General features: G+C 43.1%; 13 protein-coding genes and 1 non-coding gene across 31 annotated transcripts; 8 read left to right on the top strand and 6 right to left on the bottom strand.

Annotated features, from left to right (window-relative positions):
* Window positions 1-22,555: 22,555 nt before the first annotated feature.
* LOC108920465 (TBC1 domain family member 4-like) lies at window positions 22,556-48,995 on the bottom strand. 4 transcript variants are annotated; one of them, XM_029257996.1, is made up of 20 exons: window positions 48,109-48,995; window positions 39,746-40,333; window positions 38,966-39,055; window positions 38,068-38,172; window positions 37,293-37,425; window positions 37,080-37,171; window positions 36,718-36,828; window positions 35,975-36,097; window positions 35,449-35,508; window positions 32,974-33,191; window positions 31,723-31,875; window positions 28,292-28,443; window positions 27,961-28,170; window positions 27,077-27,238; window positions 26,809-26,967; window positions 26,034-26,278; window positions 25,470-25,629; window positions 24,544-24,713; window positions 23,771-23,947; window positions 22,556-23,271 (listed from the first exon to the last, which is right to left on the bottom strand). In XM_029257996.1, the coding sequence occupies exons 1-20, from the start codon at window positions 48,496-48,498 to the stop codon at window positions 23,041-23,043; spliced, it is 3,729 nt and encodes a 1,242-aa protein (XP_029113829.1). In that variant the 5' UTR covers window positions 48,499-48,995; the 3' UTR covers window positions 22,556-23,040. The 4 variants fall into 4 exon arrangements, with proteins under 4 accessions (XP_029113829.1, XP_029113830.1, XP_029113832.1 ...); XM_029257997.1 differs by lacking the exon at window positions 31,723-31,875; XM_029257999.1 differs by lacking the exons at window positions 26,809-26,967; window positions 27,077-27,238; window positions 27,961-28,170; ... (10 more) ...; window positions 39,746-40,333; window positions 48,109-48,995 and adding an exon at window positions 30,605-30,620 and having other exon boundaries at window positions 26,034-26,314.
* A 3,436-nt stretch (window positions 48,996-52,431) lies between these two features.
* On the top strand, window positions 52,432-56,745 carry uchl3 (ubiquitin carboxyl-terminal esterase L3 (ubiquitin thiolesterase)). Its single transcript, XM_018729413.2, has 9 exons — window positions 52,432-52,578; window positions 52,769-52,780; window positions 53,376-53,504; window positions 53,950-54,106; window positions 54,282-54,367; window positions 55,133-55,180; window positions 55,277-55,352; window positions 55,705-55,763; window positions 55,945-56,745. The coding sequence occupies exons 1-9, from the start codon at window positions 52,537-52,539 to the stop codon at window positions 56,026-56,028; spliced, it is 693 nt and encodes a 230-aa protein (XP_018584929.2). The 5' UTR covers window positions 52,432-52,536; the 3' UTR covers window positions 56,029-56,745.
* A 9,577-nt stretch (window positions 56,746-66,322) lies between these two features.
* LOC108920545 (LIM domain only protein 7-like) lies at window positions 66,323-94,144 on the top strand. Of its 4 annotated transcripts, XM_018729362.2 has the most exons (24): window positions 66,324-66,503; window positions 74,450-74,549; window positions 75,080-75,245; window positions 75,690-75,931; window positions 80,721-80,835; window positions 81,470-81,612; window positions 82,171-82,894; window positions 83,068-83,316; window positions 83,488-83,602; window positions 84,623-84,784; window positions 85,476-85,642; window positions 85,879-85,942; window positions 86,178-86,237; window positions 87,219-87,244; window positions 87,903-88,010; window positions 88,214-88,288; window positions 88,960-89,495; window positions 89,843-89,890; window positions 90,225-90,280; window positions 91,402-91,570; window positions 91,841-92,071; window positions 92,266-92,374; window positions 92,838-92,940; window positions 93,481-94,144. In XM_018729362.2, the coding sequence occupies exons 4-24, from the start codon at window positions 75,729-75,731 to the stop codon at window positions 93,501-93,503; spliced, it is 3,486 nt and encodes a 1,161-aa protein (XP_018584878.2). In that variant the 5' UTR covers window positions 66,324-66,503; window positions 74,450-74,549; window positions 75,080-75,245; window positions 75,690-75,728; the 3' UTR covers window positions 93,504-94,144. The 4 variants fall into 4 exon arrangements, with proteins under 4 accessions (XP_018584880.2, XP_018584877.2, XP_018584878.2 ...); XM_018729364.2 differs by having other exon boundaries at window positions 66,323-66,503; window positions 85,557-85,642; window positions 92,838-94,144; XM_018729361.2 differs by having other exon boundaries at window positions 66,323-66,503; window positions 92,838-94,144.
* Window positions 94,145-122,931: 28,787 nt separating this feature from the next.
* On the bottom strand, window positions 122,932-125,189 carry LOC108920464 (BTB/POZ domain-containing protein KCTD12-like). Its single transcript, XM_018729225.2, has one exon. It carries the CDS (start codon window positions 125,134-125,136, stop codon window positions 124,282-124,284), a length of 855 nt encoding a protein of 284 aa, XP_018584741.2. The 5' UTR covers window positions 125,137-125,189; the 3' UTR covers window positions 122,932-124,281.
* Window positions 125,190-131,390: 6,201 nt separating this feature from the next.
* cln5 (CLN5 lysosomal BMP synthase) lies at window positions 131,391-134,786 on the top strand. Its single transcript, XM_018729411.2, has 4 exons — window positions 131,391-132,579; window positions 133,023-133,197; window positions 133,284-133,509; window positions 133,886-134,786. Exons 1-4 carry the CDS (start codon window positions 132,368-132,370, stop codon window positions 134,371-134,373), a joined length of 1,101 nt encoding a protein of 366 aa, XP_018584927.1. The 5' UTR covers window positions 131,391-132,367; the 3' UTR covers window positions 134,374-134,786.
* A 1,391-nt stretch (window positions 134,787-136,177) lies between these two features.
* On the bottom strand, window positions 136,178-144,644 carry LOC108920566 (F-box/LRR-repeat protein 3-like). Its single transcript, XM_018729412.2, has 5 exons — window positions 144,375-144,644; window positions 140,486-140,843; window positions 139,286-139,408; window positions 138,999-139,170; window positions 136,178-138,573 (listed from the first exon to the last, which is right to left on the bottom strand). The coding sequence occupies exons 2-5, from the start codon at window positions 140,840-140,842 to the stop codon at window positions 137,930-137,932; spliced, it is 1,296 nt and encodes a 431-aa protein (XP_018584928.1). The 5' UTR covers window position 140,843; window positions 144,375-144,644; the 3' UTR covers window positions 136,178-137,929.
* A 603-nt stretch (window positions 144,645-145,247) lies between these two features.
* Window positions 145,248-214,280, bottom strand: LOC108920533 (E3 ubiquitin-protein ligase MYCBP2). Of its 7 annotated transcripts, none has more exons than XM_029258058.1 (85): window positions 212,644-214,280; window positions 203,931-204,006; window positions 200,144-200,359; window positions 197,873-198,026; window positions 195,303-195,499; window positions 192,924-193,166; window positions 192,331-192,402; window positions 192,094-192,190; window positions 191,757-191,830; window positions 189,934-190,072; window positions 189,748-189,824; window positions 188,045-188,249; window positions 186,173-186,337; window positions 185,462-185,620; window positions 185,038-185,242; window positions 184,008-184,153; window positions 183,210-183,320; window positions 182,582-182,689; window positions 180,629-180,748; window positions 180,388-180,469; window positions 180,149-180,266; window positions 179,685-179,889; window positions 179,424-179,577; window positions 178,919-179,091; window positions 178,602-178,727; window positions 178,161-178,288; window positions 177,817-177,908; window positions 177,221-177,355; window positions 176,967-177,050; window positions 176,763-176,859; window positions 176,351-176,543; window positions 175,790-176,064; window positions 175,258-175,479; window positions 174,635-174,826; window positions 173,880-174,086; window positions 173,535-173,672; window positions 173,278-173,456; window positions 172,484-172,626; window positions 172,289-172,389; window positions 171,950-172,168; window positions 171,236-171,458; window positions 170,644-170,762; window positions 170,474-170,561; window positions 170,262-170,311; window positions 169,991-170,163; window positions 169,765-169,909; window positions 169,475-169,681; window positions 169,327-169,382; window positions 169,130-169,245; window positions 168,907-169,004; window positions 168,271-168,387; window positions 167,623-167,763; window positions 166,542-166,766; window positions 165,603-165,735; window positions 164,715-164,840; window positions 162,829-162,993; window positions 161,979-162,077; window positions 159,251-160,822; window positions 158,763-158,932; window positions 158,018-158,262; window positions 157,451-157,618; window positions 157,147-157,304; window positions 156,708-156,907; window positions 156,358-156,507; window positions 156,098-156,258; window positions 155,688-155,844; window positions 155,371-155,595; window positions 155,025-155,090; window positions 153,634-153,873; window positions 153,441-153,530; window positions 153,227-153,307; window positions 152,832-153,098; window positions 152,447-152,730; window positions 152,208-152,304; window positions 151,785-151,904; window positions 151,471-151,572; window positions 150,589-150,717; window positions 150,313-150,445; window positions 149,997-150,100; window positions 148,710-148,898; window positions 148,315-148,422; window positions 147,960-148,169; window positions 147,320-147,427; window positions 146,975-147,140; window positions 145,248-146,509 (listed from the first exon to the last, which is right to left on the bottom strand). In XM_029258058.1, the coding sequence occupies exons 1-85, from the start codon at window positions 212,913-212,915 to the stop codon at window positions 146,394-146,396; spliced, it is 14,196 nt and encodes a 4,731-aa protein (XP_029113891.1). In that variant the 5' UTR covers window positions 212,916-214,280; the 3' UTR covers window positions 145,248-146,393. The 7 variants fall into 7 exon arrangements, with proteins under 7 accessions (XP_029113891.1, XP_029113892.1, XP_029113893.1 ...); XM_029258059.1 differs by having other exon boundaries at window positions 183,210-183,296; XM_029258060.1 differs by lacking the exon at window positions 161,979-162,077.
* A 5,031-nt stretch (window positions 214,281-219,311) lies between these two features.
* Window positions 219,312-229,359, top strand: LOC108920519 (sciellin-like). Of its 2 annotated transcripts, none has more exons than XM_029258119.1 (8): window positions 219,312-219,427; window positions 220,903-220,964; window positions 223,356-223,455; window positions 226,399-226,467; window positions 226,557-226,637; window positions 227,347-227,415; window positions 227,517-227,625; window positions 228,142-229,359. In XM_029258119.1, exons 2-8 carry the CDS (start codon window positions 220,925-220,927, stop codon window positions 228,262-228,264), a joined length of 591 nt encoding a protein of 196 aa, XP_029113952.1. In that variant the 5' UTR covers window positions 219,312-219,427; window positions 220,903-220,924; the 3' UTR covers window positions 228,265-229,359. The 2 variants fall into 2 exon arrangements, with proteins under 2 accessions (XP_029113952.1, XP_029113953.1); XM_029258120.1 differs by lacking the exon at window positions 219,312-219,427 and adding an exon at window positions 220,187-220,377.
* A 1,400-nt stretch (window positions 229,360-230,759) lies between these two features.
* Window positions 230,760-243,318, top strand: slain1a (SLAIN motif family, member 1a). 4 transcript variants are annotated; one of them, XM_029257720.1, is made up of 10 exons: window positions 230,760-231,287; window positions 233,549-233,685; window positions 236,698-236,817; window positions 237,544-237,663; window positions 238,621-238,770; window positions 239,872-240,201; window positions 240,649-240,681; window positions 241,299-241,484; window positions 241,751-242,033; window positions 242,809-243,316. In XM_029257720.1, exons 1-10 carry the CDS (start codon window positions 230,815-230,817, stop codon window positions 242,882-242,884), a joined length of 1,908 nt encoding a protein of 635 aa, XP_029113553.1. In that variant the 5' UTR covers window positions 230,760-230,814; the 3' UTR covers window positions 242,885-243,316. The 4 variants fall into 4 exon arrangements, with proteins under 4 accessions (XP_029113553.1, XP_029113556.1, XP_029113555.1 ...); XM_029257723.1 differs by lacking the exon at window positions 236,698-236,817 and having other exon boundaries at window positions 242,809-243,318; XM_029257722.1 differs by lacking the exon at window positions 237,544-237,663 and having other exon boundaries at window positions 242,809-243,315.
* Window positions 243,319-245,108: 1,790 nt separating this feature from the next.
* trnae-uuc (transfer RNA glutamic acid (anticodon UUC)) lies at window positions 245,109-245,180 on the bottom strand. Its single transcript has one exon. It is a non-coding gene; the product is annotated as a tRNA-Glu (tRNA).
* A 240-nt stretch (window positions 245,181-245,420) lies between these two features.
* On the top strand, window positions 245,421-248,985 carry wbp4 (WW domain binding protein 4). The gene is made up of 10 exons (XM_018729157.2): window positions 245,421-245,533; window positions 245,773-245,845; window positions 245,972-246,034; window positions 246,415-246,538; window positions 247,054-247,182; window positions 247,360-247,433; window positions 247,559-247,634; window positions 247,732-247,943; window positions 248,078-248,286; window positions 248,603-248,985. Coding segments are annotated over exons 1-10 (1,170 nt in total). The 5' UTR covers window positions 245,421-245,531; the 3' UTR covers window positions 248,811-248,985.
* Window positions 248,916-254,219, bottom strand: mtrf1 (mitochondrial translational release factor 1). 2 transcript variants are annotated; one of them, XM_018729156.2, is made up of 9 exons: window positions 253,701-254,219; window positions 252,907-252,998; window positions 252,551-252,632; window positions 251,780-251,887; window positions 251,515-251,687; window positions 251,316-251,433; window positions 251,063-251,199; window positions 250,849-250,947; window positions 248,916-250,495 (listed from the first exon to the last, which is right to left on the bottom strand). In XM_018729156.2, exons 1-9 carry the CDS (start codon window positions 254,095-254,097, stop codon window positions 250,376-250,378), a joined length of 1,326 nt encoding a protein of 441 aa, XP_018584672.2. In that variant the 5' UTR covers window positions 254,098-254,219; the 3' UTR covers window positions 248,916-250,375. The 2 variants fall into 2 exon arrangements, 1 of the variants encoding a protein (XP_018584672.2); XR_001964995.2 differs by having other exon boundaries at window positions 250,415-250,495; window positions 251,074-251,199.
* An 817-nt stretch (window positions 254,220-255,036) lies between these two features.
* Window positions 255,037-256,926, top strand: LOC108920462 (ras-related protein Rab-33B). Its single transcript, XM_018729222.2, has 2 exons — window positions 255,037-255,291; window positions 256,474-256,926. The coding sequence occupies exons 1-2, from the start codon at window positions 255,037-255,039 to the stop codon at window positions 256,918-256,920; spliced, it is 702 nt and encodes a 233-aa protein (XP_018584738.1). The 3' UTR covers window positions 256,921-256,926.
* Window positions 256,927-259,465: 2,539 nt separating this feature from the next.
* LOC108920517 (regulator of cell cycle RGCC-like) lies at window positions 259,466-263,649 on the top strand. Its single transcript, XM_018729298.2, has 5 exons — window positions 259,466-259,569; window positions 260,111-260,272; window positions 262,762-262,869; window positions 262,984-263,046; window positions 263,487-263,649. The coding sequence occupies exons 1-5, from the start codon at window positions 259,536-259,538 to the stop codon at window positions 263,492-263,494; spliced, it is 375 nt and encodes a 124-aa protein (XP_018584814.2). The 5' UTR covers window positions 259,466-259,535; the 3' UTR covers window positions 263,495-263,649.
* The last annotated feature ends 23,858 nt before the right edge of the window (window positions 263,650-287,507 follow it).

The following is a 287,507-nucleotide window of genomic DNA, read 5'->3' as shown; positions in this document are numbered from 1 at the left end:
AAAGTAATTTCTGCTAATTATAACTATTTAAATGAAGACACAAAAAGTAAGAGTAGGTTCATTGCAGTGTTAGAAGGTGGGGGTTGAAGTATACTGTCACGCCTCCCTCGGCGCAACGAGGAGCACCTGCAGCGGATCAAGAGACGGACACATAAAAGGGAGGCGCTGAACACGAACAGACGCGGAACCTTGTTTGGTGTTATTACTCATGTGCGTACCTTGCCTTTGCTTTCCTGACTTCCCTGATTCCTCGTCCACGTCCTCATCCTCCTCCTCATTTCCCTGAACCCTCTCCTGTATCTCCACAACTCCTTGCCTGTTCCCTGGATTACGTCTCTCGAATTCCCCCTTTGGATTTCGTTCGCACATCGGTGACCCTTTGCCTGTTTTTTGACCATGTTTTCTGGATTGCCCCCTGAAAGATCTTCCTGTGCTCCGTGCTTGGGTCCAACGCTCCCGCCCCGGGGAAACTCCGTGACATATATTCATAAAAGTTGGTTTTAAGTCCCTTCTTGAACAGGGAGAGAGAGAGAGGAAGTTCACTGCATAACTCTGAGTCCAGTTCTGAAAATCAATGTGATTTTGACTTGGTACATCTTATGAGTTGGACAATCAGACAACTGGAGCTGGAGCACCTTAAGATTTTGGATGAGGTATAAGGTAGGATCACATCTTTGAGATAAAGTGTTTTCTGTTTTCTGGACTGTACCTAGAATCTTCAACTCAGTGAAAGCAACAAATAAAAGCCAATGAAGGAAAGTGAGTAAGGGAGACATGTGAGCATGCTTCAAAAGGTCAAAGACAACTCATTCAAAGGCATCCTGAATCAACTGAAGAGGTCTGATGGAGAAGGCCAGAAAGAAAGATAGGAAGGGAACTGTTGCAATCCTCACTAATGATAACTACAGTCCAAGAGCTGTGAAGACTGTTCTGAGAATGTATGCACTTGTAGCCACATGCACCGGGAGAAACAAAGTCTTGTGTCAAAGGTCACAAATCAAACTATGACTTTGGATGCAGAGGAAATGAATCAGTTGCCAAGTTTGACAGAAAGCTTTTGACAGGCTGATGAACAGACTTGAGAATTTCAGTCTTAGATAGACTGAGCTGTAAGTGCAGGTCAGCTATCCAGGGGCGGATGTCAGCAAGGCATTGTGTGGAGATATGCCAATGTCTGATGGGGCAAATAAGAGGTAGGGCCGAGCATAATCTGTATGAAAAGAAGAAAAATAAAGGTGACGAGAGCCTAGCATTCAACCCTCCAGAACTTTAGTTAAGAGGAAATAGGGAGCAGAGAGACAATCATTCCGTACCACATAGTAGGTGCTAACTAATAGGTATGTCTCTATTGACTCTTACTAATGCTTTGATTTGTAGCTTCTCTGGGGAGATAAGGATGATCTGGTAGTTTCCCATGTTAAATCCCAAGGAGATCTGAAAGAGTGGACTGAGAAGGAGGTGGTTGCTTTAGCCAACTGAAAAGCCTCAGTTAGTGCACTGAGGGCAACCTTGGTCAAGTGCCCCAACTTGAAGCCAAACTTATATCCATCAAGGAAGATTTACTTACACACACACACACACACACACACACACACACACACATTTTCAGAACCGCTTGTCCCATACGGGGTCACGGAGCCTACCCGGCAACACAGGGCGCAAGGCTGGAGGGGGAGGGGACACACCCAGGACGGGACGCCAGTCCGCCGCAAGGCACCCCAAGCAGGACTCGAACCCCAGACCCACCGGAGAGCAGGACTGTGGTCCAACCCACTGCGCCACCGCACCCCCCTCTCATCATTTAACAATTATATGAAAAAGAGGATATAACTGAAACAGACCGAAAATCTTTGTTCAGTCAATATAACATTTAAAAATATAGTCAGTATTCACATACTGCATGTTTCTATGTATGAGCTACATATACCATAATTATATAAATTTACAAAGTAGTCTTCATATGATCATGCCAGGATGCTGAAACATAACCATAGACACATACCGCTAATGGTATGCGTTACTTTAAGGAAGATTTACTTATTCAAACCAAAATATGATGAAAGGACACATTGTACAGCTGGTGCATGGGCTTTATACCCCATGGATATCATTATGAATTTGTTACGTTCTGTATTAATAAAAAGTTTCAAAGTTACATTTGCAGGGCTGGGTACAGGTCACTCATAACATCTGAAAACATCAGAGGGAGGTCAAGTGAAGGGAGGATCCATAACGTTCTAAGAACAGGAGGAATGTAATATTGTATAATGCATCCTTTATCATGTTCGCAAACGAAAATTGCATGTGCACATGTAGCAATAGTCTAGGGACCTCTAGACTCCAACTTGTCTGACTCCAGCAGCAAAAGTTCTGGTGCCCCCCCCCCCCCCCCCCCCCATCTCCTGAATGTTTTTTTTTTTCCATCATAGTTTATCCATCCATATAATCTTTTCTCACACTCAACAGACCTCAGTCCCACTGGATGGAAGGACCATCTGAAGAAGCACTTACAACTGTGGTTTCTGCTTCTGTCAAGAGAGCATCAGCTGGTGGAATTTCTTGATGGAGAATAATGCCAGATTCTGGTAGAGCAGTTCAGAACCCTGGAAAGGCTGGTTCTTAGCAGCTACAACCATATGCAGATGAAAACTATAAACAACAAGATGAAAAAAGCACACGTCTAGATTTAAAAATGACATGCAAGAAAGACTAAACAAAGAAAATTTCAAATGAGGAAATGAACATCTGTGAAGGTATATTTTGAAATATTTTCTCTACCGATAACGAGATATGTACGTGAAGCACAAATATTCATTTTTAGCATATTTATAAAAAAAGTGTGAACTTTTACACTCATGCTGTAGCTTCCCTTGCCTGACATAATTAAAAATGTAATATATTACAGCTGCCATCTTCAAAGGGAATGCAGGTAACACAGGTTCTTGTTACTATTCACAAAGAGACCGTGTATGATGAGTGTACATTGCATAATCCATGTTGTACAAGCACTTGAAAAAAAGGTGCTCTCAAAATATCTTGTTGAGATGAATGTAGAACACGGTGGCAGGGTGGTCGCAGTGGCTTTCTGCAGAACAGCTTTTGCAAGTGAAGTCAGATATTGCAAAGATCCTGTTCTGCAGGAAGGCATCTGTTGCTTTGTACCGTGGTGAAGGACTGACCGACCACGAAAGCATCCTTTCGGCTGATTCTGTTTGCCCTGACCTCAGTGCACCTGCACGAGTACATCTCCTCCCTCTCTCTCTCTCTCTCTCTCACACACACACACACACACACACACACACACACACACACACACACGCTGGGCACAGTTTACCTCCAGGCTAACAGGCTCATTGGCTGCTCCAAGGTCAGCCGGCCACCACTGGGGGTGGAGGGGGTGGCTGCGTTGTGACTTGTGTCCCTGTATCCGAAAGCAGCTGGAGCAGACTCCCCCATGCAGCTCCGCTGTGTCCTGCAAAAGAGAGCACCTACTGATCGCTAACTTGTTCGATTAAGTACCTGAGTCATCTGTGCATGTCATTAACGCGGTGCAAATAAGGCTAACGTACTGAGCAACTGTTTATTATTTCAGAAAACATTAGAAAAACATGCAATACTGATATATATGTATATATATATTTTTTTTTTCTTAAAATTGCTCAATTTTCAATATTGCAAAAAGCTGTATTTTGCATAGAAATGTTTGAAAGCCCTGAAAGGCATATAATATCTGGGAATCAAATAGTAACATCTGAAAGAAAGCAGGAGTCAAAGAATTATAGCAAGTTTCCTAGAGCGTGGCGTTCACACAATTACCGAGCAGCATTTATCATGTTGACACGCAACAGTCGCCCGAATCAGACAATTAGCAAGCCGACCAGATCCATGCTGCGTAAAGGCCATGTGAAGAGATAACATTGGGTTTCTGTTTTGCTTTCTGTTTGTCTTTTACCAGCCAGAAGGCCTTGGTCTGGTGCCTCTGGAAGAGGAGAGACCTCTCCTTGTTTCCTAGCAGCCCCACCCCCGCCCACCCCCCCTTTCCACCACCCAGTCCTGGCCAGGGAACAGCCAGTGCTGTTCATTGTGGGGGCTTTCGTGAAACGCCGAAGGCTGCCAGCACGTAGCCATGGCAACGGCATTGCTTTCACTAGGTACTTTTCTGCTTTTTAAGGGACTGTGGAGATGTGGAGGGGGCCCTCATCACGGGCCAGATTAAAGGGGTCACAGTAATTTGCTGGCCGGTTAAAATAATCATAGCAGAGGATGTGGGTTGCAAAGCAACAAAGAAACAGCAAGACAACGTGGCATTTTAATAAGTGGACCACAGCAAGATAAATAATTAGCTTCAGCATTTGATCAAACCACAAAGAGATATCTACATAACTAGCACAAGATCATAAAATTACCATAACTTGCGATACATATCGAAATAGTGATACTAATATTTCAGAATAAGACCGGCTTTAAGCATGCTGTTAGTTTTTCGTGTGAAGCTTGTGGTAGAAGAGAGCATTCCGTTTCAAAGTTAATTCTCAGCTTTGTCTAACCGTCTCACCAGGATGTACACCAATAAATTTACATTTCATTTCTTCGTTTAGCTGAGGCTTTTCTCCAGAGCAATTTACAGTTATTTACCCATTTATACACTGGAGCAATTTAGGGTAAGTACCTTGCTGGGATTCAAACATGCTGCCAGCTGTTCCGTTTTAAATATGACTATGTTAAATAACAACTGTATGAAATACTGTATAACAGAGTGGCTTATACTTTACAGTTAAGGAAGGAAGTGAAAGTTTGGGCAGATGTAAGTCTCATTGTTCACTCTCACTGTATGTGGTGAAGGCAAAGAGTTTGTGGAGACAAATTCTCTCGCAGGGGCACAGAAATTAGAAGCTGGTGAAAACACAGTAATGCAGTACAGTGCTAAACTTTGCATTCATTATTCAGTAGTCCAACTTAGTGATCAGACTGACAAAACAAATGGACTGAGTTTGCGATAATAAAAGTGAGATTCTAGGAGTCCCCCCTGCGGCATGCTACTTTAAAAAAGTCTGACTCTCAAAGACAAAACTTTCACTCCATCAGCTCATCCAAACAGAATCCCCAGTCCATAATCTGAATTCTGTCATTTGTCATCTATTAAAGCACAGCATCCCCACAGGTACCAGCCTTGAAGGTGTGTCAGAACTGCCTTTTCAAAGTGTCCCTATTTCCCTGTAGCAAAGCATAATGAACTGATCCCACATTTCATCACAACGTGCAATATTTCATCATAACACATGGCCCGGCGTTCGTATTCTTATACCACTTAAATTAGTACCCCAAGCATTGTTTAATGTTATTTCATTTTTAAATGAGGCACTTTCTCCTGCGAAACTCTGAAAGCTCGCTCAATACAACGCCCTGGAGGAGGGACAGTTATTACGAAACACCGCCTGGATCCGACACCCCCCCCCCCCCCCCCCCCCCCCCCATGGGCCGCAGATACGAGGAGTGATGAATTCATTCTCCTGTTTCTCTACTGCATGTGTGAGAACACCATCCTGTCAGGGGCCAGCAGCCACTACAGCACTGACGAGAACTGGAAGCCACTGAGGAAATTCTATTATTCACACCACCTGCAAGGAGCACACCATGATGATTTTGCCTGTTTGGTATTCTAATGCCTTTCGCATCATGGCAGCATGAGGAAATGTGAGGGCTGTATTAAAAGCACCGTGATATTTAATGAAACAATATCATTTATTGATCAGTAACCGCATACCTCAGTGTGGGTTTCCATTGTCCGGAAATGAAGACAGCAGGTGGTGTAGTGGTTAGAGCTGTTCCCATGCAATCGAAGGACCTGGGTTTGAATCCTCCTGTAGCACCTTTAAGAAAGGCACTTAACGTGAATTACTCCGGTAAAAATTGCCCAGCTGTCTAACTGTGTAAATAACTGTAAGTTACTTTGGAGAAAAGCATCAGTGACTGTACGTGAGTAAATAATAATGACAATTGGAGGCACTTTCATTCCATTGGAAAACTGTGTTAAATTTGACAGAACAAAATCCTTTTTTAAAAGTCTTTATTCATTTTAAAAGTCTTTATCAGAACGCAGTGGGAACTGGACATGATTACAGTATAATGTAAGTCAACTGGCAGCGAATCAGTTGATTTACTCTTACAGTCCGTTGTAGAACATTAATTTGTAATTTAAAAAAATGAAGTGTGCTGGATTCCTTGCCTTACTGTTACACACATACCGCGCATACCCCACACATACAGAAATTTACCTCAGTTCATCAGTAAAGTCTGCGTTACTGGTGTTCCTGCTTATGGAACAGAACCATAAACAACATTAATATGATTAATGAAATCACGTCAGAAAGACTTTCACAATGTGCTCAGAGTGCCGCAAAAGCAGTATGATGTTTCTGCACACGCAGAAAAGATGTGACATTTACCATGCACTGTACCTGGGGGCCTCTGCTCTGGTGCCGGTTGTGAGGTAGGACAGCTGCCAGCCAGGGGGGTAAACACGGCTCGGACACCCCGAGCCACGGGTCCGACAGCCAGCCGCCACCACCGGTGACCCCAGTCAGCCCAAGCAAAGCAAACACCTCCTGCAAAGCCCTTCTAAAGCCAGTGACTCCTGCACCTAGCTTATTAATGGATATTCATATTATACCTTATGTTGAGAATAATGACACGGTGTCAGTTGAGCCATGACATCACATCACTGTATGATATATTATCGACTTTCAGAGAAAGTGCCATTTTTCTATTATACTTCCTTCAGGTAAGAATACATTCAAGTTACAGAAATGAGCTGCAGTGCAATACAAGTTCAAATCAAAAACTGTTCTGTGAGTTTCTCACTCTATTGATTTGTTAGAATGGAAGTAGCAGGCTAATGTCACCTTGCTGAATGTCACAGCATATCACCCTTCTTGACTAGTAAGAGTCCTCTGCGAGTCTAGATATCAAATGATTGACTAAACTGTTAAAGCCCACCATACATCCTTAGGAATGATTTCCCTCAAAATTGTCAGACCTAAATGTAATATTAGGATACAAAGCAGGATGCCAAAATATCCACCTTAGACTGCAAGTTCAAGCGTCTAATAGTCTTATGTTTATGGGGTGGCAGGTAGCCGAGTGGTGTGAGCTGTTGCCTTCCACTCAAATGAGATGGATTTGAGTGGCTGGTTTTCCTGTAGAACACATGACCAAGGCACTTACCTTGGACTGCTCCAGTAAAAATTACCCAGCTGTATAAATGACTGAATACTTTTAAGCAGCTCAGTAAATTCACAATTTAAGTCGCTTTGGAGAAAAAGGACGACTAAACAACTAAACAAATGGAATATTTTGTCAAATGTCCACATTAGAAGCTACACAAGATGTTGAGAAGAAACTCTGCAGCATTTTTTTGTGAGAAAATCATGTTTAAGGACAAGGCCTGGCTCTTTTCCCGTTGTCCACTGTATTTCCCATCCTTTGGGCAACAACAGCTGCCGCTCCTACAAAGAGGTAACGACTGGCAAGTTAACGGTGCATACTGGGAGCTGGCGGATTGTGCCCGAGGCTCTCCTCAACCCACAGAGCGCGATAGTGCTGCGAGGCTTTGCTAAGAGCCAGATGGGGCTGGGAGAGCTGGGAACAGGCAGAGATGATGGCACATCTCCCTGGCTGGAGCCATGTAATGGAGACACGGCCTTATTAAAACCTATATTAATCGACTAGCCCAGTCCTTTCTCATTTGCCTTCCCCAAAAAAAATCCACTCAACACAACCTCTGTAGGTGATGAAATTCTTGTGCTGTGACTCCTGAATTGACTCCATGCCATGCCTTTGGTTAAACAGAAAAGGAAAGTACATTGTGCTCTCTTACTCATAACTCTGTTAACAAAAGCGATGGAGCAGCCCAGTAAATAGTGATATTTTTGTGCAGTGCTGTGGATGCATTCCTCACTGACTACAGCAGGCTGCACGTCCACTGGTTGATGAGCGCTGTTGTTCTGGGACAACGGGGAGCACAGTTTTTGCCCTTCAGCAAAGGAAACACCTTTCCCCATTCTCGCCAGCAACCGGGTCCATTTCTGCAGCTACCGGTCAGGCTCTCTGTCAACCCGATCGCACCCTGCAAATGCACGTTGCCTATTTGACTCAGCCTCCAGATGTTTCTCATTGCAGTCCCTAAGGATATGGTGGATGGCTCATCCTAAAAAAAAACACGAGGCCAGTGTGCCTTTGTCTCATCTCTTGGAGGGCCCCTCCCGTGTGGAGTGTATTATTCCACACAGCATCGGAGCAGCCAAATCTACATTGTTCCCTCTCCCTCTGTCTCTGGTTGATAATGCAGTTGATTTGGTTCTCATGACCTGCCGCGGTGCTTCTGTCACCGTGGTGGTCTTGTCTGAGTGAGCAGGATTTCGGATGCATTAGCAGTACGCCTTTGTAAAGCGCTGACCAGAAGCTGGCACACTTTACTGAAACTGCTGGGAGTTCCTGGTTACACCCTTGTCCGAAACTTCGCCCCTTTATCTTGATGGTGCTGAACAACAATGCTACAGGGAATCTAGGAAGCGGGAAACAGAACATAGATTCAGTTCAAAGAATATGTTTTTATGAAGTGTTAATTAGAAACGTCCTTGTCTTTCAGTCGAAATAGTGTCACGTTGATCTTTACCTTAATAACACGTTAGTCTTCAAAATTTCCGTAGAGAATATTTCGAATTTATTTACGCTACAAAGCATAAGGCTCCACAGATATATTGGTCCCCGAAGAAGATACAGTAACTGATGGAACATGATAGGAAGTAATCATGCACATCGTGGACTTCAGAATTACCCCTTCTAAACTCAGTATTTGAAGGAAAATGTTGCAGCTATTAAAAAATAAAATCTAACTCGGACGAAACCTTACAGACCATTTTGAGCAAAGAGCCAATGCCATTTTCCAAGGTGGCTGGTTCCTGAAGAGAACTCCTACATGAAATGCAGAGAGCGGCTGGAGCATAGAATTTGCCCTGGGAGTACATGCACCCTTCGTGGGTGTGGTGTAGGCGAAGGTGAGTGGCATGAGCCTTGGTCTTTAGCCTGAGGAGTGACATCCATATTCTGCATCCATGATCAAGGTTGTGTCTCCATAACAGCCTTTCTGGAGGATGTTAGGAGGAATTTAACAGTCATGGAATGTGAAGTGGACATGAACAACCAGAGTTCAGAATACAGTATAGAAGGCAGGAATAAACAGCTTAAACGTAAGTACGAGAAATTGAGAAAGGAGAATTTTATAGTTTTCAGTGAACAAGCATTGAAATTTGAGAAATGCTTTATATTTAGTAATCTCTCAGAAGAGATAAGGTGAAGAACAGCTACATATTTCAATCATAAAGTTTATTCTGATCTTATCAGTTACATGATTGAAGAACTGTGCACATGTAATTCTATATAATGTCAACCCATCGAAGGCCAAAACATTATTTCTGTTTCCTGCTATAATACATTCCGCAGTTGTTCTTGCCAAAGTTCCTTTCTCTTGTGGCCAAAACCACTCTAGAAATATTCCAGATGCTGAAGTCAAGGCTTTGTAGGGGGTATTCTGCAAGGATCTGCTCTCTCAGGCTTTTTCACTCAAAACTTCACACCCCACTAGCAACAAAGCCAGATTTTTAGCTTGCCTAGAATATGACAGGGTATGTCCAGCTTAGAAGTGGTCTGGGACTAGAAGCCAATTTAAGGTTGTTTTCCACCATTTTAAACTGCAAAAAACACTTAACCAAAGCCTTCTGCATTACAAGCAAAAAGCATTTTCTTTATGAGTGTCAGGGAAAGCCATTCTAGACCAAACTTAAAGTTATATTCAGAATATTCAGTGTAACATCATGCTGCATCTCCTCCGTTCTGCTCTTCAGGGCTGGTAACACATTTGCACCTGGGCATGATTAACCTTCGCATGTTCGGGTGGTCCCACTCCTAGTCACCCGATGGATTTTTCCGTCCAGCTCACACGCTCATACACATACGCTCGTAGTTCATTATGATTTTCAAGGGAGCATTTTCATCTCAAGACCTTCTGGTATACATGAATTAAATATATCTAAAGTTCAGTTACAGAGGAAACACACAGATCTAAATTCAATAGGACAGTCCACCTTGGAGCTGAAAAGCATGAATGAATGCACTTACATAGTAATTCAAATTTAGCAGTGTTTCAGTTTAAAAAAGGCATTGTTAAAAGTTTCTTGGGAAGAAAAAGGATGACGTGTAATGCATATTGTTGCTCTATTCTTGGATTATAAACACAGCGGATGATGTAAATCCCATTCTTGACACATATTTCATTTGTTGAAATACTTACCAGATACTTTAAACTGCTGTTACATGTTGCCAGAATATAAAAATAACTAACAACATTTTGAAAAACATAAAAATGATTTTCATAGCCGCAGTTGTCCTACATGCATTTCATTTCAAATATTTCTTATTTAAAGACCTTTGCTTCCACTGGACTATATAAATACAGAAAGCCTGGCTCAGCCTTCCAGTGGCCACCAAAATAAGTCCTGGCTTTACAGTCCACTGCTTGACTTTCTTTTTAGGTTTTAGCCACAGCAGTAAAAAGCAAGAAGTGCACACATTTCTCGCAGTACTTTTTCAATAAGTTGCCCATTAACAGTGAGCAAAAACCTGCAGCTAACTGACTGAATGTAAATGTAGAGCTGCAGGAGGAATTAAACCCAAGAGACCTGAATCTCCTGTGCCTCCTGTCTGTTTTGTTCTAGTGTGGGTTTCAGCATTGTCACTGGCTGCCACCTCCCTTGTTTGGCTCCTAGGAACCTTGAAACCCAGTCCAAGGAGTCTCATATTCACTGTTTGATTGCCTGCCTTCCTTTTGTCTCCTATTTGCTCTGGTTCCGTACGCAATCACCAAGGTGCCGGCCAAACGGCAAAGGCTGCGTCATAAACTTATTTTGTCTATTAGGTTAAGAGAAAAAAAAACAACCCTGTGACTCACCTTTCTGAGCTGCTTTTCTGTCAAGTGCCTGGTAGCTCCTTTCAAAGAGTTGTGCAGAATTTCGAAACGCCATCCATTTAGTTAGTCATTGTGTCTCCCATCACATTTGCCACTTTGCTTTTCAGCTGTGTCACTCGTTTCGTCCATTTTAATTTCTCTTACCAATTCATCTAAACGCAGAATCAGTGCTCTGTATACAGAATCAGGTGGCCTCATGCATGCTTTGAATAAGACTCCAAGACTTGGAGCACTATCATCCGTGACACAGCTCTTAACTTACATTTGCATGTACAGTGTTGGTTTAACAGATGATTTTCTCTGACGTGTCATACTACTCAGAGTAAACAAAAGTGCATCAACAGCAGACAAAGAGCTTGAGATACAATCACACAACTACCAAACAAGAGCATGTTTGATCGATACCACGATTTTGCTAATACACATCACTCAAATAGGTGTTCATAGAAGTGACGTACAGATAGCGAGTACATAAATAAGAGTCTCATACACACACACACACACTGGCTGAAGCTGCTTGTCCTGAGCAGGGTCGCGGCAAGCTGGAGCCTAACCCAGCAGCACAGGGCGCAAAGCTAGAGGGGACACACCCAGTATGGGACACCAGTCCGTCACAAGGTGCCCCAAGCAGGACTCGAACCCCAGACCTGCCAGAGAGCAGAATCGGTTAGCGTCGATCGTTTAGCAGTGCATTGAACCCACAGCTCACCTCTTGTGATCTACAGTTATATAGTGTCCCTGTCTGCAGCCTTAGTTAGGACTTTCACTGCCTTCCTCCACTGAGTGCTTGTGATACCTAGCATGCTGTAAAAGCCTTGTACAGTGATGTTCCTGCAGAGCTCCCGCTGCCTACTTCATTGGGCACGCACATGGCCCTCCAGCACTACTCAGACAATACAGTGACTTTCATGAACCAAGATAAAGTGAGGGAAAAGTCACATGTAAACAGATTATTGATGTCCTGATTGAAAAAAGAGCTAAATTCTGTTAAACCAAGCGTTTAAAACAAAGAAAGCAAACAATTTTTTGTGTATTCAGGTGTTAGCATTTAAAAATTCATTTCAGGCAAAGATCGTACATGCATTTTTTAAAATCACTGCAAAGTGTTCCTTCACAGTCCTAGTACATATGAACCGGACCTGTAACTTTCGTTATGTTCAGTTATATTTAAATTACCTTAGCAGACTTATAAATACCAGCTTTAAACTTGTGTTATGGCAGTTGCTGTAGTATTTTAAGAGCAAGAACACGTAGGGACATCAGAGAAGGAAGCCTGTGCAGTTGGTGGATTTTCATCCAGTAAAAAGCAGAAATCCGATATGACAAGAAATATTTAAAACTATGTCCTACAGAGATGGAGTTGGTTTTTTAAATGTGTTTTCAATACAGTTAATATAAGGATAGTGCACACAAATATGGAATCACACACACACACACACACACACATACACACACATCATCTGAAACTGCTTCTTCCCATACGGGGGGTCACGGCGAACCGGAGCCCAACCCGGCAACACAGGGCGTAGGGCTGGAGGGGGAGGGGACATACCAGCACGGGATGCCAGTCCGTTGCAAGGCATCCCAAGCGGGACTCGAGCCCCAGACCTACAGGAGAGCAGGACCCGGTCAAACCCACTGCGCCACCACACCCCCCCAATATGGAATTATTTGACATTTCTTTTCCAGTCTACATTTGATATAATTTTGTGTTTTTGACTGCTGTCCTCACATTTACTCAGTAGAAATTTCTACACTTAAGCGAAACAATGATTATCAGAGTCCTTTACCACCATTTTAAGTGAACTCTATTAAAATTTAACAAATTTCTGCATTGCTCACACGGTGTTGGCGAAGAATGCTTTGTCATGACCATGCCAACACCTCAACCAGCAGCATCTGACTCCAGTTGAGCACCTGACTTCAGTTGAAACACTTGGCCGTAAAAACCACCACTCGACCACGTTCCAGTTGTGGAATCTCTTAGGGACAACTGTCCCGCCTTTGTCCATGAGCCATTCTCAGCTACTTACCTGTCCCTTCTCTGTGTATCCTGCTCCTTGTTCCATCACCCACCTCCCTGTCCCTGTTTCTCATTGTATCAACCTTTGCTTCATTGACCACGTCTTTGGATTCTCCCCTTGGACCCCGTTTGCACCTCGAATTGACCTGCACTTGTCCCCGACTGAGATTATTGCTTCGTCCTGAATATCCTTGTAAACCACGATCCCGCAATTGGGTCCACACACCCGCATCTCCAGTCTGCTCCACGTGACACACTAGAACTGATAGTGGTGGACATGGTGCTCTTCATTGAAGATGGCAGTTGAGTTACGCGTGGGCCAACCCATTTCTAAGAAATGTAAAGGGACATATTTTGACCGTGCAAAAATCCTGTCTTTCGTGTGATCCACATTTTTGATGTTACCCTGAAATGTGCTTCAAGTGTACATGATGAAAGAATGGAGATATCTCTATTTTCTTTTTCTTTAATTAAATCACAACTCAACCTGTAGAATCAGAATCCTCAGTAAGTGTAGGTTATACTGTATGCTCATATTTCCAAACTTGTTCAACGCAAATTCTGCTAGATTAATTTATTATCTATTTGAGTATCATCTATTGTGTTTTATCACATGTGAATGTAAAATGGCCTAGCTCTTTACTCAACTGATTGAGAACCTAAATAGAAAAAGAAGATTTGTTTCAGTCTTTCTTTTCAGGAGCGATACAGCACTGAATATCGTGAGCAAAGGTTCTCTAAAAAAGAAAACAGCCATTTACTGTGGTGAAAACTGCATTTCATCAGTGTTAAGTCAGAGGTTTAAAACAGCGGGATTGTGTTGCAGCATGACGTGTGTGTGTGTGTGATCTGATGCTCACACACTGTAATAAGGCATTAAGTATTTCCAGAATTACATAAGATCTTGGCTAGAATCTGGAGCAACGAGCAGGGCGTCGGCCAGCCACCTAACCATCTGATTGGCCAATTCTCACGTCAAGTACCACCCACATTCTGAACCAGATGTTCGCTCTTCGGTCCTTCTTTTCATGGTCTCATGAGCTCACACAAGTTTGAATATTCCACCATAGTCAGCAGCCACATGAACAAGAACAGTTCACTCGTTCTTCAAATGTGCGATTGCTCTTCGGCATCTATGATGGATCACAGGTCATTGTTATCCCTTTTTTGTGAACCATGACTTAATTGAAGGCAACTCAGCAGTTCTTTAAAAAGCAGCGCTTAACTTATGTTTGCAGAAGCATGTTGGCTTTAAGTTCAAATGCGGACAGACTCTGGCGTTCTGCTGTCCAGTCCCTTAGAGCCAAAGCAGTGCAGACGGTGATTTTGTATTGATGTTAAACATGAGCCAAGACATCTGCATGATTAGCAAAGCATGAGGGCAGGAAAAGTGAATACTGTCTGGAAGGAAGGACGATGAAACAAAGCTGAGCTGCCACTAGTGGAAACAACCCCCACCCCCATTAAAAGTTATTCCAAAAGAGCATGGGAAGTGCAGTTCAACACCAAATGTGTTAATGTAAGGATCTATTTTGATATCGGCGGTCTGAAGTGCTGAGGACTGCTCCTGAAGCGCCGTCGCACTCCTCTGGGTTCTGCGTGGCTTTTGCTGTGGTCTGCAATGATTCCACTGGCCTTAAGGCAGTCTAGTGGTCAAGGCCTGCTTCCTCTTCTCATAATTAGCTACATTCTTTTTTGCCCTGCTCTACCCCGCCATGCTGTAAGGCTGGAGGCTTGTACCGTCCTCATCACTGCAGCGTTACAACTTTCATAGGTTACAGTGTCTTACGCAGTCTTATACAGTGCATTGTGGAATTCCATAGATATGAGAAGTGGGTTTACTGAGTCACTTGGAAGGCCCTCATAGCTGGGGAAAATTAATCCTGGAACTCGAGTCCAAGAATTACATCAAGTATTGTGCCACAGAACTTAAATAAACATGCAGTGTTCTTTTAAACGATTTCAGACTGCAATTTCAACATCCTTCTTGTGTATCACTTATGATTTTATTAGTCGCTTACTTAGCTTTAATGTAACGCTTAAATGGTTAATACTTACATTATATAGTTTACACTTTCTACCCTTTACCGACTTACACGGCAAGATGATTTTTTTTACTAAAGACTTGGCTTGCAAGTACAGCAAAAGTGGGATTTCAGCCACAAGAGTTACTGTCATCGACCTCAGTGCTTCCAGCTCTCCACAGTAAACTGATATAGGCTGACAAACAAAAAATCCTCCAAATGAGGACCAGCAGATCCGCAAGAACAACACCAATCATAATAATAATAATAATAATAATGTTCAGTCTAACGATAAGCCAAATGAGCAGACCGTGTGTTCACCAGGATCCAGAGTGTCCGCAAATCTGTAAACCCTCTTAATGACAAACCTGATGGAGAGGTGTTCGAATACTAACATTTTTTTTCCACTCTTTGCTTTGTGAACTTGTCATCTTATTTTCTTCATACCTCCCTTGAAACGCCACGGAACAGTGTTGTCTAAACAGTCAGTCTAAACACACAGGTTTTATTTTAAGTCAGTGCACTGCCCAAAGCAGGCGATTCCAGTTTGCTCTAATTATATTATGCCAGAACCGAGCCTATATTTCCAAGGTAGTCCAGAAACAGAATTAAACTGCGGTTACCATGAACACACCCAGCATCATGCCAAGGCCTGAATCTCAAAAGACACAGGAAGCATTAAATGTGGCTGTAAATGTAAAGCACTGCAAACAGCGTACCCAGTGTACTGCATAGTGGGAATGTGGATTGTGGGATACCACAACCATCACTTAAAAGGGCATTTAACAGGAGAATGTTAGCCTTTTTTGGTATTGTACATGAAGGACCATAAAGGTTAAGTTAATGGACGATTCAAATTGTAACGTAAACGATTCCTATTAAGTATTGGATTGTATCAACTGTCAAAAATTTAAACAGCCTGCTAAGTAAGTCACTCACTTATAGCATATGCCAGTCAAATAATTTTGTAGGGAAGTGATAGTGGACTGGCTTCAGAAAGATATTTAGTTGTTTGGAACAGTGTGTCTGAGGGATGCACATCAGGAGAGTTCTATAAAAAAAGTTTCTTTACCCTTCTGTGTAAAATTGAAATAAATAATTATCTTGACTAGAAATGACTAATGTCAGTTTTCTCAAAGTTGAGCCAAGTAGGATAATTAAAAAGAGGAAGGGTGTCTTTAAAAGACGGGGGAATTATCAGATTAATTTTGCATGCATTTACCTGAGGACAAGGGTCTTACAAGCGATGTGTTCACCGTAGGTGGTAAGATTATCAAATGGCTGGTAAAGTATAATCCAATTAACGCTGGTTCCTCCGTGCCACGCTAACGGATCATATTAGCAGCCACCGGCTGATAGAAAGGAAAAGGGGTTGGATGGGAAGGCGGCCGAGCAATGTGTGTGACCCCCCGTGTCCCGGAACACGGCCACCACGCCCCCCAGCGCTTTGCTCTTATTCCACCCTAGACAGGCCTGGCTGCCACAGCCACACAACTCCCACCCATTAGCTGCAGGAATCCAGGATAACCATGGCAACCGGTCTCTCACCCCCGGGGAGATGAGCAGCCGAAGTGAAAGGCTCCATTCAGCTTCCACATCCACAGCCCGGTGGGCTGTTAGTCTGGCGGTCCCTGCGGTTCCAGTGGGTTGGAAGATGGGCTCATTTAAAAGGCCGACACACACACTTCACATGCGTAATCCCCAGGTCAGAGCCGCTTCTGCTGCTCTCCTTATACTGGAATTGTGTCGTAGCTCTTAAATATTCACGCATGACATATTTAAGGCAAATTTCCTCTGTTTTTTAATTTAATATCTCACTCTTTCCTCAGAGGCTCTAATGAATATGTGTAATGCTTTTTTCATCTCATTAGTGGTTTCACTCATTAAATCATGATGTCAAGATCTGTAAAAAACCTTTAATTTTATCAGAGAGCTTTTTTAAGGTTTACTGTGATAAATTTAAAGTATCAAAGGCAAAAAGGGTTAAAATGATGAAACAGAAGTCAGGTCTTGGGAAGCACAAACATATATATAGTACATATATATGCATATATACTATATATACACACACACATTTTCGGAACCACTCCTCCCATACGGGGTCGCGGAGCCTACCCGGTAACACAGGGCGTAAGGCCGGAGGGGGAGGGGACACACCCAGGACAGGACGCCAGTCCGTCGCAAGGCACCCCAAGCGGGACTCAAACCCCAGACCCACTGAAGAGCAGGACCCGGTCCAACCCACTGCGCCACCGCGCCCCCCTATACTATATATATATATATATATATCATTGATATATACAAATTGTATATTTATACAGAAATTTTATCTGAGGCATGACTATTGACGCTAGAGGCAGCGCAGTGATGCAGGGGTTAGTGCTGGTGCCTCAAAGCTCAGACTTGAGTTTGATACCTGATCAGTCTGTGTGGAGGAGGCTCAGGCATGTTCTCCCCATGTTCACACATTTCCTCTTGGTTTCCTCCTGCAGTCCAAAGACATGGGTTGCAGCTTTAAAAATGACTCTTGCTCATAGTGGGTGAATGTGTTACGGATTGAATTTGTGTGTGATTTCCTTGTGATGGAGTGGTGCCCCAGGCAGGGAGTACCCTACCTTACGTCGTGTGCTTCCAGGATATGTCCCAGAGCACTGCAACCCTGCAGTGGACAAGGGATTACTGGTGACTGTTGTCATGACTCATAGCTGTCTATGCTGCAACCAGCAGACTACATAAGTAAGGGTAAAAACCTACTCAAGGGTACTACACCAGGATCATGAATTTGAACCAGGGAACCTTCAACTGCAAGGCAACATCGCAACCCTACCTCACCTGTCACTGCCTCTCAGGAAAACTCAACTTTTTGCTTATCGCTCTTGGTTAGGGTTCAGTTTTCTTCCTTGTTCCATTTCCATGGACTGAAACGTTTTATAATTCTAACAGCTATTAAGCATTATTTAGCCGATAGATTTTCCAAGGCATCTTAGAATACTAGACATACAAAATTAAGCCATTTACAATGATTTACCCAATTTTACCCCTGATATTTTTCACATGAGCAATTTAGGGTATACACCTTGCTCAAAGGCTGTGATGCTCAGTGAAGAACAACAGTGAGGTCAGGCAGATACCCTGTGCTTGACAATGCCCAGCAGCGGCAGAGTTGTCCCTGTCAATGGCTTGTATCACACACTCCTCTGAACGCAGATAAGTTCAGGCCGTAAAAGAAGCAGTTCGGAAAGCACCGTTCCTGAAAACTGAACAAAGTGGTCTATGGTATGATTAATGCAAACAGCCATAAACACAAATAATGAACTCCAGCATCCATCAAAAATACAAGTACACCTTCACAGCCAGCATTTGGGCAGCATTTGTATAGGTTGAACTGGATGGAAAGGTGAAAGGAAAACAACCTGAAAGCATCCTACTGTGACGCCTTCCACCTCAGCGCAATGACGGACACCTGCAGCAGATCAGGGGATGAATGTATAAAAGGAAAGCGCGGAAAGCACACAAATGCGGAACCTTGTTCAGCCTCACTATTCACTCGCGCTTCTTGTAGTAGATCTCCTGACCTCCCTGATTCCCAGTACCCGTTCCTCGTCCCGTTCCGCGTCCTGTTCCGCGTCCTGCTCCTCATCCTGCTCCTCGCCCTGCTCCTTGCCCACAACTTCCTGGTTTACCACGACTTCTTGCCTGTCTACTGGATTACGGTTCTTGGATTTGACCTTCGGATTTCGTTCGCCCATCGGTGACCATTTTGCCTGTTTCCCCGACCATGTCTCTTGGATTGCCCCGAGTATTCTTCCTGTGCTCCGCACTTGGGTCCGACGCATCCGCCCCGGGGTGACACCGTGACATCTACATCTCTGTAATGATATGGCAGCTCGTTTCCTGATCAAACTAGTTAACCAAATGCCTCATGGCAAAAAGTATTTCCAACAATGTACTTAAACTTTTGACTTGTGCTGCAGTTCCAAAAATACGCAGCCTGAAGGCAAACATGGTCTCTTTAAGACAGATGAAATGGACTGGCTCTCCATCATGTAAATGCGCTCTATTGGAAGCCTGTACACACACGCCTGGTTGCACTTTTTTCCTCATGTCTATCCAAACCACTGAATTCTTTAAAATAATTTTTTTTTGGTTCTTGTGCCGATTCTCAGAGACACCAACCAAGGCCTGACTGACACCTATAACGCCTTTTGTCCATGGTATGTGAAACGACAGCAGAAAACCTCCTCCTGCATTTACTCCTCTATTGAGAACATTAAATCAGTCTTCAGTTAACGACGGCCTCGTTCCACACTCAGTGATATTGCTGATCCAAGTTTCTTATGTCTACAGCAGCCATTCTATGCTGCGTGGGCTGTAAGACTGTTTTTTTGCTATTCATCTTGGAAGTCCTCGTCATTTGACGACCTACTGCAGAAAGCCTACAAGTATTAGTGATAGAGATCATTTGGACCAAACAAAAATGCCACTTTAAAAATAGAATTTTATAATTTAAGAATGAAAGCAGGTGAAAAACATATTGAAATACTAAGAATATAACAGAAACCTTGAAAAGCGTGGTAGACGAGTGTGAATATTCCTGATAGGCTGATGGAGGGTTACACAGCAAAAGTGATGACATAAAGCCAATGGTGGGAAATAGGCAGCAGGGCCACGGCTTGTACAACGCAGTGAACAATAACAGTCACTGGAACGATGGCCTCGCCTGGGAAAGAAGAAGGAGCAACGTGGGATTTGGCTGAAGACTGAAAAAGGAAAAAGGTTGTAAAAGGAATGTGGTCAAGACTGCCCCTAGACCCTCCCAATCCTGAAGAAGTTCGGTCCTGGATTGGGAGGTCACAGACATTTATGAAGGCAATTTTTAGCTCGAAAAAAGGGCAGGTGTCAAAATAGATGACAAATCCCTAGACTGTACTGCTACTTTGCTTTTGCTCCAGCAAGGGGTAAGGACATGTCAAACTCATCATCACAGATCATAGTGGGATGCAGCAATGAAATAGTGACACTTATTTGCACCTAATTTGTAATTATTTCATGTCTACACTGCACAGGCTGCCTTCTCACTAACACTGACATGTCTCATGTGTTAAAATGACACCGTACTGCCTGTTACAGTTCGACTAATATCTTGAAATATCTATACGTGTTAACCAAGGTGGCTTATGGTGCTAGAAACACTGCACTAAACTCCCTTCGTTCAGTCATACTCCAAACCCATGTTAGACATACTACAAACATACATACATACATACATACATACATACATAGATAGATACATACTAATAGCAGTTTGGAGTCACCAGTACACCGGAAGCACATATCGAGGCAATGAGAGAAAGCTCTCACAGACACGGGCAGAACATACACACTGAGCCAGATTTGAACCCACATCTAAATGCACAGCCCAAGTACTGGGAGGTACCACCACCAGCACCCACCACATCAGCCCCAGTGTCAGTTTATCTTTACAAACGCATTATCGATTAATTTTTATTGTCCTATATGAGTATTCCCCCTATTACTACTGGCTGAGAATCACCACCATAAGATGACTATAAAAACATGAGGCAGAGTGACATATTCATCTTGCCTACTGCCTACAAAAAGAACAAAACAGCCAGTTCCTGCTTTAACTTACAGACAATATTTACTGTGAGAGAAAACAGCAGGGACAGTTTGCAAGAACCACATTTAACGAAACTGCCTAAAGGACAATCAAAGGACTACGACCCCAATACGGTCACACTGGGACCCATCCCTGCACCCCAGCAAGACTGCTACGCTTCTCTATCTCTGGCCACCTGCTCATCCCTATCACAAAGGGTTCAAAATCTAAAGCCTGTCAGTTCTGTCTTGCTCCTGATGTGGTGTAATGAGCTCCCTCTGGCCTTCCAAACTGCTTAATCCCTTCCAGAACTCGAGAGGTTTCAAACCCATTCTTTCAGACCCCTTTTCTTCCCAAGTTCCTGACACCTACAAAAGTTAATCCTTCAACACCTGCTACATTTTACCTCTTTTCCTATTAGTGTCTTACCTCTGTAGGCAGCTGCTGTAAAATGTGGGCTATGACAGTGGTGGCATTGAACAAACAAGCTGAGCTTCAACAGTCATGTGTTTGTATTTTATCCCTGTGTGTGTCGTGGGATGCACTTTTCTTTACTCTGAGTTATACGGTGCTTTGGAGAAAAGCATCAGTCAAATGAATAAATGTAAATGAAAATGTAAACTGACCGATTGTGTCTAAGTTCAGAACGAAAACTGTGGTGAGTGTGAACAGACTTTTTTTTTTGTTCTTTGAGGTAAAACTCTGCATACGCTGGACAAAAAACGTTCATACGATGGCAAAAAAAAGAATATGAAAGCAATAAATTGCAGCAAGTGCCTCACTATGGAAAACAATGTAAATGTAACAGGTGTCCAATTAAAAACCATTTGCTTAAATAATCCAGCAATTAGAACATATGTTCTTCATAATTTTCACATCTGAGAAGCAAAAAACTAACTCAAACACAAACGTACTAGCAGCTCAGAAATCAAATTACCGTATAACAGATTTAAAATGCTTTAGGATTTTTTTTTTTTGACTGTAGTTTATAAAAAACATTTGTTACACAAATAGAACATATGGTGACTTAATTCAAATTCAGTCTGCTAATAAAGCCAAGTGGCTTTTGTCTTGTTTTCAGCAATAATGAAAACTAGCCGAATTGGCTGAAGTGTGAAGCCTTCCTTAAGGCTTGAGCAAATAGTCTTCCTTGTTTGATACACATTTACATGTAAACTGGAGCTTGAAACACGACTCAGTGTCAGTGAGAAAACCAAAAATGCTAGATATCTAACTGTGGAAGAATACATGTAGGATAATAAGCAATTATACATCTGTGTGTTTCTGTCACATCGCTACATCAACTGTCTTGGTGATTCAATAACTGCAAAGGATGAGTCGTTTCTTCACAGAGTTTTGGTGTTGACTCGCAAGAAATAAGGTTTTCATCATGTGACGTAACTGCATCCCTTCTCTTGCCTCCTTTTTCCCCACATAAATGTGACAGCTGTTTACACCATGAGAAACAATGGAATGAAACATACTGCCTTTACAATAAACATAGATTCTTAAGCCCATAAAATCCATCAGCGCTTATAACGGGAGCAGCGCTGTTTCACATGGTCTCAATGCATCTCTCTACACTGAAGCCAAAGCAGTTCTGCATGCTTCCGGTAACATGCTAAACACTGCTCCCTCATCTTTCCAGTAAGACTAAGGGACCACCTCCCTAGGTGAGCGCATGTAAGAAAGCAGTGCCTGTTATTCAGGAGACTGCACACTCCGCTGTCACCCAGCGTGTTCATACAGGAAACCGGCTATCAGACAGTGTGGGCAGCCCGAGGCCCAGTTCGAGCGTCGGGCAACGAGCCCTATCACTTCATTGGAACTTGAGTGAAAAAGTGACTCAGAGCTCTCAGGCAGTGTGAAGAATAAAGCTTTATGTATCTCCATAGACAACAAGTCTTTTTCCGACTTTTTTCCCCCTCACAACACCATAATGTTCTTTGGAAGGAAAGTACATTCATTTCATTTTCAAGTATTTAAAATGGAAAAAAAAAAAGAAATCTTGTTTTCTTTCCTCATTAAATCACAGCAGAGTGTAAAGAGTGTGACCATGTCTGATTAAAACATTAACAGGGGGGTGAACAGTGAAAGTGCCACAGAAATGAGTTAAGCAATGCGAGATTGAAGACACACGCGGAACAGTACACAGCTCAGCTGGAAGCACCTCCAAGATGCCAACGAGGCCAAGAGCGGATATCCAGAGTCCTATGCTGCTGAGCGGGAGCCCTAGCCCCTCTGGACACACACAGAGTCCTGGGCACGAACTGTGAGGAGCACTCTAAATTCAAGCCTGCTCAGATGCATTTCCACCGAGCGAAGGAAGGACGCCTCGTGCAGCTGCTCATCAGGGCCTTTTGTGTGCGGCTTTGAGCTTGCTGCTGGAGCCGGGCCTGATCTCGGCGAGCTCCACGTCCAGCAGAGCCCCCGGAGGGAGGCAGCCGCGCAGACGTTCCAGCGTCCTCTGGTAGGAGGCCTTCTCCTGCTCCAGGGAGCGGATCGCGTGCTTCATCTTGGTCTCCCGCGACAGGAAGTTCTCCACGTTCGCCTCCAGACTCTGCACCTTCACTCGAGCAGCCTGCAGGAGGAAAACGAGGGGTTTCCCTTCACGCGGTCGGGTCGACGAATTCGGGAACCTTCGTCGCACGTTGTCGGAGACGCAGTACACAGTGATGCACTCCTACTCGCCTCCATGCAGATAATTTTGACTCTCTGTACCTTAACCCATTGTACCCTAACTTACAAAGACCGGATAAACACAGATTTATTGAAAACGAAAAATAATTGAAGTGACTGAAAAGCTTTTATTTGGCCAGCTGCAAAGTATACTCTGGACCTGGATAAGATATAGAGCATTTAGCAAACTGAATAAGAAGTGAAATATTAAATGATCATTTATGGATATTGAAAGCACATCTCCTGTGTTTCCATGTCATCAAGAAATTTGTGCTCTGGCTCCATCTGGTGACACATGCAGTCATACGTGGAGAAAATATTACACTGCGTGTTAGTAAACGGAGCCCATAGAGGCGGTGCTTGCACACCCCGACACATGCAAACTCCAGGGCGTCACTGACCTGCAGCTTCTCCAGAAGGTCCAAGTTCTGCTTCCTCAGCTGACTGTTGGTCCTCTCCAGTCTGTCGAGACGGTCGGCGTCATCAGGCAGGCGGACGGTCTCCAGCAGCTCGTCCTGTAAAACGTGGTACTCCACCTCATACGTATGGAGTTGCTTGGAAATGTCCATTTCCGTCACCTGTCGAATGCAAAGGTCAACACACTACAAATCAGTTTTTTTCTCCTAAGTGTCTGTCCAGAGCAGCAAGTAGCATAGTGGTTTGATTTTCATTTATTCATTTAGCAGACAGACACTTTTCTCAAATATGTGACAGGCAATAACTACTATGTAGTATCCTACAGTGCTAGACACACTGCAGTTTTCTTCCCATCTACACATCAGTGTTACATTACACGCACACACACATACAAGAGATGTTGCTTTACACTTAGAATGTCCTGGCTTTAAATCCCTATTCCTGCTGTAGCACTCTTAACCAAAATATTTACCCTGGTTCATACAATAAAACCAATCTGCTGCATAAAAGGGTGAGTAATTTCAAATTGCTCATTGTACAGACATTACATTGTAAGTTGAATCGTAGCTATATGTGTAACACACACTGCGAATTTCAAACAATACATGAAGTCCATCATGGTAAATCAGTTCCTCACAAAGTAATCATTGAGCATAGATGATGATAAAGCTTCAGTTGTCCTGTTTTGCCACACAGATACCAGCATTTGGACACATACAGGCCTACAGGGTAATAACAGTGTAGAATGACTCCCCACCTGGGAGATAGTGTGCTCCATTTGGGCTTGGGTGAGGTTTGGTATGGTGCTCTTGAGATATTCCACCACAGTCTCGAAACTGTCGCACTCCATGATCTCCTGTTCATGGCTGCTGAGCAGACACAGGGCTACCTTAAAAACGACCTCGGTGCCCTTGACGAACAGGATATCTGTAGGAAACCACAAGGAACCAACAATGAACGCCCACCTTGGTTATGGTTTTTCTTTCTTTTCTTCTCATAAGTTATATGTTCGTAATTTATCCATTTTTGCAGCATACCCAGCCTTCATGGCTAAACCTCAAAGCTCAACCCCCATACTTCCAAACTCAGGAGGAGCGAACACACGCGCACACCTCTGTCTTTTGTTTGCTGTAAGCTGAATGCTTCTTTGCACACTGTTGGATAAAGATTTCCATGTGCAAAACGACATTTAGAGAAGACTGACATTCGACCAGTTTCAACAGCACACCTATCGGAGCCCAACCAACCACAGGTGTCTCTGTGAGCAGCAAAGGGGAGAGGACCCCTGCCATGCCAAACTCTCGGGGGAATCAGGGCTAACGCGTGTTCCTATGGTCTTCCCCTCACAGACCACATGTGAGGCGGGGGGGATCCCCAGAATTTTACCGCTCTGCCCCTGGGGAGACCCATTACATTTTATTTTAATAAATTGTTTTTAAGGGGTAGAACCACTATGAGGTCTTCTAATATTGAGATAATGGGTTACATGATGTCAAATTAAGTATAAAGAACAATTTACAATTCTCACCTTTAGATTCTTTTTTAGTGTCTAGTGGTTAAGCTTCACTAGTACTTATGAAATTTTTCCTTTTCCTTATGCGTGTGCATACATACAGCTCAGGTTTGCGTATCGTGCACCAAACTGGCTCTGCGCAGTTAAGTGGAGAGTGTGATGATGCATACCAAAGATACGGGCCACAAAGCCCAGGGGGAACTGCGATGCGAAGAGGGTTAGGAACCAGGGGGCGGCATACAGGCTCGGGCTCACTTCCTGCCGCTCCAGGTGGCTGTACAGCTCCCAGCGATAGTCGTGCAGCAGTCGGGACAGCTGGTACATCTGGACCTGAGGGAGCAAAGGGAGAATTTACAGAACGTGCCGCACTATTTCATGGTCCTGTGCTTACCGAACGTGAGCTGGCCAAGTCACTGCTGCTCAGTATTGCCACGCCTGTTTAAGGATTAACCGCAATGGCACAGTGAATTATGATGAGTTTGGGCAAGAAGATCACCGAGGTTCTGTTTCTTTTAGATGCACAACCAGAGTGCAAAACCCAGACCACAGAAGTGCAGCAGCCCTTCAATAAATGGACAGAAACCAAGTCCATCAGTAACATGGACTTGTTGAAGAAGAACTGGAACCATCAACCATGGATCCAGGATCAACTGGATTTGGCAAAAGCCAGAGCTCTCATCCACCAAGACAACACAAAATCCATGAGCCTTTCTATTTGCTGCTGCTGGACCCACCTGGAGGGAGGCCATGTCGGGCAGGTACTGCCTGCGCAGGCCCAGGTCATACATGAGGAACTTGAGCATGTCGAAGGCCTGATCCTCACCCATGTGTAGCAGTAGCACGCCAGCCACGAAGCTGATACCCTGGCAGTAGCCCACCTCGGGATCCAGCAAGGAGTAGGCCTTCAGCAGGTTGTACAGGGACAGCTGGCCTGCCCCCAGCTGGGCTGAGAAGTATGGGTGTGTGGGGAAAGTGCGTCCTGCACGTGCACACACACACACACACACACACACACCTTCATCAACACCGCCGTTGTGGAAATAGAGGTAATAATTATAGAATTTCCACAGGGGCGCTATTCACAGTGATTCATGATGAAGCAACCGGAACTCATCAAGAATTCAAGCAAAAACTGCTGAGTCTTATCTTTTTGGGATACTCAGATGATGCCTCTCTCCAAAGCAACTTACATTAATTTATCCATTTATTCAGTTGGGAAATTTTTACTGGAGCAATTTGGAGTAAATACCTTACTCAAAGGAACTACAGAAGAAGGTGAAATTTGAACCTGGGACTTCTGAGTAAAAAGGTGGTGGTTTTAACCACTACACTACCTGCTGCCTTCATTACATAATTAGCTGTTTTGGGATGTTCCCCCGAGTGACTATTTTCAGATTTTTTGTATCTTTTTTGTTTTTTTTTGCAACATGCAACATGCACTAAAAATTAGGAGAAGATTTAATATTTGAATTGTTATGATTATTTGGGTTTTGTTCCAGCAGGCCTTACCCAGATCAACGAGGATGGCATGCTGCTGGGCGGTGAGCTGTTTCAACAGGTCTTGGTAGGGTGTGTCGGTGGGCTGCGTTCGGCAGGGGATGCGCTGACGCAGCCGGTGCAGCTGGGAAACGAGCTGCCACACTTCCCCACGGCGGCTCTTTGGGACACCTAAGTAACAGCAGAGACAGAGACTGCCCAGGGAGGAAGACCATGACAGAAGTAGTACGGCTGGGGAGCAGCCATGTAATGGCTTCCAGGGAGTTCTGGATGTGCTTACCCACGCTGACCGCATTCTGGGCCTCCTCTGTACTCCACTGGACCTTGGATCGGCTCAGAGCGCTCAGCTTCTTCTCCCACAGGGCCAGCACGTCTTCGGGACATGGGCCCACTTCCTCGTAGTCCAGCTTCATTTTTTGCACATGCAAATCATCTCTCCTCACTGTCAAAAGTGGACAAGATGAATAAAAGGATGGTGTGACTGGGTGGACATATCAGCCTATTTCCTTTCATTTACAGATAACAGCTCACCAGTTCCTCACCTCAGACTGTCAGACTGCAGACTTCAGTCCATGTCAATGAGATCATTGCTTCTGGAACAGCTGTGTAAAAACTGACTACTAAACGTTTTGCCCCGTTATATTCCGTAACTCCAAAACCATCCCATTTAAGCACTTATCCATGACACCAGTGCGTACAACTATTACACACGACCACAAAACATGTGATGTAACCTGCTTATTTCTTACCCGTCTGTTCAGACAGGTTTTAAATCTGTTTTCTAGTCACCTCTGTAGAAAGGCAAGGAACAAACCGCACAGAAAATAAAACTTGTGACTTGATACCATTGTTTGCTGCCGAATGTAAATGAGACAAGTGACACGGGACACGCAGACCTTCCCTCGAGAGGGCATTACTGACGCAGATATGTGTATCGCATGGCATTCGGAAGAGCCAGCACTTTGGCAGTCAGCTCTCACAAACACCAGCAGTGATGTTTCTCTTTCAAAAATGGAACCAGTCAGTTAAGATGAATGAATGAATGAATGAATGAATGAATGAATGAATGAATGAAATGGTAACTAATGCTTGATGACACTCTGTGTGCGGCCGAAGAAAGATAAGTGTGAGAGATGGCTGTGTGACGCAGGAGAGCACACTGACCCTCCTCATGCTGCTTCTCCTTCTCCACGCGCAGCAGCAGGATCTGCTGGTGGATGGTCTCTCTCCACAGGTCCCGGTATTCGGCTGGGGAGCGGTGCTCTCGTGTCCCTGAGGGGGTCCTCTCTGGAAGCAGCTGGCTGGTGGAGGACTCCTGACCGCTGGGCGCAGCACGTGGGGATAAGGGCAGGAGCTCCCTTGCGTCTGGTCCATCTTTCGTGTCCAACCCACCAGAGACGCAATGTCAATAACGGGACTGGGGAGTTGTTGCTATGGCAGAGTGTGGGCATCCTTTGGTGTGGGAGCGTTGGGCCGTGTTGTGTGCAGTACCCACCTGGATGAGGCCCAGAGCCCAGGGGCTTGTTCGTGGGAGAGGCCACCTGGAGGAAAATCTTCTGACGCCAGGAGATTTTGCGAGCCGTAGCAGTGACATTCAAAGGGTCACCGCAGCAGCCGGTGATGGTCCTCCTCCTTCCCTCCCAGTTACTGCAGAAGGACAGAAGGCAGAGAGCAATAAGTCGAGGGAGCAGTCACCGTAGACACCAATACACAGCAACACAGACTCCACACAATACCACACAACACAAAGGCACAAAGACACACACTAACATTCCCCCATTCACAGTACACACACACTGTAGGGTAACGCAGGATGACACGCATATTATACAGCTGTTTCAATACAGCAAGTAATTCAGAACAATCCTTTACATTAGTATGAAGGGCACCTTAGCACTATGACTCATGAAGCAAGACAACGACAAACAAAGAATTAGGTATGACAATTTAATGTGATCTCCTCCAGGATAAAAACATTCAGACAATGAGGGTAAGCCACATTAGAATGAGGAAGATGTTAGAGATAACGCAGCAAATTAGTTGTTTCCCAACAATGATAGCTGCTTCATTTTTGGTTTAATGAGAGACAATCTAAGAAACGTACTGTAGCACGCCGAGGCCGCCCGGGGAGGAGGCGGAGACGGGGGTAAAGCAGCCACAGCTGGGGCTGATTTCACTCCCTATTTCTTCCCCGGTGCCCAGCAGTAGAGAGAGGAGACCGAGGAGGAGAACGAGGCGAACCCGAACCCGGTCCCTGAGACGACGCCCGCGTCCTGACCGACCCGACTCTCCCAGCTCCCCGACCAGCACGAAACCTCTCTTTATCTGTTCCCTGGTCCCCCTTTCCCGTCCCCTTCCTTCTCCCCCATCTAACGGCAAATAAAAGCCCACAGCAACGGGCGACTGCATCTCCTGTCTCCCGCCTCGTCTCTTACACATACCATTAACGTTCGAATCATCATCCAATATTTTGCTTATTTGTAATCAATATCTATAAATAGGCAAATAAGTGTATGAAATTTTTATTGGTTCAAAGGCAGAAGGTGGCATTGATGTCAGCATGACTTATAGAGCTCTGTGTAGTCAAGGCCAGACTGATACACAGCAGACGCAGTGTGTTTGCTCATTCTCTGCAGGGCACTTTGAGGCCCTGGGAGACGCTGTAACTCGGACAGACTCCCACACCGCAGCCCGATGGGCCCGTTTCATTAATTACCTTGTTGAAGTTTTACTACACGGCCACCTCTGACTGCAGGTAAGCCGCTACCCCCGACCGAGCACAGAGCTGGGGTTCGAGGGCGACAGGAGGGGTTCGAGGGCGACAGGAGGGGTTCGAGGGCATGCCACTCAGCTGCAAAAGCACTTATGAGAGTAACTGAGGCTGGAATGAGTTTTCATGTAAGAATTTTTTTTTAAAAAACTCTAAAAATCAAGCAAGAGTATTGAACAGTGAGTTCCAAAGCTATGCTAACCCTGACACTGGTGTCTTTCACTTCGCAGAGAGACAAGTTCGGAAAAGTAAACACCAAGCTCTACCAACACAAAGGCGTAGAATCGAAGCACTGCAAAGCAGTTCTGCGTAAGTCCAGCTGTCGTACGCTGTGCGTAAAGTGTTTCCATCTACGCCTCCTTGACCCAGGCTGACCCCTCACAGCCTCCTGGCAACCCAGCGAGAGTGGTATCCCGGGATGTGGGAAAGAGCAGTCCGGTTGCCCCTGAAAGCAGCTATTTTGGCCATGAGTATTCCCCATTCGTTCTGCTTGCCCTTTTTGCCGCTCCTCATGGGATCATCAGTTTTGCGGAGCAAGGCCCAGGACCCGAGTGTCTGCGTGTGATTAATGCCTAGTACACCTGGCTGGGACAGAAACTAAAGTCATCTCTCTGAAGTTGGCCTTGAACGCATCCCCATGTGCTCATCCATTATACAACAGCTAGTAAAACCATGAAGGAACACACACACACACACACACACACACACACACACACACACACACACACACACACACACACACACACACACACACACACACATTTTCAGAACCGCTTGTCCCATATGGGGTCACGAGGAACCGGAGCCTACCCAGCAACACAGGGCGTAAGGCTGGAGGGGGAGGGGACACACCCAGGATGGGACGCCAGTCCATCGCAAGGCACCCCAAGCGGGACTTGAACCCCAGACCCACTGGAGAGCAGGACTGTGGTCCAACCCACTGCGCCACCGCACCCCCTGAAGGAACACAATTATTTTAAAAAGTAATAATAACACACACACACACACACACACACACACACACACACACACACACACACACACACACACACACACACACATTTACTGAACCACTTCTCCCATACAGGGTCACAGGGAACCAGAGCCTAACCCAGCAACTTAGGGCACAAGGTTGGGGGGGAGGGGACACACCCAGGACGGGACGCCAGTCCGTCACAAGGCACCCCAAGCAGGACTCAAACCCCAGACCCACCAGAGAGCAGGACCCGGTCCAACCCACTGCACCACCGCACTCCCCAAGTAATAATAATTAGTTTTTAAATAGATTAGAGCTGTGTTTCCGGTCTATGAAAATTAGGAGCACATAGCTTTTGACAATTACTTAGTAGCTTAAAATTCTGTCTGCTGATACAGGGAAAATACAGTTCGGTCTACAGGGGAGAGACGAAGCAGGAAACACGCACCGCGTGTTCACACTGATGTTTTCAATATTACAGAAAAATTAGCTGTTCTGATTCTTTGTGTTACTTGAGGTTCTTAGGTTATTAGAGCAAGCAATAGCATGTGGAGGCCTGAAGGAACCATCTGGCAGAGCAATGAAAAGAAGACAAAGTGCACTACAGTCAAGGGGAAACGAGAAATACAGACTGTTAAAAATCATGAACAGCAATCAAACTACAGGTGGTCCCCGATTTATGATGGTTGGACTTACAATTTTTTGACTTTACGATGGTGAGCTGGCGATAGACACTCAGGAAAAACCACACTTCGAATTTTGAACTTAGATTTTTTCCCAGGCAAGCAATATGCTGTGCCATACTTTCTTGTGATGTTGGCCAACGGCATCAATCCACACCTCCCAGCCTATCACACGGTCGCTATATAGATACCCCCATATTGATGTTGTGTTTTGTGCATCTATAATGTCGCAGAAACACCCATCTGTGTCTCCTGCTACTGGAGAGAAGAAGAGAAGAGCAATTACTCCTGAAGAGAAACTCAAGATAATTGCCCAGCATGAAGATGGCAAGCCCGTAATGGCCATCGCACGTATGCTAGGCTATGATGTTCGCTAGGTTAGGTGTATTAAATGCATTTTCGACTTATGATATTTTCAACTTATCAGGGACCACCTGTAGTAGAAAGAAATCCCAAACTGCTGGAGTCCCGTTGTGTCTGCCTCATTGTCCCCTCACCTTCTGAGGATGCTGCTGTCGACCAGTGACCCCAGTGAACCCAGGGGACCCTGGTAAAAGCTTTTCAGAAAATTAGGAGCCGAGAAGGAGTAGGGGAGACTGATGGAGGGCTCGGTCTCTGAAAGGCTGTGTGTTCTTGTGACGTCACCGGGGCTAGGCGAGAGCCACCCAAAACACACCACAGCAAAGCAGAAGATTAAAACTGAATGAAGATTAAAACGGAATGAAATACAGCCGAGATAAAATCGGAAGGTGTGCACCCCAGACAGAGCCTGTAAAAGCACCCATGAGCAGGAAGACAGTAAACCTTGAAGTGGGGGACACTTGGACAGGATGAGCCAGAGTGTTAATATGAACTAAAACAGATCAGTGAAGCAAAAAGAACAGCTCGTGAAATATTTACTTGTATCTTTCACGGCGAATTTTGTAAATCCTTTATATGAAGGAATGACTTTCTAGACGTATTTTAACTTAACAAAAAATTGCTAAACCAGAACTGGTACCGTGTCGTTACTTTCAGTAATAAATGACAAAACTGAAATTCTTTACATTTTATACATTTTATATATGGGTAATTGGAACTGTTTTTTGAAAAATTACCCTTTTTATGCTGTCCAGAAGTGTAGAATGATTTATAGGTAAAGTTTAACACATTCATTCAGCTGACACTTTTCTCTAAAGCAACTTATAATGTTAAGGTTATAATTACCACAAATATACAATTATTTACCCACTGATAGAGCTGGGTAATCCAACCAGAGCACTTTAGAGGAAGCACTTTGCTCAAGGGTACTACAGTGAGAGAGAAGGATTGAACCTATGACCTTTGTATCCAAAGGCACGAGCACTAACCACCACACTACCACCTGTCTATAACCAAAAAACTAACATAGTTTTACATATATGGGCACACACATACACATAAATCATTGGTGACTATAAATATGGTGTTTATTCTAGTGAATACTATGGTAAAATAAGAAACCCCAAACAAAGTTCCAGGGGTCTCCTCACAGCATAAACATCTTGCCCATATTCCAAGATCTATGTAAGTGCAACCAGTGTGATTGTGTGACACAAAGGGATATGACGCAGAGCTTCGTCTGGCAGTTACATGGGAAAAAAAACAATTAGGAATGACACCTGCTGTGGGGCAGCTCACTTCTCACAACAGGAAGTGATGTCACTTGCCTGCTCTGGGGCAGCTCAAGGGCTGTAATGGGTAGTGAAGAGCAAATGATGTTTGCTTACGTGCTCTGGAGCAGCTCGGGGGCCAGAGACTGATGCCTGCGCAGCGGAGCCTTGGCAGCTGGGGGTTGTGCTTCGCTGAAGGAGATCCTCTTCTTGGCAGGCAGGTGACTAAGGGTATGGGCGCGCTGTCGGAACTGCTGATCCTCTGGGTCCTCCTCACAAAACGGCGGGAAGAGACTTGAAGGTGTCCCAGGTGGAGAGTCGGTGCAGATGTCATCCTGAGGGGATACAGCAATACCGCGGTACCGGATAAACACCTGGCCATGTCCACCTTCACTCTCTCTGTGCCTGTATGACCATCATGTTAACAGCCCTGTCCATGTTTCACCACCAGTATAGAAAACCATACAACATATTAGACACGACACAAATATCTCTATTAATCATCACATTTAACTGTCCAGTAACACACCTCACTCAGAGGGTACAGCAGCGACATCAGCAGTCAAAAGCACAGACATGATGACACGTACAGAGGTGTCCAATCTAAAAGCTTTTGCACAGAACAACTGTATATCATGTACCTCAAAAATCAAAAAGCCCCCGGCCCTGCGGTGCATGTAAATCACATCCTTTTCAAGCTTGAAGCATATTTACCGAACAAGATACAAACTAAATCGCTCATTCAATCACTCACAGATTTATTAGAAGGCAAAATAATTTCTTCATCGTAGCGTTGTCTATTCAAAGTGAGTTTGACTTTACCCACATTCTAGTACTGCATTGTTCAGAAGAAACCTCTACAAGTTCTTGAGTACTCAAACACGCAGAGGCCTCCACCTGTACTAGTCGTGCTAAAGGCGCACCGAGGACCTTCTGCTCTGGACCACACAGCAACTTTTCAGGTTCAACTCCACACCCGGTGAGATATAATAAACCCTGAGTGAACTTCGCAGCCCGGTTACAGCTGACTGGAAAGTCACACCATGTAAACACAACATTCAGAGCTCTTCAGAACTCTCCATGCAGGTGCTTGACTGTATACAGGTCCACGTCCTTAACAGCACAAGATGTGGAAAATATGGTATCTTGCAGCTGTTTATTGTAGCATGCAGAGGAAAGACTGGTTCCCAGCAGGCCAGGATCTCTGTGTTTCCTGTCAGCCCAAACACACAGTTTCCTGATCTGGGTACCATATCCTGCCTCTAGATTCTCTTTCGTCATCTGAAATGCCCCTTAAGGCTGTGGTTCTGAGTCCTGCTGCTGGCACACATCTGCACGTACAGGTTTTTGTGAGATCTTACCACGTCAATATATAGTCACTACTGAGCTGCACACCGAACAAATGCAACAATTCCAATTAAACTAAAAGCATTAGTTGAGGAATAATCATTATTTGCATTTTTCATGCAATATCCATAATGCTAAAACAAATGTCTAAGTATGTCTGTATTTGTCTCATAAAATGCACAAAATAAAATACGCGCAGATTAGTCAGTAATTACGATAAATACGTGTACCATCAAAAATTGGTAAAGACAGAGATTGGCCAGGACCTAACATGAAAACCTCAGTATTAGACAAACAGACCTTAGATAAATACACACATACATTTTCAGAACCGCTTGTCCCATACAGGGTCGCGGGGAACCGGAGCCAACCCGGTAACACAGGGCGTAAGGCCGGAGGGGGAGGGGACACACCCAGGACGGGACGCCAGTCCGTCGCAAGGCACCCCAAGCAGGACTTGAACCCCAGACCCACCGGAGAGCAGGACTGTGGTCCAACCCACTGCACCACCGCACCCCCCTCCTTAGATAAATATTTTGGTATAAATCAAATGAACAACATCTACAAAGTATTTTTTTGACCAACAATTAAGTAAAGCCATGAAACTAATGCACTATATTTAAATAATGCAATGTTGTATGATGTATACTGTATACAACATCTGTTTGACACTAGTGTTTTTTTTTTTTTCAATGTGTTTTTAAATAATTTTTTATGGAACACTTTTTTCTTAGTGTCACGGTTCATAAAATTAGCTTTAAATCAGGGCACAATGAAGATAAGACTTGATCATAACAAGATAATGTGATCTTGCAGGTGGCTGATGAATCTTATTAAGAATGCCTCTGCGGTGCTTGACTGGATGGTTAATTTGTGGTCCCCATCACATTTCTACAGGACAGTCTGTTCACCGGAGATGGTCAACATTATTTAAACAGAAGCCAAACATTGCGCATGTCCTCGGCAAACCAGTTGGCAGCGAGCGATTGTACACAAGGGCAGGAAGAGAAATTGGAGAAAACCCCAGGGAGTCATAGCCAATGTGCTGTTCCACAAAAACACTGCAAGAAGGCAAACTGTCTGAGTCCCACCAAGTCACAAGATGAAGAACAGCAGCAACTCGGCCTGTGCATGCACTGAAACACACTTACTGACTTACTGACACACCGATGTGCGCGCAAAAACATATCAGTCAGTGGATTTGAAACCAGGAGAAGAATGAAAAAATGGTGTACGCATGCCGACCTGATCGAAGCTTCCGATACTGCCCATGCTCCCGAGTCGCCCACGCATTCGGCTCGCACCCTGGGCAGGAGACATTACGTCCTAGTTACATTGCTGTCTATGCATTAAAAATAGCTCAGTACCTTTAAAAAATACCAAAATTCTTTAGGGTACAAATTTTTCTATATTTTTTTCCATCCTTCTGTTAAGTATGGATTTGCACAGGTTGAAAATGAATAGATTATCACATTTGCTGCTTGAGTGTGTCTCTAAGGGGGTACTTTTTAACTATGTAACCATCAAAAAAACGGCAGTTCACACATTAGTAAACGGAGCCAGGGCTATGCACACACTGTCTCAGGCTTGATCGTTTGTAGACATTTGTACACTGTAGTATGACAGCCAGAAGCCTTCCTTCACAAGTACAACTAGGAACATCAAAACTGTAGCAACACAGTGTGTGTTATTGTTTATAAGGTGTGAAAAGGTTGAAGGAAGTTTTCTTGCTCCAGCAGTAACAGACATATATATCATAAAGGACACTTGCCCTTGAGAAAATGTTCTCCAGCGAGCTGGTCAAGGAGCTACGAGCTTTGCTCTTAAAGATGTCCAGCTTGAATCGTCCCCCGGTTGCACTGCTGTCTGAAACAGTGCTGTTTGAGGTGTTCTGCTGCAGGGGAACATATATGGATCATTACAAACAGTATATTCCAAACTGTACTTAAGACCCTTATTGTATTATTATTATTATTATTATTATTATTATTATTATTCACAGTTATTTATTTGACACCTTTTCCCAAGGTGTCTTACAATGTTGGCTTCAAACAGTAAGCCACTTTGCATTATTTACCATTTCAGTTCAGACTTGGGATATTTGACTGCATGACAGTTGCTCTAACCAACACACCACCCGCTGTCTCTTTTCTTATATTAGATAAAAAAAAGAAATTTCTTAAGAATTCTGAAGGGATTTTGGTTCAGTCTGTCAGCTGACTAGACACATTGCAATGGTCTCAGAGCCCTCAACTGTGCTCTGAGAGAGGTGTCTAGGCTTGGGACGGTGCCTTGAGCTAATATTATGGAAACCCAGCTGCCTGTCAAGTGTTTTTCCATGCAGCCTTTATGCAGGAGGCACAGGGCTGCTGGGTCATAGAGTTCAGGGTTTTTTTTTCCTTCTCTGATGACGCAGGAAATGGAAGCAGTCATGCAACCCAGTCATACAGCACACAGTACCACAATCTCAATGATGCCAGCAGTGCGATGGCATGGAACAGTTCAGGCGGCTACCTGCTGAACCTCGCCTATATGAAGGTGTGTCTTCTGCTTTGCTTCACACAGCTGTCTCAGGTGGATAATGACCAACTCGTTCTCCTCTTGATCAGTTGCAGGTTTCATTTTCTACACAGACACAGAGCGCAGAGAACAACACAGACAATCTGTTTGAGTTTTGAACTTCAGATACAATGAACCAAAAGTAATCATGAGATTTTCATGAATTATCAGTGACGCTGTTCAGTGTAATCTGCCAGGAGTATAATCCAGTGGGTTGAGTAGTCAGTTACGGTGGTGGTACGGTTTTAATTCCTCTTTCATTTGCCACCAAATCATAACTGAGGTCAGTAGCTCAGCATCTGTGAAGGTAATCTCACATGAATACGTTCGAAAATATCAGCCTGTTCATTGTCGGTCAACTGAGAGAGATATCGTTGAATGGCCAGTTTTGCCTTCGGGGGGTAGAGACCTGAGGAGACAAACACACCAGCTGGCGTGAATGACATGTAATGGTAATCATTGATTGTTCCCAAATTCTGAGACATCAGAAATTGGGAGAGCGCTTGTCCATGAGGGGACGGGGGGGGTACCTTCGATTCTCTCACAGAGCTTATGCAGGTCGTGCATGGGGCAGGCTTCACACAGCTTCACCTGGGTCTTAGCACTCTGTAGAACGGCAGCTGTGCTGAAGGCCTGCTTCAGAGTCAGCATGACTTCGTCCACCTGCACAAGGTCAGAAGGGAAATCTCCTCTATCTATCACGACATTCAAAACCTGCTGTTCCTCTGCATACCCATTTCAAACTCTTATTTTCCTTTGCTAAATCTGTATTCCTTCTTAGACACACCATGAAATATCCCCAAAATGATTTAATTTTTTTTTTAATCCATAATTTACTGTATCTGTCAATTAAAAAAAATGTCCTCAATCAGTCCTCAAACATATCATTTAAATGCATTAACTGTCAAACCAATGTGTTCTGTGTGATCTCCTTCTCCAAACACATTTGTTCAGCACAATATTCTATCATTTTCCAAATTATATTGTTAAAATCCTGCAGTCTTCTGCCAATTTCTCATCCTACTCACCAAATTGCACTGCGGAAAAATTGTGCTGCTTCCAAAATATACCTTTTGAACAAATGTTCACATTTCACATACTACATTCTGCTAAATCAGAAAGCAACTGAGAATAGGTATTACAAATAATTAAGAGGGAAATGTCAGAATTTAAATATGTTAGACTGAACATATTCACATAATTTCTTATAGTCTTCTTTCACGGCACAATTTTTAGACGTCTTTGAGAACCACAGCCTTGGTATCAGTCTTCAAAAAAAGAATGCAGATGAAGGCTGTCACTCACCAGAGATTCACTGGCACACTGGAACACATAGCACACATACTGACTTAGGCCAGACTCCCCTGGGTCACGACAGATGAAACCAAAGTGATCTGTTTGTTTAATTCCCTGTATATCATACAATAAAAAAAAAGTTGACAAAAACAAAGAGGGAGCTCAGAGGACACAATTTTATGTCTTGCTATGAATTGTTTATGTTTAACATTGCAAGATAACTTCTACCTAAAGAGCATGCAAGCATTGTGTCACATCTATCAATCTGAGTATATATATCAAGTTTGAGTAATGGCCAAAGAGAAAAATAGCAGAAGGTTTAAAATACTTATTAAAGGGGAATGTTTTAAATGTTTCACATGAGCAGTTTACAGAACCGATCAAAAGTTGAAAGCAGACTTGTCTGAGCCAGAATTCGAACCTGGACACTTAAGGAGGAGAAGTTGGTCTTATGGACAGATGACTCAAAATTTGAAATATACGGGTCGAGCTACCAGGTATTTGGAAGGTGCAGAGATGGTGAACACATTACTTCTGAACTGTGTGGCTCCCACTGTCCATCAGAGAGGAGGCAGCATGCTGGTCTGCTAAGCTGGTCAGCTAAGCTGGCCAGTCTCAGTCAGCTTGACTCACAGCATACTTCATATGGTAGGTATGCCCTTCCATCAGGGTTTCTGTTAACCTAGCAATCTTTCATGCCTCAGCAAAATCAGAACCCAAAACACATCTCAAAGTTGCTCTAGAACTTTCTGATGAAGAAGGAACGTCAAAGATAGCTCAAGCTGATGGCCTGGATATAAAAAAAAGCCTGTTTCAAACTCCTGGCTGGTACTGTAATGAAGCAATGAAAGTGGATTTGGGTGAATATACATATTACAAAAGCCAAGCACATGTACAGAATACATACCTGCAAACAGGAAGAAATATCTTTAAAATTCCTTTCAAGCACTACTGTCTTGCTTTCGGGGCTAATGAGATTTACTTCAAAGCGCCCAACCTATGGTTAGAAAAGGTTCAGATTTTAAGATTACCAAAACTAACAGCTCTCTTCAAGGATACAGAAGAAAAAAAGACCACAGTATTATAATTGATGTCTTACGACAGACTTCATAGCTATTTCCAGAATCTCCTATAGTCTAAACACACATATAATCAAGGCCAGCGAGAATGAAACTTGGCTTCTGAAAAACATGAAGTGCAGATAATGCTGTCAGTGCTAATGCCACAGTGACCTCAACTTGCACCCTGGCTACTAAACAAACTTTTAAAAAAAGTTTATGCTTACATAAAATGGAAAACATTCAGATCTATCTCAACAGCTGTGAGCCAAAGATTTTCGCTTCAACAAACAACGGCTTTATATTAATACAAGGTTTACAAAGCTACAGAAAAAATTTATGTAAATGTAATTTCGAAGCCATGCATGAAAGAGAAACACGTTGCATTAGAAAGACAATGCCCTGGCAGTGTATCAGAATTAATTTGCCTTTCTTAGCACAAGAAAGTCTAAACACACAGAAAGGCTAAAAAATACGTTTTTGCCTTGCTTGCATTTCTTGAAATTGATCATAGTTCCCCAGTCTATCCATCTTTAACACTGGAAAAAGTGAAGTGTAAATTAAAAAAAACATTAAAGGCAGTAACGAAGAAGAAGGTGAGTGATTGGTGAAGGTGTGAAGAAGCGTACCTGGAAGAGCATGGTCCGGTTCTTTTCTGCGTCGGAGGGTTGCACGTGGCTTGGAGCACTAGCATGCCTCCTGCGCTCTGGGACCATGTATCCCGTCTCCCTGGGCTTCAGGCTGTTACACCTAGCACGAAACTCCGGCTGCTCTTCTGGTCCTGAGTCCTCCAGGATACAGTCGGGCAGGGCACCTCGGAGACTGCTCAGGCTGGGGCTACTGCTAAGACCCTTCTCTCCAGTGGCCTTTTCCTCATTCCCCTCATCCTCCTCTCTGGCTGCAACATCCCCTGGCCCTAGCCTGCCACCCAACTCCCCGTCACCCACGATGAACTCAACGCAGGAATCCACAGAGCTGCGCTTGCCGTTCAGCAGGTGGAGGCGCTTTCGCTCTACCTCATGGTGCCGGAACTTGTCCATGCAGTCATCGATCAGCGTGGAGGGGGCCTTTTTGTGAGCCACCATTACTTTGCCACAGTAGAGCACCTCAAACTTCTGTGAGTTGTAGAAGGCCTCCTCTGTGTCCTGCTTGGGCTTCGCATCCTCCTTCAGAGCAGCTTTCGACAGCTGCCTGACGCTGCTGATGATCTCTGGAACCTGGTAGAAAGGAAGAAAAGCTCATGTGAAGGAAAGTTCAATATGTATATAGAATAAAGCACAACAATGAACTTTAATGAACTTTAATGAAATCACAAACTTAGAGGAAGCACAAGAGTGTGAATCTGAGCATTCCGACCTGGTTATGTAGGAATGGTACAGGTAGATACATTGATAACTCTAAACAGAAGAGTGGCCAGGTGAATTTTCCATTATGAACGTAGAAACTAAAACTGCAATACCACACACTTCTAGAACACAGAAAGGAATACAACTGTTCAGCACAAGATCATAATGCCTTTAGAGGGGCGCCTTTGCTTTTTCAAATGTTTGGTTTGCTCCCTGCTACTCCACACAGCTGTTTTGCATGACAGATATTTTCAAATTCCCATTGCAATTATCTAAACGCTTTAGCACTGCTCACAAAATATACAGAATCCGAAGGCACACAGTCCATTTCTGTAGTTGCTGTGTGGTATAAAACAAAACACCTTCAAACGCCAGACGACCAATAAAACCTGTTTGCAATCAGATATATCACATCCTGAAGAAATAAATGCAGTTTCACTGGCATAACCAGGCAGAAGGCCAAGGAGTAGCTCAAATTTCCTGCAAGGAGTCTGGCTGGGACAGAGTAATGGACACCAGACAGGTTCCACACAGGACTGGTGGAAAAGTGTGTGACAGTCATAGGTTAACTGCTTTCCTCTGGCTCTCTGAGCCGATGCAAAAATCTCAGGGAATCCTACTAAAAGCCATCGTCCAAAAATGACAGAGGAAAAAAACTCCAATGGCAAAAGTCAGCTCCACATCACCATGGCTGATTTTTCCCTAACTCATATTTTCCCATCACAGCTAGACGCCTTGTAATGTTAGCCTATACATAATAACTCATGTTTGTACTCTGGTAACACAGAATGTGAAATGTCAGGGAGGCTGAAACATAACCTCCACACTGTATGGACATGTCAGCTGTTCAGTTAATTGCGTTCAAGGACAAGATTAAATGCACTGACAAACTCAGTTTGTGTGCCTTGACCATGGACAAAGAAACATTTGCTCTAAGAAGTGTATCCAATTTCTAAAGGCACAGAATATCATCAGATTTTTTTCTATACAACAATCTGCAAAGAATACATCTAGACCTACTGTATTATCAAGAAACAAGAGCATAAGTGTTCTAAGCACAGTGCAAATCTTGATTGTTTGCTGTCCTGGTAAGAACTTTTAAAGAGACCGGAGGGGTCTTTGCTTACGAAGACCGGCTGCTATAATAAGCATGACATACACAGTTCTGGACAACTGAAATGTATAAAGTAAGTAAGCGGTGGTAACTTCAGAAAGCAGGTTTCACATGTTCACTTTAAAAACAGGATCAGCAAACTTGTGTGCTGCAGCTGACGCAATTCCGTGTAAAATCAATGTGGATGCAAATCTGCAACTAGTTGTGCTAATGAGGATAAAAATGCCCATCAGTTGTATATCTCTAAGACCAGATGACCCTCTTACAAGCAAAACCAACTCATCGCAGTCAATTCCCCAGTTGAATCGTATTAAATATGTGTTATGGGCCTAGCTAAAGCTTGCCAAGAAAAGCTCCCTTGGTCTTAAACAGTAAGCCAGCACATGGGCTGAGAAGCACATGGAGGCCTGAAGGCAGGAGAAACCCGTGCTCTTTGTGCTCCGCTCACTTGTGACTGTTGGCTAACGCTGATTGTCTTACGAATATGGAAACAGCCTGTGGGCCCTTCCGCTTGCGCTTCGGTTCACATTAGATGAAAACAGGGGGTGAAGGACGAAGTATAAGATGCTTTTGAGAGTTCCTCTTTTCGCAAGGAGTTCATTATTTACACCAGAATTAAAACTGTCGTTGGAACAGACACAGGGCACTGAAGCTAACCAACGCTCGCATCGACAGGTAGCATAACGGACAGAGCTGGTGTCTTGCAATTTAAGGACACGCTGAAGGACCTGAATTCAAATCCAACCTCCTGCTGTGCAACGTTTGAATAAGGCCCTTGCCCTGAAGCAGTGCAGTCAAATTTAACTTGCAGTATAAAAGAGTAAATAATGTTAAGTAGCTAAGCATACACAGTTGATGTTGGAAGTTGAATTTGAGAAGGTGGAAGGGTGATCAGCTATGCTACATTTGTAGGTGACATATTCTCCAAGCATCTTGTAATGATTTACTCATTTATACAGCAGGGTAATTTTTACTGGAACAATTCAGGGTAAGTACTTTTCTCAAGGGTACTATATGAAGAGGTAGGATTTCAGCTAGGGGGTTAGAGTGTAAGATGGTGCCACTGACCATTATACTACCTACTAGGGAAGAAGAAACAACAAATGTCCATAGTCTGAAGACCAAGTTAAGCTACCAAGACTTACACAACACATGGCTCTTAAAGGAACCATTCTCTCAAGCAGGTATTGCGGGAAGATAAACATTCACCAAGAAGCTCTGGAAAGCATTAGTCACATGTTGAAGAGCAAACAACCTCTTATTCACCAGAGTTATGGAATGACTGAGAGCTTTGTACAAATACTCTACACAAGTCACAGTGACCTTCCAGCTGCCTTACTATAACAATGGGTTAAGTTACTATTAATACCATTGTTATGAATGCCCTTGGGCGCAGCTTTTCCTTTTACATGCCCAATCTGCAACATATCTCAGCTGGTATCAAAACAATGGAAAAAGTGAACACTCTAAGTCCGCAAGTATGTCTGAAAAGGTTCATATTAAGAAACAGAAACAATAATATTTTGTCCACACATGGCTGATCAAAAATTTCCAACATCATTTCGCCGAATAAAATAACTTCATTAATATTGTCAATAAATTCAAATAACTAATTCAATTGTATGTTATATATGTTATTACAGATGAAGCAGAGTTCATTTACATTTACTAATTTAGCTAACACTCTTCTCCAGAATGACTTACGTGTTAAGCTACCCAGAATTGTTCACACCATTCATACAGATCAATAATTTTTTCACTGGAGCAATTCAGAATAAATACCTTGCTTCAGGATACTACGGCAGAAAGTACAATTAAAACCTAGAACCTCTGAGGACAAAGGCATGTACCTTGAACCACTATGATACCCGCTTCCCAGAAGATTTTTTATATAGCTCTGCATATCTACATATAAATGCTTTTCCTGACTGATCTGCAAGCAAATCAATGACAAAAACATAACAAGAAGGCAAAAAACTGTTTCATTTTAATGGGTCTGAACAAAATCATGTTGCCAGTATCTTGAACACTGAACGACTGCTTCTTTTTATTGCAAAACCTCTATAGAAATTTGAATAGTGTTGCTTTGATTTTGCTCCCCCACCGATATCACCACCATATGCTATAGTCACCAAATGAGCATCACTACAAAGTTTCATCCAGGCTGAAGCAATTAAGAAATGCTACTGTCTGTAGTATATAAATAGTTGCAAAGCAACTTTACATGCATCGCCCCATGATATATTAATTTATTTTGAGTGTGATAAAAAACAGGCCTCTAACAACATCTTGTTTTAATCTTATGGCTCACCGTCTTCAGTAATTGCAGGAATCCCTCATTTTACATGACACGTCAATTAAGGGGGGAATGCAATACTTGGGGGAGAAATAATTTCTTTAAATAACTTTTTGGTATGTACCTCAAACACTGCCTCCTCAGCTGCAAAGCCTTTAAGCCAGAACATATGAGCCAGTCTGGTAAATAATGAAAAGAGAAATGTGAACGAAACGGAGTGAACCTTCACATCATTTGGCCACCTGCTGCAGTGTTTACCGTGCAAGCACACAATTGTTGTCTTTCATCTGGCTGGGCTATTTTTAAAGGAAGCCCTTTCATAGCAGGCTCTAGCCAAGAACCCAACAGCACGGAGGCGCCAGAGGTGCAGGAAGCTAATTGAAAAACCAGCTCACGCTCTGATGTATGACCCGGCATACAAAGCAATTTAATGATTTTCCACCTGCCTGGAGACAGAGAGGATGACGGTGATGATTAACCAGGGCAAAAAATACATAGAGGGAGAGCATTAGAGAGAAGTTGGGTCACTACTGTCAGGCTCCCATCGCACCGTGACCGCTCTGATGCAGCGATAAAGAGCTCAGTGGTGGTGGTCCACTGCAGAGACGAGCCATCTGCAGGATATTACTTTTCAGGTCTTCATATGCAATCAGAGTTGCACACCTGTCTCTTCCATAAATCTGTACCAATTGACACAAGTCATTATGCTCTATTAGTCACCTTGACCCCACACAGCGCTGCTCTGGGGCTCTAACTTCTCCATGGGCTCCTGAATCTCTGCCCACACATCCTCTCTCTTAATATCCACATTTCAATAAGCCAGAGCAGTTTTAATCACCTCAGCATCAGTGAGCAGAATTTGGGACTGCTGGGACTGTTTTTGGCTCCTGCATTCTCCAACTGGCTTTCTTAAACAATAGCGCAAAGACATGTCAGTTCTTAGAATCACAAAAAGTAATTACATGAGAGATAATGTACAATGAAAAAATCAAAAAGAAAACTATTGTAAAGAAGAAATAGAATATTCATAAACTTCATATAAAACAGCAAGGAGATGTAATTCAAGAGAGCAAACCTAAAGGCTACAAAGTTCAGTTTTGGGACAGAAATTGTTCCTGTGCACTTGAACAGAATAATTCTCATAAATATTCTAAGCTTCTCTACTAAAAATCCTCAGCGAAAAATAACTATAACTCCAAGTTACACAGGTAGACCTGGAAAGGGTATTGTGAACAAAATTAATAGGAAAATTCTAATCACATCACACTGTGTGCAGTAAAATTGCACCTTCAATACAATATTGTAACCACATTGCGTATAGAATGTAACCTATGGCACTTGGCAATTCCCAGAAGTAAAAACGCATAGACTGACACTGAAAATATACAGACATAACATCGTAAGGCATTAACGAATAAATTTTAGAGATGTCAGTTAAAAAAAAAAAAAAATCTTGCTTTTGACCCAAAATAACAGATACAACATTTGATTAAGGAAGGTTCTCTAATTACAGGGACAATGGAGACAACAGCTATTATATGTGTCATAAAACCAAACCTGCACACATTGCCACAAAAAACTCTACAAAATGAATAATGATCAAAGTGTGTCTCGGAAGGAAAATGTCTTTGAGTATGAAGTATGTGACATGAATTAGGCAGGTCGGAATGGAGATAAAAATAGACTGTGAGAAGACAATAATAGCGTTACTATATAAAGAGGTGCCAGCACACATAGGCAAAATTCTTCTCTGCTTAGCATCAAAATATTGGCCAAGGAAAGACATTACCAAGGCTTATGTTCAGATCTGGATCTCCACTTTGGGTTCCACAGCATACCCTGGAAAATTAAATTTGCATGTCTTCCTGAGACCCAGCCATTCATCTTTGTACACTGAAGAGAACACATATTTGTGTTTCCCAGACTGTATATGCTATTGTGCTGAGTCCAGCTGAACCTTATTGAGGAAATTCTGTGCTTTTAGCTGACATCACATGCTTAGGGTGGTGCTTATACAACTTCCAGAAATCCTAGAAACAACCCCGATAACATTTTTTGCTGGGTCTCATGAGGCTACAGCAAGCTCTAATTCTCTTCGAGGGTTACTGGGTTAGAGATCTGGGCGATGTTGTAATAGCCCCAAGAAAGGCACCCTGTCTTGAAAGGGTCACTATTCACATATTTAAGTAGGTGACATACAAAGTGATCATGACAAAGCATGGCAGGGACAGGAGCCGCTGCATGCACCGAAAAACCGTAAACGCCATAAAATATGCTCGTAAAAGGGCCTGGAAATGTCGTTCTGATAACACTCACAACCCAGGCAAACTGAAATTCTGGATTTATTTTTAATATTGTTCCTTCATTTTGCAAGGGGAACAGAGTTCATGAATCAGTGCGGTTTTTGTTGGGATGTTCCAGGGCTGCTGTAGGTCCTTCACACCAGCCAGGGCCACTGGCCTTCTTTGGGCATGAAGATGTCACAAGGTTGCTGTAATTACGTAAGCAATATTCCCATGGCCCTCGCTCAAGACTTATTTTACCTAAGATGTTATGTAAATAAGACGAACTTTGTGAAAGACAAACAAACACTAAATATGGCTTTAGTAATAAACCAAAAACTTTCCCTTCATCCCTGAGTTGCTTTAGTTTTGTCATCGAGGATGATGCAGTACCATTCCTCTCAAAAAATATTTTGGCACTTGGTAAAGTTAACTGTGTGATTGCCATAATCCTATGACATTTGTGAGAGGTTCTTTTCTAAAACAATGTTCAAACGCAGTCACTGAGATGGTCAGTGATCACCACGTACCAAATGTACCATCCAGCAAAACCACACACACACACACACACACACACACACACACACACACACACACACACACACAGAGTCTACAACTGCTTGTTGCAAGCAGGGTCGCAGCAAGCCGGAGCTTAACTCGGCAATGCAGGGCACAAGGTTGGAGGGGGAGGGGACACATCCCGGACGGGACGCCAGTCCGCCACAAGGCATACCGAGTACGACTCGAACCCCAGACCCACCACAGAGCAGGCCCCGGCCGAGCCAGCCGCGCCACCGCACCCCCCAGAAAAAATACGCTAAATAAAAATAATTGTGCTTTATAAAGGAGTTATGAAACTGCTCTTAATCTTTTACAGCAATCTAATAAAGCAGCATTACTGAGATGCATTTCAGAGAGAATGCACATCTAAATTTAATCAGATGCACTGGCAGGTCAATTACTTAACTGCGCGTCGCTCTGCTATAGGTAGGCATCTGGTCGTGAACCATATATGAGGCCCTGGACATGGTCATCTACTTTTATTATTCATGTCCTTACTTTTCCTGATGACTGTTACGGCAGTTTTTTCTACTATTTCCAGGTTTTTGGAAATGAGCGGTCATTCTATCAGTCAGCAGTCTTCAGTCTCGCAGACACTGATAAACTGCGGATCGCAGAGGGCAACGTTACAATTATCTCAATCATGCGATTAGTGTTCATTGACCATCACACCACCTGCTGCCCTGCTGCACCTACTAACAATTTTTATACATTCCGATGCCGCCACACGTCTTCAGTTTCCGCACAGCCTTTCAAACAACAGTGCAAACAGTCACTTTGCCTGCTGAAATGTCAAGAGTGTAAAGGTCCTTCCTGCAGCTCGCACACCCTTCTCAGAGTCGCTCGGCTCAGCCGGCTGTCCGCGCTGCAGGTCTCCAGAGATTTCACACTTCGTTTAAGCGATACTAGTGTCTAAGCAGAGTGTTTATCACCAAACAACACACAGGAGAGGTGTCCAACTCATTGGAATAGCTATGTTTCTTCAGATTGAATAAAAGAAAAAACAGTACTGTAACAAGTTCTGTGGCGGCAGCAGCCAGTGGTAATAACATCAGAGTCTGAATGTTACAGTTACAATGCTGACAAACTGTACTGGCTATCTCACTTGCTGTTAGTCATCTAAACTTTATATAATGGTGTTTGCTCTCAGCCAAAGCGGACTCCCATCACAGCAGCCTCTGGAAAAGAACTCACGTGGAGTATTGTCACTTATTAATGACAGCTCTTAGGAACTAGAACTCACCTGAACGCTGTCTCTTATTAATTACAGCCCTCACCGTTACGATCCAGAGCTCACCTGGACGTGTCACTTATAAATGACAGCTCGGATCCAGGACTCACCTGGACGGTGTCTCTCATGACATGATGATTAGGAGTAGGATCCGCGACTCACCTGGCTGGGCTCGCACGCCCTGAAGACGTGGCACGCCGTCTCGGACTCGGGGTTGTCGGGCTGGCTGCGGATCAGGTACGCGAAGTGCGCGTGGTCGTGGCTGCTGTGCACGAAGCGGGTGATGCACTGCGCTCGGTGCTCGAATATGAACACGGACGCGTTGCGGGAGTCCGCGGGGACGCAGCGCACCACGGGCGGGACCAGGGTGAGCTCCACCGGCCTGGCCTGTACGGGACCGGCTCCGCTCGTCTCGGCGCGCCTGCGGACCTCGGCCACGAGCCACGGCAGCATGGGCAGGGTGGTCCTCCGGTCGAGCGGCGCGCAGCCCAGGTACCAGAGCGCGTACTTGTGATCGGGCTTCCAGGCGCTCTTCCCTTTGTCATCCTCCATCTGACAGTCCGACTTGATGTGAGCGCTCTCCAGCTCGCCTCTTCTGTTACATATATATATATATTATATATATGATATCTCGCCGACTTCACGTGACACGTCCGGATTGTGTCAAAATCGCGAAAACGTGCGTGTGACAGTTTCATAGGAAAGTTTCGCCGGCGTTGAGAGAAGGTGGCGTGACAGCTCCTCCGATTGGCAGGGTATTTCTCGCGCACCTCCGGACCCCCGCGTTCATGACCGATCTGCCGTGGACCCCCCCCCGGTCCGCGGGTGTCCTGCGTGGGCTCGCGCCGAAGTCCCCAGCTGACGCCTATCCTTCCTTGTTCACGAGAAATCCATAGGTTTCATAGAATCATACTCATGATGCGCGCACCATCGCCGAGTCAAAATGAAATATCTTTTCTTTCAAAACTTGAATTGCCATAGCTCTGCAATAATTCGCTGTCAATCAATGGAGTTCACGGGTGGAGGCGCGCGAGGTCATGACTTTAAAGATCCCCCGCTGAGTGTCCACGGCCGAGCGCGAGCGCTTTTGTCTCCCCTCCACACTGGAGCCTCGTCCGGCCCCGGAGCTCCGGGAGGAGTGGCCGTACGTGACAGGAGGAGAAACCGCGCGTGACGACGATCACCCCCCCCGGCCCCCCTTCTATTTCCCCGCGGATGTACATGATGGCGAGCGCGAAGGCTGGCGCGCGCCCGATTATGGAACATCAAAGGTAACTTTTATATTCAACCGGTGCCCTTAAATATGTAACTGTACAGCGCGAATGAAAGCTAGTTGTACCACTAAGTGTCATGTACGGATAGTTATGATAGTGATTTTTTTAATCATCAGGGTCTTAAAAATCACGTCAGATACATGACAAACTATTACACCTCATTATATTCGCACTGTATTAATTATTGGCAATTAGCTTGATCAAGAGTGCCACAACGATCCCCCAATTCGAACCGGCGACCAGATTCGCACGTCCATGATTGCAGGTTCCCCCAACCGGTCTCGATCCAACAACCTCAAAAGTAGGATAGAATAGGATAATAATCCCTGCAAGAAAATTCAAACAGCAGCTCAGCACGACAATGTGTTTCGACAAAAACAATAAATAACGAAATCACGTGACAGAATCAGCATTAACAAGTTACAATTACATTATAGAACGAGTAGAAATGCCTCGCGACATTGGTGTGTAACCACTGCTCGACGTGCTGCGAACTCCTCCCTGTCATGATACCCTGCGGTGACAATGACCAGTCTGTTCACTAAGGAAATATACAAAATAAAGTCCACCCACTGTTCCACTTTCATCTGCAACCAGCTGTCCTCGTCTTAAATAAATAATTATTTATTTGCTTGAAGACTTTCTTTGGGGCAATTTTTAAAAAGCCTGGATTGGTACAAAGAGAAGGGGGTGCGGTGGCGCAGTGGGTTGGACCGGGTCCTGCTCTCTGGTGGGTCTGGGGTTCGAGTCCCGCTTGAGGTGCCTTGCAATGGACTAGTGTCCCATCCTGAGTGTGTCCCCTCCCCCTCTGGCCTTAAGCCCTGTGTTACTGGGTAGGCTCCCGTGACCCTGTATGGGACAAGTGGTTCAGAAGGTGTGTGTGGTACAAAGAGCTGCTACAGAATACCTTGTGATTAAAAACTACCTTTAAATAATTCAGCAGTGCTTTAGGGACATGGTTTACACATTCTTTTGTTACGTCATGGGTAAACAAGAGGTTTCTCTCTTTTACACACTTGGAACATGGTAAGTGGTTTCTATAAGGTTTAAACTTTATTTTAAAAGCTCAGTTTCATTGTATTATTTCACATTTATTTAGGCAGTTGACACTCTTTTCCAAAATAACTTGTAGTGTTGAGCTGTATATAAACTAACTACACACATACACTGCTTGTCCTAAGGAGGGTCATGGCAAACTGGAGCCTGAACCGGCAACACGGAGCACAAGGCTAGAGGGGACACACCGAGGACAGGTTACCAGTCTGTCGCAAGCCACCCCATACCTGCCAGGGAGCAGGCGCAGGCCAAAACCACTGTGCCACCACAGCCCCTGCATATAAACTATTTACCCATTTATACAGCCAGGTAATTTTACTAGAGCAATTTTATGCTAAGTACCTTGTTCAAGGGCATTACAGCCAGAGGTGAGATTCAAACCTGCAATTTTTGGAATCCGCAGGTAGCAGCTCTAACCACAACACCCCTAGGTAACTTTTTTAATCATGCTCATGCAGCTGCAAAAATGCGTGCTGGAAAAGTGTCCATATTTTCCAAAAGTGGAGCTGTAAATCAAACGGACAGTTTAATTCGAGAGTGGCGAGGCTCAGCAAAGTGAGGAGAGCCCTGTCAGCACATTTTCTCCTTCCTCTCTGCCCATGTTGTTACCTGCTGCCCTCGGGTGGCCCTGGGGTTACTATGGATGGCGGCACCACCCCCCATCTCCCCACATGGGCACCTCTTAGTGACCCTCAGCTTCAGACTCACACTTACTCCACGTACAGAATACCTTTTACGAAACTTGTCTACGCCACTGATTTGTAACAAAGTCTGAGTTCACGGTGTAGCAGTCCAGCGGTAATCTTCAACTTTTTATTTTAGTCCCTAATCAGTCCTTAAATAAATATCCTGAACGGGCACGAAAGTCTTTTCTGAGGAATGAAAGCAGTTTAATTTTCCGCAGACCGTGGTTTACACTGACAGAGCAGACCACTGCTATTGTGATGTATCACTCTGCTCATGTTGCCGCACATGCGCAAGATACATGTGCTTCCTTTGAAAATCCACACTTCACATTGGCTCGAGTCTGTCCTTGAGGACTGGCCACAATCTGCTGACACAAGGCAGATTAAAAGATTATTTGTATCTAGACTGCATGATCTACATGTTAAGTCATTGCCTGCTGGATGATGAAGAATTGGAAGTAGGCCATGCTCCACATATGACAGAAAGCACTGCAATGCCTGCAGCTTTCCTCTCCCTTTTCCTTCTACATCAGACTTTGTGCACACCTCTGAAAATATCTATAAATCTTTGTTCTCTTGCTATAGATAGGACAGATTTAAGCCACTGCAGGTGTTTTAACTGTATAATGGGCTGCTGACCTTGTGCGTGCTCTCTAGTTACATTTGCTGGAGAGGTGTTGTACTTGGAGGTAGGTAAATACTGGAGTGATAAACGTGCAGTGAATTTTAATGTTGCATTTCCTAAGTAATAATTATTAACAATAATGCTGTTGGAGCCTTGTGTGATTTCTTTAGAAAAAGGTTCTCGTGAATCCATATTTATTTAGCTGACACTTTTCTCCAAAGCAACTTACAGTGTTAAGATTACAATTATCTATCTATTTATACAGCTGGGTAATTTTACTGGAGCAATTTAGGGTAAGTACCTTGCTAAAGGATGCAGTCGGGTGGGGGGGAACAAACCTGCGACCAAAAGAAAAAAGGCAGCACCTCTAAGTCTAACATATCTATCTATCTATCTATCTATCTCCCAACCCATGACTCATTCCGCTCATGATTGCAATTTACATCTTTTAACATAATATACAGGATGAGGGCTCGGCTGCGTTGCGTTGAACACGGGTAAAAGTTACACATAAGTAAAAATTGTGTTTGTACCATGGACCGTTTTACAGTCGGATAGCGCCCCCTAGCGTCAAGTTCTCTACTCGCACACATGCTGATTCACTCCAGCGACGACGGACTCGCATCGAATTCATTTTCGGAGCAGGGGGAATTTTTTTTTTTTCATTCGAAGCCTCAAACGTAATACGTGCTTTAAATGCAAAGACATAGCCCCTAAAATGTAAAAACTGATTGTATTTATTTTATTTGTGACTTAAATCCAGTGTTGTTTTCGAAATATGTGTTTACATGATAACAAAAGCTGTGGATCCCCCCCCTTCAGGCTGTTGGACTTTCAAGTTCAACGTGCAAAGGCGGAAGCGCCAGTGATCTGTCAAGCAGCATAACGGCTGTGGAGCAGGGAGAGGATATTTTAATCCTAAATCGGTCTCATTTTTGACTGAGGCGACATGGAGGGACAGCGCTGGTTACCGCTCGAAGCGAACCCCGATGTATGTTTCTTTCTTTTAGAAGAAGTTTGACAGCGCGCGCTCGAGTCGTTCCTTACTGTGAGCCGACCCGCGCGGCCACGGCACGGGCGCGAGCCGTGTCTCGAGCGGGCGCCGGCGAATGGCTAGTAGCGGCTGGGTTACTAATGTCTCTTTGTTTTTCTCCTTCGTGTGTGTTGCGTGTGTCTTCTAGGTTATGAACCAAGTGAGTCCTCCTCGCACGACGATGTCCCAGCGCACGTCTCCGCTCCGAGGGCGGTAATAAAAAGCGCGTGGAACAGGAGGAGCACTTCTGGCGGCTGCTTTTGCGTGCTAAATTTGATCCCGGCTGCAATGGCTGCTCGCTAGAAATCCGTGTCGGTGTGAAACTAGGGCCTCGTTCCCTCCGTGTAAAGTCCGCTTCCCTCCTCCTGTAGTCACAAAGTCCCCTTAAACATGACACTTTTCCCGTTTTCACGCGGGTGCATGTCCGTTTGATCGCTTCATGGGGAAACTGTAGGCCTTTTTCTCTTGAATCAATGTAGCAAATAATAGTATGAGGGTTCCTCAAGAAGCTGAGTGTCGGGTGTATTCGTGGTAACAACATATTCTAATGACATCTGGAGAGAATGAAGGAGCCTGGAAATCTCTTTGCACCTGGGGCCGGTTTTTCTTCCTAGGCATTAGTCGTTTTAAGTGAGTTTGCATTGTGAATATGGCAGCATGAGTGAAATGGTGATTGAACCTGTGTGTGTGTGAGGGAGAGGGAGAGAGAGATAGATGTGTAGTGATGCGCACATGTATGTGCTCTGTTCCCCCAGTTTCTCCGGCAGCTGGGTTTGCAGCCCACCTGGCAGTTTGGGGATGTGTACGGCCTCGACGCGGAGCTCCTCAGCATGGTGCCCAGGCCCGTGTGTGCGGTCCTGCTCCTCTTTCCCGTTACGGAGAAGGTGTCCCACCGCCCGTGTCCCACGCGCGATAAACTTAACCCTCTCCGCATGTGTCCAGATTATACTGATTTTCTTCTTAAAGCAGGTGGCGTAGTGGTTAGGCTTATAATCTCAAGGTGCCTGCTTCGAATCCCACTCCTGCTGTAGTACCCTTGATCAAGGTACTTACCCTGAATTGATACAGTAAGAATATCATGCTGAATAAGTGGATAAATCGATGTAGAATTGTCTAACATTGATTTACCTCTTGTTAAGACAGCTAAATAAATGTTAACATTTAAAAAAATAAAGCTATGTATCACTCGAGGCCCTTTCTGACTCTCCTTCCTTCCTTCCTTGTTTGACTGTGCCATAGGCACATTTGCACAGAAGTGTTTGGACTCCCAATAAAACATAAATGGGGGGGGGGAGTTTTCTGACTGGATGTCTTTTTTCTTGTGCCCAGTATGAATCCTTTAGGCTGGAAGAGGAGGCCAAAATTAAGCAGCAGGGACAAGAAGTCAGTCCAGAGGTTTATTTCATGAGGCAGACGATAGGCAACGCCTGTGGAACAATAGGCCTTATTCACGCGGTGGCAAACAACCAAGGGCGCCTGGAATTTGGTAAGCACTTGTTTGTGGCGTTGCGCGCAACCCTGCTGACAACACACACTGTAGGTATTATTCATGACTCAGCCTGCAAAAGTGACTGAACACAATGCTGTTTGTGTTCCTGATCGTGTTTTTAGATATTTTACTGCTTGTGGTTTTTCCTATTTTTGTCCCTGTGCTGCCTTAGAATCTGATTCAGCCTTGAAAAAGTTCCTAATAGAGTCCAGTTCCCTGAGTCCAGAGGAAAAGGCTACATTCCTTGAAAGGGATGAGGTAAGGAGTGAGGGGGACCGGCGACTGGATAACCTTGATAATGTTAACAGGTTTATAGTCCTTCAGGTTCATGTTGACTGACACATGCTTTGGTTTCATTAGAGAAAACAGTGCAGAATGTGTAGCTATATCACTATAAATTCAGTCTCCATAATTACAAAGAAATGCCTCGCAATCAAAGTAGGGGTATTAATCCTTGTAGTGTCGAATTAACTTGGTTGTATTTTAGGAATGACTACAACTATACCGTCATTGAAAATTTGACAAAGTTCCCATAGTAACGGACACTTTCACTTTTAACTGAAATAGTTGTCTTTATCGGTCAGATGTAAAGGTCACCTCTGCTAAAACAAAGTATACCTTTTGAAGTATAGCTGTTTTTTGGTACTTTACATGTCATACTGTTTATATTTTGTTGCACCAGTCTGTTTTGTTTTGAATCCATGTATTTTACACTGTTGTCAAAAAATAAGATTTGCTCAGGAGTCAAGAGAGGCTTTATTGTCATTTCAACCGTATACTTATGGTTAATGTGTTTTTTATGAACTCTTTTTATGCTCTGTCTAGTTCTTGAGCTTTTTGATCTCTCTGGGTTTATATTGGTGTTAGAGTTTCTTTTAACTCTTCGTCTGGCAGAAGATAATTGTGAGCATAATGGAACCAGCAGTTTTAGAATGACTGCAGATGCAACACTACACTGTTGGTTGTCTTTTTGTCTTTATCTTTTTTGACATCCTGCTAAAATTGGTTGCTGAATCATTCCAGAGTATCCGTGTAACTCATGAATCCAGTGCACAGGAAGGACAGACAGAGGTGAGTTACAATTCCAAATCCAGTGTTGTAATGACTTTCTGAAACGGTACTATGCTTGGACGTACATTTCTCAGCTTTAATTCTTTCTGTTCTTAGGCCCCAAGTTTAGATGAGAAAGTAGATCTGCATTTTATTGCTTTCGTGAATGTTGGAGGACATTTGTATGAGCTGGGTAAGTTGATGTGTATGTGGTGTTCATACACATTTTTGTGGGGGAGAACTTCATTTGATTTTCACTACATTTTTTACTTGAACTAGTCAAAACTTGACAGGGTAATATTTGGTCTGTTTTATGAGAGTTCGTCACATTTATTCAGTCTTTAAGGATTACACAAACAGGGCAAATGGAGATAACACAAGCAGTAGTGATTGTCTCTCCATCCTACTGAGAATGTATTTACTGCCATGAGTTACTTGCTTAAAACTCTCCAATTAAAATGCCCAGAAATGTAGGGCACAGGAGATTGAGACAACATATCAATAGACAAAATATGACAGTTATTTTTGCATCCATCTGTTTGCAGACGGCCGCAAGCCTTTCCCTATCGTCCACAGAAAAACCACAGAAGAAAGCTTCCTGGAGGTAAAGCCTCAGAGGTTTTATACTACTGTTTTTTGATAATCCTAGATGAGGTTGAGCAATTTCAGCATCCCCTTCATATGTGTTCCTCACTACTCATTATTTCATTGTGAAATGTATTTTTTAGAAAATGTTTATACACTAACACTTATTGCACAAAATAATGATCTATTTGGCCTCTCAGGACGCTGCAGAGGTCTGTAAGAAGTTCATGGCTCGGGACCCTGAGGAGCTACGCTTTACTGTGGTGGCCCTCTCCAAAGCATGAGGCCGGAGGTCCGACCATGCCCTTTTTGCAATGGTGAACACAAGGACAATACTGCCAACAATTCTCAAGTGCTGATGAATTTTAGGACGTTAACATTTTTTTAAGAGTTAAATTGCAGTCATCAAATTAACGGATAATAGAAGACTATGGACACGCTTCACTCATATTTCTCTTGCCAGCTTATAGAAAAATTGCATTATGTTGCAAAAACAAGGTTTTGACCAGTATGATTCTGGTGAAACAGTGGAACTGTACCATCCCCTTTGAGTTAATTGTAAGCCAATCAGTATTGCTCTAGACCAGGTCTATTCCGTGCAGTCCTGGAGACAGGAGGATAGGCGTTTTTCTCCAAATGGGCAGTGAATGACCTGATTCAACCTACTCTTTGGGCTGAGCTCATTTAGTACAACTTCTGTCTCACTGTTGGAGTAAGGGTAAACTTTGGTGGACTCAGCCCTGAAGGACAATGTCTGAAAGGTTCTGCTCTAGATCTGCCAGGTCTGACTTTGCCTGTACTACTGAAAACTTAAGTGCAAGCAAAGATTTACATACCGAATACATTCAAGAGACATGCTTACAAGGACAGTTTGTGTGTGTGCTATAATTTATACCACTAACTTTGTGTGCCATTGTGTTCCAGTTTTCTCCCACAAATGAAAACTAATAAACCTTATTTTGATCTCTTGATTACAAGCAGTGCAAATTCATCTTTCTTTATAGAAATTTTAGCTTGCCTCAATGACCATGCCTGATATTTGCATACACATTAAGTGGAAAATTACTTAAAATGTAAAGTATGTACCACAGGTGCGCACTAAGGATTGTTCATAAACTTGGTTTCCACAACCTGGACAGATCTAGTTTGTCCACCACTTATGAAGGTGTTCATGAGGAATGTGTACATGAATACACTTCTGCTTTGGAAATTATAGGACAGAGGAACTCAGTCTGTTTGTCATGATTTATTGGTTAAACTTTTTTTTTTTTTTTTCCCCCCCCCCCGTTTTGAACACACACAGGAACAGTTATGATTATACAGGACTACATAAGTCGGACATGGTTTCTGTTAAAGGCCAAATTGAATCTTTTTTTTGTTTACAAATGCCGTCTGAGATATTATTGGCCTTAAAACGCCTATGCTTCTATGGCTACTCTGGAGTAACGCTGGACAATATGGTCATTAACCCACCGGGACTGCGCTGCTTCCTCTTCTCAATACAAAGGTAAATTACTGATGGATGAACTTGGGGGAGAAGAATTCATTTCAGACTTGATAAGTTATGACACCCTAGCTTGTGAAATAAACCCAGAAAACAATGGTACCCTGGGCACATTTTATATGCGACGTGTGTGTATGTGCCTCTAGATACTTTGCTTTTCTCTGGCATTTTGGTCTTGCGCTTACAGCATCAACAATGCTCATTTAACCATTTTATTTACATTTATTTATTTAGCAGATGCTTTTCTCTAAAGCAGTATACATCTCACAGAAAATAGTTTGTGCATTACCTTAGGCTTTGAGACATCTTGCTTTTAGCGTATCTAAAACTACAATACATTTGGCCTCTTATCATGGATGCTGTCCTTTATGTGTTCGTGAAAAGATACATCGATGCTCAAACAAGAATAAGGCTTTAGAAACAACAGCAACTGTTCTGAATTTTTTTACCATTGATTAAAATCTGGATCATTGTGCAATATTAAAATTTACCAGCCCAAAAAGGAACAGTGAGAACCTTGAGATTGAGAACCTTCAGGCTATTTGAGGAACAAGGTTGAAAGACTTTTTATGTCATCATAAAAATGTAATGATGGGAATAGCGGAGACTGTCTGACACAGTTAGATGGGTGGATCTCTGTATGTCCAGGGAAAGACAGATTCTGGAAAACACCATTGTTGTAGAGTGAATGAACAATGGCCGACGTGTCTCCCGCACTGGTGCCCTCTGGGAGTGGTCTCGACTCAAATGTAGCCAGAATACGCAGTACAAACATTGCTGTCATCCGATAACAGGGATCATAAGAGCTTAGATTCTTGAGAAGTGGTGGCATGGACCTCAGTCCATTCTCTTCTGGCCTCAAGAAACATTGGCATCCTCAGCAGAAGGAATGAGCTGCTTTTGCTCTGGCAGCAGCTGCCTGTTTCAGACCCCATGGGAAGGCGAGATGTAAGTCTGAACAGTCTGATATTATTGTATCTTTTAAGGTGCATTGCAGCAGCTTAATGGAATGGGTCCGTGGTACGATTTTCGGTATGCCATTTACCTGAAAGCAATGACAAAAACTAATTACATGAAACGTGCAGTGCTGCAGGCAGCAAAAGCCTGGCCAGTAGCAGATGTAATACTTATTCTCAATACTTTTTGAAGTTTAAGACCCACTAAATGTAGTATAACCTAGAAATATTAATGCTTATCTGCTATTCCAGATACCATTAATATCTGGAAGTCCTAATAATCTTAATGTGCAGCAGTTGATGTGATCTTGAGATCATTGCCTGCTTTGATTAACTTTATGGAGGCATCCACATTAAATGTTTATTGAGCTTAAATCTCTTATTCTGGGGTGGAGAAAAATCAAATTTGGAGTTGCATTTTTAGCTCCAAGCATCTGAATGATTGCCTGGTAACTGAGGCAATAAATACACTATATTCATCTGAGGCGCCACTTTTAACACACCATCACAATCAGATTACGTTTTGTTTGAAGAGAAGATTTTGGCCTTATGCAGCTCCTGCACAGAATGATAACGTAATTTTTTTACTGTGATGTTTCTGATGTTACTTTGCTTTTTTGACACAAATATTTTGAATATTATTTTCATAGGGCATGAGGCAGAGTACACCCTGGATGGGATGCCAGTCCATCACAAGCCAATCACACACACTCATACATTACAGGGAGCTTAAAGTCTGCAATTCACTTGTACCATGTGCTTTAAAGACTGAGTGAAGAAACGAGGGCACCTGGAGGAAGCCTGAAACACGGGGAGAACATGCATACTCTATACACCGAGCAGAGATTGAACCCATGTCTGAACCCACAGCCCACGAATGGCAAAGCGGTGGTGTGACAGGCTTCACCACTATGCAGCCTACAATTATATTATTAAGGATAATTAAGGGCATACAGTACTGACTGTCAAAAGATATATATTTACTTTCATATTTTTGGAAAGTGTGTGCAGGATAATTGTGGCTAACATTCATTTATGAACTGTTCATTTATATTTTGTGTTGTCTGAATAATGCGTGGGGCACGGTGGTGCAGCAGGCTTGGCTGGGGCCTGCTCTCTAGTGGGTCTGGGGTTTGAGTCCCGCTTGGGGTGCCTTGCGATGGACTGGCGTCCCGTCCTGGGTGTGTTCCCTCCCCTTCCAGCCTTGCGCCCCGTGTTGCTGGGTTAGTCTCCGGCTCGCAACGACCCCGCTTGGGACAAGCGGTTTCAGCCTGTGTGCGAATAATGTGTTGTATTAAGCTGATCTGCCTTATTTATTAGGAGAATGGCAAAGCTGACCAGTGCTCTACACATTTTTAATGAACTCGGATTTCAGGACAAAATGTGAACATTTCCATTAATGTTTTTATACACCATAATTCAGTGTTTCATAGGCAACAGCAGAGGGCATGATTTCACACATGAGAAAACAGGACGATGTAGCAGTTTGTTTCCCTGCTCATCAATATTTTGTTCTTCACACACAAAAATTTAAATTTGCAAATCCTATAAACAGGATCGTCTAAGTGAGACAATGTACACTCTGTATCGAATTAAAGCAAAGACTTGAAAACTTAAACTGACAATTTTCTCTACTACACAATTTTATTTAAAAATTCTACACATGAAATGTGTTTCTGATTTTTAAAAAAAAAAAATCCTTTTATTTAGGCTTACAGTCATTCCTACCAGGATTGATTCATTCGGAACTATGATTATTTTCAGTGACTAATGACCATTTTTTTTGCCAAAGGTGTTTTTTTTTTTCATTATTTTTTGCATTTAGTGAGAAAGCAGATTCTTACATGCTGAGTTTGAACTGATGAGTTCAAACATCACAAACCTGTTTAGGCAGTTTAGGCTGTGTCTCTTCCATTATTTCACCGCAACTGAAGCTGATGTCCTTCGAAGGTGCATGTTAAAGGGAATGGAACAATAATGGAAAGCAAGCCTGAACCCATCACAGTTTGCTGTTGACTGACTGCTCGGCCGGTCCGACCTGTTTTTCTCGTGGTGATCCACCTTCAAGTCCATCCTTTCTGGAGCACATGACCAGCCAACGATATGAATGAATGTTTTGATGAGATGAGATGGGACTATGCTGCCATGGAGCTCACTCTCTGAAACGCAGCTTCAGAGGGCTGTGGTGGGAGGCATCTGCCACAAATGGATTTGCTCAAATCCATGGATGTGCTCAGATGGACAGGACCACACAACAGTGAGGTTTTCACAGCTGGTTGGGGTTTGTAGAACTTAGCTTTTGAGAACATCGCAGGATCATAAACATGAGAAACACTTTGAACGCAGGTCCTCTGAGCCAAAAAGTGTGATTTCTAAAAATTGTGAGTTCGTTGAAGATGGAAATTCCTCCAAAGGCAGTGATGAAAACCAAAATATAGATTAATATGTACGAACAAGTGTAATCTGGGACATTGTAAATGTAGGTTAATGTGGATTTTTACCGTGCAGTACCCAATATGCACGAGGCAGTAGATGAAAAAGAAGCACAGATACTCAGTGAGAAAAAAATGTGTCAATAACATATTTGAGGCAAAATTTATACAAGAACTTCCTCAGTAAATTTAAAGGTCATATCATGCCACAGGTAGCATATCATTTCGCAGTAGTGATTTATTACATATTTATGACAATCTGTATCAAGGAGACACTGGAAAACATTTCAGTTTTAATTCAGTTTACTAGCCATTATGATTTTTTAAACCGTACAAATTTCTAGATCCTTTTGTGTGAGTTTTTGAAAGATGGGCCTTTCACTTTAAATAAACAGCAAACAAACTGAAGGAATAAAAATCAAATGAAAAAGCAAATGACAAAAAAATGTACACAGTTAAGGACTTGCGGTGGCTTTATCATTGAGACATTTTATAATTCAGTGTGGTTAAATTATTTACAGTGATTCTGCTACGCCGGTCTCACTACTACAGTTTATACTGTAGGTCTGCAATAGCGTAAATATTAATTTAAAGGTGGCCATAACACAGAATACACATGAACGAAAAGTGGATCTTTTTAAATAAAGCAATTTAAGGCCCTTAAACCCAATATACCACCTTTAAAAATACTACTTCATCTATGTGTAATAATCTGCTGTTGGTATCAAAAACTGATTTTTGTGAGATCATTCCTGCTTTCATTTCTGTAAATGCCTCACTGGGTATTATATATATTATCATATGTACAGCTCTGAGAATTGCTATGGTAAAGTTAAAAAAAAAAAAAACAATTGTACAATACATTCATGTGAATAGATGCAGACTGTTGCTCAATAAATAGTGCGAATGGAAAAGAAATGGCAGTGTTCACCTTTTCTTAATGTTACACTAGGTGGATGCTCACATGCGGTTCAATACGTTCTATGGTGCAAAACCCAGGAGACAAACTGTTAATGTTTCAGCCGCAGCTGAGATCCGGGTCGAGCGTCATGGCACTGGGACTGCTGATGGCAGAAGGCTACGGGAGTGGGCTCTCCGAGGCTGACAAGCTCGTTCAATATCCCTGGATTGACGGCACCCCTCTGCGTGCCACTGATGTGACTCAGCACCGCGGTGCCCGCACTCGACGGCAAAATCTCACAGGCCCCCTCGAAGGCTAGGAGGGGAAGGGTTCTGCTTATCTGAAGTGCAGCAGATGGGGGCAGTGCCTGTAGGCTTGGGTAACTGCTGCAGAAGTTCCCACTGGACATCAAGTTTCACATCTCACCGCTCACATCACTGGCGATGCTTTTGCTCAGTGTATTCTCCATTTTTTACACATACTATGAGTTCAATTCAGCTTTCAAGTCAATGAGATCATTAAAATCTTTCAAAAAACTGCACTAAAAAGGTCATTATCGTGGACCATTGGTTCAGTTATCAAAGACGTCAAACCAAAGTTTATCAGCCGTGCCTTAAAATTTTCCACGATAAACTTTATTTTTACTGTTTCAATTTCTTAGTGGAGTAATCAAGAAGTTTATTTATAGGCTATTGTTTACTTCAAGTACATGATAGATTTTAAGACTCACTCACTCTCCCTTCATTTGTTAGCTGCTTCTGCTTCTCAGGGTTTGGCAGTCCGGAGATTTTCCCAGAATCACCGGATGCTAGACTAGGAGGGGTACACCATGGACGGAACGCCACTCCTTCACAGTTTTAGGATTTATTTCATATGATTTTACCATTTAAAAAACATATGCTCTGTTTTATCAGCGAGGGGCACGGTGGTGGGGTGGCGCCGCTGGTTTGGCCTGTTCCTGCTCTGTGGTGGGACTGGGGTTTGAGTCCCACTTGGGGTGCTCTGTGATGGACTGGCATCCCGTCCTGGGTGTGTCCCCTTACGCCCTGAGTTGCCGGGTTTGGCTCCGGTTCCCCGCAACCCCGTATGGGACAGGCAGTTCAGAAGGTGTGTTTGTGTGTGTGTGTGTGGTTTATGTCCATATGAAGTGGTTCTTTTGATAACATGGCCACCTGACAGTGTTTCTCAAAGTAGCACTTGTAATGAATAGTGAAAATTCATTAATTTCCAAACATGTTTACAAAGTCAAAGCAGCAAAAAAGTGCATATTCTATACAGAGGAATATTTCATCTGTCCGGTCCAGCACCTACCAGCAGAGCAAAGGGGAATCGGCTTCAGCATCAGTAATGCAGTTAGTGTGTTGCCTTTAACAGTATGTAGCTTTCTGCATTCAACTAAAGCACACACACTTTCTGAACCACTTGTCCCATACGGGGTCGTGGGGAACCAGAGCCTAACCCGGCAACACAGGGCATAAGGCTGGAGGGGACACACCCAGGACGGGACGCCGGTCCGTCGCAAGGCACCCCAAGCAGGACTCGAATCCCAGACCCCCCAGAGAGCAGGACCCAGTCCAACCCACTGCACCACCACACCTCCTTCACCTCAAGCGTTTATTTGAAAAACTTGTAAACCGAAGTAACTGACAGTTTTCTCTACTAAACAACTTTGGCACATTCTTATGTTTCATAAGAAACACATTCTTTCTTACATTTTGTTCCTGTTTCGATGTGCAAAGCACATCCGGATACTTTGTATACTGTTTTAATGAGAGGGAGCATTAAAAGCTGTTTTTCCATCTTCCAGAAATGCCGTATTTTAAACAGTGTTGATGAAGATAGCTGTTGAGAACGTCAGTAAACGAATGAAACTGCAGTGATGTCGGCTTTGCAAATATGCAAATATGGAAGTGTTTACTGAATCCATTCTGTGTCGACGATATAGAAGTAGAAAATCTCTTGTTTCCTGGAATAGATTAGTATGATTTTTTCAAGTATGTTTTACGTCTTTGGTCCCACTGGTATACGTAGGTCCAATTTCAGCGAACTTTGAGTTGTGGTCGCAGTTGGAATCAATTTGAACAGCAGCCCTTTTGGCTTGTGTAGTTCTACGGTTTGCCACATAAGAGTCCATTCTGAGGACCATGCCTTTAGAAGAAACCATTACTAAAGAGGATTAAACTCTCAGCAACCGCTTGCAGTTGCAATGGCTGAAAATTACAGAAAATAGTCACTGTAACATGAAACTACACTCTAGATGAAATAAATGTACTTATTATTTTAAAGGGCTTATTAAAATTGGAATGATAATTTCTAATGTTCGGTTACAAATTCTGGGTATTCTGGATGCTTTAGCTTCATCTTCTTCTTTAGCCATAATTTTTATAGTGGTACTTTCTTGGAATGTCAGAAACATTATCCAGATTCATGGTAAAAAAGTCTTGGGTACCACAAATTGCTCAGTCCCAGTGCTTTCCCAAACTACAGACTGTGGAGAGTGTTCCGGATCTGAGTTCGGTGTCATTCACCGAATGCATCAGGGATCCAAATGGTGGAACAAAATGATGCCGTTTTCTTGGAGAGGGCGACGCCAGTTATGGCCGCGTGTGTTATAAGGATATATAAGGAAGGATATTATAGGGAAGGATATTATAAGGAAGCTGTGAGGCTCTTAACAAGATGGCCCTTCTGCCCCTTCAGTTGGCACATGGTCTTCTAACGTGATGCCAGATAGCTTTCATCCAGAAAAGCGGGTGGAATGTCATAACCGTATCAGTAGGAGCACTTCATGTGTTTTCAGGTGAACATTCTGGACTTTTCCGGTAGACAGCTAGATATCCTCAAAGAACTGGGAAGAAAATGATAACGATGCTGATAATAATAGTAACAATAAAAGAATTTTTTAGTTAGGCAAATGCATTTGTTTTTCCCAGTGAAGCAAATGCTAATTCCCATGTTTTTTTTTTTCTTTTTCATTGTGAAACTCCAATGTTGAATAGATCGTTAAAGGGTTCTGACACATTTTTTTTGGACCTGGGCGAAGTGGTTTTCACATGAAACTTGACCATATTTTTGACTGTAGTGTCAGGGCAAAGTGCTCTGTGTCAAAAAAAACATCAATTTTCCTCAAAATAGTATATATTTTAGATATATGGTATCTATCCAAGTTTGTGGTTTACGCCCTCTCAGTAGGACTCAGCCAAGCATGATTGCTCAAAGGAAACGAATCTTGTGTGATGTAATCCTGCCCGGAACAGTCCTTCATAACGTACAGCTTCATATGACGATATCACAGCGATAAAGGTGAGAGACGTTTGACCTATGGCCACCACCTCCCAGAGAATGCTCTTGAATGGGAGTGTGCAAACACAAGGCGTGAGAACGGAGGTAAGAAGCAAATTCCAAAGGAATTACACTTTAAGGAATGTCATATTACAGGTAGTTCCTACGTAAAGCTCTCTAAATGCGCTGCACAGTGTACTGTATGTTGTTGTTGGGGAGATTATTTGTCACACAAATGGTAATGTTCCCTTTCTTTTAAGATACATACCCAAGAGTGAGTTAAAATGACACCACTACGTACCGACTCAATAACACAACCTAGGCACATACAGGTGTGTCCCGAAAAAAATGAAGGTGTTATTCCCAAGTACGCACATATCAGTGTGAAATGTTGATTTGCTACAGTTTCATGACAAATCCTGAGTGCTTTTCAATGACTCTGTTCTTCTGAATTTCCAAGACATCATCTGTCCACAACCAAAAAGAGAGAACTAAGCACTAACTACTTTCCCTCCCAGTTCATAAAATGTTTATTGCAAAGAAATCAAATGGTCATTTAATTCTTGTAATACAGTAAAACATACTGGAAAAACATAACAATAAGTTTTTTTTTATGCAAATCTTTTTCATAGGTTGTGCGTCTATACAGCAGCTCATTTCAACATCAGACTGTATAAAAAGTTGCTTGAATGGTAATAGAATATGAATATGAATACCCCCGTCCATACCAGTCTTGTCAGGTTTGTGTTACACATGCGATGTGCTGTAGAGTGTAACAGCCAGGGATGGGATTCCTGCTCTCTCTGCCCCATCTGTTGCCTGCTTGCATGTTGTGTGTGTTTATGTACATGGCTCTAAACTTATGCTTATAAATAATGTAGTGACCACTCTTCTCATATAAAGTCACAGTATAATACATTTGTTAGACTCAGCCTCAGTATGAACATCGTCCTTGCTGCTCATGTCACGAGAAGATTTAAGGTTTTACATTTTAGATATTATACATATTTCTGAAATGTTCACACAGCAAATAGCAAGAAAAAGTTTAATGGTTTGTAATCGTGTCTTTTCCATCTGCATCCTGTTTTTAGCCAGCAAACCAATAGTAGCCACACCGACTTTAAAATAATACCACCGTAGCTACCATACCCTTACCCCAAATCTCCATCTTGTCAAAAGTTGTAAACATCTGTTTCATGGCAACTACCAGTTACCAAAATAATTCCAGGCGTATCGTTCAGCAATGGTTAAAGGCCATGTGTGTAGCCTCAGGGCATGAGACCGTTTCTGGGTGTGACAAATGAGAAGGGAGTGTCTCTCTCTGTGTGTGTGTGTGTGTGTGTGTGTGTGTGTGTGCTTTGCATACTGTGAGGCAGGTCAAATTCAATCTCCTCCCGTTTCTAGACCTTCACTGTGATGTTTTCACACGTTACACTGGGTCATCGGGTATCACCACGCCCCTCATGTTCCCGCCCCTCCAGCTGTACTGACAGTGTGAACTTTGGCTGCGAAGAATCCCAGGCGGCATTTGCTACAAACCTTCTGAGTGAAGACTCCATGGCGGTTAACAGGGCGTGTTAGCTGTGCAACATTAACATAACATTGTAGAAACACCGGGACTGAAGGAGGCTCGGCGCTGTCATCCAGGTGATCCGCACCATCTGGCCCCAGAAACCACTGACAGGTAAACTTTCCTTTTCAATAGAAACTAGTGCGGTGTCAACCTATCCATGTAGTCGTCAAGAGACAGGGAGCTGTGAGCCTACGAGAGCTCGCTGACTGACACGTTAATACTGAAATAACCTTATTTAAATTCTTGTGCAGTTCAGCCACTGCACCAAGAGGAGTTTGCCTGCCGATCACAGGTTTAAATTTAACTCCTTCCCAGACTTCTCACCAGACTGAGAGATTAGAGAAGTCCAGTGTGATGTATGAAGGCAAGGGAAGTTCGGTATGGAGACACATTCAATTTCTATCCTGGATTCTTGCTCTGTTCCAGCATTATTTATAAGCACTTTCCTTCATTTCAAAGTCATGACAGTCCACATGGGGGGAAAGAAGCACATGTTCAAGACCTTTAGAGTTTCTACTCGACAAAGAAATCAAACCGGTCTGTTTAGAGAGTAGAAAGTCAGTCTTCAGGTATAACGAAAAGGCGAATCTGAAAATAAATCAGTAGGTGACAGAAACTGTGTAGTTTCTTGCCAAAACCGAGTCAGATTAAAACAGATTAAAACAGATTTAATCTCAAAGAAAACCATGAGGTGCCTTTAGGAGGCTGCAGTCAGCAGCTGGGTGAGATGGAAGGTCATGGATCTTTGACTATATGTAAAGCAGAAGTGAAAAACATCCATTTGTCTGTAAGTACAGCAGTGCTCATGTTTGCTCCCACTCCATTTCCTCTCATCTTTAAACTGGGGCTTCTCTGAAGCGTACGTGAGGTATTTTGATCAGCTTGTATCGTGTCCTCCAATAACAATGAGAAAAAGGGTGGAAGGAATGTAGCGCTGGTGCTCTCGCTCTCACTGTAGAAGTGTGTTTTTTATGTTCAGGAGCCTGTCATCCTGCAGATTTTATGCAGGTGCTTACACCTGCACCCGGCACAGGTGTGTGTTCATTCAGTTCTGCTTTAAAACTTTGATTATTGATTGTTGTTCAATCAAACATCACAAGGTAATGTCTAGAAATTAATTGTGAACTATTCCACAGCTCCTTTCACTGATTCAGTAACAGCTGAGAACCTCAGTGTTAGTCTTAGGGTTAGGTTTAAGGTTAGGGTTAGATTTAGGGTTAGCGTTAGTATTAGGGATAGGGTTACAGTTAGGGTTCGGGTTCAGGCTGGGGTTAGTATTAAGGATACGGATAGAGTTAAGGTTAGGGATAGGGTTAGTATTAAGGATAGGGTTACAGTTAGGGTTCGGGTTGGGGTTAGTGTTAGGGATAGGGCTGTGGTTAATTTTAGGGTTAGGGTTAGTATTAAGGATACGGATACAGTTAAGGTTAGGGATAGGGTTAGTATTAAGGATAGGTTACAGTTAGGGTTCGGGTTGGGGTTAGTATTAGGGATAGGGTTATTGGCGTTGTGCTTTGTTGTGAAAGATGAAATCAGCAGGCCAATAAACCTGAGTGAATCACAAGTGAGATCAGTCCTTGACACTTCGGCATCTCTTCCGCCAGTGCCACACCCTTCCCCCTGCAACAAACCACAGGAATCTCTGCTGTTTTTTCAGCAGCAGTGAAACTGGCCATCCCCGGTCCTGGCTGCTGTTTACCTGGGAGTACAGCCTTTTTCCATGCGGTTTTCTATTTCAGTTCCGTCACTGTTTTTAAAGCATTTGCTCAGGTAACACTCAGCCAGTGATACTGCTGCTTTTTCCAGTGTTCTCCATCGCACAGAGTGTACTTTCTTTTTAAATTACCATTCTGCTCTGGATTAGCTTTGTTGCCCTCACTCTTTTTAAATGTTAAATGCATGACCAGAGTTAATCCTGCAGCTGTCTTTGGCCCTGCAGGTGTAATTTGCATCAGTTTTCAGTATCAGTGTTCATCCAGGTTCATTAGCATACACTGGCAAATGACAGGAAAAGTGAGCAGATACTTGGACACAGGTGATCGTGAGAGACATTCCGTACCACGGATGACATTCTGCATTCTGTGCTGTTGTTGAGTGCTGTTGTAAATGTTCTACCTTAAAGGTGAGCTGGAAATTGGAAAACAATCTGCGTGCTGATTTGTTAATGCATTCTCTTCCCGTCGTTTGTCAAAAAATCAAAGGTGCGCTATATATCTGATTCCAGATGTGGGCATTTAATTTCAACTTGTGCATTTATCGATATGTAATGATCTTTGTGAATTTTCTCATGGCAGCAGATTTGAATCCCAAATAATATAAAGCTATTCATGTATATATAACAATAGATCCCTTAATGATATTTTATTCATTTTTTATGAGCACAATATTAATTGCCCACAAAAAGAGGTATGGTTTGTGAGAATTCTTCCTTACCCTCTTAGACTTTGTCCACAAATTATCAAATCTTTTTACGGAACAGAGTACATTCTCTCCATAGTTTTCCCTTACGCTGCAGTATATAAAGAAAGCCAAGTTTAAAAATAACATACAAATAGCAATACCAAGGTTTTGGCTCATTTTTTTAATCATCTTTAGTTTTGCTACGCATTCTTCTCACCAAAAAACGATATCGATTTATAGTTATCTAAAATAAATAAATATTTAAACAAATAAATAAAGAATTCCCTCACAATAATATAATGGTGCTTTGCAATTATATACTGTTTAATTTTGTCATGTCAAGTTTTTAGCTTAATGAGCAGGTTTTTAAGTGTGTATCACAATAGTCAAGCAGTAGTGCTGGAAGTAGATGAAAAACCACTTGCACAACTTCCATCTCATTTGTTTGTCCATCCTTACTGGTGTTAGCTTTGTGTATTCTGGTGAGAAACATTCTTTGTTTGAGTTTGAGGTGTGTGGCACTGCATGACCGCATCTCCCACTGTTGAGGCACCGTTTTGGCAGCGGGATGTTATGAGATTGTGAAATGAGTGGCTGTGGTCGATAAAAGAGGAATTCTGCGTTGGTCACAAGCATCACCATAAACGGCGACACAATCGCTGTGACCGTGCCTCGTGAAGGTTTCCACTGCTAGCTGAGAGCCTCTCCCCGTTTGCCTGTGAATAGCGACAGCGCTCTTTGAGTAGGTGGAGCCAGGGAAGATATGGGTCTAGAAAGATCTCATTCTCTCAGTGATGTCTGCACTGAAGGTTCTCTGACACATGCTTCAGAGATTATAGGGTTTGTTTTTTCTTTTCAACACCTTGATTTATGTCCATTGACAAGACATCAGCACAAAAGTATGTGGAGACATTCTTGCCATACAGAACTTAATCATTTTATTTCACGCTTATGGGTGTGAGAACCATTTAACTTGTTGATTGGGATGTTTTGTCACCATTTGTTGTTTCTCTCCGCTCTTCCGTGCACGGCTCTTAAGGAATCGTTGGCATGCAGTGCTGATGCTGACATGAATTAGCTTTCTCCTCTGTATTGATCTCTACTGTGGAAAGTAACAAACTAGGTTTACTTAAGAATTACATGTCTGCAGCTACGGCTCTTTCTCGCACAAATTGTATTTTCGCTGAGATGTAAGTCGCTTTGGAGAAAAGCATCTGCTAAATGAATAAATGTAAATGTAATGTAAATCTACTGCCGTTTTCCATGTGTTCATCTCCACTGCCATTGTCTCTGTTGGTCTCTAATGTCATGATGTGTGTTGATCTCTACTGTCAGTGTGTGCCTGTTCATATCTACTGCCAGTATCTGTGTGTTGGTCTCTGATACCATGGTCTGTGTGCTAAGCTTAGCTACATCATACTTTCCTGAAGTTCTCATCAAGAATGCAACCTTAATTATAACACCAGCCAACAGGGAGCATAGCGTTAGAATAACTGCCCTGCAGTCGAGACCCTGTTCAAATTATACCCTCTGCTGCACCATCTTAAAGTGCTTTTATCTTGAATTATTCCTCTAAAAATAACCTAGCTGTATTCATGGGCAAATAATTGTGTAAGTCATGCTAAAGTGTCAGGTAAATGAATTAATAACAATGATATCATTCCTTAGAAGAACTGTGTATGGTAACCAGTATTGTGTTTTCTGCAGTAGCGTGTACACACACATTGCGTTGTATGTTTGCGAGACAGACTTGATTGTGGTACTCCGACAGAAGACAACACAAGAATGTTGTCTGTACTGTTACACAAGCTACTTCGGTACACACCTGTAGCTGAAATCTTGTTTCCTTGCCTTTGTTGGGTTTTGTGTCATGAGCTCCTGCTCTTGATATAATTTCAAGGTATGATAGCTGGTTCTGAGAAGTGACCGCTTTAGAGCGGAAGGGACATTTCACTGCGGTAATGTGATCATATGTGGAATAGATGGTACTTTTTTATTCCCAAAAGTCAGTTACATTGTTAATATCAAGGCTAAGTTGCTCAGATAAATGCTGTTTATGTCCTACCCCCAACACTGATTTGCAACTATTAATAATAATAATAATAATGAATTCTATACTTTTTTGACTCTGGGTGCCGAGTAGTGACCATATGTAGGCCTGTACTTGTCAGTTTCAAGGTTTTTATAGGTGATCAAAGAAACTTGTTCTTCTTGGCTCAGCACTGCGAAGATGAAATTTTTGGTGGCGATTTGACAGTTAAGACTCCTTGTACCTTCTCACGCTCCATTTCACATTATCTCAGGGCATTCAGTGAGAATGTTGGCACATGTCATCACATGGCAGCACAAATGTACAGTACTATTATTACAGATCATGTTCTTTTAAGCAACAAAACTGGCTGTCATCATGCCTGCAGTCTGTTGCTGTTGACTTCACATTACATTCACATCTGTTGAAAGCATCACAGCGACAGCATTTCTTTACTAACACGCTGACAGGAACAGTGAGGTGTTACTCATTATTTTTATTTAGTGTCCTGAAACAACATCCATCCTTCAGTCCAGTGTATATAATTGCACAGTCACAATGGGAACAGTGTTTAAAAGGAATAGCACAGAGACTGTGAAAAGCATTTCTGGAATATTCCATATTTGTGTTTGCCTTATCAACGGTGGAAAGATAACTGCTGATTCCTCAGCTGCTGTGAACAGTTCATGTTCAAACAGAAGACAGTCTATACTATGACTGTATTGTGAAACACTGGATTTTCAACAACGTTTAGTACTTTAAACATTGAATATTTCTGGAGAGGAGGGGTGCGGTGGCGCAGTGGGTTGGACCACAGTCCTGCTCTCCAGTGGATCTGGGGTTTGAATCCTGCTTGGGGTGCCTTGCGGCGGACTGGCGTCCCGTCCTGGGTGTGTCCCCTTCCCCCTCTGGCCTTACGCCCTGTGTTACCGGGTAGGCTCCGGTTCCCCGTAACCCCGTATGGGACTAGCGGTTCTGAAAATGTGTGTGTGTGTGTGTGTGTGTGTGTGTGTGTGTGTGTGTGTATTTCTGGAGAATTTCTCTTTGGGAATTTTAGAGTGCACACCATCGTGCTGACAAGAAATTCAAAAGCAATTTTTCATCGGCTAAAATAACTAATTAATTAAAGAGCCTTGAGGGGGCATCTAAAGGAATCGCAAATTATCAAATTTTCAGATGATAGATTATATGATGAGGAACGCTTTGGTGATAATTTGATTTGTTTGCAGAAAATTTGATTTGTTTGACAATCTTACATGTAAGGTAGTCTCTTTAGAGTAAGAGGAAATTGGTGTCTAGTATTACTTCATTTGAAGAGACATATAGAAGGTCAACGTTACAAACATGTATAAATATGTGTATAGAGGTATATTCTTGTTCTATGTAATTCTATTTTTGTCATATGTATAATATGTACAGCAAACAAACTGGTTTCTATATATATATATATACAGGCGACAGGAAAACGGCTACGATGACACTCTCAGTCAAATAACCAGGTCTGTGACTGGTTGTTACTAGAATTCTCCATTGCAGAGCAATAAATGTAGACTTTGTTCCAACGGCAGAAGGCAATAAGGCTATATATCTCTGAGATACAGGCTGGTATGTCTAGGTGGCCTGGTGTTACTTTTATTACTTTGCTCGTGTTATTAAAAGTAACATGTAGTTCTGGACCGCCTTCATTCTGCCCAACCTGCTATAGCAGCGACCTTAATGCTGGTACCTGCGCGACAGCCGTGACTCCGGTTCTGGCATCGGATAGGAACGCTTCCTTCTGCAGTGGGTGAAATTAACTGTCCCCTCTTGCCTGGGGTTCGAGGCATGTGGCACAATAGTCCTAGACGGCGCTGCGAGAAGGTCGCTGCTACAGACGTGCAGTGGACTTTCACCCACTGTCATCGGCCCCTCTGCACCTCATTATCAGGATAGGTATTGCTGGGGGCAATCCAGGCAAGTGTCACAGGAGAGCTGTCTGGTTGTCAAGAACTGATGGTTGACACAGAGTTTCCCCCAGCAGGGGGCTAAATATTATTTTTGTCACAGTGACTCAAGTTTTTTTTTTTATTTATTTGTTTGTTTATTTATTTATTTATGAAAAAGAATATTAAAAACATTTGTTTTGCTAACTGGAAAAATAACCACGAGCGCTTTACGCAATACAGTCAGATGTTTATTCATGAACTGAGCGAGAGTTTTTGAATTTTAATTTAATCAAGAAATAATAAATACTGATGTGATTATCGTTATATTAACACGGAGGTATAGCTGTTCATATTACACGCTATGTATCAAAGTGTGATTTCTCATTTATGTCTTGTATTGCTATATCCGTTGGGATTGTCAAGTTTGTTATAAATCCCAGGAAAACGTTCAGTGGAAACGTAAAACGTGAGCAAATATTCAAACTACTCAAGCTAATGTAGTTCAGCCTTTACTTTACTGGACTGTGTGTGGACTTGGGAGGTTCCTCACACCAGTAGCCCAGGTAAACTGCGTAGGATGTGTGAGAAAGTTCTGACATTCCATCTGACACAGCTCTGACGTTGCATCTGATGAGGCGCATGGTTTGATTGGATTTCGACAGGATGCCACTCTACTCACCGAGCGAGAGGGAAGTCAGCAAAGCTCTGGACACATAGCACAGGCCTCTGGTCCTTAGAGCAGGCTGAGGGGGGTGGGGTGCTGGTTCGTTGCACAGGCACAGTCACTGCTCTCGCTCACTGCTCTCAGTCCTTCCATCGGAGGGAATGAGACAACCTGCGGTGAACTGAAAGCTTTTTTCTCTTTCAAGCAGGTAAGAAGAAACCAGCAAGGCACCTGAACTATGAGAGGTAGAGATGCAGGAGTTCCAGAAAGTAGACATTTTTTATTGTGTGGCTTATTTATAGGCTTTGGAACGCTGTTATTATTCAATGGTGTTTTCACTTGAATTCTTTCCTGACAGATGGGGACTGTCAGAATGCACTTTTAAAAGGAAGCCTGAGAGCAAAATCTTTAGCATTAAGCACTAGCTCCACCTCCAAGAGTCTGGTTACCTTGATCTCTGACTTTATCTAAGGAGTCTTCTGTACTTTACCCATGTTGGGTTACTGAACCACAGAGGAATGCACGCACTAATATTTTGGTGGTCCATGCTATCACACATACCCAGTGTTGTGTCTGGTCAACATTTTGTTTGCTAATTGGACATCAGTGTTATGGAATGCGTGTAAGAATACATGAGGACAATAGTCTTTGTACTCTGGGTGAACCCAGGAACACCTCTGCCCTTTCTGTGCCATCGCACACTCATTTGACAGGAAGTTTAGAGGAGCTGAACGGTTTAATATGGTATCATATGACAGCAGTCTTGCATACATCTCTTGAGAAGACTCAGCAGGTATAGCCTCGTACTTCTTCAGAACGTAGAGAAGCGTCCGCGCTGGCACTGTCAGACAGGCGGTGGACTTTTTTGGGACATAAGTGACTTGTCATCCTGCTTGCCAGTTTGTCTCGAGCTAAAGCCAGTTCCAAAGAACATTCCAAAACAGAGCAATCTACTACTACGCCCTGCCAACCCCATGTACCTGCATTCCTGTATATCTGCACAAATACAATACACCAGCAATGTCTTCTTGTATTTCAGGTTTTAATAACCACATACTGACTGGGTGAGGAAATTGTCTCCTTCTATGATGGACTTAACCAAAACCTGAGGACTTTCACGGAATAACTGGGCATCTAAGGTAAGTCACAGTTGCTGGATATTCCATGTACGCTGCAGCTGAGAAAGAATCCAACAAATTTTTGCTTGTAGTATTTGTTGTTTTTTTTGTTGTGTTTCTGTCATTCTTTTTAAGAGGATAAGTCAAAAATTATCTGCAACAATTTGCTTTAAACCATATTTTTATATTATCCTTGTGTGTGTATATATATATATATATATATATATATATGCGTGTGTACATATATGATCACATTTTATTGAGTATATTTCATTTTGAAGTGTATTAATATTGTTTTTCAGTGTGATTTATTATTAATTCATACCAACTACTTTTGAAAGCTAAACTTGTATGGAGCTAATCAGGCTTTGAAAAATATTTGCAAGAACTGGGATTATGTGTTTATTTAATATAATTACATTTACTTATCATGCTTATCAAGTGTCTAGTAACTATGTATAAAATTAATCCAAGATGCCCATGAACTGTAAACTTCACAAGGTCAGTTAGCACAGCCTACATGTGACAGTGGACTCCTGCGTTGTGTCTAGGAGACTCGGACAGTCTGAGTGTGCGTCAACCACCGAAGGGTTTGGAGACAACTCGTGCCAAGGGAAAGGGGAACGGTTCTCAGCAAAGTCCAGGATTTGTTCATTTAACCTCTTCAGCATCGAGAACACTCAGATTTTCTTCTGACGCTAAAAGGCACAAAGGGAGGTAAGGGCTCCTGCACTCATATCTACACTCATACAATACGAAGAGCTTGGTAGCAAGTGCCCTCTAGTGGAACTCGCTGTCAATGTGCAGCTTGTAGCAAGAACAGCAGTCCCCACGAAGTATTACCTGAGCTTCACCGCTTCACAATTTCTACTTCTGTACCTGCCAAAAAACATCTCAAATGCATGCGCTGAGAGTCATGGGTGCAAAAGGGAGCTGGACAGTATTAGTGGACACACCTCGCAGGAGCCTCGTTGAGACGATACTCTACATTCCATAGCTGTCTGCAAATGAACATGATGACCTTCTTCCTCACCACCCACCGCTCTTCATGCACAAGGGCACCAGTAAATCATGTGCATGTGGAGATGATCTTCATCACCTTTTTGCTTGGAAGACGGGTGTCTAACCTTAGCCTCCCCTGCGTTCCCTTTTCTCCCACAGGCTCTGTTAGTGACATAGGGCCTAGAGCCAGATATTAAAATGACAGAGAACAAGGAGTACCGCCGCTCACAGGTGATTGAACCCAAGACCATCACCCAGTTCAACCAGTTCCTTCCCACCAAGGACAAGCCGTTAGGCTACGTCCCAGCACCGCTGCGCAAAAAGCGGGGCGAGCATAATGATGACAACCGCAGGAGCTGGGGCAGCATCTTGGATGAGGAAAATGAAACCCCCTTCAGCAGGTAGTGTTCACGTATCTTCTTCTATGTCTGTACAATGAAGATTAGTAGCAAAAAGATTAATTTTTTCATTGTTGTAATCCTTCAGGAAAACCCATCCCTAACGCATATGACACACTCATACCTGCTTGGCTGTAACTGCCTATATTTCCATCTTTTATGCTCCCTCATTCAACACAAATCCATTCCATGTCTTCCATCCTTTGTTTAGTTCTGCTGCTTTGTTTTGGGTCAGCAAACCCCTGCTCACCTGATCTATGTTTAGCTGGGCTTAGGCACTGCATCACTATTTCTATCATTTGCTATGTGTCTCGGGGGGGGGGTGGTATGGCAGCACAGTGGGCTTGGCTGGGGCCCGCAGCATGGTGGGGGTGGGGTTCGAGTCCTGCTTGGGGTGCCCTGTGACAGACTGGCAACCCACCCTGGACGTGCCCCGCCTCAGCCCCGCGCCGCCGGGCTAGGCTCCGGCTCGCCGCAACCTCGCCTGGGACGAATGGCATCTGACAGCGTGTGCGTGCGTGCGTACTTTCAGTGCAAAAACTTCTTTGAATTACTTTGCCTCCGGAGCCCTTTGAGCAATGCATTTCCATGAAACCCGTTGTCATCACATCCATCAACAAAACAAAATGCTTCTCAAAGAGTCACATGACCGAACTGTGTGTTGGTTTTTTTGCGGTTGTGATTGGCTGGGCATGGCCAGCCTCAGAGAAACATCCTTCTCTCAGCCTTGGACGTTTGAGTATGAGAGCGACAGTGACTCTGATGTCGACCGGCCAGACCCCGACCTGGTACTAGACGACTTGGCCAGCCGCAGGTTCCGCAGCCCCTCCCCTATGACACCAGCCAACTATGCCACACCAGTGAGCCCACATGGGGTCTCAGCTCAGAGAACTATCCAACTACCAGTTGCTGTTTCTAGTGCGCCACACCCTCATCTGTCCTACCTCAGGTCAGATCGCAGCTTTTACCAATCCACTGGACAAAGCATGCACTGACACGAATAATTTGTGCATTGATTGGTTATCTTTAAATGCACTTGTGTGATGTCCCAGAGATTTATTTAAAAGACTTGGTGAAGCAAGTAACTTTGTGTTCAGACCCAGCAGTTTACACTGCTGATTTACCGTGTGTTGAGCAGCAGCTCCTGGACCTCACCTCCGCCTACCAGGAAGAAGCCAGATGTTGATTCAGATACAGGAAATGTCCCCCTGGGGGACCCCTGCGAGGACTCAGATGAGAACAACGATCAGGAAGGACATGCTGATCCAGTTCAAGATGACCTTTATGTGCGCAAGCTGGGGGTGGGCCCACGGCCCTCTCAGAACATACCCTACGACAAGTTCTTGCCCAAGTTCATGACACCAGAAGAAAGTGCAAACAGGCCTAAGGTTGTGTTGGGATCCCAACGTCGTTTGTGGTACAGAAAGATGCAGGGATTAAGGTTTGTTGGAAGTTCAGGGCATGGTCTTGGGTGCATGAGGAGGGGGTAGTACCAGTGGTCACATTTCTACCATAGATGCTTCAGAACATGTGAGAAGTTACTGAAAGCTTGCATGGAACCAAGTGTGCTCCAGCCAGTGAGACTCATATTGTAGTTAATTTCATTTAATTACATTATAATTCTGGGGGGGCGGTGGCGCGGTGAGTTGGACCGGGTCCTGCTCACCGGTGGGTCTGGGGTTCAAATCCCGCTTGGGGTGCCTTGTGGCGGACTGGTGTCCCGTCCCGTCCCGTCCTGGGTGCGTCCCCTACGCCGTGTATTGCCGGGTTAGGCTCCGGTTCCCCGTGACCCCGTATGGGGCAAGTGGTTCAGAAAATGTGTCTGTGTGTGTACATTATAATTCTTTTTCTGTGTATTATTCTCTCTATTTCTCCTTCTGTGCTCTCATCTTTCTGTAATTTCCTCTCTTATCTTCCTCCCTCCTCTCCATCCATGTGCTCTCTCTCTCTTTCTGTCAGCTGTAGCCAAAAGAGAACGGGCCCGTCATCAGAGGATTTGGAGCGTGTCTGTCCCTGGGTGGTCACACCCCACCCATCTCAGCCCTAGGCTTGCTTGTTTTCTGCTCATTTACCCCTGAAGGTTCATCCCACACCTGTTTCTTCACAAGTCAAAACTGAATACAGTCACATGTTTTTCAAAATGTTATGCAAGATCATTCTACTCTGGCTGTCCAGAGCCAGTCAGCTGCAGTGGGAGTACTCTGTACAGGCCTTGTACATCCTCACTGAGCTCCATTCTCTAAGCACCTTTCCCCCAAACTTGTAGAGGGAAACTGTCACAGGCTAAGGTCTTCTATTCCACACTCATGAAGAAGGGTATTGAAGACTTTGGTGATCCTTGTAACTTTGAATGTAACATTGCCACTACTGGCAACGAGCTGCTCTTCTACAAGTGCAGTAGTCAAAGAGGTCAGGAGTGCTTGACCACCACGGAGAGTGCAGTGCTCATTCATGAGAATGCAGGTAAATTGCTGGACACACCATGTCATGTCTCTCGTGGTTAAAGGAAAATGAAAGAGTGGACTGAGCTACTGCAGGTTATGGTATTCCTCAAGCAATTTAAACCATCAGCTATCCCTCTTTCTAGAACAAAGTTCACCGTTAACCAGCCTATTCAGAACTTGACAGAAGAGGTGAAGAAGGCTGTTAAAAGAGAATGGTTAATATTGTACACACTTCAGTTTTGTTTGGTTTCTGATCTGTTTGGTAGCCACCATTGCCTGGCTTTACAATGATTTGTTTTTTTTGTGAATTAATCTTAATGTGCAATTACTGTAAACTTTGCTATAAATAAATATGAGCTGTGCTTTTGACTGATGGGTCTATCTCAGAGAAGCTTGTTTACAATGCTATGAATCATTAATGCTAGACTTAAAATATTTACAAGGGCATGTTAATGGGTTCTGCTTATCCATAAATGCATCATAAAATACTTCATGCTGTATTTATTACGGCTGACCATTATGGAGAACTTTGAGAAATGAACAGGGCCCATAGGAGGTCCATAAACACATGAAATCCAGGGTTATCTTCAAAAACCAGTACCCTTGAACAAAATATTACAGTTTTTTAAAAAATTCAAAATAAAGTTAAATTATTTTGTAACAAAGTTGGAAGATGTACATATCTTTAAATTCGTTTTAGCTTGGCCAGGAGTAAGGTTTTGTTTCAAATTAGGATTTAAAACATATTCAGATTATACAATGAAGTTTCATATTGTCCAGATAATTTACACTGATATTTATTGTGTTTTAGACACAATAAATAAAAGAGGAGAACACTCAAATACTTGGATGTAAAAACAAATGTTTTGGCTTTTGGTGCTCTTTAGTGATAATGATAACCAACAGCGACATACAGTTATCACCACACTCCAGTTCCATATGGTCTGGGATGGAAGTGACAATGGAAAATTGTTAAACAGTCGGAAACTGAGGGTCAGAACAGTGCAATGTCTAGACTGCTTTACTTGTCAAGCATAGCTGTTTTCTCTCAAGCATTCTGCTTTCGATACCGAAAGAAGACTTATCAATCTCCGATAGAATTCAGCTGGCCTGTGGAATGCAAACATGCTAAAGCTTGCATGGTGAGGCAGTGGAAGCTGGTGATGAGATTTTGATGTTGATCTTTTGTTGTTCCAGCTGTTTGTGAAATTCAGTTTTTGAATAAGGCGCTTTAAAAATGAGCATTCCTTGGGCATTTATATTTTCGTTTTGTGCATCTTTTATTAGATGGGGGGGTGCGGTAGCACAGTGGGTTGGACCGGGTCCTGCTCTCCACTAGCACAGTGGGTTTGAATCCTGCTCGGGGTGCTTTGTGACAGACTGACGTCCTGTCCTGGGTGTGTCCCCTCCCCCTCCAGCCTTATGTCCTGTGTTGCCAGGTTTGGCTCTGGTTATGTTCATGGTCTTTTGCATTGCTTTTCTGTTATCACTCACTACTACATGCTGAGGTATGCATTGCATGGGAGAGCTGCACCAGCAGAACAAAAAACTGTGCAATAAGATGAAACAGATATGCACTGCGCAGCCCACTCACTAACATTAAAAAAGTCACACAGCATACAGCATTTAGTTGAGACACATTAAGCCCATTAATGCTTGTTGAGTGTCTAAAAAGCTACAAAGGTGCATGAACTAAGTTGTCCCAGGAGAAAAAAAATCAAATGATGAGTCATATAAAAGCCCTGAGATCAACAACCGTTTAACATGAGTTTCACTGCACGTCGGATGCAGGAGGATTGAAGTGTCATCTCTTACTTTCTAAGCAGTTGTTTACACAATTTACTTGAGATGTTTGTCTGTTATTGCTTGATTGACGTGAACTTCAGAAACTGTAATTGTTAGTTCTTGCAATACTGATGTTGAGCTTTGTTTCCTCCTTCACAAATGACAGAAGCACAACTGATGGTTTCAGAAACAAACATATGGTTGCAGTGGCCTTGCATTACCGACCCTCTCATACCTCATATACCAGCAAAAATATCATAAGATGCAAATGTATTTTTTTAATTACAAACTCTCACATGCATTTAGCTGTAACTGAAGGATTGTAACTGAATATTTTTATCAAACAACATAAATAGTTCTTTACTGCAGGGTTTGAGAGCTGTCAGGAGACTAAATTTAAGGGGAGTTACTCAGGCTCTAGGTGGTCCTACATTCCCAAGCAACAGTTTAGACTAGATTTTGCAGCAGTTGTTTCCGTACGAGCTGTCATACAAGCTCCATACACACTTGCCTGTGACTATTGGTGCTTTTATCACACCCTGTCTATGGTGCAATCCCAACAGGAGCAAGTCCATGAGTGACATCATCGTGGACAACCCAATCCAGCGGCACGTGCGCTACGAGGAGCTGCAGAAGATGCGAAACCAGCTCAGGGACAACGAGGACCAATGGCAGGACGTGAGTGAAATGACAGCAAAGGGTCTCCTGAAATCAACAGGCCACAAGTTTGTAGATGGCCTGGTCAACTCCAAGGTGGATGCTGCTTTTTGGTTCTCAACAGTGCCCTCACTAACCAGAAATCAGGATGTTTAGGATTTATTTTTCTCAAAAACTGAAGTCAGATTAGAGCTGGAATTCATCTGATTTCATACCTAACTTTATACTGTATCCATTATCTCCACATCAGACAGCTACCCTGCAAAGTTTTCAGGAAATACTGACACTGCACATTTCAGCCGGTTCAGTAAGAAGAGACGTGTATGTTACATTGCGGAGCAAAGCATATGACTCAACAACCTTACTGGTTGCTTTCCATGTACTGTAAGCAGGATGTCAACATAGCCCATATCTGTTTCTGTAAAGAAATAGTCAATAAAAGGACGCAAAGTATTGTGTCTGTGTTGAGAGCACACTCCACATGAGTCAAAGGAACATTTCATTAATGTCTAGACTCCTTTCATAAGGAAGGGGTGAATGCATATAAGTAGGACAGTTGGAAGTGTATTTCTTCCTCTCCACTCCCTCTTTGTGTCCACTCCCCTTGTGCCTTTGTTTGTGCGGAGGGTGAGCTCTTCTGCCGTCTGGCCCTCAGGATCTGAGCAAATGGAAGAGTCGACGCAGGAGTGTCAACTCAGATATCATGAAGAAGAAGGAGGAGCGTGAGCAGATCGAGATGATCACCGGCGGGGGTAGCACCAGGAGGTCCAAGACCTTCAAAGAGATGCAAGAGGACAGGTAGACAGACAACCAGAACTGGCGTGCCCGATTTTGCAGAGTTTCTTCAGCCTCTTCCTCCACTAAACACTACTGTAAATCATAGAAACCTTCTTTATTGTACGATTAGAGAATTACATAGTACTGGAACACATTTAAATACACAGCATTATTGTTTTATTTACCTTTGCATCTATCGCCTATTAACCTTCCTTGGTCTTAGGGTTAGAGTGAGGTCTAAAGTTAGGGTTAACCCTAAAGCTAACCCGAAGGGTCTAAAGTTTCCCTAAAACTTGTGAATGGCAGCATCACCTTCCCTTTGTTGTTAAATGGAAATATCTGGCAGGTGTGTGAGATACAGTATGTTACAGTAAAACTTGTGCATTTTCAGACCACTGGTTTTATCTTTGTTTTGTTTATGTTTCATCAGTGTTCTGCAGTACTGCTGTGTGCATGGGTGAATGCACCAGACAGCGAAAGACAGCAAGTTCTGCATTGCTGGTCTGTTTCATTGGTGTAAAAGTGAAATCTGACTGCGGGACACACTCACCTTCTTTTCTATTCTGTTTTACTACATAGGGAGAACAGAAAACAGGGGAATGATGGCAGCGTGTTCCTCTCCACGGAGGAGGATATCGTCCCTAATCCTAAGCCCCAACCCCGGACTCGCCTGGGCCGCAGCTTCACTGTGGACGCTTCCTACAGTTCCACAGACAAACCCATGACCCGTTTGGTGTCCAACGTGCAGGAGGAGCAACACCACAGTGCAGACACCTTCAAAGTTTCCATCAGAAGTTCATCCACTCCTACTATTCAGAAGGAGAACAAGAGCATCAATCCAACCCCGTTAAAGAGGTCTACACCTCTAGTGTTGTCAAATGACAGGGACGAGAGGAGCCGCGCTGCGACATTGCCGTCGGACACCTCGCCATCCCCTTCTCCACCCGCTGCTCGGGTCATCACCGCTCAGAAAGTTTCCACCAGCCCCAGGATCACCAAAAGGACCAGCTATGTTCCTGCTGACCTTGAGGAACAAACAGACTTCAGCAAGTACGAGAGGTCTTCGGTGCGCACAACTGCGAAAGCCTCAGAGTGGAAACCTTCTGTTGTCAAACAGGAGGAGGCGCAGAGCTATTTGCGTAAAAACAACTCAGCAGATGTGAGAAGAAGTGCGACGCAGGTTTCAGCCACCCTCCCCGCAGGCTTCCAGAAATCGGACAGCCTGCGGCTCACTTCCGTGGTCACCCCGAGGCCCTTCGGGAGCCAGCCATCCAGGACTGCCTCCTTGCCCAGAAAATACACTGTAAGAATCTTCATTTGCCCACAGTCCTCTCAGCTGCGGTTCCCTAAATACATAGTAGAATGATATTTAAATATTATAAAGACTGTGTACATTTGAGAAGTTTACCAGTACCCACTGTATGCGGTCAGTGATAACCACAGGTAAGAAAGACTGATATTGTTTTATTTCTTCAGGTGGACAATTTGCCCAAACTTAACAACGGTGATACCGCTGCCTCCCCAAAGTCATCTGTGCCCAGCCGCTACAGTCAGTACATAACACCTGAGGATGAGAGCCACTCCCATTCTGGATCTGAAGAGAGTGGTAGTGAGGACGAGGAGGAAGAAGAGGAGGTAGAGGTGGACAAGGGCCATGTGTCAGACATGCGTCACACCAAGCCCTTGTCCCCACTCACTGCTGCATCACAAAATGGCACGGCACAGGTGAGTCAGAGATGAGGTGATGGCATGGAAAGTGGCAGTTAACAGGCATTAAGAGATGGATATTTACATCTGTAGTGCTCCAGCCACAAGTGTCTAAGCGTTGAATTTTGCATGGGTAATCTGTGACAATGAACCTAGAGATAGAGTGCAATGTGGCTTTTTGTATGACAGGAGCACTACAGCGACATGAGAATCAACCTAAATCTGAGACCAAACAGCCGCCGGGACTTTGGCTTCCAGACTAACTGGGATTCTACAGGAGCACGTATCAAATCCATTGAGCCCGGTAAGACCAAGCTGCATCTGAATGAACATGACAGAACCCGCTCTAATGTAATTTCCGGTCCGTACGCTGCGACTCACTCTCTGCGAGCACTGTGAATTACCTACAGGAATACATTTACATATATTAATTCCACTGACACATCGCTTCAGAGTACCTTAGAATGAATTTACTCATATATACTGCTGACTTCTTTTTTTCTGCTGCTTTTTTCCTCTTTACTGGAGCAATTTTATGGGTTGAACACCTTACTCAAAGGTAATCAAAGGAAAGCATCATCTTTAACCTACCCTTTAATATCATGTAATAATGTGCTAGCGCAGTATTCTATTCCGCTTCGGCATTATTTTAACATAATATGACCTAGAATAACATAATCTTTAAAAAGGTTATTATTGACCTATAGGTGTATTGTGTTAGGATACATGCCTGGTCATTTGCTTTTAATTGAAAATTGATGATATGTCCTGGCGAAATAGCTGTGAATGATTTATATACCAGGACAAAGGAATTCCACTTCTCTGAGACTGCCCACTATCTAACCCATCTGACGAGAAAAAATCATTTGCTAATACCCTATATATAAACTTTACAATATTCTCAGTAAAAAATTTTGCATTGATATTGCAACGCAGTGGTAGTATGCTGAGGAAGAGACTGTGATTTTAGTCAACTGCTCGTTGAAGTTCACCACACTGCTTTCACAAGTATGTTCTCACTTTAGGTGTTGAGCCTTTTAAGGCATGCAGTTTCTAGGTCACGCGCTCAGAACCCACTTACCGTTTAAAAATGTTCTCCTTGATTGTTAATGTAATTCAGCTGGTAGTTACATTCTATATTTATACATTCATATTCTCAGTGCTCAATTTTTTACTCACACAGCAGCCAGATGAATCGTGTTGGGAAATGAAGCCCAAATCAATGGGTTCAATGCATCAGTGAGTTGAAATGGCCTTCACTATGTTAAGCCAGTCACTTTTCTGACCAGGAATGTGTGTGGCCCTTGGTCCTGTGTCTATGTAGGCAGCCCTGCGGAGATTTGTCACCTGCAGGTGGGTGATGAGATCTTGGCCGTGAATGGCAACCACGTGTCTGACATGAGCTACAGCAAGTGGAAGGACAGTATGGACGCTGCACTGCGAGAGGGAGCCCTGGAGATGGATGTGCGCCGGCACGGGAAGAACAGTAAGTCATGAGGCCCTGCAGCCATAAGCCATTATTTTTTTGTGAACAGCTGGACAGGTGCTAATGTATTCACTGCTAGAGCACACCAACCTGAAAGGTGGCAGGTCCGTATCTCTGTTGGTTCTTGGCCCACTTGCAGTTCTTGCTGTTTGAGTTCCACTGATCTCAGGATACTCTTTCACCACTTTAAGGGTGTGCAATAGCTGCCAGGTTATTCTATGTCCTTGTGATGTTATCAGCCATAACTGTCTTGTGAGCCGTCTTGCACTACCTTCACTTTTTTGGGTCAAGGTTCACAACTTTTCAAGTGCTGTTAGGACTCATTGCATTTACCACATTTATTTACCGACCAGCTTGCCAACATTGCTGCACTGATGGCTTATGCTCGCAAAAGTCTGGTTGAATGTCAGATGTATATAGTTGCATGTAACTACATTTTTGGTGAAAAAGCTCTGCTTAGAGCACGGCAGTGTGGGTAATGCTGGTGGTAAACCTGGTGCTTTCTAATGGTGCTTTCTAGCTTTACTGGGAAGGTGGTCTGTAGCTTGTCCCCACTGCTCTCTCATAACAAATATGGCAATACAGCCTCGCCGTCTCATGCTTGCTTGACATTGCCTAGTTTTTTGATTTGTTGACCTCGGAATTATGCTGTTAAAACTGACAAATCTGTGCCATCGTCATGCTAATTCAGACTGGGGCAGAGACCTACCTTCCCTACCGTATACCAGCCACAAAACCATCAATTTGACCAGTGTGGATCCAACACTTATAGGTCCTTCAGAAAAGTACAGCCGCATTCTCCAGACATCCCCAGAAACTGCTGCCAAATCTGCCAAGATCAGCACTCAGCCTGCCATTGTGAGTATGCACGTTGATTCATTTCGCAAGGACTACAAACAGTAATGGGTCAGTAATCATTCAGATTTTTGGCTTAGTTTAATTCATTCTCATTGTTTCCTTATTTACTCTTGGCCCCTGGACAATGTCTGTCTACTGTCAGTAGAAGAAAGTCTTAAAACAGTTAAACTTTGAAAGAGTGTAGAAGTCAAGGCTTAATTAGTAATAAACTATTTCTCTCTTGTGATCCCCTGCAGGATCTGGCTTCTAAAGGGATGAATGGTGGTTTCCAAGAAGGGTCTGTGAGGACAAGAAATAAAGGTAAAGGACAGACTCAAAGGTGCCGCCCTACCGGAATCTTCTTTTTAAATGTTTTTCCTACCCATATTTTAAGTTTTCTTCTATTTTGTTACTGTTTAATTTTGTTTGATTTAGGGTCCACTACCTGTGATAATTTATTTTTACATGATAAGAAAGGAATCTCATTAGTTATCCACTAGAGTAGTCACGGCTTGATTTGGTCCCATCTCTATTCCGTTGTTTTTTTCATGTGTAGAGTTCGAGCCCATCTCTCTGAAAAACTTTAAAAGGCGATCAGAGTTTTTTGAAAACCAAGGTAAAATGGTGGATACAGGCGGACATTGTTTACATCTCAGCTCTGTCCCTACGGTCCACCCCACCGCCACCGTTGGCCTCCCTCAGCCCGGCTTGTTCTAATGAGTCTGCTCTTCCCTCTGGCCTCCTCAGGGTGTGCGTTCAGTGCATTGGTCTACTTATGCGGTAAATGGGTTTGTGAGCGGAGTGCTCCACTGTGTCTCGGACTAACACTGACACGCACATTCTCTGGAGGGAAAACCTCACCAATGGGGCTTGATTGCCTCGTGCTCTTACACTTTACTCCATTTCTTACACACCTTTGGTAACAGAGACAATTACTGGCACCCTTTACTCAATTGCTGTGTTTAATTACTTTGCACATAATTTAGTAAAAAGGGTGTCAGAGTCGGTTGTGCTGGTGCCTCACCGCTCCTGGGTTGTGTGTTTGAATCCAACTCAGCCTGTGCAGCTTGCAGATTTAAACCAGAACAATGGCAGAGAACTTTCTTAGACATCTGGTGGTGCTTTTTTACACTTAGTTGAATTTCAAATGAACAAATGGATTTTTCACAGGCATAGAGAAATGAAACACAGTATTTTTGTCTTTGAACACGCGGTATATTTTGCCCAGCAGATCAGACCCCATAATGTACCAGCACAATGAAATCTCATTTTACATGCATTATGTTGGTCTTCTACTTGCGTGCATGCATGTTAAGAACTGATCATGTTTTCCCGAGTTCACGTAAATGTTGACTGTTCACTTTGCATGTCAAAGATTTCTGTGCTTTGAGAGGAAAGCACAATTACGGCAGCTGAATAAGAGGGATTTTTTTTTTTTTTTTTTACCAATTAACCAATCACTGAGCAAACATTTTTGGTTATTTGATTTTAATTGTTTTTCCATCTTCCATTCATGTTTAAGCCCTACTGGGAAAACTTGCTGAATGCATTATTATGTACAAAAGTTTCGGAATAATAATTTTCCCTTTCTCTGTAGGAGGACCAGAATCTGCCATTCCAAATGTAAGTATGTCATCCAGAACTGCAGACGCACTGCTGTGATGCAGTGCAAAATTAAACATGAACACTTAATACGTTTTTAAATGTAAGCCTGTGCAGTTCTCTTTAAAAGACACACAAGCGGTGGTATGAAACCTAGAGGACTTTTCGATTTGCCTTCTTTACCAACCCTTACCAACAGGGAACATTTCCGGTCACGCTTTAGCACTTAAAAGGTAGTTTCTTTGAAATGATTATTTCATCAGTTTTGTATGATTAATTAATTTATTTGTTTAGTTTACATTTTTTGGGTGGAACCTCTTTTTTTTTGCTTTTTCCTATATTCATTTAAGTTGTAGCAAAAATGAAAAAAAAAAAAGTTTGACTCAAATAATTGAAAATATTGCGTTTCAATCACTTGTGTGAATACGCTGTGCACTGTGTGAGCCATTAATACAGGACTGGGCAGAATCACGAGCCTAGTGCACATTCCCCCCAACTTTGTGGCTGGAAAGTTCTATTGTCTTAGTGTAAGACAGCCTTGTTTATCCACTACACATACCTGTTTCCGCTAACGCATTTCCTATGTAAGTAGAGCTTGAAAGCAGCAGTGGTCAGGGTGTGATGGCAGCGCAAGACACAAACACAAAGCTATTTTCTCCCATCCCCCTGGCCCCTTCAGATACAGGTTCCTCCGATCAGCACCTCCTACAATCGCTCGTCCTGGAACTCTGAGGACGATCGCCAGCGACAGGAGAAGTGGCAGAAGGAGCAGGAACGCCTACTGCAGGTTGCCCAGACGCCCTCTGCCCTTAGTCTCATTTTATAGCACCTTGTGTCTTCTGACTTCACATTTACATTCTGTAATATGTTATCCATTCATATTCTCAGTGCCCACATTCTCAGTTATTTCTCAGGCTGACTTCCAATCACAGATGAATGGCCCTAGTTCCAGTTGCACTGATCCTCGTTCCCGTGTCTCTGTCTGTACAGGAGAAATACAAACGTGACCAGGAGAAGCTCAAGGAGGAGTGGCTTCGAGCTCAGGAGGAGGTCACAAAGCATGAGGTAAGACGTTCCTCACTCCTCCCCGCTTGGCTCCCTGCCGCTACTGTGTAAGTAACATTTTCAGTTAAGGAAATAAAGAATGAGCTGATTCATGGTAAACGAATCATGACACGACAGAAATAACACTACAGAACTTGCTTTCTGAATCTTACCATCCACTTGCCCAATCTGATGTGTAATAGTGCAAATGCTAGGTATTCAGGTTCACATGCTACCTATATCTTGCAACTTGTGAAAAGTTCTGTATAGTCATATAAAATTTGTTACATACATTGATAGGGGGTGCCGGCATGATGGTGTGGTGGGTTTGGTCAGTGCCCGCCCCAGGCAGGGCTGGGGTTCAAGCCCCACCTGGGGTGCCCCGCGACCTACCAGCATCCCGTCCAGGGTGTGTCCCCTCCCCTCTCAGCCCCGCATTGCCAGACTAGGCTCTAGCTCACAGCAAATCCCCCCGGGACAAGCGGTTGTTGACTGCAATATTTTTTAGAACGTGTTTTATGGCTTTTAACCTTTATTGCCCACCTACTACAAAGTAATAAATATGGAACTCAGTGTTAAAATAAATGCATTTATTACAGCTGTTGCCCTACTGTTTGTTTACCAAACACAAGAGTTGTTTCAGTGAACACAATATGTTCAAATTGCAGTGACATTACTCCATTTGTTTACAGGAGTTACAGCAGAGGAAGAGGGAGGAGGAGCTACAGCGCCAGGAGGCGGAGCACAAGCGGAGGGAGGAGGAGTTGAGGCAGCAGAGGAAGAGGGAGGAGGAGCTACAACGCCAGGAGGCGGAGCGCAAGCGGAGGGAGGAGGAATTAAGGCAGCAGAAGCAGAGGGAGGAGGAGCTACAGCGCCAGGAGGCGGAGCGCAAGCGGAGGGAGGAGGAGTTGAGGCAGCAGAGGAAGAGGGAGGAGGAGCTACAGCGCCAGGAGGCGGAGCGCAAGCGGAGGGAGGAGGAGTTGAGGCAGCAGAGGAAGAGGGAGGAGGAGCTACAGCGCCAGGAGGCGGAGCGCAAGCGGAGGGAGGAGGAGTTGAGGCAGCAGAGGAAGAGGGAGGAGGAGCTACAACGCCAGGAGGCGGAGCACAAAAGGAGAGAGGAGGAGTCAAGGCAGCAGAAGCAGAGGGAGGAGGAGCTCCAACGCCAGCAGGCAGAGCGTACATGGAGGGAGCAGGTGGAGCGTCAGAAAGCCGAGAGGGAACAGCAGTGGTGAGTAGAAACTCTGAGAGGCAGGCCAATGTAAAACTTGGCACACCAAGACCCTGACTGTGCACACCTTTAATGCTCATCTTCAGATTTAGAGTATTTCAGCTAGGATTTAGAGTATTTCTACATTTTAATGATGTACCATAGTTTATAGCAGCTCTTGAATCCTGCTACAGAACTGCTGTTAGTATTTATTTAGTATTACATATTACATTATCATTGCTGCTGCTGAAGTGTACCCTTGACAAAATTTCACAGTTATGAATTAGACAATAGGAAAAGGTGTCATTCTTCCTCTAAATCTCTTGCTCTTATAACCATGCAATTTGCTGTCTTGTGCTGTGACTCAGGTTTGGGGACTCATATGGATTTGCTCGGGGAATTTCTGCCTCGGACAGGTGAGTGCGCTGCTTTCCACACACGAGTATTTTCTCTGGACTGGTCTACAATGTCAGGAAGCACAGTTGAGGCCCTTTATAATGTTTAAATGTCTCTCCTCTTTTCACCAAAATTATACCTTTTTTCAAGGAATAACATTTTTATTGATGAGCCAAATAGTACAGTTGGTAGAAAGGAAATCCATTTTGTGGGTTTCTACCACTGAGCTCATTTACCTTTTCTGCATTGTATGGATTCTTAAAACTTAATACTTTCATTGTCATAATTTTTGTGAGACGGTTGAAATATTCTGTTAAAGTTTTTAAAACCAATTTGGTTTACTCATTGTTTCAGGGCAAAATCCAAATCCACTCCAGAACTCGATGACTTTGTTGCACGCAATGGACGAGGTTTGCTGCCTTTTTATTCCTCTTATTAATACTGATTTCACAGGTCAACTGATGTCAGGTGAAAAAAAAACTAATACGTAACTAATGTTTTGGGAATAATGTACAGCGCTGGATGTAAAAGGTTTTGCAGAAAGTCCTAGGCTTCTTTCTTCACATCAATCAAAAGACTTACGGGAAAAGGAGTATAACATGTACGACAGTTTTTGAAAGAAGTAGTTACACTCAGCGCCCAGTGAAGGCCACAAGGGCTGCTGTCAGAACACATGTGTACCACTGCTCCCAGGAACCCTGTATGATGAATGGAGGCAGAAGAACGGCCACCAGTCTCAGACTGTTTCTGTGTCTGAACTGGAGGCTGAGACACGGGATGTCCTCCATGAGATGCAAAACAAAGGCCAGGCCAGAGGTGGGCCCTGGGGTTTTGATCACTCCAGTCAATCAAGAGATTATATTGCCCAGCTAATCAAGCAATTCCACTTTATCACAATCAGTTCCATAAGTTCAAGAGTCAATCAAAATGAAATGGATGTGAACTTTTGACTAATCACGAATTCCAGCCAAATCCGGACGGCACGGTAGCACAGCGAGTAGCGTTGCTGTCTCACAGCGCCTGGGTCGGGACAGGGGTTTGATCCCTGCTCAGTCTGTGTGGAGTTTGTATGTTGTGTCTGCGTGGGTTTCCTCTGGGCGCTCTGGTTTCCTCCCACAATTCAAAGACATGCTGTTCAGATTCACCCATAGTGTGTGAGTGACAGAGAGAGTGTGTTCCACTGATGTATGGATGAGTGACTCAGTGTAAGTAGTGTATCTAGCAGTGTAAATCACCTTGGTGAACAAGGTGTGTGGGTGGATAACACTACACAGAGTTCGTTGGAAGTCTCTTTGGAGAAAAGTGTCTGCTAAATAAATGTAAATCCATGTCACCTGTAAAAATTGCCATGCTCTTGATGCAGTTTGATCACTGCTGGAATTTTTCGCTGATATCTCTATGTCGGATTCATGTGTTTGGACACTTGATTCACTTCACAGTGGCTCATGACTTGTAGGCCAGCACTGTGTAGCAGGATCTCTGTCATTCTGTACTATGATGATTGCTGAAAGGTTCTCTTCTGCTCTGGCAGCAAACACCAGTGTGGGGGAGCCCCTGTCTCAAGTTGAGCTGGAACGCCAGCAGATCCTCCAAGGGTTGAGAAAGACCACCCAGCTGCACACAGACAACAGCTGGATCCGTGAGCACGGCACCAGCATCGTCCAGAAGGAGCCTGTCAGTCCAATGGGGTCCATGAGAAGGTCAGCACCCTTGCGCTTCTCTGCTCCTACACTGTCAGACGTGTGCTGTAATCAAGGGGAGCTCAGCACCTATGTCCTCCGTAGCTTCTGGCTGCTGTCTCAGGCTCTGGTCTGAGCCTTAATCAGCAGATGGCAAGGCTCCTGCGAAAGAGTAATTTGGCAAAGCTTGCAAGAACCCGTGAGAGTGAAAGTGTTATTGCTTGCGTGGTGATAACTGCACATGATTATTCTCATTTGTCTCAATGCTAGTGTTTATCTCCTGGCTTACAGAGGCGAGTCTCTGGACAACCTTGACACACCCCACTCCTGGAGACAGTCCTGGTCTTCAGGACCCGCCCCCTCATCCCCCAGTTACAACCGCCCAAGCTCTGCGCTTACAGGCCCCCGTGGTTTCATGCGCACGGGCTCCTCCATCCAGCCAGGCTCCCTGAGACAGCCGTCGTCCAGCTCTTTCAGCGCCCCTGCTTCCGATCCCCAAACATCCTCACAGCTGCTGAACAGGTACGGCACCACCTTCTCGCTCCCTTGTTTTCATATTGACTTCCTTTCATTTCACCTGTACTCTGTGGTATTGACTAGAGACCGTGCACAGCAGTTTGCCTTTGTCTGACATCAGCTTTCCTGTTGCAAGCTGCTCCTGTCACTCTTCCTGCTCTCACACAGCCTTCCGCTCTCACTGGTGTTCTGTAACCTAGGTCTGTCAGCGGCAGGAAGATCTGCACATCCTGTGAGTTGCCCCTGGGCAAGGGAGCGGCCATGGTCATCGAGTCTCTGGGGCTCTGTTTTCATTTGCCTTGTTTTAAGGTGAGAGAGTGGTGTGCAGGGCTCAGGCCCTGGCTTATCCAGCCAGATTTGCACCATGCTTCAGGTCTTGCATCTGCTGTAACTATACACATCATAGATCTAGTCTAGTCATCAACACATTATAGGTCCATTCTAGTCTAGAGCACAGCTTTCACCTCCAGCCCACAGAACTTCAGTGGCTGCAGAGAACTCTTGAATCTCAATTCCCATGATACATCGCATCATTCATAGCCTTCCATGTTAGCATGAAACTCCCTTTTTCCAGTACAGCTGCTGCATCTCTTATTGCATAGTATATTGGGGTGGAATTTGCTCTATTAACTACGGCCCTCCTGATATTGCAGTAGCATCTTTGTCCTGAACTTGATGATTCTTCATGACTTTTTATCATCCTTTTTTCCATGTTTCCAGTGCTTTCACCGAATGAAAATTCAATGCTTTCCCTTCCCCCTTCCTGTTCCAGTGCGTTGAATGCAAGTGTGACCTCGGAGGATCGCAGTTAGGTGCAGAAGTCCGAATTCGAAACAAGCAGCTCTACTGCAGCTCCTGCTATGTTGAACTCAAAAGTGAGAAAGAGCCCTCATACAACATACAATACAGACATCATTGACACTAAAATCAATAAACTGTAAATACTACCCTGGGCAATACTGTAGGTTTCATTAAAATGACAGCACTGCGTCACACGGCAATGTGCTCGCTGAAGTGTATGAAGTAACAGCGAAATAGATACTGCTACTAAAGGTCATTTTGTATTTTCGTGATGTAGGAAGGTCAGGTGATTTAAATAGAGTAATCACATCCTAAATGGTTCATGTATATCCTCTTGGGGAAAGGTTGCTTAAGGTGCTTAGGCCAAAAAGGTACAACATGAACAATCCAGTTAGGGATTTCCTTTAGTAATAAACCAAGAAAAGAACATGTGTGTTTTGTAACCCATTATCAAAGTGTACGTTCAGTACTTTTCTTTCAACAGGTCTATTGATCAGAGCGATCACTGCAAGTGTTGAAAAACACCTTCCTTTTCATTAGATCTGCAGAAGAGACCTATGTTTAGACCATCTTGTGGTCAGCGTTCTGGTGTAATGCTGTTTTCCCTCCATTAGCTGGACAGCCCACCTCCATGTGACCTGACTTCATTACAGCGGAGAGGAAAGAAAAGTCCCGCCAAACATCCATGGCCACAATTGTTGTGAACCTTCAGTAAATGATAAAGTATGCTTTGATTTTGCAAGCAGTGACCCTGCGGTGAAATTTATGGCTTTTCATTTGCAATATGGTGAGATCCAAAGGGAAATATTTGTAACTGCAGCACTGAACTTTGATTGTGCAAAGCGGAAGAGACATTTATCGTATGTACCTCACTGCTATCTAGGTTTCAGCTGAAACAGTGTGGGATAAATGGTTGCAGTGATGGCAACACGCTGTCGGATTTCAGACTAGCGTTCTTGGTGGTTGAGGTTTTCACCCTTTGCGGTGCTTTGGTCTGGACTGGGGTGCCTTAATTTCAGAGTTACCAACTTTGTTGTCACTTATAGGCCTACTTATTTGTTATGTATCTTTGAAAAGTACTTGTCCTTTGGGATGGTGAGAGGATGTAATGATGCATATTTTCAGTTATACACAAGATATTGAAAACTGACTCCAATGTGCATTTAAACGTTTGGTTTCCTTTTTCATCTACATCGACCTCTAACTTAATTACATATTAATTAAACTGGAACTAAACTTGGTTTATTACTCTTTGTAAATAAAATGATAAAATCTGAATTTGACCGGTTTTCTTCATTCCGAAAGCAAATGCCACGACGATGCTGAGCATGCAGTAGTTGAACAGTGAGATGGATTCTGGAAAAAACTCAAGTCTTCTGTCTGGTTTTACTACACAGTGCTGTCGCATTAATCAAATTAATAAAAAGAATTTTGGTGAACTGGAACTAAATCGGCTTTAGAGAAGGCTGTACATCTTCAAACCATTTGGCATGCACATTTAATAATGGTGTGCATGTCATCTGATGAGTAAAACCACAGACTAGGCATCCTATTAATGCCTGCTCATGAGGGAGCCGATTTGCGATTATAATAATGCCTGCATAATGCGCATCTCAAATCCAACGGTCCTTGTGGAAATTAAAATGGGGAAAACAGGATGTGTGACTCCAAGTCATTTTTGAAGATGCAGGCACGGTTGGGCAGCTGTATGCTTGTGAAGAAAAGCACGTACTGCATGTATACGAAAATACACAAACAAATAATTCCGCTGTTGGATTGCACTGAGACATGAGAATTTCGGTCTGGTGGTATTAGTGCCGTGCGCCACGGAAGAGACTCCAAATTGAAGTTTCTAAAGCAAATATCTCCCTTCTGGAAGCCAGTGTCCCAGCTGTGATAGCAGAACAAGAGTGTTTAACTCACTTCTGACACCACACTTGTGCCAAGGCCTCTTTGAGTTGCTGACTGGAGGGTCTGCTCTGTTTCTATTGCTGTGAGGCTCTCTTCATGAGAACCTTGTGCTCTTTTAATCGAAAAGCAGCAAAAAAGATCACACGTAGATGGCATGTGACTCAAGCAGTCCTCCCAACAAAGTTTTCTTCACCCAGTAGGGCATCGTGGTATACTGTCACACATTATGCTTTAAGAGCTTAAAATTAAGGAAATACTCCAGAAGGTAAGTCATTTGATTCCATTTTTCGATATCAACCATCCATCCAACCAACCATCCATCCAACCTACTATCCAACCAACCATCCATCCAACCTACTATCCAACCAACCATCCATCCAACCTACTATCCAACCAACCATCCATCCAACCTACTATCCAACCAACCATCCATCCAACCTACTATCCAACCAACCATCCATCCAACCTACTATCCAACCAACCATCCATCCAACCTACTATCCAACCAACCATCCATCCAACCTACTATCCAACCAACCATCCATCCAACCTACTATCCAACCAACCATCCATCCAACCTACTATCCAACCATCCATCCATCCAACCTACTATCCAACCAACCATCCATCCAACCAACCATCCATCCAACCATCCATCCAACCAACCATCCATCCATCCAACCTACCATCCAACCAACCATCCATCCATCCAACCTACCATCCATCCAACCAACCATCCATCCATCCATCCATCCATCCATCCATCCATCCATCCATCCATCCATCAAGTTTCTGTAACTGTCAATCCACTGTTACAGGGATCGAAGGTGAACCCTGAGACACAAAGGGTTTGAGACAAGTCCATTACAGGGCAAATTTATTCAACCACATGGCATTACACCAAGGACAATTTTGGGTCTCTGACACTTCATTGTTCAATGAGAGGAAATGGGAGAAAACCCATTGAAACACTTTCTGCAGGATTAGCAACTCTAAAACTGTGAGAGAAATGGTACCCCTGAGCCACAGTGCCAAACTGTAAAAAAAAGCTACAATGAAAAATCCTGAAGGCTGTATAGCACATACTGTGGTACGCTTACAGAGCTCCAGAGCCTACAGCAGAATGCCTGGTCACAAGGCTGAGGGGTTACACACAGGATAGGAGACCATCCTTTGCAGGATATTCTCTCTTATTCTCTTATTCTCTTATTCTCTTATTCTCTCTCTCTCTCTCTCTCTCTCTCTCACACACACACACACACACGCACACACAATGGGCAATTTAGCATCAACAACTCACTTGAACTGTGCGTCTGTGGTCTGTGGGAGGAAACCAGAGCACCCAGAGAAAACACACACAGACATGGGGAGAACAAAGCAAATTCCACACAGACTGAGCCACATTCGAAGCTACACCTGAACCGCCCAGGTGCTGTGAGGCAGCTGCACCACTGTGTCCCACTGCAGTGTTTGGGAACTTAATGTTTCTAAACTGTTGTTGACAGATTGGTAATCGTTCATTTACTGCAAAAAACTGAAGGTGACCACAACCCCATAAATCAGTGAACCTGTGACAATGGACAGCAGGGGGCAGTGCTGTATATTCTTTAGCCATCATTTATGAACCAAGTCTTTGAGGCCTCTCTAAAGCATCCGGGATTTCACATGGTTGCTTGCTGTACTTTATCATAGGTACTAATCATGCCGCTTTCCAGCTGCTTCTGAATAAAACAGACCCATTTGGAATGCAGAGAGAGTGTTGAAAAAGTTTTGTATAAAATATGCTCAGTGAATAGATTTCAATTTGTTATTAATAAATATACAAGACACCCAAAAATGCTACTCACATGAGTATGAGTAGAAATTTTCTAATATGATGCTGCAGATGATGGTTATGATTTATTATTATTATTATTATTATTATTATTATTATTATTATTATTAACTAATAGTTGTATTAGTTTTACCAGAGTAACAACTGCTGTAGGTGTTTTAACTGGAGTGATTAGTGATTCAAGCACCTCACCCTCACCCAGGGTACTAAACAGAATCACGAAGTGGGGTTTACCGGAAACCCTCATGTTACAAGTTCATGTCCTTAACACCACACTACGAGCTGCAGAAGTTGGTGTCTCAATAATATATTTACTTTATTACACTGAGTCCTCAACTCTCACCTGTATGTCCAAGCGCTACAGTTTTTAAAATCCCAGCAGCGACAGACTCAAGGTCCCGCTGCTGTCGTGTCACAGATTATTATTATGCACTTTGAGTTTCGCCATAGCGCAGTTTATCTCCCAGTACAGCGGAGAGAGCTCGGGAACAAAGTCAGACATTCTGAATGACTGTGTCTTCCGACGGGAAGAAAATAATTCTCACAATACAGTGGCACAGTGAATTTGCTGAAATAGTTTAAAAAAAAACAAAAAAAAACAATGCCGTGTAATACAAATATGTGGCTCAGTTTAAAAGTGGCCAAATTCCGTGAACTGTAACATGACATGCCATTAAATTTTAACAATGTAACAGTGCATTGAATGTAATATTCATTTAAAATTACAAAAATATTCCGTATGCTGTGTTTTTGGTTTTTTTGCATATATCCAGAAATGAGAATTTATGAGCAAGAAAACATATGATTTTAAAAAAATCGAAAAAAGTGGAAAAGGGCGGTTCTTTTTATGTAAACGTAATGAAACATTTGACTAGATTTTTGAGTGATTTTTTAAGATCTCCTGTGGTACACCTCTCGTTGTATGGCATGCAGCGCGCATCATGAAAGCTGCCACCTAGAACTAAATCACCAAAAGCATCAGTTCTGTGAAGCATAATGAAATAATACTTATCCACACACGGGCTTAGTCTGTACTTAATAACTCTGCGCTCCTCATTCCTTTGGGTATCCACACATTAACCAGTTAAAATAACAGCTGGCTTTGAAGCTGGAGCTCAGTTATTTATAAGGGAAAGAGAATAATGGATTAAAGCAAATAGTTCACTGAAATAGACTCCACGGAGTTTTCCCAGGCCCTCTGCACTGCTTCTGGAGCTCAGAGAGCTGAAGGATTTCTGCTTTCTTGTTAATACCTGACACACATACGAGAAGGAAAGACAGAAATTCATGTTTTACCTTCGGTGAACTCTGTTTTTAAAGGCAAACAGTGTTTCAGATCGACGGGGCAGTTTTAGGATATTTTCTTAAAACGCTGTTGAAAGCACAACAGAACCACAGAAATAAAAATAAAGTTCATGCCATGTCAAAAATTAAAAAGCTTCTGAAACAGATCAGCTTTCCTTGCCATCTTTTGAGTTTTTACATCTTTTATTATGTTTACCTTTATGCGTTTAGCTGATACGTTTCCTCAAAGCAACTTACAGTCAAAAACTGCTTGCCTTGATTTTCCTTTTTATACAATTAGGTCAATTTTTACTGGAGCAGATTTGGGGTAAAAAAAACATGGTCAAGGATCCTACAGCAGTAAGCAGAATTCAAACCTGCGGACTTCCGATCTAAAGGCAGCAGCTCTAACCACGATGCTGTATCATTCAATATGTCATTGATTCCAAGTGACATTCCAGATTCGCAGATCTTTCGCTTTTCTACTTTTATTTGCATATTTCTTTTGTCTGGCTGGCTCAGCTGTCCGGCAAACATGGCTGTGAATCCGATGAATTTCCAAGGAAGTCGAGAGATTCCAGGTTAGCTTCACCACGTGGTTGTCTGGGCTTCTCCACCGCTCTGTTTCTTGGTTACATCTCATCACTGGGGACACGATATGGATTCATTGATGGTGATGAACACGATTCACTCTCGCTAAAAATGCTACAGATACTTTTACTTTAAGTAAATTATTTTCCCATCAAGAACTTCTGAGATCACCGCTGTATCATCAGGTTATTACTTTGCTCCCTCTGACATCATTAAATTGTTCCAGTAGTTACAGTACTGATTTGTGTCAGCGCAACAAGGAAATCTTATGTTCTCCTTCTGTTAATAAATATTTTCCAAGCATTTTACAACATTTTATAAATGTCTTGGCTTAATTTTCAGATGTTTCCACATTCATAATGGCTGCAGCTCTTTCCACATAAAAGGCCGATTTTGCTGAGTTTTGAAATCTCTTATTTTCATGTTCTGCACTGAAAGGTTAAAGCCTGTGACCTCAGTCAGTAAGTGAATCATTATCAGAAACTCCTTGTCCAGTTCGGGGTTACAGTGGTCTGGATCCTATCGTTTAAGCATAGCGTGAAGCAGGGTACAACCTGGATGGAATGCCAGTCCATCACAATATACACACTCACTCACTCATGTCTTCACAAGCTAGAGGCAATTTTACGTCCCCATCCATCCATCCATCCATCCATCCATCCATCCATCCATCCATCCATCCATTCATCCATCCATCCATCTTCCTCCGCTATCCGGGGCCGGGTCGCGGGGGCAGCAGTCCGAGCAGAGTCCTCCAGACTTCCCTCTCCCCGCACACCTCCTCCAGTTCCTCTGGGGGAACCCCAAGGCGTTCCCAGGCCAGCCGGGAGATATAGTCTCTCCAACGTGTCCTGGGTCTGCCCCGAGGCCTCCTCCCAGTGGGATATGCCCGGAACACCTCACCAGGGAGGCGTCACTTCTGTGAACCACCACCGTACCGTGGTGGAGGGGTTTGAGTGCCTGAATGACTCCAGGAGCTATGTTGCCTGGGGTTATATGCCCCTGGTAGGGTCTCCCATGGTAAACAGGTCCTGGATGACAGATGAGACAAAGTGCGGTTCAAAAGCCCCTTATGAAGAAACTAAAGCCAAGGCTTTCGTTTACCCCGCCCGGTATGGGGTCACCGGGGCCGCACCCTGGAGCCAGGCCTGGGGGGGGGGGGGGGGCTCGCATGCGAGCGCCTGGTGGCCAGGTCTATGCCCACGGGGCCTGGCCGGGCTCAACCCGAAGCCATGACGTGGAGCCGCTCTTCGGTGGGCTCACCACCTTCCGGAGAGGACATAAGGAGCCGGTGCATTGTGATCTGGGCGGTGGTCGGGGCCGAGTGCCTGGCCGACCCAAACCTTGGGCGCCAGCTCTAGTTTTTAAGTCCCCATTTCACCTGAAATATGTGGGAGGAAACCAGAGCACATCTAGGAAACACCGTGAATACAGGGAGAACATGCAAACTGCTTCAACTGAGAGGAATTCCAACAAATGTTCAAACTCACAGCCTAGCTGTGGGAAGCCAGCACTACATACTGAACCAATAATAATAATTTTGCTAATTTTGTCCAGAAAAACTGTTATTTCAGTAAAGTTATTAATGCAACACACATATTTTCTGTGAATGTTCAGTTTACAAAGTTCTGTACGATAAGGTGTGGAAGGAAACTGGGACTCTGTAATTGGAGTCCTGCAAGCTGTTAAGGACCTGGTCAGATTTTCAGTTATTGCTGTTTGAGGACCATCATGTTGTGTAAGCTTGCATCACATTGTCTTTATCAATCAGAATTTCGGCAATCAGTGGGATATATTATCTGTTTAGAGGAGCTCAGGAAAAGGTACTGCATCGTAGCAAAGAATTCAGATACAAAGATAAAGAAACATGACTCCGGATTAAATAAACAAACCTTATTAAAACGAACCCCATAACATACGCTACTGTATTGTACTGTTTGTGCTCATTTTTTTTTTCCATTTCTCATTTAAACATTCCCATTCTACTTCCACATTTTTCCTTTGTGTCTTTTCATCTCAATAGACTATTTCCATCTCTAGATGTGGTTTCAGTGAAGCATGCCTAAACAGAACACTTATTTTGAAAAGCGTGGTTCAGAAGAAGCAGTTGTGAAATGGTAATAACCAGCATCATGTGCCAATGATTAAGTCTGAGTCCTTTTAAGGCCTGGGACAAGAATTTTCTCGCTATACTGCCAAATACGTCTTCCAGCAGGGAAGCCAGAAATGAGACAGCTTCCTTTTTTTTTCTAAATTTATGCTGATTCCTAAACTGGCGCTGCTGTGACTCTCCAAGTCTGCATGAGGTCTGAAATGAGGTGTTGCCGTGTTTCAGTTTGAAGGACAGGACCGGTATTTAACTCATGCCAAGTTCATGCTAAAGCAGCATTTTTTTTTCAAAAAAAAAAAAAAAAAAAATCCGTTTGCTTGCTAAAGAAACACAATACTAAGGGAGTGATGTTCATTCTAAGTACTTTGATGAAACAGCTTGTCAATACCCGACTGTAACATTGTGAGCCAACTGTGAGCCCAGAATTTCCTCTGGGTTTGTGAAGGCAGTGATGCAGCTGAATTATTAGAACATTGCACATTAAGCATGAACTATTTTCAGAACTGTTTAATTTCCTTTTTAAAGTCTCACTCTGTTCCAGTGCTTTCTTTCTATTATTTGAGGAACTGAATTTCCAGAGAGGCGTTTGCTTTGTATTAGTTGTCAAGCAAAGAAAGTGCAATGCTAGTTAATTTATTAAGACATTTCTGTAAAAACAAAGGAAATTTTTTTTGAATGGAACTGTCACAGGTCAGTGGAGGTCAGCTGAAATATATTGCCCACCTGCCTCGAAACAATCATGGGGGCCAATCTTAGAAAAAGTGTGCGGTATTTCTTATGGAGCTCACCGCTATATTTCTGAACCGCCGTCATATGTTTATGATTTTAATGTGGATATAACATCTTGGCTGGGATATTGAAATCTTCTGCTTTCTCTGACAGTGGCGCAGTGGGTTGGACCACAGTCCTGCTCTCCAGTGGGTCTGGGGTTCAAATCCTGCTTGGGGTGCCTTGCGGCGGACTGGCGTCCCGTCCTGGGTGTGTCCCCTCCCCCTCCGGCCTTACGCCCTGTGTTGCCGGGTAGGCTCCGGTTCCCCGTGACCCTGTATGGGACAAGCGGTTCTGAAAATGTGTGTGTGTGTGTGTGTGTGTGTGTGTGTGTGTGTGCTTTCTCTGAGGGCAGAGAAACCACAAATCCGAATAATTACCCTGGGGCAGAACCCAGTGACCTTAAAGAGAAAGTGAATAAACAACTAAATGTATTTGCACATGAAAATGATACTTAAGTTATCTACAAGGTTTTGCTTTTAAGAAAATCATACAGCAGAACCATAGCACGGCTGTTGGTGAAATGCACTAATTTTATTTTTCTCCGAGGTGTACGTCCCTTTGCAGAAAAGCGTCTGATAATAAATGTAAATGTAAGCGTAAATGCAGCAGAACTGAAGATATCACCTGTTCCATGAGTTATGCTTTTCAGACCACGAAGGTGTATTTGGGTGTGTGATTACTGTACTCTTCCCCCTGGGCTCAGAGTCCACTGAAGGTCTTACACCTGCATCCTGCAAAGGTGTTGAGCGCCCCAGTGCGGGGCACTATGAATGAGGAGGAGGTGGAGATGGGGGGGGTGGGTTGCTGCTTACCATGTAAGCAAGAGCGTGAAGGTTTGCACGCCTTTTCTGGTCATTCTTCGAGGACAAACAATCTATTGTTGTAAGGAACCAAAGATTTGATTCTGCATCACTTTAACATGGCCTGAAAAAGTAATTAATTCAAACTCATAAGAATAACAAAAAGTGTCCGTTAAAAAATATTCAGTTAATATACGGCTAAGAGTAATTGATACCACATGCGCCGTGTATGCACTAAAAGGGTTATCTGTACTGTTTCGAAGCATTTTAGAATATTGAAAGCGTTTCTCTTGCTTTTGCTCTATATTTTTGCTTTATTTCTTCGTGCATTACCGCAATTTAAACAGACTGGTTCGGAAAGCAAAGCTGATTGATCACCTAGCATAGCTCGGAATTGATCGGTTTCGTACATATTCAGCTCTCGTGTGCCTGCAGGAGCGAAACACGCGAGAGATGTAATTAAATTGCCAGCAATTTGGGAGATGCTTGAGGCCTGCATAAATTCATCTACCCGAGTCAACAGATAAACACGAGACAAAATACTGATCCCCGCATTAGTCTTCTAATTTCCTCAACATAAACCATGTGATTTGTTAGATTGGTGTGAATGGGTTTGACCCTTGCACTGCTGCGTTATAAAATGACGTGGGGGAATTCAAAGGATGGGACGGCAAGTCTCATTCTGATGTTTTAATTTCCACAGCCTGGCATGTTGTTTCTAATACCCTTTAGCAGTAAGAATTCTTGTTTATACGTAATGTTATTCATTCAGCAGCTGCCGAATTTCATCACACGGCAATTTTTAAATGGTGTAATGAAGTTGCAGGTGGCACTATGTGAGGAACGTCCTCGGCTGTATGGTCTTGTGTTTAATTGTTATTTAAACATCTGTCTGACACCGGTTGCGATGTGTGGTTTTCAGTGGGCTGAGAGCACACTTGAAGTATCAGTTGTTTTTCAGTAGAATGGAAAACTTCTTATGTTGCTGTGTTTTGAATCACTTAAGATTAACCTCCATTTTCAAAAACCTTAAGTTATATAGCAGAGGTCCATATTCCATTTGTTCTTGACATTTTCCTACCTTTCACTGAAAGTTGAAGTAACAATGCATCCATGTCTGCCAGTGCTCCTAATTGCCCAATTTGGGGTATTGTACATGTTTGAACTGCATACCGGACCAATATTCAGTGGATAATAGAGGCATTTTCAAGACATCAAAGCTCTTTCATTTTTCCATCAATATGCAATCATATCCCTTGCAGCAAGTGAATGGCTCTCATTCTGAGAGTGCAACTGACAAACAGCAACGGCACATCCAGGAAAGTCTGCCGCTGACAGTGAAGTAAAAAACACTGAAAGGCTCGTCAGGTGAAACAACCTTACAAACTCAGAACAGTACTTTAAAATATAAATTTCACCTCTATAGGGTCAGATTTGGCTACTTATAGAAACATTATTATTATTATTATTATTATTATATGGGGGCGTGGTGGTGCAGTGGGTTGGACCGGGTCCTGCTCTCTGGCGGGTCTGGGGTTCGAGTCCCACTTGGGGTGCCTTGCCGCGGACTGGCGTCCCGTCCTGGGTGTGTCCCCTCCCCCTCCAGCCCTACGCCCTGAGTTGCCAGCTTAGGCTCCGGCTCCCCGCGACCCCGTCTGGGACAAGCGGTTCCGAAAATGTGTGTGTGTGTATTTTTTTTCTTATTATTAGCTTGAAAAGGACAAGTGTTAAAAATGAGTGTGAGTGAGTTAATGAATGGAAATAAAGTAACTATGACAAAGAATAAAGGCATAGTTCACATTATATATTGTCACATCCATTATATCATCCATGCTGTTCTGACAAAATGATTTTTAATACTGTGACACTTTGCAGAAGGAACCTTCACATTTCTTCTAATGAATGATTTGCTCTCTTTCAGCAAATCTTATAGCTAGACAAATGAAGAAAATCACACAAATTGATCACTTCACATTTACATACTTATTGTCCAGGCCAGTTCCGTTCGTTTAATCATAGTTCCTACAATTCCTTTACTTTATCTAATTATAGTTCCTGTAATTTGGTGACATATGTTAAATAAATGTGAAAAGCAGAGTTTACTTGTAGACCTTACTACCTGAACAGTTAGAATACATTTCTGGTTGCTTTGCAACAGTATCCACGTTTTTTGTCTTCTTTTCCACTTAAATGCATTATTGATGATTAGTAAATATGAATGTAATCATATTTAATTCATAAGAAAAGTGACTCCAAAATAGTATTCTTATTTAGCCCTAGAGGCTTTTTTGTTCGGCAAAACTCAAAAAGTAACAGGCATAAAACACTCTAAGTAACATAACCATGCATCCATATCAGCACTTATCATTGATAAGGTTGTGCATTTTAAATTATTTCCAGAAGCGTGAAACCTTATGTTTCGCCCTGTCAGATGTCTTCACCTTGGAACAAAGAGTAATACTTGGAAATTCTACTGAAGCCTGCTTTAATTATTTTCCAGAGCATACTTAATCACACTCAGCTGGAGTCTCATCGCTCCCTCATTGAATTCTCACTCCCGGAGTCTGACCTGATTTCCTTCCACATCAAAATTCTGGAGAGAAAAAAAAATTGTACATATTAAAAGCCTGATTTAGAGAGACTTTCTGATTATTAGAATGTTGTTTTTGAAAACGAGGGCCTCGGGATGCGATACAATGGGAGGTGCTCTTTTTTTCACTTTCAACATCTTTTCAATGATGCAGTTATTTCAGACTTTTGCTGAGATACATTTTATACATTTGTGGCAGAAGTGATTTTTAAAGAGAGTGCAGAGTCCTCCAGAGATGTACTAAATAGAGCTGTCAGAGGAATGAGGGGTGTGATGTGAAACACGGTTACTGTTTCTCCCCACATTTCAGATGTCCACACCATGGGATTCACTGCTATGTGACTGGTAAGGTGACAGGACTGAGCTGAAGTAGAAGGGAACAAACAAGAAGTGCAGGCTGATTTTGGCTACTTGCTCCTTCAGGTATCTTTTATGTATATTTCTGACCATCTGCACACATATTGCAGCTGAAAGCTAAGAGAGGAATATTGCTGCCCTTGGTCTGCCCTTCTTCATTGAATTACCATTTAAACTTACTAGTCAATGTGATCTTCAGCAGCGATAACAGTAAACATGTACATTTCTCACATCCTGTTCTTTTTAAGTGTCAAGTGATTGCTAGAATTTTCAGCATCTAAAAATGTCAGGATAATCAGTGTTTCTTGCTGGCCAGGCATGTAATTTAATGATACCGCTATGGTGCCGTGTCAGAACATAAATTGCAGTCAATTTTTCAAATATCTACAGTCCAATTTCCACCTCTTGGTATGACCTTAAATGATCATATTTTCAGACGTGCAGATGTGCGTGGTTAAGTGTTGTTTTGCAACAATAACCTTTGTTCATATAGTCAAATCCGTTTTGCCAAAACTGATTTTACAACAGCTTATTATAAAGCATCTGGATGCCTTGCGCTTTCCACCAGTGTCTGCTTATTTATCTTAAGAATACATTCGCAGTTTTTTTTTTTCTATTAGATAATGACCATGATATTGATACATTTCATGGAATATCAACACAGATTTCCTCAAAGAATATCTGGTTCAGTAATCCATGGAAAAGTCAGTTGGGTGTTGTTTCGACAATATTTATTCAAAAGCGGTGAAACATTGAGAATAATATACTGGGCTTTACATTCAACAGATCACGGATTAAATCCAGCCTCCTGCAGTAGTTTCCTTAAGTACGGTACATAACTCGGACTGCTTCAGCACACCTTACCCAACTGTCACTTTGGGGAAAAGTGTCAGCTAAATAAATATGAATGCAAAACCAAACACGCTTCAAAGAACGTTCACCATATCTTGACCGTGCCTGTTAATATCATACGTACTAACGCAGCGCATTTTCAAGTTGAGCTTTTCCTGGGTTTTGTAGCATTTTAAACAGTGACTCATACATAGTGATGTAGTCAGAGCAGACCTTGGATACAAAGTCATTTGATAGGTCTCTGAAATGTTTTCTCGTGTGAGATGTTTAATAGTTTCTGTGTTTGCAAGAGGTGGACATAAATGCATTACTAATGTTAACCTTTTAGCCTTCATTTCATTCTTTCTTGAGGCATGCATTATTTGTCAGTTTTCATCAACAGGAAAGATAAGGTGAATGATCAGAGATTTCATTAAATATCTGTCGTTTGTCCTGCAGCACATGAAAAGTATTAAAAAAGATTCTAGCAATCCTCTCATTTCCTGTGTCTTTTATTTTGACCTGCTGACACCACAGCGATGCAGGACAAAGAAACTCTACAGCCGAAGGAGCAGGTGGTTGCCAAAGCAACTCTAATTTGTCTCTAGAGATGTGTTTGTATTTGCAGCAAACGGGGGACAGTGCCAATTCGTATGTAAAAGCATTACAAGCACAAACCAGAACAGGCCAATGATCACTTCTAGTGACTTCTTCATGACAGGAGACCAAACACAGTTTCCACACTGAAAAGCATGTCACCATTGTGGTGGTTAAGTCAAAGTTAAAAATGTTCTTTTTATCTAGATAAATATGGTACTGAGAGCAAAATCTATGGATGTGAGATGTATGCACAAATCACTACTAGTGAACATGCTCGGCGGTAATATTTTGTGAAATGCACTCCACAAAGACGAAATAAGGAACCAGTTTAGGGCACATGAAAGGTCATGAGAACAAAGGTTGACCCTTAAGGCCAATGTTGTATACATACTATACATAATGCTCTACAAAGCAATCATCCTCATGAGTGGGCATATCCACGGTAAAATTTCAGCAACACTTTTCACCAAAATGGATCTCACAACATTGCTCATTTACATTGCTAATATGATTGATTATACCACAGATATCATCTGTATTGAAGGGAAAGCATTGTCATTATCTTTTTTCTTTATTAATTAATTAATTTATTTATTTATTCATGTATTTATTCATTTATTCATCTATTCATCTATTTATCAATCAGTCAATCAATCAGTCAGTCAGTCAGTCACAGTACTGCTTTCAAGTGAAATAGAGACAGAAACGCTACACTAAGAAATTTCAGTTAGTTATGCACAGGTACATTAAACAAGGACAGAAGGTGAAAGTTATTCTAGGTTCCATAACTTCACATAAAATAAAATTTGGAGTGTGGTTCAAAAAGAAATTATATGAGGTCAAATCAAAGTTTTTGTTAAAGGTTTTTTAAACGAGGGGGTGTGGTCTGGTCCTGCTCTTTGGTGGGTCTGGGGTTCAAGTCCCGCTTGGGGCGCTTTGCGACGGACTGGCGTTTCATCCTGGGTGTGTCCCCTCCCCCTCCAGCCTTACGCCCTGCGTTGCTGGGTTAGGCTCCAACTCTCTGCAACCCCGTATGGGACAAGCGGTTCAGATTGTGTATGTGTGTCACACTCCTTTCGAGAACCATTTTTAGAGCCTCATTTGACTCCCGTATGTCCAAACACCTGTGCAAAGTGTGGTTCTCTATGCTTATAAAGTCTTTTTACAGACTGTTGCCGCTTAGACCATATGGGTTATTTATGAAAACTCTCAGCCTCAGCAATTCTAGGTTCTGTAGCGCAAGTCTGTTTTTGCTGTTCAAACGAGGTGATGTGTTCCTTCACTGAAGTGCCACAGAGTCATGATGAATAAACAGACACAAATTATTTTCAAGATTTTTATTTTTTCAGTTCCTTCAGCAGCCACATTTCTCATTGCTCTCCACTTTAATAATTTTGTTTCCGAATATGAGCCATGCAATATTTTGCTTAGTATGAATCACGGCAGTTTTGTGTTCCAGTTCTGTATAATATGATTACGGTTACCTTGAACTCTAAAATAGATGTTTTCTTCCCACGTTGGCGGTAAAATGTCAGGCAGTAACCTGCTTAAAAGAAGCGTGACAATTTCAGTCAATAATCTTTCAAACATATTTGTGTGAATTTTAGATATGAGCTCACTGCCTGCTTTATTAATGCTGCACCTGTATAACCAAGAAAGGCTTCAGATTAATGTTTTTTCCTTGACTTGTTTATTTGACAAGTATGGTATTGTTCATGAAATAATGAGTGTTTCTCTTTGATATGCTGCATAGTGCATTTATATTTTATGTTGCAACACTTAATTACCCGTGAGACTGTTCTTTCTATAAATGCTGGTAAACTTTTTCTCATATTTTCGTAGCATAGCACAGCAACGTAATTTGAAGGATTAATGACATAAATCTGTGTCAACATCAGAAGCGTTACTTAGATCACGATGTAGGGTGTCAAAGTCAAAGGAGCGAAGCGAGACTGTAGACTAGTTGATGAGATCCACTTTCTCCACCTGTTCCTCGTGTTCGAAGATGACCGAGTGGTTTGGCTTTCTGTCGCCTCTTCGAAACGGAGGGGGAGCAGGAATTGTGAACAGCATTTTGTCTTCGGCAAGTAGATTAACAAGAGGGGCAGTCGACTGAAGCGGTGACGGATGGATGATGTTGTTTCTTAATGGCTTGTAACCAGGATGAAAGGGATAAGTGAACAGTACTCTCATTAATGTCTAAGTGCAAATGTTTTTAATTAACTTTCTTTTTATTTACAACTTGCAGTTCCTGTTACATTTGATGAGCAGGGGTTGGATGAGGACACCAGGGGGTACAGTAAGTCAACTTCTAATGTTCAAGATGATCCGTTCATCCATCCATCCATTGTCCACAACCGCTTGTCCCGAGCAGGGTCGCGGTGAGCCGGATCCTAACCCGCCAACACGGGGCACAAGGCCAAAAGGGAGGGGACACACCCAGGACGGGACGCCAGTCCGTCGCTAGGCACCCCAAGCAGGGCTCGAACCCCAGACCCGTCACACAGCGAGCACCGGCTGAACCCACCACCACCACACCCCTCGTGTTCACAATGATACCGACTTGAAAGTTGCAACTGTCTTACTCAGTTATTTCCAACCTCTAGACCTCTGATAGCATGCTACTTGATCAATAGCAGCATCTATACCATCAGCATAAACCTTCAGACAGTCTAACAAAGGTTTCCCCAGTGGGGTGGGACGCTTGGCCAGGGAGTTGTAACCTTTCAGAGATGTGGCATTTGGAACATATCAATTCAATTATACACCCCTGTTCCAGAGACACTCGCACGCCTGCACGCACACACACACACACACACACACACACACAGAATCCCATTGCTGTCCCTGGAGACAGCTATTGACAGACAGAAGTCATGCTGTATTGAAAAGCAGGTTTATTATCTCACTGTCTGTTAGAATAATTCTCATTACACTTAGATTTACATGTATTCATTTAGCAGATGCTTTTCCCTAAAGCATCAGAGAGAAGAAATACAGTAAGTGCACTACATCAACAGAAAGACAGACTTGGATGCAGAGATGTGATTCTAGAGTACAGTTAGTTTCTGTTTTATTCCATTTCAATTCTATTTTCAGTTTCATTCACACATATTGTCAGAACCACTTGTCCCATACAGGGTCACGGGGAACCAGAGCCTACCCAGTAACACAGGGCGTAAGGCTGGAGGGGGAGGGGACACACCCAGGACGGGATACCAGTCCATTGCAAGGCACCCCAAGCGGGACTCGAACCCCAGACCCACCGGCCAGCAGGACTGTGGTCCAACCCACTGCACCACCACACCCCGTGCAGTTTCATTCATTGGCATCTATTTATTACACTTTCATTTTCTCACTGTTGCTCTTGCAAACAATATTCATCAAGCTCGGCCAGTAGCTAAGCAATATAAGTAGTAAAACATGGTACAGACTTAAGTACTTTACTGCTCCAGTTACTTACGATGGAATGATCTACCTCTGTCTGTGGGTTAAATGCACTTGTTTTTACTGAGCTGTGCATTGCTTTAGAGGAAAGGATCTGCTAAATGAATAAAGGTAAGTGTAAACTATCCTTTTGTTTTTAAGTTTTGTAAATTTTCATTTTTAATTAATGCCATAATGACATTCAGTGCTAATTCCACACTATAGTCCTAATACCTCACAGCTGTACTGAATGGACATCTGTCAAGCAAGGTGATTATTACCTTCAAATAACAATTTGGAAAAATAATGTTGCCTTTCTCCTGAATTTTCTGCTGTGAAAATACAACTATTTAAATTAACATATAATGAGAATCCACACAACTGCAACATGCTTCAACAGGAATATTTCTCATTCTCCATTCAAAGTTTGTGTTAAAATCTGAATTCCAAACAGCTGATTATTACTATTTTGATGATATTCATTGATTTTGTCCTTTCTGTATGTATCTTCTCTGCAACGTGATCACACCTTTATTAACAAGTTTTAATAAGCCAGATTCAATTAATAAGTATTCCTCCACCCTGCAATGTATAGAGCAGCATTGATAAGATTTTTTTTTTTTTTACCAAGATTTTCTTGGGACATGTTCATGTCGGACACATCTGTCCAACCTTCCATCAGTCCATCCATCCATACATAAATCTAAAAATGCTAAATCTTAATACTCAGAAAGTTATCAGCATGACAACTTATTATTATTATTATTATAGGAGATTTGAGAAAACATGTAAAACAGATGTAAGGTTATTATGTATTATGCTGCACCGTGATCAAATCAGATGCTAAGACAGGAGAGAGATCAGTGCTAGGAAACAAGGGCCGGTAATTGGTCTCTAGCAAATCTGATTTTATTCTGTACAGGGCTTATCCATAGAAACACACATTTGAGAACAGGAACTGCATATAAATCACCTAGTAAGAGGGATATTAATGTGATATTGATTACAATAATTTTCTTCCTGTTTCAGACTCTGGTTATGAGCCAACTTTGACTTATGACTTGCCTGTGGTATTTTGTGTTCACCTGAGTTCACGGAGAAAGCACATACTTGTTCTACTTATGTCAAGAGTTTTTGCAGGAAAGCACCTTTCACCCAAGAGCTGTATGAAAAAACTGTCCTGTGATTTCTAGAGGGTGATTTTTTTTTTTTCACTTTTGGGATGCAGCTGCCAAGTTTGCTCCTGTTTCACAGCTGCTGCTCATGGTGATGCTCTCTGTCTCACTCTCATCTGGAAGACCAATTATAGCAGCCTCCTTACCAGGGTAAAGAGGACAGAGATGAGCTGCAACTGATGGAAAAATAGCCTAATCTGGGCAGTTTAAGAGAAAACTGGGTTCCTTACGAAGTCATGCATTACATTCCATTCCATTAGGTGAAAAAAATTATTTATTTTAATGACATCGTAAATCTTGGCAAAAAAGTGACGTGGAATTTGATTATATTCTACCTCTGCAACTTGGTAAATGAATATTTCGGTTACTTTTCTTCATGTGTATGATATTGCATTCTACACTTGCAGTCTATTTTGCCTGTGAATATCAGCACTCCTCAGCATTGTTCATCGAGGTGGAAGAGCGGCAATCAAAAGGTATGTCGATATATTTCATTAGATAATAGATTAACTATTAGCAACTATAAGTTGCTTTGGAGAAAAGTGTCCGCTAAATGAATAAACGTAGATAACATACTAAGCAGATATAAAGTGAGTGATCAGGAAAAGCGCAACTTAAGAAAAGACATGGACAGCTTATATAAGAATACAGCTAATATTTTGGTGAAGCAGTTTCCCTTTTGAAACGATGAACTTGCATGGCGTCAGTAAAATGGATAAGGGTGATCAATATAAATGAAACAGGCATCTGAATGACCACCTTCCCTTAAAGGGCTAAATGTATCTGTAGTGAGGAAATGAAACATTATCTTATTATGGTACTGTCTAGAAAGGCCACGAAACCATTTCTACCCTTATACCTTCACCTGCATCCTGCTGTTCCGCTGCAACATTTACTGGGAGGAACAAACTGAGAAGAGGTGATTGCGAGGGTTTGTGTGGGCCTGCTATTGCCTCTTCTTCAAATATTGGAAGAGCTGCTGAAAAGGGCCTTCGTTTATCTCAGCTGGCCGTCAGGACACCGCATCTCTGTCAAGGAGCGGTCCTTTGTCCTCGCAGGTGACAAAATGCCAGTAATGCTGGTATTCTTGGGAGGACACAATGACTTCCTGAATGGCGCAGCTGGACCACGGTGAGCTGGGCCAGCCTTCGGGGCACTCTGTGAATAAGCACCGGGACTGTGGGGAGCATAACACGCATGTGGAAGTAAGGAGACTGTCTTCTGGCATTTACTGGCATGGACTCAAAATGAGAGTAGCAAACAATACCTTTCATTGTACTAGGGGTTATATCTAAAATAATAGTGCGATTCGAGTTTTCATGCACAATTTCTGATGGCTGATTTAGTAGCATGCTGACGTGTATTTATGAATTGGTGGACTAACATAGGACTAACAGACCAGACATATTTTTCTTTAATTTTTTAAGTTTTTGTTTCATTTTTTATTTGCGCTGTGAAAATTTAGGAACGTAGAAGAGAGGAATGATCTGGTTTCAAGTTTAATTTGAACCATACCACTCGTCTAAAAGGACGGGGAAGAGTTGTGTACATGAGCAAGTGAAGAGTTAACTATTAACGACACATGACACACTTTAGCAGGACCAAGAAAGCATCTTGAAAAACTCAATTTAACTTTTTCTATTTTTATTAGGGGTCGGGTGGACCGGGTCCTGCTCTCTGGCGGGTCTGGGGTTTCAGTCCCGCTTGCGGTGCATTGCGATGGACTGGTGTCCCGTCCTGAGTGTGTCCCCTCTCCCTCCGGCCTTACGCCCTGTGTTGCTGGGTTAGGCTCTGGCTCCCCGCAACCCGGTATGGGACGAGCGGTTCAGACTGTGTGTGTGTGTGTGTGTGTGTGTGTGTGTGTGTACTTTTACTAGAACTTATGATTCTTCATCTTGATCTTTAAAGAGTGCTGTTCTTTATCCATTCTATCCGAATAAGATTGGTTTGCATAATGAGATTAAACCTGTAGAATATTTGAATGATCCAGATAATGTCTACGTGCACATTTTCTACCATGGGTTACATTGTAACCTATGTGGGTTATGTCATTTATTTTCTTTGCAGATTTGTTTATCGAAATTAGGATACGATTTTGCCCATAATAGGGTACAGCAAAGGGTACATTCCAGGCGTTTGAATAGCCATCTTTTTGGACAACACTCTAGTTCCTTAGCAATGAGACTGAGAGCGGCCCGGGGTAAAAACCCTTCTCATGACTTTGTTCCTCATCACTGATAACCCTTTTCCCAGTTGGCAGCCCTGAAGCAACAGATCTTCGCTGATAATCCATTGATTAAGAAACATACTTGATTTACCATGTTGGGAAATTCATACTGTAGGCCTACCACCTGCAAAGTCTGGGAGTTGCAGTCAGTAAAGGCCTTGGGTTGCCACAAATTGTACATGACAACAACAACACAACATTATTGCAAGATGAAGTGTTTGTGTAAGCTCTCCAGACTAATTCATTTAATTTAACATATGAAGCAGTCCTTTAATTTTCTGTCTGGTGGATGTAGTTGTTGGTCTTCAAAAAATATACTATTGTAGCAAATTGGCATTATTATCCACTGCAAAACTTGATATAAGTCAAGGATGTATGTACTTGACAGGGGTGTAGCGGTGCAGAGGGTTTGACCGGTCCTGCTCTCTGGTGGGTCTGGGGTTCGAGTCCTGCTTGGGGTGCCTTGCAATGGATTGACGTCCCGTCCTGGGTGTGTCCCCTCCAGCTTTACGCCCTGTGTTGCAGGGTTAGGCTCCGCTTTGCCGCGACTCCCACTTGGGAAAAGCGGTTTCAGTCAATGTGTGTGTGTATTTCTATAATCAAGCTGTATTTTACTGAAGATCTGCCCAAAACAGAGGAGATCATTCAACATACCCTCAGTGAATGAAGGGCATTGTCATGTGCACCCTAGTATCAGGCCACAAACACATCCACATCAGAATGGATGCAGCAAGTGGAATAAAGTGATAATGATGTTCTGGAGTGACCTTAGTTTTGCTCAGCATAGTACACACTATTCATGTGAAAATGTGAAGAGTGAAAGGACATTTGAAGGGCAATTTCTGTGTGCATATGGCCCAAACAGCTATTTCATTTTTGATGATACCAAAGAAGTTGTAATATTCTTCACAATGATAACGTGGACTATTTGATCAATTTACATGTAATGTGTATATACTTTTTTAGATGGAAGGTGAGCATTTGTGCAGTTTTGGGACATGCTCTGGTTTTATGGACCTCCTTCATCCATGAGGAAATGCAGCATGTTATCATTAGCACATGGTCACTGCATTCCACTGCACATCTGATCCCACTGTCCACATGGAAACATTTTCCTTTGCTAAATATATTCTTGTCCTGACATCTTGTTTAGTATTTTATAAAATTCCATCAAGGCAGGAATAGTCAGGCTCTAAATGATGGCTAGGACACTATTAAAGATAACCATGCTTGCAGAAAGTTGTAATATTTTGTATTTGAGATTAGACAGCCATTCTACTCTTGAAAAAAATGTACTAAAAAGTTCATATCCTTTAGGTTCATAATCTATAGCAGTCCAGCCATCCTATAAACAGCAAGTTCACAGGTTTTTTTACTTTTAAATTATTTTCCTCTATTATAAAATGAAAAAAAAAAAAAAAACATGGATGACAGTAGACAGTAAATATCTTGCATATATACAGCGTTCTGTAAGGTCACTGCTAAAGTTGCAGAGCATGAGCATGATTATACTCGTTGAATAGTTGCTTCTTGTAATTATCTAGCTTTGCCCTTAGGGACTAAACCAGTTTGGCTAGTTTTACTTCCCATGTTTCTCACCGAGAATCAATTGCCATGAGCACCATAACGGTGTCGTCTGAAAATAGCTGTAAAACAATGTGCTTTTACTGGGCATGAAGCTGATGTATGTCTTGAAGACATTCAAAGTATCTGAAGAAGAGCAAATGCCAAACTCACTCGCTTTGCCACAACACAAGGACTCCTACTGTTAGCCTTGTTCCTGGTGTGTTTTTAATGTAACATATTCGTAGCATAATTATTTTAAAACAATAGCTTATTAAGCAGTCATTGTCATTTTTATTCATCTATAGCATACATAAAACAAATTAGGCCTTCAGTAGACTCAACAGAGATACTGAATTATCATCTAACTGCATTTATTTTTAATTCTTTAAAATAAAATTATTTTGACTCTATGTTAAATGTTTATGTCAGATCTGTGTAGTTATGGTCTCAGCCCTTATTGGATGTAAAGACATCTGCTGAAGAAACAGTTTCTTATGTTGATTATGTTTCCTTCTGTACATTTCATTTCTTAAAATTATGGAAGATTAGCTTTGTTCTTCTCCACAAAATAATTCAATTACAAATGTATTTATACTATTTGCAGCATTTGTGAAAAGCTATACAAAAGAAATATGGCATTGTGGCTAAGTTCATTGTCACAAAAAAGAGATGGGAATTAAAAGGTACGGTATTTTTAAGAATTATTTAATTTAGATCTTATGAATTATTTCAGAGGGGGTGCAGTGGGTTGGACCGCAGTCCTGCTCTCCGGTGGGTCTGGGGTTCGAGTCCCGCTTAGGGTGCCTTGCGATGGACTGGCGTCCCGTCCTGGGTATGTCCCCTTCTCCCTCCGGCCTTACGCCCTGTGTTATCGGGTTGGCTCCAGTTCCTCGTGACCCCGTATGGGACAAGCGGTTCTGAAAATGTGTGTGTGAATTATTTCAGTTTTCATATGTGTTGGCCTATGTTTTTATATGTCTTTCTTTGGTTCATGTTCACATTCACAAGTCAGACTTGGGATCCTGCTTGTACTGTAGGATCCTGTTAAATACATTACAGATTATTGCTAAGACTATCAATTTTTAATTGTCTAAACTGGACTGCAGTGTCTATTTTTTATGCATGTATATGTAATGGGAAGCTTAGCGATGAAGGGTGTCCCCTTGCAGCTGACAGGCCCAGCTGTGAATCCCACCTCCTCCTTGTGTGAGGATTTTACCCTGAACTGATGAAGCTCTATAAATGGGCAAATAATTTGAAGTATCTTAGTGTAGGCAGGGGGTGCGGTGGCGCAGTGGGTTGGACCACAGTCCTGCTCTCCAGTGGGTCTGGGGTTCGAGTCCCGCTTGGGGTGCCTTGCGGCGGACTGGCGTCCCGTTCTGGGTGTGTCCCCTCCCCCTCCAGCCTTACGCCCTGAGTTGCTGGGTTAGGCTCCGGTTCCCTGTGACCCCGTATGGGACAAGCGGTTCTGACACTGTGTGTGTGTGTGTGTGTGTGTGTGTGTGTGTGTGTGTGTGTGTGTGTGTGTGTGTGTGTGTGTGTGTGTGTGTGTGTGTGTATCTTAGTGTACAAACGTTGCATTACAGGTTGTTTTAATGACAAGTGTCAGCCAATTGACTAACTAGTAACGGTGTCAGCTAAAAGAATAAACATTGGACTGCTAAGTGAATAACTGGCTGACTGTGAAATGAATAATAATGTCATGGTGGAAAATTATGAGACCGAGTTGAAAAGGGCATATCGGCACTGAAATAGCAAGCAGACTCAAGCTATCACAAATACAGGGCGGCACAGCGAGTAGTACTGCTGTCTCACCCTGGGTGGTGTGAGAGGATGTGGGTTCAACCCCTGCTCAGGCTGTGTGGAGTTTGCATGTTCTCCCTGTGTCTGTGTGGGTTTCCTCCCACAGTCCAAAGACATGCTGTTCAGGTACCCCATAGTGTGCGAGTGACACAGAGACAGTGTGTTCCACTGATGTTTAGATGAGAGACCCATTGTAAGTAGTGTATCTAGCAGTGTAAGTCACCACGGTGAATAAGGTGTGTGGGCTCATAACACTCGTATCCATTGTAAATCACTTTGGGGAAAAAGTGTCTGCTAAATAAAAAAAAAAAAAATGTGAAGGATCAGAAAAGTTCAGGAACCTGTTACTGTTCTGGATTGCACTGAAATGTTCCTGAGGGTGTCACAATTCTGAGATTGCAGAACGTTTCTTGTTGAGGACACATCTACATCATAAATAACAGCACACGTAATGTTAACGGAGTGCCAGATCCTGAGTGGCAGTTGTCCCTTTAGTTAGTTTGTTATTTTACTATTATTTCTTGTACACAAATAGAAAAAAAATATCTCCTTAGAGCCCCCACAGGAATTTCTGCTCATAGCTTTTCTATATTAAGCTTCAAACTTATGAAATTCATCACTCCCTTAGGTAAAGCCAAAAGTTCCTTTCTACTTTAAAAAAGGACACTGATTGTCTCATTTTACAGAAGGCCTCTTCCTGTGCTGTCTCTGTTCAAATTTTGTGCTCTCTTGAAAACATTGTTTGTGGAAACACCACAAGAAAAGAGAACACATAGCAATACATAAAGCTGCCATCTGCAAGCACAGAATTAAATCTTCTCTATTAGCCGCTTAAAGAATGATGTAAATCCAAATGCACAAAAAGTAGGAAATCAGTGAGAAAAAAAAATATATATCTGAATCTGATGAATCAATTAGTGTGGGTGGTTGAATTCAGATAATAACCTCTCCGAAAGTTAGGTATTTACTTCGGAATCAAAAGATTAATAGAATCTTCATGTTAAGGTTTCTAATTCACTCCCAGCCTGATGCATTAAAAAATATCCACAAACGAGATTACATTTATTCATTTAGGTCGCACAGTTTTCTAAAGCAGCTTACAGTGTTAAGTTACCTGCACTTATTTACCCATTTATGTAGCTGGATAATTTATTAGTGGAGCAATTTGGGGTAAGTATCTTTCTCAAGGGTATTACAGCTGGAGGTGATATTCAGATGTGCAACTTGAATGTCCAAACACAGCAGCACTAACCACTACCCTACGAACTACCCCATGCGGCTCTTTCAACACTAACACTGTTTTTCAATCATGTCTTTTCCTGTTTCCTGTGATAGCCTTGCAGGTTTTCCTGTGTGCATTTGTGCATTTTACAAACTGTAAAAGTGCTTTCTTTGGCCTCAGCTCAAGTTATTCAAAGCACATGATCACACCATGCCCTCGCACAGTATGAGCTTCCCTAAAAACTAAAGTTTACGCGAGATGAAAACTAGATGTAGTAGATAAGGAACAGGTTGAGAACCCAAAATGCCTGAAAGTGTTCTGGTTCATTTCATCCGTTACAGAGACGTAAAACTGCATGCAGAGAACTTGAACTATGCTCAGATACAGACACCAAAGCCTGCATAATGGTAGAAAATTATAAAATTAAACTATGAGGAATCTGATCAGAGAACTGCACTGCATCATACTGGCTCTTCATGAAAACACTGCAGATTTAAATAGCAGGTTGTCATGAAGTGCTTTTGTAACAGAAAAAAAAATTAAGAAATTGTCTTTTGTTATCCCATGTAACTTATGTTAACCAAAGAAAGAGACTTCTTGATTTTGATTTAATGTGAAATGAAATGACTAACTTGAGCTCACAGCACAGTGACTGGTGGAATAAAATGCTGGATTTGTTGACTGCTTTGCAGCACAGACTGTGAGAAAAGTCTGTACCAAGGCTTACCATGTAGTAATTTACATATTTGTAAGGAGGATATGACTAAATGCAAAATGTGGTCTTTTAAGACCCTCAGGTGCTATCTGCTTGCAGGATCTCTGAAATTAAAAATATGGATGAGTAACCCATATAATCTGAAAAACCAGGAAGTGATAATGGCAACATGGAAAAGTAGTTTCTCTATTAAACCATCATGAGAGCAGAAAGTTCATGCATTCAGTGCTTAAAACTGGACGGATTTAGAGTGTTCTTGAGGGCTTGAAACCCAGTACTAGGACAGTCCTGAGAATTCAGACTGTATCATCCCCATAGTAAGAAATATTCCATATAAGCCTGTAAAGCATGTGGGAATTTTCATATATTTATAGTAAAGGCAAAATAAAATTTAAAAGGTTACATTAAAGTGAAAGTTACAGTAAAGTAAGTTTTGGCAAAACTGCATCATTCATAAAAGAGGGAAGTTTTCATAAATCGACAGTACTCATGTACAGGAAGTAGTCTGTTTGAAAACCACAAAAGCTACTGTGTGGGAGAAAAGGTCAAGATTCTGCTATTAGCTTGAGGAGCACTAATTGTGATCTATGAAAAACTATTAGCACTATTTTCATTCAGCATATAGAATATAAAGTTTTTTTCTTTTTTTTTTTTTTTTGCAAAAAGTGGTCCTTTTAAGGTCAGACAACCCAGGCAACCACAAAGTAAAATTTCTTTTCAGCTGTCGATTACAAGTTGTTAATGTATTTTCCTAGAAATATTATTAAATCATCTTTCAAACATTTTAGTTCATTAGAGTGTAGTGTCAAGCTGTAAAGGCATGCCAGATATGATTTATATGTGTATAAAATGTAATCTCAGGTCAATGATTTATTAATGAAAGTGTTGGTCAGAAAGAAATGGTAAAAGCTTCATCTTAGGGAAATTTGATTTTTAAAAATTGCTTCATACCGTCCAAGCAGCAAGTTTACGCATTTTTAAGAACCCAAGGTTGTGAATTAACTGTAAAGCATCTCTGCATTTTATTGCATTTTCCATTCTATAACCTTTAGTAGTGTGCAAGCAATGAGATGTAGTGCGAACCAAGAAACTGAAAATTCCCATAAAAGCATGTGATTTTCAAGAAACGAGAGCAAACTGAAATACGCCTCTTCTGAGCACACTTACAGTGCTATTAATGTGTACTCCTTTGTACTGTAAAAATGTATTCTTGTGTTTGTATTCTAAACGAGGATGTTTAAAGACAATGAATTCAGAAAAATTGCATATGGCAAGATTGCGTGAAACACAGCTTTCTTGACAGCAAACACACATACTAGCCTAAAAGCGTAAATATAGCCTCTGGTTTTCATTGCTGTCAGTGCCTGTGTAACGCTGCTGATTTCGTTAGTTGATTTGCCAGACTGAATTACCCGATGTGGTCTGTGGGACTGGTTCAGTTCTTAAATGATATTTCTAAATTATCCTGACAAGATCAACATTCCATTATTGTTGCTGTGGAGATACTAAATTGCAGATGTCTATTTATAATTGCCTTATGGATCATTGCATATTTTATTTTATGGCCATATGCTGCTTACCCCATTTATAAAATGCCATGCCTTCTATAGCAACAAACTTTTTATTAATGTGCATAAGATGCTTAAGGACATACACCAGCTTGGGTGATCAGAAATCTGAACATGCTAATTCCGGTGTGTAAATGAAAAATATGTAAATGTGTTTTATTTGTTGATAAGGTATGCAGAAATACAGATTTAATTATTGTCAGTGTTAAATGAGTTTGATACTGTTATAATTCTTATATACGAGATAACGCACACGCACACACATTTTCAGAACCGCTTGTCCCATACGGGGTCGCAGGGAACCGGAGCCTACCTGGCAACTGAGGGCATAAGGCTGGAGGGGGAGGGGACACACCCAGGACGGGACGCCAGTCCGCGGCAAGGCACCCCAAGCGGGACTCGAACCCCAGACCCACCAGAGAGCAGGACCTGGTCCAACCCACTGCGCCACTGTACCCCCTCTACAAGATAATGCTGACAAGCAAATGATAAAATGTAACATTTATTTAATATTTCAGTTTTATTAATAAAAATGCACTAACAGAATGTGAATATTCACATGAAAGCAGCTGTGTGAACATATGCGCATGTGGGCAACTAAGTATTTGGTGATAACTTTGTTTATTGTGATCTCCAGATTAATCAGCTTTTAGGCCAACTTCTGCTTTATCTATGTGCATTCAGAAGCACAAATAGTAATGTGACATTTGAAGGTAACTCTCAGCCATGAGAAGAATAAATTAGCCTTTTCATGGCTTAATCAAGTCTTTACATCACTTAGCTATGGGTTTTGAGCAAATCTTACATGTGGACGTGTATATTTTCGTTTCAAAAGAGGAAGTGAATATACCTAAAAGCTGAAAACATGTTTTGCTGCTCTAGAAGGTTCACTAAAGCAAGCTATGTCGCAAGTGGTTTAAAATCTGGAATAACACAAAGTAACAGAGACATTAAAATATTATTTACCTGACCTTTTAGTATTTACATATTTTGCCAGGAGTTGTTCAACCACACCAGCTCCACTTCCTGCATTCTTTGTTCCACTTTAAACAAAAGGTCAAAGATGGCTGTTCTGCTCTCTCAGCACTTATTTACTGTGCACTATTAATGAAATTTAGTGAAGATCAAGCGGATGCAGAAGCCTCAGTGGGAAATGAGAATCTGGACGGCCTTTCAACATGCCTCATCTGAAGAGCTGTGGTATAATGACATTTAAGGACATCTTTCATAAAAACATTTTCTGCCTTCAAAACGTGCATAAAAGCCATTTTGCTTCCGAATTGTGTGCTTCGCTATGAAAAGGACACAGCACACAAATAATATTCTGTAAAGGGAGGAAAGCCAGGGATTTATTTTTGACTCTGAATGCAATTAAAATTATCAGGATTTTCCAACCAATTTAGAGCAAAGTCACTGTTCTGATGTGCAAATGAAAGAGGCTTGCTGAAAGACTTTGATCTAAAATAAGTTACAACTGGATAGAAACTCGTACAGAATAGCAAAATAGAGAATGATGAGCCCAGCATTACTGGGGGAAACACAGAGACAACAACTGTGCAGCGATGAAAGTTGCCAAAACAATGAAGTCAGCAATTTGTCAAAGCTCTATAAATAAAACTGAGATTGGAAAGGAAATTCTGTCTGTTATTAAGTGGAAAAGAGGCAGGCAGAGGAATAGCCCTTCTCCTCTATACGTGGGCTCAATGTGCAGGTTCCCGTCACACATACGTGGAAATGTTTGCCTTTCTTTTGGTTCCTTACACTGAATTAAGACATTCTAGACGTCCAAATAGAAGTCTCCATGCTCTGCATCAGATAGGAAGCAAAACAATATTCCTCCATTTGTTTACCCAAATAACAGCAAAGACACAGTTACAACAGCGATGTGATGCAACCAAAGCATTTCTAGCAAAAACAGCAGTACCAATAATGGTATAAACATACTGCTGCTTTTAGTGACAACAGGAAAGAGTGCTAACAGCTTTTATACACAGGGTTCCTCAAAAGTTTTTCTTCATCTGGTTGCGTCGGTAACTTTTTAGCTGTGAACACATCTTGTAAGCACTAAGTCGTCAGTGTTTCGTACGCAATAAATATTTATTTGTTCTTGTTTAAGCATTTACAGGCTTCGGAATACAATGTGCTTATGATTTGTGTAGAAGTATGCAGGTTAAAGTAAGGATTTGAGAAAGTATAGATTTTATGACGGATCCTGCCGTTTCCTCAGTGAGACCAGCAAGTGTTTGATTTGCTATTGAGCTCAGGGAAATTGCAATAATAGTCATTCTGTGATACTGTGTAGATACAGCTCCGCTAATTGTATCTCGAAGTCACGTGTGCCAATCTCCTGCAAAAACTGCTGTTGCCTTTGTAATATCTAAGTGATCACTTACATTATTGTTAGCAACAGTTTTCCATTCATTAAAAGCTGTACATGGAAACCAACGAAGATGCAGTTGCCTTGGCTTCAGAGGTCAGTTTTAATAAAAGGTTAATCATTATAAACAACCTTGTCCCTTCAGTTATTGCTAAGTCCTTCCAGCAGAGGAGTGCAAATGCAATTATTCACTTACTGTAAATGAATTATAATAATCTCAGTCTATTTTGGAAAATACTCAAAGATAACTTCAGATGACATGACACACAAGACTATTTTTTTTTCAGAAAATAAATAACAAAATCAAGTAAAATTAATCATAATTTGAGGGATAGCACAGGGTGAGGGTACACAAACACTTGTAGCAGAGTTAAGCAAATCATTTTCGTTCTACATACTAAGGCTTTAAATCAATATCTAACTAAAAACCGATGTTCGCGCCTTTTTACTACCCATTTTAAATTGGTGATATCAACTCATCTCTTGAAATTGAAGTTATAAAGGTGACAGAAGCATTGTTAAGACAAATTTATTTCAAAACGATAATTTGACGTAGAAGTACATTGCGCGTTGAAATCGCACGCATGCTTTGATTATGTTAATAAGTGCAGTGAATCACACTTTCTAAAAATGTGCCCTCCTGTCACAGCCAGTACTGCCCGGGCACATTTGATTTGATTTGGCCCAAATCGAGAGAACCCTCCCAATACATGTGAACAAACAGCGAATCCAAAATCCATGTAGATTTCTCAAGGTGTCAAAATGGAGGTTTCGCATCAAACAGCAACTCCATTGCTGAAAAACGGCAATGACTCACGTCAACAAAACTTTATTTAAACCAATTAGGAATACAACACCAGACGAAAGCGCACGACTCCATTTAGGCAAATGTAAAATTGATATGGCTATTTTTATGGATATATATATATATTAATGTGCCAAGAAGCTGTCGTTATTTGACAAAAATAAAAAGTATCAAAGAGCGCTGGGTTCGGACCATCTTGCACTCGTGTACTGATCAGAAACAGTAACTTTTTCAGTGGCGATGAGCGCTACTAAATTACACGTCAAGATTATAGACTGATCACTTCAGGAAGCTAAGCTCCAAGTCTACTTAGAACTGTCAGGAAACTGCCAAAAATACCTCACAAACCAATGTTAGGACAAAAACTGCATCTTCTGCTTGTCATAATATTAAACTGAAGATCAATACACATTGAATTGATTTTACATCTTAGTTTACCGTCATGCGTGTCACATGCCTACCCACTCACCCCTCTACGATACAGATTTCAGTAAAGATATGACTGACTTCCAAAACTTCAATAAACGTGTCTTGCTGTCCAAATTATTATTCTTATTACAACGAAGACAACAGAAACAGCTTATGTAAAAGAACAACAGCTCAATTAATAACATGATAAAATGAAGAGAGCAGAGGCTTAGCAAGATCCGTCACAAACACTGGCCCTGGAGGATTAAAGGTGGGCTCCCCTGAGTTACAATAATATGTGATGAAAGCGTCATTTAAATGAGCAATGGACGACGATCAATAAGAATAATAACAACAACAACAACAACAACAACAACAACACACGTTTTTTCACTCCCGTCACTTTTCCCGCGCTTTGTCGCCCTCTAGCGAAGCCCCTCTCACTCAGTCTCTACAGAACACGTACTCGGTGTAACTCGTCCAGATCTTGTCTTCCCCCGGGTCGTTGCTCACGTACGCGCACGTCCCCGTCGAGCTGCAGGCCACCATGTGGAAGCCCGCCTCGGTCAGTCTGTCGAAAGCCTGCTCCAGGAAGGTGAACTTGAGGTAATAGCGGGAGGTGTAGCGCTCCGGGGGCCGGTCCGGGTCCCTGCTCTCGTTCAGGGTGTCCCCGAACACCTCTTTGGCGAGGGAGGTCTTCCCGCACACGGTGATGCGCGCGACGCGGCGGAACTTGGCGTCGGTCTGGATGTCTCTGCCGATGGTGTAGGAGCCCCGATAGCCCACGGTGATGTATCCGGACCTGCGGCGGCGCGACGACTCCGCGGCGGCGGCGGCGGCGGCGGTGCTACACGGCAGCGCGCCTTCGTCCGGGTCGCTCGCGCACGTGTCCTCGCTGACGGAGTTCTCCTTGCTGACGGCGGCGGGCGCGAGGCGCGCGCACAGGTCGTGCAGCTGGAAGAACTGCGCCTCCCTCTGCAGCCGGCACTTCTCCGGGAAGTAGTCGGGCAGCACGAGGTTCAGGTCGCGCAGGTAGTCCAGGATGTAGCGGAAGAGGAATCCGTCCCGGTCCACAAAGTAGCGGCCCTTGCTGTCCCGAGGCAGCTCGCGGGGGGTCTTCTGTCGGAACATGGTCCACAGGAGGGAGTCGGGAACCGCGGTCAAAGTGCTGTGCCGCGTTACGTACACCTGGCCGCCGACGTTGAGCTCGATGATCTCGGGAAAGAGCGATGCGGGCTCTTTGGAGACGCCGCCGCCGCCGCCGCCGGGGGCCCCGCGCGCGCTGTCCGCCAGAGCCATCGCTGCAGCGCGTGCCGTGTGTGTACGTTGAGAGCGCGCTGCCACCGGGTTCAGTAAGTATGCAAAGTGCGAGTGAAGGAAGCGGGCTTTGTGCTTTGTTTATGTACACTGATGGCGCGCCGTGGGAGGGGAGAGGCAGCAGATGATGACTGATAACTGTTAACTCATTGCTCACAACACGCGGCCACAGCTGCGCTCCTCTGTGTGCTACTACTCACTAGCAAGAGCGGTGTAACATCGCACACGCTGCACGCAGGTGCCGGACTTATGAAAAGTATCACTGCCGTACATATTCGTTTGTGTTTTTTTTTTTTTTTTTGGCAGTAATATATCGTCAGGGAAAACATGCAGAAGCAATGGGATCACAAAACAGCTTCGGTAAGAAATAGCATCGTCTGTTTGTGTTTTGCGCTGTGCGACAGCATGGATCCTATTCTGCAAATTTAGCTAAGTGTTAGACATTACTCACTGAAATTACTCAAAATATTAAAAGTTCTCACATAAAATACCGGACATGCGGAGCAAAGTACTGTACTGTGTTTTACTATGTATGTCAGAGAGCAGCGACACCTGGTGAGGTAAAATGGAAAGACGCATCAAATTAGTCTTTTCCTTCACTTAGCGGAGTCCGCCTGCCCAAGCCGACTGACTTTCTGTGTTAGCTTTGTACATTACCAAGCTATTTACAGTGATTTACTCATTTATACATCTGGACATTAATATTACAGCAGGAGGTAAGATCTGAAACAGAAACACTGAAATTGCAGGATGCTAGGACACCAGGACAGGACACTACCTGCTGGTAAATTGTGTTCATTTGTAATGGTGACAGTACAAACAAGATGAATTGGCAGGGGACACTGCAAAACTACCAGACGACAGCTCGACAAAGGTAGGACATATAGACGTACAGTGTAAGCAGACCATTGTGCATCTTCACAAAGCATGACCACGAACAAGTGAATTTTTCCTCTATGTTCATTATGTCAACCATGGAGGAAGAGCATCACTAACTATTGTTTTATCTGTAGCACAGTACCTATTAACTGTAACTTAGCTTGACACATACACAGTAATCTCAGAATAAAACCTGCTTATTTCTGTAAACATACCAGAAAATACTACTGGTGTAACTATTTATTTTAAAAAGCCAGGAAGAATGAGAAGAGAAAAGAGAAAAGAAAGAACTCGCATTGAAGTTCATGCTGAAACGGAAACATATCACGTCATGTCAAGGAAATAGTAGTTTCCTGTTATTTGTAAATAAATGTCTGTTGGTTTATTATGGGTTATTTTGCTATGATATGACTGTGAACATGTCACAGTTCTCATGTGGACCCTACATAATGGAGTTCCTTCACACAGATACCCACAGAATATGCCATATATAAGGTGGGTTAATACCGCCCCTGTACTGGATTTGAAGCATTCATCTTTGCTCCATCCGCCCCGCCCCCCAGTGGCCAAGTTTAATGGCATGAATGTGTGATTGACAACGATTTGTGGTAAAAGACCTTACGATAAAAATATAAGATATTCATAAACTCAATGTCATATTCACTAGAGTTCAAAACTTTGCAATCACTCGGAAATTTTTAAGTTTTTGAAAGAACAAGGTACCATTAAATGAATTTTAAAAGACAGCCAAGACATCATTACTACTGTTGCAAATGGCTGTTACTGCTTAATATGTCAGATTGCCAAGAAACTGAAGATTTCATACAAAGGTGTCCACTACTGTTGTGAGAGAAGAAGTCAAACTGGATTTAACCAGGGTAAAAAAAGAAGAGGAAGGCCCAGATACACAGCTGTCCAGGAGGATAAGTACATCAGTCTGCCGATTGGGAAACAGGTGCCTTACAGGTCCTCAGTTGACTGCTTCCTTAAACAGGAGACCCCAAATAGCAGTGTCATCCACAGTGAAAGGATGACTCTGGGATGCTGGCCTTAGAGGCAGAGTTTCAAAGAAAAGGCCAAATCTGAAAGTGGAAAATAGAAAGAAAAGATTAAAACAGACAAAGAACACAAATATTGGATGGTGGATGACTGGAGAAGAGTTTTATGGATGGATGAGCCTTAAGTTTGAGGTGTTCAGCTCAGGGAGGACAACATACAGTTTTATGCAAAGGTTTGGGCACCCCAGGCCAAATGACATACTGTATTTAGTTAATTTAGTAAGTGAAAAGTAGTGAACAACTGCTGCAGGAAATAGTTTGTCAAAAAAAAAAAAACAATCGCAGATGTTATTACACATTTGTGTTTTATTTCATTAACCTTAAAACATAGGAAAAAAGTAGTAATTGTGGCATGTGCAAAAGTTTGGACACCCTTCCACTTGTCCAGTGACAAAGACTTTTTTTTGTAAGGTCCCTAACTAATAACCTCATTAGGCCTTAATAGCCATTAGGAGTTGTCACCTATTGAAAACTAGAGAACTTAATAAATTCCCTGACACTCTAAACTTTGGGCTGTCAATCAACAATCATGGGCTATTCTAAGCAGCTGAGTGACGATCTGAAAATGAAGCTAATTGATGCCTACAAAGCAGGGGAAGGCTATAAAAGGACTGCAAAATGCTTCCAGCTTGCAATTTCCACTGTCCATAATGTCATCTAGAAATGGCAGGTAAGGGGAACTGTGGAAGTAAAGGCAAGATTTGGAAGGCCAAGAAAACTTTCTGAGAGAACCGCTTGTATGCTGGCCAGAAAAGTAAAGGCAAACCCTCATACGACTGTAAAAGACCTGCAGAAACGTCTTCCTGAGATAGGAGTGGTGGTGCACCATTCTACAGTACAGTGTTGCTTGCACAAACATGATCTGCATGGAAGCATTATCTGGAGGAAGCTTTACCTGTAATCTCATGACAAACTTCAGCATCTGAGGAATGCAAAACAGCATGTAGACAAGCCAGAGGCCTTTTGGAACAAGTGCTCTAGACAGTTTCAGTTTTTACTTTATCAGTTTGGCAACAATCAACAATGGTTCCTTTGGAGAAAAGGAGGAGCATTTGAGGGGGGGGGACACCTTGCCAACTGTTAAACATGGTGGTGAATCCTTTACGTTTTGGGGTTCTGTGGCAGCCAGCGGCACAGGAAACACTGTACGGGTAGAGGGAAAAATGGATTCTATTAAATATCAGCAAATTCTGGATGCCAATGTTAAACAGTCAGCCAAAAAGTTGAAAAGGGCATGGCTTCTGCAACAAGACACTGACCCTAAACATGCCTCAAAATCCACCATGATCTACTTGAAGAGAAGCAAGCTCTAGCTTTTGGAATGGCCCTCACAGTCCCCTGACTTAAACATCATTGAAAATCTGTGGAAATATCTTAAACATGCAAAATGGTCCACCAATATCTTGGAATTACAGGTAATCTGCAAGGGCAAGTGGGCAAAAATCCCTACAACAACAACTGAAAGACTCAGCTTGATACAAAAGCTGTGTACAAGCTGTGATTAATGCTAAAGGGGGTGTTACGAAGTACTGGCCTACTAAGGTGTCTAAAGGTTTGCACAAGCTGCAATTACTATTTTTTTGTTCCTGTCTTTTAAAATTAATGAAAGTGACTCTGTATTAACAACTGCAGATATGTTAAACACCAATTCAATTTATTTTTATAGAGTGCTCTTCTCACGCAGTGACACAGAGCACTTTAACACAGGTATAAGGCAAGAAAACAAATACATCAGATAAGAAACAAAGAAGACAGCTGACTACTGACTAACATAATATAGTACTTTTATAGAGCTATGAATAAGCCTACTGGTCACGGAGGAATAGAACAAAAACTCCTAACTGAAAATCGACGGAGAAAAAAACCTCTGGGAGTCCAAGGGTCAGTGGCTACCCACCCCTTATGGGCATTCTAGATTAAGTAACAGTTCTAAACCAGTTAACAAGTAATAATGATATTGTTGCTATATGGTATCTTGAATCCCCAGCTCAGCATGGTACGTCTTGTCCATCATGTCAGTTGGTCATCATCTTCAGTTATCATGGGATTCGTCTGTCGCCGCCGGCCGGCCTCATCAAGTCTTATGTAGCGAGACAATGCTCAACAAGAAGAAAGAACAGAGTTAGTAATTTGTAACTTAAACAAGTCAATTTAATATACATTTGTATAAAGGTGGTAAATACAGGCAAGTGAAATTACATTTTAAGGTGGAATGCCTGAGTGAACATGTAAGTCATTAGTCTGGGTTTGAAGATGGAAACAGACGGGGCATTTCTGGCAATAACTGGTAAAGTATTCCCCAGTTTAGGTGCTCTGTAACTAAAGGTGCGACCTCCTACTGAGGTCTTATTGATCACAGGTACTTTAAGGTAACCTGCATCCAATGAGCGAAGATATCGTCCTGGGATAAAAGAATCAATCTCACAAAGGTAAGATGGAACAATGCCATATACTGTCTTATAGATCAAAAGCAGGATTATATAATCAACTTTAAATACAACCGGGAGCCAATGCAATGATTTAAGTACTGGTGTTACATGGTCATACTTCCTAGTTCTAGTGACAATGCTGCTGCAAGAACTTTGTACCAACTGTAGCCTGGATACAGTCTGGTATGGACAACCCGATAATAAAGCATTACAATAGTCTAGCCTGCTTGAAAGAAAAGCATGAACCAGTGCAACAGACGAGACAGGAGACAACAGGTGCAGTGCCCGTCTGCTGAGGTTTATTCACTCCCTCGCAGGGGAGAAGGAAGGGGACGGAAAAGGGGGAACCGGGAACGGGTAGGATGGGGTTTTGGGCCGGTCCTGTTGGTGTCATCTGCAGGTTTGGGGTCATGCTCGGGTTTGTGCTTGTGCTCTTTCTCATTTGCCTGCGTTGGCTCTCCTCCGCCATCTCTCCCTCACTGCTGGACGCAGGGGAAGAAATAGGCAAGGTAATTAGCCCCAGTTGTGGCTGCTTAGCCCCCATCTCCGGCCCCCTCCCCAGCTGCCTCGGGGTGCTACACCCCTCCACCGCCGCTGTCAGGCCCCCAGTGGGCGGGACTGTGGGGGCCTCACCGTCCCACCTGAGTCCCACCCCCCCACCGTGAGAGGAAGTCGGGGACCACCTGATCCCGACCCGGCCGGTGAGCCACCCCGAAGTGGAATAGCTGTAGGGCCAAGTACCAGCTGGTGAGGCTGGAATTCAAGTCCTTCATAGTGTGTAAGCATTGGAGGGGAGTGTGGTCGGTACACAGGTTGAACTCCTGTCCCAGGAGGTAAAAACGGAGGGAGAGAACCGTCCACTTAGCACTCTTTATCAATGGAGATCATCTCTCCTGCAGCTGCCCGCAGCACAAGCCAACCTATGCGGGAGTGGTGCGGGCAGAGGCGGTGTCGACAGGGGACGGTGTTGAAGCCCGGCCTTTGTCTGGCGGTGGGTGCTAAGGTAAGAGAGCAGTTGTCCGAGGCCAGTGTGGCATGGTCTCCTTCTTCGTTGGACACTTCTGGGGGGTCCCGGGCTGAGGAGAGAGACACACACCTGGTCACATGGATAGTTCATGGGATTTTCTGGGAGTGACCAGGAAGAAAGAGGCGCAGGAGGGAGGCTGGGTTGATCTCCGGTACTGCACTGGGGGTGCCAGGTTTGACTGCGAACCCTCAAAAGGGCCGAGAAGATCCTCCCTCCTCCATAGTGGTACCCAATCATTAGGGTTTATTAAGTTATTGATTCGTCTCGGGTGGGGTCTCCCCCTAGGTTCAGTTCGTCAGGGCCTAGGGAAGAGTCCCACCTGACAGTTGTGGAGGATTGAAATTTTTGCTTGAAAAAACTGTTTGAATGACTGATTTTTAACTTGTAGGTTTTGTACCATTTTAGATTTAATGTTTTAAGTTTTAGATGTGTATTGTATGAATGTTTATGGTTTTTAATGACAGCAAAATCAAATTGTAGAAGTTTCACATGGGTGCTTGGGTACTTTTCTTGTGGGTGTAACATATTTTTTGTTTTTTTTAAGCACTTTTAATGGTTGAGAGTTTTAAAGTCCCTGGTTTTCTTGTCATAGTGGATATTTGTTTTTAAACTCTGATGTTTAACACTCTTTGTATTAGTGAGATGAGATGATGCTTAGATGAGTGAATGGGCTCATGTTTATGATGAAATATTTGGATGTGGGGGGTGTGGTGGCACAGCAGGTTTGGCCGGGCCTTGCTGCGTGGCAGGTCTGGGGTTCAAGTCCTGCTTGGGGTCCCTTGCAGCAGACTGGAATCCCATCCTGGGTGTGTCCCCTCCCACCTTGTACCCTGTGTTGCTGGGTTGGACTCCGGTTCGCTGCGACCCCACTTAGGACAAGTGGTTGTGGACAGTGTGTTTGGATGTGACTTTGTGTCTGTGATTTGTAATGTAGAATTTTGGAGGGTTTTTAACTCTTATTCTTATGTTATATGGTATGAAATAAAGTTGAGGAGAAAAAAATAACGTGCACCTTCTTGAGGAAAACAGGTTCTCGGATCCAGCGCGTGAGGTCCGTGTTCGCGCCCTTATCTCTTGCCGTGTTCCAAAAATGGTCGTAATTAACGCTGTCCTCGTGTCCTCCTTTGTACTCTCCGAACCCAGATCGCAGCGCACCACAACGTGCAGTTTAGCCAGGGGTGTCCAACCTTTTGCATGAAACTTTGTGAGACGTCGAGCTAAAGAAAACATGCTTGAGGAGTCCTTAAACCTTCTGTCAAGCATGGCGGAGGAAATGTAATAGCGCAGGGCTGCTTTGGATCGAATAACGACACCCACACACACACACATATTCTGAAACCGCTTGTCCCAAGAAACACTAAGTTATCCATGCTTCATAACATTAGAACATTCTAAATAGTTTCTACTCTAATTAGAGGCATGTAACCAAGTGTAAGCTTATTACAGCGCACATTAGTATTACTGGAAGTATTAACACAAAGAATAGTCATATTGGCGTCACGTGGTTTAAGAAGAGTGTACATCACGTGAGGCTTTCAGGCCGTCATGTGCTCAGAACCCGGAAGAGCGATACAATGCAGTGCCTGTGAGTGTGACCGAACTAGTACGCGTGTACGGTCCGACGCGCTCAAGTTCCCGAGTTTAAAATCGCCCTGTTATTTGGGCACTAGGTCACCTAGTAGGTGCGACACGTTGCGCTCAGCTGACGGACTTAATCCGAAATCAGGAAGCAGCGGGAGAAAGGAAACGCGCAGAGAGGAGGAGGAGGAGGAGGAGGAGGAGGTGGAACAACGCTCTGTGTCTGTCACTGACAGAATGAGATGAGCGCTTCAGTCCCGTTCCAGAGCTGTTGTTTAAGTTTAACTCACACACTTGTTGGAAATGTGATCACTCCATGGACCGCACTCGATCGGTTTCTCCAGGAGAAAGACAGGATGTTCGCTTTATCTTTGGCCGTTTTAATCACTGTTCTGGACTGCATTTACTGTAGACGTACAGATCATGGACGCCAGGAATGGCCCGTGCCTTACAGGTACATCTGCGAATCGCAAACTCGATTGGAATCATTGTTAAATTACCTGTGTGACAGTGTGTTGTCGGGTTTCGATCCTAGTCTGCTAAGGAGGAGGGTACGGGAAAGTATTGCGCTTTTTGTCGAAGGCGAAGCTACTACTAGCTAGCTGCTCGTGTGACATTGACTGTTGTTAAACGTAAAAAATGAAGCTAACGAGTTCATATAAGCGAACCTGTAGTTGTTTGGTGTTGTAATTATTCAGAGGGTCGCGCAGTAGGAGGTTTACGGTAACGGTTTTTGCTTCTCAGCGGGGCATTTAGACTAAGTTCCCCGTGACCCCGGACAAGCGGTTCTGAAAATGTGTGTGTGTGTGTACTTGGAGAGGCGCGTGTGTGCAGTGTCTGTAACTGAGTGAGTGTCAAAGTGCTGACGGCGTGTGTGGTTACTGATCCTCCGAAAAGGCGCTTCGATCACCGTCCCGAAGTGGACCCCTACTGCCAGGCGCTGTACCCGTTCTGCCCCACCGGGGACCGCGAGGGCCGTATGCCCTCCATGGCACCTTCAGACCGCATCGACATATTTCGCCTGCAGACGCCAGTCTGGGAGTTCAAATACGGAGATCTTCTGGGGAAGTTCGTAAGTCTCCGTTAAACTCCGTCCACTTGTGCCGACGCCCGGAAGGCGACGCTCGTGTCTGACTCGTTCTTTTCGTTTCGTTCCAGCACATTATGCACGACGCCATTGGGTTCAGGAGCCGTGCCACGGGGAAGAATTACACCATGGAGTGGTACGAGCTCTTTCAGTTAGGAAACTGCACCTTCCCGCACATACGAGAGGCCCAGAGCGCCCCCTTCTGGTGTAACCAGGGAGCCGCCTGCTTCTTCGAGGGGATAGACGATGTGCATTGGACCCAGAATGGGACCCTGGAGAAGGTCGGCCAGATGTCAGGTAAAACTTACTGTTGTTTTTATTGAGCTGGTGCCTTTATCCAAGGCAACTTGCAGTGTTCAGTAATCAGCTTTATGATGTTTACTAATTTCTTCAGCAGGCAGGGTATTCTACATTTACTCATTTAGCAGATGCTTTTGTCCAAAGTGACGTACATCTCAGCAAAAGTACAATTTATGCATGTATTCTAGTTGTATCAAATCAAGGTAAGTACCTTGCTCAGGGGTACTGCAGCAGCACTACTGGCCTTATAAAATATAGTTCAGACCAGGATTAAATGCTTGAAAGTGCTGTGATTGTAAAGGAAAATTGGAGAACAAAGGGTTAATTCGTTTGCAAAGGATTTCTGATCTCACATTTGCTTTCTTTTGCTCAGGTGCACAGTTTAATGCAATGGCTCAGTGGGTGCAGGATGACAACAAGACAGGGATATTTTATGAGACATGGACCGTGCGAGCTGAGCCCAGCCCCAACTCAACCACGTGGTTCGACTCCTATGACTGCTCCCAGTTTGTGCACCGTACATACAGGAAGCTTGCCGAAATAGGCGTAAAATTGTCAAGTACCATCCAGACAAACTACACCAAGATCTATCTGTTCAGCGGAGAGCCAACCTTCCTGGGCAACGATAGCATGATCTTCGGGGACTCTTCCAAGAAAGCTCTGGCTGAGGACATCAGAAACTTCTACTACAACTTCCGTCCACACCAGTCAGTCAAAGACTTCATCCGCAGTTTAATTGAGCTCTTTGGTAAAGTGGTGTTGGAGAAGAGCTTCTACCTGTTCTACAATTTTGAGTACTGGCACTTGCCAATGAAGCCCCCTTACATCCAGATCACCTATGAAGAGGTTCCTTTGCCATGAATCTCCTGTTGCTGGGGACTGGAAAGTGTTGGGAACCAAAAAAGAAAAAGCCTTCTGTGCTGGCATTCCTAATGCTTCTGTTGCATACTAGCCAAATTGAGTGCTTGCAAAGTATTAAATTTTTCTTCCATGCTTGTAGTGAAGTTTCTAGTGTTATGGAACAAAAGTTGTATTCAACACATTATGGTTTCAGTTTCTCACAGTGCCTTATGTATATTCTGTGTTGTGCACCTCAGGACACCTGTAAAATCCTCTTGCTTATTGCTTGGAGTGAATGAATGATATAAACTACAACAAAGTGAGCTTAGTGGTAAAACTGGAGAGATATAAAAATTCTTTTGAGAGAGTGCTTATTGGAAATTGCGTACAGAAACCCCCCCGTGTAAATCTGGATTTACGTAAAAAAACTTCCTGGCCTCTAACGCATTAGTGCTTACGTAAAACATCAGAAATACTGTATGTTAAGCACAAGTTGGTGTAGCCAGACAAGGCAGGAATCTGCATCTTCCCCGTTCCTGTGTGTTTAGAGCTGTGGATGCATCTCCTTGTGTTGCTTTTTTTTTTTTTTCCTTCCCGTATTTTCTACCAATTCCATTATTGCCAGTGTGTGCTGGTAAACATACACTTGAAGGCAAACAAGAACCATCTCGACTGCCTACGGCAATCAGTTTGGAGATGAAACTGGAAATAAGATTGTCTATAGCAATGTAACTTTTTTTATACTTGTATTTGCAACAAATACCTAGGGTAAGGTAGCCTATCTGAAAGGGGGGGGGAAGAGAAGAATGGTCTTTTTGCGTAGGTTGAGGGGTGTCTGTATATTTGCTAAATTTATATAGCTTTCATACATTTCTTTAAAACTGTAAACCAAATACAACTTGATCAGCTGAGTAAAAGATTTGTACCCATCTGTGTCATTAGAATAGTGTATGAGTGGTTACTGACGCAGCATACTTTGGTGTTGAGTCGAAAGTCACCTTAGTTAAGCGTAATGTGGGTGTCAGATCTCTACTATTGAAGTTTTGCATTCAGTCCAAACTAAAGCCAACATACAAAAGAGGTCACATATCCATGTTTAAATATATGAAGCAAAATGTCTTTAATAGAGTGGTTATGGGAAAACACCAAAATCAAGTAATTTACATTCCATAACAATTCCAGAAAGTGTTTCCACCACATTAGATTTCAGTTTAAGGACAAAACAATACTTAGAAAAATATTTAAGCCTCTGCTGTTGTAAATGTTTTAGCAATTAAATGCTGAAATTATACCTGAACAAACAGTACGCAGCTTTGCATATACAATTACACACCTAAAGTGCCATGGGAAATGGCAATACTTGCAGGATCATTGAAAAATGTTAATAAAATAATCATAAAACAGCAGGTGTCTGTAAAAATGTGGCCTTTGCAAAAAGACTTGGAGACTGCACAGTCCATTCCAAACTGGAATAGAATCAACTTCTCTGCGAAGGTTCAATGTTATGTGTATGTTCCTATGCAGAGTACAGCCTAACAACGTTTCCAATTCTGTACAGAACACTAGTTTGTCAGTCCAGACTGAGCAGGTAAGAACCATAAAATGAGCCAAGATACACAGTATAGTACAGAAAGTGGCAAAGTAACATGAATAGATTGCCAGAATGTCTGCACATAGAACATGTATAGAAGTAAATCATTTCAAATGAATACTCAGGTATTGTACTTATATTACCACAAATCTTCAATGCTCTCAAACCGACAAAATTAAAAATCTACATAAAGGAATCACAGACCAATGAATTTATTGTATCAACCTTATACCAATCAATTTTTTAAATGTGTCTTTTATACTAAGTTAAAAGTATAATCAAACATGGTTACCAATTAAAAATAACCTGAAAAGTGGAAAAAAGTATAAACTGGTACACTAACGGATTCGGCCCACATTTTCAAACGAAATATACCGACTGCCAACGATAACCTGAATATCCTGCAAAGGGTCTGACAGGAATATACTCACACAACTGTCTTCACCATCCAACACAAAGCATTTTATATACAAAATATCCATGAGCTTCCTTATCAAGAGGAAAATAAGAGTTTCACTTAAATATTGTCAGTGATTAACCTCCCAAAACTCAGTTACTGTATCTACCTCAGCACTGAAAGCATAAATAACAGCAGTAAGTGCTATTTTGGATCCTTCGTATTTGCCTATTTACATCTTTGAAAATACACAAGTCACAGCGTACGTTCAGTCAATACATAAGCTACTTGCCTGCTTAAATGGTGACATTAGTATTTAGCCTTCCCTAAAGCACATCAGAATGTTTTTCCACCTTTGCAACCATTTTTATCTGAATATTTGTCATCCCACACCAATCTAGAAACTTGAAGTAGTTGTTCTTTGTGATGTTTAATTCCTTTATAGTAAATTCACCTTTGCTTATTACATTCTAGAAATAATATACACATAGAATTTCTTAGGCTGGAAAAATTTCAGGGACAGACTTTTTTAATGCAGTAAAAACAGATCTGTACACCAGCAATTTACACAAAAAAATTACAAAGCATTCAATTTGCAAACTCCACAAAATCCCAAACCAACAGTATATACCACCACCATCTCCATTATCCAGATCCTATGTTCATGTAATAAGTACGGTTATACATCGCACCTGAAAAGCTGTAGGAGGAGAAGAACAGAAGGGTTTCTCTGTGTTCCCACATGAAGCCACCATACAGCACAGTGTCAGTTAAGTTCCCCAAATCCCCGCCAGCCTCCCAGAGTGTGCAATGGGCAGCTTTAATGTGGCACACACTACTGGGCTAAGGGAACAGAACACGCTTTTTTTTTGACAGGGACTAACAGAGCACCCTAGAGACAACACAGTTATTAACTTTGATCTGCTTCTTCTATATTCCCCCAAAAATTTGCAATCTACAACTGAGAATAAGCCTGAGGCAGGTCTCATGAGAAAAGAAAAAGGGGAAGAAAAAAAAAAAAAAAAAAAAAAAAAAAAACTTCCTATATGCATTGTAAAAAAGAGAATGTAAAGTTTACTTAACATTTAACTTGATTTCACTCATTCTATACAACAATAGCTTGGTAAACTTTTTATAGACATATACACACAGACCAAGCTGCTTCAAAAAAAAAAAAAACCCTTGTCTAGCAACTGCTATGGACTGTAATTTCATTTTATCCTTCGAACTTGAGGAATTAAAACCAAGGATACTCTCATATTTGTCCTGTGCTCCTTCACATGTGGTTGTTTTGTGGGGTTGCGGACATGCTGTGAAGTGTTTATTCTCTATTACACACACCACAGCCTGCTAGCAAAAAGAGAGTGGTAGGGAAAAGCAGAAAGTGAAATGTATATAAACCTCATTATAGCCCAGAACCATGACCACATCCAGAAGGCCACGAGAATTTATTTATTTTTTTTTTTTAAACAAAGTGTAAAGTCACAGACATTCTGACTCCACACTTTGCGTGCACGGTCCCTTCGGCAAGTACTGAGCAGATCCTGCCAGCGTTCGGTGGCTCGAGTAGGCAGGGTTCAGCTGTAGCTCTACCAGGTGGGCATCATGTCTGGGAACCAGACGCGGCCCAGGTGCTTAGAAACTTCCCAGTGGATTTCATCTGGGGTGTACTGGTGGTCGGGGATCAGCACCTCCTCCATGATGGAGAGCTGCGATAGCCGGCGGCCGCACATCTTGACAAACTGCACAAAGGCGCTGCAGGAGACTTCACACTCACCCAGGCCAATAGCCGACAGCTGTTGGCAGCGTTCAGCGATGCGAATCAATTCCTCGTCTAGGGGTCGCAGCCCGTTGGCGCACACTACCAGCTCCACCAGACGCGGACACATCAGGCCTACTCGGCCCAGCACCTCCTTACTGACAGAGCGGCCAAAGTACAGGTGAGTAACAGGGATCTCGTCTCGGAAAAAGGGGTCAAACTCGTCCTCGTAGAGGAAGAAGTACATGACGAGGTTGAACTTGGGCGAGTGGCGCACCATGGCATCCCAGCTGCTCTTCTTTATGGTGTGGAACTGCGTCTGGCCTGGGTTCTCACTGACCACATCAATGCGCAGGTGCTCCAGATGCACGTGTTTCTCAGAGGACAGTGCAAGCAGCAGCTCGTCGCTAAGCAGATGATAGTTGAGGGCAAGCTCACGCAAGCCGTGACACTGGTCCGCCACACACAAGATCCCTGGAACACACACCATCATGGGGAAACTGTAGCTCAACAGCATGCCTTGACAAACTGTATGAATGACCCATAGTTCTGTCAGCAGATCATGTTACAAGACCTACTACACTCACTTTCCAACCAGAGCAACACATACTCAGTGGCAGTTATCCTCCAAACCTAGATGTTCTAGTGATGTCAGGCTATATTTTTAAATCATATTAAAGTTGAGCTGTTGTTCTATTCCCTTCTGCATCTCAATTGCTATAGGTTTATAGCTGAATCATCTATAAAATCTGCTATAACCATCTGCAGCAAGGCAAGGAATCTAGCATACCAATTTGGCTGCAATTACTTTACGACTAGATTTAAACTTTTCATGTACTTCTAGTTATGTCCTGCTATGGAGAAATGCATAAAATGAGTGGGGCACCGCTACTCCATACCTGCAGGAGAAACATGGGGGCAGCTGCTCATCTTCAACAGTTTCAGAGTATCACTATTGTTCGCCACTAGGACCTTCAGAGATGGATCATCCACTGGGGTATCGTCAATCTTCAGAGATGACAGGGATTTGGAGTTGACAAAAACCACCGTCAGGGCCGAAATGAAGTGAGACTGGACAAAGGGGGTGAAATGAAATGGAGAAACAGTGTTAGTAATATAGAGATATGACCACCAGAAAAGTCTTATTGGAAAAATGCTACACATCCCAAAACAATCATCATGGTACCTTTGGTAATTCCATGAAACTTGGTCTAGCTGTTGAGATGAGGCCAAGTGTCTTGAGTGAACAGTTGACTAGTTGTGACAGGATATCACAGGCAGCCTCTGCTGATTCAGTGCTACTATCCACCTGGGACATAAACACAATGCCAGTGTTGATTTATACTGTAATCATGTGCAACACTCATGGTCATGGATAAGCAACACTCAGGACACCAAACCCAAGCACTATACACTGTGAAAGCAAGGTTGTCACACACTCCTTTTCTGATTGGGTGTGTTTAGTTTTGGCAAGAAAATACAGGTTATATTCATTTCGCTACAGGCAGAAATTTTACAAGGGCAAAAGTCAGAAGTGAAAATTATCTATAAATAATATCTTTTTATAAATATACTGCCGATACTTTCAGATTTACACTTGTGGAAAACTGGTGGGGAAAAAAAATGTAAAATTGGAACTGGAGGGGAAAAGTAGAAAATATTTAATGTCTTTAAAAATTCATAACTTGACTATTTGCATGTAACACAAGGAACCAGTCCAATAACCCTACTGTACAGTCTTCTGAAAATTCTAAATCACTTCAGGAAACATATTCTAAGAGTCCTGTAGTTAAAGGGCAATCAGATGCTTTGGGTCCCACTGCAAGTTATTCCAATGCTCCACAGAATTTTAGTTTTGACAGAGGGGTAAAATCAAATGCTGTCTAATCTCAGTACAGATTCGTGCCACACAATATCTTTTAATGAGAGGACCAAGGTACACCAGGAGGATGATAAGGAAAATTAGTGCTATGTCTTTGGACAGTTGGAACCTGACAGCAAAGAACGTGTTTCTCATCGAATTATATATTCACAACACAACTAACACCAAAGGGGAAGGGGAATCTTATTTCTGTATTTCACAGAAGGTACTGCTGTCTAAAGCTGAATCCCACATCCATTGCTGCTCTCCCATTCGGATTGTTACAAGAGAGTAAAGCCCAAGCACTGCTCTGTTTATGTGCGCACTCTCCCGTGTTGTGACTAAGGGCCTCTCCTTTAGTTATTTTACCTCAAGGCACTGCCTACTTTTATAAATGACACTGTTTATCATTTCTAGAAAATCCATGAAGGATTAACGGTATAATTTAAGACCGTACCAGCAAAATCAGCTTCTGAAGAACAATACAATTTTTACCTAGAAAAGCTTGGTTTTGAACTTCCTCACCTTGAAGCTAACATATTGTAGATGATTGGAGTGCCTTTTGATGATCTGTTTGATCAGGTCTGGGTGGGTAGCTTTCAGGTATGAGCTGGCAGGCTGGTTCAGCTCGAACTCGAAGCATCTCCACAGCTCAGGCATGTGGAAGGCCTGGTTCCAGCTGCGGCACACCTGGGAGGCGTACGCCCGGTCCAGCAGGGGCAGGTGCTGGAAGACGAGCAGCAGGATCTCCTGAGGCAAAAGACTCCAGGTGGAGGTCGAATCCTCGGGTTCCTCCAGTGGCCGCGTCTTCTTGGATGCTGCCTCTAAAAATCCGCTAGACGAGCTGCTGTTCCCCTCGTCTCCCCTCCGACCTCTCTTCATTCTGCAAGGCCAGGATGACGATTACCACACAAGAGAAACCCTGTTGTTAAGCATTCAAGTAAACAGCATAAATGGCATTCCAAAAAATTACACAAATCTAAGTCCCTGACAAGATTCAATAACATCAAAAAAAAAAAAAGAGTATTACAGTACGTATTATGCTTTGACTCTGCAGCAGATTAAATGAGGTAGATGCATGTCTGTACAAAATGGCTAATCCTAAAACCTTTCATGCATCAACTCTAATGCCTTCAACTTTTATAGCACATTGAGCCTCTTTGTGGGGGGGGGGGGGGGGGGGGGACTTTTTTTCTCCATGGGTACCTTCACTTGCTGCTTAGTAGGTTTTGTCTCTGTCTTTTGTCCATACAAATTGTAGCTTCTCTATTAACAACGGGGATGCTTTCTGAGAAATACGAACATCATCATGTACACTTATACAAACCTAGATGGTCTAGCCGTGATGCAGTCTAGAGACGCGGTAAACATGAGATTTTATGACATTGCTGTCAGCGTAACACAGCATGCTGTTTTACAGTAAACCTTCATAAGCAGAAAGAGTACAATGTAAAATAACAATAAAAAAGTACAGTATAGTAAATACATAAACCAGTAACATAGATGTTTACATGTGCAATTATTTAGCAGACATTTTCGCCAACGCAACCTCCAGCGAACTCTATGTAGCGTTATCAACCAACACACCTTATTCACCGCAGTGACTTACACTGCTAGATACACTACTTACACTGGGTCACTCATCCATACACAAGTGGAACACACTCGCTCTGTCACTCACACACTATGGGGGAACCGGAACGGCATGTCTTCGGACTGTGTGAGGAAACCAGAGCATCCAGAGGAAACACATGCAGACACAAGGAGAACATGCAGGCTCCACACAGACTGAGCGGGGATTGAACCCATGTCCTCTCACACCACCCAGGCACTGTGAGAAGGCACCGTTACTTGCTGTGCCACCGTGTTTATCATCATTATCAAGTATTATGTACTGTACATAATTCTATGTGCTAGACTTTTATACGACTGGCAGTGCAGTAGGTTTGTTTACACCAGCACTACACAGCTGGTAGCGTAGTAGTTGGAGCTACCGCCTTTGAACCTAAAAGTTGCGGGTTCAATCCCCACCTCTGGCTGAAGTACCCTTGAGCAAGGTACTTACCCTAAAATTGCTCCAGTAAAACTACTCAGCTGTATGAATGGGTAAATAATTGTAAATACCTTAACGTTCTAAGTCGCTCTGGAGAAAAGCATCAGCTAAATGAATAAGTGTAGTAGTAAATATGTAACACGTTGTGCTATGATTTTGCTAATCAATAAGAATTGGTAGAAATGGAATTTGCAACCTAAAACTGGTGGCCGAAATCCCCCCTCTGCCTCCATTGTTGTTGTGTCACTATATAAATTGATCAAATACAATCATTCCTTACATAATGACATAAATCACAGCTATGCAAATTCCAATTGTGAGGGGGTCAAATTACTGTTATTTCTTAAAGGGGGGGGGGAGACAGTTCCTTGACAAAAAACATCACCTAAAATAAATAGCCAAAATAATATTTTCATGCTTGACAATAAAAAAAATAATATTAGTTGTAAAAATGATTTCAATCTAGTTTTTGAATGTTTTATGTACAATTATTAATTAATTCATTCATTAAAAAGAAAAAACACTTGGCCATTGTAGGGCCATGGAGGTCTGGAGTCTATCCAGGAAGCTGAGGCTGTGAGGAAGGGTATAGCCCATACAAAAACATTTTCATAATTTTGCTCATAGACACTGATGACATAAAATTCATTTCACAGAGTCTTCAAAGACATCTTAATCTCAGGAAAGCAGGGAGACACTATGCCATCAGGCACTAAAGTAGCATTGCTAACACTATGTAGCACTGACACTTGAAGCCTTAATCTCGCAATCAAATGAATATCATTAATGCTAGAATATGGGTATTCATATTATGAAAGCTTTTTATACAGTTTTAATAACTGAGTTAAGAACAAATGATTATAGTATATTTCCACATCAGCAAGGGGCAACAGATAGTGTAATGATTGCACATTTGGGATTGAAAGGGTCTTGCAGTAAACTAAGGGTTTTAAAAAAAAAAAAAAAAAAAAAAAAAAAAAAAAAAAGGTCTACAACAGCAGGGGGGTGGTTTCAAACCTGGGTCCGAAAAGGCAACAGATCTAAAGACCACACCACCTGCTGGATACAAACACTTATTATTACTACTTTTATTATAATCAAACGTAAACAGATTCCAAATATAAATTAAAAACGAACAAATGCAATACCCCAGCGCTCCATCTCCACTTGTTGTTATGGGTCACACTGTGTGTTATGGACATTTTCATGTCAAACCCGGACCACATTTCTACGGCTACCTGACTGGGCCAAATCAACGCAACACCTTTTGATTAAGAGCGTAAAAGTGGACATCTGTTCAAATCCCCAACTGCAACAGCGATTAAGCAGCCAAGACACTGCGTACGGTGACGTCACACTCCCGTTTTGTTGCGGTCATTCGGCAAGTCCGGGTCAGGTGGAGCTCGCTCAGCGGCAGCCGATTCTGGGTTTTCTAGCATGTTCTGCGAGCTGCTCTCCTGTGGGTGTTTATAGCACGGTCACAATTTCTTACCAATATATTCCACCATAATGAACCCAGCAAATTTAAACTAAAATGGATGGTGCGGGACCTCCCAAAAAAAAAAAAAAAAAAAAAAAATCAAATGTTTGTGCTACTACGACTTATACATTCATATTCTTCACTATTCAAAATTATAGTGCTAAGTAGTAAGTGCTGTTCCACCCAGGATAGCATTATATATAACATACACCAGACTGAGTGTCAGCATTAAAACATCTCCTGTGATTACTATTTGTTTTAATGAAATACCAGCTACAACTAACTACATGATTCAAGCCTTCATGTTTGCATACTCTTTCAAATATTTACCTGTGGAAATGAACCAATCAATACGAATCGATAATGATACACCCTTTGCTACATATCTTTGTTCCAGTGGCTGCAATTAATTTCAAATGATTTCAACGATCACTGAAACAGTAACATATAACACACACACAAATTTCCAAATTAAAAAAAAAAAAATGTTAATAAAATATTTTCACCAGCCAGCAGGCTTATTACAGCTTCTAACTATGCTAAAAATTCATTAACCCTGCAACACAGAGGTTGAGCTGCTCGGTAAATAATTTTCGTCGCTAGTTGATTCTTGAACTTGTCTACTGAAGAGAAGCGTCCGCTAACTTGCGTCCAGACTCTCAGTGAAATCCCTCGCAGCTACGCTCGTGCGTGCTAGTACAGAGAGTATGCTGATTTACCCTGAACCCTGCATAGGTAAGTCATGGTAAAACTGCGCATCTAACACTGCGAGAGCAGAAGGCGCTAAGCGAGGATTTAATATGCCTGGAGAGGTACTGTCTGAGCCCGTCGACAGACCGAACCGCAAGGGGCCCGTCCGCCCTCGCCTCGAGTCCTCTCACCTGTGCGCTTCTCGTGTTAGTCCGCGCTGCCACAACTGGTGACTCCCCTCTCTCACCCGGGGCCCGCACTGCAAAGCCTCGTCCGAGCCTTGCCGGCCACCGCACGCATCGGGCTCTCCGGAGAAGGCTTTCCGCGCTTTCTTGAAGAATCCTAGTTCGCAGTCGCCCACGGTCAGTCTTATGACCCAATTCCTTCGGTGCTCTCTGCTGCTGCAAACCGCCTGACGGATTGTCGAAAATGGCGTTGTGATGTTGCGATACGAGCGTGGTGCATTATGGGTGATGCAGTCCAAACATAAGACAAGGAGGGGCGCAACAGCTCGAGAGGCGCATTATGGTTGACAAACAAGGGACGCAACAGCGATTTCTTTTAGAAACCGGTGCATTATGGGTAACGTAGCCCATACATCTTGCAGAAGGCGTAAGAGCAGGGATTTCCTTCCTCATAAAGTTAGTGCACCTGTAGAAGTTTAAGTATGCTACTTTATATTCCATCTTAATTTTGAAATGTATTTTCCGAGACTTTTTTAAGATAACATATTCCTGAGTTGTGTGACACACTGCCCATTACGTTGCCTTGTCTTATTTACATGAAACATGGTTGATGTTTTCCTTCAGAACAACTGTACATAACATGCCCTTACACAATTCACACATTTCGATGATTTCCAAACTTCATGAGCTTCATTTAACCAAAGTACAAAAGCACTAATCGTGTAAACAAAACAGAATTTGAGCACATGGAGGGGGAAAAAAAAAAAAAAAAAAAACACTTTAGTTTAGTTCTGCTGGGCTCATTTTATGCAAAACCCAGGAGTCTGGGATAGTGAGTGAAGAATGCTTCAAAAACACTCAAGAGTCCCTGCGAGTGTACCTTGCCAAACAGAGAACCTGGTTTATTACCATCTCACTCCATTCAGAAGATAATACAGAGCAAATTTACAAGTATTAATCATTTAACAGCAGCTGTATTTATTTTCACAACCCACATGAACTTGTCCTCTGCCGACTCCTGAACCCTTATGCTTGTCTCCTATTCATATTTCATCCAATATATTATGCATAATACAAGTAAAGCAGTCTCAATCCACAATTTCATTTTTGGTGAGAAGACTGGCCCAAAATAGTTTTCAGTCCCTACGACACAATGTATAGTATACTGACCATTTGTGTCATTTTAAAAGTACAGGAAAAGGGCTTGTACCACGCAACATAGCGAAAAGTTGAAAATAGGCCATGATATACAGTTTTTAGACACCGCAGACAATTTTGAGTACAGAAGTAATCTGACACTTTACATGGGGAGAACACAACATCATGTATCACTGTATAAAAATGTACAGTGGCTTTATTGACATTTACATTCCATTGTTTACAGCTGCAAGATAGGAGGCACACCCAGTATTGCACTTCATTAAAAGGTCAGGCTCAAAACATAACCCAGAATATCAAACAAAACTGAAGTGTAAAGTAGCAACTTGGAATACACCTATTTTGTATACCATCATTATATACAAGATTAGATAAATCATACATTGGTCTTCCAAACATAACATTCTTAACAGTCTCTTTTAAATCACACCATTAGACAGAGGGGTATACTGTACAGAATTACAAAAAAAGTCAGTATACTTAAAACAATATATTTTTGTACTCCTAATGCAGAAGTAGGAAGTACAGAAATGTCTTGGGTTTTTCCCCCAGTGTTCAGCAATAATTGGTATTAGCAGTTTCTTTCATATTCACCTCCGAAAATGCATTATTACACTTCAGTGGCCAGGAGTTGTACAACCTTTATGGGAGCCGAGGGGTACATCGGCAGCATGCAATTAAGTTACAAGGCTCCTTGACTTTGACTTTCATTTATTCTCTTTTCTTCACGGATCAGAATATACAAAGGCTCTGGTGCTGAGGAGCTAGACCCTGTCCTAGTTCTTATCAAACACCAAGGTGTCCCCTTGGGGAGGTGTAACCACGTCATCTGCAGTCATGAGCCAGAAGGTGGTAGCTGCCAGTGGCCTAGAATGTATGGGCGTTTCGGCACACTCCACAGCCAAGCGCAAACTCCTCTCCTGTTGGTGGATGGACCACATGCAGGGGACATTCAGTGCCTTCCAGCTGCTTCCCTTTAGGACCTGGTGGAGAGGGGGGCAACATTACCACACTGCAATCACATTTTTCCCCAAATGAGCATTTGATTAATTAGGCTTCATTGAGGTATTTACATGAATGTATAACAACTTAAATAATGTTAAACCAACACATTAACGGGGGACTCTTAACAGCCTCTCTTAATATATATACTATATATATATATGTGTATAATCATACATATCTATATAATCATACATTAATATATATAATTTGAAACAATTCAGTTTTATTTGTGTAGTGGTTGCAATAGGTTTCCGACACTAATATAAATTTTGTTTCATGACTGAAAATCGTAGTCCTCAGATGGTCCATTGTGATTTGGATCATGTAATGGATTTAAAGCAGCATAATCATGGGAAACAAATTAAGAGCTCAGCAAGAAATAATACTAGCATGAGTACATGGGGTAATTTCAGAACCAAAACTGGAAGTTACTGAGTACATACCAGCTGGACAGTGGGGCAGCTCCTCTTTGGGGACGCTTGTCATTCTCTGGAAGTCGTCGTGGCAGGCGTTGCAAAAGTGTGTTGTCCCAAAACAGAAGAACACTGCCACCGAGCAGCAGTAGCGGCACTTGTACTCCAGGAAGTCTGTGCCATGCTTGGAGCACATCTACACAAAAACAGAGATTATGAGCACCCATGAAAATGGGAAACAGCAGTATATTTCTCATCAGAGAGAATACTGACTGATAAAAACTAGCAGTATATAAAGCCACATTGAACTCCACATATACTTTGCTGTTAGCAGAGCTTGAACTGTGGGACATGTGAAACTGAATTTCTACTGACCTGTGCCCTGGAGACATCTGAGCATGCTCCACAGATCAGCTCTCTGGGGTCGTAGTCGTCCCCCTGCCCTGCCTCTGCGTCGCATCGTGCCTCGCCCCCAAAGTAGGCCTGAAGAGAAGCAGGTAACACACGCAGGCATAGACTGGTTAGTATGTAAAAAGGACAAACCAGTCCTTTCTGCATATTAATACACTCATAAATTGTTAATCCCATACTCAACACATCAGATATACCACTTTGTCTTTTTATACACAGTATAGAAAGACAATACCATTTCGGAGTTGGGTCATAAATTTCTGAAATGTACCAGCTACAGCAAACAAGACTGCTTAAATACCTTCTAAACATAGCGAAAATAACATTGCTCATAAAACAGAAAAACCCAATGAAAAATAAATGCTGGGGTATCATTTTGCAAGATTAACTACAGGTCAAAGTGTATTTAAAACTCCAAGTCACTCTGGTTGGAAGTCCATATTCCCTTCTGCTTACATACTATATAACTGATTCTGAACTCCTTAACCGTGGCCTTACTTTAAAATAGTTTACGAGACAATTTACTGTCGCTACTTTACATCAGCTGCAGTTTGTTACAGTTATGGATGAGATTAAAAAATCTGAGTGGTGGAGCCCCACAAACCTTTTTGCACTTGTAGCAGACATAATATGCATATCTGTTCATGGCAAAGCCAGCAGGGTCGTTGTAGAAGCGTGCCCCATGGGTGGTTATGGCCTCGCTCTTGTGTAGTCCTTCATACTCCAGCCTCATTAAAGCTTTCCGTCTGACATCCTCATAAAGCTCTTTAATCGGATCCAACAGGTCTTTGATAACAGAATGGTTAATTTTGTTCTGGGGGGAAAAAAGAAAACGCACTTGATTCAAGGGTTTACTCTTAGGCTACTTCTAACCAAAAATGCAGTAAAAGAAAATGTACTGACTGCTGAAATGACTATCTGCTTCACAGCTGAAATATCAATGAGTACTGGAACCAAACCTTGCAAATGGGACAGGACATGAACCCAAATGTGATCCTGGGCCCGAGCCAGCGGTTCTCCAGAACTCGACGGGTGCACTGGAGGTGAAACACATGACTGCAGTCCAGCTGGAGACACAGAACACAGAACAATTCTTTAGACTTCATATAATTACTCTAAAGAACTATATCTAAAGATACTGAAGGCGCTCATATTTGCCACTACAGGAAATGTAGTTCTGACTTGTGGTTTCTTTTCTGTCAAAGGACCTTAAATTTAACACACCTCAAACCTGACTGAAAATATCCCCTCCCTCCTCAACTACCCAACAAAAGGGAATGTTGCACAAAGACATGTGGGCCAAATGAAATCAAAAAGGAAACGTGAATAAAAAAGAAACGAGAGCAGAACAGACCTGGACAGCGGGCGCAGCCGACAGCGCCTCTGTGAAACAGATCATGCACATGTCATCTGCGTCCTGCTTCAGGCTGGCAGCACTCTTATCGCAACCGTGCAAGCAAGGTAAGCACTGTTCCTCGTTCTTCACTCCGCCGCAAAGGTGTCCACACGGGTGCGTCCTGCTACATGCTAGCTTGGCATACTCCTGCAGAGGCGGGCAAACACAGAGGGTGCAAGTGAGGCCATGAAGTCTGCAAGAAGAACATTATTATTATTATACTGACTGAGAAGCTGGTAAAGAATGCTGGGGTAGCAAGTACTGCGGAGTTTAGAGCTGCCACCTTTGGAATTGAAGGACCAGGTTCAAATCCCACCTTCTGCTGTAGTATCCTTGAGCAAGGTACTTATGCTACATTTAAAAATAAAAAAAAAAATGCTGTATAAATAGGTAAAGAATTATAAATACAGTTAATCCTGGACTTATGGCAACCTGGAGTTATGATGGGTGCATCAGCCTAATTATATTGTTTTTCAAGTCCCGAGGTTTGGTCAGAAACTTTGACACTGACTGCTCCATGTGCTGTACATTAACATTGGTGGGCCACATTGCCAAAAGGCACATGTACCTGTTACTCATTCACTCAGTGCATCTATCAGAAATTGCATTATATTTACAAAAAAGTTAAAGAACATTTAGTTTGTAATTCTATTCAAGTTACTTCTATTTAAAATGGCCAGCAATGGGAAACATGATTATTCTGGCAGTGCAGAAAAGAGAAAGTAAAAGATATTATTTAGAAGTTAAAAGTAAAACTAATAGTACATCACAAAAATACTGTACTGAACTGATATCATTATTTTAAATTAGAGTTAACATGAATAATTGGTGAAATTGCTGAAAAAACAGAACAAAGTCCTATTATACAACACAGCAATCCTGCATGTTAATTGTTTATATATCCTCAAGGTTTACCGGTATTAAGGATTTTTGGGACTAACAACAAAGTCAACTGAAAACAAGATTGTCAGAACTCCACTGTAAGTTGAGGGCATCGTCTAGCTTAACATTGCAAGTCACTTTGTAGAAAAACATCAGTTAAATGAATAAATACGAAAGCAGTTATGTTTGTATAGGATGTAGCTCTCCATGATGAGGGTGGGATAGGATCGAATTTATGTTAATCCCTGCAGAGAAATTCACTGTATATTAATGATCAAAATATAAATTCTACAGGTGAATATTTGTTTCTCAATAAAGGCCTGGATATTAAAAGCCAGTGACCTGTGAAGACTGTGCTTATACCTGGCAGTCAGGGTCAGAGCACACGCTGCCCACTGCCGACAGCTCTGTGCTATTCCTGGTGCCACAAAAGCGGCACGCCTCTGAGCTGCTGGAGGCTGGCTTGCCTGGAAAACACAAAAACAATCAATACACTCCAAAATGAAGGACTGAAGGCTGGGAAAGCAACAGCTTGGAAAACAGTTGGGGGCCTGAACCTATGCAGCACATTCAAATCAAGCAGGGGTCTCTGCTCTTATACTTTACTTAGATGAATTTCACAAACATTCGTCTAAGGACCTTTATCTAAATAAGCGCCACGCGTGATGACGCATGATACCTGTATGTTCACGGAACTCCACCATAGCCTTCATGGTCTTGGAATCAGCCAGAGCCATCAGCCAAAACAGTTTGGTCCTCCCACAGCCTTCATGAAGGTCAACCTTAATGGCTTCCTCTTCCTCTTTAAAAACCTTCACACAAAACACTTGAGGGTTAGTAGAAAGGAGACACAGTCAGTTCTTAAAACTTGGATTACTCTGCATACTGCCACACAACCAGGCGTGACCTTCTCTGTAAATTTCAGTCTACTCTGAAGGGTGCCTGAGGAGCTCACCTGTCTCTGATGGGACCGTGTGCGGCGATGCAGGTGGAGGAAGCGGTCACAGTCTGTGCAGAGGTTCCCACACATGTTGCACAGGATGATGGCAGCTGTCTCCCCATCATCATGGTTATCACACATGGGCTATTGGGAAGTGCAAGAATAGGACATGCACAATTACTAATAGATGATGATGCTAAATTATGGCCAAGTATTTAAATTATTCCTTTTAATGTACACCTACATGAAATGTTAAATTTCAAAACAAATACTACAATAGTATTTTTTAATATGGATTACAGTTATGCGCCGCTTAACAATTGACCACATACACGATGGTGGTCCCATAAGATTATAAGGGAGCTGAAAAATTCTTAAAGCTACGTCGCAGTGCAACATGTTATTCGCGTGTTCGTGGTGATGCTGGTGTAAACAAACCTACTGCGCTGCCAGTCGTATAAAAGTATAGCACATGCAATTATGTAGAGTACATAAAACTCTCTCTCTCTTTCAGAGCCGCTTGTCCCATACGGGGTCGCGGGGAACCGGAGCCTACCCGGTAACACTTGATAATGATAATAAACCCCTATTTTACTGGTTTATGCATTTACTATACTGTACTTATCATTATTTTACTTTCTACTTATAAAAGTTTACTGTAAAACAGTATGCTTTATTATGGCGGCAGCAGCATCATCATCAATCTCATTTACCGCGTCTCTTGACTGTATCGAGGCTATACCATTTAGGTTTGTATAAGTGCACTCCATGATGTTCACGACGAAATTGCCAAGCAACGCATTTCTCAGAATGCACCCCCGTCGTTAAGCAACACATGTCTTTACTATAAAAATGGTAAGAGTTTGGAGATCTCCACTGCTCTCTGCTTTGCAGTACCATCTGCTTCTGCTGGCCATCCTTGCCCATCCAGCGGCCAGAGGACAGCCTGTCCACATGATCCTGGTCCAGCACACACAGAGATGCCAACGACAGCCACAGCTGTGGGGGGGGGTAGTAGTGTGAACAAAATGCAATCTGCACACAACTCACCGACTTCTCCAAGACTCACTCACACTCAGCCCACAAAAATGTTAGACTGAAGGTATCAAAACTTTTAGAGTACAGTAGGACATATTGTTATGAAAGTAAAACATCACGTAAATACATCACAAACCAAACTGTATCTGAAATGCACAAAATGGTGGCCATACCCTTGTGGTTGCTATGCAGCGCATTGGGAATCGATGCTCCTCCTCCATCTTAGTGAGGGCAATAATAGTCTCCGCTATCGCATTCTTGGTCACTCGAGACCAGGCCTCTGACAGGTGTCCCTGTGCACCACAGAAGCAAAACAAATAGATTACATGACGGCTACAGAAAATCAAATGCAACAGTGCTGATTTCTAGTAACATACAGCTGATACACAACTGTTTTTCCTGATAAAAACTGCCTCGTATGTGCTTGTATTCAGAAGAATTACATGTATACAGACAGTTTACATCACCTCTACACTGAACAGAAAAGAGGCACTTTGACCTGCATTCAGGTTTTATGACAATATAAATACCAAAAGGCAAGGAATTGCCACTCATTCCATTGGCTCCTAATACTATAGTAAAAGGTTGGCACTCACTGCAGCCATGTCTTTGACCAGTTTGATGATGATCTCTGCGATCTGGGGCGGCGTGGAGCCCTTCATCCACCAGTGGCTCTCCCCTCGTCTGACATAGCTAGACACAGGTCAAGAATGGGTAAGGCTCATATCAGGCAACACCCAAAGTACTTCCACACAGTGTATCAAGCCAATGCTATGTGAATGGGTTATAGACAAACTACAGCAGGTTTGCTTCATCTAAGACTCCATTTACCCACCTGGAGTTGAAGATCATTGGGAGGGTGACAGTTGTAACTCCCTTGCCAGCTGTAGTACCAGCAGTGCTCACGATGGCGGTACCCTTGGCCTTAAGCTGCACAGTGAGTGCCTTGGCAATGCATCCAAGGAACATATCCAAGATGCCCAGTTTGGTCCAGTCGCCTTTTTCTGTGGAGTGAATGATGTCGCTGATGTCTGCAGGCGGCAGGGCCTTCACCCCAATGACACTGGCCAGGCGGGTGGGGGTCACTTCGGGAAGCACACGCCTGAGTAGAGAGGTGACCTGCAAGAGACAGAGGGACAGTCAACTATAACATGCTTAGCACACATCAAAAGAGAGCAGCTGATTGCACCAAGGCCAGGTATTTCTGGGCAACAGCTAACCTGTCTCTGCACACGGGGCGAGGCAGTGTGCAACAGGGAGAAGAGGTCTTGTAGCAGGGTTAGCTGCTGGGCTAAGTACTGGCGACCCACATTGGAGCCACTCAGAGCCAGAACCATAGAAAGGAGCTCAAAGCAGTAGGCATCTGAGGAGGCGTCTTCGTCACTGGGCTGCGAGTTGGCATTCTCCTTGCTGGAGATGGCATGCTCCCATTCCTCACGCACACGTGTCGCCTCGGTGCGGATGGCCTGGACAATGTGGGCGCATACCTGAAAACATGAGGTAGTAGACAGAAAATGTTCTGTTGGCTATCATCCACCTGTGAGCAATAGTGCACAGGCCTTGTGCAAAAGGTGATTGTGGACTACTTGCCAAGTGCATGAACCTGCTTGTATACCTGTTTCTGCAGATTGGTGAGCTTACTCCTGCTAAATATTATTCCCACCATGTGTTCTTTCAAATCTGCATCAGATGGAGCCTGAAAAACAATGCAATATTTGGGGAAAAAAACAAAACAGTCATTAAACCTAAACTGACCACAGTAACTGCCTTATAAGCAATCCTTATAACTGTATTATGCCCATCCTCAAAGAGTTTCCCCTTAGACTTACCTTGTCTTCTCCCTCTGGGGAAGACAGCAAATTCTTCTCTTCCTGTTCTGGGGTTGGCTCTGCATCTCCACAGATCAGTTTCCCAAACACCTAAATGAAAGGCAGTACATTTCTGTCATTTAGTGGCAGGTTTGGGTTATTATGATCTGGATATCCTGAGATTCCTCACTTGCTCAATGACAAGTTGGCCCACCTGTGATGTGATGAGGCGAAACACCCGCAGCGTCTCAGCCTCACAGTTCCTCTGCTGGGCCACACTGGCTGAGATTTGCCCGGCGATCTTGACACTCTCCCCATCCTTCCAACCCAAAACCTTGACCTGTCGCACCCGCAATGTGTTTTCTGGACCCTTGAGCTCAATCTTGATGATGTGGCAGTCTCCCCCAGGGAGCTCACTGGTTACCCAGCCCATGTGCCGTGAGTCCAGGTCCATCTGATGAAAGGAAGAGTGTGCCATGAGGAGTACAGGTGACTGAACCCTGAATTCAGTTCTTACGATTTTCCATAAATGGAAATACAGTGGAACCTCGGTTGGCGAACGTCTCTTTTTACAAATAATTCAGAGTACGAAGTTCAAATATGGAGGAAAAAAAAAAAAGTTTCTGTATACGGATGGTGGCTCGGAATACGAACAGCACGCGAACAGCTAAGGCTGTCGAATTCAGTATTCGAACATTCAGTACGTACGATTCTGTTTATGAATAAATGCATTCGTAAACTTCTTCGGTTTTCAAAAGATTGCCTCAGAGCACAAACATCCTGGTTGAACCTGTACGCGTGGGTACGCTTCAGGAAGTATCGGGCGAGTAGGGAGACAACGAATATGTCCGCCAAGCATCAGTTGTATACGTAGCCTCACGTTGTGAACATCTCGTATCCAAAGCTCTCGCGCACGCGTTCGAAAAATTCTTTGTGATTTTCTTTAGCGTAAGTACGTACTGTGCATACCCTAAGCAAAGGAGTGACAGTGTTAACAAAGCAACAGTCTCAGGCCATCGAGGATGTAGAGAAGTTGTTGCTTATCTGGATAAATGAGGCAGTTAGCGGGTGACAGTATGTCCGAAGCTATCATTTGCGAGAAGGCAAGGCAGTTGTACACCGATCTCAAAGTGCAGTCAAATGTTCATTTTATTCTATTGTATTGTTCATTCATTGTATTGATTTGTCTTTTATATTATTTAACATTGTGTTAGGTAGGTTAAACTACGGTTATTTTGTGTGATTTGGTTAGGAAAGTGATTTTTTTTTTAGTAATATTTTTGGGGGCGTAGTACCAATTATTCTGTTATACATTATTTCTTACGGGGAAATTCGTTTCGGTGTACGAAAATTTCAGAGGACGAATGAATACATGGAACGAATTAAATTTGTAAACCGAGTATCCACTGTACTAAATTTTATATTTGCCTTGAAACAAAAACATTGAAATGTCAATCATCTTTATACATGCAAAGTTAACAGCATTGATTAAATACAACAATAATCCATATAAATTTGCTGTGGAAAATACACACATCAAACAGTTATGTTCCATCTCCAGAAGACCTGGAAGCTAACACTGTGTAGAGAGTAAGTGATCTTTACCTGTCTAATCCTGCAGAGGTCTTCAACCGTCTTCCCACACAGGAACGTCATTGATGTTACTTTGTTCTGTAGACAATAGGGGCAACACCATGTTCACTGTTCCACAGACAGACTTTTTTTAAAATATAAATGTCTGCTTAAAATATTATCATCTGAATAAGCTGTTACTCAGAATAAGCAAAGAGGTTGTGATGTGTGGTAACTCTGTTGCTTGGATCACTGTATCCCAAGGAGCCCACTCTATGGTGTATTGGCTCCCCAGTATACAGTGGTCCGAGCCACAGAGTAACCACACAAATAGTGCGTGTACTCCATCTCTGCTCAATGAAGCGAAGTTGAGATTCACCCCGATGTCTCGAGAGTTGTCCACGTGCACAGAGACAGAGGATGCGTTGATGCCCTTCACACAGCTGATGGTGATGCTCTTTGTTTTGTTCTTGTCCTCATCTCCTGACTCCCAGAAAGTCTCTGTAGAACCATCGGTCAGACTGCCGATCATGGCCGGCCGACTAGAGGTCTTGATGTCCACAACACTGGTAAGGTCTTTCATGCAAGTGACCACACACAACTCCTAAAACGACAAAGACCCTCTTTAAAGATTCACCTTAAACCGAAATCAAACTGTCTCATGCATACGGAAAACCTGTTGATCCCAGGCCTCACCTGGTTAATAGCTTCATAACCAGACTGTACACTAATGTTGAAGCTCTCCTCACTGTCCCCATCGTCTGACTTGGAGAGTATGTTGTTGATGTGATGAAAGACATTGCTCTGGTGCAGGAACTGATGATCTGACTGTTTGAATTTCAGACTCCAACACCTGCAAAAAAAGGCTCCTTAGAAACAACTGTCCTTCCACATAGACAAAATTTAATGCTATGCAGTTCTGCTTTAATTTAACAAGTATTCTAGACATGGGTGTGGGGAGTTTACAAAAAAAAAAATATGTATACAAGGTAGAATAAGTAAGGTAAGTGAAGGTGTAAAAATGTAAGGAATTAATTTAGATGTGTTTAACATGGGTGTGACAACTGTAGTACACAATGTGAAGGAGGACGGTGTGGGCATCATACCGGAGAGCCATTTGCTGCAGGGAGCTTCCGCTTGGTAAAGACATCATGAGGTCAGATATGGTCTGGAGGAGGCGATGGAAGGTGTGGGGAAGAGGGTGAGCCGCTTCCCCAGCAATCACAATGTCTGACAGTGGATGCTCACAAACGCCAAGGTCTTTCTCCTGTGTGGAACAGATGCAATTTTAATCAAGTAAGATGCCGGCTGGAAAACTCATTTACACATTAGCAAGAACGGATGAAAACCAATGAGGAAGCATCACCTGCTCTGTGTTCTCTCTACCAGCCTTATTCTCTTCCTCATCATCTTCTTCTGGTTCAAAAGGTGAAGGGGTAAGAGATGCCACAAAGTGCCACAGTATGTCATGCAGACAGGTTGTTTGTATCACGTTGCACAGCAGCCAATTAAATGCCTGGTGATGGGAAACAGACAAGTCAAGATTCAGGTTTCCCTTCAGTCACTCAGTTTTAAACACTGAGGAAATGTACATGAGCACCATCACTGGGTAACATATTTACTTTTTTCATTTTGCTGATGCTTTTCTCCAAAGCGACTTACAATGTTAAGCTACCTACAACTATTTAATTACGTATACTGCTGGGATTCACTTACTTCCATAGCAAACACCCTGCAGGCAGACTTTCGAAGTGCGTGCTTCATTGCTACCTCCAGCCCCTCCAGGTCATGGTGCTGGATGACAAAGGCCAGCACAGGCCACTGGAAGTTCCGTTCTCCCTTGCTCAGGGAACCATGGGCAGAAATGAGGCGGGAAAGTTCGGGGGAGGGGTGCCGCAACAGTGAAGAGCCCACTTCTGGTACGGGAGATAAATACCAAAATTATTGCTCGATTGCCGACAAAAACTTGTAGAACAATTCCACAAGTGCTTTTTCCACTTCTGTACTGTACTGTAAAGCCCTCTGCTTTCCAATTCGAAGGTTAGAATAAGACGGAAGAGAATTTAAACTCAAGACATGCTGCTTGTTCAATTCCTCAATTGCTTACTTGAGATGCCATTGCCACACCCCACCTGGGTTTTCAGTGGGGCTTTACCTGCATCCCCGCTGTGAACCCTACGTCGTGGTACAGCCTTCACCCGTGCCGGCAAGGCGGAGTGCTGCTTGTCGTACTCCGAGGCAACGACTGAGTAGGACCTCTGAAACACTGCCCGTTTGGCTGTGTCACTGTCCGTGATGGGGCTCGTTTCCAGGCTGAGGGGAAAGAGAAGTGTCACTCATCTGCGTCAACAGTCACAGTAATGTACCTCTAAACACAGCTTACAATATCAACAAGCCAGACTGTTTCTCAGTGCACCTCAGCACTAGTGTGCCAACCTATGTACTTTACAGTACAATACCTTGGTGGCATAGACTTCATGTTGCTTTCAGGCTCCTCAAACACATTGGGACAGGCATCTGGGGTAACTGAAATGTAGGGAGCAGGGACCGATGTGGACCGTAGATACCGCATCTCATCCTGAAAGAGGTTGTCATCCTGGTATGCTGCAAAGTTCTCTGTGTGATGCCTGAAGGAGACATTTTAGGTGCAAATTAGTATAGTCAGTGCAAAGCTGAACATGAAGTCAAACCAGCATGTGTTCAATTACAGGACTTCAAGACTAAATGGAATTACCATAGTAACAGTCAGACTTGTCAATGGAAAGCAGAACACAAAATTACAGAAACTACTGCACAGATGGAACAAGACTGAACACAATGACAATCATTAAAATGTTGTTACAATAACCATGTTTTGTAATAAGCTGACTGATTTTTTTTTTTTATATATATCTAAATTAGATACGCTGACCTACAAAGGCAACACTATCAACAGAATAGGTGACTGCAATACCTATATAATGCGCAATACATAAAACAGGTATATAAGACATGTATAAACCACAGTGACCCACAGAACTACGCACCGTGCAAGTGTCTGCAGGTAAAGGCAGCCCATCTTGCTGGGCATCTCCTCACTGACACCTTCCTTGAGGCTGGGCAGCTGGCTGTGCAGGGGTTTTGGAGGGTGGTGGCACAACATGCTGGGCTCAGCGGCACTGCTCAGTGACAGCAGGAACAAGGCGTTTGCACGGATCACCTGCTGCGCCTCCATGCTGGGTAATGCCCGAGGAGTCTTCACCTGGAGGGGCTTCTTCCTAGACTGCTTCACCTGAAGAGATGTACATACCAACAACTGCAATCACTCCACTCACAACTACAGATAACCCATTCCTCATTTAACTGTCATCACCAAGCCACAAAGAATGTTCTCTCACACACACACACACACACACACACACACACACACACACACACACACACAGTCTGAAACTGCTCATCCCAAGCAGGGTCACAGCAAGCCAGAGCCTAACCCGACAACATAGGGTGCAAGGCTGGAGGGGGAAGGGACACACCCAAGACGGGACGCCAGTCCATTGCAAGGCACCCCAAGCAGGACTTGAACCCCGGACCCACTGGAGAGCAGGTCCTGGCCAAACCCACTGCGCCACCACGCCCCCCCAGATATGTAAAAATAATCCCAGTTGCTGTAAGTGAAAGACATTTTCCACTATCTTTATCATTCTAAACATTTATATTGCTGTATAATCCACATGAACAGTAAATCAAAAATATGTCAGTATCATTGACTATGGAGAGGTGAAAAAGCACCTTTTCCCTGGCTGCTGTCTGCTTCTCTCTCAGGTACTTCTCTCTGCATCTGTCACAGACCAGGTACCAGGTGCTCCCACCAATTCCACCATCTCCACAGTTACCAGCCCACCCTCCACAGAAGTGCCCAATGCTGTTGTATCCTTGGCCTCCAGCGTAACGGCCACAACCTGAAAGAAAGTATCTGTCAGTTTGTGGTGTATGCCACACCGATTCTCTAGTTTATAATGCTCTTATAATCAATGCATTAAAGCACTACTTCGGTCAATTTATTTTTGTACAGACAAAATTATGCCTACTTTATTGAAAGGATGTATAAGTAGTTCAAAAAAGAAGATTCAAACATTCGGCTTTAAAACAAACCGAGTACCACAAGGATTCTGTAATTGTTATACAATACTTAATTTAGATACTGTCAAAAAATATCCTGTAACAAATATAAAAGCTGGTTTTAAAACAGAGGGTGTAACTGAGGTTCATATCCTTACCTGGGTGGGCCTGCCTCATATGATAGGTGACTGGGTAGGGATGTGATTCTCCACATAGCTCACATATTGTGTCCTTCTCAGGGCCCCCCATGGCCAGTTGGGCCATCTCCCCAAACAGGTTGCCTCTGGGCCGCACCTCAGCTCTCTCTTTCTTCTTCTTCTCTTTTTTGGCTTTCTTGCTGTCCTTGTCACTCTCCTTTCTCCTTAGGATAGCACTAGAGCCAGGGCTGGGGAAGATCATATTCTGCGTGGCCGCTTTGATGGTTGCCATAGAGATGTCTTCCCAGAAAGCCACCAGGTGCTGAAGCGTGAGCGGCAGTGGGGATCTGGTCCTCGTCCCAGAATGGCCAGACATTTCGTAAGACACAGACTCTGCCTTGCCGTCCTCTGGAAGGGGTGGCTCCTTGAGCATGGAGAGGACCTTGTTTTTGTTGATGCTGCCCATTTTGGAGATATCAGGCCCATGTGGTGAGATGTTAAACATATTCAGGGCAGAGGATATTTCCAGGGAGTGGCGATTTTTCTGCTTGTTTTCTTTTTCATCTGTGGCCTGCTGGCTGCTGAGGGAACTGCGAATGGGAGCATGCTCCTTGGTCAGTTCTGGATTGAACTTCAAGAAGGACGAGCAAGCCATGGCATCATGGACGATGCCTTCATGCCACAGGAAAGCAGCAAACACAGCACGTGCACACTCAGCCACAGATGGGGACATGGCTTGCTTGGCAGGTTCTGCCAGCCGTGTGTTGTCCCCTTTGAAAAGTGGCCCAGATTTGTCCTTCTTGGGCCGCGTGTGCCGACCGGACGTCTTGCGGCTCACCTTAGGTGAGGAACGTGTCTCCAGCTCTTCCTTGACGGGAGCCTTCCCAATGCTAAAGTGCACTTTGGAGACGCCCTCTTCACCACCACGGAGCGCTGTGCTCTCCTCACTGCCCTCCTCATTTCTAGGCAGAGGTGTACTTGAGGTGCATACCTCTACCACTTCACTGTGGAGGTTTTCCTGAACTACATGAGGAGAGGGTGCATGATTCTCCCCGTTGCCATCTTTGGGAGGCCCTTTCGGCTTGGGTGAGGTGGATCGGCCACGCACAGGCTCCGTCAGAGGTATCTTCTTCTTTCGTAAGGTGTCTGGGTCCAGCGTGTACGAGTCAGATTTTGATCTCTCCCGAGGAGGGTCCAATCGGGCCTTTGAAGATGGGGTGACTTTCTGAAGAACATTCTTGTCATGGGGTGACAGGGTGTTGGAGGGGCTCGAGCGGCCTGTGGAGGCTCCTTTCGGTTTGGGAGAGGAAGACCTGGACCCCGGGGTTGGGGAGGTCTGACCATCAGCTTTCAGGGCTTGCAGAGTATTGTGGTTGGGAGAGTGGGATCGGCTGTGGGAGTCAGATCTCAGTTTAGCTGTGTCAGACCTCAGGATGATGGCCTCACCAGCAGACGTGCTCTCATTCTTGGCTTTGCTCTGTTCACAGGAGGTCCTGCTTCCACGTCCCTCGGGCTTTGGGGATCGGCTCTCTTGCCGATTCTTTCCAGCAGGAGACAAGGGGCGGGTTGCCGATGCAATGACTCCCCTCTCACCTGAACATCGTAATACACCCAACCGTCAAAATGGCAGTATAAGCAAGGATCAAAGCTGCTTTCATATCCAGTGCTGCACTTTAAAGAAAAAATAATCATACAAAACGCTCAAATGAATAAATTAAATTTGAAATGAAAAAGTAAGCTTCTAAAAAAACAAATATAAGTGGTCCCCGATTTATGGTGGATCGACTTGTGATTTTATCAACTTTACAACAGTGAGATGGCAATAGACATTCAGCAGAAACTGTACGTCGAATTTTGAATTCTGATTTTTTCCTTGGGCAAGCGATACGCGGAGCGATATTCTCTCACGATGCTGGGCAGCGACAGCGATCCACATCTCCCATTCTGTTGCGCAGAGGTGTGTATTAGGTGTATTAAATGCATTTTTGACTTGCGATATTTTCAATTTATGATGGGTTTTGGGGAACATAACCCCATTGTAAATCGGGGACCACCTGTACTAGCTGTCTATGTAGATTTTTTAAATGACTGATTAAGCAATAATTTCTGCATAATATTCTTGAAGTACACCAGCTCTTTGCAATACATCATTTTGTCTGGTTGTGTCCACTGGTACTTCCAGCATTTCAAGCACATCAGAAACTAATGATGATATTCTTCATCTGAGAAAGAATGAGTATGTTCATGAATGCACTTGAGCTCTTGCTGTTAGCGGAACATAATTTGAGACAGTAGTGGATTCAGAAGGAGACAACATGTCACTTGATATCAACTGCAGTGGGCACAAGGAACACTTAATTTTCATATTTAAAAAGGGAGGTAAAAATTCTTTATAGCTACAATACTCCATGGAAATTCATGTGCACATCATACAGAGCTCAGTGTACAAAACAAAGATTTCTAGGCATAATCCAAGGAGATTACCGAGTTTGCAATTATTTAAACTCATTGAGAATAACTGAAATGCAGGATAAGTAATGAAGATCCCTGGAATAAAACTATTTTTTTTGCAATAACTCACTTACAGGACACCTGAGTAATCTTTACACCTTTCTAAGAAACAGCATCTCTTAAGGGTTTGGGGGGTTTGATGGGAGGTGAGGAGTTGGGAATGGATTGCAGCATAGCGGAGGGGAAGGGCCCGCAGCCATAAACCTGGGGACCATCCCGTCGGCATGCATTTACCCACCCTTTTGTCTGAGAGCAAGAGATGAGAGAGCGGTGGCAGGCCCGGTCGCACTGCTTTTGTGCACGTGCTTACGTGAAGCAAGGCTGCGTGTCGAAGCATCTACAGCGGAAGACAGCGGCAGGTAAGCAACAGGGACAGAATGAGGGGACACGATCAGGAAATACACAAGTGCAAAGAGCGGGAGAGAGAGAGAAACAGCAAGACAGTCGAGAGAGAGAGAAAGAGAGAGCGACTTAGGGGGAGGGCAGCAAATCTATGTTTGTGTCTGCTGACAGACTTGCATTTGGAAATGGCAGTGTTCTGTGGTGTGACCAAAAAAATACAGCTTGACAGGCCAACAAAGCAATGCAGGAGGACCACAAAGATTCCCTAGAGGATCTTTCAATGAAAGATTAATTGGCAGCTCAGAAACCATACTGACATATCATAGGTTGAAATCAAAATTCCTCAGATTCTTTCAGCTGGATATATACTGCTACATACTCAAAAAAAAGAAAACAAAGGAAACAAAAATTAAATTTTAAATGGATCCATGCAGAAGAGGTGATAAAGCTCAAATTTACAGTAATCTCAAGATGTGTTAAAAATGTATCTTAGTATAGTTTAAGTGGGATTAAGCAATGGGTTAATAAAGGGTCTTGGGTAATAAGATGGGGAAACCTCCTAGGTGATGTTAAGATGGTGGTAAGATGGAGGGGAAGGAGGCTTATATTCCCACAGGCTGCAGGCAACTGACGGGACACAGCGGAATGGTGGGCAAATGGCTTTTGGCCACAGTCAGAGGAGGAATGAAACAGACAGCACCTGCACTGGCAAGCACCAGCACTGTCAGGCACGTAGACAGACTTACTCGGAAGCTGTGGCTGCGGCTGAGGCTGCTGGGAAAGGGACTGTCCAAACACAAATGGGCTGTGGACAAGGGAAGAGGGAGGTTTGGCGGCCTGCTCAAACACGGAGGGAGCTGGGAGGAAAGGCCCAGACTGAATGGAATTCAGTATGGCACTCAGCCGGTCACCTGCAGACGTGGGAGAACAACGGGAGAACTGCAGCTTTGACTGTCCTTGCAGGAGACACAGACATGGTCACGGACACGGGTAATGCTAGGGGTGGGGACGGGGCCTAGGAAGTAAACCGAACTGTCTGATGGGAAGTGGACGGGTGAAGGTGGTCAGGAAAGTGTGCAAAGGGGACAAAGTTTTCATTGGCAACAGGATAGATCCTGTGACCAGAACATGGATGCCATTTCTCTTAAATACAGCTGTCCTACAAAGCAGTATGGTTTTAGACCACAGCTGCCTGGGATTTTAATTCTGTAATGGGATCAGTGTCTGAAAGTTCACTTTACTTAACACTGTACAATAACTTGATTGAGCTAGTTTATATTCTGAACCTATAATCCAGATATTGCAATGCAAGTCACAGACTCAACGAATTCCAAAAACTGATTTGTCATGAGATTCTCTAGCAAAAGGAACGTTTAATACAGTTCAAACCCAGCATAACTCCTTGAAAATACCAGACCAGAGGGAAGTAGACATTGGCTCTCAGACATACCCCAGGGCACATGGTTAACATCAGACTTTAGCCTGGGTGTTTCTCCTACGCTCAGAGGGAGTCAAGAGCCACGCACACGAAGGGATGTTTCTTATGACAGCAACCAGGCAATGATACGCAATGGGACACATGCAAAACTCAAAACAAAAAGAAAATATAATGAGCATGTACTATCTGAGGCTTCTTAGGTCCCCTCTTGCAGCTAAAATTTTTGAAGTCAAAGGACCCTTATGAGTTCTTAGCAGGGGTGTGAAAAGAGACAAAAAGATAGACAGCTAACTGTTTCATGGGCTGAGGGTCCAGGATGATGGCAGTCAAACTTTTCTCAATGGTGTGTTGTCCACTGTGTTGCAAAAACCCTTCTCAACCAGCCATGGTTGAAAGTCATTAAGTAGCTTGGGAGAGAAATGATTCTCTCCTCCCAGGGAGGAGAACAGGGAAATATTATATAATCACCTTAGAATTTATGGAAATACATGCCTGAAGGGGAACACGTTTTGCCCAGTAGGTGACAGTTGTACATTTCCTGTTTAACCAGACAATTAAGTTTTGTGAAACAAGGTTCTCAAATGGTCAAAATCAGACAGAAAAATTCCAGCTCCAATAATGACGTACGGGGACAGATACGAGACTCACTGAAGTGGACGTGTGGAATTTTACCTTTGAGAATAAGTATATAAGCAAACCAAAAGAGATTTGGGTAGTCCTGGATCTTAGATGAGCAGAGGCAATGAAGCAGCAGAAAGTGAAAGAAAGCACACAAAGCGCTCAGGTGTGCAGGTAGAAGGCAGAGCAGGGCAAAATTGTAGAGATGAGATTGCAATGAATAGTGTGATTATGTGCTTTGAGTTTGTCAATGAGTCTTCTTCACGTTTCCAAACATGCCACTCACATCTTTCCAAAATCACTGTGCACCGGATCTTCATTTACATTAAACACTGAACCTGACAAATGAACCTTTTATACAGAGAAAAAACCTATAACATAATGTTATCAAACCAAGATGACGGGTGTTATGTTCATATTTTGAGGCATAACACTCAAATCAAATGGTTTCAAAATCTGAATGTGCTTCTAAGGTAACTAAATATAGATAATCAAATATTATTCACATACTTAAAGTACTAAGGTCTCAGGGCTAAGAGTGAAGGAACAGCAGCACCCACGCTATGTTCCGCTCACCTTTGTTGTTGGAGATTCCATAGTCAAACCCCTGTGCACCATTGCTCGCAGTCACCCGACTAAATGCCTGCACAGAGAACGGGCTTGGCGGAGGTGTGTGTGAGCCATGTTCCAGAACTGCTGCTTCTGTTGAGAGATTTGTGGACTGAGTGCCACTAGCAGCATTCTGAAGCTATTACAGGTATAGAACATCCATCTGTCCATCCATCCATCACTGGTCCAGAGAATATCGCCACATGGAGTACTACATAGGGCACACCCCAGACTCACACATGCCCACATTAAGGGAAATTCAGAGTCACCAATCCACCTGAAACACACATCTTTGAACTGTGGAAGGAAACCAGAGCACCCGGAGAAAAACCCACAGAAACACACGGAGAACATTCAAACTCAGCACAGACGGGACCGGATTCAAACCTACAGTTGAACGCACATCCCAGTAGCTGTGAGGTACCCATCTGCTCTATCATGCGTGCATGCAGTTTAATGCTAGGAGCTCTGCCAAATATTACCTCTACAACTGTACAGGATATGCAGGGAGACAGGAAAATTACTTATGCGGTGTGGAGTCTCAATCATAAATAACACTGAAATCCTTAGAGATATTAGAAAGAATATCTGTCAACAAATTTTAACAAGGCTATTTCATTACATCATCGAATTAGTACGGTCTATGAAATTATTTTCACTTACCAGATGTTTTTTGTCCAAAGTAATCGACACACGACACATTCGCACATTTAAAATATTTGCACAGCTGGCCATTCAATAAAATATTTCAGATTAAGTCCTTACATCAAGGAAAAAAAAACAGACACCCTCCAGCTATGTCCTTTACCACTAAACCCTCTGCTGGTTTGATATGAGGGGAAAGTTGAGCCATACCTTCTTCGTGCCGCAGGTACTGGCTCCCCCCTTGATCCCGTGCCAGGGACCAGGCCTCGCCATCATCACTCTCACAGAACTCCGCCACGCTGTTCTTATCCAGCTGCACCCACGTTCCTTCCAAGTTGGTTACCTGGAGAGCAGAGAGTGTTCCTTCATCTGCTCAAAAACTCATCTAGAGGACTTCAAAGTGGAGCGCGAAAACACTGGGAAGCCCAGAGAAAGGGAAAGGCCCAAAAACTTGAAGAAAAATGTTCACTGTGAAAGGGACACTACAGGTCAAAAGTATTGACCTGCAGAGAGCTAGCTGCAGGTGCAGCAACAGAGGGAGTGACTCTGACAGCAGGCATTCGAGAACCGCATGGCATATCGCATATTTTAATGAAAGCTTTAGCCACATCTAACACACTCCAGTGATTCCTGCTCAGACAACAGGCAGCAATAAAATGTCGTTCCATGGCAGACTTCATTCATGTTCAAACATGGCTCCAGCATTTAATGGATACTATGAGGATGTTTAAATCCTATTAGAAGAGATGTTAAGATCATTTGTCCAATGATTATCTGTAAATTAAAAAAAAATAACGTTCCTATATTAAATTCCGTGAAATGTTGATTTTCGGTTACATAAAAGTTTTATACAGTTTTAGGAGAAAGACAAACTATATATACAAAATTTAAAAGACTACCAAATGCTGTAGCCAACTCATAGAACCCCCATGCAGAAAAAATGAGAGCATACACACTAACCACCAGAAGCATTTATCACAGTATGCCTTTGTAGTAATACATATAGACAAGGATATTTTAATTATCTAATGAAAAGAGAGAAACTGGGGTTAGTGTGATTCCTTTATTAGCGGAAGAGTAAAAATCGGGCAAGTTATGACGGGATGATTTATTGTTTGTAGCTAAAAAGGGACATTTTGGGATGCATACCTCGCCCACCGCCGTGACTCTGTTCCCCAGAACTAACATTCCAATAGGGATACCCCTAAGGTTTGGGTAGCTTCTGATGTTGTGCCCTGAAGGGCCCGTCTTCACTACCTTATAAACGCCCGGTCCGCCACCCAGGCCCGCCCTGTCCTGCCTGCGCACAGGGGCCTCGTGGGAGGGGCGGCCACTGACCTCCTTAAAATACCCCTCTGAGGGCCGTCTGGCCTCCTGAAACAGCCAAAGCACAAATGTTAGTCTTTCAGTATCACAAGTGTGTGCCTAACAGTGCAGGTGAATGTTTGTGGATCTGGAAACAACTTACAATTTAAAGCTGTGCAGACTATGTATTTAGTAAAATTTCAAAAATAAAGCTCTAATCACAGCTGGCTGCCGAAATGCACTGACATACACAGAACAAAAATTAAAAAAAAAAAAAATTAAAATGATATTGAAAGCAAATTCTAAAATAGATATGCAGGGTCATGCTGATGAAAAAGCTTTGCGGATAGTTCTCAACAGGTTTGAAGCGTTGCAGTTCACCAAAACACTGACAATTATATAGCATTTCTAAAGCCATGTAATAATAAATACAGTGACTCAGAGGAAAGATGTTTTCAGAGTTGAGGTGCCCGGGGTTTGTGAAGCAACAGGTGATAAGCAATGATAATGAGAAGGATCACAGTGCACTCGGAGCCTAGAACACCACACAGAAATGACCCATCTAGTACCTCTCTCTGTAGGCATTCCCTGCTTTAGGGAAAAAAAAACTTCAAGACTGTCCAGATGACAAACTGACAACCAAATGCAAATGTTATTTATGGAGCTAACCAGATGAGTAGACATTTTGGTGCAACTTAAGCATCTCCAAAGAAGCTCTGGTTACAAAGTACCACAATATCCCATGAACGACGATAGGGAACAGCAGTATTTGGTAGAGAAATCTGGAAGCTCTGTCTCTGGATGACCAGAGCTAGCCACCACTCTCACTCAACCTTGAACTCAATTTGCAACTGAGCATCACGGTCACTTCCCACTGAACAGCACAGAGGTGTGTTCAGTTTTCTTGGGGAAAGCCTCTACTTACGTCAACAGGCACGAGAAGGTTCCTGCCCAGGTGCTGGTTAAAAGAGAGGCACCAGGCTTCAGTGTACCCATTCATGTTGGGAACATACTTCTTTACAGTCTCATCATTCAGCCTGAGCCACACACCATCGTCATTGTGGATCTATGGGAAACAAGCAACAGAGGGAGCAGAGCCAGGCCCTCCTTTAACTGCTGGAAAGACCCCAGAAGCTGCGAGAAACCAGGCACTCAGTAGTGAAAGAGAACACACTGCATTAATGGCAAACAGAGACCAGAACTATGATGATGCGCTACATGTCATGTCCTCTGGAGGCTGCTGTTTTTTGCTGATACTCTCTGCATGTTACAGCTACCCAATAAATCTGCTTTTGAAATCATGGATCTGAACTGCCTTAGCCTTGAATTCACACTCATCAGTGTACAGGAATACCCTTTTTTGTGTCTTGGTACTATTGTACCTTTGTAGTTCCTTGCTGGAGTATGAAGCAATACAAGAAAAATCAAGTTTTTATCTCAAGTTTCTAAGAATCTTTGGCCTGAAACCTCCAGTGCCCAGTGTTGAAAATGGAAAATTAACTACAAATGGAAATCCCAGCACAGCAGAACTCCATTGACATACAATGCAGTCCCTTGGTCTGGAGCAGTTTACCTCATCAATGAAAGTGATGGTCCCATTGACTTGCACTATGCCTATCTGTTCACTCTGCAGGGAGGGGTGACTACGCACTCGCAGCCCTGCGCTGTCCTTGGCCACAAATTTGCGAACCTGAGAGAAGCAAAGGGAGACAGGGAGAGACAGTGAGACAGGAATGACAGGAATGGAGGAAGCCACACAAAGACAGGAGAAACCCAGAGAAAGTGCAAAGCTTCTGCACCAAAGAAAGCGTGTCAGGCAAGTCGGAGAAGTGGCAGGAATTGTTGCTTGTTTCCCAGCTCAGATGGTTTTAAAGTGTAAATGGCTGACATGACCTCACTGAATGAACGTGGCAAACATCATATCCTTATAAACAGCAGAATTTTCAGCATGTTTGAGCATATCACACGTGAAAGATCTTAAGAGACCTTAGATTCAGCCGATTCTGTGGATAGTTGAGAACCTCATAATGTAACAATTTTACCTGGAAACCATGTTTGTCGCTTGAATTTCTTGTGAAACCCTGCTTTTTAGGAGTCAGGGCAAGTAAAACTGCTTTAAGACTGAAAACAGAGACCTTAAACTGGAGACACTGATGCACAGGGCAGGTATTAAGAACAACTACTGGAACAGTCAGGGACAAAAGCTCACCTTGCTTGGCTGAGGTTCAGCCTTTGGTTTCACCATCTGTGTTCCTGGAGGGATCATGCCTTTGGGTGGGTCTTTAACCTCTACTTCCAGTCCAGCATCTAAACAACCAGAACAGATACAATATTCAAAATTCTATTAGACCAAATTATACACCACTTCTTCAGTATTTTATTATGTAAGAAAGGACAACCAACAAGCAAGTGGCTAAATGTGGGAAAATTACCAATCTCAATGCCATCAATGGTGACATGGATAGTGTAGAGCCCTACAGCACCAGGGGTCCAGTTGGCACTGTAGGTACCATCTGTGTTGGCCCGAATCAGCATATTTTCACTGGGTCTGTGAAGGGTATAATAGAGGTTACCACACAGACTATCAAAAAAACAAAGAAGAAACATCACTAGAAGGACTGCTTGTTACCTTTTTGGAGTTGGTGATGCAAATCTGAGCTCTTCAAAGGAGTAGTTTTCATATGCCTGAAAGTTCATTTGTGGAAATTTCATTCAACGATACAAATTTTCAAAGTTAATGTGATGTATTTTTCCAAATCTAGGCAGCGCTGACCTACCTTCATCATAGTGATAGCAATGTAGCGTGCTTCTTTGACAATCATGGGCTCATAGGTAGCCTCAAGCTTGGGAGCTGGAAGTCCTCCAAAGGTGAGGTCTGTTCCAGGGACTGAGGAGACAGGACTTCCTGCAAAGCGCTGCAGCTTTTTCACATTCTCTGGCTGAAGTGACTTCTTCTGGGAGACTGGTACTGCCTTCACCTCCACCTGGAGAAGCAAGAGGCCTCAGGTGGGTTTTTAACATACCATACATTTAGGATAAAGCCCAATCAGATCAGATCTGCCCTGACCTTCATATTAGGAACGTGCACCACATCTCCATATTGGTCTTTGGTTTGCACCACCACGGTTGTGGGCCAACCACAACGGATGTCATCTTTGTTCAGAATGAGTGAGGTCTTCTGTGGATCAGCATAGGAATCAGGCTGCAGCCACCTGGGAAAGAGAAGAACAAGGATGAAAAGGTCTGCCAGGGCGACAAACGGATGAGGGTAGAAGTTGTTTTCCTCAGTTTACCTGGCTAGACGTCCCCCACTGGAGTTGTGCACACAGGTAATGAAATCCTCCAAGAAGGAATGTTCGTTTGTCTGCAGATGGAGGGGCAGGTTGCCCTCCAGGGCTTCCAGGATGGTGGGGGAGTGTGACAAAGCCAGCCCCTTCCCCAGGATTCCTGCATGGGCCTTACATACCTAAAGTGGAGATTAGGACCAAGAGAATTACACTTCCAGTCTCATTTTAATTTTCATCATGCTCTGGAACTGTCAGTGAACTGATGGCAGCACACAACCTGGAGAGATGCCTCCTCAAGAATCTCTAGGTCTTCTTCTAGTTCATTCCCTGCAATTAAAGTAAAAGAAATCTTCCAGGAGACAATTCAGGGTAAGAATGGAACAGTATGTAAGTGGTTATCATTAAATATGTCAATAACTTATAACATTATGCATAAATAAAAGACAGAGCCAAGATGCATTCTCAGCCCATGCTGATAGATGACATTACCTATTGGCAGAGCTAGGTCCTTCTTCATAAGTGCAGCAGCACAAACACTCCCCAGATAAGCCAACTCCTTCTCCAGCTGAATTATCCCCTATAACACAAAAGAGAACCATAAACAACCAGCTCCAAAGTGCACTCCATTTGTAACCAAAGCCTAACAGAACATCTCTTACCTCATCTGGCCCAGGGTTGAATTCATAACCCACAGCTACACACTTGAACCCATAGAAACAGGCCTTCTCATCTTTCACATAATCAGAGGCAGTTTCCAAGGAGAAAAGGGCCTCATTTCCTGAAATCGGAAATAAACCAATAAAAGGTGGTACTCTGCTGCTGTTTTAAAATATTATAAAGTTCCCAGAGAACCTTAATTCAGATATGGTGTAATTTTAGAAAAAGAAACAAACTAATTCTTGTGTGTAAACACAGAAACGGCCTGAAATGTGTCTGCAACATATTTTATGCGCTGCCCCGGTTTAGTAATGTCCACATGTCCAATTCTTCTCCTCTGTGTATTCTTTGGGGCAACATCAAGTTCTTTTCTATCTACAGGTTTCATGGGGTAACGTGACATATTTGTATGAAAGCATTATCTGTCCAATTTCACCCCGAGCACTCAATGCACCCAAAAAACCAGAACTGTTACTGTACAGAGTGTGTGCACCCTGACCATCTCATCCAGTGTCACCATGGTACACCAAGTACTTGAACCGAGGTCCATGACAGGAGAAAGTTTTTACAGTGTGGGCTAGGTCATCTGATTACCTGGAAGCACCAGCACAGTAGTGGGCCAACCAGCTGAGCCTGAGAACTTTTTGAGCTCAGTCCATGCATTGATGGTTTCATGGGCCAATGGCTTAGGCCCAAAACCATGGAAGTGTATTGAGCGACTTGGGATGAGGAGGCGCAGAACATCTTCAGGCTGTGCAGTCCCACACAGTGGGTCAAACTCCACCGTCATCCAGCGAACACAGTCTGGGAAAGAAACCTGCACAGCAACAGAAAGTGTAACTGAAAAAACCACATGGGAAAGGTGTTCAAACAGGCAAGGAAGTGCTTTTCTATTTGTGGCCAAAAATATGTCAGTAACTTATAATAAGTTAGTACATGATTACATGAATAAAAGACTGAGAGCCAAGATGCATTCCCAGCCCATACTGATAGATGACATTACCCATTAACCTTGCCAAAAAAGAAGCACTGGTTTCACTGTGATTTCAGAATATAGTACATAATATGCTAACAAAAATATATATAAAACTTCTAGCTGAATTGTGAGAAAATGGGAAATAGGCTACAATGCAAAGCAAGATACAAGAGTTTTATCAGAACTTTGTGACCTATGGCTTATGTGAAGATTTGACACCATCTGTTATGCCGATGTTTGTTGTAGCCATATACTGTAGTCATGCATTTAAAAGGGAGATCCATATTTGAGCTGCTGAGCGGGCTCATACACACTGCTCAGTTCTGAAGTACCTTGTACTGCGTGACAGCAGCCTGCTTATAGGGATGATCACTCTCAAGAACAGCATAGTGGCTGGAGGTGGTACAAGCAGAGAGACCCTGATCCAGCTGGTTGCCTGTGGTGCTGTCCGTCGACTGGTTGGGATTGAATGCAGGTGGTGCATATTTCTGATTCAGAGCCGAGACAGCAGGAAGCAGCTCCTGGACTAACCCAAAGACCTCAACAGCAGCCTGGTTGGAAGAGGATACCTCATATACTCCCAAACACCATCAAAATCTCACAAGATTAAATAAGTCAAAGAAAAAAAAACACATGCAGGGCACAGCAGCTCCTTCAGTAACATACCGCACCTTGGGAACAGAGGCTGCAACTGGGCCGATATAGGCCAGGATGAGGGGAAGCAGCATTGAAAAGAGACTGGAAGAACTCAGCAGTTCAGGAATGTCTTCAGCTGAAAACCAAAAAATACCCAAATATTTACTCAACAGAGTATGGTAAACACAAATTTAGAAATATTCTCAGAAGTACAATCCCACCATGCTTACCATCCACTGCAAAGGCCCTGTGCAGCAGATCTTTGGCAGCCCTCACCACAGCGCTGACAACTGACAGGGCCCGACTGCAGTTTTTGTCCTCCTCATTAGCTTTACTGAGCAACTGTGACTGCAGATCCCCATCATACTCACTCCTGGAACAAGAACAAATCTTGTTTGATTACAATTATATTCAGCACACACTTAGAGAATCAGGGTGATGAAATATCTTGGTCCAAAGGGCACTCGGTTAAAATAACAAAAAGAGACTAGCCTTAACCAGTACATGTTCAGTAATGAATGACATATTAGAAAATACTATAAAGAAGAACTGAAATACGTAGTATGTAAAGGATAAATGGAAGGCTTTCATACCAGCATAGCATTTGTTTTCTAATCAATAAAGTTCCAAAAGAAGAAACAATGGTGTGAGCTAGCTCCAACAAGTGGTAACAGTGAAGCATTAACTGAAAGTTGTCAGACAATCTCCAGAGCACTGCAAAAACTCAGACAGGAGATGGAAAGTGAAACAAAACTCTTATTACATTTACTAATGTCTTTTACACTTTATCTGTTTAGCTGATAGCCTACTTAGCCTTGAGCCCTGTGATTCTGGGATAGGCTCCAGACTACTGCAACGCTGACCCTGACCAGCACTTAAGGTAGGTAGGTAGGTGAGAAAATGACTGAGTGGGTGAGTGAGGATTCATGTATTTTACAATCCTAAAACAGTGTGACAGTGTCTGGTCAATGTTTACAATTAGACCTCATGCGTATTTGAGGCTCCGGGGAAACTAAGGACTCACCTGTAGTATAGAATCTGGGGGATTTGCCCTCGGGTCTGGTTGGTCCCATTGCTGCTCAGACTACAGGTGCTGAAGGTGAAGGTGACCCCATCAGAACATTGCACCGTGGTCATACCGCCATCCCCGTTGGCTGTGCGGCTGCCATAGTTGCGCAGGCGTACAGCATACTTGACATTTTCCTATACGATACACAGGGTCAGTAAGGTGACAGAGAGGCACACAGAGACACCACAAAAGCAAAACAGGAGGTGAAATACCTTCAAAGGAACAGCCTTGTCTAGCCGGATTTCAGCAATGTCACTGGGAGAGTCATCAGTGCTGTAGGTGCCCTTGACGAGTTCCAGGGACGTCCATCTGTGAGAGTGGGCGGAGTCTCCAGGGGGCTCAGTCTGTGCCTGTCACACACATGCACACAACAGGCAGCGATAAAATCAGAAACCGGAGCAGCATATAGATAAAAAGACACGACACATTTCCATCAAGAAAAGTGTTCACAGATCAAAGCCATATGAGAAACTGCTTAAGTGTCCTATGCAAAGGAAAAGATGTAATAGTAGGTGGCATTTTAAAAAAAATGGTGAAAAATGAATAACAACACGTACATCATCGGCAAGCACCTCCAGCTCATACTCATGGATGCCGCCCCCACCGTAAACGCAGAATCCCACCAGCACCACACCCGGCTTGTCCACCGAGAAGCAGATGGCATCGGGCGAGCCATTGCCTGTGTTCCAGCTTCGGCCCTGACTGGTTTTGGTGAACCGGTTAGGGGTGGACTTCACTGAGTGCAGGGAGTTAAGCCCATCCACCTGAACAGATCACAACACCAAAGGGAGAGGAATGTTTGCCATTTTGCCACAGGAAGAGACAAGACTACCAACAGTTCACACCAGTAGGACATAATCATCAGTAAGAGATTCCATGTTATTTTCATGATTGCTAACTAAAGGGGGGGGAATCTAATTAGCCTGATATTCTTCACACAAGGAAAGAAAAATCATTTATATGAAGTACCGTTATTTAAAATATTATAAAATTTACATTTTGTTCCCCCATTAAATTTAATAGCTTTGCCTACAAAGAAATATCTGAGAGGCAAAGATGTAGTGCGTCACATGTCTGGCTATTTAAAGAAAATAAAAAAAAAAAAAACCCATTTGTTCGAAACAGGTTATCCAGCTTCAGGGTGCAAGAATGACAGCCTCTTTGGACCGTTTCCATGACAGTAGACAGGGATGACCAGGCGAACAGGTGGGTAGCAACAGTATGGAACTTGAAAAACGCTGGCCAGGGAGAATAAGTATATGTGGAAAAGCACTCAGCTGTGTTCAGGAAAGGTTGCGTTCAGGGGTCTTACCTCAGTGCCCAGTGCAGAAGCAGTCAGCTCGCTCACAATGCTGGCCAGCAGGCCGCAGGTGTTGGACACCAGGTGTGGAGAGAAGAGCTCCACCTCCTTCCTTAGGCTCTTCCTCACTGGCAATACCACAATTACCAGCATCTTCTCCAGGACCTCCCGGAAGCTGGTCATACCCATCAGGTTCTCCTCGCTCTGCCAATGACAAAGTTACAGTGAGGCAGATGATAGAGAACAGAAGAACACTTACTGCACTGTGGGAAACTGCTGTCAGTCACTATCACCCAACTAGGGACCAAATCATTTAGATCAAATTACAAATTATCATCTTGTCCCAACAAAAGTGATTGAAAGAACAGAAGGTATTTAATAAACCTAATGCTGTCTTGATACATTCAGCTAAACACCTTCCATGTTCAATAAATCACTTAAGCAAATCAATCTTCAATTCACTTATCTGTGACTTTTATTTACAGCACATAAAAAAAAAAAAAAAAAAAAAAAAAAAATCAATGACATTGAGATTCTGAATTCAAGTCTCATAATTGAAACCACCATGTTGATAAATGGCCTGAGGTACTGTTTACTGCAGGACCAAAACAATCCAGCAGAGGGTAAATGCTCACATGGCTGAGCTTTTCCATGTGAGCCACCAACAGAGGGAAGCGGTGAGCGAGGGCGGAGTCGTTCTCTGTGCTGACTTGCTTGACCAATGAGCGTAGGAGCACCTCACCATCGTAGGCAATGGGCAGGATGGAAGTGAGTTTGACCGACGTGTTGCACAGTGCCGACATGACAGCAGCCAACAGTCGGCTACTGGAGGTGCGGAAGTTGGCCTCATGGATGTCCTACGAGAGGAAAAAGGGATTTTTATTGCAAACACAGGACACATACACTGTCTGAGATGTCTATTCACACTAACCTTAGGTTGACTAGAGTCCTCCATAAATACAGAAATGCAGCAGCACCAGGAAACCTGTCTTGATTCTCTATCACTATTTTGTCACAACAACAGAATTCTCAGGAGGGGTGGGCAGCTACTGGTCTTTGAACCCCAGAGGTTTATATTTCACCCCTTTTTCACAGCTGGGAGTGCAGCAGAACAGCCCTGCTCTAATAATGCTCCCAGGAATGCGTGCCCTTCACAGAGCAGCTTACCTGATCCAGGCAGTTGAGTAGATCGCAGAGGCAGGCCCACTGCAGGGCGGGGGTGGGGTAAAAGGCATGGAAGCAGGCTGTGAAGGTGCCATGGCATTCCTGCAGCACAGCCTCCAGCAAGGCCAGAGGCTGGCTCAGATAGCCCTGTGGGTCGTTGTCCAGCTGGGTTGGGCAGTTATCCACACCCTCCGAAAGGATCTTCTTTAGTAGGCTACGTGTTTTCCCTACGCTCTCTGCCAGTTTTGTCGACTCTTCCACAACAGCCTTGGCGCTGGCTATAGGAGAAAAATCAGCATCATATCGTTCAGCCTTAATTCTCTAGTCAGGACGGTTTACACACGTGTGCCTGAAATGGTTGCTGCTGTGCAAAATCTAATCAGAAAACACAGAGGGCACATAGAACATGGCACTGAAGGGCTAGAACTTCCTCCTGAAAGTCATTCCTGCAAAGTAGCTCTTTAAACTTTTCACTCAGTAGAATTAAATTTAGAAGAAAGGCCCAAAAAGCATTGAAAACTTGTGAATCAATGTGAAAGTGATGTGTACTATGGGACAGGATACCTGAGACGGGGAAGATCTCACAGATGTAGACCCGCAGCAACCGCAAGCAGCTGGTTCCCACAAAGCGCAGGCGCTCGAGGTCCAGCAGCGTGGCTGTGTACTGAAAGCCCTTCAGGCCTCGCAGTTCCTCAGCACCCAGAACTAGGGTACTCCAGCTCCAGTGCAGAACGCTCAGCAGGGACTCAAAGCACTCCTGAAAGGTGGCAGGGTGGAGGTAAAGACCAAGCATTTCCACCATATCTCCGACAAAATTCCCCTACTGTTCCATTTAAGAGCTTCTTCCCTCTACGTTTCATATCCAAGCCACCATCGCTCATTGCTTTCCACGCAGCTAACATGTCCTGAGAGTCTTCACAACAAACAAATCTGTATCCCTAAGAACAGATGACGCCTTGGGGAATGACACACGTACCACAGACACAGTCCGGGCAAATGAGCGCTTCAAAATGTGGACAGGCTCACTGGTCTGCTGCTTGCCCTTGGCTGAATTGCCATCATTGGAGGGGAGCCTGGGAGATTCCAAGAAGCTCAACGTCAGACAGTTCATTGTAATGGCACTCATAGAAGTATTTGTCTCGCAGAGAAAACTGTGTAGTAGCCTTTAAATCAAACTTACCTATAAAGAAGCTGAGGTATTTGCCCTGCGTTCACATCAGTACCATTGTTGGATTTCTTTGAGCTCTTGAACTGAAAGACCACACTGCAAGCAAGGACAAATTCTTTTGTTAAAATATAGCTACCAACACTGCAGCTAACCTTGGCACAATCGATCACCCAAAGTCAGAACAATGTGGACACAGAAAGACTGGCCCATTTAAAAGCAATATCGATACACTACATGTATCATTTGTGAGCGGCACACGTAAGTACCCATCGTCCGTGGTGATGGTGGACTGGCCATGTGAGCCGCAGTCACTGCTTGGACCTGACACCCGGGCCCACGCCACATACCACCAACCCTGCTGCAGGAGAACAGGTTCCTCGAACATCATGGCATACTTCTCCCTGGTCATACAAGAAACCATAAATTACCCCACCATAACAACCTTTTAGCCTCATGTAGTCTAGATTGCAAATACCGGTACAATGTGTGAACTACACTAACATGCAACAGAACCAGATAGATAAACGGAGAGTGTTCTCTGCGAGCTTGGGAGAGGGAAGGATCCCTGATGAAGCCCTGAGGGCACGGAGTGGCAGCAGGTGCTCTGCAGATGTGTCGCAGTTTCCCGCCTATGTTGATGTTAACGAGACGTGACCACAGGGGGCCCAGAGGACGTCTCACGGGCACAGAAACAGATGCGGTGTGACACAAGGATGTGTACTGGAGATGGAGGGGGTGGGTGAGGGGAAGTGGAGAACAGCTGTGCCTGCTTTGGGGTTCGGGGAAGTATGAGCTAATTACACAGCATAAACACACACACGGTGGGTGAGCAAACCAACAGATTTGCACACACGGAGTGCACCTGGCAGCGCAGTCGTAGGCCAGGACGTCAGTCTCGGCCAACAAGTCCCCATCCGTCTCATGGTCTGCCCCGTCTGGGCCCAGCTCAAACAGCTGCGCAACAAGAGTTAACCTTTCAACTACAGGACTGGTACCACACTTAAATCGAGAGGACTAAAACCACAGTGACCTACAAATATACATGACAACTTACATAAAGACTCCATAAATACACTGCTGAAAAGACACTACTGATAATAACTCACAGGACCGTTAACAACAGGACAGGATCAGCAAGTATGCCAGGAACATCACAGACACAATGACAGTGAGATCATGTACAGACAGGCAAAACCTGTGGCATACCTTAATCTTAGCAGTATATTCTCCACGGCCCCCGAACAAGCCCAGCCCTCCAAGCAGGATGTCAGCGTCAGCACAGAAGCGGATGGCCTCCACAGAATGGGCTGAATAGCCCCAGCCTCCCCCATGACCTGTAATCAAACACAGAGCACTTACTGCACCCATGTGGACATCCTATACACTGCCATGTTACATAAGTTTCAGCATAGTCTAACAAACATGTCCAGATTTTCAGCTGTACTCATTATTATTGTTATTAACTATTACATAGCTAAAGCTGTAAATTGTCCAAAGCAACCTACAGTGTTTGGTTTGCATACCTGTTCTGACTGTATTAAGTCAGAATAACTGTCATAATCAAGGGTTCCACAGTAGGAGAGAATCCAAGGCAAAGCAACAAGAAACAAAGTCACATACTTGGGATACCCCATTAGGTATACTCACTCTCAAAGCGGTTGACCACACTGTAGTCCTCTTTGGAGTAGACCTTCATGACTGCCTGCGTTTCTTCCTCACCACTGGCCACGCTCATCTTGAGCTCCTGCATGGCAGCCAGTGTGTCTAAACAGCCTGTTCAGACACAAGAAGGCCTGTTTAAACCAAACTCACAAGTGTTTCCATAATGTATCCAAATTTCCCTTAAAAGAACTGTTTTAACAAGAGCCAGATGGACCATGAGGGGCACTTGTGTTAACAAGGGGAACAGCAAAATAATGAAATAGAAATGGAGCATGACTAATAGAGCATGTACAGCTCTGTACCCAGGATGTGTAGGGCTCCGTGGGACCGTGTAGTTGATGCATGGGACCCGGAAGGCAGGGCCAGCTCTGGGCTCAGGATGCTACAGCGTGTCTGGATGTCAGATGCAGTGGGCATACGGGCATCGGCCATTACAGCATTGTAGCACCAGATCTCCCGCGAGGCCGGCAGGAACCTACAGAAAGCATATAACAGAAAAACATTAATGGAAAGCTTCACTTTAACAGAGGTGAATGGGTGATCAAAACCCAAGCATTACAAGGGAGATCAGCAAGAAGCCTCCATATGCCTTTCCCAAACCGTTTAGAACTCTTGTAATTTAACACAACTAAAAAAAAAAAGAAAAAAATTTTTTCCAGCCCTCCATCCATTTTCAGCAACTGCTTATGCCATTAGGATCACAGCAAAACATTGATGATCCAAAAATATTTTTAAAACTTAAAAAGAAGAAACATCTATAATTCCACATAGAGTGGTACTGTTAAAGTTTGTTGCAAGGGTACCTACCGCCAGATGACATCATACACTGGATCTAGACATAGTCCAAATCCCTGCAGGTCCTCTTGCTCTGAGTCATTGAAGGTCCTGCAGCTGCCATCTGTCTTGTTAATCAGAAGGCATTTAAAGGGCGGGGGCTCTGAGGTGGATGTAGGTACCAAGCCTGGAAGAAAACAGACATACCTAACTCAGTCAAAATCATAAAAGACTGTTCCGTGTAAAGTATGTCTAAACCCAAGTGTGGGGTGTGGGCAAGTGCTGGAACTTCACCAATGATGTTTCTGCTGGCAAAGATCTCGGAGGTGGCAAGAACATGGGAGTTGATGAGAGCTTCGTCAATTCTCAGGAACGTCTGGTCCCCGCTGGCTCCAATCCATGTGGCTTTGCGCCCATACTTGGCTCCAATGTTGGGCATGGGTGATGGTTTGGCATTCCAGTATGGCATGTCTAGAATCGGACGGCCCAGCTGTCCTTTCTGCAGAGGAATGACACCAACTTCTTCAAGCTCTCAACATCCAGGCTCAAAGAAATTTCACTACTGGCTCACAAAATAATAAGCAGTAACCATTCCCTCCAAAACACGAGAGGGTGAAAAGATACTTGTAAATGCACTAAATTCTGTTGATCACACAGGTCAGGTTCTTCACTGCAAGTAGCGAAGAACATTTTTTAAAAAATTGAAGTTGGTTGAAAAATTAAAGTATAATAAGTCAACAGAAGGATATTCTCCATACCGAGAAGCTCCCAAAGGTGAAAACTTGCCCATCCATCAGGAGCACTGCAGTGTGGTTGCTACCTGCTGTAACTTGGACACTCGGGCCTGGAAGAGCCTGGACCAGAGTAGGTGAGCCCCTGCACAGACGACAGAAATTCACCATCTACCCCTTGGTATAAGTTTGTTTTCCTAAATCAGACAGATGGCAATCTATATTGAAAGGTTTCACAACAGATGTCCTTAGAGCACCAAACTTGCCTAGAGTTGACATCCCCGTGCCCAAGTTGGCCATGCTGCCCATAGCCGAAAGTGTAGATGTCTCCATTCTCCATCAGAACCACTAGAACACAACAGTAAGATTTGTCCTGCACATGACTTTTCCTCTCTTAGCCCAGTATACTCCCATTTAAGCATGATAAAAATGTTAGTGAGCAACCTGTAACCAGGACGTATCTGCGCTAAAGTCAAACTCAGCCAACAGACAGCTGTAGAGACATACCAGAGTGGTGGAAGCCGCAGCTGACCTGGACAGCACGGAGCTCACAGTCAAAGCGCACCGCCCCTGGTGGATACGTGGTGATCTTACTGGCATCCTTCTCGCCCCGCTCACTACTGCCATCTAAGAGGAAAAGAAGCTCATTCAGATAAATAGGAACAAAAACAGGAACACCGAAAGAGGACCCAGTGGGAACCGTTGCAGCTTCATAGTGGGAGACATCTCATTACCGGAGCCAAACAGAGTGGAATTCATATCAAAACACACAAAAACAACAATGAAAAATCCATATCAAGGAGAAGGATGTGATTATGAAGACAAACATGATATGGCTAGTTGATCACTTTTCTTCAGGTTCTGGAAATGACCCAAAAAAAAAAAAAAAAAAAAAAAAAAAAAACCACAGGCCAAAACCTGCCCTCTGAAAACAACAATGGAGCTTGAAACATAGAACTTGTGGCAACTATTTGCTAATCACTTGGAAAAAGACATGACCTTTCAGTCAGGAAACTGCAGCTGGGATGGATTGCTGTGATTTCAAGAATGGAATTGACTTAAATGGTTTATTAAAATAGCACTAGCAAGTAAAGGTTCTTTTTCTGATATTTTCAAGGATATAAAAAACAACTGCACAAATATTACTTAAATCCAAAGAGAACATTCAGTATAAATGTACTGGCATCCCACTTGAATTTGGAAAAAAGTTACAGAAAACCTGAGAAGATCACAAGTAAACTCTAGACAGGGAACGTACAAATCAAAAGTGTTAAGATAGTGAGTTTAGATTATAATAGTGAAAATCAAACGTTCCTAAGAATAACTGCTCTTCACACACATTTGTGGATGGTCTTTCCTGAAGCTATTTTCCACCTGGCAACAAATGTCATGAAGGACCAATCGGGAATCCCGTGTCAAGGTAAGTGTGACCAATGGGAGACGTGCATGAGGAGCAATGGGAGGAGCCACACAGCACAACAGTCACTTGTATAAAGCAAATCATGCCTTGGGAGGGGAAGGAGCTAAAGGAAGAGCTTCTCTTTCCTCAAATATTTAATTCTGACACAAAAGTGAACACAACAGATTGAGGGAATAATCCCCCAGTGGCTAAAGTGGAACTGTGATGAGTGGGCTTTATTAGTTTTTTTTTTTCTTTTTAAATAAATGAAACACATACAGTTAAGCTGTATGGTTAATACCTATATTGTTTATGTATGGCTTTTCTCCCAATATAACCATTAGGTACAGCTTATTCTACTGTGTTGCAATAGGTTTACAATTGTAATTAACTTTCACTTAAACACGAATTATAAATCAGATATTTATTCACCTGACTACAATGACAGTAGTGTATGTAACTGCTCTGCAATCTCTGATAGAAATGTCACAGGCTCAGATTCAGAAATTAGCTTAAGCCCTTCAGTCCATTCCAAACAATGTTTGCTAATTGATATTCTATCAGTTTCTTCTCGTTTAAACTATTGAGTGGTAATTAACTCCCATCTGACTAAAATACTGATTTTTAATTAACAAAAAGGCAGACACTACACATCGTAATCCAGAGACTAAGATGTCACAGTCAATGGCCAAGTTGGCTCTCAACAATTAACTGAAAATTGCAAGTTTTTGCTCCCTGGGGGCTTGCTGTGTGTGCAGGTTTTACACTGTATACAGCCAAGATGGAAGAAGACTGGAAAACTGGTTCAGTCACAGAAAATGTCCAGTATGAACAAGCCCATGAATGCTCAGAAGAAGTGAAAACCTTCACAGACTGCAGCCCCCCAGGAAAGACCTACACTCTACTGGCATCAACATATCTGAAAGTCTAGTGTACAAAAAGGAAGTGATACTACAGTATCTGAAGTGGGTATATCAGAGCCAGGAAAGCACAGAAAGGGACAGGTGGCTGAGGGTGACAGGGGCCACCCTGCTCTCCTCCGTGAAGGAAGGCCGCAGTACCTTTGTGTTTGTCCCGCTTATGCTTTAGCTGGGCCTGAAGGGGTCTTAGCCTGGCTAGCGCCTGCTCTCGCTGGTGCATAAAGAGGGGACCAGGGAAAACAAAGGGGCCTGAGGGAGAAAGAAACCTTCACATGCATGGGGGAAGCTCATGGATGGATGGGGACAGGGTAACATACAAGAAATCATGAACACACAAAACAGGAGCTCAACTAACCAGGTAGGTCGCATAGAACACCCATGTACGAACAAAAAAAAAAAAAAAAAAAAAAACCAATGGCTTCTCCTACAAGGAAGCAGGTTCCAGGACAGAGTCATCTTGAAAACTAAAATGACAGTTTTTGTTGTCCTTAATGGGACATGTAAAGCATGATCATGAGCAAGACTCAAGACCTTCAAGATGAGCTGTAAAGGACACAGCCAAATGAAGCAGTGAGGTAATGTCCTTATAACGTGTGGCTGAGTCCACCACAATAACACCGAACAAAGAGAACAGAAATATTAAGACACCTTAACTGATGTTTATGCGCTGTAGTCCTGAACAATTCTGTCTCACAACTCCAGTCTCTCCTGTGTAAAACCAACAGCACCCTTGAGGGTGGACAATGCATGCAGGACAGAGGGTTCGTACCTCGACCTTCTTCGAGCCTCTGTCTGCGGTTCACCCGCTGCCGCTTCTCCTCCTGCCGGATCTGGATATGCTCCTCGATGTTCACGCCTGGAGGGGGAGGGACAGGCACAGCTAAAACAAAATGGTCGAAGGAGATATTTGGGCAGAGAAGGAAACAGAGAAAACAGATGGGAGAGATGAATGACAGAGCTGATAACGGGAGCAAACAGGCGCCGTCACGAGCGTGAAGCAATGACACTGTTAGCAGACAGTGATGAAGCGAGTAATGTTCTGATATGGAACGGCTGCGACATGCAAGCAGGCCAGAGCTCATTGGATAGCATGTAAAGCAGTCTGGTTTAATATGAGGAGTTCCTTGTAGCTGTTTGACCTACTCATGTGGAGCACCACCTGATTTAACTAGGTGGTTATCCATCTTCTCATTATTATTATTATTATTATTATTGTTGCTGTGCTTATTAATTCATTTAGCTTATACTTTTCTCCAAAGAAAATCAAAATTTTAGGCCTGTGATCCAATTGACTAACAATGATTTGCCCATTTATGCAGCAGAGTAGTTTCACTTATCAATCAAGGCCAAGTACATTATTCAAGGGTACTACAGCGGGATATAAAACTTGAGCTCCGGTCTTGCCACGGCAAGATTGTGGCTCTAAGCACTATGCTACCTGCTGTCTTGATTTACGTTGTGAGCTAACTGGGTACTCTAAAGTGTATTGTGCCAGACAGCACAACTCAAAACTCCTGTTCGAACATGATGCGCCAAGAGCGATAACACCATCTCCCTGGGTTCATACCGAGGAGCAGGTCCAGCGGAATCATCTCCTTCACAGCGTCAAAGATACCACGTTGCCGTGCCTCTTGGCCGTCAAGTTCACGTGCGCAGGCCTTGCAGCAACCGCAGGCAGCGCAGCCTGACTCGCCCGAGCCGCAGCCACAGACCCTGCAGACAAACGTTACGTCAGCAACACTGCGGCACTAAACAGTAATCGCAACATTTGCCCCTCTGACACTTAAAGCAAAGTCAGAGCTTTCACATGCTGATGCCTCTAAAGCAGGAAATAAGTGATGCATTGCACCATGTACATTATTTCACTTTAAAGTTCCAGTTCCAGTAAAGGCTGTGATTGGATTGCTACCCCTGAATTAACATCAGATATTCTCCTTTCTCTCTCAAAGTTGTTTACACACACACGCACATTTGCATTCTGTACTGGTTCTGCATCTAAGGCTGAAAGGACTTGTAAATTTAAATGAACACAATAAACACCTTTTAGTATTATCTAACCATGCACCACATGTTTTGATTGCATGGTATATAAAATAACACGCTAATTAGCTTTTTGGAAATTACAAATGGACTTAATGTATGTTCTCTGACCAAAAGCCGAATATGAAAAAAACATTATGGATCAGTAATTCCAGCTGAAAAAGACACAATTGTAAATACTATCACACTCATTTTGTTAATTCATGACACTGCAGTATAGTCACAAATACAAAACTTGCAAATGTACTCAAGGACAAAGTATATAAGCACAATGTCTTCCCCCAGAAAAGTGGTAACTGTCAGCACTGCTGGCGGTCCCGTAGTGATCACTTTCGCATACCCAAACACACAAACGTGGAAAAGTGAGTTGATTTGCTCAGTGCTTACTTTCATATTTTATCTGAGGTCTGGTTCAAACTAATAGCCCGTGTCTGCACTGTGATCTTACTAAATATGAGATTGGTTGACTACAAAGGGTCACAATGCCCAAAATGAGTGAGCTTAACATTCTGCACTGAGAAATGGGCACAGCAGGGCCGCTGTAGGATGTCGCTCACCCTCCAGGCACTCTGTCAGGACGGCCACTGCTAACACAGCTGGCTCCGTAGCCCGTGCAGTCCCCACATATGGTGCACACCATGCACTGCTCCAGCCTCCACTTGTGGGTGCCTGGCTGGCACATGAGAGGCTTCTCCTCACGTTCCTCCAGCTCCTCCTCAAGGTCCTCATCCATGGCAGTGGCCATGTTCTCCACACCAAATGCTGAAATGTATCAAGCACAAACATCATTAAAGTGCAACCACAGACCTTGCTTAGTGAGGTTCATTCCAAAATAAAGACTGTGTTCCCAATACTCCAAGTCACCAACAACACATACATGGTGCATAGCACAGCTCTCCTTTCCCAAAAAGGGAAGGCACCTAATCACATTCACGTCCTGCAAAAGATATGCAGCTATTTTGATGTGGCCGAAGTCTTTACCTTTACCAGCCTGGCTCATGGCCCCCGTGTCACGGCCACATTGCCCTTTGTTGTTGACCCCAAATGTCCACAGCTCTCCGCCCTTTGTGAGGACACATGTGTGGGCCTTCCCCATGGCCACCTGGGTCACAAAGTGCCCCTTCAGGTCCGTGACCTGGCCTGAAGGGAATCCCAGGATGGAGGAAATGAGTATTCAATTCACCATACGCTTGTGAAGAGTGTATGATAAAAAGCAAACACTGATTCCTACCACACAGTTACTGTGAATCCAGGTGAAATGACATGACAGCAGTTGCACTACTGTATGTATGCATTCAGTTAACATTTTGTGTAGCTGCAGGCTAAAGCATAAAAGACAACATCTGAATGTGTCTTCATTTAAAGCTACCAAGTAAATTAACTATGATTAGTGCTGCATATGTGAAAGCAGAAGGTGAAAACCATTGAGAGTTTAAAGGTGCTCTTGTTATTGATGGGGGATTACTGCAATCAACAGCCAATGCTAGTCCTTCAACATTCAGTTTTCTAGTTTTACAAGTGGTAGTCAGGTAGATCTTTTTTTTTTTTAATAATAAAAACCCTATACTATAGAGATATAAGTTACTAATATGGAGGTTGCATTAACATTTCCTTAGACACCAGCTGGATGAGCAGGTGTACATATAGCAGGAGCGTTGCAGGAAGTGAGCTCTTCTAACCAATCCCACTCACAGCTGCTGTCACTGTAGATGGCGTCCTTCCCGAACATGTAGAGCTCGCCGTCCTTGGTAACGATGCTGCTGCTGCCATTGTTGCAGGCACTGTACACAGCCGTCTTGGACTCCAGCTTGATCATCTTCTTGGGCTTGTAGGGCTTCGGCTGCCTTCTGCTCTTGGCTACCATAACACAAAACATAATGTGCTCACTGATAAAAGTCAAACAGGGAGAACATTTAATTTTATCTATTATGTCATTTAAAAAAATAGCCCAGTTTGAGTGAAAAAATACTGAACAGCAGCACTAAATAGTTAGCTGAATTTGTCACAATGGTAAGAGATATCTACTAACGTGAAATATACCTTTTAGGCTGTTAAGCATGTGAATCACGCATTCATATAAATAAGGGTTCAGCACTACTGGTACCCTTGAGCCACAGTGCATGATGGTTTTCCTTCCAGCTCAGTTCTTATTTTCTCAGAACAGATGAATTTTGATTGAAATCGTTCACCTAAACCAAATACCTCTGCTAGAATGCCCCATTATTTTACAATTACTGTGAATAAAGTGTAAAATGTAAATTGTTTTCAAATCTTTATTTTTTTTTCCCCCTTATACTGAACAATAGTTTTAATTATTGCAATTAATCATGAACTTCCTAATTGTTCTTAGGCCTTAAGTATAAATGACCACGCAATCGATACTAATTAACATGTTAATTAATTTTGTTCTGTTTCAGTTTCACTGCAAATACTGTTTAAAACAGTAAATAACATTGTGTTCTGGTAGCTTAATATTGCATGTTGCTTTGGAGAAAAGTGCCAGCTAAATGAATAAATGCAAGTTAAAAAAAGAAGAATATAAAAATCTGCACATTGAAATAAAAATAAAACTTAAAGCCAAGCTTCCAAGAAATATTATTTTTCACTGCATATATTTTTTGAACATAAAAGTATATTCATTCTGTGCACTAAAATATGCAGATAGAAGGCTTCTTGTGTCACAAATCAAGGAATAAAGGGAACAAGTAAAGTTTCACTGTAACATACAGTCAACTCACAATTTATGTGTTTTGGGGTTTAAAAAAAAATCCCATATACACACATTTCTCAAAACTACACAAACCCAAATGTTTACAATGTACAAGAGCCTAGGCCTCCACAGCACCTGTTGTGCAGTTGACATTCTCATCAGAGAAGGACTCAGACTTTGATGAACCACCTCCTCTTCCTTCCTCTCCCTACTCCTCCCTCACAGCTGTTACATCACATCTCAAGTGTCCTATTGCCAGGTCAGTCATATTTAATGTTTTTTTTTTTTTTTTTTACTGTTTTAATTTTGTTTTTCACTAATAAAAGCTACGAATTCTGAACTGCTACAAAACAAGCTTTGATTAATAAAAATGAGGCAAAGTGTAGAGAATGGAAACTGACGTTTCCTGAACGCCAGTTTCCATTTTCTTCTTAATTTTGGAACTGTACTGATTATTTACTGTATTTACATATTATTACTGTATTGTGCTTATTCTTGGTGGTTTGTGTCTGTTTTCCACTGAAAGTTAAGATTAGACAAGATAAACATGCGGTAAATTAGGCATGCATGGGACTGCTTATGCATTAGTTGAACAAATCTGTGGGAAAAACATGTTAAGAAAATGCAGTTTTTGCATAACACGTCCTTTTCTGGAAAGCAACCCTCATCTAAAACTAACGAGTTGACTGTAGCTTGGTTTAACAAAACTAAAAAAAAAAAAAAAAAAAGTCACACTGAATTTGCATTGTATCTAAAGTAATTTCAATTGTGAGCACAGCAGGAACAAAATACCAGCAACCAGCAAGAACAGGGATTTCCAAACCCTACTCTACATTAAGTAAGAAAATGCATACTGGACTCTCCATCCTCCCCCTTGCTGGCTGAACCCGTGAAGAAGACGCTGCCATCCTCAGCCACCAGCAGGGCGTGCGAGCCATCGTGACCCACTGAGAACTGCACGATCTTGGGCGACTTGGTAACAGGGAGCTCCACCCACTTTCCTGCTGATGGCCCCCCCTGCTTGATCCCCAAGCTCTGGTACTTCCCAGTGTAGTAGATCTGGGAACAGAGGAAGAGAAACAGTCATGAGCCTCACACACCTGAACTCACTAACCATTTATCGCTCCCTCACTCAGCCTCATGTTTACCCACTTAGACGCTTCGTTTATTGCTACACTATAGCAAACAAATACCTCTTAATTTGCCATTAAGGGTCAAGAGACCATTAAACTTCCTATGACAGGATAACAACATTCAAAGAGGGTCCTGCTCTAGGAGTGTACAATTCTGCCCGACTAGACTAAGTTATTATATAACCAAAGAGACCGAAATCCTACTATAAACTCAACGGCAGTGTCTTTAACACGTACTGTTAGATCCTTCAGTTTTCCCCAGGGTAGGATATAAAAAAAACTGCAGGCATGAACCAAACTATTTTCCATGTCAAATTTCAATTTTATCTTTTAATCAGTAGTTCCCACATAAAACTATTATTAATTATTAATTGAGCTGACACTTCTCTACAAAGTGACTTACAATGTTACGGTTGCATGTTAAGCCACTTACAATTATTTACTCATTTCTACAGCTGGGTCAATTTTTACTGCAGCAGTTCAGGGTTTGTACAACATGAGGCGGAGATTCAAATCCAGATACAATTGGAAGGTGACAACCTGAACAACTATATCACCTGCTAAAGCAACATTAGGCATGCAAAGTCAAGCTGAAATGTGACCAAATGTCCACAGTCCACTCTCCTGCCAGTTAAAAGTGAGCTTTTTTTCTTCCTAACCAATCCCAAAGGCTCATCCACTATGTGTTGACAACACAGTCAAAGTATTCAAGTGCTTTTCACTCATCAGTTTGACTGTGTCTGTCTCTCGGACCACATACAGCTCTTTATACGGTTCATTTAGTGCAACCACTGAAATTCATGGTAGGAAAAAGCACAAGTGTTGTCATCCCAATGCACAACTGGCCTTGTTTTACAGTGGGGAACCTCGACAGTGGCTCGAGACCGAGCTGCATGCATTGAATAATCTAACTGATACTGGCTACTGAAGCACGTAACCTCTTCTACAAGCTGGCTAAATAACATCACATTAGCACCATGCCTTGGGTAAGGAATTGGCTTACTGTCTGGCACAGACTGACACGGTAACACCTTTTCAGAGCCAAAAGACATGGTAAGTGGCCCTTCTCTAAAACACACACCCTTCCAAAAGGCACAGCACAAACTAGTGCTGTGACAGAGATTTGAAACCATTAAAGTGATTACCAGTATTTTGGTCTGAGGTCTCCTGAATGTTCATAGTCGTGCCTCTAGTTAGACATGGACCATACTGTACTTGTCTACCTACCTCATAGAAAAAAAGAAAGCTTATAATTATCCACAAGTTAACCGATTTGTCTGCATTACAGCTGAAAAATACATTGTGAGGCTTCATAGGCAGAAACTTGCTGACATTCTCTATCACACACTCAGCCAAACAAAAAAGGAACGTCAAACAGGGCACAATAAGCATTGTACTTTGACTTCACTGTTCAAAGAGCATACCTTCCCTGAAGCTGTTTTCATGAGTGCAAACTCCCTGCCTGCCCCCAACAATGCTGCCTCCTCATCAAACCCAGTACCTGAGGAGAGGACATGAAGTCAATCTGATGCACAAACAGAAAAATCAAAATTTCACCACAAGCTAATTAACCAGCCAAAACCCAGACTACTGTAACCAAGCAGTCTCACTGATGATGTGGAGATCCTTCTCCAGGTCGAAGAGTGAAATCCCACAGGCGTGAAGACACTTCCTGGCCAGCTTCAGCTGGAGTTCCTGCTGCAGCTCGGGCTCCCTGCTCGTGCTGTAGATCCTTACCACAAATCCATCCTGGGATGCAGTGTGTGAAGACGAAAAAAAAAAAAAACTCTGTTAAGCCACAGTCGGGGTAAAAGCCTAATTCGCTGTCTCCTCTTATAACATCACATTATAATTAAGAGATGACCCATGTCTGATGTGTAACTGTACTCGGGCTACAAGAAACAGTGCCTATCAAACTTTAGTCCTATCATGACAAAATAACATTTAGCTGGTGATTTAATGTCCACAGCTCTTTGCTCTCGGCATTGGATACTAAACTACTTAAGTAATTTAACAATTTGCACATCTTGGTAATTTTTTACTGATGCAAATTAGAGTAAAAAATTTATTAAGTAATACAGTAGGAGCAGGGATGCGAATTCGGCCCCTCAACTAGAGCATAACCGCAACAACACACTACCAGGTATATTTTCTATCATACTATTATTGTTTGATTCAGAAAAGTGGCATATGAAATTGCTCAAAAAACAGTTTTAATCTAAAAATCTTCAGTGTAAATTCTGCAGCTGACATTCATCTGCATATTTAAGCGTACTCTGTATTTTTTCTCACTTACGAGGATTTATTGCAAACTGAATTGTGAAGATTTTAATACATTAATCATACATGGGGTTAGAGGTTAATAACTCTGCCTTAATATCCAAAGTGACATGAAAAACCAACAAATCCTCTTCTGTGGCATCAAGCATTAACATTTTGTGAGCCTTTCAGACACTAAACCAGGAACAGGAGTACCAGCAAACGAAGCACATTGTTTACATGTAGTACAGAGTATGTGGCAGGATTGGCCTATGGCACTGCTTTGATCACCACTGTGAGGCATGTGTTATCAGAGCCCTCCTGCCAAGTCACCTCCTGGGAGGTGGGTCGCCAGGCCCAGTCACTGGACCCTCACACTAGTACACAAATGAGCCAGCAGCTGGTTATGCCTTTCACATCCCCCATTGCCCTACACAAACTTAGACGCATCTGCCTGTGAGATTAGTCTTCTGTGAAATGACACGTGGGGCTTTATGGTTTGATCCACACCCATTTTCCATCTCAAAAAGCAATTTTTCAGCGGGTATGGTGAAAAGACAAGTAAAACTTATCCATAGTTTGACCACGCTGTTATGACCTAACACCACATAGAAAGACGAAATCAAACAAATTTTCCCTACTCACAAAATAAGAAAGGCGTTGTTTAAATGGTGCAGTAATTCTTTGAAATGAACTGAATGATAAAATGGCATTGTTGCAGAAGCTGGTTTGGCCTCATTTTCCTTGTTGTTCCTCGGGAATGCGAGTTATCGCAATGTCAACAAACGAGACCTTTCTCTTTTTTTCTTCCAACCTAAAACACAACAAGGATTGCGCAGCACATTCTGGCTGTCTGCATCAAGCTGTCGCCTAGCAACCAGGCAAATCCTGCAGAAAAGGCAGCCAATGATGAGTAAAAACCTCTGGAGATCAGCCAGTAAGAGTCTTTCTATGGATTGCTTTTCCGATAAAACCACCCAAACTGACTCAGTCCACGGAGCGGCGAACAACAGACCATGTCTGATCTGATTAACCCATCACTGGACTACTGAACAGAATACTAACACTTTCATGTTTCTCTGAATGCCAAAGCATGTGACAACAAAAAACATTTATCAAAAGGCACCCCGTTCCCGATGAGGCGGGTGCAAGGGTAGTGGAGGACTTCACTCACGTCTTTACAAGCTGCAATCTGATTGATGTATTCTCCATCAGTGAACACAATGTTCTGGCCATCTGCTTGCAGACCTTGAGGGAGTTGATGGAAAAGATAGATGGATATTGTCATAATGTTGACAATTATCTTTACAATGCAGCACATCAGTCAATTGAAGAACAGCTGTTATACTTCAAATATGGGTCATAATCATAACAGAACAGTAACAACCTGTAATAAGTATCTCTATAGAATTCTTTCACTGTTTAATCAAATTAATTAAACCCCATGATATAACTGATTTCCAGTTAGGAACAAAGAGGTCTCTCATGGAAAACAGGTGACATGGTTGTACCAGGCATGGTGATGGATCCTTCCGACTCCAGAGTCTCGGGGTTGATTTTGACAGCAGTCATGTTATGACTGTTCACGTCCTTGTACAGCAGGCAACCCTTGGGAGACACAGATTGGGCCAAACTGCTGTTATCACAGCAAGAGTGATTGCTTTGAACACAAGATCAATAAACTGCATGAAAACACACCAAATGACAGTCGAGGATGACCACACACTCCCCAAGGTCTGAAGAATTACCTGAGCAAAGCCCAGCCATGACCTCCGCTCCTTTCGGTTCCTGATGCGCGACGTGGAATTATACACATGACCCTGAAAAATAAGGGCAAAGTCCTACTAATCTCTAGCCTCAAATGCACTGTCTAAATTATCTCACTAGTCTACTTTACATTTTGAACACCTGCTAAGACTGACAAGGCATTGTCAGTGCTACTGATCGGGTAACATAAGATCATCAAATTGATGCTTTGATTTATTTAATATGAAAAAACCATTAGAAGCAGCAATCAATAACTGCAAGAACCTGTAAGGCTTCCAAGCTGTCCTTACACGAATCAAAGTGCAGAAAGGGAAATAAACAGCACAAATGAAGACAGTAAGTAGATTACCGATGACACTGAACAGAAACCTTTCAGACTCTGCCCTCCAGGACTTTAAAGAATTAATTCTACAGAACTAACAACATAAACAGCACTTTCAAGAAGCCTTACAGGTAGTAGTGAACTAGTGAAAAGTGTCATTGTAAACATGTGACTTAAGGAGAATAAAAGAGGAAGTAAAAGAAGATGGAGATCTTCGGAAGAGAAGACAATGCAAAGAGTGCAGATGTGTACCCGCACTGTGCCGCTGTAGCCTGAGCCCACTTTGTAAAGGCCATCCTTGCAGAGTAAGTACAAGAAAGATCCATCTGTCTGGAGCAGGCAGCGCTCATCCTCATCCACAGATACATCTCTCAAAATCCACTTGCTCATTAGTGCCGCCCGCTTGATGCCGCTGCCAAACCAGTCCTGGATCTGAACTTTGCCCACCAGGACGGCTTGCACACTCCGCTGCAGAGCACTGAGGATGGTCGGTACCTGAGAGAAACAGCAGTCCAACAGGCTGTAACAAACATGCAAGAGGATACTTTGTGTTCATTGACAACGTGTGATGCTTAGTGATGTTCTCAGAACCAGGCAGACAACCTGAAAGGTATCCGAGTTTCATTCCAAACTGAATCAAACAATCCTTGATAAAAACTGACTGCTGGGGCCTGCAAACTAGAATTCTCCAACTTCAGGCTCCATACAGTATGACTCAGACAACTGATATCTTCCAGGCTTGCGGAATTCATTCCAGCTGAAGCACTGCTAACTGTTTTGCTGACTCGTTTAACATAAAGAGTCCAAGGTATAAAAACACAGAGAAATGTGGCAGTTAAAGAATCTTCAGTAAGTGCATATCAGCAATAAGGAGGTTAAGTCCAGCTTTAAATCATGCCTTGAGTATTACATCAACATTTATTCATTTAGCTAATGCTTTTTTCAAATGCAACTTACAACATTAAGCTACTTTGCCATTACTTACCCATTGATACAGTTGGGCAATTCAGCTGGAGCAATTTAGGGTAAGTACCTTGCTCAAGGGTACTACTGCGAGTGAGTTTGGAACCTGCAACCTTTGGGTCCAAAGGCAGCAGCTCCAACTACTACACCAGCACACCCATGAACGTTTAAAATTCTCCACTTCCCTGAACTATCCATTAGTGGCATGGGAGCACCCAACAGAAGCTCCTGTCACAAAATTTGGAAACACAGTCTCTATCAGCTTCTCACACATGAAGCCGTTAGCATTTTTTTAGATCAGTGGGCAGAGCAAAATACAGGGCAGGACCCACCCAGGACCTCACTAGGCAGAGGGCCACACACCTTAAAGTTCCTCTGAGAAACCTACCCTCACAGAAACAAGGGAAGCCCAAAGTTGAAGAAAATAGAAGGGAAATGTAAACAAAGAGATATGCAAGGCTATCCAGACACCACCAGCTATGGCAGAAACTGATCACAAAAACACAGTTTAGAACACATATTTCTGACAGTTTCCAATTCAAAAAGATACATCCTTCATTCACTTCCAAATTTTTTTGTTCCAGGAAATAACGAGGGAGCCAAGGGACTGAAATGCCACTTCCATGATCTAGACTGTATACAAAGTCATGCTCTAGTTAGTCGTCTCCTAGGCTACCAGAGTACATCAACCCTGCTCCCCCCATCAATCCACCCTTCACAGAAAGGATTCAATGGAGGGTGAACGCAGAGAGATGAACTGACAGCACTGAGAAAGGTTAACTGATAAGTAAATTTAACAAGGGTAACATAAGACCACAGAAATCATAAGAGAAGGGAGGCTTTGCACAATTGCATTTCAGAACTGCATATACAGTTCTGAGTGTGTACAGATGACATTAGCCATATGTCTCCTTCCTCAAGTAGATTCATAATATTATTTTGCCTCCAAAGGACAATGAGATTTCATCCTCATCTACATCCTGCTGCACCACAGCTCAGATGCCTGCATTGGGCAGTCCCAAAAGAGTTCACATTCTGTTATGCAGTGTGAACATCCTGCCTTTACAGTCCAATGATTTGTTTACCTAATGCAGAGGTACAGTTTAAGATAAAATATGTTCTCAAAATCTCTGTGCTACAGTCAAAATCTGGAAAAACCATCCAACTGCTCAGGGGAAAATTATTTTGAATAATACTAAATCAATACAAATGAACTTAGACAGTGGACTCTAGCAGCAAGTGGAATAGAGACTCTGCAGGAACTAACTAACCAGTTATACACAACTGCTATTGAAACTACATATCACTGTCACCAGCTCTTAATGCTGAAGTCTTAACTGACACAACATATTTGTATCTTTTGTTCATACTTAAACTACACCTTCTGGTTCTTAAACCACATTTTAAAAACTCAAATTTAAAACTACATGACCACGTAATGGAAAATCATTTGGAACAATACTTAATCCATACAAATACATTTGCTTAACTAAGAGTACCACATAACTCCTTACTTCCAATAAAACCAAACGTGCAGGTGCAGCTGGCTAACAATGTTGGGCTACAAGCACACAAACCTTTAAGGAGAGCTCCTGCGACCCCTGGCTTGCGTGAAAAACTTTAGCAGAAACATTACTAACACGTAGTTTCCCTCCCCTGAAATAATACCTGGATGGTCTGGCAGGCATGGCTGCCGTTGTTAGTGAGGATGGCAGACACGGCCTGCAGGATCTTGCCTGTATCCCCCCAGGCGACCACCAGACTGAAGAGGCAAGCGCAGGAGAGGGCCGTTAAGGCCTGGCCCGTGGTGTCGCTGAGGCCCGTGCTTCGGACAGTGGTCTCCAGCAGCAGGTGGAATAGAGATTCTGCAAGAAATAATGCAATAATAAGACAGGTTGCAACTATTGAAACGACATATCACCGTCATCAGTTTTTGATGCTGTAGTGTTAACACTGTGTTCATAATTCAGACCGTTTTTATATCGGTTGTTCATACTTCAGTAACCGTAAAGCTACATCTTAAAAACACACTGCCAAAATCATGCTCTTATGCAAGACTATGCGCTTTTCTTTTTTTCGATTATTTCAGTATTCTAAAGTTTACTGGTTTATTAAGTGCATTAATATGCATTTTTGTATTGAAATTTAAGAGGTAATACTACACAAACATATAATAATTTTTCATACAAAGCACCAGCAGATTGAAAATGTGCAGAAATTTTCAGATTCGAAAGATCATTCATTTCAAAATGGTGAAATAAACTTTATTTACACTTTATTTCAAAAATTAGTGAAAGCTAGCTACGACAAGCACAGAAATCTTTTCTTTTGTTGTCTGTCAATGACTTTATTTACTATGAGGACAAGCAGTTAAAGATCATATTTTCCTCACACCTAGTGAGCACAAACAGAGAATTACGATGGAATTATGGAAGATCCTGAATTAGCAATCAAAAAAAAAAAGAGAGAGAGAGAATTTAAAAATTTAATCAAGTCTTTTACAACTGTTAACTGCATGGAATATTTATTCTGGTGATACCAGAAATGAGCTTGTTTTATGAGAAATATTTGCTAAAAAAAGTCTGAATTATCACAACACAGTTAAGTGTAGTAAACGGCACAAACGAAAGAACAAATGAGAACTTCCCCTTTAATACTGAGTCACCCTTTCAAATATATGACAAATTGTGAGTGTAACTATGCATGTTTCATGGGCAAGTGAGTGAATTTAAACTACTGTATAAAGAGTAGGACCACCCTTTGCCTTCCAAACATCTTGAGCTCCTTCTGGAAGATGCTCATACAAGTATTCAACCATGAGCAGTAGGATATTCATGCCAACCCTCCTGTTCTCGTAGGAAGGAAGGAAGTGGACTGAACTTTCCTTGCTGACAAAATGACGTTTAAATCTGATGACTGCGGAGGCTATGGGAGGTGTTTGACTGCAGTCTGTTATTCATAAAACCACCCAAACATTTCCAGTGGTGTCTCTTTGGAATGTGAAAACATTGTGAAACAATATTTGCTGCACAGTATACACTAGTTAGCATAAAATGACTCTCATAAAGCGTGGCCTTTACATGGCCATATAGGTTTCAGGGAAATCGGTGCCGTGAAATGTTTGCCCACACAACTACAGATCTACCAGCACATGTAACTGGCTGGCAACAAACAATGTGGGCTGAAAACATTATTTGGCTTTCTCCGAACATAAACCCAACTGGAAATATTTCACATTCTTTGGGGTCCAGGTTTTCACTTCATTACTCCAGGTCACGCATGTTTACACACTTACCTTGGACGCAAGCAACTCCAACTATAAATACCGTGAAACCCATCGTAAGTCGAAAACGCATTTAATACACCTAACCTACCAAACATCGTAGCCTAGCATACGTGTGATGGCCATTATGGGCTTATCGCCTTCATGCTGGGCAATTATCCTGAGTTTCTCCTCAGGAGTAATTGCCCTCCTCCTCTTCTTCCCTCCAGTAGCAGGAGACACAGATGGGTGTTTCTGTGACATTATGGATGCACAAAACACAACGCAGATACAGAGGGGATCTGTACAGCGACCGTGTAGTAGTCTGGGAGATGAGGATCGCTGCCGCTGTCCAGCATCCTGAGAGACATATCGCTTGTCCGGGGGGGACCCAAAATTCGAAGTACGGTTTCTATTGAACGTCTATTTCATTAGCTCACCATCGTAAGGTCAAAAATTTATAAGTCAAACCATCGTAAGTCAAGGAGCATCTGTACTGTTATCTACTGACACTTGGTCATGGGCGTTTTGACTGTCAATGCTGTTTTGCGGTTCTTACCAACTATCCTGTTCAGTATCTCCCTAACACTGTTGGTGAGAATCAACTTTTGATTATGGTTCCTCTTTTCTAATGCTGTCTTGTTTTGTTTGGCATGTGCCGTTATGATCTTCAACACTGTTCCTCTTGCTTCACTACACATTTTTGCAGTATTTCTGACCAGTCCATCTCTTTAAGCTCTACAGCTGTTTTATGTTGCTTTAGTATCGCACATATCAAATTGTTGCTTGTTAGGCCCCTTTGAGAATTTACATATATTGGAAAGTACAATTCAGCTTGTAATTACATTCCTAACTTCATCTGTAATGGTGACTTAATAGTGAGCACAGTTTCAATTGTTTCCACCATTTCTACCACCTCATCCCTATGCGTGTGTGTGTTCGTGTGCAAACAATACAAGTAAACTTGTGGACACACCCAGAACATCAGGCGGTTCTGTATGGAAGCTCTCGGGCTGCTGCCCCTGTAGCATGTCCAGCAGGGCTTGCAGGCTGCGCAGGCAGAGCGACGGGTGTGAGAATCGTGTCTCCTTGATGAGCTCGAACACCCCGCACAGGCCGATTCCGATGATCTGTGGATGACAAGACGCCAATGAAGTTACTCACAGCACAACTCCCCTATACTGCTACCTCTACTTGGAGTCCATTTTCATAAGGGCTGCAAGTGGAAGAATTTCAACTTTTCCAATTCTATTAACTTTAAATTACAGAGAATCCAAGCTACAAACTAAAGAGAGGTGGATTTAATACGTCAACAGTTGTGTTGTTGTTGAAAATAGACAGGAATTGCTTCCAGGATGCCTCAATAACAAACGTACCGAAGAGAAACCAAACTGTTCATTGCAGAAGAATTAATCTCAACATGGTTAAAGAGACTGCTTTAATGAGCCTGGGAGTCTGCTCTCTGAAGATGAGTCCCACAAAATATCTGGTTTATTTTGCTTCTGCTTGATCTGAACATAATCATTACAATCACATTACATTTTATGTCCAACATTATAATCCGATGGTATGTTCACTGTACCAGGAAGAGCACCCTCAGAGCTCTAGTCAAATTTTTTTTTTTGGTTCAGATTTGTGGCCTATTAAAAGGTATATTTTGTTTTTTTTTTTTTTTTTATAATATAAAATTGAGAAACAAGAATATTTTAAAATATTGTTAAGGTAGGTTTGGAAGCTGTAGAAGAAATATCCTTTTAATCCAAGAGTACTAAAAGCACTACCTATTCCGATATTCCGTTTGTTCAGTTAAATCTCTAATGTACTACCTTTAACCATGTAACTGACACACTGTGATGTAGTATAACCATCATACTAATGAATGCATTGAAACAAAACCAGTTCAGTGCCTTTTTGTTTGGATAAGGAAGCACACTGTGCACTAGGCCTCACTGGCAGCTATTCTCTGTATGACCATCCACCTCCCAGTTTCAGTGAATGTTACTTGTCATGGCATTAAAGGGATCTTCACGTTAAACAAGGTACCACAATGTAAGAGAAATCCCAGTGCCACCATGTTCACATAAGCAGGGATGAGAACCTCCTGCTTCGTAAGAAATAAAATGAGCTGCATCTCTAAGGAGCCGTTTTGAGAGGTCGGGCTAACATAAGCTATTGGGCTCTTCTCTTTGCAGCATAGCCAGGCTGTGATTATGTATGAAGGCTCTGAACAGTGCTTTGACAGAAGGAAGGGTCTTCTTCAAAGCATTTTTTTTGGAATTCACTGCAAAGCTACATTCCTAAGTTTGCCAGTGTGGACTGCCAGTCAATGGCTTCTGGAAAATTTGGTTTGCTTTCCACCTTGAGGGGTGAAAGCTGCTACATGTTCCTCCACTTGCCAGTGTTGTCTCTTTCACCGTGGAGTTGAAAACTCAGACGTGTGTAAAAATATATATATTATCTCGCACCTTCACACATGCCACTTTATGGAGATCAAAGACATAACATTGAGCCACTTAATTGTACAACTGCAGTGGAAAGATCCCCCTCTGTCCCTCAAAACGGGTAAATCCATTCCAACTTTCAAGACGGGTCTCAAAACTCATCTCTGTCAGACCCATTTCCCACCAGAATTCCTGACATCTTTGCAAGTCAGTCTTTTATCACCTCTTACTTATAATCCACCTATTTTCCCATCTTTTTGTCAATTCTATATGCATTTACTGGAAATCTGTGTACCAGGAAAATGGTGGTATCAAACAGACAAGGTTTGCATAATCATGTGTTTCAATGTAAGCCCTGTGTCTGTCTAGAACGCGCTTTTGTTTCCGTCAAGTCGCTTGACGCTTTGGTGAAAAGCATCTACCAAATGCATAAATGTATCACTAAGGGGATTTTACTAAAACACAAATGTACCATGGATGCTGTATGATACTGTATGATCACAATGTTCCAGGATTACTCCCTAACCTCCTGCCTTTCTGCTATCAAATACACAACATTTCTCACGATTGCTCACATCTTAAAAGTCAAAGACGAAAATAAAACTTATATCACTTGTAGAACTGTAACAAAAGATATCCTATTTTAGTTTTTAAGCCCACTGACCAAAAGTCAGGCAAGTTAAAATGGTCACTCCTGACATCAGGCCCTAGGAAGAGTTTTGCTTATGCCGAAGATGAGGATGCAGTCGTGTGACAGCCTCCTTGCATTAGGGCGTGAGTTCTCAACCACAGCGCACTCCGCTGACCTTGGGTAACTTGACAGCAGGGTCCTTGCTTTCCTCCTCCTCCTCACTATCCGAGTCGCCACTCTGCAGAGAGCTGCGGGAGGCCAAAGCCAGGGAGGCCTCCCGCTGCTGCCAGTCCAGCACACAGTGGCGCACATTGCAGTACACATTAAATGCCGAGGGGTTGCTGTGGAGCCGGACGTCTGGCACAGCAAATGACCCGTCCACATTTTCTGGCTGAAAGAGAGCAGAAAGATAGTGCTTCATTAAACTGTGGCACCTGGAACAGATAAGACCTCGGAACTTCAGTAGCCTACACAAATATACAGTGACACGCACACAGATACACCCCCCTCTACTTATGTAAATTCGATTTGCGTAAATCCGGATTTACATTTAAAAAAAAAAAAAAAAAAAAAAAAACTCCCGGCATACACATTATTTGCGGATAGTGCTTTTATTTTACGCAAAACACCTGAAATGCGTTACGCACAAGTCGGCGCAACCAGACAAGGCAGGAAGCTGCATCTTCCCAGTTCTCGTGTATTTTGAGCCGTGAACGCATCTCCTCACGTTAGCGTAGTGCTTTTTCCACATGTTTTCTACCCATTTCATTATTAACAATGCCTGGTGGTAAACGTGGGCTTGAGGACAAACAAGAACCGTCACGAATGCGTGCAGCAATTGACTTGGCGATGAAATTGAAAATAAAAAGGAAGTATGAAGGTGGACAAAGATTATTGTCTATAGCACGGGAAGCTTAGCCGCCTCGACTGAATCCGAAAGCGAAGGATGCTGCAGGCATAAAGGAGTGAAAGAAACAGCTGGAATGAAAACAACAATAACGAAGAAACGTCACGATGCAATAACGGATGGAAGAATTAGAAATTACACAAACAAACAGCACCCTCTTTTGTGCCAGCACACCATTAGTTACAAGTAAGCACACAATACCGTAAACGTACAGTATGCAGTAGTCTATTTTTTATTAAATTTTTGCTTTATAGAAATGTAAAAATTTATTTTGTTGACTACACCTATGTCTGATTGCAGTATTTAATCTGTCTGGCATTTACTGGAGAATTATATTTGTAATGTTTTTATACCAATGTTTGCAACAAATGTGAAGGAAATGAGAAGGTTTAGTTCCGTAATGAAGGAGGAGGGGGAATTCGACATACGTACATTTCCACCTACGTAAGGGGCTGAAGAACGGTCTATTTGCGCAAGTCGAAGGGTGTCTGTATACACACACACACACACACACACACACACACACACACACACACACACACACACAGATCATCTGAAACAGCTTGTCCCATGCGGGGTCGCGGGGAGCCGGAGCCTAACCTGGCAGCACAGCGCGTAAGGCCGGAGGGGGAGGGGGACACACCCAGGACGGGACGCCAATCTATCGCAAGGCACCCCAAGCGGGACTCGAACCCCAGTCCAACTGGAGAGCAGGACCCGGTCAAATCCACTGCGCCATCGCGCCCCCCTTGCAAATAACAATGCTTGTGTTTATACACATCTTAATCCACATGAAATCTTGCCCGCATACATTTATCCAATTAGTTTTGTGGCGACCGAAATGTCCTCAATGTTTAACAATGCAGTTCTCTAGCAGTCTAACACGAACAAGGTGACTGGTAAAATGGAAATTACACGCAAAACAGAACGATCAGAAGCTGCACATTTCCCAGGTATCAAAATATGGAAAATCTCCAAATTGATTTCATGTAAATTTTGATCCTCCTTTATTAAAAAAAAAGAGATTAAGCAGATGTTCGAATGTTTTATGTTATCAAAGAGCTTTTTCCCCTCATCACTACTGACTAAGTGGCAAAAGTGAGACCATAAGACACTGGGAAGGTCTGAGAAAACGAGCAGCAGTAAATGTTTCCGCATGTGCTTGTGCACAATGACATGATTTAATCTTATATCAGGAAGTTCAGTTGCTGACAGTAACTTGTAGACAGCCACATAGATATAATCAGAAACACATGAAAATCCCCACATCTCCTTGGGGGGCAGCTGGCAAGCATGAAGGAGAAAGCAACCAAGAGGAAGAAACTTTTCACAAACCAACTTCCCCAAAACTACAGCAAAATGAAAGTTTGTCTGTAACTCAATAATTGGTGACTTCATATCCCAAAGCACGTAGACCCATAGGAGCAAGTGCACCCAACAAAATTATAAGCCCACACCTTTGCTGGAGATGCATATCCATAGCCATATTTGGGGCTACTAAGGGCCTCGAGTACGCTTAAAAACATATTTCAGTGTGTGACTATGTGACTGCCATCATTTTCCTCCACACCGCAGCCAAAAACGCTGTTGAGTGGACCATGATCTTTCCTTCTTAAGCACACCATATTGATCACTGCAATCATAATCAAATAAGAACTGAAACTCATTGGAGGGGGGGACTATCATACAGCTTAACTGAAGACAAAGATTAGTATGTTAATGTATTATGCTGTTCTTGGGGGAGGGGGCGCATTTTTTTTTTTAGGTTTTATTTATACAGGTTGCATACCTCCAATCATTAAGCCAGATAAGTGACAGTCTTACAGCCTGCTGCATACAAGCATGTTCTAAGGAGGGGAAAAAAAAAAAAAAAAAACTGGAGGATACGGTTGCCATGGAAACTAGTGACACACGAATCACCCAGAAACAGGCCGACCTGCCCCACAGCCACTCCTCACGTCTCCTTTGTATGTATTACTGTTACGCTCTTGCATTACATGAAGCATCGCTGCCTAACACTGAAAATGCATGTTTTCACGCTAAGCTGTTCGGTTTGGGACGGAACTGTAACGATTCATTCGTCAGAGCAATGCTTCAAGCTGAAATACCTGTAAGTCAACTGCACTGACAAAACAGAAATTTTGTATTCAAACTCATGAATTAATACGCAATCCTATGAATCAAAAGGAGTCACAGATACACAGCATATGAAGTGTTCCCCCTCCTTACAAAGGTAATTAATTCCTGAAAAACCCTTTCTAAGGTAAATTCTTATAAACTGAATACCAATAGATTCAATGATGAAAAGTTTAATGCTTGCTGAGCACTAAAAGGGACGCGCATTTGTGCTAAAATCTCACCAAATCCGATTCAAATGGACCCAATTACATCAGTAGTCAACATTAGTTATCATGACACAACGTAACAAGGCAGTTTCCCTCCACGATTTACTCTACAATACTGTACGGCTGTCCTCCTGAGCTCGTTCAGCTCTTTCATCCCAGTTATGCACAGGACACTTAACACTAAAAGGAGAGGAAAGCAGACAAACAAGCTGACATTTTTGGACAGTCCAAAGGCGGGCCGTGATTACCAAGATTACAAGAGGTGAAACGAGCAAACTAGGGGTAATGGAGGTTGGGAACCGAACACACGACTACCAAACTATAACAGTGGGGAAAAAAAAAAAAAAAAACCACATGATGGCTCTGGTCACAAACCGCTCAGCTATCAGTCTAAACTAGAACTGTGAAGTCTACACTAAACTGTGAACTGAATCACTGTTACTTCAAGGATTCCCAGTCCAGGTCATCACCCACGCCAGTACTACGATATTTTTTTATTTTTAAAAAAGGGTCTCCAAAGCATATTTTGTATTTTGCACTGTGAGAACATTTTATAAGAATGCTCCACTGTTCAAATCGAAGGCCACTGTCAGACAGAGGCAGTGAAACACACACACACACACACACACACACACACACACACACACACACACACACACAAAGAGAGGCCCAAAAAGACCAACGTGACACTAAAAACAGACATTGCTAACCTTTGTTCTTGTTTTCACTTTTGATTTCACCTTTTGCCGTCTTTTCAGTTTCTTCTTGCTCAAAGCCTTCTTTCCCCTGAAAAAGAAATGACATGAAAAAACAAAATTACAGAAAATGTGGGGCAAACATTAAAAAAATAACAAAAGTTTAAAAAAAAAAAAAAAAAAAACCTTTTCAATCATGTCGTATTGGTATTAAACTTCACCACTCTGAAATGGTATATGAATTATAATGAAGCGATCACTCCTGACTCATTACAGATGAGCATTTCCTCTGTATATTCGGGCAGCACGGTAGCACAGCGAGTGGCGCTCCTGTCTCACAGCACCTGGGTGAAGCGACAGGACATGGGTCCGATCCCCATTTAGTCTGTTTGGAATTTGCATGTTCTTCCTGTGTCTGCATGCGTTTCCTCCGGGTGCTCTGGTTTCCTCCCACAGTCCAAAGACATGCTGTTCAGGTTTCCCCATAGTGTGTGAGTCACACAGAGTGAGTGAGTGAGTGAGTGTGTTCCACTGATGTATGGATGAGTGACCCAGTGCAAGCAGTGTATGTCACTGCGGTGAATAAGGTGTGTGGGCTCATAACACTACATAGAGTTCACTGGAAGTCACTTTGGAGAAAAAAATCTGCAAACTAAATGTAAATACACACACACACACACACACACATTTTCAGAACCGCTTGTCCCGTACGGGGTCACGGGGAACCGGAGCCTACCCGGCAACACAGGGCGTAAGGCCTGAGGGGGAAGGGGACACACCCAGGACGGGACGCCAGTCCGTCGCAAGGTACCCCAAGCGGGACTCGAACCCCAGACCCACCGGACAGCAGGACTGCGGTCCAACCCACTGCGCCACCGCACCCCACTAAATGTAAATACTCCACTTAAAAAAATTAAGTTAATTTACGTTACGTTTATAGGTCTCTAAAGCCTCGTATGAAAAAGAATATTAATTGGAGGATTTTTCAATGACAAAATTACTTTTAAGCATAAAAAATGCAAACATTGGGAATTTTCCACCAAAGATGTAGGACAAGATGGTTTTAACTGCGGCAAGAAATACAAATAATTTATGTTCAGATATTTATGGTAAAACCAACTACTAACCTGCTCCATTTATTCATCAGCAGGCTTAACGAAAAACTACACGCAACGTAAATGATACACGCCAGCAATGTTTTCTTCTTCAAAACATTACTAATATTAGAATACATCAAATTTTAAGTAAATTCAGGAATACGAGCGACAACCCTAAATTTTTCCAGCCTTACAAAGCAGCAGCATTCCTGTAGGATTTCTCATCCAGCTACCAGGTGGAGTTAAATCCCAATACTACTGACAGACACCCAACTGGAACTCCAGTGACTACTGCCCAAAAAATGTGCATATCGACACTTCAAAACATGACACGAGCTGAGCGGGGGAATTAGTGTGCATTAGCCTGTCTCAGCGCAGAGTCAGAGAACGGAGTCAGCTTTTCGGAGTCCTGCGTCAGACTGGCACCCTGTGCGCGGTGCACCGGCTCGCGCTGCATCAATCGGTGTTACAAGGAGCCACGGGCCGTTCGAAACCGGCTGCCAATGGTGATCTCAGAGGCTACGCCGGGGCAGGGTGCGGAGCCTGGCAGGGAGTCATCTCAGCCTGGGAGGGTGAGGGGAAGACCCGCGTGGAGAATGAGAAAGCGTCACACGAAGCCGCGCGTGACTTCAGAGATGGCCATGTCTGCACAGAAATACTACCTTATTTTAAGCTAATGCTACACGCGCTTGCTCCTCGTTAACGTCAATGTTTCGTCAGAGTTCCTCTCGAGGAACACCTGGAAAACATTACCAGGACGGCTTTTATATGACAATTCAAATTTTCACGAGTATAAATGTGTACAAAACATCAAAAGGACAATGTTATGCGCACCACATTTGGTCACACACGTTGTGTATTTTTAGAAGCACAATAAATTCACCGCTTTCAAGGGCAAGAAAGAGGGGGGAAAAAAAAAAAAAATGAGCTCACTCACACACACACACACACACACTTTCTGAACCGCTTGTCCCATACGGGGTCGCGGGGAACCGGAGCCTACCCAGCAACACAGGGCGTAAGAGCGGAGGGGGAGGGGACACACCCAGGACGGGACGCCAGTCTGCCGCAAGGCACCCCAAGCGGGACTCGAACCCCAGACCCACCGGAGAGCAGGACCCAGTCAAACCCACTGCACCACCGTGCCCCCCCCCCCAACATATGAGCTTTGCATGTTTAACTTTCCTTTAAACAGCAGTGATTTGTTCAGCTGCAGAAAAGAGGTCAATATGCATGTTTTTGTACAAATACCTTATTTACTTAAAGCTTCTCTAAAGCAAAACTGCATAGCGCTGGTGTCCGCGTCCTGCATTGAAAAAACGCTGGATTTTAGGACTTCCATTTCTACGCGTTTTTAAATTAATGCCCAGTAAAGCACACAGAGGTACGCAATTCATTCTGGTTGAACCTCATCTCCAGTACTTAACGTCTGTGCCTCTGTTGAGCATCGTCCCCGAGAGCTTTGAACACAGGTGTGTTTGCGTACTGTATTTGGAGGCGTGGTCAAAAGCAGCTCGACTGCCCACGAACTCCAACTGCAAACAGCCATCGGACATTTACAAAGGGTCACAATCCAGCATCACTCTTTCAGTCCTCTGCATCTGAGAAGAAGTATCCGGAACATGCATTTCACTGCTACTTCAGACAGTTAGCCACAAACAGTCACAAGCAAGAACTTGCTTACAAAAACTCTTTCCAAACACGGTGTCTGTATTAACCGAAAGCCAAATGCACGTACAGGGTTTCGGATGAAGACAGCTGATAAAAACAACTGCTAGGCAACTAAATAAATCTAAACTTGATGGCAAGCAACTTCGGTCATTTTCAAAGAACATAAAACATGCTGAGCAAGAATAGTCTCCGTCACAGAATAACTTCACCAAGAACCTGGGCTTTAAGGCTTTATCGACACAAAATGCTTAAAACGTTCTACATACCCTAGAACGGTGAAATGTTTTTGCTTTACAGAACCGAAGCATTGCTTTGTTGTTTGCAGGACATGTGCATGTTTACAGCAGGCGTTCCTGATTATAAGTGACCACAGGATGACATATTTCTTTCCTACAAAATCAGTGCTAGGATCAATTATAAGCAATCGCAGTCATATTTCGAGCACTGAAGTCACTGCCATATTCGTTTTACATGCACATATATAACGTCTTTGTTTCGTGACTCATAGGTATGTTGTTATTGAAGCTTTATGCATATATATTCATGAATTAACCTTTCTTGATGCCTTGGAAACAGCACTCATTACCAGACTGTTAAGCGTCATCGAGCTGCCACTCTTGACAACCACATATATAGAGTGCCTCCAGAAATGTTTCATCCTCCACTTGCATTCTGAGGCTAAATGGGGGGCTTTCATTGTCAGTGTTATCGATTGCATCCATATAGTCGATAGTTTTGTCTCCTTTAATCCTCCAACGATTCCAAGCATTACTCTCTTTTGAAGTGAATCCGATCTTCGCATGACGTGTCCCTGGCCTGACAAGCTCTGTCCCATCATTTCTGTTTCCAATGAGATTTCTGGCTTGATTTGATCCAAAAACCATCTGTTTGTTTTCCTGGCTGGCAATGGTATTCCAAAGACTTATTCAGCTGAAAAAAGTCTATGGATTTCATAGTTTATAATAAAATCTGAACAATTTAACGAAATGAGATGTATGTCGCTTTGGAGAAAAGTGTCTGCTAAATGAATAAATGTAAACCTGGTAAATGAGAACTGTTAGTACAAAATAAAGTATAACAAATGGGGTGGGACAATAATGGTTAATTCATATGTTTATGCATGAAATGCCGCAATAAAAATGTCTGTATGCATTGCGGACACAAATACATACCCATCCATTATCTATGACCTTTTTTCAAATGCAGGGTCACCGTGATCCAGAGTCTATTCTAGCTGTACAGGATGTGAGGCAGGGTACGGTATACACTGGAAAGGATGCCAGTCCATTTCAGGGAAATTAGAGTTACTCACTCACACATACACATACTAAGGGCAGTTTAATAACACCAGTTCACCAGAAACACATGTCCTTGGAATGTGAGCATATACAGGATGACCTGAAGGAAAATCAAAACAAGCACAAGACCGTGCAAACTCCTCATAGACTGAACCAGATATGAACCTACGTCTAAATACGCAGTCCAATGTGGTTGCAGTAGCCTTGAGCAAGGTACTTACCCTCAATTGCTCCAGTAAAATTACCCAGCTACACAAATGGGCAAGTAACTGTAGATAGGCCAACACTGCAAGTCGCTTTGGAGAAAAGCATCAGCTAAATGAATAAATGTGATGTAAAGTCATCAAAAAGTCACGGCCTGCAAAGATAAAACGTGCAGTTAGTTGGCTGGATAAATCAACATGCAGTGCCTGTGATGTGGTTTTCCAGCCCCATGCTAGAGCAATGAGTCAGACCTGACTCACCCTGTAGGTATAATGCTTTCCACGAGTGCTTCACTATGGGCCTCCGTTCAGCAGTACCACAGTCTAGCTGTGCGTGAAGCTGAGTGACACAGTTCACTAGAACAATGTCAGAGGAACCATTATTGATGCTAACAATCCATGTTCCAGAATGGCTGCCGCACATTCAGCTCTGCATCTTCCTGGACACTTCAGCTCTTCGCTCACGTAATTATAACCATAATATAACCCATTTAGCCTTACCTACAGGTAGTAAGGCTGAAAGATTTTAAAAAAACCTTGCAGAAATTCCAGACCAAAAGAAGCCAGGGATCAAACCATTGCTCTGCACTGATAATACAGATTTGCGCATAAAAAAATGCATAGGTAAAGGACTCTCTCAGCTCCTGTAGAACAGCATGAAAGTTAAACAAAAACAATCTGCTCACTGTACTCCAGTACTACATGACTACAATCTCATTTAATCAATACATTAAGTTTCAAAATTTTCAATGCCTTTTTTAAATTTTCAAAAAACAAAATGAAAATATACTACATTTTATAATAACCTGCAAAAAGAAAATGTGAAAAATAAATGTATAATTGTTTTTTGCCATAAATCTCATAATAATAAGAAAAATCACCCCATCTCTCCAACAGAACTGAGCTGACAGAAGACAGTGGAACAGTGGTAAAGACATGAGGCTTGTAGCTGCAGTGCTTCTGGCACGAGAACCCAGCACTCAAGTGACACAGCAGCCTTGGGCTTCCAACGGGTTCTGAATTACTTCAGTAAACAGAGCTGTACAACTGCCTAAAGTGTAAACCTCTAATCTAAATTGTTCTAGATAACCATGTTTGTTAAGCAAATTATATTTTAAACTGTTTAACCACTCTGCCTTGCACACTATAACCCAATGATATATGTACACAACAGTAATTATAAAATTAAGGTAACGTTAACCTATACATAACTGTTGCCAAAGCACGCTCAACACGGAAAAATAACCAAAAGTTCTTATTTCTGAACATGTGAAATAAACACAACCGGTAAAACAGTTGGTGAACAACACATTTTTAAGGCCCTTTCAGAAAACACAAATCCTTTCAAATTTTCTATTATGAAAATCCATCGGTGAGTCAAGCGTCAGTTAATGTTGTATACAAAACACTTTAAAATAAAAAACAAAGCGGCATAAATAAATGGATAACGGCTTAAAACGTACACAAATGTGTAGGGCTCACTCTACCCACCACACTGTACTTCAGTCATAACATTACATAATACATTCTAGAAACAAGCTAGAGTTCGGGTAGATATGAGAGCAGCAGTTTGAGTGACTAAGGATGTCTACTTGTTCCCAAAAGGCTTTAAACTCCAACATCAGTCTTTTCGTGAGCCGCTTCAAATATCCTGCTGAATAGGTCTGTAAAACTAGAAACAGGATAAAATATTCTCCTATGTTACTGATCCAGTGAAGAACTACAAAGACAACACAATGCAAAAAGTATTTGCAGAAGAGTCTGGAAGAGCCCTGTAGGAATCTGGCACCGTTCTTCGACAGGGCGTTCTTCTACTTCACGCTGGTTTCGTAACAGAGGATGGCATTGTGACAGACGCTTCTCCAAAAAATCCCACAGGTGTTCTACAGGTCTGCCGATTGCAACTGTGGAACATTGACACAATCCCATGTTTTTCAATTCGATTCTCATGTCCCTTCCTTAAGGTGCCAATGAAGCTGTAGACAACTGTGAAACCATGGGATTTAGATGATAGTAATGCATCTCTCTACATAAATTCTGACTTTTAATGGATCAGGCAGGCCAGGCCATCACAAAGTACCATGGCCCACATCATTACTGCGCTGCCAGGACCCGTTACTGCAGGATCCCAGCACCACGGCGTGGGCAGATACTTGGGCCGCTGCCACATGGGTATGTTTGTTGGAATCACAGAGAGAGACGATTTGTCAGAGCATGCCACACTCATCTAACGCTCAGAACACCATTTATTTGTTACGACAGCCCCGTGTCCAATGGCCAGCTCCAGTATATCTTCTGAATTTGCCTCTAGATGTTTCTGTTGATACTCAAGTCACACGTGTACAGTTGTCACAATTTGTATAGGGACAGAAGAGTGTGCAGTGGTTAGGGGTGTTCTCTCCTCTTTGATCAAGGTCAAGGTATTTGGCTCCAGTTTATATAGTAAGAACTCCCAGCTGTATAAATGTAGAAATCATAGTAAAGGTGATTATCTAATATTACAAGTTGTCTTGAATCAGAATAACAACAATGACAATAATGACCGTTGCACTCAGACTTTTCCTTTTTACATAACCGTTCTTAACTACTAAGCGAAGACAGCAGAATTATAGCGTTCATTTACGTGTGAGGATGATTACAGAATAATAAGATCACTGCATTTGCTTTTATTCATTTAGCTGATGCTTCTCTCCAAAGTGACTTATGATGTCAAGCTATTTACCATTATTATCTACCCATCTATACAGCTGGGTAATTTTACTGGAGCAATTTAGGGTAAGTACCCTGCTCAAGGGTACTACAGCTGGAGATGGGATTTGAACCTATGACCTTTATGTCTAAAGGCAGCAGCTCTAACCACTATACTACCAGCTGCCCAAATATAGCTCTACTATTACAGAACATATGGTAATATATTTGCATATTAATTGCATTGTTGTTTCTCCCTTAAAGCTCCACCTATATTTGACCAGATGGAAACATAATATAAAAGGACTCAACCCTACACACAAAGTTATAGCAATGTAATAATATACTGTCCTCTTGTAAATTAAATTATATTTTTGTGTTTTGCACTACAGTGTAGATTTGAAGATTATGGTTCCACCATGTCGAAGGTCAGCAGAAACCACGAGAGCCTGCAGCAGCACTATGAACATTTCTCCAAAAAAAAAAAAAAAATTAAATCCTGAGGAAACAATAAGATCCAGCATCACACTGCACAACCTGTGTATTGTTCAGTTTACACAACAACGAAGGTGAGACAAAGCAGAGACGGCAGGCAGAGAACTCCACCCGTGGTGCCACCTTCTCATCATTACACACCTCAGTCTGACATTTGAGGACGTTTCAGACACAAACTGGAAAACCTAGTACTAGAAAGACAAGATTATAAATTACACACGGTGGAATGGGCGGCTGTCGTGTGTAACCCTCACACCCTACGCGTTCATGGCGGTTATGGGTGCCACTGGCCCCGGCCAGGCAGGTTCCGAGCGACGGACCGAGTGGGGAAGAAGAGCAGGTGTACCGACTACCTGCTACCGGTCATGGAGGAGCTTGTAACGTGCACCAAAGAAATTCGGAAGCCGAGATACGTGCGCGGAACAGGCTCGGAAACAGACACAGAGAGTAACAGAGCGTTAATAAAAAAATAAAAAAAAAGAGTTTCGTAAAGAGAGCAGCCGCCGGCGGTGTCGGGCGGCCGCGGTGGACCGCGCCTCAGAGCCCTGGTAAGCCGAAGTCTGGGAGCCAGGCCTGTAACCCAGGCCCAGAAGGCACCGCGGGTCTCCTTCTCTGCAGAGCTGTCGGAATTAAGCCTTAGGTCTAAGCGCAACGCTCCCTTCTTAACCGTGTCTCCATTAAATGAAACGTAAACGGGCGCGTCGTCGACGAGACGAGAGTCACCGAGCACCTGAGCAAGCAGCGCCGAGGCCCCGGCGGCTCCACGGCCCGACCGCTTTGCACAGACACTCACTGCAGACAGAACGTAGAACGAGTGACAAAACGACGACTTCATCGATACTACTACACGATTTGTACACCTGTTCGCGTTTGTCGCCGTTCATGTGGAAAACTAACATTTTGATTTCAAAACACGAGCTCCGTGTTGCCTGCTTGATGCTGCCATCATCATCATGATCATCATCCTGCAGACTGGCAGACTCAGTGGGGAAATAACACAAATAAACGGACGAATTCCAGTGTTAGTACTAGTAGTACCAGAGCTAATCCTAACGTGTGCTAATTATATTTAGCAGTTGGTGAGCTACGTTCCACCCGTGCCACATAAAAACAAGGTACCGAGCTAGCAGCGTTGCTAAGGAAGTTAGCTAATAGAGGCAGGTTAGCTGCGCCTCTCTGACCCTGGTCACGTTGACGAGGTTTTAATTAACTACTCTTCATTAACGGAGTAATCAGCCGTCCAGCAGGGACCAGATGCGCGGTTCGTTCCGCTTACCTGCCCTGGTTAATCCCCTGCTCTTTGTCGTTGATGGCCGTGGTGTAAATCCTGCGGTAGCGCTCGGCTAATGCTCTCCCGGAGAGCAGCAGCTGGTAGCGGCTCCGGCAATCGGCCGTAATCCCGGGAGCAGGACACGGACCCATGGCCGAGCCCAGGTACGGGAACTCAGCCGCGGCTCCAGCTCCAGGACCGACCCTAACGTCCAGCCCCACCGGGGGAGGGGACAGGATCCCGGAGGCTCCCGCTGCCGCAGCGGCAGCGCACATCATGGCTTAGTTTGTGTAACAATCCATATATCGCGGCAAACGCGTCGTTGAGAAAAGCCTCAAAGGGTCCGCCGACTGACTGACTAAGTCTCGGCCGCCCGTGTCAGACACAGTGAAGGAGAGCAGCACACGTCTCCAGGTACACGATCAGTGTGAAAAGCAGAAGGGCGCAGTCATCCCATCCAGATCCCCAGGTCGCGCGGCGGCGGAAAACGGGCTACGCGCAGTGGCGCAAACGCGAAGGACGCTTCCTCGTCAGGCGCGAGGGATCCACCATCGCCTCCGGAAACGTTGCTCTCAGTTGCTCCGACCCGCTCGAAGCTGTGACGCGACTTCAAAAGCTCGACGTGCGGCGGTTCGTTTCAGCCTGTACGCTGTGCCTCTCCAGAGCCCGGGCGGGCTGCACCCTTAGAGGCGCTGCCATCTTAGCTTCCTCATCGTCCCTTCAAGCATGCTGGGATACGGCTGCAATGGCATCACTCGCTGCACTCCGCACCCTGGTCGCTGTGTGTGTTACGGCTCTGCGGTGTTCGCTGCCGTCTTGGAATTATATACTGTTCACGAATCACGGGCGATACACTGGCGCTGCTCACGCTATACTCCGCAATTTTCACTGTTCACTACTGACTACATATTAATTTTTCTCTGTTCTCTCTTGCACTGTTCACTACTGACTATATATTTTCACTGTTCACTGACTACACAATTTTCACTCTTCTCTCCTGCACTGTTCACTAGTCTACTGACTAAACTTTTTTTCTCTGTTCGTTATCGGCTGCATATTTTCACTGTTCGCTCCTTCACTGTTAACTGTCGACTACACATTTTTGCAGTTCACTGGTTAATTCTGACCTATTCACCCTTCAATATTAATCTGCTATATGAACTTTTTAATTGTCCACTTTGCACTGTTTTCTTTCTGCTACGTGAACTTTTTTCATGTACCAAAGTCATCTCTCATGTCTTTGTCAGCCTCTTCAAGTTCAGCATTTTTTTAACTAACTTATGTGTCAAGTTATATTAATATGGGGAGGGGTGCAGTGGGTTTGGCTGATGCCCGCTGTGTGGGGGGTCTGGGGTTCGAGCCCTGCTTGGGGTACCTTTCGACAGACTGCTCTGGATGTGTCCCCTCCCCGCTCAGCCCTGTGTTGCCGGATACAGGTCCTGCTCGCCACGACCCCACTCGGGACAAGCAGTTGTAGACAGTGGTTGATTATTAACAATATTAGACTCTACATAGCTCGAAGATCAAGAGTTTTATCAGCCCGCCTTAGTGTAACACATGACACGTAACAGATGTCATCAAATAGGTTCATGGCGTGTGTAGTTGTGCCACATCAAATTTTGAGAGCTTTAAAAATGTAAGTATGATATATGAATGTATAGGTTTACTGTGAATGTGAATTGTACATGTATTCTATAGGCCTTAATCTGTGTTCTCTGGCAGTTTATTTGGGCTGGATAGGGAAAATTTAAGGCATTATTATAACACAGTTTGTAGTTAAATAGTTAAATGCTTTATGTAGAGTATGATCATTTTATTATGATTTTTAAAGAAATGCCTCATTATCAGCCTTCAAATCAGTTGCCTTGTTCTGTGATATGCATATTTCATAATGTATCCTAACATTACTGTGACATTTTTCTCCACAATTCCTTAAATATATACTTACTGTAATAATATATACTTATGTGTCTAGTGTTAAAATCAAAAATTTTAATTTGTGATAAAATGTAATATTGTATTATATAAGCACATATCTTGTATTAAGGAAGTGGCAATCTTACTAATACATATTAAAGGTGAATTAAATCATGATTCGAGATTTTTTTTTTGCTTGTTTGTTTGTCCTGCCATTTAATTTTAATGAAATCTTTCTGTTTTAATGGATTGTGAGAGTTCCACATAATCAGGTAATACTCAGTACCGCATTCAACATCAAGAATTCAGGCAGTTGTATGTGTGCATTAAATGACTTCAGAACTACAGGTTGTCTGTGATCAAGTACAGTTCTGTGATACTGTTCTGCACTGGTCATTGGGCTTCATCACGACCTAGGTGACCTCAGTGCTTCTTAACAGCCTGAGTTTCTTGAGCATGTGGACAACATGGTGTCGCAGTGAGTAGCGCTGCTGTCTCTCAGTCCCTGGGTGGTGCGAGAGGATGTGGGTTCAATACCCACTCAGTCTGTATGAAGTTTGCATGTTTTCTGTCTGCCTGTGTGGGTTTCTTCTGCATGCTCTGGTTTCCTCCCACACCCCAGAGACATGCTGTTTAGTTACATTGGTAACTGTAAGTCACCCATAATGTGTGAGTGACATAGATACTGTGTTTCACCGCTATGTGGATGTATGGAGCAGTTGTAAGTAGTGTAAGTCAGCTTTGGTGAATAAGGTGTGGGTTGATAACACTATGTAGTGTACACTGGAAATGAAGTAATGTAAATTTAATACAGGGACATAAAGACTGTGCCTGAAGAGCAATCTATGAGCAAAAAGTGTATTGGAGTGACCTCTGCTGGGCCCATGAAAGGTAACGCACCACTCTGTTCTACTCACATGGCAAAACCAGGATTTACATTTTGTAAAGGACAAATATGCATTACCTGTTGTTTTTAGGGGAAAAAAAATCATTCACTAAACAGCTAGTCGTTTTACTAACCGTGAGCATTTCTTGTTTCAGGATTTAATCTTGAGTTTGACCCTGAGTGTGTCTCTCACAATGTGCTAACAATATTTAATGATTTAATGATATTTGATTGAGGGGGGTGCGATGGCACAGTGGGTTGAACCACAGTCCTGCTCTCTGGTGGGTCTGGGGTTCGAGTCCCGCTTGGGGTGCCTTGCGACGGACTGGCATCCCGTCCTGGGTGTGTCCCCTCCCCCTCCAGCCTTATGCCCTGTGTTACCGGGTAGGCTCCGGTTCCCCGTGACCCTGTATGGGACAAGCGGTTCTGAAAATGTGTGTGTGTGATATTTGATTTTTTTTTTTTTCCCCCCTTCATAACACCATTACAAAGCACAAGTCACATCTGTACCTATATGGATATGGGTGAGTTTGTTTCATCCATCTTTGTGTGGGTTTCCTCTGAGTGTTCCAGTTTCTTCCCACGGTCCACAGATGTGTCACTGGTGAACTGGTAACTGTGCAATCGCTCTTAGTGTTGTGTGTATGTATCCCATGGCCCCAGTATATAGATGAGTGAAAGACAGTTGGGAGTTTAGTGGGGTATATCTAGTATATCATCTTGGATAAAGGTGTCAGCTAAACACTACATTGTAATCATTGTATGTTGCTTTGGAGAAAAACATCGGATAAATCAAGAAATGTAAAAAAAAAAAAAAAAAAAGTATCAGACTGAGGATGGAAGAGATCAGCTTAAAATTTAAAACCTAGAGCAGTAACTCATACATTTTAAATAAGAAAGCTAACATTAATGATAGTGGAATAAACCAAAGGTAGTGGTAACAAAGTGCCTCATTCAGTGAAATCCTTTATTTCTGCAGTAACAGAATTGTTGATGCTATATAGACTTGCAGGATTTCATTGGCACAGGTTTGCAATGAAATATTTAGTGTTGTTAAAGTCAAAGGGGTGCATTGATCAAATTGTCATTGTGATGTCAAAGTGAGCTGATGCACAGTGCCGGGCTAATGGCAGTTGGCAGCTGAGCTCCTTCAACAAATTGAAGCTTGCTCAGGGTTCGGGCCTGAGCGCTGCCGAGAAGGACACTGCAGTAGTCAGAACAGGTAAACAGCAAGTGTGCTCTGCTGGCTTAGCATCCTTCAGCAGGAAAATATCTATTTTAGATGGGTAACATAAGCTTTAGAAGTACATTTTTATTGATATTCAGTACTTGTGTTTTTACAGGAGAACAACCATGAGCATGGTAGGGTGGGCTTTCTCCTTTTCATTTCATCTGTCAGTCAGCCAGAATTTATTTGACATTGATGCGTGTGGTTAAGTGCCCTACAGGTGATATTCTAGAAGGAACAAAACAAAGTGAAAGTTATTTCTGGGCCCAGTGTGTTTAAAAAAAAAAAAAAAAAAAGTATCAACACCAAAAGTTTGCATGTGTTGATTCCACACGATTCTCTTAAGAGAAAGAAAATTGTGTAATGAGCTGGGGTTAAGCAAATACAGTTACTCATCTTTGCAGTAACACACACGCTGGTTGAAGCCACATATCCTGAGCGGGGTCGCGGCGAGCCGGAGCCTATCCTGGCAACAAAGGGCATGAGGCTGGAGGGGGAGGGGACGGGACGCCAGTCCGTCACAAGGCACCCCAAGCGAGACTTGAACCCTAGGCCCGCCAGTGAGCAGGACCCAACCCAGCCTGCTGCACCACTGTGCCCCCCTTCTTTGCAGTAACCTGGGTTACTAATTTTAAAATAGTGTAGAATGAGCTAGTATACTACAATATAAAATACAACAAATCAAAAATATTGTGTAGCACAAGAACTAATGTCTATGAATTTTTCTGGGAAAGCGTGTATGTGGCTTTTCTACAGATAGCCTATGAACGCCGCCTAAACCTTCAACGTCACGTGAGCACAGAAAGCAGTGCAGAGCCACTTATGATGGGAGCCTTTAACTGAAAATGAGAGTGGGGGATGGGAGCTATACAGTATGCTAGCAGCGGGGGGAGGAGGGGTCTCTTGTCTGTGCCGTGGAAACGCGTGGAAACGCATGAAATGCCGCATGAGGCTTCACCGGAAATGCACAAAAGGATGAAAACGCTTGCTGAAAACCCAGTGTTTAATGGCCCACTGGCAGTTGCAACATAAATCACATCTATTATTGCCCAAGAATTTATTTTATGGCCTCAAATTATCTGGCATATACAGTGTGCATATATATATATAGAGAGAGAGAGAGAGAGCGTGTATCACTGCATTCTGCATGAGCAGTAAATACTTAAAACACATATACTGAGATGGTGTCTGTGAAATAAATACTGGGACACGTGATGAAAGGCATGTTTTTTTTTCCTGCACTTTTATTGACTGAAGGGCAGTCTTGAAGGAGGTCACACAAACTGCTGTACTAGTACTACTGCTCCAATTCAACTCATGATTGATGAATTGAATACGTGCTGCATTATACAACTCGAATTTTTCCTTAAATCGATAAATACCTCTGTACATTGCTATACTGATCAAAGCTTTGCTTTATTATATCACAGTCAAATGTTACTGTATTTTGTCATTGAATCATACATCATACAGTATGTCTTGGGGGTGGATCAAGGAATTCCAAGAGGTATGCTTTAGCTTGCTTTGTCAGCCACCCAACAAGATATTTTTGCCATTGTGGAAGCGTGAAAAAAACCCTTCACTCATCTGGATACACCCTATTTTTCAGTTAGATTGACAGTAGTAAAGTTTCGGATGCCATTTTACTTCAGGCATTCCTGCATACCGCATGAACAAGACTTCACACAGCCTACTGCAATGTTTGAATTCTTCGGATATTGTCACCGGCCTGGAAGAGGTCTTCTCAGAAACACCCTCAGGACAAAGCTGACAAGGCCGCTTTTTTTGTCTTCAAGGAAAGTGAGTTCACTTTTTATCATTGAACCCTACACACATCTCATGTTCATCAGGTGACCTAGCTTTTTTTTTTTTTTTGCACTTTAAAGTGGCTTGAGACAGACTATAACAAATAGGTAGCCAGAGACTGAATAACAGTCAAAACCACAACAGGCATAACTGATCAAATAAAATATACTGTATATATACATTTCTATTATCTATGAGAATATGTTTAATCATACATTAACTAGACAGATGCTTTTGAAATTTTTTCTTCAAAAAGCGCAATGCACCTTGAAAGCCTGAAAATGTTGTAAGCGTAAGTTCTTTTAGTAGCCTATTAAAACACTCATTGCATTCAAATTGGTCCTGTTTCACGACACAAGTTTTAACAGGTAAAATAGGTAAAGCCTGAAATAAACCTCTGTGCAAATTTAAATTTACATTAGAAGGGACAAAGCTGGGGGAAAAAACTTGCCTTCACCTGGTTCAGGTGCAAAGTCACAAATGAAAGCAGGGTAACAATAATTACAATAAAGCAGACTGCGGTTCGTTCAGCGCAATGGGCCGCCTTCTCCATACATGGTCCTATCAAATAAAAGGTTTGCAGACGAAAAAATTTTCGAGCCAGAAATATGTGTCTTGAATGACCTTCTTGGTTGACACCCTACAACTGGCTTGCGGAAGATTTTTTTTTTAAAGAAAATATGTGACATGACCTTTCCGTATTAATTGTCTTGTGTTGCACAATTCCTTGCAAAATACCACGTTCATTCAACATGCTTTCATGGCAGACTGCCTGTCACTCTTGTGTGGGCTGTTAGCAGGTACCAACTGAATCTGTGGCCTATAACACAGCTGTGGGTGTCTCCGTTCCCCTCCTCCTTTGGGAACTAGACTGTGGACGCGTAGAGAGCCTGAGACGGTTCCTAGACCTCCTGCCTTCTTTACACCTTTCTCAGCAGCTGACTTCTGTCAAGGTAAACGCATTCTTCAACTGTTGAGTTCCACAAACACTTCAAGATCAATGTTTAAGGGTTTTCAATTCTAAGAATGAGTAACCATGATAGGTTCAATATGTTTTTTAAATGATTTTACTTTATTTTTTGTTGAACTGAAATTATAGTTGGGGGGGGGGGGCGTGTGATGACGCAGTGGGTTTGGCCTGTGTCTGCTCTCTGGTGGGTCTGGGGTTTGAGTCCTGCTTCGGATGTCTTGTGATGGACTGGCATCCCGTCCTGAGTGTGTCCCTCCCCCTTCAACGTTGCGCCCTATGTTGCTGGGTTAGGCTCCGGTTCGCTGTGACCCTGCTTGGGGTAAGCAGTTTCAGTCAGTCAGTGTGTGTGTGTGTGTGTGTGAGTGTGAGTGAAATTATAGTTTAGCTTCTTGTCATTGATAGTACTGATGCTAAAATATGGATATACTCTCTGGTACTGTTAAAATATGTAGTGCAAGAAAATTTAATATTCAGCACAACACCCCTGAAACAAAATTAGCTTTATTTTCTTCAAAAGATGCCAGTGTAAATGAACAAGCAAACAGAGAAGGTAAAAGAAGTAAACCATTGTTGTATTTAAATGGGTATTTAAATAACAAACAATATTAAGACATGGTGTCTTTTACACTTGGGCATGTCTTTCATCCTTATTGTACAGTATTACTTTTGTATGTCTTTAATTTCATTATTTTTTTTTTTTTGCATCTGGTATCCATAGCAACAGTGCCTTTGAGGTGTTCAGAATCTCTCACTATAGAATTTATTTCTGTTGCTATTTTTGGGTTGCTGTACAATTCTACCAAATAGCTACAAAAAATTATGGTACTGGAGGAAGCTGCACAGATCTAGAAAGGAGCATGTATCCAACGCCCGGTGCTTTTCACAGATAGAGGTACCATCAGATATAATAGGCTAGAACGCTTTGAGGCAAAGGTAAGGAAACATTAATTTTCCACGTGATACGTTATTATACCTGCATGGTAAGCAGCTTGTATTCCCTTCCTTGAGGGTTTTGCTGCAATTATTCAGATAAAATGCAATGGGGTGTTTTCCTTAAGGGTGTAACACACAGGTATATGAGAACCATTGTCTCTCAGTTATTCCGTACTTTGGAAGATTTCCAGAAGTATTAGTGGACACTTCTCAGTGTAAATCTGTGATTATTTTATATTTATATAATTCAAAGAATTTCTCGAAGTATCAATGGCAAACTATGATATATGATATTCCACAACAGCCCCTGTGAAATAATGTAGCGATTATTTACATATTTGAGTCAAAATCGTCCTTTTTCACTTAAAAACGGGCACAACGCCACAGTAAATAGTAATGGGCCTAGAAAGGACCTGTTGGTCACAGATTCACAGATATACTTACAGTGTAGTTCTCACTCATTGCGAAACAAAAAACATAATTACGATGTTACTTGTTCATTTTCAAATGCCTTTTTCTTCATAGAGGCTGTATCCCAAGTTCCAGAATGTCTTCTTACTATGCCAGGCAGTACGCTCCCAAAACTGGTAAGACAGTTCACATTAATGCATAATGTATATGACTTTTTCTTTACATTTTTGGACTGTGAATGTCTAATGTTGCCATTTAAACATAGTGCTAATTATGAGGTATTTTTCACTATAGTTTACTACAGTTTACTGTTACATACTGTGTATTGCAACTGTAAAAACATGGATCTGGCTTGGAGAGGTCCTGCTTGTTTGAGATTTTAAAATATTCATGCTTCATTAAAAAAAAAAAAATCATGAATTCCTCACTCATGGTTTTTTGTGACAACACTGCAAACTACCTTCATCACATCCTACTCGTTTTGGAACACGCAGGAATCAAACATAAATGTGTAAAAAGTAAAAGTGCCCTGAGATATTAATAGTTTCTTAGAGTTTGGCAAAGATTAATTTAGATTGTACAGTTGCACAGTCATATGATTATCATTTCTTTCAGCCACAAACTCATGCCGTGCTCCTGGGGTAGAAGTAGAAGTCTCTCTTACTCCCGGTGTTGGCTGTGATACTTTCTGGTTAGATGATATGTCTGAAATGTTAATGTCTATAACATGAAATAAAAAATACAACTTTTTCCAGATGTTTATCCATGTCGGATACCCTGTTAGCAAAGGCAGTTACCCCTTTGCTGTGTTTGATTATCTTGACTTTGACAAAGGTTGCATAGTTAAAAGTCTCAACCGTGAAGAGACACACCTATGCTGTTGTCCATGTACATACGGGAGGCTACAAACATTGTTTAGCTAAGGGTTTCTGAACTGAGCAATCACATAGTTTTAGATACAGATTCTGTCTTTGGACTTCTTCAGATTCTTTCTTCATTCTTATGACACTGCCTTACTCCCGCACCCTGGTCCACTGTCATATTTCAGCTGAAATAGCACATTCGAGTGAGGCTGCTTGAGTGTTACCGCCTTTTTAGACATCGTATTCATTTGCCCCGTTTTCCTCAACACAATTACTGATGCAGCAGACCTGTAAAAAGAGTGTATTGGCAGGCCAGTGTCCAGGACCACTTCATAAGAGATGACAAACTATTTATAAGATGGCAAATAGCTGATTTCACATGACAAAGTGTTTTAAGGGTGTTCTTAGAAGCACAAAGCTTGTGTAATATAGTGGTTTGCACAGATTTGCTTTGTTACAGCCTGACAAAGAGTGCACATAGTTAAGAATGCTGGAAGGCTGAAAGGAATGAAGAACATGCAGAAATATGCGAGCAATGAAGAGGCACCGCCCAACCCAGCAAAGCCACAGATCACAGGCCAAGGCAGAAGACAGTATTGTGACAAACAGTGTAACCCTCCTTAGAAATAGGATGCAATGCTTAATACAATAAAACATTTAGCAGGGTTACAGTAAACCAGAGCCTATCCTCCAAGTGTTGGGTGCCATTCTAGACCAGTCCATTGCAAGGCAGGCAGACACACACACACACACACACACACACACAAAAAAGGCAATTTAGAGTCTCTAGTCCACCTGAACTGAATGTCTTTGGACTGTGTAGAGGGGGAAACAGAGCACCCATAAGAAGCCATGCAGGCATGGAGATAAAATGCCAACACTGTATATCTATATATACACACACACACACACACACTGACTGAAATCGCTTGTCCGAGCCAGAGCCTAACCCAGCAACACAGGGCATGAGGCTAGATTGGGAGGAGACACACCCAGGATGAGACGCCAGTGCATCGCAAGGCACCCCAAGCAGGACTCAAACCCCAGACCCACCGGAGAGCAGGCACAGGCCAATCCTGTTGCACCACCATGCCCCCCTCTATATATGTGTGTCTGTGTATATATATATATATATATATACACACACAACCAGACACCGCAAACCGGCAGTGCAAAAACATTTTGTGCATGAAAAATATGTTCTGTTTTTTATACAGAAATTGTTATGCTGTTTATGAAAGTTTCTGAGTATGTGATACCATACATATGATAGATGCGTAAATATCCCCAACTGTGCATATATACAATTTTGAAAATATTTGTAGCCGACATATATTCTGTGTGTTAGACATTATTCTGAGAATATTAAGGATATGAATGTAATACGTCAATGGTAGAATGTTTTCTGTATATTATTGTGGCGATGTTGATTCATATAACTATTGTAAGTTCAGATAGCTCATCCCTCTCATGTGACATGTGAATGAAAGAAAGATTTTAGAACAGAGTTGAAAACATTAAAGTCGTGCATAGAATTTTTTAAATATGTTACAAATATTACACCCTGTGTGTCGAAAACATTTCTGAATAGTAAGAATCACATCACTGAAGGATAAACAGTGCCAGTCGGGAAATAGCAAATCAGTTGGGCAAAACGGGAGACTCGGAGAGTTTCAACTCGTTTTTCCGCGGTCTTGTTCTCAGACACTACAAGCAGTCGGACCATTGAGGAGAGCAAGACGAAGACGGTGCTGATGAAGGACAGGAGCTGGATCAAGCTCTTGGCTGAAGAGGAAGCAGACGGGTAGGTTTTCTGTAGGAGTGACAAGGGGGGCTTCCCATTAGCTACCTCTCTTCATAAAGGAGGATGGGCTAATCCCCAGCTAAACACACACTCATAGTGCCATCCACAGGCTCCTTGTAAGATCTCTGTTGGGACTCTGGAGATCCATACTATTGCCAAGTGCCTTAAGCATAAATAGATACTGTACATACGTATGCATATAACAAAAGATTTTATATGAGAAACACTTAAGCAATAATGCACACATCTATTGTAAGGAGATTTATTTTACTTGCCCCACACAGTATATTTACTTATTTAGCAGATGCTTTTCTGCAAAACAACATCCAATGAACTCTGTGTAGTGTTATGAGCCCACACACCTTATTCACTGCAGTGACTTACACTGCTAGATACCCTACTTACACTGGGTCACTCATCCATACATCAGTGGAACACAATCTCTCTGTGTCACTGACACACTACAAGTGAAGCTGAACAGCATGTCTTTAGGAGGAAACCAGAGCACCCAGTACAAACCCACACAGAAAGCTGAGTGGAGCTCCAACCCACCTTCTCTCGCACCACCCGGGTGCTGGGAGACTGCAGCACTACTTGCTGTGCCGCTTGTTAAGCTGAAAAGTCATAAAGATAATGTCTTCACATGATATCCAGATTCTGCAGACTCTTAACAGGAAAATTTAGCTCAAGGATGGCTGTGTTTGGTTACGCAAACATGTCACACAAGAAAAATGAGCAATTTTGTGATGTTGGGACAATTGTGATGCGAAATCTGTAACTCATGGACAAAATTATGTCTGTATGGGTGACAAAGGACCATCTACACTTTCAACTGCATGGCTGAGATATAACATGGGCTCAGCAAGGAATTTGCCTGTAATTAGTGTAAATGTAATCCATATAAAGGTTGAGTGTAGCGAGTCCACGAGGGCGCTGTGCGGTGTAGCTCAGTAGTGACCTCTAGTGGCCGTCTGGCAATTGTGCGCCTCGAATACGGGCAGCCAACGCTGCGTTTGTTTGAGACGCTCCTCCACCCTCTGAATGTGTGTCATGGCAGACAATAGATCAGCTTCCACAGACCCCTACAAGGGTTTTTTTTTTTTTTTTAATTATACCGTGAAGAAAACATGCTAACGTTAATATAATCCGTTTTTATACACATTTATTAAAATCACTAATTGCAGATGGGCAGACAGACAGATCAATCTTTTCAAAGCGTATTTATTAAAACAAGCAAAACACAGAAAATAATACAAGGGTAACCCTAAGCCTTTACTCCTAACCCTAACATGTACAAAAATATTTTAAAAAAACTGAGTGTATAGTACAGTATAACATATTGTACTATACACTTGTTTTTTTTTATATTTTATTTTTAAATATTTTCTATTTTATTTATTGTACTATATATAACGGTACTATGAGTGTATTAAGTACAATATAAATATGCATTATGAAAAAGGATTAAATAACGTAAACAAATAATCAAGTTTGCAATGCTTTTGTATTTATATATTTTGAAAGCGCTTGCAAATGGGTCTTTGAATATCAGAGCACCTAAATTTTTGTAAAGGTATTTTTAAATATGTTCCCTTTTCTGGGTTTCTGTGATGATGAGCCCAGTAAAAACAGAGAATTTTACTCTATGAGATTCATCTTGTCATCTGCCCTGTGGTACCAGTGATGTAGTTAGAGGTATTGCGTGCATCTCACTGAATATTCTGCCCCCATATTGCCTTTCAAGTACAGCAGCTCTAATATTTTCCCAGCCTACTGAGCCCTGGGAAGAGTTCAGTCTCATTGATTGCACTATTCCTCTTGCTTTATGTGTACTGTTTGTTTGCCTCCAGCATCATGTTCTTCCTGGAGCCTCATTTTTCATTCCATTTTAGATACACTCTGTGCCTGAGAACCATCTTCATTCCACATCTGGGTTTCATTTCAGTGCAGTTGGCAGGAACAGCTCAGAGCTCATCACCATTGACAATCCTCGTCAGTTTCTCTACAGCATTTTGCCATTTTAATACAGACTAAAGCCGCTGGAATCGAATAGATTCAACATTTAAACCCTTTAAAACTCCTTTAACTTCTTAATGAATGTAACACATGCTAATGTTCTCTACCATCACACATCCAGGGATGACTGCATAGTTATGATCACCACCAAGGAGAATAACGGGTGAGCTGGATAGGGAGCTTTTTGTTGACCGCGAACATGGTCAGATCCCCTAACCTGTTTCGTCAACTTTAAACACTGTAACATTGCATTTTGCGATTGAATTACGCACTCTCGCTGTCACTTCAAATAGAAATATAATAATAGCTTCTGGGGGAATTGTAGTAATGATAATTCAATTTTGGTTCAATTTATTTTTATATAGTACTCTTCTCAAACAAATGACACAGAGCAGTGAGCAATGGAGCACAAATGGTTGACACAAAAGATAATGAAATGAAAGAAAGAGCAAATATAGAATGTCATTTGCTAGGGTGCTGGTGTGAGATAAGCCATCGGGCAACTGAGGAAAGGACAAAAAACTTCCAGACAAAGTAAATGAGAGAAAAAAACTCTACATTTCCATTTATTTACTTAGCAGATGCTTTTCTCCAAAGTGACTTCCAATGAACTCTCTGTAGTGTTTCAGTCCACACACCTTATTCACCAAGGTGACTTACACTGCTAGATACACTACTTACACTGGGTCACTCATCCATACACCAGTGGAACACACTCTCTCTGTCACTCACACACCTTAAGACTTATTGTTGTATTCTCATCTGCATAGAAAAAAGCCAAAGAGCTCAGTGATACGTTCAGCAGATGTTGCTTTTTTTGTTTTGGAAGCTGACAGCACTTTCAGGGATCTATTTTGAACCTTTCTACATTTGTATAAAGAAAAAAAGTGTCTCTCTCAGGAATCAGTCCCCCTGTGTCTCCCTTAGGGATTACAGCAAGACCACTGAACCTAAGAGCTTCCCCAAGCTGAGTCCCATCTCCTCCTCCACCACCAGGTTAGCGCGTTCGTACACACATTAACGCCACTGATGCAGACTGCAACTTCAGTGCTCTGTAACGGCCATGTCCTATCCTGCCACAACAGAGCCAGCTTCACTAGTTCCAGCAACACCGATGATGGGCCGGTCAGAAGAACCACCTCCTATTCTGTAAGCACAGAGCCCAGGTAAACTGTTTCCGCACTGGTAATATTCTTCCCCAAACATTCTTCCCTTTCTCATGTATCGATGTATCGCACCCATTTTTCATCCTTACTTATAACTAGACTGTAAAAGCAGATTTAGCCTCTTTTATAGCAAGCCTAGTGAATCCAGGGAAGCCTCACTAAAGATAGCCTCCCAATAACATTAATGACCTTTCCCATTATATATAGACAATAAGCATTTATGAGAAATTTAGTAGGGCAATTTAGCCATTTATTTTCCCTCGGGATTTTGTATGTCCCAGTCCCTTTGGACTATAGGTGGCATGGTGGCACTGGTGTCTCACAGCGCGAGGAAGTGGGTTCGATCCCCGCTCAGTCTGTGTGGAGTTTGCATGTTGTCCCTGTGTCTGCGTGGGTTTCCTTCGGGTGCTCTGGTTTCCTCCCACAGTGCAAAGACATTCTGTTCAGGTTCACCCATAGCGTGTGAGTGACAGAGAGAGAGTGTGTGTGTTCCACTGAAGTATGGATGAGCGACTCAGTGTAAGTAGTGTATCTAGCAGTGTAAATCACCATGGTGAATAAGGTGTGTGGGCTCATAACACTACATAGAGTTTACTGAAGTTGCTTTAGAGAAAAGCATCTGCTCAATAAATAAATGTATATAAAACAATGTAGAAATGTTCAGTTCAGGATTTGTTTATGAATTAAACATTCTCTCTTCTCACGGCAGTCCTGAGGACAAACTGGCTGACACTCTCCTCCCAAAATCTTTCTCAGGGTCACTCTTGTTTTCTGAAAGGTTGGCTTGGTCCTTCAGATTCAATTTGTATACACTTACTAATATGGTATACACCATATACAGGTCTGTTATCATACATGAATACTCCCCTTTCTCTGTAGGGTCATTGTTGACAAGGACATGTGCACATACTGTCGCAAGCCTCTGAGCCCTGATCCCAAAGTGATCTTGGATGATATGAAAATAAAATGTCATGCCTCCTGCTTCAAGGTAAAATCCATGAAATATCAAGTGCTTTATATTCTGTTACTCAGTTTCCTATGTCAAATACAGTAATAACTGTTTTAATCAACAGTACAGACAGGAGACAGAATGCAACATGAGAGAAGGATGTTAAGGAGTTAAATCATATATAACATTGATGTTATTTTCTATGCAAAAGCCTTTAATAGGATAATTTTACATGCGTGACCAAATAAATTCCATACCGTATAGCATATTAAGCAATTCTTGATAAAAATGGGCATTATATTTTGCTGCGACAAAAATTCCACTGCTCTTACCCCATGCAGATTTTCAATTCAGAAAAGGGAAGCATTAGAGAACTCAAAAAAAAAAAAGTTTTCAGAATACTTTAGACAGTCCCTGTATATTGTGAAAACAGTGTCCTCAGTGTTCACTAATACATTTTGTTTATTAGCCCTCCTTTCTGCTCTGTTTGCATGCATGTTTGAATGCCTGATGTATTTGGTTCATTCACAATCCTCTTGACTCCCTGTCTGTCAGTGTGAGGTGTGCAATAAGCCTCTGGGCCACCTGAAGGCTGGGGACAGCATGTGGGTATACCAGCGCATGGTGCACTGTGAGAGCTGCTTCGACATCACTCGGGGTACCATCACACAGCCCTGATACTTATTACTACTGTGTCCCCGTGTCTGACGGCGACATGTGATGAGAGCTCACAACAGCTACCTGATATACTGTGGACCTCCTCACTGGCAGAAGCACAACACATTAACTCACTCCGGAACATTACGAGTTAAGAAAAGAAAATGTTTCAGTTGCTTTGCCACAAAGTTTGAATCGCACCATAAACTTAATCTAAAAATCATACGAGTCACACAAAGTGGAGAACGAGTGTTTGTGCAGCTTGTGTAAACACATCCTACAAGCCCTGTAAATACTATTGTTTTCTATACCAAGCACACAATTCTTTGTTTTTCTTATATGATGAAATTACTCAGACACTGGGAAGAGTTATATCAGCGGCTTCTTCAGACAAGATTAAGAATGATTTAATTTGTCAATAGCGATGACATCAATGAAAAGAATCTCAAAATTCTATATTTTTTTCTTTTACAGAAAAGTGGCGTTACTGAAGAAATCACACACAAGAATATGGAGATGAAACACTGATAGTTCAAACCAATTAAAATGTGAAAGAAATAGTAGCAATATTTGTACATCTGGTGCTTTAAAATACACACGACGAAGATTGACAAGTCCAGCTGGGTCGTAATACAAATTATTTTTTTCTTTCCACTGTTGAAATTTTGAATGTATCTAATCCATATAAATTAGCTGAACAACTATAAAATATACTATGTAGCAACGAGCAGCTAGAATGAATTACACTGTAGTTCACATTCTCAGGACCTAGCAGTGATTTCTTGTACTTTTTTCAGTCAACAATAAATCAAGTTTAATGCTCACGTCGTAAAAGTTACTCTGAGAAAACGTTGATGGACGTCACTAACATAAATAAAATGATTTTGACCAACTTAATAATTTCGCTGTTATACAATGAGGCCTGTAATTAACAGCGGTGTCTGATTGGACTGCAACGTGATGTAATTGGCCTTTGTTGTTGTTTCCCCGTGATGCGATCGTTCTGCGATGTGACTGCTCTTTGATGTCATTTCCCTTTTATGCAATTTCCTTGTGATGTAACCACTCTGCAATTAAATCACACTGCAACGTCCTTTTGGTGCAACTGCAGTGTGATGTCACTGGCCTGTTGTGCGATTGTTCTTAGAATGATAGATTCTAGAAATATAATATATAGAAAATATATTACTGTGACATTACCGTAGGAGTAGTGTATATGGCACATTATAGTGGCCCTACCATACATTACAAGGGGATGCAGTGGCATGGAGGGTTTCACCGGTACCTCCAGGTGGTCACTATGGATCAAGTTTGACTCAACAACAACTATATGTCATTGCTCTGGGGGGTTGTTCCTGTCCAGGCAGTACCTGCTTATACCCTACACCTCCAGGTTAATACCACGGCTGTTAACAACTTATTCTTATGCCTTCCACCCATGCTGGGGCATAGGCCCCCAACAAGGGTACTCTAGGTGTCCCTAAGAGCTGGGATGTCATGAAGTTTCCTTGTTGGCATTTCTGTAGCTGGCAAGGTTTTTACGGTGTGGGGTAACTATCCACACACCCAACCCTCCTCCTTTCTCAGCCGGGCTTGGGACCGTCCATGGCGGAGTTTAACAACCGAACAAAGCCAATACTAGTAGCCCCAATGCTGGCCGTGTCTCACAGTCATCATTTTGTTGAAACTCGCACACGTAAAGATAGGGGTTCGAGTACTTGTTGTCACCCTTCCAGGCACTCTGTGCAGTGTTACTGGGACAGCTGGTAGCAATGGTTAGAGCTGCTGTCTCTGTATCCAAAGGTTGCAGGTTTGATTCCCCACCTCCAGCAGTAGAGTAGTACTCTTGCGCAAGGTACCTCTCCTGAATCGCTCCAGTAACATTACCCTGCTGTATGAGTAAATAACTTGTAATAACCTTAACCTTGTAAGTTGCTTGGAGAAAAGTGTCAGCTGTAAATGTAGTATGGTGTCGTTTCTAAGAGAGAATGATTATTACTGTATCTGTGACTCACCCTGCGAGGCAACGACTGCCACCTAAAATCCAACACAAACTAAAAGTGCTGAAGTTTAAACAAAACGCCGGGTCTCGACTCGAAAGCTTCCCACAAATCGAGCGGAAAACCCTTTTCGCACCACGCCGACAACAAAGAAAGAGGAGAACGTGTGATTTCCAGAAATCCGCTTTAATTCGTGCGAGCGGCTCCTGCTCTGAGACTAACGATCAGCGAGAAGGCGAGTCGGACGAGCTTGGTGTCGCTGCGCTGTGTGCGCGGCCCCGAGGGAGGAGGCTGCGGGGGCGTGCTTCTCCTGTCAGGCGACTGGTGATGGTGGTGGTGGTGGTGCAGCATCTCAATGCGCTTCCCCGGGCCAGCGAACGGGGAGCCGAGCAGCTGATCGATCATCGACATCGAGCGTGGTGCTGAAACCGGGCGCGGCGAACCTGGCGCTAGGAACAGAATTTCATGATCAGGAGCTGTGTGTGTGTGTGAGAGAGTGTGTGTATGAGAGTGTGAGAGTGTGTGTGTGTGTGTGTGTGTGTGTGTGTGTGTGAGAGTGAGTGTTTCAGCCATGGAAGCCGCGGTACTGACGCCCCAGATGATGGCGGACTGTAACAGTAACAGCACCGCTAACGGCGTGAACGCGGAGCTCGAGGTGAAGAAGCTACAGGAGCTGGTCCGCAAGCTCGAGCGGCAGAACGAGCAGCTGAGGACGCGCGCCAGCGCCGTGACCGGTTGCGCGTCCGCGCCGCGCATCTTGCAGCGACCCTCCTCCGCCGGCGGCGCGCTTGGAGCTCCCGGCGTGTTCGTGGGAAGCCACTGCTTCCCGAGCGCGGTCCCGAGAGTCCTGTGCTCGTCTCCTTCGGGATCGCGCAGCGGCATCTCCGAGGAGCCGTACGCCTGCTTCCATCCGCACCGTGCGGACGCGGACGCGCGGGACGAGGACGCGCACGGCGGCCTTTCGAAGCCCACGGTCCTGGACGAGGTGGAGTTACTGGAGCTGGACACTTTACTGCCCTGGGATGAGGAGTCCGAGTACACCTGGTACTGCAGCATTGTCACCCTTCCAACGCGCACACACACACACAGAGGAGACCCTCACTGCATCACTGAGCTGCACGCAAACAGCTGGATCACAGCTGTCCATGGTGCTACCCTTAGACTTAGTGTTATGTTGCTGTGTACTGGTTCCGCCTGAGGGCCTGGACCCCTGGTCTCTGGTATCGGTACGCAGAGGAGCGGAGCCTGAGCGTATTCAGTAATATGGAAAACTGAACATAGTTTCATACCAGCTACTGTGTGCAAAGAACCTCCTTTATTGACCGTTATGTAGCAGAGTCTTTTGCCCAGGGCAATTTACACTGTTTTATGATAAACTCCGCAGCGATTTACACTTGCAACAGTTATCCATCAGGGAATTCTTCGCAAATTGACTCAAGGTGAGTACACTGCTCAAGAATACTAGAGCAGAATTGGGATTCAAACCAAGAAACTTCAGATTGCAGGTGACATTCATATTACATTATTACAACTGTGTCTTTGAAGATTTTACCTATAAAACATACACAATTGCATGCGTACATGATTATTGAATATACTGTAGTTGTTTTGCATTGGCTTTGGATGCTCTGAAGGTCTGGTCTGTTTTTAATATGTCTTAAATACCTGTTTTTGAGAGATCAAAAAACTGATTCAGTTTGCTTTATCGCACGTTCTCCTAGTTTTCATATGAGCAGCACGTTTGTTCTTTTGTAATGATGTGCAAAGGCTGAGCGCTAACAGGAAATTGCGTGAGCAAAAGTGCACAAAGTGCTCACACCAAATCTAATTGTGCTTTTGGACAAAGTTCATAAGAAGCGTGCAGGTTCACTGCAGGAGGGGGTAGCATGCTAAGTCCTTTTTTTTATAGCCGTGTGACTCCAGAAGCACATTCATGTCATGAAGGACATTGATGTGAGCTATATTTTAATGCGCGTGAAGTCACCGGCTGAGGAACTGGAGGACACAGTCAACAGGAGATGTTGCGCAGCCTCTGGCAGAAGTGTGCGGTGAGGGGTGTAAGAAAGTCCCGCTCAATGCTCCGTTACAGGAAGCGAGCCGTCGGCCAGAGATTAGTTACCAGCTAAAAATGAATGTGACTTGATCCGAGCAGAAAATATCTTCCTCTGGCCAGGTGAGAATATCAGGGAGAGCACAAGCACTGGCTGGTCATTTGCCTGTACCAAATGATTCTTTATTTTAGTTTAGCTGACTCCCATATAACTTACTGGGTCGGAGATGAGTTCATCTGCAGAGATTTGCTATAACATCCTGTCCTTCCCTCAGTGCCATGTGGCCTTCTGGTGGCCAAGACCAGCGCTTGATACATCCATGAGTACTCTAACTTTGTTATATATAGTATATATCTTCTGTGGTGATGGATCTCATCCCTAATGAAGCCAAACATCTTATTCTGAGAATTATTAGTGTAAGGGAATTATTGACTGGAGTCTCCTGTTTAGTGGGGGGTGTGATGGCAAAGCAGGTTTGACCAGGTCCTGCTCTCTGGCAGGTCTGGGGTTCAAGTCCTGCTTGGGGTGCCTTGTAATGGACTGGCGTCCCGTCCTGGGTGTGTCCCCTCCCCCTCCAGCCTTGCGCCCCGTGTTGCCGGGTTAGGCTCCGGCTCGCCGCGACCCCATTCGGGACAAGCGGTTTCAGTCAGTGTGTGTGTATGTCTATCATGTTTCTGCATCCAAATCTCTCCTTCTGTTGGTGTAATGCACTTTTTTCTGTTGTACTCGGAGATGTGCATCGCTGTAGTGAAAACCATCCGCTAAACGAATGAATATAAATGTAGAATAAGATAAAGTTGGTTAGCCCTGTGAAAATTCTCTTTAATTCATGCTTTTTAATGTGTCCTTTGTCCCACGGGGTACTGGAGCAAACGTAACACTACTCTTGTTCAGTGCTTTCAGCCATCATTGTGGACCGGGATCTAAAGCAGGGGCGTCAAGTGTGCGGTCTGAAGGCTACACATGGCCCACTGTTTCACATAATGCATTCCACCAGAACATTTGTAAACTTTTTAATATATGCTATAACTACCATAAATGCTATGTTCTACTAAATCATATGATAATACAATAATAGACACATGCTTGAACACGCCGCCCCTAAAAAAAGCACTATAGAGTTAGTCATTTTTCATTTTACACATTTAAGATTCAGTATGTCACTTGGGATTATGGCCCTTGTCCCATGAAGGTTGGACACCACTGGTATGAAGTGCAGCTGACTGTTTCTGTGTTTATCCTCCGTCCTTGCAGGCTGTACGTGTCCCCGAAGGCCAAGTCTTGGGCGGACTTCTCCCTCAGCCCATTGCAGTGGAGCAGACAGGTGCTGGACAGCCCCAGGCCTGAGGTGGAGGCCGCCAAGAGGTCCTTGTCCAACAGACTTGGTCAAGGTACCACAGAGGCGGCGGAATGCTGCCCCAGCATCATTTCACTCAAATCAAATGCACACACACTTACATTTCCATCATTGTGAGGATAACACACTGACTCTCACTGTAATGCAGTAAAGAATCCCTAATTCCGCTCCAGCGAAACGTGAAAACATGGAAGTTTCCAAAAAACAAAAAAGATTTTGTGTTATTTTTTTTCTAAAGCTGACTAAACTTTACAAAGGTACATTGTTTAATTTATAATTAAATAAGTCCCCAATAAAGGGGTGCGGTGGTGCAGCAGGTTTGGCCGGGTCCTGCTCTCTGGTGGGCGTGGGGTTCAAGTCCAGCTTGGGGTGCCTTGCGATGGACTGGAATCCCGTCCTGGGTGCGTCCCCTCCCTCTCCAGCCTTATGCCCTGTGTTGCCGGGTTAGGCTCCGGCTCGCCGCGACCCTGTTTGGGACAAGCGGTTTAAGACACTGTGTGATTTCCCAATGAGGTGTGCCTTTCAAGCTTCACTATCTTAAATCAGGGACACCACACAAACACACAGCGTTATGAACCTCATACGCCTTTACACATCACATGGGCCTGAACCTGCCATCAGCACTGCACTTTGCAGTCCATCATGTGGCATAACACACCTCATCACCTATTTTTCATCATAGATACATTTTGCATGTACAACAGTCACCACCGCACACACATTTCACAGGCAATACACTCCTGGTGGCAGGCAATTAGACAGTAGAACCGTTTCTAATTATTGTAATGCTACAAATTTAAAATGCATTTTAGATTTTAAAATTGTTTTACATTTACAAAATGTCATTAAAATAATCACCCCGCACTGGACGATTAGTTGCTGACAATGGATGAAAAATTGGTACAGTTTATAGAAAATATGACTACTATAATACAACTGCTATTTGAAAGTCTACTTTTTTTGCTGTGTAAGGACTTATTAAGTTGTCTGCAAGTCATCTGCCGAGCCTCACCGCGTCATGCGCAATCTCACACATTCGCTGCGATAAGGAGCCCTGAGATCACATGTCTGTCATTAGTTTAGGCAGAAGTGCCTTGAGCGCTGTGCTCACAGCAGTGAGACCTAGCAGAACGCACAGCATGTCACCCCAGCGAACGCCATCTAAGTATTTCTGTACTTGTGCTCGCTCTCATCACCCTATTGTCCACAGTGGTATAATTAAGGCGATCTCCCTTCTGGGAGCGGAGGGATGCGGTAATTACATCGGGAGAAGGAGGAGGGTGGTGGCGTGCGCGCTGACTTGACTCCATTTAGAAGTGGGGCACAGCCTTGGAGGATTAAAGCGGAAAAAAAAGGCTCGGATCTGGTTATCCCCGATTCGTTGCTACCCTAAAGACACCCTTGTGGGTGCGCAGTGGATGGGCGATTACACATATGTTCTCAGTCATGCTCATTCACAGTGTTTCCCTCCTTAATTCAAATATCCACTCCTTTTAGTGGTTCTTTTATACACTGAACTAAGCAACTCAGTCGAACCTTAAGTGCAGTTATTTGTCATGGCACGCGTGACTTGGTTTGTGCAACATTAATGGCGAGCGCAGAGGGTCGGTGACAAGGCTTCAACGAGAGGAGCTGAGCAGACGAAACTGGACAGACGACTGGGTTATATTAGGAGCGGTTGCGACACGCGCCCTGGTCTTGTAGGAAAGTTATTAATTAACGGCACAGTTTTAGACCGTAAGCTGATTAGGAGTTAATTTGCTTAGGCCCGTCTGAACACCATTTTTGAACAATCGGATCTTTTAATTGTTAACAATGTAGATCAGCTTGGATAATCGTGTGCAGCACAGCTTGATTCATGTGACACATATCAGGCTATGGGGAGAAATTATGAAATGAACGATTGTAAACAGCAATTTTACATTGCACAAGCACAGTAGTTTAAGTATGAATGGTTAGCGCTAAAACCATGTTTTTATGCCTTTGATAATAACATATGATGAGAAATGCATCGGTGTATTATTTCAACTTGTATGTAAAAACCACAGGAATTACACTGGTGACTATTTACAGCTGTATGTTTTTTTTTGTTGTTTGTTTTTTTTTTAAATCAGAGCAATTCAGTTTATAGATTTACAGATTATTATTTTTGAGGGAATTCTTTGCAAGAGTGTTCAAAGTGTGAAGATAAATAATGTATGAAATCTGTTTGAAGAGAGGTATGTGTTGTGAAGTCTCAGGCTTTTTCTGCTCTGAAAGGCTGGATTCAGGAGGGATGGAGATCAGGCCTCTGCTCGCTTAGGTCATGAATGCAGCTTTGTGCCTGGTTTTTGAGAAAACTGTTGTTTTTGTGGCTGCCTCTGAATGCTGGTTTTGTGCCCTAGTGGCATGGATAATTGTCTGAGCTAGGCCGGTGCTCCGTGTGCCTAACAATTGCCGAGAATAGCCCCGTTTTTGTTTCGGCAACCCTTCACACATACAAATCTGGACATTATTGTGAATGTTTGTTAAGACATATAGAAAAGCAGGTGAGAAATTCTGGCAGGGTGGCTGTAATTGTTTTCTAATACCTTTTTATAGTCCTTATTGTTTTATCCTAGTAACGTTCCTTCCAATATCTGCTATAGCAGCATGCAGCAGAGCTGGAACTAGGCACATTAGTCCATATGTTTCATAAGACAAGTGATTTATCTTCCAAGGGTAATATACTGCATTATGTCTGAAGCTTAGAGCCTGGAGTGGGAACATTGGCAGCAAATAGTCCAGGTGTACTGGCTGAGTGCCTCAGCATGAAACAAAACCCGAGGTTTCTTGCTGTGATTCCTGTTACTGCAAAGCTATATCCTCAGTTCTCCTGTGAGACTTGATGGTCTTTGCTAAACATCTAGCAGGCTCAATTCCTGTGTAACAAAACAGTGCTGATGACTCTCTCACCTTCGACCCTTGTGTCAGGCATCACTCCTTGCTCCTTCTCCTCCTTCTCCGTACTGTAGCTGATGTCCTCCTTCTTCTCCTGCTGCTCCTCCTCCTTCCTGTTTTCCCCCAGTCCACAGATGGAGAAGCATCTCCTCCAGGCCCATCCTCCCCTATAGTCCCATAGCTGGAGTCCCCCCCCTCAGTGTCCCTGTCCGACCGTACACCAAACCTGCACTAACAGAGCGAACAGGTAACTCCTCTGCTTTGCCCGCAAAGGAACTGTTCTTGTTTCATTTACTGTCCATTTTGTCTGTAATCATGGTCTTTTCCTCCTTTTTCAACCCTGCCGATTTTCAGCTGCAAGCAAGAATTTAACATGACACCAGCCTTATTAGGGCGTATCGTGAAACTGTCATTTAACAGGAGGGACTGGGATTTTGGGTTGTAACAGTACAAATAAAAATTTGAACAGTTTGGCAATGAACCAGAAAGCAGAGGAAAGGACTTCTTTGTCCAGAACAACTAAAAAGTCGTATCAGTTGATTGGGATTTCAAAGGAGGATGTCTGCGCTGCAATTTTCCACCTTTCCTACAGTGGGATATATAGAATGGTGCTTTATTTAGTCCATGAACTAAATGTCTGTACATTGCAAGATAAAGAATGCTAGAGTCCGTTCAGGTAATGGCCTGTTTAATTTCAGTTTTTGAAATGTCACCCTTTGTTGTTTTTAAATTTTTTTCCATAATTGATACATAGCTTAAAAAAAAAAGCTGCTAAATTCAAGGATATTGTAGTTTGGTAATGTAGAGAAAATAAAAATAAAAAAGGATGCTGACAAAAATGTGTCTGGTGAACTTATGTCTTTGTAGAAGAGCAGCTTCCCTTACATGTGCAACATGTGATTCACAATGTTTCTCATCAGGGAATGGAGGAATTGATTGTTGTGAACCGTTCTTGGTTTCTGTCTCTGTCTAGCATCATTTCCCACCTCCAGCCATTCTCCTCCACCCCACTTGACTCAGACCCCCACTGAGAGGGACTGCTCCGGACTAGCCGAGAGGTCGCCCTCATTCCTCTCTCACTCAGCCAGTCACAGTAAGCACCCCATCCTGCATGGCCATCCATAACCCTCCCCACTACACCCAGACCATCAGTCTTGTGGTACCATGATGCTGCAGGATTACAAGTGGGTTTATTTTTCACTTCTTTGTACTGTATTGATGGTGATCCAAAGCAAATATGCTGCTAAACAGAGATTTCAATAGTTCAGTCAGTAGCAAAAAAAGTTTATTCCTTCAATTATAGGCCAAAAATAAAAGAAAGAATTATATATATACAGTACTGTGCAGAAGTCTTAGGGACTTGGATGTTCCACAAAAATATTTGTTTTAGATGGTTATTTAAGGTCTTCTGCATTAGTGTCAATGGGAAAGAGTATATTTTAGATTTCCAAGCATTCCTTGTGTAAAAAGTTACTGTATTACAGCAAGGGCTTTGTGTGTTGTTAATGAAAGAAAGTAAAATAGTAATAAAACACTTTCCAAACAGAGAACTTGAGGTATTTGTATGGCACAGCGATTAACTGAAGCAGAAACAGCTGTTTAGAGGCAATAAAACTGGGCGAAGGACAACTATACTGAAAATGTGAGGTTTTGTCAGACGTGGCAGTTTAACTCTCAGATCTTACACCATGGCAAGAGTGAGTATGGCAACAAGACACAAGGTGGTCGTCCTCGGGACAAGTGCTTGTTGACGATGGATGGTTACTGAGCTTTGTAGGAAGTTTATTAATTAAGGGAATTATTTTTGGAATCATTCTCACTTTACAGCTTTTTTCCCCAAGTGCCTAAAACTTTTGCACAGTACTGTATAAACTTTTTATTTAATGACCTTGCTGTAAATTGTGAAGACAAAAAAAAAAAAAACTGCAACAGTTTATGTTTGAAAATAATGGTTAATTTGGACCTGTGTGGAGAAAGGATCCAGTGCATCTGGGAATCTTACTGCCATGTGAAAAATATCATCAGCCTCCTCTCCCTTTCCTCCTTGAAGGTTTTATCCGCATGCGGGCCCCCCTGAGCCCGGGGTCCTCTGTTGACAGTGAGCTGAGCATGTCAGAGCTGGAAGATGACTCCATCTCCATGAGCTATAAGCTGCAAGACCTAACGGATGTGCAGATCATGGCCCGCTTGCAAGAGGAGAGTAGGTTCCCCTTGACCTTTCTGTGATACTCATGATAGCCAGATGTGCCAGCCTAAGATACTCTTCCTGTAAGAGCAGAGGCGAAGTTCGGTGCGGTTGATGTCAACTGTATAAAACCTGTGCGGTTACAAACCTGAAAATGTCAAATATTACTTGTAATTCATAGTAAGAAAGTAAGAAATATTCCAACCTGGATGATATAATCATCCTCTCACCAGCCGCTTTATTTACTACACAATGCTAATGCCAGTTGGGACCCTGATTTCCCTCAAGAACAGCATAAACAGGGTTCTTGGTCTATCCTCGCTTGACAGCTTTACAGGGTTTCTCCAGATTTTTGGCAGGACTTTGATTCTGTCAACATCATGGTCCACCACATCTCAGAGATGCTCTATTGGCTTGAGAGGTGGGGACCATTGAGCAAAGGTGTTGTCTTGTTCGTGGAACCATGCTGAGATGACGTGTGGTTCCTGCCAGGGCACTTTATCCTGCTGGAAGTATGTATTTGAGAAAGGCAAGACTGCCCATGAAGGGATGTACCTGGTAGCAACAATGTTTTGGTGCTTTGTGGCACTCAAACGGTGCTCAGCGAGTAGTAAAACACAATACGAGCTAAGAAAACATCCCTCTGCATCATTACACTACCACCAGTTTTTTCTGCTTCTGGGTGATTTCTTTTGTTTATCACACCATCCTCTGTAAAGCCTTGACACTGCAGTGTACAAAAATCCCACGAGGGTGGCCATACCTGAAATGTTTGAACCAGATCGGACGTCACCAGCGATCGCACCATCTTCAGAGCCACTTAAATCCCACATGTTCTCCATTCTGACATCCAACAAAACAGTAACTTGACGCTTTTTGAACGCTTCACACTGAGACACAAGCATGCGAGTCACTAACTGGAGGACGAGCTGTATGCGTAAACATCCAGGTGTACCGAATAAAGTGGTGGGCGAGTGTATGTTCCGACTTCTGTGGGCTTTCGAAATCAGGAGAAACAGGCTGACGTGTTTGCAGACTGAAAATCTGAAACCGAAACTGTATTTGAAATGTCGTGCATGTGTGTTCGTGTGACTACATACATGCGGACTCCTGCAGGCCTGCGGCAGGACTATGCCACCACCTCAGCTTCAGCCAGTCGCCGCAGCTCCGGCATCTCCCTGCACTCGGGCCGCCGGGCAACGTCTAGCGAGCTGGACTTGGAGGCTGACGAGGAATGTGACCAGCTGCCCCCGCCTCAAGCCCGCCTAGGCCGTGCGGGGCTTTTGCAGCGTGGCCTGCCTCAGTCGCAAACCTTCTCCAGCGTAAGAGAATGCCGCCGCAGCCCCTCGGCCCCGCAGTGCCTCAGCAGCCTCTCCCAGCAGCAGTACTCGGGCGCCATCACACCCAGCTACGCCCCAGATGCCCAGAGCGCCAGGCTTGGCGCAGGTAAGGAGCCCAACTTGCCGAAAACATTTGCGGCTAATCAAGGGAAAGGAGAACGTATCTGACACGCTTGGCCTAAATATTTCACAGTGAATTTCTCACATCTTCGAATAATTCATAACTTAAGCAAGATTCTATTTAGATTTAAAATAATCTTTTTATGAATCAATAAACTCTGTTCCATTAAAAATTATATTGCACTTTTTGTTTAAGAATCAAATCCTTGTGTATGACAGTCTGATCCTTTTTCTTTGCTTTCCAGCGTGATTTTAAAATTAGTATTATCAGGGCGGATTTGTTTATATTGCATTTATTAGAATATGATGCGTAGCACAACTTGTTTTTGTAAGACTCTTCTCTTTCTCTGTATGTTTATTTGTGTGTGTATGTGCATGCACACGTTTGTGTTTGCCATGTCTGTTGAATTGTCAAATTTTTGAGGAAATGTAGGATCTTCCATTTGGAATCAAGCTGAGTATGACAGTAAGTTGGAAATATTTTCTTCTGAATCTTAGAGAAGCGAAATGAGAGATGGGCGGCTTTGTAGCTCTAGTCTGGATTAAACCGGCAGAGCACGGTATCAGTCCGGTCATGACCCGGTGAACTTCGGTGGATGGCAGACCTTTAAGCCTCTCGAAGGCCAGTAAGTGTTAGTCTGCTTGTGTATGGCTGACCTCACAGCTAAAGGCGATCTCATGGTTCAGCAGGAAGTGATTGACTTACAGGAGCAGAAGGATCGCAGAGGCGAGTTTATGCAAAATGGTAGAGTGCATCAGCTGTCAATCTCTAGGTCTCTTACATTTGAAGAAAGGGGGCATGTGTTTTCTTTGTAAACACTTTATTGTGCATACTGGCCCTATGCATCCTTTTTTGAAGTATTTTTGGTCTGTACTAGATAAGGTCTGTGACCAAGGTTACGTGGGGTATGAGAAGTTTTATTTCAGATTAAATTAGATCTATTTCACTCTTCTAACCCTGCTGCAGTGCTGATTAGAAATGGTCTTTGGTATTTTATATACATAGGAATAGACGTGTGTGCTTGCAGGTCAAACAGTGCACTTTGATGATGTCGTCTCATGGCACACGGTGTCAACCTGCAGATAAACTGCGGAGAAGCATGCCTAATTTGGTGCGGGCTCCCAGCATGCCCTGCGTGCCCAGTGTGCCCAGTGTGCCCAGCATGACCAGCGTCTCTAGCCCCGCCAGCCATGCCACCTCGCCATCCTCAATCCGCAACAGCCAAAGCTTTGACTCGTCCAGCGGCTTGGCCAGGCTGCACAGCTCAAGTACGACGCTTTCTGTAGTTTCACATGAACTTCCGCCTGAGTGAGGCATAATTCTTCACTGTGGTCCATAGCGTCATCAACTTATATCAGACAACCTGAAGTCAATAGTAATGGTATTTTTCACGTTCCATTTCTAGTGGAAAATCACAGTGGAAACTACCAGTTATAGCAACAAAAAATTAATTACTCTGCATGTGCAGTTGACTTGTTTTGTGTTGGTTGAGGGCGCTTGGTTTGCACAAAGTGATCCCTGACATTTTGTTTAGTTCCATCTCCAGGTCCCCTGCAGCAGCGTGTCCACAGCGTGGGCAACTTCCCGGTGTCTCCGCGTCAACCTCTCAAAGCCACAGCTTACGTGAGCCCCACCGTGCAGGGCCCCCCTGCTGTGTCCTCCTCCCTCAACCAGCACTCCGCCCCCAGCAGTGGCATTCCCCTTCCCAGCAAGCCGGGGACCCCCTCCCCGGGAGGCCGTAGTGGCCTGCCCCGGCCGGCCTCGACCATTGGAACCAGCGCCAATCCCCGCAGTAAAATCGCCCAGCCGGCACGCAGGTGAATGAGTATGAAACTATACACTTCGGAACATTTTTGGTCTTATTGTCCAGGCCAAGGACATTTAGCTTCTGTCTTTGAGCGCATGGTCAAGAAGGCCTCTCCTTCATCCAGACACAACACAGTGAACAATCTGATTTGCAAATGCAGGAGTAGTCACTAGGGCCTGTACAGACAAGTTTATTACAACTACAGAGTAGAATATTCCTATGAACGCTCATTTTAGTTCTGGTGCCTCACAGCTCAAGGGTTTGGATCGGACTAAGTCTGCGTGAAGTTTGCATATTCACGTGGGTTTCCCGCAGTGCCATCCCACAGTCCAAAATCATGTGTTTCAAATTACTCTTAGCATTTATGCTTATTCATTTATCTGAGACTTTTCTCCAAAGCAACTTATAATTGTAAGCTACCTACAGTTGTTTACCCATTATACAGTGGGGAAATTTTAGTGGAGCAATTCAGGGTAAGTACCTTCCTTAGGAGTACTGCATGCGGAGGGGGACTTGAACCTGCAACCTTTGGGTCAGAAAGCAGCAGTTTTAATAACTACACTACCAGATGCCCCTGTTAGGGCCTGCTCTGTGTGAGTGAGTTGTGATGGACTGGCATCTTGTCTAAGGTGAACACTGCCTCATTTAATATCCTTATAGATGGACTCCATACCACCATGATCTTGCACTGAACAATCGGTGATTGGCGATGGATGGATGGATGGATGGATGGATGGATGGATGGAATATTTTAAACTGTTATTCTCTTCTTTGCCATCTTTCAGCTTACTCACACCCCCAAAGAGCCTCTCCACCCTCAGTGCTCTCCGGGAGGGAAGCTGGAGAGATGGGTGCTACTGATGGGACGATGGAGCCTGGGATCCAAGGCAGTCAACAACATTCGCAGCCCAGCTGGCTGGGTCTGCCTGCTGCGTCACAAAGTGTTCTTGAAATAGACGGGCACTGGGGATCTGGCACGGAAAGCCCCGGAGCCTGGTTCTCCCTCAAGGGCTTCTGTGATACTCAGTCAGTGGAAACATGGAATGGTGTGAATAATATGCACTGCAATAATACTGTCCTTAATTCAATTTTTCAACTTTCCTGTCAGATTTTTAAAGCAAAATATTTTAGCCAAAAAACTGGATTTGGAGCATATGAGAAGCTGACTCTTAACTGATTAAATTATTTTGCCATGATTTTTCTAACCATGATAACTGAACAGTGAATGTCTGCAGTTACAACTAAGTTGCGTGTGAAATACTGAAATCTTAAAAAAAAAAAAAAAAAAAGAAAAAGAAAAACAAATAAATGAAAACATCTTGGTAAAAAGTTTGTTCTGCCTGTTGTAGCAGTTTTAAATTTCATATAAATGTAACTTTCTTCATATTTTTGCTATTTGGTCTAGTTGTAATACAGAGTTAACTGTCGAATTATTCTTGATCATAATTTTATTCGACTGATCGTAAGCAAATCTACAAATTTACTTGAGCACCTTTTTTGTTCTTTTACACGGACTCTGTATTTTTATTCAGAATAATAATTTATTCTAGTGAACAGTTACTTTCGCGTTCTTTAACTTTTCTTCATCTCGATGTTTTAAAATTTGCATAGGATGAGCATGTTATTTTTTTTTCTACATGATTTGTTCTTTATCAGTTGACCTGTTAAGATTAGTGTGGTTTCAAAAAAGAAATAAATGGTTTTGAAAATACTTGAAAAAAACAATATTTGTTGTGTTTCCTTTTTTTTTTTTTTTGTGGCCAAGAATTAACACAAATTAGCTGGGATGTAAAAAAAATGAGAAGACAAGACAGGCGGAATTGGTAACTTGTTTGTACAACTTCCGGTTTGAAGACGTAAACACAGAACTAAGACGGATTCCATTACCCGGCGACAGGACGTCACCAGGGGAGGAAAAACACACGCGTCGTGTTTGCAAACTGTTCTTAATTTTTTTCGTGTTGCATTGTAATTTTTTTTATTCACAAAACCAAATTTCTCAAGACTTTGCCTAGATTCGATGTCTTTCTTGCTGAGATTTCCCCTTAGTGTAAACTCTCTTAAACTCATTGATAACAATAAGAATAACAAGTTTATTAAGAAGTATGAATCACATTTTATCATAAAAAAAAAAAAAAAAAATGTGATTCAGCACCTCCAAATCCGAGGCCATGGTTCTCAGTCGGAAAAAGGTGGATTGCCCCCTCCGGGTTAGGGGGGAGTTGCTCCCTCAAGTGGAGGAGTTTAAGTATCTCGGGGTCTTGTTCACGAGCGAGGGAAAAATGGAGCGGCAGGTTGACAGACGGATCGGTGCGGCGTCCGCAGTAATGCGGTCATTGTACCGGTCTGTTGTGGTGAAGAGGGAGCTGAGTCGTAAGGCGAAGCTCTCAATTTACCGGTCGATCTACGTTCCTACCCTCACCTATGGTCATGAACTCTGGATCATGACCGAAAGAATGAGATCGCGGATACAAGCGGCAGAAATGAGTTTCCCTTGCAGAGTGGCTGGGCGCACCCTTAGGGATAGGGTGAGGAGCTCAGTCACCCGGGAGGAGCTCGGAGTAGAGCCACTGCTCCTCCGCATCGAGAGGAGCCAGTTGAGGTGGCTCGGGCATGTGTTCCGGATGCCTCCTGGACGCCTCCCTGGGGAGGTGTTCCGGGCATGTCCCACTGGGAGGAGGCCTCGGGGCAGACCCAGGACACGTTGGAGAGACTATGTCTCCCGGCTTGCCTGGGAACGCCTTGGGGTTCCCCCAGAGGAACTGGAGGAGGTGTGCGGGGAGAGGGAAGTCTGGAGGACTGTGCTCGGACTGCTGCCCCCGCGACCCGGCCCCGGATAAAAGCGGAGGAAGATGGATGGATGGATGGATGGATGGATGAATCACATTTTTTTTCGTATTTCATGAGATGCTACTGTTATCCTTTTTTTTTCTTCCTTTTCCTTTTATCGTATGTTCTTGTATTTCAATACAGTGCTGTTCGTTTTCAGCAATAAAGTAAAAAAAAAAAAAAAAACAGTCGTGTCTGCAAGTTGCAAAGATTCCACCCCAGGCGCTGTGTTTTATTTTAAGAGCAAAAGTACGAATTCCCATACCGGGAGTCGAACCCGGGCCGCCTGGGTGAAAACCAGGAATCCTAACCGCTAGACCATATGGGAAGACATAATACTAGTTTTCAAGTTTCTGTTTACATACATTTTATTTGCACACTCCTTAAGTTATTTGTACTTGGTTTATTAAATAGAGTTGCCTATATGGAGTTAGATTTAAATATAAACTACGTTACATAATGCAAACCACAGATGTAGTTAATCTGTTTAAATTCTCACGATATGAAGGTGCTACTGACACACAAAACTAAGTGTTTTGTTCAACGGCGATACCCGTAGTGACGTCATCAAAACGGGACAAATGTGTGGTACGTGTGAGGGAGTATACTAGCTATTTACTTATTTATGTTTCTCAAAGATAGCAACTGTTGACTTAGCCAACCCCGGACTGTGGTCATAATGTAAGTTTTTCGCAGTGTGGCACATTATTGCGTTTTACATTATTTTCATTTGACACGACGATGAAGAAGAGTGCTGTACCAAGTTAGTTCAGAAGTAGATATTACTCTGTTACTCGAAGACTTGAAGACGGTTTCGTTTGTCTGTGTGTCGAGAATTTCCTGCTAGTAACATGATACTTATTAGAAGATGAAATTTCAGTCTGCGTTGTGTTGTGTGTCTTCCTCTTGTTTGTGTGAAGGGCTGACTACTGGAAGTCCCAGCCAAAGAAATTCTGCCAATACTGCAAATGCTGGATTGCTGACAACAAACCAGTAAGCAAAGTCATTCGGTTACCAGTCTCTTTTCCCTGAGCTGTAGCTGTGCTCAGTTACTTCTTCTAAATTTTAAATACTTGTTTCTTTTTTTTTTTTTTTTTTTTTTACATTATTTCTCTGCAGAGTATCGAGTTTCATGAAAGAGGAAAAAACCACAAACAAAATGTTACTGCCAAAATCGACGAGGTATCTATTTTTAAACGACCCAACTCTACATACTACACAGTATTCAGATATACTAAGTTCCTGATTTAATTATGTAACGATTAACTTATCGAAAGTATGAGAAATATGCAGGTATGTGATAGAAATTTAATTGTTTTTATCCCCGACGGACAGCAGGGGTCGCTGTTGCAGAAAAAACGGCAAATTTATCCCCGACGGACAGCAGGGGTCGCTGTTGCAAAAAAAACGGCAATCTTCTGATAGGGGGGGAATGGTTGGCATCCCTTCAAATTCATTTCAAGCGCGATAAAGTGTAGACGTGAAAACTTAAGACTGCGTACACACCCATCGATCCTGTCAAATAATTGGTGACTGATGGCTGTGGCCAACCATCATTGCAGATTAAGAAGAATAGCATTGAAAAAGCCAAACGGGAGGAACGTATGTCCAAGGAGTTTGCAGCCATGGAGGAGGCAGCCATGAAAGCGTTCCAGGAAGATCTGAAGCGGCTGGAGTCTGAATCAGGTACTGAACCACCAATACGACAGTCTGGAGAAACTGTTAATGAAGTATTGCGAGGTATTTTATTGCAGGAGCTGTAATAAACGTTGCAAGCATATGCTCAACTAGACACATCAAAGCACAATAATTACATTTTTTTTTATAAAGTTGAGACTGAATACAAGTAGTAATTACAGTAATATTTACTGAAATGTTCAGTTTTTTTTCTGTATTCCAGTGTACCTTTTGTCTTACGTTAAATTCTCTCATGAATATACGCTGTTACATTTTTTATGCCGCACATACGATATTACTGTTTGTAAATTTTGTCATCCTGAACATTGTATATTTTGCTTGTCGATACGAAATTCATTGCATCGTAGGGTTTCCCGAATAAGTTTGCCATTTTAGTTTAATGTTGACTTTACCATCTATGTTTTGCCCGAGCTGTATTACAGAATAATACATAGTGAAATGTGGAGGTAATACACAATGACATGTAATGCATGTAAAATATAAGAATTTTTATATTTGTGAAGGTGTTCCTGAGGCTCCAAAAAAGAAGCAAGAACCACAGGCAGCAGCTGCTAGCAGTAAACAATTAGAATCTTGGGTCAAAGGTGTCACTGATGATGGATTTACCTACTACTACAACACCCTGTCTGGGGGTAGGAATTCATTTTTCACACTGATTAGCTTTATACAGTTATTTTCTATTTAATTAGCTTAAATACAGCATATTTGTTTCACTGCTTCCTAGTGTTAAAAGAAGCCTTGAAGCTTCTCTTAAAAGAATGAAAGCCAATAGTGGGAAATACCACAGTTCTGTAGTTGTTGTATTTCAGAGTCCCAATGGGATAAACCAGAAGGGTTTAAAGAGGGAAAAAAGAAATCAAGAGAAAAACAAGGTGGAAGTAAGGTACAGCTTTATAGTTTATGTTCTTTCAATGATTCACTGTTGTCCACAGGACAGGACAGTACAGCTACAGTGCTGTTGTTGTATATTACAGTACTGTTGTGTAAAATAACCTGTTTCATTGGTAGTACTCTAAAGGGTCTCCATGGATGGAAGCCCTGAGTCCTGATGGATACACCTACTACTATAATACAGAAACTGGAGGTGAGCATCTACTGAGTTCCTATGCTTTTTACTGTAAGGCGCACACACACACCTGGGTACAGGCTTCAAGCTCACAAGTTGTCTTTCTCATTCTTAGAGTCCAGCTGGGAGAAACCTGCAGACTATGTTCCCCAGGTAGCAGGCAGTAGCAGTGAAGACAGCAGGGGACAGGAGGACCTACCATCCCCTCAGCCAGAGCCTCTGTCAGGGGAAGAGAACAGCTCTGGGGCAGCCTCCAGTGGAGCAGCCTCTAGCGGAGCAGAGTCTGAAGATCCCAAAGAGCCCAAGGTCCCAAAGATCAGCTTCCGAGTGAGTTGCGGGGATAGAATGTTCTGCTATTGCCAGTTGACTAAGGCTATTTGATATCGGTAGCTATCATCTTAAGTGATATACAACATTCAGTAACAAAAACTGTATCTTACTGATTATAATATTTTGCATAGAAAAAAAAAGAAGAGAAGCTGCCAACATCTGAACAAAAGGAGGACAATAAAGATGAAGATAAAGACACCAATGGTAGTAACTCTGAGAATGAGGATAAAGACAAAGGAGGGAGCCAGGCTGCTCCACAAGTGGAGATTCCAGCAAAAAAATCAAGGAAAATGAACCCCTATGGGGAGTGGGAGCAGATTCAGAAGGAGGACGACCCATAGTAAGTTCACGTACACTAGTAACGCAGCAACTCTCAGGAGTGCTTAGTGAAGATAGGATAAATCCATCATATGTTCAAGCTGCCCTATAGTGACTGTAGTGGTTAATTAAATGGGCTAGTAACCTGAAGGTTATGGAATCCTTGGCTATTAATGTAGTAAAAGATCCTTCTGTGAATCTTTACTTTTTTTTTTTTTTAAGTGTAATAGAAAATTTAAATACATGTGGCACTGAAGAGATGGCAAATGTAGAAGAGTGTAGAAAACTATCTGTGCTGTGGAGTCTTAGTTGTTTCTGATATCCATCTCCTGACACAGTGAGCAGGTGGACTTGCAGCTGCCCCAGGTAGAAAGTACAGAGGAAACCACAGGAGCTTCCGAGGTACCTGCTGAGCCGAAGGTCAAGTTCAAGGAGCGCGCCATCACCTCCCTGGGGGATGAGGGCGATGCGGGAGCAGTCTTTAGGAAGAGAAAGCTGGATAATGGCAAGTCCAGGAGTCTCCGGGAGAGGGGAAAAGACGACTAAGACTGCTGAATTCAGTTTTTACTGTGGATCCGTGGCTTCCAGCTCGAACTCTGTTGACAACGTTTGAATGGGCTGAGTGCGGTGTCTTTTTTTTTTTTTTTTTTTATGGACTTCAGCTTCACCAGCTGGTCTATCAGAGAGCCCCATTTTTCTCACTTCAGCGCTTGTTGAATCACCTGTGTGTGAGCTTCATGCGTCTGTTCTTTGTACTAGTTTAATTTTCTAAATTAATCATTACTTCTGGATTTATCTCACCAAAAGAAATTCTGTTTTGGTTTCCTTTATTGACATTTCTAATTTTAGAAAATTGAATTTAGGTTTTGTAAAAATGTTTAATTGCATGTTTTATGTGGTAAAAGTGCTCCTTTGGAGTCCTGCAAGTTACAGTGGGAAATCTTGATTTTTCCCATACTGTTAACTTTTTTAATGGGATATGAAGGAAAGGGGGTTTGTGGGGCAAATAGGTGGGATATCTTCCACTAAGTTCCACATTGGAGCTGTTTGCAGGTAAGCTGGAAATTTTATAACCACTGTTCTCAGGTTGGGCCCACCCATTGGCATGTAATGTGGAAATGTGATGTTACTCCTTGGATTTCTGTGTCAAAAACATGAGTGAAATATCAATCAAGATCATGCATGTTAAAGTATTTCATGCAGGCCCAGAGTCCTGTTTACTAAATAAAGGGTCTCTGCTTTTCCCTGTATACAATATTTCCTTTGCTAAATGAATGCATTTGTGTTTTTAAGTGAGTTGTATTTGTAGATGCATTATAAATTATTTTCCAAGATGATTTATGTATACTGTGGTAGCATTTGCATTATTTGATCTAAGGGCAACTCCCTCTGCACTGCCTGGCTGAGACAGATACAGTGCTCTCTTACATGGCTTGAAGGGTGAGGGAGATATGTTCAAAACGTGTGTGCACAACAGCTGATAGTAAGCCACACCCAGTGTGACTGTCTGCTTGATCATTTAAATATTTAATACTGCATTCCCCACTTTTGTTTGGGTGTGCACTAATGAATTCTCTCCAGGGTGAAAACACCAAGACTACATAATTCTGCATACATAGAGGCTCCCTGACACCTAGTACAAGGGCAGATTTGGCTTGCTGTTCCTCATCCTGAGTGACAGTGTGGACAAATATATGGGGAAGGAGTGCATGAAACCACATAAAATAAATTACCATGCAGATGCATTAGAAACATCTCTTCAATCTGACAACAGCTGTTATGTCTGGAGGAGTAACAACAAGGCTTCCTTCCACTACACAAAATAATTTTATACCAATCCACAGCTATCAGCATGTACTTTTCTGATAATCTGAACATCTTTCCTAAATAATCAGCAGTGGCTCATATCAATATAAATTGAACATAACATATCTTTGCATCCTTTTTGGTTAGAGACATTATGTAATAAATTTAAAAGCTACTTACATTCCAGAAAAAAAACAAATCTCATAATGACTGAATATAAAAAGTCACTGATTATGATCATAGTTACAGGGTTACATTCTCAATGGCTATAGACAGTAATGTCCCCCTTCTGCAGTTTTATGTCATCAATGCCTGTTCTGCAGCTGTGTGCTTTGTGTAACCAGCTCCAAGAGAGATTCCTTCTCTGCATGCTTCACCAGTGCTGTGATCAGTTCATCCAGTAGTTGTCCTCCCTGCAGGAATTCCTAATTGATGCATAGTTTACACAGACAGTGTCAATTAAGCAGCAAGTCTGCATCTGAGATTAAAAAAAAAAAGTGCAATCTGAAATATTATTTTTGCCTTTCCTTCAATTAAGATTTTATATTTCTCTTTGTAGTTCAGCTTAAATCTAAAGGCATTCCTGTAGCATCCACCCACGTTCTGTTCAACAACTACGTAATTTCAGAAAGTATATAAAATTGCGAACGTGAAAAGCAAAACATTTAAATACAAATGAAAAGGTTACTAACAGCTCAAAATTTAGTGAACCTAACATCAAAACGCAGAGATGCTCCAGAGGTTCATAGTGACATACTGTAGCCTTATTTGCACTAACCTTGACATCGCGTGTCACGTGACCTATCCTGTGGTCAGTCACACGGTCTTGGGTGAAGTTATACGTTCGAATCCTTTCTGACTGAGCGCGGGTCCCCACCTAGATGACCAACAGAAAAGGCAAAAAAAAAACAGCTCAAGGAACAAATATTCTGTTCAACCTAAGAGCGTACAAACAGCGCAGAAAAAAGATGGAGTCAAAGTGGCTGGGCTACCTGACGCTTACGTGTACTGAGCCTTTCTTCATTCTCCTTGTCTATTATCTGCTGGTAGATCCTGGCTCTCAGCACCCGCATGGCAGTCTCACGATTCTTTAACTGGGACCGAGACTCTTGGCACTCTGCTGTAATGCCTGATAAAATCATGCAGAAGTTAGGCTTTAAGGCTTCAGAGAAAATGTCTTTCCTGTGTAGAGGTGCTGCTTTACCTTCTGTGCTTTGTTATGTCTGTGCTCTTAATTATTCTCACCTGTAGGAATATGAACTATTCTGACAGCGCTGTCTGTTGTATTGACGCTTTGACCACCTGGTCCTCGAGATCGGAAAGTGTCAACCTGCAACTCCTTGGGGTCTATATCAAGATCTATCTAGGTGGATACAACAAGATTGTTAAATCCTTTTCACTGCTTTCCCAGGCTAAAAAGCAGACTGAACAAAAACGGTCTCACCTTGTTGGGTTGGGGCAACACAATCACAGTCATGGTTCCAGTGTGGATCCGCTGCATTCGCGACGACAGTCCAATCTGAGGGATCCTCTGCACGCGGTGTGTGCCACCCTCATGCTTTAGCAACCTGTAAACCTTCTCCCCTGAAATTCGCACTGCTGCATGATGTAATCCCCCTTGGGAGGAGAGACCACACCACCCCATCAGTTTCACATAAAAATACAGTAGAGATTATAAAATGAGGAAAAAAGCTCAAAAAATTAATTACCGTAGTCAGAAGGAGTATAATTGTAAATGTCAAAATTCCAGTTTTTATTATTTGCATAATTTTCATACATATCAAACACTTCCTTTGTAAATTGCTGGCAGATGTCACCTACAAAAAAACAAAAAATGCAGTATGTAATTCATTCAGTGCTAAAATACAAAATCACTACCAGAGTTAAACAAATTGTACACCCTGTTGCATTGTTCTTTTCAGCAATGAAAAAATAACCTGAAGCACTAGAGGCTTAATGCAAAATAGAAGCCCACAGTAATCTAGATGAAGAAAAGAAAAAGCACAGCTAAAAAGTATCGCAAGCTAGCAGAAGCATAGCTATGTAAGGTGTAAGTGTTCATGCACCATACTTTATTATGATGCCCAAATAAGCCTTTACACAGCCGCTACTCCTGTATTGTATGTAAATGTTTGTGTACCTTAAAAAAAAAAAAAACCTTGTAGGAAGGTGATCAGGAATCAGTTTTATGCACCTACTTGTGTGATGAACATCGGTGCATACAGTGGAAAGAAAAAATCTAACTTTACTTAAGAATCACATGTCTGCAGCTATGTCTCTTTCTCCTAATGTAATGTACAAATTGTATTTCTCTGAGATGTATGTCACTTTGGAGAAAAGCATCTGCTAAATAAATAAGTGTAATGTAAATGTAAGAAGGGTTCCTTCTCATCACTGAGAGCCCTCCAATTCTGTAAAAAGTAGAGATGCTGTGTTGCTAATTACAAACCCTTTGCAGTCATTGTCTCTTGATCACCTACCTCCTGTTGTTCGACCTGACACCACTTCCAAAATGACATCGTCGGTGTCATGTCTGTCACAAGGTGTAAGGGTCTGCAGCAGCTATGAAAAATTATGCATATTAGGATATATCACATTTCAATAATGTGGACTTTGGAGTATGACACAGAGACTTAATCATAGCTTGTAGAATAATATTCTATTTTACGTATAAAATGAAAGGTTTTTTTCTGAACATGTAAAAATTTTTATCAGCATACATTACAAAAATTGCAAATTGGGAAGAATTGTCAAAAATTTAAAGTGTTTCCTAAAACCAGCTAAAAAAGCACAGGAGATATAATATCTAGAGTTACAAAAAAAAGTGTATGCCTACTTCTTCTTGGAGTTTCTGCAGTCGTTTTGAAATGTCAGCATGCTCTTCTTTCAATAAGTCCATCATGCGAGGGTCTTCCTCAACTGAACTGCCTGTTACCAACGGAAATACCATCACTTCCACGTGTCCTTCTACTAATTTAGCCGCTTCTTTTTTCCAACACAAACAAAGCGCTTCAATTAAAAATGTACAACTATCAAAGCACAGTTTGCATGTTTAATCCCTCCATTTTTGCTGATGCACATTACTCGGGTAGTTGCTTACAGAATTGAGCGAGATTCAAAAAAAAAAAAAAAGATGAACGTGACAGGTGGTGTGATGTAAACGTATAAATCTTACGTAAGTAAATCTGTTAAGAGATCAGGAGAGAATCGGGTCATAAAGAAACTGACTGGTTGAAATGCTTTCTTTCTTTTCTGTCTCTTTCACCACTTTTCCAGGCTCACAGCCTATCCCTAAATCATTGTGTGCAAGGCTTTGGAGGGGGGGGGGGTTACACACTAGATGTGATACTGGTCCATGGCAGGGTAGCCACACACACAAAGTTCTACACAATCACACGCTACATCTACGGGCAATTTTATTGAACTGAATTCATTTTGATTGAGTGCTCTTTCCAGCAGAGACACAGAGTGCTAAAAAGGGATACAGGAAGGGATTGAGCATCACAATCCGTGTCCATACCCATCAGCATCATCACTTCCATTCCCATGGCATCATCATCTATGCCCATCATCACCCACACCATCATAATTCCCACGTCCACCCCCCCAATCAATCATAACCAGACTTACTTTGCAAAAGTGCTTCGAGCTCTTTGAGGTCCTTCACGGCATTCTCAATGTTCTCAAAAGCTGTTCCCAGAGGCATGAGATCTATGTGTCTTTTGTTCATTGCTCTCCTCTCTGATTCACTGGCTGATTCGTTCTGATTCTGTAACTTCTGACTGATGTCCCTGTACTCATCAACCAGGCCGTGCAGGTACTTTTGAACTGATTCGTGCCGCAGCAGATCACCTGGGTCGTTATGGCAAAATCTTCGACATGGACTGAACCCTTTTAAATAAGACTTGTGGAGAGGAATCTCAATCTGTAGCTGAGCGTCAGGCGTCATTCTGTTCTGACCCTTCTGCACTGTCCTCAAAATTGACCTGCAGGAACACACCCCACAGAGCCGCACCCATTTATACATTATTTAAACCCCCACTTAGTAATGCGAGGTATTTAAAATGTACACTTATGAAGTAATTCTAAGGATAAGCAAGAAATGGTCAGCGAACTCGTGAATAAACCGAGAACATAACCCGGAAATTAACGCAGCACGTTCCATTGAGGACAACGGTGATTGGCCCTTATTGTTCAGAAGTTAGAAGCAAGGAATTGTGGGATATGTAGTACCGTTGCTTGTGAACGAAAATAGAAAGCACTCCTGATAACTTCGTTTTCCCCTTTATTTGACATATTTAACAACAAAATACTACAATAAAAAAGTTAAAAATCCTTAAATAACTGCAAAAAACAGAGTTAATAAATGCTTCTTTGACCGCTGTCAGGTGAAATCACATTTACAGATAAGAAAAAATATTACAATTGTGGGTATAATATTATTGATGCTGTGGTTTTCTTATTTATTTGGTTATATATGTGTCCACATCTTTTTCAATACAGTCTTAAATAGGATTAAATTAAAATTAAATTTATAAAAGCTCTGTATCATTAGCAATTATCCAAAGACAGCCCAGAACACAAGTATCTCTATTTTTCTCATCTTTTCTTTTTTGTAAGTGTCGCGGTCTTAAGATTTCTATAGGAATGACATTAGAGTTAACCTGTTTCGAAGCATATCGCTTCACTTAAACAACAAGGATGCCATGGCTTTTGATACTTTAGAATTTGTTTAAATCAACTGGATAAATATAAATCTACTGGATACTAGTATCCGAAATTGCTTATTTTCCATTAATGATATACTTTCTATTTTAAATTATAAGCACTCCGTTATTCTGAAATTTCAATCATGTAGCGCACCGTAAGCGCACCGGCACAGCGCGCAAAGTACTGTGCTCCCGCGGTGAGCGTCGCGGGCTGTTTTCCTACATATTATCGCGATGCTCCGCGGGATTTGTGAGCGATGGCCCATGAGCCTGGAGACGATGGTTTCGTTACCGTGTACAATAGAAAGACCGCGAGCCGCGAGCCGCCGCTCGACGACGACACCGGCCTGCAGCTGCAGATATTCAAGATCATTGTGATCGGAGACTCGAACGTGGGCAAGACGTGTCTCACGTACAGATTCTGTGGCGGCAAATTTCTGAAGAATCCCGAAGCGACGATTGGAGTGGATTTCAGGGAAAGGAGCGTGGTCATAGATGGAGAAACTGTCAAGGTAACTGAAGGCGAAATCGTGTCTTTTTCTCACGTTTTTTCCATGTTTGCGGTCCTCTACGAAAAAGTAGATGCTGTGCCGGTGCAAACATGTCCTGGGGGTGAAAAAAATGCTACCCGTTCGTTCAGTGGTCCAGGTGATGGTCTGGTAATGGTTACCGTAACGTCCATGATGATGATTGCTCATCATATGCCATATGGGTTTTAACTGTAAATCCAATTTTTACATATTATCTTCTGTATAGCACATTTGATTTAACTGTTCGTTCAACCTGCAGTCATAATAGGTACCAGAAATCTGTTCGTAACTCGTTTGGTTTGTAACTCCTTCTGTTACCACCAATTCACAATGAATCAATAATAAAAGCCTAATAACAGGTACTGTAATTAAACACCTCCGACGCATTCCGCATGTTTTTTTTTTTTTTTTTTTTACAATTTCCTATTTAGTTCTACGAACCTTGAATTACTTTCATATTAAAACTAATTTAAAGCGAGTGAAAATGAAAATAAAATCTTGTATTCAATACAGAGATTGCTGCTTTCCCATCATCAGGACTGTAGCACTGTAAAATTTTAAAAGAAGAAAAAATAAGAAAAAAAATATGTCGAGACAGAAATTTAATCCTACTATTAAAAAAAAATGTCCAGAAATTCTGGAATCATTTGATATTTCCCAAGAAAGTTTCTTCTCAACAATCAGTCACGTGGTTAGCATTAGAATAAAGTGCATCCTGTCAGTCGGCTTAATTCAACTGGTTTCAACCTCTTTTTTGCACATTCTGGAGTGAAACTGCCGAGGGGATACGAACACGAACATCGAGCCCTTTGGACATGTTCGCCATTCCTCACCTTGTTATTGATCACCGATACTGAAGAACACGAAGCACTACAGTAACGGGGACGCCGCGCCGCTCCGATTTTCTGTGCGTTTTGCTGACATCTAGTGGCCTGAAGCGTAAACGCAGGCCTTGTTTGCTTCGCCGCAAATAGAACCTGTATAACGTAGGGAGGTGAAGAAAATGCATTTAAAAACAAACTCAAAATTCACAATTTGACGGTAACTTGGCCAGTGCATGTTCAGTTACATTTTAGATCAGCGCAGGTTTTCTCCGAGTCTGGCGTCCGCCACAAAGCGAAAGACACCTGACCGAAGAGCTGTGAACCTTTTCCCGCCTCTCAGTTGCAGATATGGGACACGGCGGGGCAGGAGCGCTTCCGGAAAAGCATGGTGGAGCACTACTACCGAAACGTGCACGCCGTCATCTTTGTGTACGATGTGACCAAGCTGTCGACCCTTGAGAGCATGCCCGAGTGGATCGAGGAGTGCGCCCGCCAGTGCGTCCCCCCCGCCGTCCCGCGCATTCTGGTGGGCAATAAGTGCGACCTGCAGGCCAGGCGGGAGGTGCCCACCTCGCTGGCCCAGCGCATGGCAGACAGCTACAACTTCCCGCTCTTCGAGACGTCCGCCAAGGACCCCGGTGAGAAGGAACACGTGGACGCCATCTTCCTCACGCTGGCCTACCGGCTGAAGAACCACAAGCCTTTGCGGCTGAAGCAGCCCAGCGAGGGCAGCACGGTGCACCTCGCGGACGAGCAGGAGCGTTCACCGAATCACTGCACGTGCTGACCCCCCCCCCCCCCCCCAGCTTCAAGGGACTTTTGCTCGATGCACTCGGTAAAGAAACCCATGTGAAGGGATCCGTGTTACACAAGGCATTATGGCTCAGTTTGGATGTGTCGCACACAGCTGGCACTCGGTGACTGAGTCTCTGACTTTAGTGTATATGTGGTGTTTGTGTGGTGTGACACTTCCCTGCGAGTATGCAATACAAGAAGGGCATGTGTCTGAGACCTGAGCTCCCAGCATCCCTCTTTGCCATGCGTTGTCTACGAAGCACCGTGGTACAGATTACCTCTCCGTCCTCAGCTGTACTTAAGCAATACCTTTCACTCCAGCTTCAGCAATGAACTTGATGATGAATTGCAACACTAAAATGAAAGAACAAGTCAAGAAGAAATCACTAACAATGAAGATCTTCTCCTTCATTAGTATTATGTTTACATTTTTAAATTTAATTTTCCAGCACTTTACGCTTTATTTTGCAGTTTTAAAACACTAGCATGTTCCAATAGTGCTACCTAAGGAACTGAAATCACTTGACAAATGTTTTTCTCTTAAGTACTATCAGAACCAAACTTCGAACTAGGCCTACTAAATTACACCAGATTATTGCAAGAATTCCCACCCGGAATCATTGTTGTTATGCTTCTCGAAAATACACTACATGCAGGTTATTTTGTGAATCAGTTAAAGCAAAATGCTGCTCAATCGGTAAAGAAGGGAATAAATTAAATGTTATTGACTGCCATGTTTATTGATGTCATTGTTCATTGATTTTTTTCTTAAAAAAACAATGTTACAGTCCAGTTTTGTTATGTGTGAATTTAAATCCAAAACATTTCAGATTTTTTTTTTTTTTTATATAATGGAAATTGATTACATGTGAATTCTGTTGAGTGTAAGAACTTTGTGCTCAGATGTGGGCTGACCTCCACATAAATGTATTTCATCATGTCGCTAAATGTCCCTTTTAAAGAAATGAATTGACCGGTCTGTATACTCAGTATTTAACTGTATATGATGCGTCATTTTTTGCAGTGTTTTACTTTTGAATTGTTTTGAAAATCTGAATTTAAAATAAAATACCTTCGCTACTTGCAAGTTCACACGGTTCTGTGTTGGTGTCAGTGTTGTTGGAGCCCTGATAGAAGTGTGACACCAGCTTACATTTACACTTATTCATTTAGCAGATGCTTTTGTCCAAAGCGATGTACATCTCCGTAAAAGTACAATTTATGCATTACATTAAGAGAAAGAGACAGAGCTGTAGATGGGGGTGCGGTGGCACAGTGGGTTGGACCAGGTCCTCCTCTCTGGTGGGTCTGGGGTTCGAGTCCTACTTGGGGTGCCTTGCGATGGACTGGCGTCCTGTCCTGTGTGTGTCCCCTTCCCCTCCAGCTTTACGTCTTGTGTTGCCAGGTTAGGCTCTGGCTCCCCTCGACCCTGTGTGGGAAAAGCGGTTTCAGATGGTGTGTGTGTGTGAGACATAGCAGACATGTGACTCAGGTAAACCTAGTTTGTTACCTACCACTTTCTGCACCGAGGTTCATCATTCAAGTAGGCGCATAAAACACAGGATAGACAAATCCTGATAACCTCCTACCAAATGGAGTAGCTTCTCACAGAACAGAGTTATGTCAGATACACAATTGGTTGTCTTTTGCCCTTTCATACAGCGTTCTTCATATTCGCGACATATTTGGTGTTAATCTGGTAACAAATTTTGCCTTTGGACCCAAAGGTTACAGGTTCGAATCTCATCTCGGGCCATAGTAGCCTTGAGCATGGTACTTAACCCTAAAATTGTTCCAGTAAAGAAACCCAGCTGTATGAATGGGAAATAATCGTAGGTACTTTAACACTGTAAGTCGCTTTGGAAAAAAGCCTCAGCTAAATGTATACAGTAAATTTGAACTTTATAGTAGAGTGTCGTTTACATGTCCCTCCTTCTTGTAAAAAGCCTGCTGCTGCACTTCCTCTGCGCACCACTAGATGGCTCTCAAAATATTCTGCTTTTTAAACATTAATCGAAAAAGCAACTTTAACGTGTTTCCTAATGGCCAGAAGAACGAATGCACAGAATAGAATATAAAATGGTGGCGATAAAAAGAGGTCTTTTAGTCGTGTTTATGTGCGAAACCATGAAGTCGGGCATTCCGTACATTGCAAGTATAGGGCGAACCGTTAAATCCAGGGAAAATGCAGCACTGCCGCCGGTTACTCGTCTTTCACTCATGTATAACAACAACAGAGTGTAACAAATCACTTCGAATGCTCAGACTCTTAGCTCGTCAGCAGTCCCCTAATAATAGTCACTTATCGTGTGCATGCAACACGAATACACTGAAAACAATGCAGTAATGCACACCGTATTGCTCCGAACGAAGTAAAGAACACAGTTACGCGCGAAACACACAAATACAGTAAGTAAATGCATCGCGCAGATAAGGTGGTCGCGCGCCCCCCCCCCTCCGCCTATCTCCCCCCTTACCCAGGCCACGCCCCCCACACCTCCTGCAGGCGCCTCCCTCTTTGCCGCGCGTGGCAGCGTTTAAACGGCTCCTCGCGACAGGGACCCGTGCGCGCGCGCGACACGCTCTGTCACACCTGAGGCACCGAGGATGAAATCGCCTGAAATGAAACCGAAGAGCTCGTGTAAGTTTCGTAGATTCGCTATAAATATAATAATTTACTGCTGTCGCCATTCGCGCGCTCGTCCCGTCGTTGCGAGGCAGACAATGCGTGTGAACATTATTATTATTATTATTATTATTATTATTAAGTAACAGCACTCTGCCCTATAAATTGCTAAAGTCAATTTGAGTCACTTTAGGAAAAAAAAATGTGTAATTGCTGCAGTGTATCTTTTTGTTACATTTTTATAAGTGTTTCCAGTTAAACTTGACAAATATGTTACTGTTTATTCCCCGACTCCCGTCCAGGGCGACCTAGTGCCCTGATGTGAATACTGTTAGGTAATTAACAGTGACTTAGCCATTGACACACACAGCCCCGGGGTATATAATATATTCACTCTGACTGTCAGTGCAGAAAGGTACAGTGCAGGAGCTGACATTCGAACCTGGAGCAACAACAGCCAGGGGGGGAGGGAGCTGCACATTCACATTGCAGCTGTCCAGCAGTACCCAGGGCAGGAACCACTAGTCCCAGTTCTACTGCCTCTTCTCTTCCCCAGCTCACATCAGCCAAGCGGACACAGAGCTCAGCGAAGTTCTGTTTGAGTTTGACGCGGTCATTGAGGACTTCTCGTCCCCGGTGGAGAGGAGACATTTCAGTTACGAGGAGCACCTGAGGAAGATGAAGAGACTGAGCGGCTCCAGCGCCGGGGACTCGGACAGTGAGTACTGCACTGCGCTCTGCTGCGCTCTTCTGGACCTATAGTGGGACTCGATGGTCCCGAACATCCTCTGACGACTCAGCAGCGGGTTACCGCGTGTGGTCAAGGGCGTGGGCTAATCACCCGAAAGTTGCCGATTTGAGTCCCGCTGCTATTGCTGTGATGTCCTTGAGCAAAGTCTTACCTGAACTGCTCCAGCGGGGCCATACCGTGCTGGGTAACTGGGTCAAAATGCTATAAGTCACTGTAGACCTTTGAATGAACTGTCAGCTAAGCAGGGGATTTGTGATGGTAATAACAGTTAATATTTTCCATAACTTTCAGAGGGCGTGAAGCAGCTTGCCCAGTCAATATACTCTTTCTGGGTGCAAGGATGATCTAATCTGTGCTGCTCTTCATCCCTATCGACTATTAATTTTTCCCTAAACTGTGCAAACAGGTTCTCACTAAAGTTTTTCCACACTAAAGGAAGGTCAAACAGCTTGGAAAAGGAAAAAATATGTGACACTCATGCAGTCCGTCACTTGCTTGTTAGATGAAGATAACCAACTGGCCCCTAGTGACCTTTACTAAGAAAATAGTCATGTTGTAAGGATTTGTCTTGGGGAGCAATGTATTTTGGAATATCTCAGTCTACTGATGGGAGAGAATTATTACACATACACACACATTGACTGAAACTGCTTGTCCCAAGTGGGGTCACGGCAAGCCGGAGCCTAACCCAGCAACACAGGCCGCAAGGCTGGAGGGGGAGGAGACACACCCAGGACAGGACACCAGTCCATTGCAAGGCAACCCAAGCAGGACTCGAACCCCAGACCCACTAGAGAGCAGGCAGAGGCCAAACCCGTTGCGCTACCACCCCCCCCGAGAATTATTATTATTATTATTAGAGTAGAAATGTTAGGTTTGTAAAATTAAAAAGTGTTTCCAAGGTCAGAAGACAAATATGTTTGAAGCAAGACTGATACATTTTCATAAGGAGGCAACAGCCTGCATAAAATGAGCAACCACACATCAACACCCAAGTACCCTGACAACACTACAGTTCATTACTTGTGGAGATGTGACTGAGTTGCAGTTGCTTTCCCAAGTTCGCCAGTAGCTCTGCGGGTCACATTGGTGGTACCTTTGCATTTTGCCCAAACTTTCCGAAGTCAGTCTGGAAAAAGTTTAAACAAATTCTCAGCATCTTGGACTTTTCCCTGAAGACAGGAACGTGTGACTCAAATGATCAGCAGCACTTAATAGAAAAGCGAGACTGTCTGCAGCAGCATGAGCACTCAGCTGAAACTCCAAAAGAACATTAGTCATTTTGTGTAGAAAGTCGAGTTTTATTAAAATGTTATGGCTCCACTGCACTTAACTGAAACAGAGGGGTGATAGGGGTGAGTACAAAATCCAAACGTTAGTGTTTTATTTGTGAAAATGCCTTGTTATATGTTGTTATCCTTAAGACAACTCTCTGCACTGTTGAAATGCCTGCATTTCATATGGTGCAGGAATTTTAAAACCTTCTGAAAGAATATGTTAAATGCATGAAAAACTAAACTGAAGTTGAATTTGAATAAATTTAATTAGAATGAATGAATTTCATTAGTGTGAGTCTACATTCTTTAGAGAGGAAAAGAAAAACTTCTCTTGTCCTTTTTGGAAGCCAGAATCTTGTTTTCTGCGGCTTTTTAAAATAACCACTGGCATAATCACTGTGCATTATGTCACATGCGATTACAGGGTCCAAATGCTGCTGATCTGTGGGTGTCCAGGAAAGCAATGTTTTTTATCTTCGAATCTGCAACTGCCCTATGCATTTATGTGTGATGCAAAATTCATATTTATCCTGCTTTTACCTGACGAGCTGCACATTCTTTTCTCAAGACAGTATAGAGTAAATGGCATAAATACACCCAGTCAATACTCCTTCCATTACTTTAGAGAGCTTGGCCTCTTTAAAACCGACATGCCTCTTTTGATGTTGACAATGTGCAGGATTGAAAATTGAGTTAATAAACTGGAAAGTCCAAACTTATGTGCATAGTGATATTTAATTTGAGCACAATGAACATTGAGTGTCATGGTGCAAGAGTGTCATTATAAAGCTCTCCCGCAAACACAGATGGGAAACCTTTTCATTGCACGTCCTACGTGGACATTGCATTTGTCTTTACATTTATATTTATCCCTTTAGCAGACACTTTTCTCCAAAGCAGCACACAACTCAGTGAAAACAAAAGTACCTTTCACCAACAGACAGAGAGATAGAGATGCAGACACGCAGTTGTCAAAGTGCTCTCAGTTCGTCTAATGTCACCATCTGGAGCAATGAAATGGTTCAACTCACGCTTGTTAAGTATTTATATTTCCCAGGCACAGTGTGGAATTTCTCTCTTCTCTCCATGTTTTTGATATGCTGTACAGCATGTTTCGCAAAAATTCACAACATGCTGAACTCTCTCCTTCTGTCTGTTTCTCAATCTCTGTTGTTAAAGGTGCAGAATCCTTTGGCCGACACAGTTTCAGCTTCAGTGATGAGAAGCTCAACTCGCCTGCTGTGTTCTCTCCCGTGTGTGTTTCCCCCTCCACACCATTCCCAAAAGGTACCTTCGGCGCTCATTTTGCTACAGCTCCCATTGGCGCTGAAGGAGACTGCCCTCAGTTTGCTGTCACGGAAGCTCCTCTGCTTCCCGTAATTCCCTCTGTTGCTTTTGCAGCTAAACTTGGCGACACGAAGGAGCTTGAAGACTTCATTGCAGACCTGGACAAGACAATAGAAAGTAAGCAGCCTACTAAAGCATTTTTAAAAATCTATCCCAAAAAAATATGGTTTGAAACAATGCTTTTTACAGATATACTGGAGGTATTCATCAGGTGAAGACTAAAACAAGAATAAAAAGAATGAAAATAAATTTTCCGGGTTTAAAGGTATGCTTTCGTGAAGCGGTGAAGGAGGTTATTAGAGGACAGCGGTTTAAATGGAAATAGGGCACAAGTATCCATTTTTGACCTTTCCAATAAGTGCACTTTTGTCAGGAGACCTGAAAGGGTAAGTGTCCAAGTTCAGGTGACTCAACCTGTACGTCACCCTTGAGCAAGAAGCAATTCAAGGGTTGCTTATGACAAAGAATGTCACTAAACTGAACCTGGAGTGCAGTATGAATGGCTGGGGGAATCCATACTGGTCACAGTGTCTCTCCCATTCTCTGTCCTTCTGTAGGCATGTGATCTCAAGACAGCACTATTTTTCACAGAGAAGCTTTAAAAGTCTACAAACGCACCCTTTTGCGCTCCAACAAAGAAACCTTATACTAGTGCAGCTCCATCTTTCATGGAATATTCCTCTCCTGCCACAGGAAAAATTTCATCTGTGTAATTTAAATAGATTTTAGTGTAGATTTTTTGTGTATTTAATTTTCTACAACATTGTAAATGTTTGTTTATTCACAGTTTTGTTGAAAATATTAATATTTGGACATGTCAGTACTGATCCAGATGATTTTTTTTTCCAGTTAAAATAAGCTTATTTTATGTGTTTTTTTCTATTAAGCAAATTATTTGCAACAGTACTTTAAAATTATTTCATTAGGAAAAAAAAGAATGCACCTAAAATGCTTTATGTAATAATGCAACTACTGTCTGCCGGATTAAAACTGGAAAATGTGGGTCGCTGAATGGCTTGTTTATAGTATTGGTTTTTATAACTGGAAACTAATATGGCATAAATAAAGAATGTACTTTTCAAGAATTTGTTATTGTAAACTGTTGTTCTGTATCTTAAAATCATAAATGTGTTATTTTAGAAAGTAATTCTACTTTCCAGTGTAATGCAAAATTTAGAGAAAACTCATCTGTATATGAGAAAATTCACAGTAGCCCTCATAAGACACAAAAAGCCTATATGCAGCTACTCGTGTAAAGTACAGGTATACTGGTTTATACAGTGGTATGTGACAAATGTGCTCAAGAATTGCGTGTCTGCATCCAAATCTCTCCTTCACTTCATATAATGCACTCTTTGTTTTGTTCTCTGAGATGTATGTTGCTTTGGAGAAAAATGTCTGCTAAATGAATAAATGTAATGTAAGACATTACCACACTGCATGGAGGTAATAATGTAGCATGTGAGCTTTGGCTGGAGGGGGTCCAAGCTTCCATTACACGGCCAGAAGAGGAGCATGGTGGTGGGTGCCATGTAGCAGGCCTCTGTACATGGAATGGGTAATAGATGTGATCAGCGTTAGACTGAGGAAAAAAGGGAATAAGGATCATTTCAGGTGTGGTAAAGCAGAGTATGATAGCTGCAGTCACCATGCTGACATGCCTGTGTCCTTGCAGGCTGGATCATGTGCTGTGAACTTTGAAGTCGATTTCAAAAGCTCTCCTTTGTGTAGGTTGGCAAGAGGTTCACTATGAACAGAGAGAACACAATAAGTGCAGTAACAGGTGGGACAGTGTCACTTTTTCCTGAATGCTTTGTCAATGCAGGATGCTGGAATGAAAAAAAATCTGGCACCGGTCCTGCTTGTGCTTGTCAAAGTGTTATTAATTACAGCTTGCTGAGCTCAAGCTCTCGAACACCATACTCCAGTTCAAACAATGACGTCATAACTGGAAGAATAAAGCTACTTTTGGAAGAATGAGTAATATTAAAGGAATGTATCATTTTTTTCCGTTTTCCATTGTGTGATGTTTTCTGTCTACATTTACATTTACATGAACATTTATTTATTTAGCAGACACTTTTCTCCAAAGCAACTTACAATGGATACTATGTAGTGTTATGAGCCCACACACCTTATTCACCAAGGTGACTTACACTGCTAGATACACTACTTACACTGGGTCACTCATCTATACATCAGTGGAATACACTCTCTTTGCGTCACTCACATACTCACATGTCTACATACTGGTCCTGTTTTATATTGTATTGTTTTATCAATTTGAGTTAGAAAATGTGAGGTCGTGTATATATCTAATAAAAGACAGTCGTTTAATCAAGTATTATTTTCTAATCTTGTAAGGAGCTTGAATATATAGAGATATATGCATAAATGTTTCCCTTTATGCAAAAAGTTTCCCTTTTTAATCATATCAAGGTTAAAGATAACAGTATTTTACAAAAAAACACGCATTTAGGGGGGCAAATTACTGTTTTATTTACTGCAGTGCATGAAAAATTTTGCAGACAACTTATTCTATCTAATGTTATTGGAAATTAATTCAGAATAGGTATTTCCATTAAAATTAAACTAAATATATTGTATTGGCCTCTTTTTATAATGGAAGAAGAATTTAACTTTTGTTTTTGTCATACAGTGCTCTCTGCCTTCAGATCTGAGTAAAAGATCTAATTATAAACAACTCTGGGGTGCATTTTTCTACAAGTAGGACTTATGTCATCTTGTAATAGGAACAAATGTTCTTGGTGTTCTGATTGCCATAATTTTATGAAGAAATTCATGAGCCTCATAACACAGGAGGTGTTTGTGACCGACCCAATAGAGCTGATAGGTTATGGCTACAGGGGCTCATAAAGGTTGAGGCAATAAGACTGAATTGCCTCCGAGAAGTTCCCGTCTTGTTTCAACATGCTCTGTGATGGTACAAGAAATATCTGTGGAAAAGTAACACCAGTTAAGCAATATTTTGAGGTCTTTCACCGAGATGCCAGTGAACTTTGACTCTGGTCACCTCTATGAGATGACCACAGCAGATCAGACTGTCACAGCAGCTTGCAGAAGATTTGAGGATGTCAGCAAGCATGTGACAGTTTGGGCAAGAGGATGATAATATCAAGAATTGAAAAAATACGGACTGATGGTTGGAGGAATTATACAAAAAGGTTCTTCATTACAAAATATACCACTTCTTGGAGCAGAACTGTGGCAAATCAAAACATAGTGAAGCCATTTTTCCATACTTGAGCAACAAGAAACACAGTGAACCACACACGCATTCTGTCTGAAACCTCTTGTCCCAAGCGGGGTTGCGGCGAGCCAGAGCCTAACCCGGCAACGCAGGGCGCAAGGCTGGGGGGGACACACCCAGGATGGGACGCCAGTCTGTTGCAAGGCACCCCAAGCAGGACTCGAACCCCAGACCCGCCAGAGAGCAGGACCCAGCCAACCCAGCAAAGCCCAGCACACCACTGCACCACCACACCCCCTGCACACTGAACCAGCTGTTCTGTTTATATATTGAAAGAAGCTGGTAGTAGGCATCTTACAGTAAATTCATCTAAATTTAAAATTCCAGAGAATCTTGACTGACATCCATCCAGCTGGTAAAATAGAGGAGATATAGCCTTAACAATAATATTACATTTTATTTTATATAACACCTTTAAGACTTCTCAACACACTGCAGAGGAAGAACAAAGATAAATATGGTGGCGTAAGAAAACAACTGGAACAAATTTACAGGGAGTCCACATAAAAATTACAGCAAAACATCCACAAAATTTAACTTCAAAAACAGGGGGGTGCGGTGGTGCAGTGGGTTGGACCACAGTCCTGCTCTCTAGTGGGTCTGGGGTTCGAGTCCCACTTGGGGTGCCTTGCGATGGACTAGCGTCCTGTCCTGGGTGTGTCTCCTCCTCCTCCGGCCTTACGCCCTGTGTTGCCGGGTAGGCTCTGGTTCCCTGCGACCCCGTATGGGACAAGTGGTTCAGAAAATCTGTGTGTGTTTGTATACAAAATATTTGGAATACAAATAATAATTAAACAAATAATGAGATTAGAAGGGAAATGTCATGGGGGTTGAGAGAACCAGGATGGCAGGACCCAAGTGTGGAGTCATTTGTCTGGATTCAGGGGATTCAGGGGATCAGGCAAGTTCTTGGTGTTAGGGACAGGTGCATGGTTGATTGATGGTTGGGGTCAGAGCAGGGATCCATGGGCAAGGCCAGGAGATGAAGCGAAGAGTCGGTTGATCGGTGTTGAAACAAAGATCCATTGATGTGGTTGCAAGACAAAGGGAAGGGACGAAAACCAGAGGATGAGAACTGAGAACAAGGGTTGTGTGTGAACTGGACATCACGAAGGAGGGCGGTTGTCTCTGATGAGATTCTGCAAAGGTATAGGAGCTGAGGAGGGTCTTTTAAAGGGTGAGCAGTTAGTCAGGTGCTGTCGGTTGAGTTGTGGGCGTGGATGTGACAGGAAAAGAAAGAGTGTTAATATGTTGCTTGAAAACGATTCTGAATGTGTAGGTCTTGAGCAACGATGAGAAGGTGCTCAGAGATTCCTTTATGTTTTGGGGGAGGATGGTCTATAATTCAGGGGGCCACAGGAGAAGACCCCATCTCCCACAGAATGCAGAGGAGCATGAGGGATGTTAGAGGCCTGAGTTGGGTATGTCACATGTAAGAATCCTACATCTGACCTCAGTCTTCTTGGCATCTGTGTGTTGTGTGTGGAATGTGCCCAGATGTTGTGTTTGTTGCTGTGAGACCCCTTAATGGATTCTGTAGATGACAATTCAGGATGGAACCATATTGAATAAGCTACCTGTGGTGTCCAAATATCCTCCTGATGTGTCCTGTTGATTTCAACTGTGGCGACATGCAGACTGATGCCATGTGATGCGTATCAGTTTCTGAGACACAGTAACTTCACATCAACATCAGTGCCACCAGCCGCCTTTCACCTTCAGTGGCTGGGGCAGTATGGTCAAAAACAAGACAACTGTGAAAATAAATCACAAATACAGAAGTATAATTTGTCTCCATTTTTTCTTTCTGCTCTGAAAATATGGAGAAAAAAAAAAGACAGGTAAAGAAAGGCAAGGTGTAAAAATTTGTTATGGGGTGAGAGACCCCAGGACACTGGTATCAGTTTTCAGAGGTACAGGACAGATTTTTGTTAACAATAGTGAGCATGGCTGATTGTATAATGATTATGATAAGGTACGAGTGCGTGATGTTTGCACTGGAGACACATATGGAAGAATGTCAAGTGAAACTGCATTCCCTACCGATAGGTCACACGTAGCACAGTGGTGACACAGCTGAGTGCCCACAAGCACCATTCTTCATGAAAAGCCCTCTGTATTCCCACTTTGTTCTGTCCCGCTGTGTCCTCCAGTGCTCTGCGGCTGTCCGGCTGCACGGGGTACTGTTTGCCAGCAGGGTGAAAAGAAATTGCTTTCAGGTCTGTGTGAAAAGGAGCGGGGCAAAGACACGGATGTGACATGTGGCCTCTGGGTTTGGCAGCATCTTATCAAAGACAGGCTCCTCCCAGGGGTGCTGCTGCGGTTAGTGGTGAACCCACACGGCCCTGGGGCTGCGGGTTTGAATTTGGCGCCGGTTCCATCTGTGTTGACTTCGCATGCAATCCTCACGGGTTGTGTGTGTTGTGTGTGCATCAGTTTCCCGTCCTGGACCAACGCCATGCGATTCAGGTTAACCAGTGACTCTAAGTTGTTCTTGGGGAAGGTGAGTGACCGTGTTCATGATCCACTCAGTGTGTATCCTGCCCTGTGCTTGGGAGGCTTGCTGCAACTCTGTTCAAGCAAGCAACTGGTGACAAATGAAGAACTCAGAATCCCTCAATGACAACAAACAAATAAATAAACACAAGCAAACTACTTAATGGGATAAAACAAAGAATTTGTGAATTCACGAATGAAGACGAATGTTATAATGAAAATACATTATGCAGAATAAAGGTGTAAGCTATTACATATTTCCAAGTAATAAAATGTAACCTAATTTTCTTAATGCACTTCCAGCAAGTTTACTTTTTACTAAAACATGTCGATGTATTTGGGACAAAACTAATTCCTCACTCATTAAAAATGTCACTCGTACTGACGAGTGAAGGGCACTCCTTCACAGAAATGTAAAGGCAGGCCAGACCCTGGGAGCACGAGGCCAGAGCGTGCAGGAATAACTGTAGAGGTGGCTCAAAAATCACACACATGCCTCATGTCCTATCCACAGTCTGGGGTAATACAATAAAGTATTCCACTTATATCAGAGAACTGCGTGAACTTATGGAACATTTCTTTTTTTACAAGAAATCTTGATACTAAATATTGACAATAATGAACGTCTTAGTAAGTAAATGTGATTTTTTTTTTTTTTTTCCCCTCAGATATTATTTCCTCCACTGGTTAGCTTTGTTGGTTTTTCCCCAGTTGACCAAGGCTGTAGATGGACATATGTGATGTTGCCTTTCTCCTCTAGTGAACATTCCTGCAACATGATGCCAAGTCAACCACTGGAAAGATCTCGCTTTTTAGGTACGAAGCAATTAGCGAAAAACCACACAGACACAAAAAGGGATTACAGTCATTTTGGTAATTACAGCTTTTCGGTTACAGATAGGAAAAGGAAAAAAAGCACAAATAGGTCAAAGTACTTGTTTTGACCAGTTGTTAAAATATACAAATAGAATTTGTGTTTTTTTAGAGCTGGTTTCAAAAGAAAAAACACACAGGGGAAAGAAGAAGATGCTTAACTTTCCGAGTCCTTTAACTGAAAATCACTCATGGAGTAAATATGAAACATAACTGAACACAACTACTTACATGATGGATACTGTGTGACTGTGTAACTTACTGAAGTCATTCCCATTAGACTCAAGCTCCATAAGGCACCAAGAGGCTTTCCAGCTGAACTCTGGGTCTGTCCTAAAGTGAACCCGGGTTCGCAGTGAACTGTGACAGCATCTTGCACACTTAACTGCATTCACAGGTCCTTCACGTCCTCTAATACTTCAGCTATTTCACCCTATTTTCCAGGGTGCAGCTAGAGCCTGGTTAAAAAATCTCTTCTTATGCTGTTTATTTCAGAACTTCAAAGGTAAATTATCCTTAACGTTTCAAGTATTAACTTAATGGTGAAACGTTTGATGTCAGGAAATAAGGTTTTGTGAACTTTGGATTCATAACTACCTGAAGGACTCAAGGACAGTTTGTGTGTGTGTACATTTACATTTACATTACATCCATTTATTTAGCAGATGCTTTTCTCCAAAGTGGCTTCCAATGAATTCTATGTAGTGTTATGAGCTCACACACCTTAGTCACCAAGGTGACTTACACTGTTAGATGTGCTACTTACTTACTTATTTGTGTATGTGTGTGTGTGTGTGTGTGTGTGTCAGGCCATGCAAACTGTGATTTATGTGAATCTGTCCATTAAATGAAATAATAAAGTACCTGTATCTCAGACACAGAGAAGTAAGCAATGGTGACAATCTTTTCCGACAAGGATCTCTGTCCTCTGAGAAGCAACAGAACACTGAATTGGACCCCGCTGTCACTCTTCGATGGTCCCGCTCCCCGCTTGTGATCTTGGCTGCTTTCTACTCTCAGCACGTGGTTTTGTGAGTTACAGGTCCCCTTTTACCCAGTGGTACACCTCATTCGGAAGGAAGTGGGAGGCTGCAGCAACTAAAAAAAAACTGCTTAAATTCCACACAGTGCGGAGAAGGACACGGTAAACCATGCAGGGAGGAAGTAAAAGGCTTGGCTGTTGACACAGAGCTGAAAAAAGCTCGCAAATGTTCTGGACAAGCGTGCACGGCCGGGGTGGAAAAGGCCTGTGTGGAGCTCCCCGTCTTCCCCAGCTGAGCGCACTCCCCTGCCACAGTGCTCTAGGGAGCAAGACTTAGGAGAGCAGAGCAGAACAAAGCAAGACATACATTTACAGAGCTTTCTTGGCTGGATATTTAAATTTTTTTTTCTCTACAAGGCAATTGTTACTGGCATGGACTGTTTAATTACAGCCAGTGATTGAGCTTGGCTTGACAGGGAAGAGTCGAATATGTATGGAATAAAGAGGGGGATGTGAGGACATGTAAACATATAGAAATACGATTGGTACATTGCAGATTAATACTAACATGTGGTGAGTTTCTGTGGATTGTTCGGTCAAATATTTACATTGCGGAGAAATTTCGTAATGCTTGGTGTGGAAAGAAAGTACAATTATGGAGAGCGGCAATAGAAAAGACAAGCTGATTTTTTAGCTGGTGGGACCTGTTAGTCTTCCATGGAAACTACAGAAAGGATCTTGGAATCCAAGTCTGGTATCGTAAAAGAGAAGAATTTTTAAATGCCCCAAACAGACCACATAAGCCCCTTTAAAATCAGGATGGCTTGCTTTTCCATATGTGGAAAATAACTGTCATTCATGTGGAGGCCTTTGGAAGAAATAAAGCTTCAGGAAAGGAGCCCAAAACCCAAGTGTGAACCACAGAAAAAGTTTTCAAGTCTGGATTTGAAAAGGCAGGAGTCAGCGTTGACTCAATGCAGAGTGTGCATATAAAGAGCGGAGCTGTTGCGCCTCAATTGCTCAACAGTCATGGGTCCAGATATATGCCAAAGGCCTGACCTGAGTTACTAAAGACAGAAGCCGGGACACCATGTCTGCAAACCATACAGTTCCAAAAAATGTACCGAAGGGTAGGTCTCATTAAAATTCAAATCCCACCTCTTATTGTATTGCCCTCAAAACTCCTAAGACAGGTTGTAATTAGCAGAAAACTGGGACACTGGTATTTTCGGAGGAGCTTTAAAAAGGCTTTTGGCACTAAGGCAGGAGAGCAGCAAGTGGAGTATGGTTCCTTTATGTTTCTGGTGTCAAGTGAAAAAAAAACCCATACGGTGTTGCTTGGAAGTATGTGAACCCCTTGCATCCCTTAGTTTTACCACAAAAGTGTTATTTAATGAGAAGTAGTCTTCCTCATCTGACATAATAAGTGTGTAATGATAAATTCCATATGTTGGCTTAGAGGAAATCATGCATGTAGTAGGAAAGTAGTGTAGGTGCAAAAATAAGTGACCCCCCAAGTTGCACTGGTTAAACCGAGTAGGTAAGTACTGTAGAATCACATGTGTAAATCATAATCATTCACTCATTTTAGAAGTTTAAGATTTAGGATTTCGATTTTATATGTTTATTTGAATGTTTTGTACAAGAATAATGGATGTCCCTGTAGGGTTCACATCCTTTCAAGCAGTGCTCTGTTTCAAGCAATATGCAGAAGCCCGGCAGGTGACCTGAATATGCACCAGATCATGGGAAAAGTACCCATCATTTGCATCAGCACTGAAATGGGATTCAAACTAAATTCAGTGGGATTCATTTTAAATTCAATGGGATTCAGTTTAAATTCAATGGAATTCAATTTATAGGACAGTACACGTCACAATGGATATGTGGAATAAAATTACTCCACAAATATTATTTTGTGGTGGATGTCATCTGATATTTAATAGGAAGAGGACTACTTAGAGACATTGTCCTACTTTGGTTATCCTTCCTAGAATCTGAGGAGCCATACATTAATCATGCATCATTGTTACTCATGTACGAATGAAAAGTAAAACTCTATGTTTTTTCCATCTTAAGAAAGTGCTGCATGCGCTGATCACATGTGGAGATCCATGTGAATGTGTAACATATGTCTCTCTTGACCAGGTGCAAACAAATATGCCACCAAATGATCAACAGATGAACATTAAGTAAGAATTAGTCAGCGACTGACACTGGATGTGTGTGGTGGTTTGAGACATTAATATTTCTGCTGTGCTCTCTGATTTACAGCTCCATGTTACTACTCCCATCTGCACCTCTCACATCACATATTATCAACTTTGACTGTTACCATGAACCTCAGCAAAAAACAAAATTGGCTGCTTGTGATTCTTTGGCACGGAAAAGTATTGCCTGGAAAGAAAGATTATTCAGTTTGTTTTGGAAGGCTTGTTGCTAAGTTGTTCTTGTCCTTCTGCATTCAGCAACCTGATCAAAAGTATTTATATTTGTTAACACATTACCACTTTGTTCGTTTTGCAAGAGTATTTATCAACATCATTTCATGGAGCTGCCAAAAAGAAGAAGTAAATAAAAAGTAAGTGGACATTGCTGCAATACAGAAGAGGAAAAGCAGAGTTTCGGTGTGCTCTTTCCTGGGAATAAGCAGCTCGGCCTGCTGAATCAGCAATTGCTCATGGGCCGAACTCGGCTGGAGATGATGTGGGCAGTGCAGTAGCTGGTCTGACGGGGTCCTTGCCTGGTCTTCCTCATAACATCAGAAGACTGAGTCAGATCTTTTTTCCCTGTTTGCACTCCTCTCCATGGCAGCGTTTCTAAACAGAAATGACTGTTTTTTTTTCCATATGTGAGCCTTCAGCTTGTAGTTCATGTTGAATTTTCAAGTGATGTTGTGAACACCATTGTGTGCATGTTGCATTGTCAAGGACACAAAGACACATACAAAGTGTTTGCTTATTCCAGTGCGAACACTAGTTCTTGAAATGAACAGGCAACAGTTGGCAAACTGAACAACATTTTGGCTGTGAAACTAGACACTTACACTGAGAAGCTCTAAGAATGCGTATTCCTGTGGTGGAGCTGGGCAGGTCTTGAAGCAGAACATACATCTTTACATCTCACAAACACGCTGTCCAAAACCATCTGCCCCAAGCAGGGGCACCGCAAGCCAGAGCCTAACCCAGCATCACAGGGTGAAAGGCTGGAGGGGGAGGGGACACACCCAGGATGGGATGCCATTCCATCACAAGGCACCCCAAGCGGGACTCAAACCCCAGACGCACCGGAGAGCAGGACCTGGCAAAGCCCACTGTACCACCGCTCCCCCTTTACATCTTTACATCTCACTTTTGAATTCCTTCACACAGCCATACGCAGCACTCGTTGCATTTGCACATACACACGTCTTTACGCCATAGGTACAGCAGCTAAAGCATCTTTCACAACTTCTGGTGGATGAAAAGACAGCATAGCTGATGTGATCAAGGACACTGCTCACTGGCCAATGGAATCCATCTGAATAAGAATTTGGTGCTTAAAAATAATGACTTTTCACACATATGAAGTCAGTCCTGACTTCTCTGTAGTAAATTTTACAGAAATCATGCATTAAATAAGACAGAATTAATATGCATTCAAAAATATTTTTCATTTACACAGCAATGCTTTTTTTTATGTCACTCACATTCAATTGAGGTTTTAGGTAAATTTTTAAGTATGACATGAAGAACTATAAACTCAGAAGCATGCCCCAGGTCTTTGAGAGTCATCTTGACATCAATTACAGTATTATTTAAACAATGCTAAATGAAATGCTTCAAATGCAATGTGAAACAGAACCAGTGACAGGAGTCGGGTTTAACGGTGTGGTTCTATGACTGGTAGAAACTGAGTGAAGCTCTGGTTACCAGCCTGGACCTGTCCGGAGATGGTTCTTTGCTGAAATCCCAAAAGGATATAAATAGTCAGACTTCGAGGTGTGTGCTCAGTACCCATTGTGAGATATGTCGATAGTCTCTAGTTCACACGCTTTATTCATCTTGCCATGTCTACGAGCACAACAGATCAGGTTCCTGTTGGCAGACTGAGTGGTAGCGAAGAAGTGCAGGACAGTGATCCTCTGGAGACCAGCCACCAGCCATGATGATCCCACTGTGCCAGATTACAGATTTCACACAACTCATTAAATAATTTGCAGAATAGTACATATAAATTGCATAAAATATTGTGTTTAAACTGGTGTCCAGTTCTGGGTGTGTTCCCTACCCCTTTGGCCTTGTGCCCTTGGGTTCACTTCAGCCCTGCTCGGGACAAAGCGGTTGTTGACGATGGATGGATGGATGGATGGATGGATGGATGGATGGATGGATGGACGGATGGAAGGATGGATGGATGGTATTTAAAATCGACTGTAAGTGTAACAGTATTTCTACAGAACAGTATGAGTTGAACAGAAGTCCAACTTTAGAAGCACGTAAATCACCCTGAGAACAAAAAATACTGAATGATGATGAACGAACGAATGAAAGAGGAAGATACGGTCTATGCTGGGAATATGTTTACGAATGACATAGTTTGCTAAATTTATACCTCAAACTTCTTTGGTTGCACTCAGATTCACCAACAGGAGTGATGACACAGTGTCATACGAGAACTCTTTATGACTATACACACACACGCACACATTTTCAGAACCGCTCGTCCCATACGGGGTCGCGGGGAACCGGAGCCAACCCGGTAACACAGGGCGTAAGGCCGGAGGGGGAGGGGACGCACCCAGGACGGGACGCCAGTCTTTATGACTATATCTTTCTTTAAATATCTTCTCCTTCTTTAAATTTCAGAACATGCGCTAGACACATAGACACACCATTTCACGTTTCGCATTTACATCTCTTTTCGGGTTCCTAAAACCTTATGAACTCCAGGTGTCGTCTGTACATCCTTCGCGGAGAACATAGTGTGGCTGGACAGTAAAAGGCTTTACTAGAATCTCCAAACAGGAGCGTCTCTCAAGGTGTAGAGTACATCTCCAAACTCTGTAATCCCATATCAGGCAGGTAATCCCATCATCCTTCAGAGAGACACTCAAACAACAGCACTAATCCCAGTTAACACTTCTGAGGAAACAAGGCCTCTCTGTGTATTACAGGAAACATGCAGGAAATTTACAAATGGAAAGGTGTGTATTATTTAGAGCAGCAATTTGAAGCACCATAAATTAGTGCAGTTTTTATTGATTAGTAACTGATAATTGATACAACAATGAACTGCCTTTCTCAGCAGAGTAAACGATGAATATGTTTCCAAATAGATCAGATGGGATAAACAAATAAACCACTTTATGTTCATGTGACCTCTGATTCCATTCACAGGTCACATAGTCTTAGGTACTTTGATAACTTTAATACTTGTACACACATAATGAACAGAAATAGTAGGACTTTTTCATTAGCATGTACATGTGCTTAGATCTGGAAACCTACTCCATGTTTATTCCTGAACTCTCGTTGTGACCACAGGGCGGAGAACCAGGGGAACAAGACCATACATAAGGACCGGAGTCAAGTGAATCACCTTCAGTGTAAATGTAGAGTGCAGGAAATCGCCTTCTGGTTTCTTCATGTCTTCTTTGTGTTATGGTGCCATTGGTGGAGTTCATATGGGCCGAGCACTTTCCCTCCACGCCGAGACATCACACTTTTGACACCATAAAACTCCATTTCCACTGGCTTATACAGTGTAACAGGAGTCCTTGTGCTGACCATACTTTAATTTGTCAGGAATGGATTTTTTCAGTTAGCGTTTAAGTGCTATGCATAATATGCATCAATTATACAAAATTTTGATGTGACTTTTTACAGTGCCTATCCACTTCAACATGGGTTTCTGGAAGATTTTCATGAGTCATGCTAAGAGTAACGGTTGAAGACACCTTTTATAATCAGACCTGGACAGGTACCACACCCATCTCCACACCAGATATCACCAGTGGTTGTCTGTTTGAAAAGTACCGCCAATGCAATGCTTGTCTATAAAGCTGATCTTCTTGACTTTGCTCTTCCATTTGGCCTTTCTGACTTTCTGCAATACTTATCTTTCAAAAGCAGTGCTCATTACTAAAACACTCAGTCTCCATACATGTCACACACCCTAGCTCACATGTGCACGCAGTATTTCAAATGGGGTCGGAGGCAAACTGAAGCCTAGCCTGGCAACACAGGGCGCAAGGCTGGAGGGGAAGGGGATACATCTAGGATGGGATGCCAGTCCGTCACAGGGAACCCCAAACAGGGCTCGAACCCCAGACCTGCCAGAGAGCAGGCCCCAGCCAACCCCCCTGGCTCACATGCAGAAATTGTGAAATATACACACATAGACTGTTTTGCTCAGTATTTCTTTAATTAGTTTTATGAACAGATAGGGTCACACCAATATACAGGAAGAGATCATACACAGAGACATGTCTCATACACACAAATAGGGCTCAAGCTCAAAAAGTTACCATATATCACTGTTGTGATCGCTTACCACTTTCTAATAACTTCCAGAAGGGTGTCAAACGCCAACTTTTCAAGTGGGAAAAATTTAAACACTTCAGCTATCCACATATTTACAGAGGGAACTTCTGATCTAGAGTACAATATTAAAATACATTACTTTGCCAAATATGTAAGACTATTTAGCCTCCGTACCACAATCTCATCAAAAAAAGGGTTATGATTTAACATGAAAGGGGGATGTGGTGGTGCAGTGGGTTTGGCCTATGCCTGTTCTCTGGGGGGTCTGGGGTTCCAGTCCTGCGTGGGGTGCCCTGCAATGGACTGGCATCCCATCCTGGGTGCGTCCCCTCCCCCTCCAGCCTTACGCCCTGTGTTGCTGGGTTAGGCTCTGGCTTGCCGCAACATTCACTAGGATAAGTGGTTTCAGTCAATGTGAGTGTGTGATTTAACATGAAAATAGACAGGAACTCAAACCTTTCGTTAAAGGTTTTCTGAATGATCGTGTGAACCCAAGTCCAGTAAACTTGTATCCTATCATATTCCCAGAATGAATACATCCAGATGGGTTTTGCACTTAAAGCACAGCTGAGATGACTTGCTCTGGGGTCGATCCTGTGATTGAGCTTGAAGATTTCTTCCTGGATGGACAGCAAGGACTACTTTGATTATCACCTGCGGGGGACTACATTCTCTATTAACAGAACCCAACAATGCATATTTTTAATAACTCTCAGGGAGACTAAATTGCTATGTCAGTTGGCAAAGCGAGGAAAGAAGAGCACATTTAAAAGGAGAGCCTGCATGTATAACTTGAATGCTGGGAGCCACTCATTCCATCCATCGCTCCAGCTAGGGCTGCTAATCTCAAACGGACAGACACACACACACACACTTTCTGAACCGCTCGTTGGGAACCGGAGCCTACCCGGCAACACAGGGCAGAAGGCCGGAGGGGGAGGGGACACACCCAGGACGGGACACCAGTCCATCGCAAGGCACCCCAAGCGGGACTCGAACCCCAGACCCACCGGAGAGCAGGACCCAGTCCAACCCGCTGCGCCACCATGCCCCCCCTCAAATGGACACATGAATGTTAAACTCACTCAATAATGTGATTGTGCAGAAAATATGCACTTGTGATGAAATGGAAGGAGTTACTGATTTCAGCTTGGAGAAAATTAAAGGGTTACTTTTAGAGTTCCTTTCAGAGGACAGAGCTCCCGGATAAACTCATTATAGCTGCCACTTGGTACATTTTGATATGATACCTGTCAGATGAAACAGCCTCCAGGGTAGGATCCTTGACTTCTTTGCCATGTTTACATAACCCAGGTCCCTGTCACACACTCACAGTGCTGGCTGATCACCCTTGCTCATCTTCATGAGCAGATGGAATGTTTTCCACTTATTTTCCATTGATTGTCTCATGTGATTATGATCAGATGGTGTTCTCTTCCCTGCAGACATGATGAAGGCATCCTCTTTTATTGCCATAATGCACAAACCCTTATATTTAATATTTTCAGAGTGTTCTGTCATTGTGATCATACGTTGTGAACATTCTAACGTTGAGCCAATGGCGTTTCAGCAGGCATAATGATGTTTTCTCATCGTTTCATGTCGTATCTTCTCAGAGCAGATGCTAACATTTCACTTTGGTCCTTCTACCACGCGAACGCCTGGTAGTGGGTGTTTTCTGTGAACAGTTCAGAAAATGCACAGAGAAAAAGTCTAAACACGTAGTGAGACAGAAGGACCTCACCGGAGTTAGAGCGGTATGGGTTTCTGACCAGGGCAGCAGGCAGGACAACAGGTAGAGATGATGCTTTGCCCTTAAAGGAAGTAGGTTTGACTTCCATCTCCTGCTGTAGTACCCTTGGGCGAAGCCCTTACTCTAAATTGCTCCTATTAATAGTATAGCTGCATAAATGGGCGAATCGCTGTAATATGCTTCTGAGAAAAGTGTCAGATAAATTCATATAACTGCGCTCCTGCCATCAATTTCAGCATCGTATTTTATCAGGGCACCAGACTTGACAGTGTTTAAGGACATAGACTTGTAAACTGTATTCTGAAACTACTGTTATACAATTTCCAACTGTATAAATTCTCCAAGTCTAAGCTTTCAATGAAAGTCTTAAATATACTTCAGTTTTTTGAGTGTTGATAATTTTTACGTGTTTATGTTATTTTATTCAGAAAAGCTGAAAATGTAAAAAATGCTTTATCCCTTCTTTGATGAAAGCAATTCTACTAAACTGGCATATTATCCATGTAAATTTTATTTCTGTACAAAATATTAGGATACACAGTGGAAAATGACTTTATGGAAAACACATAAATTAGGATAAAAATGTTTCCACGTCTATACATTACACTCTGGATTTTAAAATAATTGGTCATTTTGGATATTACCTCTTCGGTGGGCTCACCACCTGCCGGAGAGGACATAAGGGGCCGGTGCGTTATGATTTGGGCAGTGGTCGGGGCCGAGTGCCCGGCCGACCCAAACCTCGGGCGCCAACTCTAGCTTTTGGGACTTGGAATGTCACCTCACTGGCAGGGAAGGAGCCTGAGCTAGTGCAGGAGGTTGAGAGATACCGTCTAGATATAGTCGGGCTCACTTCCACTCACAGCTTGGGTTCTGGAACCACTCTTCTCGACCAAGGGTGGACTCTCCGCTATTCTGGCATTGCCCAGGGTGAGAGGCAGCGGGCGGGTGTGGGCTTATTAATAGCCCCCCAGTTCAGCTGCCATGTGTTGGAGTCTACCCCGGTGAATGAGAGGGTCGTCTCCCTACGCCTTCGGGTCAGGGAACGGTCTCTCACTGTCCTTTGTGCTTATGCGCCTAGCGGCAGTGTAGAGTACCTGGCCTTTTTGGAGTCCCTGGGGGGCGTGCTGGAAAGCGCTCCCACTGGGGACTCTGTCGTTCTACTGGGGGACTTTAACGCCCACGTGGGCAGTGACAGTGATACCTGGAGGGGCGTGATTGGGAGGAACGGCCTCCCTGATCTGAACACGAGCGGTGAGTTGTTATTGGATTTCTGTGCTAGTCATGGTTTGTCCATAACAAACACCATGTTCATGCATAAGGGCACCAGGACACCCTAGGTCGGAGGTCGATGATCGACTTTGTAGTCGTTTCTTCTGATCTTCGGCCATATGTCTTGGACACTCAGGTGAAGAGAGGGGCTGAGCTGTCAACTGATCACCACCTGGTGGTGCGTTTGATTCAATGGCGGGGGAAAAAGCTGGACAGACCTGGCAGGCCCAAACGCATAGTGAGGGTCTGTTGGGAACGTTTGGCGGAGGCCCCTGTCAGAGAGGTCTTCAACTCCCACCTCCGACAGAGCTTCAACCAGGTCCCGAGGGAGACTGGGGACATTGAGTCCGAATGGACTATGTTCCACACCTCCATTGTCGGGGCAGCGGTTCGGAGCTGCAGCCATAAAGTCTCCGGCGCCTGTCGCGGCGGCAATCCCCGAACACGGTGGTGGACACTGGAGGTAAGGGATGCCGTCAAGCTGAAGAAGGAGTTCTATCGGGCCTGGCTGGATCATGGGACTCCTGAAGCAGCTGACGGGTACCGGCGGACCAGACGGAGCGCGGCTCTGGCAGTCGCCGCAGCAAAAAATCGGGCCTGGGAGGAGTTCGGTGAGGCCATGGAGGAAGACTTTCGGTCGCCCTCAAAGAGATTCTGGCAAACCGTCCGGCAACTCAGAGGGGGAAAGCAGTGTTACGCCAACACTGTTTACAGTGGAAGTGGTGCGCTGCTGACCTCAACTGAGGATGTCCTCGGGTGGTGGAAGGAGTACTTTGAGGATCTCCTCAATCCCTCCGACACGCCTTCCGTAGAGGAAGCTGAGGCCGGGGACTCGGAGGGGGACTCGTCCATTACCCTGACTGAAGTTGCCGAGGTAATCAAAAAACTCCTCGGTGGCAAGGCTCCGGGGGTAGATGAGATCCACCCCGAGTTTCTCAAGTCTCTGGATGTTGTGGGGCTATCTTGGCTGACGCCTCTGCAGCATCGCGTGGAGTTTGGGGATGGTGCCTCTGGACTGGCAGACCGGGGTGGTGGTCCCTCTTTTTAAGAAGGGGGACCGGAGATTGTGTTCCAACTATAGGGGGATCACACTCCTTAGCCTCCCTGGGAAAGTCTATGACGGGGTACTGGAGAGGAGAATCCGACCGATAGTCGAACCTCGGATCCAGGAGGAGCAATGCGGTTTTCGCCCTGGCCGTGGAACACTGGACCAGCTCTATACCCTCACTAGTGTGTTGGAGGGTTCATGGGAGTTTGCCCAACCGGTCCGTATGTGTTTTGTGGACCTGGAGAAGGCATTCGACCGTGTCCCTCGTGGCATCCTGTGGGGTGTACTTCGGGATTATGGGGTTCAGGGCTTGTTGCTACGGGCTGTTCGTTCCCTGTATGACCGGAGCAGGAGCTTGGTTCGCATTGCCGGCAGTAAGTCAGACCTGTTCCCGGTGCATGTTGGACTCCGCCAGGGCTGCCCTTTGTCACCGATTCTGTTCATTATCTTTATGGACAGAATTTCTAGGCGCAGCCAGGGAACGGAGGGTGTCTGTTTTGGTGGCCGCAGGATCTCGTCTCTGCTTTTTGCGGACGATGTGGTCCTGTTGGCTTCATCGAATCAAGACTTACAGCGTGCACTGGAGAGGTTTGCAGCCGAGTGCGAAGCGGCGGGGATGAGAATCAGCACCTCCAAATCCGAGACCATGGTCCTCAGTCGGAAAAAGGTGGATTGCCGCCTCCGGGTTAGGGGGGAGCTCCTCCCTCAAGTGGAGGAGTTTAAGTATCTCGGGGTCTTGTTCACGAGTGAGGGAAAAATGGAGCGGCAGGTTGACAGACGGATCGGTGCGGCGTCCGCAGTAATGCGGTCATTGTACCGGTCTGTTGTGGTGAAGAGGGAGCTGAGTCGTAAGGCGAAGCTCTCAATTTACCGGTCGATCTACGTTCCTACCCTCACCTATGGTCATGAACTCTGGATCATGACCGAAAGAATGAGATCGCGGATACAAGCGGCAGAAATGAGTTTCCTCCGCAGAGTGGCTGGGCGCACCCTTAGGGATAGGGTGAGGAGCTCAGTCATCCGGGAGGAGCTCGGAGTAGAGCCGCTGCTCCTCCACATCAGAGGAGCCAGTTGAGGTGGCTCGGGCATCTGTTCCGGATGCCTCCTGGACGCCTCCCTGGGGAGGTGTTCCGGGCATGTCCCACTGGGAGGAGGCCTCGGGGCAGACCCAGGACACGTTGGAAAGACTACGTCTCCCAGCTGGCCTGGGAACGCCTTGGGGTTCTCCCAGAGGAGCAGGAGGAGGTTTGCGGGGAGAGGGAAATCTGGGGGGCTCTGCTTAGACTCCTGCCCCCGCGACCCGGTCCCGGATAAGCGGAGGAAGATGGATGGATGGATGGATATTACCTACCATTAATTATCGTACTGTTTAATTTTGTTCACCTTTACAATGTAGAAGCATGAAAGAAAAGTTTAAAATCACAAGCTTTGATATAACAAAAGGAAATATGATCAACCATCTTGAAGAAAGTGGAGAACAATAAATACAAGAGAGACCTTATGAGGGGGGTGCGGTGGTGCAGTGGGTTTGACCAGGTCCTAGTCTCCAGTGGGTCTGGGGTTTGAGTCCCACTTGGGGTGCCCTGCGATGGACTGGCGTCCCATCCTAGGTGTGTCCCCTCCCCCTCCAGCCTTGCGCCCTGTGTGCTGGGTTAGCCTCTGGTTTGTGGCGACCCCGCTTGGGACAAGCAGCTTCAGACTGTGTGTGTGTGTATATATGTGTGTATGAGTGACCTTATGAATGACTCATTCACTAGGCTGAGTGGCTTAAATCAGTGCCATTTCAGAGGATGCCTGGGGGTCTGAGGAATCAGCACCAACTATTACAGTATGTAGTCATCAGCTGTGCTTGTCTTTCACTCTGACCTTGCTCCATTACACGCTCACAGGTCGTCACCTTACATCAACCATGTCAGGTGCTGTATGCACTGATTCCGAAGGCAAACACACGAACATCACATCATCACGTTCCACATTCAAGTCCCAGGGAAGTTCTCGGGAACCATAATGAAGGACCTATCTCAACAGTTCAAGCATTCTTGGTCTTCCAATTATATACTTCCTCTGAAAGCACAGGTTTTATAAGGTGGAACTCAGGGCAGATTATTAGAGCACAAACCATTTGGATTTATTCAAAAGAAACAGAAGAAAATGCGTTCCCAGAACTGTAATATCAGGTTTGATCTGCAGAGGCTGGAATGAAAACAGAGTTCAGGCAACAATAACATGTAAAGGAATGAGGGTGTGGGTTTAGGGGTAAATCTTGACTTTCTGTGCCGAGACCTACATTATCCTGTGACTGTACCCATTCCTTTCACAGGCCAGCACTGCAAAACATGAGCCAAATGTCCTGTTACTTATTTTAGAACATTTTGCAAGAGCTGACCTTTGTGCAAACACGCAGAGCGAGGACAAACACTTGCGAATGCAGTGTCAGAGAGGATTTCGATTCATTCGTGCAGCAGTGGGTGCTTTGCAGAGAAAACAATAAGAAATAACACAGTTTACAGCAAGCTGTCTAAAAGTCGGGACCTTAAAAGACCCACTGATCACACAACTGTATTACATTGTACATTAATGACTCTGAGTTGAAAACAGCTCATAGGAGCCATTCACACGTGGTTGACCATCGATTCCTTCTGGGCGTGTTTCTGGATTTCAAACAAAGGGAGGACATTCACACTCCACACACCCTGAGCCAGATTCGAGCCGCATCTTCAAACACACAGCAGGGTAGGGGTGTTGCCTACAGCAGGTCAGAATCCCGGCAGGAAAGATCATGGTTACACAGATAATTCCCAACGTGCCGAAATGGGACCCCAAATGTACAATAACACAAACACTGCATTGTGGAGATGAAGGAGACATTCATCTGGAATGGAACCTTCTGACCTTCTTCCATGTAAAGCACTACGACCTCTGATCGGCTGCTGGGAAGGGCCGAGGATAAAATGTCCTGTCACATGCACTTTAGAGTGCGCATTCAGGATGCCCTTGTGAGCCTTTCTTAACATGCTCAGGTACACCAGTGCACCTGGGCTCACGTGCACCTTCTAAAACTGCTTACTTCCAAACTTTGGTCATCTTTACTATTGTTCTGCCATGCTTTTCGACTGGTAGCTAACTGCCTGCAAATGAGGTGAGTTTGTCAACTCTGAAAACTTTCTCAGAAGGAATCAATTATTTGTTTTGACGGAATAAACATGTGCCACTTTATGTGAAGGAAAAAAACGGACAGCTACATGACTTCGGCAACCTGTGTGGACGTGACATCGTGCAGATCGTCCTGGTTCTTCTTGTTTAAAGAGGTCGTTTCAAAATGTGTACAATAAACAGCTGAAGAATGCATAACTCAGGATAAGTGAATAATTTGGAAGGGAATTATAGGCTCACTTTCCAAGGGAGGGTAATTTTAGGCCCATATTTAGTTTTTTCAGAATCTGAGCTGCTGCTTTGGGAGCAGGTGAGATAAAAATATCCCTGTGACAGATAGAAGCAGCAACACAGGTATGAGGGACAAGGCAGGGAAATTCCAATACTAAAAGACTTCTGTATGCTTTATGGCGTTATGATTGAGTTAGGGGGGCACGGTGGCACAGTGGGTTGGACCAGGTCCTACTCTCTGGTGGGTCTGGGGTTTGAGTCCCGCTTGGGGTGCCTTGCAATGGAATGGCGTCCCGTCCTGGGTGTGTCCCCTCCCCCTGCAACCTTATGCCCTGAGTTGCTGGGTTAGGCTCCGGCTCCCAGCAACCCCATATGGAACAAGTAGTTCAGAAAGTGTGTGTGTGTATGACTGAGTTAGTGACACACACACACACACACACACACACACACACAGTCTGAAACCCCTTGTCCCAAGTAGGGCCATGGTGAACCAGGGCCTAGCCTGGCAGCACAGGGTGTGGGGCTGGAGGAGGAGGGGACACACCCAGGACGGGATGCCAGTCTGTTGCAGGACACCCCAAGCGGGACTCAAACCCCAGACCCACCACACAGTGGGACCCAGACAAGCCCACTGCACCACCGCACCCCCCCCCCACCTGAAAAACAGACCTGGCTAATGGTTTAAATAATGGTCCCGTCTGCACCATGCAGAATCCTTTGAGCGCCAGAAACTTCTGCAGTGAATAAAGGTGTGATGAAACACAAAACGACCTTACTCTTGGCACTGTCTATACACAAAACTGTTGATATTTATGATCACACCTGAAATACACTCTGAATCACAGGCCTTCTCCCATTTCTCACTGCACTTTATCTGGCAAAGCTGCCCCTCTGTGGTCACAGGAGGAACTACAGTCTTGTTGTCCACACAGTCCGTAGCACCCTGGTGTGAATTATTGCAGCCTGAACACCCTGCTGTATAAATGAGTATACACACATTTTCTGAACTGCTTGTCCCATTTGGGGTCACAGGGAGCCAGAGCCTAACCTGGCAACACAGGGCATAAGGCCAGAGGGGGAGGGGACACACCCAGGACAGGACACCAGTCCATCACAAGGCACCCCAAGTGGGACTCGAACCCCAGACCCACCAGAGAGTAGGACCTGGTCCAACCCACTGCACCACCACACCTCCTATAAATGAGTAAATCATTGTAAATAATATACAAACCTTTGATGCAAAAATGATGTTATCGTGGAGAAGGGTGTCCGATGAATGAGGAATGTTAATGATGCCGCGAAATCCTTTTGTTTTGATTTGATTGGCTAATTGCTTATTGTATTTGTACACAAGCCAAGTCTTATCCAGTTGTAATTTTCAGTGTTACACAAATAACAGTAATTCACTCTAATTTATTGAAAAAGTGACAAAACTAAGCATTTATTGAACAAAGGCAATAAAAATAATTTTCCACTTTAAGCTTTTTTTGAATTTCACCTTCTCACCTACTGCTCGTCAACTTGGTTGGGCACACATATCAGGTGTGATGTCACTTAAGAGAACAGGCTGTTGCTGTATTATTGAGACTGAGAAGACCTCAACATTGATCAGAATATCAAAACGCTCCAGGCCTTCAAGAAACCACTAGGGGGCATCTTACCACAATAGGATCTGTTCCTCTGGGATCATTTTTGGCGACCTCTTCAAATGGGACACCACCCATGGGTTTCGACATCACTGTAGCACACATGGGATGGTGATATCATCATCTCCCACTGCAAAAGCCAGTATGACCCACCAGATCCTCCCTGGAACGGATGGGATTTTATAAATGAGGACAGGATGAGAATAGAAATCACATATGCAGGACAAGCTCATTCTTGCTTAGGCCCGACTTCTGGGTTTTTCAAATGTGTCAGAGAAACTTTCAGCATGTGCCATTTAGTCCTACTAATGGCTATTCAAGCAAAATCCTTCAGAGAAAACCTTTATTTGTACCATTTTATTTTCTGAGGGAAGATGGAGATTGAGAGAGAGAGAAAGGGGTTATTGTGTCAAACCGAGGAGGTGAACTTCTCACCCATGAGATTCCGTGTCCTCTTATCCTCCTCAGTGGACATTTCTGTAAGGGTCTACAGGTGGCACTGTTTACCGCACTAATGGGGTCAGACCCGACAGGCATACAGTGTGCCGCACAGAATCGTCGGTAGAGAACTGGTAAATTACATAATAATCATTTTCATCCATCGATCAATAGCCGTTTCTCCAGAAAGCCCAGACCGGGAGTTAGGGTACATCACGGATGGGATGCCAGTTCATCACAGGGCAATTACACACACTTACTCACTCACTCACATGTACACACACTACAAACAACCGAGAGGCACCAATTTGCATTTACATGAAGTACATACATGTACCGAAAAGCACCCGAAATGCACATCTTTGGGCTGTAGCAGGAAACCCGTGTGGAACGAGAGAAAACATGCAAACTCCACACAGGCTGAACTGAATTGGAATCTGTGTCCAGACCTACAGCTCAGGTGGCGTGAGGCACCAGCGCTACCCATGTGCCACCGTGCCACCTATTTGCATCATTCTGGTGACACTCAGCGGTTAGATGGTGGGCCTGACAGACAGGACCTGTTTCAAAAATCACAAGAAGAATTGCTGTAATTTTTCTGAGCACTAAGAAATATTATTACAGATGATACTGACCTGCTTTTCTTAATGCCTGCCTCCAGGTTCACTCCTTACTGAAGCTGAAGGCCTGCACCCTCAATGAGTACGCCGAAATCCAGAGGAGCTCCTCAATCGGGCACTCCAAGGTATCAGCTCCACCTGGAAAAATCTGCTCCTTTCTCCTTTCTGTTCCTTCCACTCCTAATATTTGTCAATCATCATTTTTTTGCTTAGGTTAGACTAAGTTTTGCACAGCTTTAGAAACAGGTGTCAAGTATGCTTAACAGAATTA

Source organism: Scleropages formosus, chromosome 14 (assembly GCF_900964775.1).
Source record: "Scleropages formosus chromosome 14, fSclFor1.1, whole genome shotgun sequence".
Lineage (NCBI taxonomy): Eukaryota > Metazoa > Chordata > Actinopteri > Osteoglossiformes > Osteoglossidae > Scleropages > Scleropages formosus.
Note: the sequence above shows the minus strand (reverse complement) of the source record. Positions and strands in the feature narration are given on the sequence as shown.

Coding starts and splice junctions, on each gene's coding strand:
- LOC108920465 (XM_029257996.1), bottom strand. CDS start 48,498: ATGGAGGATGACAAAGGGAAGAGCGCCTGGAAGCCCGATCACAAGTAC. Junction 39,056..39,745: donor ACCGGACCATGCTCTTCCAG/GTACGCTTCTTC, acceptor TTCTAACCATAG/GTTGGGCGCTTTGAAGTAAA. Junction 33,192..35,448: donor GTATCGGAAGCTTCGATCAG/GTCGGCATGCGT, acceptor GTATCCCCTCAG/GATGACATCTGCACCGACTC.
- uchl3 (XM_018729413.2), top strand. CDS start 52,537: ATGGAGGGACAGCGCTGGTTACCGCTCGAAGCGAACCCCGAT. Junction 53,505..53,949: donor TCTTTCCCGTTACGGAGAAG/GTGTCCCACCGC, acceptor TCTTGTGCCCAG/TATGAATCCTTTAGGCTGGA. Junction 54,368..55,132: donor CATTCCTTGAAAGGGATGAG/GTAAGGAGTGAG, acceptor GAATCATTCCAG/AGTATCCGTGTAACTCATGA.
- LOC108920545 (XM_018729361.2), top strand. CDS start 75,729: ATGACAGAGAACAAGGAGTACCGCCGCTCACAGGTGATTGAACCCAAG. Junction 89,496..89,842: donor GCCGAGAGGGAACAGCAGTG/GTGAGTAGAAAC, acceptor GCTGTGACTCAG/GTTTGGGGACTCATATGGAT. Junction 90,281..91,401: donor TGTTGCACGCAATGGACGAG/GTTTGCTGCCTT, acceptor CTGCTCTGGCAG/CAAACACCAGTGTGGGGGAG.
- LOC108920464 (XM_018729225.2), bottom strand. CDS start 125,136: ATGGCTCTGGCGGACAGCGCGCGCGGGGCCCCCGGCGGCGGCGGCGGC.
- cln5 (XM_018729411.2), top strand. CDS start 132,368: ATGAGCGCTTCAGTCCCGTTCCAGAGCTGTTGTTTAAGTTTAACTCAC. Junction 132,580..133,022: donor GAATGGCCCGTGCCTTACAG/GTACATCTGCGA, acceptor TCCTCCGAAAAG/GCGCTTCGATCACCGTCCCG. Junction 133,510..133,885: donor GAAGGTCGGCCAGATGTCAG/GTAAAACTTACT, acceptor TCTTTTGCTCAG/GTGCACAGTTTAATGCAATG.
- LOC108920566 (XM_018729412.2), bottom strand. CDS start 140,842: ATGAAGAGAGGTCGGAGGGGAGACGAGGGGAACAGCAGCTCGTCTAGC. Junction 139,171..139,285: donor GTTTCATGGAATTACCAAAG/GTACCATGATGA, acceptor CCCTTTGTCCAG/TCTCACTTCATTTCGGCCCT. Junction 138,574..138,998: donor CCCCCATGTTTCTCCTGCAG/GTATGGAGTAGC, acceptor TGTGTGTTCCAG/GGATCTTGTGTGTGGCGGAC.
- LOC108920533 (XM_029258058.1), bottom strand. CDS start 212,915: ATGATGTGCGCTGCCGCTGCGGCAGCGGGAGCCTCCGGGATCCTGTCC. Junction 160,823..161,978: donor TCTTGCTCTCAGACAAAAGG/GTGGGTAAATGC, acceptor TACGATGTTCAG/GTGAGAGGGGAGTCATTGCA. Junction 151,573..151,784: donor GCTGCATAGCAACCACAAGG/GTATGGCCACCA, acceptor CCCCCCCCACAG/CTGTGGCTGTCGTTGGCATC.
- LOC108920519 (XM_029258119.1), top strand. CDS start 220,925: ATGTCTTCTTACTATGCCAGGCAGTACGCTCCCAAAACTG. Junction 226,638..227,346: donor TCTGTAAGCACAGAGCCCAG/GTAAACTGTTTC, acceptor TTCTCACGGCAG/TCCTGAGGACAAACTGGCTG. Junction 227,626..228,141: donor GTCATGCCTCCTGCTTCAAG/GTAAAATCCATG, acceptor CCTGTCTGTCAG/TGTGAGGTGTGCAATAAGCC.
- slain1a (XM_029257720.1), top strand. CDS start 230,815: ATGGAAGCCGCGGTACTGACGCCCCAGATGATGGCGGACTGTAACAGT. Junction 233,686..236,697: donor GTCCAACAGACTTGGTCAAG/GTACCACAGAGG, acceptor GTTTTCCCCCAG/TCCACAGATGGAGAAGCATC. Junction 237,664..238,620: donor CTCTCACTCAGCCAGTCACA/GTAAGCACCCCA, acceptor TCCTCCTTGAAG/GTTTTATCCGCATGCGGGCC.
- wbp4 (XM_018729157.2), top strand. Junction 247,434..247,558: donor AAAAACAAGGTGGAAGTAAG/GTACAGCTTTAT, acceptor TTTCATTGGTAG/TACTCTAAAGGGTCTCCATG. Junction 247,944..248,077: donor TCCCAAAGATCAGCTTCCGA/GTGAGTTGCGGG, acceptor TATTTTGCATAG/AAAAAAAAAGAAGAGAAGCT.
- mtrf1 (XM_018729156.2), bottom strand. CDS start 254,097: ATGTATAAATGGGTGCGGCTCTGTGGGGTGTGTTCCTGCAGGTCAATT. Junction 252,999..253,700: donor GCTCGAAGCACTTTTGCAAA/GTAAGTCTGGTT, acceptor CGTTGGTAACAG/GCAGTTCAGTTGAGGAAGAC. Junction 251,888..252,550: donor GTCAGGTCGAACAACAGGAG/GTAGGTGATCAA, acceptor GTTTTTTTGTAG/GTGACATCTGCCAGCAATTT.
- LOC108920462 (XM_018729222.2), top strand. CDS start 255,037: ATGGCCCATGAGCCTGGAGACGATGGTTTCGTTACCGTGTACAATAGA. Junction 255,292..256,473: donor TAGATGGAGAAACTGTCAAG/GTAACTGAAGGC, acceptor CCCGCCTCTCAG/TTGCAGATATGGGACACGGC.
- LOC108920517 (XM_018729298.2), top strand. CDS start 259,536: ATGAAATCGCCTGAAATGAAACCGAAGAGCTCGT. Junction 259,570..260,110: donor AATGAAACCGAAGAGCTCGT/GTAAGTTTCGTA, acceptor TCTCTTCCCCAG/CTCACATCAGCCAAGCGGAC. Junction 260,273..262,761: donor CAGCGCCGGGGACTCGGACA/GTGAGTACTGCA, acceptor CTGTTGTTAAAG/GTGCAGAATCCTTTGGCCGA.